Source organism: Bufo gargarizans, chromosome 10, assembly GCF_014858855.1.
Source record: "Bufo gargarizans isolate SCDJY-AF-19 chromosome 10, ASM1485885v1, whole genome shotgun sequence".
Classification (NCBI taxonomy): domain Eukaryota; kingdom Metazoa; phylum Chordata; class Amphibia; order Anura; family Bufonidae; genus Bufo; species Bufo gargarizans.
This window is the reverse complement of record NC_058089.1, coordinates 103595730-103884087: the sequence shown is the minus strand read 5'-3', so window position 1 is coordinate 103884087 and position 288358 is coordinate 103595730. Positions and strand designations below refer to the sequence as shown.

The window sequence follows — 288358 nt, the reverse complement described above, 5'->3', positions numbered from 1 at the left end:
AAAGTGTACAGCCAGCATATTACCTGATACTGATGGCATGGCAGAGCTGTGTAGTATAAAGCTGGCACTCTCTGTGGCCACCAGGCTTTTGGGCACCATTTGAGAGAGTTATAGGGGCAGATTTACTAAACCTATAAATGGTGTAGGCTTGTATAGACAGTCTAGACCTCCAGCAGATTTATCATAGGGGCTCAGGCTGGATGATACATGTGTGCTTCGCTACATACCTCTGTCTAACTCTATTTCAACTCTATTCCAACTATTGGCTTACTTTGAGATAGGTTGTTACCCAAAACAATGCTCTTAGGGCACACCCCTAGAAGGCGCAAAACGATGCCTCCTAGGGCACGCTCTTTTTCCATGAAGCTGACTCTTTTTCAGCAATACTGAAAAAGTCTGAACTAGTTTTTAGACACATTCTAGGAGCAGACACATTAGTAAATCTGGACCACAATTCATAAGAAGCAATGCTTCAAGCGCAGAATAGAACATACAGAAGAGGACATGTGAAACATATGCCATATAGTATGTGCCATATGAAATTGTCGGAATACTGCAAAGGAACAGTAAAGCACTGTGTGCATAAGGCCTAATTCTTGGTCCTGCTAATAGTGGTACCTCTTCCCATTAGAAAATTCAAGTATTTTTATAATTAAACTTGAATATTGCTACTAAAACGCCATTGGCTGGATTATAACATACATCTATTTCAGCTGGTGCATTAAGTAAGGCAAGGAGCCATGTCATTTTAATTCTTCAATGTCCTACATCCCTCATCCCACTCTGTCAGTACGCAACCATACAATTTGTGAGTCTATCTGGTATCATTTCCTCTTTTAAATGACAGTTTCTTGCTCATAATAACCCTGGAAGCATCTAGTCTTCGCGAGACAATAACATTGACATTGCCGAACATCACCCATTAAGGCAAAACAGCGTTGGATAATTTTATTCTTTCCTTAATCTAAACCATTGTTCAACTGCCTGCCAAGATCTAGCACCTAATGATGAGAGGAGTCCTGACAGATCGGGATCTGACTTACGACCGAACGTTGTGTTGTGCTTATCTGCAACAAGGACGTCCCTATGCTATGTATAGTCATGTCTACAGACTAACACATTGACGGCTGGTTAGAAGATATTAAAAAGCCCAGTCTGTACCGGTTAACCCTTCAAACATCAGCATTGCTGCAGAGTGGGAGCCCTCCTACTGCCTCATATAGGGGTTTCCATGATATGAGCAGGCAGCCTGGGTTGTAGGATAGTGCCATCGGGCCTGTGTGTTGGGGTATGCTTCAGTATGTCCTGACATTTCTCTGCATGAATACAAAGGTCATAGAAAATTATAGTAAAAATCCCTTTATCATGCATCCATTGCAACATATGGCATCATATTCTACCTCTATATGTGTGTGCTTTTACCCACAGACATATAGAGATATTTTGTAGGATTCATAAACAGACAGACTGATAGTTTTAATAATTTTTTTATTATTCTTAAAAAAAAACACTTACCGTATTTCAAAACTTGACTTCTTCCCCATGAACACGGAGGTAACTCAGCCTTCCTGTGATAGATGTTCCTTCCTGAGGTTTATGAATGCTCTGAAAGGGACCCTATGAATATTATCTACAACACTATGAATGATGGCTTTTACTATTCATCGGGTTATTGAACAAAATATAAACTAAAAATAAAACTGAAAACATATGAATTAACTAAACTAAGGTTATAAAACAATGGCGGTTTTTCCACTTGAGAAAATATGTCGTATGTCGTTTATATTAATGTCTTTTCAGGAACCTTTCCACGAGATATGAGTGATAGAAACAGGTGAGTTTATGAAGTCTGATTTAGCTGTTGGAAATTACATTTTCACTCTGGGGTTTCTCCATTGATGGAATGAGTTCATTTTCCATCAGAAGTAAGTAAACAATTCCAAAGGGAAACAACAATGACTGAAAACAAAAGGCAAAAAAAACCTGACTGAGACAGAAACATATTTGTTCTCCATACATGGCGAGGATTCATCAGGCCTCTAGGAGTCCACAGATGTGGGCAGAAGGTTTCATTTCTCACAACTGTCATCACGCCATTGTCTTTTCTGTAACTTATCACATGTACACACTTGGAAAACAAATCTCTCCGACAATTGGGCAGATGTTATGTTGTATTATAGATATCTGCTGACACTCGTTCTTTGTCTATATGCAGCTTCTCCATTTTCTGACTCATTTAACAACCATAGAGATCTTTAAAGAATTTTTAAAAATTCTAAATACTTAATGGGCATCATTTACCATATCTTTCACTCCATAAGATGCACTTTTTTCCACAAAAAAGTGGGGGGGGGGGGGGGAATTGTAGTGTGTCTTATGGAGCCAATATGGAAGCGCTCACTAGTAGACAGTAGGACCAGGGAGTGGTCAATACAGAGCTCCTTGTGCTAGCTCTACTCATCGCTTCCTGTTCTTCTCTGGACACTACGCTGCACTGTCCTGACTGCATTCAGCGGCAGGACGTAGAGCACACACTATAACTGTCAGGTTACAGTACAGCGAGGCACTTGGAGAAGATGAGGGAGAGCAGGAAGAGCATCTGGATCAGCAGAGTGGCGGTGTGGTCTGGAGCAGGAGAGAAGTTAATTTATTTTATGTCTGATGGGATCTGATCTGAAGTCTGATGGCAATCTGAGGTCTGATGTGTGTCTGAGATCTAATAATAAATAAAGGTCTAATTTGGGGGTCTGATCTGAGGTCTAATGAGGAATGGAGTCTGTTTTGGGGGTCTGGTCTAAGGTCTAAAGAGAAATGGGGGTATGATTAGGGGTCTGATTTGAGGCCTAATGGATGTCTGATCTGAGGTCTAATGAGGAATGGAGGTCTGATTTGGGGGTCTGATCTGAGGTCTGATGGGGGTCTGATGAGGTACGGGGGTCTGATGAGGTACGGGGGTCTGATAGGTGTCTGATCTGAGTTCTGATGAGGAATGGGGGTCTGATTTGGGGGTCTGCTGAACATTGGGTGTCTGATTTGGGGGTCTGATGAAGATTGGGGAACTGATCTGAGGTCTGATGAAAAATATTTTGACTCTTTATCTAAATCCTAGGTGCGTCTTTTAGTTCAGTGTGTCTTATGTAGTGAAAAATACAGTACCAAGGTTTTGTGTTTTGCACCCAAAAAATGTGCAATGTTTTGTGTTTTCTGGAGTGGAACTTAGTCTGACACACCATAATTTCCACCCCAAAACTGATGAAAATCATAACTCAATCTACAACAACCTGTAGTGGACAGCAGAAAATGTGACACATTAATTAAGAGCCGTGCACCTCTTAATAAATTGGTCAGATCTCCCTCCAGCAGGGTTGGTGTCTGAAACTCTGGTCTTTAGTAAATGATCTTTATTAACTTTTATGCTATTGTTTTATAAAAGGAGTTGACTTTGGCACCCTGCGTTATAGTCTGTGTAAATGCTGCTATTCCACAACAAAAAAAGAAAACCAATGGAGAATTGTTGTGTCTCACTCTGCCCCCGAAGGCATCAGTTCTGCTTTTTTTTTTGCTATGTTTGACCCATTTTATTTTTTTTACTTTACTACTTATATGTAATTAAAAGGAAGCAAACCGTATGAAAGTAAAATAACACTTGTGATACCTTTAAATGAACTGGAGATCAGATGAATGTCCTGAACCAATTTACATGTGACCACCTGCCCAACTAATGTGTAATGTTGTGTCTAAAACTATCCCCCACTGGCAGCTTTGGGGGAAAGACGATTGAGACAGTTGGATTTTAACACATCGAACATGATTTTTTTTAAGAGAAATATTGAGAACATATGCACACTCGGCCAAGCTAAGCATTCATGTATATTTAAGAATCAGGAGGAATAACTGAAGACAGCTATCTAATGCCAGCCTTAGCTTAATAAAGGGATCCTGTCACCGGGATTTTGTGTATAGAGCTGAGGACATGGGTTGCTAGATGGCCGCTAGCACATCCTCAATACCCAGTCCCCATAGCTCTCTGTGCTTTTATTGTGTAAAAAAAACGATTTGATCCATATGCAAATTAACATAAAAGAGTCATATCTTACTTGTGTGACCAGAGAAGAGTCATATTTTCAAGCTCTGACTCATCTCAGGTTAATTTGCATATGTATCAAATCGTTTTTTATACACAATAAAAGCACACAGAGCTATGGGGACTGGGTATTGCGGATGTGCTAGCGGCCATCTAGCAACCCATGTCCTCAGCTCTATACATAAAATCCCAGTGACAGGTTCCCTTTAAGAGTCAACATTGAGTTGAAGGCCTAAGCAATCTCAGGAAGATTGGTAGCTTTGGTTCGTTAAATCTTCATCCGAAGACCAAGCCACCAAGTTATGGACACAACATGAGCAAGGCTTGACGTTATTGAAACCAAATTTTTTGTATCACTTTGTGCCATATACACCAGATATAATATAATTATGGTCAAAAGCATAATGAATACAGATAGATAGAAGATTGCAGCGTTGAACTTGGGTTCCTTGGGCCCATCAGAAGAAATGATCCACCTATCCAGAACAGCCATTTAAACTGAATTGTTATGCCTGTGGCTTTTTAGTGGCATGTTAGTGGCTTCAAATGGGGGGCACTTGCATTAGTGGCTCAGTGTGCCAGCATGGACCACGAGAGAAGCACATGATAGCCTGGTGGTCCTGTCAACTCTGATATGACTCAACCTCATATTCAAATGTCAAAAATTGTTACCTTTTATGGCTGCAACACCTGGACCCTCTGTATCTCTCTGCAACACTACTTTAGGGATGGACTGGACATAGATCCCAGAGGGAAACTTCCTGGTGGGACAATGCCCAGGGGGTAGTCTAAGCCCTTCTCATGGCCTCCATCCATGGAAATAATGATCTGATGCTCCCAGGGTTAATTAACACTGGGAGTGTCAAGTATTTATGTACCTGCCTGGTGGCCACATGTGCCCTTCTGACTTCTGAATGCAACTGTATTACCATCCTGAGGCAACTGAAGTAGGAGGTCAGAACGTGGCAATTGAGGCTGGCCACAACAGCTTCTGGGAAGGTATTTTGTGCTGCCGGGGCATTATTTTGCAATGCACTGTGGTATTTAGTTCTGCTGAGGCTGTATTTTGTGCCGCAATATGGTATTCCTGGTCCTGCCTACTTGTGTTGGCCCTGTCTTCAGTCAGTTCGGATCTGTATACAACATAGGGCCGCTTTTAGTTTTTTTTCCAGGGCCACTTTAAGTTATTAGTCCACCCCTGAAAATTTTAACTATCAAAGGGTTCACTGGCTACATTATGGCCATCTCAAACTTGATTAATGGCACAATATGCCAAACGCCACCTTTCACCCTCACACCTTGGCTATGCCTATATCCTTGTTTCCCTGAATACCCCAGTCTATACAAGGCCAGCAATAGTACTGTACCCTATGGGACCCCACTGTTATCTGCTGGGACTCCTATCTATGATAGGACTTTCCCACCCACTGGTTAAACCATAGAGTGTGGATTCTCTGTGTCAACCAAGGGATGGCAGCCACTAACCCCTAGGGTGTTATTCAGCACTCTCACAGGAGACAGGACAGAACACTGAACCACAAGCCACAGGATTAGCTAATATAGTTGACAGCTGACTCACAGAGTCAGACAACAGGTAACGCAGTAAGAACCGCAGTTAGTGTGAACTGAGTCCAATAGCAGACACGGTGGTGTGACATGGTATTGCAGAGAAGACTAGAATAAAGGCAGCTGCTGCAGATGATGATGATTGTCAGAATCAGAAGCTCACGCATGGTCAGAGAGAAGCCAGAGGTCAGAAGTCAGTATCAGATAGTAGTGTGGTACAGAGAATAAGACAGGATCAGGGTCAGACAGGTCCAGTAGTCAATGCAGGCGGCAGGTAAACAGAATGGTAAAACAGGCTGGGTCAAACACAGAAGATCAGAACATAACACCTTTGCTATTACTGAACTCTGGCGGGCCAGTCAGACCCTGACCCTAAGTAACTGCTGAGGCCAATGATTTGTTGCAATTGTCACATACAGTAGTCGGGTACGTCACTGTCGACCCAGAAGCATAGACCGCTGGGAGCACTGACAGGAATTGTGCAATTGACTAAGGTTTCTTTTTTTATTTTATAACATTTCTAGCCTTACCCACAATTCTTTAGGGGCTCAGAAAACCCCTTTAATTTCAGAAACTGTAAAAATATCAAACAATATATCATACAGTATATTTTATTGACAGCAACAGAACATCTGGTCGAAATTCACACCTCCCAACATTTTTTTAATGATTCTACATGACTTTTTACTTCTAGTGTAGAGTTGTTGGCTGTTTGGTTCATTTTATAACCATCTCCTCGGAGGTTACTTTGTCTAAATCTTCACAATTTGACATCTGGAAGTAAATGTGAGAGGATTACCACATACATTCTTTGAACCGCACCACCCATTGAAAATTAACAACTCAGCCTCAAACATTATGTTAATGTATTTCGGACTGTCTTACGGACATTACTAAAATAGTCTTCTCCCTGTGTTCCTCAATGCCTATCAAAACAAGACATGCCGCAGCATATTTCCCTGAACTTTATGTCTTAAATCTTTCAACGCCAGCTGAAGAAGATGTTAGACACGACAATCTGTTCGTGGCAACTGGGATTTGATAGTGAATAACCCACAGCAACACTGTTTACCTGTTGATTGCCTGAGACAGATGGCAAGAATGTATTTAAAAACTGGAGGAGTCTTCGCAATCTTGTGATATTAGGAGAATGCTTAATTAAGAATTCTTTGGCATGTGTTCCTGTTGTATGTTATTGAGATTATTTCACTTTCCCTACCTTTTTGATTGTCCATGTGAATCGTCTACAGTACTTTACATCGGGGGTTAGTCAAGGTTATATAACATGTATACGTTACATAATATGTATCCAGTCAATGCAGACGGCCAAGATGTCTGTCAACATGACACAACTATACTCTTTTTATTAACCGAATAAATCGGAAAAGGTACCAAATAATAGGACAGAAACACCTTGGTAATTAGGATATGAATTAAATGGGAGATAATGACTGGAGATGGAATGTACAGTCGCGGCCAAAAGTTTTGAGAATTACATAAATATTGGAAATTGGAAAAGTTGCTGCTTAAGTTTTTATAATAGCAATTTGCATATACTCCAGAATGTTATGAAGAGTGATCAGATGAATTGCATAGTCCTTCTTTGCCATGAAAATTAACTTAATCCCCAAAAAACCTTTCCACTGCATTTCATTGCTGTCATTAAAGGACCTGCTGAGATCATTTCAGTAATCGTCTTGTTAACTCGGGTGAGAATGTTGACGAGCACAAGGCTGGAGATCATTATGTCAGGCTGATTGGGTTAAAATGGCAGACTTGACCTGTTAAAAGGAGGGTGATGCTTGAAATCATTGTTCTTCCATTGTTAACCCATGGTGACCTGCAAAGAAACGCGTGCAGCCATCATTGCGTTGCATAAAAATGGCTTCACAGGCAAGGATTTTGTGGCTACTAAGATTGCACCTCAATCAACAATTTATAGGACCATCAAGAACTTCAAGGAAAGAGTTTCAATTCTTGTTAAGAAGGCTTCAGGGCGTCCAAGAAAGTCCAGCAAGCGCCAGGATCGTCTCCTAAAGACGATTCAGCTGCGGGATCGGAGTGCCACCAGTGCAGAGCTTGCTCAGGAATAGCAGCAGGCAGGTGTGAGCGCATCTGCACGCACAGTGAGGCGAAGACTTTTGGAAGATGGCCTGGTGTCAAGAAGGGCAGCAAAGAAGCCACTTCTCTCCCCAAAAAAAATCGGGGACAGATTGATCTTCTGCAGAAGATATGGTTAATAGGACTGCTGAGGCCTGGGGCAAAGTCATATTCTCCGATGAAGCCTCTTTCCGATTGTTTGGGGCATGAGGAAAAAGGCTTGTCCGGAGAAGAAAACGCGAGCGCTACCATCAGTCCAGTGTCATGCCAACAGTAAAGCATCCTGAGACCATTCATGTGTGGGGTTGCTTCTCATCCAAGGGAGTGGGCTCACTCACAATTTTGCCCCAAAACACAGCCATGAATAAAGAATGGTACCAAAACACCCTCCAACAGCAACTTCTTTCAACAATCTAACAACAGTTTGGTGAAGAACAATGCATTTTCCAGCACGATGGAGCACCGTGCCATAAGACAAAAGTGATAACTAAGTGGCTCGGGGACCAAAACATTGACATTTTGGGTCCATGGCCTGGAAACTCCCCAGATCTTAATCCCATTGAGAACTTGTTGTCAATGCCTCAAGAGGTGGGTGGACAAACAGAAACCCACTAATTCTGACAAACTCCAAGAAGTGATTAGGAAAGAATGGGTTGCTATCAGTCATGAATTGGCCCAGAAGTTGATTGAGAGCATGCCCAGTCGAATTGCAGAGGTCCTGAAAAAGAAGGGCCAACACTGCAAATACTGACTCTTTGCATAAGTGTCATGTAATTGTCGATAAAAGCCTTTGAAACGTATGAAGTGCGTGTAATTATATTTCACTACATCACAGAAACAACTGAAACAAAGATCTAAAAGCAGTTTAGCAGCAAACTTTGTGCAAAACTAATATTTGTGTCATTCTCAAAACTTTTGGCCACGACTGTACATTAAGATGGCCATACACATTAAAGTTGGCCAAACCCACAGATTTTGGAAGGTCTAAAACCTTCTTATGTGTACCTGGTAGCAGATCTTCAGGGAAAGAAGGATTGGGCTTATTGGATTTCAACATACTTGATCCATTGTTCTCAGAAGAGATAAGCTTTCTCCTGCCTTTGAATTCAGAAGACATAAGGTAAAAGACTCAGTAAAGTCAAGAGAGCTTGCGGTGAGTGGATAGGAGGACAGCTGTGAGCAGAACACTCAGCTATCTAAACTGTATGGCCAACTTTAGATGAACATTCATGAAGTAAATGATCGGTCTTATTTACTATATAGGGTGGCTGAATGTCTTTCTAATAAATTCTTCGATTCATTATTCACCTTAAGTGCAAATTTAGTGAAGAGCCCTAGAAGTCCCAGAATATGGTGAGGCAAACAGCCCTAGAAGTATGAACTCTACCATAAAGATAACAGTTTGCAGAATTGACCATCTATACAACATCTTGTCTTATGTCCTATTAGGTCATATAGACACTAGAGATGAGAGAATCGAATCCAATGAAGTGGAATTCGATACGAATTTCAGGATAAATTCGATTTGCCTCGAAGCCGAATTTCCTCGTGCTTCGTGTTAGCAAATCGATTTAACCTCAAATAGTGTAAAAAACTAAAAAAAAAAATCATACTAACCATACCTCCTCTATTTGTTGTGATAGGCCACCAGCTGCCATCTTGATGCACGAAATCCCGTGCACGGTGACAGCACTGTTTTTACACTCAGATGCCCCAGTGTGTGGACTGAAACATTGCCTGGGAATAAACGAGTCATCACCTTTTATCATATTTGGAGTGCTGCCTATTCTTTGGATACACTATACTGGAGGAAAGGTTGTCCACCTTTTCAAAGGATTTTGCACCCTAACTACTTTTTGTACACTGTGCTGCTGTTACTATCTGTTTTTTGTACACTCAGATGCCGGGACCATGTATGAAGTGGCAACTAAGGGGTACAATGACCGGGGCGGCGCTATCACAGCTCCCTGTCATTGCACCCACTACTTACAAAAAAATGCGCTTTGTGACGAAGCAACTCGTCACAAAGCGAAGGATTTTGTAAAATTCAGCAAATCACCCGAATCTAACTTTTCAGTAATTCACTCATCTCTAATAGACACCATAAAGGAGGCCTAGAAAAAGTACCTTTTGGTCTAATGAGCTACATTTTCACTCATTCCTTTGATACTACTTTGGCTGCACAAGCATCACTTCATGGGAAAAGATCTTGTACAGTAAGAGATATCTCTAAGGGATTAAGAAGCCAGGGTCAAGCATATTACCAGGGTGGGTTCTTGCTGAGAAGTTTTTTTTATTTTTTAGCAACATCATTAATGGTAAAGGACAGGGGAATAGTAAGCAATTATTGTGCTCCACAACAAAGCTTAGGATAAACTGCAGTCCCCATGATCTTCATCAACAGAAAGTTCAGAAGATGAAGCGTTTATTTTTGGTCTTCACTTCTCTACTATAAATTTTCCATTGACCCTATTAAACAAGGGCATGTCTGTGAGGAAGCAAGCCCTAGATTCTTAGTTGCAAGAGGAGAAGATGGGAAATTAGCGCCAAAGAGTCACTCTAAACCTAGCTATGATATTGCGTTCACTCTCCCCTTCCATTATTTTTCGAACGCTTCTCATATGTCCATTTAGTTTATTTTAAACATAGGGAATATATTTTTGTTCTGGTCACAATATAAATCTCATGAAAGCATTACATTTTTAGAAAATACTATTTCCTAATGCATTAAGTGTGTATTGTGCTCAGAAGGAATGCAGAAATCTGTCACTAAGTGACCATTCCATTTTCTCAGAGTTTGAAAACAGCATAAAATGTTGAAAAGAATTTAGTGAATATAAACTTTCCTATCTTGGATTCCAATTACTTCTCTGGGTATTCTTCAAACATTTGATGAGTACCTAGACGAACCATTGTTTTAACAGATCCAGAAGCTATGATAGCTATATTCGTTAAAACACCACTTGACAGCAAAAAGATTATGTTGACAGATATGCATGTGGGGGCTTCATCAAACTTTGGGCAAATTAAAAGTTGAGCAGTTGTCTGTACCAACCAATCAGGTTGCTCCTTTTATTTTCCAAATTACAATGTGAAAAATGAACCTTGTAATGTGATTAGTTGGCACGAAACAATTCCTCTGCTTTTCTTTTGGACCAGTTTTAATTAATATCCCTCATTATGATATTCATGTGACAGATGCCAAATCTCAAAAAATATTGTATATTATTACGGCAGTGGGTGTGGAACTATTGTGTCAACTGAACAAATTTGGCTTGGGGCTATGCCTAAGGGCATGATCCTCTTAACCCCAGTAGAGGAATCTGGAGTTTGCTGCAGGTTAACCACCTGGCTGCTACCTCCTAGAGTAGTCTCTGTTTGGTTGACATCTGACCCATGGGAGTCAAGAGAAATCAGTACAGGCTACCGAGAGATCAGACAAAACCCAGAACAGGCTGAGGTCAGGGCAAATAGAGTATGTTTACTGTGATAAATACATAGGCAATACATAGAGCTATGGTGCACATTTTCAGAGAACTAGCAAACTAGACAACCTATTGCTCATCCTTCAATAGGGGAAGGTGCCTTAAAGGGTTTCTGTCACCAGAATTAACCCTATTAAACTAGCTGACATTAGCGATGTGCTAATATCAGCTGAGCCTAACTAGACGATTCCTACTTTTATCTATGCCCCCATTACTCCAGAAATATAACTTTTATAATAAGCTAATTATCCTCTAGGTGCAGGGGGGCATTGCCCCTGCTCCTAGAGGCTCCATTCTCCCACCTCTGGCCATGCCTTGCTACACTAGATTGACAGGGCCAGGCAGCGTTGGTCTCCTACAGTCAGCCCTGTCCGTCGTGTAAATATCACGCCTGCGCCATCCCGTTCAGTATTCGGCGCAGGCGCAGTGAGTGAAGGGCACTCTCCGGCTGCCGGCTTCCTCACTGTGCCTGCACCCAATACTGAACGGCGCGAGATCTCCCCAGCGCACAGGGTTGAAGGCTGCCTGGCCCTGTCAATCTAGTGTAGCAGGTCGTGGCCAGAGGTGGGAGATCGAAGCCTCTAGGAGAAGGGGCAATGCCCCCCTGCACCTAGAGGCTAATTAGCATATTATAAAAGTTATATTTCTGGAGTAATGGGGGCATAGATAAAAGTAGGAATAGGCTAGTTAGGTTTAGCTGACATTAGCACATCGCAAATGTCAGCTAATTTAATAGGGTTAATTCTGGTGACAGAAACTCTTTAAGAACCCCAAGGTGACCAACCATTGGCTGGTGTGGATATGGGTGGGCACGCTGGCCCATTAAGAGCCGGAGGGAGTCTGGGCACCTGCTCTATGGGTAGAGGAGGGGCAGCCGTAGAGGAGAAGCAGGCCGTAGCTTCAGTTGCTGGACCTGCTTGATAGAGGGGAGGTTACAGCAGGTCTGTACTGGAGTGGTTAAACGAAACAGCGGTGGCTACGAGCCGCCACAGCAACGGCTACGAGCCGCCACAGTAACATATACATCCATTTATATTTTATGCTAATGCTTAATAAACTGTTTTCATGAACAGTCCGGTAACAGCAAAGTCCTTGCCATCCCAATGCTCTGCTAAAGGTTGAATGTTTAATATGGGTTGGATTTCATAAATAATTTGTAAGAACTCTTCTCAAATTTTTTTGGTGTGCATCCGCAATAATTTATGCGTGAATAAATAATACAGCCCATAGCAAAAAATATGGCCTCAGCCCAAAATTATTCCATTTGGCAGGTTTGGGATCTGTTTTTAGTTTGCACATCAGTAGCATCAATCTGCATATAAATAAAGACCCCAGCACATGGCTCTGTGGAGCACCATGCTCCATGTTAACTCTTATTCACCGGGCACATGAATATTTTGTCCTTGTGGTGACTTGCCAAAGAAAATCATTACGATCCTTACTGTACTTGACTTTTTTTTTTTATAAGGAACAATTCTTAGAAATTCTTTCTCGATTCTGCATAAAGCTTTTGGCTCCAACATGACATTGATGTTGTCAGCTGAGATTAAGTACTCTTCCTAATGTGTCTTGACATTTTATTTCTTAAGGTGTACTCTCTATATCCTTACAAAAGATAGTGAGCATGCACTGAAACCTATTTATTTATTTATGTTATTATTAGAATTATTCTGTTCTCTAGCAATGGCAATGGCTGTTCTAGATTAAAAAAAAAAGCAATTCCAGACTCTAAAATTCTGGACTACACTACAGCATAGTTTATATGCCATAAAGAAACATCCCTTGCATCTGATAATCCAGCAATTCCGATATTTCATCATTTGTTCCTAGACAATAGCTTACTTGTAAGAGAGGTACTCAGAAGCAGAAGACAGAATGGAGATTACCTCTCAGAAGACCTCAATATAAAATGAAATATTTTACTTGGCAATTATTTTACGTTTTCATCCTAATTTCCTTACCACCATCTTCCTGGTGGTATTTTTATTATTTCTCTATGTGAATTGGATTTTTTATTATTATTATTTATTTTAAAGTGCCATTAATTCCATGGCGCTGTACATCCAGCTGGGGTTACACAGAAATAAAAAACACAGTAAACAAGAAACTATTAACAGACTGGTGCAGAGGGGTAGAGGACCCTGCCCGCAAGAGCTTACAATCTATAATGGAAGGGAAGAACACAGTAGGTAGTGGTATAGGATGCTCTGGTGGCTGGGTGGTGGAAGCATGCTCATTGCAGGTGGCAGTGGCGTACTTACCATATAGGCAGACCACGCAGCTGCTATGGGGCCCGTGAGGAAGGGGGGCCCGCAGTAAAGGAGAGTCTCCGCCCCCGTCTATCTTCCTAACTGTCTCCCGCCTGCTAGCCCCGCCTTCCACCTCCTAGCTCCGCCCCCGCCTGCTAGCTCCGCTTCCCGCCTAATTCCTCTGGCTTGCCACAACCCCACCAGTAATGAAGTAAGTGAGGACTTGTAGGTGAGGACAGTGCAGAGGTGTATGGGGAGGGGTGGTCACTCGGCTTTCCCAGGCTATTCCTCTGCACATATGCCATTCAAAACAGGAGGAAAGCTGGTTGTCACTACGTTATGCAATGTGACTCAGCTTTCCTGATGTCCTGCATGGCACAAGTGCAGAGGCATGAGAAGATATGAGGGTAGGTGGGAGTTGTGTTACTCAGCTTTCCCAGACTATTCTCATGTCTCTCCACATGTGCCATGCAGGACAGCAGAGAAGCTGGGTGCTATTACATCATGTAAATGCTACGGTTTTATCTCCGGCGAAAAAAAACTGAAGACTTGCCTGAATGCCGGATCCGGCATTTTCCCTATAGGAATGTATTAGTGCCAGATCCGGCATTCAAAATCCATCCTTCCAGTCTGCGCATGCGCAGACCGGTAAAAATGTGTAAAAAGATGCAAGACGGATCCGTCTGTCCGCATGACAAGCTGAGAGATTGATTCGTTCTCGCAATGCATTTGTTAGAAGGATCCGCATCCGGATGCGTCTCACGAATGCTTTCAGTCACATCCAGATCGGTGGATCCGGCAGGCAGTTCCGACTACGGAACTGCCTGCCGGATCACACTGCCGCAAGTGTGAAAGTAGTTAGTGTTTATTTTTTTGCTTACTATTAGCCCCCTTAGGGGCTGGAAACCTTGTCCTATTCACCGTTAGGCCCCTTTCACACGGGCGAGATTTCTGCGCGGGTGCAATGCTTCAGGTGAACGCATTGCACCCGCACTGAATCCGGACCCATTCACTTCTATGGGGCTGTGCACATGAGCGGTGATTTTCACGCATCACTTGTGTGTTGCAAGAAAATCGCAGCATGCTCTATGTTGTGCATTTTTACCACAACGCAGGCCCCATAGAAGTTAAAGGAGCTGCGTGAAAATCGCAAGCATCCGCAAGCAAGTGCGGGTGCGGTGCGATTTTCACGCATGGTTGCTAGGATGAAAGTCTATTCACTGTATTATTTTCCCTTATAACATGGTTATAAGGGAAAATAATAGCATTCTTTAATAAAGAATGCATAGTAGAAGGTCAATTGAGGGTTAAAAAATAAATAAAAAATTAACTCACCTCCTCTAATTGCTCGTGTAGCTGCCAGTCTCCTGTTCTTTCTTCAGGACCTGTCAAAGGACCTGTGGTGACATCACTGTGCTCATCACATGATACATCACATGATCCATCACCATGGTAATGGACCATGTGATGAGCTCAGTGACATCACCACAGGTCCTTTGACAGGTTCTGAAGAAAGAACAGGAGACCGGCAGCTACGCGATCAATTGGAGGAGGTTAGTTAATTTTTTATTTCTTTTTTAACCCTCATTGGCACTGTGCCACCAATGTTTATTATACTGGGGGGGGGGGCTGTTTGAAGAGGCTTCGGTGACTGTTGTGGCCTCTTCTTAGGCTAAGTGATGTCATGTTCATTAGCCACATGGCCTATGTGCATCTTAGTCCTATTTAAGTGAATGGGCATAAGCTGTAATACCAATCACAGCCACTGTACATTGTACGGAGATGTTCTTGGTAAGCTGTAAGCAATGTGGTGTCCTCACAGCGCCATGCACTGTATAGGGGCTGTGCCAATGAACATAATGTCACAGGCCTAGGAATAGAGTTCCACGGCCTCTTTAAAAAGAGATGGCGGGGTGGGAGAAGTCAGACCCCCATCAATCAGATATTGATGACCTGACCATCCCACATCAATGAGAAAGTTGATGACTCTGGAAGTGAGACAGCTTAACAGTGATTCATCAGATTTGGAAGGTCCAGATACCCTCAGTGGATTCTTCAGGCCTATTTAACATACTTTTCTTTCTAAGGAATGATGCACTACAGGAAACCAATAACTATAGTTTTAGAAAAGTATTTTCATACCACGTAGCATCGAAAGAATGGTTTATAAAGGTAAAAACTGGTGACCAGTTCCCTTTAAAGAATAAAAGAACATACAAGTAATTGCTGGTCCTAGAAACAGCGCCACTTTTTTCTACAGAGTGTGTCTGATATTGCAGTTTATTCTCTTTGTATAAAAGGGGCAAATCAGAAATACCATACACAGCCCATAGACAAATGTGGTGCTGTTATTGGAAAAGGCCCTTTTCTCATCTCACACCACCATTTAAAGGGGTTTTCCCACAAAAAATATTCTACAGTTTTTAAACCAGCACCTGGATCTGATACTTTTGTAACTGTGTGTAATTTAAAATTTTGCATAGCTACTGAGTTATTGAATAAAATGTATCTGTATAGCACCACCAGCTGTTAGTTTTTTCTTATTTCTTTGACCTGCTCACTGAGAAGGCCGCACATGCTCAGTTTCATACTTCAACTGCCTCCTGAGCTGTGATAGGGAGAGCTGAGACACGCCCCCTAAGCTGTGATAGGGAGAGCTGAGACACGCCCCCTGAGCTGTGATAGGCAGAGCTGAGACACGCCCCTTTAGCTGCAGCAGAGAAGACACTCCCCTTGAGCTGTCAGCTTAATATAGATCTAGCAGAGCAATGAATGTGGAGATCTCTGGATCCATGTGAGGTACAAGACTGGTTCTAGCCTTGTTAGAAAGAGATTGTCATGTAATATATGATACCCTCACGCACTGATATATATAAATATACCTTCTATTTCTATATTATATAATTTCATAATTTTACTTCATCTCTATATACGTCTTTTGTACCCGACTAATTGTCCACTCATTATGTTGGATTATACATCTTATTGTTTCCAGTGAAGATTTATTACACAATTTATTCAAAGAAAAGAAGAAGAGAAAAAACTTTTTTAAACAAACTTTTGACCACTCCCATATCTGAAAAAAATTTAACCACTCCCATATCCACTAATTGGACCCAATCAGATGCATATATATTCCCAAAAAGAAATAGGCTACTCATTCCCACTGATGAAGGAGCAGTAAGCTCTGAAACGCGTATGGGGCATTGAGTAAGCCTATGTCATCTAGCTAGCAACGAACAAGAAGGATCCTACAACTACAGATGAGCTCCGGAGCTATCCATCCACTCCCCTCCTAAAAAGCTACAGCGCCTCCACTTCCCGCCATCAGCCTCCACGTGGCAAGCTCCATCAGCACTGAGCGGGAGATCCGAGGAACGCAGGTGACGTCACCGGAAGTGACGACACCTAATAGCAACCAACGGCCGGAGATACCAGCGAGCGGGAACGGCACACGTGGACATCGCCGCCCGGACAGGAGCCGCTGATCAGCGCATCAACAGCCGCAAGGAGGGTAACGTACCTGCTTACTAAGCAGTCTTTATTCCACAGCCCACTAACACCGGATCTGTGAACAAATAATCAAAACCAGAATCGGATAGATCTTTTACCCCAAAATCTTGGGATATATGAATTAGACCTTTATAGAAAGGTACACTTCTTCATACTGGAATATATACTATGAAACTGGATCCCCATTTCTTTCCAAAAACAGGTTTATGAGATTGTCTCTTCTCCTCTTATACCAGGAGCACCTTTCTCTCCCTACAGGATTCCACATCATTGACACTGTACCAGGATACTATTGGCCATCATATCACTGGTCACTACAATATAAGAAAAGACTCTTTTCCAGCAGGATTCTTCTTTTTTTCCAGCAGGATCTTATTGAATTGACATTCAACCACCCTCATATTTTTCACTCATTTTTTTATATTTTTAATTATATTTTTATATTTTGTGTCTTTTTATCTTTTTATCCTTATTACCATCATGTACTTGCTTATCTAATTATGTGCATATACAGCCATTATATTTGATATATTTTTAATATCAGCTATTCCTTATTAAATACTATTTTTCCATACACCTCAGGTGTTTGAGTGCCATCCCTCTACTTTTACTTGTATTTCCTCACCACAAGCGTTGGGTACGCCTTGTTTGGATTGAGCACCTACTCCATCCTTCTGTCAATAGAGAGCCGCCTCAATTTTACTCTTCATGTAATATATGATGTCTGATTTAAATTTTTTACATTAGTCATGGTATAACCCCTTTAAAGGCTATGTACATGTCCTTTGAGAGGAATTTAGTTTTTATTATTGCATTGTACTCATTTTCAGCTAAAAATATTTTTTTAAATTGGTCTTTATTAAAAATACGGCATCCTTTTTTCTGTACAGAGCTGAGATGCTCTAGTAGCACCCTTTGGATTTTCTGTCTTTTCCGTGAGACCAGAAGCTGATGAGCTCCTTATCTCTGCTCTCTGACCTCCTAAACACTCATTAGCTCAGTTCTTATCTTACTGATAAGAATGTGGCTTAACTAAGTGTTTATTATGACCTCTTAGTAGTTTAGAGATAAGGTTTATTAGGTGACCAGCACAAGGTAAAAGTACCAGTCACAAAGCTAGAAAAACTGTTACGCCTTTTTGACAGAATGGCTCAATATTATTAATAAAGGCCAATTCAATAAATGATTTTTAGCTGAAAATGAGTAAAATGCAATCATTAAAAAAAATTGCCTCCGAAGATGTACATAGCCTTTAAGCATTTCCATTGTGCACCATGATAATTCCTTGAGTTTCTTTAACAATAACAAACTCAGCTCAATGTGGATGTCTCGAAGTGTCTTTGCTTGAGAAGCAGAGGAGCAAAAAAAAAACCAAATAAAGTGAACCTCCTTTAGATATGAGAAACAAATAAGCTTTATGATATGTTCATCTAATGCCAATATTCCGACCAGTATGGGAATGGCTGTCATTCTGTCCGTTGTAAGGTGATTTAGAATATTATAAAGAAGCTCTCCGCCAAGGCATGAAGACAACATAATGGAATAACGCATACACAATACAATATCCTTTATGCAGATTTAAGTCAAGTGCAAATAAAACCATCCACTATCATTATATTCACAGGGCTGATAAAGTGTTCATAAGTGATACCATAGGAACGGCGATGCATTCTTCATAACATCTGATCAATACAGAACCGGGCTGTTTCTCCTGATACACAAGCAGAACTAAAAAAAATAAAAGTCTCCCGCAGCTTTTAAATCAATTTAATTGTACAGAAACATGGGATAATACAAGCCTTCCATTTCTCCTCTCACAAATCATTAGCTGGGATCAGCGGCAACGAAAGGGAAGATAGGGGGAAAGAAAACGCAGAAGATTAATATTGGTTCAGCCACTAACTGTTTGTTTCAGTGGATGTACTTAGCGGATATTCTGTAGAGGAGGAAAGTAAATATATGTTCCTTGGTTTCCTAGATATAAAACCTAACCCCCTGGAGATTATAGGCTACAGTGTCAGTTTCAATTTTCCTGTTTAGAATAGAATTTAATTAGTGTTTAAACCACAAAGCTTCTCGGCACAAAATTGAGTACCAGCTGTATATCAGCGTCTCTTAAAGGGGAACTAAAGAAGGAAAATGTTAAAGGAGTTATCTGCTTTTTATAATCCCCTTATGATAAAAAGATCCTCCAGAAAAAAAAGTTGATCACAAGTTGTCTCACTACTGGATCTGGATCTACATCGATCTGCAGGGGAATTTCACAACAAATGTTCAACTGCCCTGCAGCACCACCGGAGGGGAAATTAGGTATTACACAATGCCCTTAGAAACAGGCTACTGCAAGAGTCAGTGTGATTCTTCTGGATTTACCTGGACTAAAGAGGGAAGAGGATATGCAAATTAGTTCTAAGCAAGCTCTGCCTCTTATGTCTCTAGATGTAAGGTAGCTTTCCTATAAGTCAATGTTAGACCTTTTAAACAGGCCTTATGACATGACTTAAGCCAGCACTTCATCTGCAGACAGCTGTTTGGGTGGGATTGCCCCTCATCAGTGCAGAGCAGAGAGTACTGGTTTAAAGTGGCTGTCCCATGAAAAAAAATCTGGGTACCGGGATATGAATACTATTGCAATTGAATATAATTAAAAATTTAGCATATCCACTGAGTTATTCAATAAAATGTATCTGTAACATAGTGACATAGTTTATAAGGCTGAAAAAAAGGCATCTGTCCGATCCAGTTCAGCATGTTATCCTGCAAGTTATATAGCGCCACCTGCTGTTTGATTTTTTCTTATTTATTAGTCCAGCTCACTGAGATGGCCGCACATGCTCATGTCGCTGCAATTTAAGATAAGTCCCAAACTAGGGGACTACACCTCGCTTGTCTGTTGGATTAAAATTGGTTAATGATCTTCTCTTTTGCCAAGGGAATTTGGCCGGCCTAAGAATCAAAGACTCAGGCAATGGTCCTCTGGAACCTTACTACCTTATCTGGTGGCATTACAGGCAGAGCTTGCTAAGAGCTCATTTGCATATCATCTTCCAGAATTCCAGAGGAGCCTTTACTGGCCTATAAAACTCACAGCGTTTAGGTGCTCTCCATAAAGAGATATAGGTGCACATTTATTAAGACCGGCATTTCAGACGCTGGTGGTGGATCCGCCAAAGTTATGAAGAGGCTTCCTTGCGGTCTTCATTTAGTAGAAAATGGTAAATGAGACGGGCTTGCTGACCCGTCCCTTCCCCGCCCACAGCACGCCCTCTTTTTAAACCTGGCATGAGCAGGGAGAAGAACCTTTGCGGTGACAGCTGGGCCAGAAATATGCCTAATTTAAGAGTATTTCTGTTTTTCATAAATGACTCCCATAGTATCCACCGAATCTTGGACTAAAGTCTAAAACACAAAGTGCTGAACAATTTGGCTGTCATGTAAATTTAGAAAATAAACCGTAATCCAACAGCGTTACATAATTTAAACAAGGCAAAGACTTGCTGTAAGTGGGCTACAATATCCACATAATGCATCATAATAACACATTATAGAAACATGCTTCACATTTTAGAAGCATTTTAAATGCGCAATGTACCATGCTTAATCTGTGCCTTCTATAAGAAAAACAGCCTGAGATTACATAGGCTGTTGGCGTATGAAACATGTTTGTACCATATAGTGTAGTGTAGATAAAGTATGCTAATTACCACTAAATTTACACCTTCACTGACTATGAAAGCTGTGTAGGAAAACAAAATAAATAGGAAATATTGTAGAAAGGGCCTACCTCAACATCGATTTAAAATTACACACCTGAACGAACCTTTTCAGTTTAAATAGCCCAGTTGTGGTGAACCTACTCTGCAGAGAAAGCCATTAATGAGGTGATCGAGAACATTAGGTAGAAACATAAGTAAACTATGAATAGAACAAAAATAAAATAGTGAGAAAAGATGGGAATAAAGTTCCATCAGTATAACAGGTGCTTCTTAAAATAGTCATTTCTCTCCTTACCTATCCCCCGTCACTACCATTGTGATGCTGCTCTGGTGTCTGCTGCTCTCCACTTCCTAGTCCCAGGCTTATTTAACATAACAGGAAATGGCTTGGACTGCGCACTTAGCCATTTACTCTGCATGTTGTATTTTTGTGGGGCCTGCTAATGATAGCTGATCAGGCGGTGATTAAAAGCAGAACTTGTATATGCAGGACCCAGTGGTGCAACTGCCACCGCAACATCAGACTGAAGTCTCTTGGGTTCACTAGAGGAAATGATTCTGAGGGCCCACCCAGAGTATATAGGACATTAATGGCCCTTTTTTATTACAGTCAGAACTTCTGCCCACTAAAGGATCCTCTGGTACTCTGGGGAGCCAGTCCGACCCTGTACCACCCTAGCAGCCTTAAATCACAGCTTTAAAATGATTGTTCGAGAGAAAGTTGCAGACTAGTTGCACAAATGTTTCTGGTCTTGCAACATCTCTGAGAATTGCATGACACAGGTTGCCATGTAGCCTCAGTCAGACTAGCAATACCATCATTTTTAGGATATATATCTGGAGGACTTGTTTGTGCAGTGGTCAGGTTTGGAGTGGCCACAACACTACACTGGGTCCCCCAAACACTGTCAAGGTGTCACCACATGCTGCTGCTCTCCGGAAGGGATGGTAAGGCATGGGGCAGCACAATGGGAAATAAGTCCAGAAAGTCAGGGTATGCAGTAAACCAGTGTGCTTCTTTACTGGAGGAATTCAGGTGCAAAACAATACAGGCTGGCTTCTCTAGTCTCCTCCCTGGCAGAAGAATGGTTTGCTGCTGAAGAAAGGCCTGAGCTAGCTGTCCCTCTCTCTCTCAGAAGGTTGGTACCCTGGTCAAGGGCTGGAGGTCCGAGGTCTGTGGCAGAGAATCCTAGTCTTAGCATCTTTTTCTGGTCACTCAATAGTCTGGCAGAGTCTCAACTTCTAAGCACTGTCCCCTAACTGCAGAACACTAGGGGCTCTGACTGCTCTCCTTATATACACTTTCTAGAACCTTGTAGTGGGAGAGGTGAAGTGGATAAACTTAGCACAAACAGATACAATGTTACACTTTCCGTCTCTCATAGACTTACATTAGAGCTTCAATGATATTCAATGGCAAGGACACAGCAGTTTTTCTAGATAAAAACTGGTTTTCAGACAACTTAGCTAAACCAGACATTCAAAAGGTCAGACTGTCTGGTTTTGGTGGTAAACAAGTCTGTCTTTTTCCCTCCAAAACATGCAATTCTTTAAACCTTATGGTAGCTGTGGAAAAGTACCAGCTAGAAAGTCCCAAAAGTATCTCAGTGTCCATTAACTTTTTAAAAATGCTCTGCAAATGAACAGGGTATGTATCACACCAAACATATGAAATTTAGTTACACAGTATTAGACAGTATAAGTCATTGCAAGTTAACCATTGTGGGGTTTCGCTCTGGTAGACAGGATTAGCGGATGCAGTATAGAGGCAACAACAAGTTCTTTGGATCAAACAGTTAAGTGTTTTATTCACACTTTAGACAAGTGACAAAACAAGCAGTCATATTCAAACAAAAAGTCACCTTGAGGTGTTGGTGGTAATTCACACCATGCGACAATTCTGCCTCAAAGAGTCTTTTGCTGATAGCAGCACCAACTTGTTTTCACGCCAAACAGGTAGCAAACCTTCATCTATACACAAGGCTCCCAGATCCCAACATAGAGTCCTATTTAAGGACAGCCAGGTGCTACCAAAACCCGGTCTGGTATTTGACCTCACCTGGCTGTAAATCAGCCCAGCAGAACATGCTGGGAGGAAAATACCTGTTTTCCCAGACCAAACCTCTCACTGTGTCACACCATTTAAAGTGAAATAAAATAAGAACTTAATAACTTTGCATAGGGGAAATAGGCAAAATTTCCACAAATGTCCCGACTTCAAAGCATCCCTGCTCTAGGGCACTACACTTGCCTTTCTGTGGGTAGGCATCTGCTCACCAAGCATCGGTATCTTCTAGGAGGCACTGCAACTAGCTCTTATCAATTCCTTCCTACCCGCATAGAAAAAAGTCCCTCACATATAACCCCAGAGATATATGTATAGTATTTAATGCACTCGCAATTTCCTTATCCATTGTCTATAGAGAGAAATAACGAGATATTTCTATGAAGTAATGAAAGGTGTCTGGACGTTTCATCTGCTTCGCTATGGAATTACTATGCTTCATTTAGGGGAGGATAGCGGGAAAGCTGCTGAGCATGTTAGTCCACCACTGAATGCAGAAGAAAGTGGACCAGACTGATAAACAGCAGGGGGCGCCACCAGAGTGAAAAATGTAATATACAGAATTATTTTTTTATTTTTTATTGCATAGGTAGTGCAATAATACTTCATTAGAAATTCCTTATTCTTTGCATAGTAATACTTTTCATGGAATTACCCTTTAAGAATAAATTGTCTATGGTCTCTATTACTTCATGCTGTATCACAGCCTGGCAGATCCTACTCAACAAAAGAAATACACTGCCTCGGCACAGCACAATCTATTAAAGAGGATTAGCAGACGGCTTTAGACTAGATCCTAAACTAGTGCTTTATAGTTGTAAGGAGCACATCCGTCGCCTTCTCGAGGATAAATTCTCACATCATACACTCCTGGTAGATTTTAAAGGTCATGAATGTATAGAATTGTTGCTCTTAAACTTTCCGGAGCTTAACGTGCTCCACTTTGTCATTTCTTTCCACTTGTCGTTAATTGGAATTGAAGGCATGCACATTGGCACAGCCAGCCGCCGGAGGATCTGAGGGACAGACAGAATACGCTCTATCTGCTAACACACTTGAATTTTTCATTTTTCTTTTTTTTTCAGACATCATTTAAATTTGTAATCAATCAGATTTTCAAATGTTTTCCAGATTAAACAGGACCACCTCCAATGGCTTATTATCAGCAATCAGTTTCATGCTGCGGACAGAGAACAGAAGAGTGCGCAGTCCTCTAAAAATAGTCATCTTTTATTAATATGATGAGCAGAACAAATAGATAGAATGGGTTGTGATTCTCTCGTCTCCAATCTAATCATAAAAGTAGCAGAACAGTTGGGCTCCAAACACAAAGAAAAAAAGTGACTACTTTTCAACGTGACGAGCCAAACGAGTGCCCAATATGTATTTTCCTCCTGTATTACTTATTTATTCCGTTTTACTCATAAAAGAAACCAAACTCTTCCTAATCATAGTGTTCAGATTTATTTACATCCGTGCCTATTAAAGTAAGGTTTATCTGCTCATTAAGTCAGTGGAGATATGGCAGTCTTAAAAAATTAAAGGGATATGAACGTTCAAAAAATTCTAACTGTGCGAACTACGAACAGATGCTGCTTACTCTCAAAGTGTTGGGTTACTTTGCCAGTAATGGTTCAACAGAACTGAGAATCCAAGATTATTATTGGGAAAGGATATTAAATTAAAAGGGGTTTTCCAAGACTTTTTAACTGATGACTAGGGATGAGCGATTTTCATATTTTGAAATTTGTTTTCGGTTCGTGTTGTGTTATTTACTGAATTGCGTTATGGATTCCGTTACCACCGGACCATAACGCAATTCCATGATGGAACTGCATAACGGAATGCCTTTAGAGGCATTCCATTATTCATTCCATCATAATAGAAGTCTATGGCCTGCATAACGGATCCGTCCGGTTTCCGTTATGCTGGAGTGCTCTCCTCTGGATAGGTAATCACTATCTGATCGTGGGGGTTATACCACCGGGATCCACACCGAACATCTGTTTGAGAAGGCATCATTGCTCTTGTGAGCATTGCAGCCTTCTCACGGCTTACCCAAGCACAGTATCTTACATTGTACACTGTATGTGCTTGGTATAGCAGCTCTGCTCCATTTATTTCAATGGGGCTGAACTGCACTTAGGCCATGTGACCAACGAACATGATGTCACTGGCCTAGGTTAAACTGTGAGAAGGCCACAGCGCTACTGGGAACGCCAGTGCTTTCTCAAAAAGCTGATTGTTGGGTTCCTGGGTATCGGACCCCCACAGATCAGATACTGATGACCTATCCAGACATGGGTGTTCAGTTAAAATATCTCGGAAAAACCCCTTTAATGGAAATCTACATCCAAAATGCATAGGTCCCCTGAGGATTTCTTGAAGGGGTCATCTGGCTGATAAAAAAAATATTTAGAAAACTCTTAGAATTAGAGATGTAGACAATTGCTCAAAATTAGATTTTGGTTCTATGCAACCAAATCGGTGAACCAAATCAAGTTGAGTCCTGATCGATTCTACCCGAATCAAAAGTGCTTCAATTGTCCAGAAAATTTGTGTAATGACACTCCTGAGGTCTCAAAGTCTCTCACTTTTTCATATTTTTATTCTTTCACCCAAAACAAATTGCCAAAAATTCAGATTCGGATCCATCCCAAATTTTTACAAGCTTAGAATCAATTTGCTTATTTCTACTTTAAAAAAAAAAAGAAATTCATGCCGACCTCCTTGAGCCACCACTGCTCCTTTTCTGATGGTTCCACCAGTGATCCACTTCCACCAGTGATTAGTTGAGCAGTCATTTTTTTTTATGTCAAAAGGCACCGGGAAGTACAAACTGGCGGTAGACCTCTTGGAACAGGACCATGGGTTGATCGCTTACTAAGGCAACCCCTTTTTTATTTAGCTATACACACAGTTGTGTTAATTTTTTTATTCTAATCTCAGTATATGTACTAGAGAAATCCTTTCTACCCCTTTTTTGTTTTGGTGGCCCCGTATGTTTCAGAATACCGTATGCAGCCCGATGTTCTTTCCTACACAGATTCATCCCAACATGTAAGACCTATATATCTTGCCAAATACAATTTTTTGTAATTTTTTTTATCATGGGGCCTGTGGATGAGATATGCAACTGTATGCTTATATAGTTTTTGTAGTATTTGAAGTCAGGAATACATTTTTTGCCTTTAACATGGCAACAGGTTTACATCTTATTGGGGTTGTTTGCTTTCCTCTGGCTCAACACAAAAGGTCTATAGTTTGGACTATAGTATTTTTTTTATACGTAAGCCTTCTTTAATAATTACCATGTACTGGATGCCTGCTGAAAAGTGATCTGTGCAGAACAGGAAGTCTCAACCAATTATTAGACTTAGTGACCAGTGGGAAAACCGCAGGATTTAAAAAATACAGTGGGGAAAAATAATCTAGAATTAAAAAATATATATATTTAGCATAACTTGATTTTAAGAATTGGTCATGATAACACATTTCCTTTAAGTTCCTTTAGCGGTGGAAGAAAGGGAATTAATTTTCCGATATAGCATTGTTACTTTTTGAATTTTTTTTTTTCAAATGATAACAAATAGTCTGCATTTTTCTCACACTCTCTGTCAATGTCTCCTCAGAGCGAGAGCAGCAGCTAAAGCAGGTGACACATACACCTCACAGTATTCTAAGCATATCACAGCACAATCTCGCGGCTCAGTGTGACAACAATTGTATCTGCTTTATTGCCTGTGGAGATTATAATACCACATGCTTTGGAGAAAATGGAAAGAAAGATATTTGTTTGATGGTCACATTTCACATAGAAAAAAAAGGACAATTGCTCTATAGTTTTGTATAAATCTCTGTCTGACCCAGAGAGGGAACAATTTCTATGCAATCTCCTTCAGTCTGCGTCAGGCAAAATATAACAGCGCACGACACACCTGAAAAGGAAGCAATATTTTATTACAGTACAATGTAGTCACCCTTTCAGGAGTAATTGTCGTTCCTGCTGCTTCTACACTTTTTTTTTAATGGGCAAAAATACTTTCATTTTTTTTCATTTTTATTAGTGAAATGTATTTCTGTAGGTATCCATTTTTTCTCTAAAAAGACAGGTGGGATACTAATGTAAATAAAATCATAGAACCTATGCAATTATACCATTTAATATATATCTTCTTTAAAGGTTTTTGGAGGGGGATTTTTATCCAGGGGATAAGTCATAAGTTATCTGATCGGTGGGGGTCCGACACCCAGGACCCCTGCCGATCATCTGTTTGAGAAGGCTCCGGCACTCCCGGCAGCGCCACAGCCTTCTCTCTGCTCACCAAGTACAGTGCCGTACATTGTATAGCGGCTGTGCTTGGTATCACAGATCAGCCACATTCACTTGGGCCATGTGACCGATGAACATAATGTCACATGGCCTAGGGAAAGCTGTGAGAAGGCTGCAACTTTATGCTTGGAGGGGGTCCCGGATGCTGGACCTCCGCTGATCAGACACTGATAACCTATCCGGAGGAAAATCCTGGAAAACTCCTTTAGAGGGATTATCCGAGAGTATAAAATGTCCCCCCACCCACATGGAATATACATACCCCGCTCCCCTGGTCCCCAGACTGTGCACGGGGAGAAGCAGCAGCGGTGCGGGGACCAGGAGCAGCGCAGGGAGCGGGAAGCAGGGTAAGTATATTCCATGTGGGGGGCCCAGCATATGGGGGGACATTTTATACTCTTGGATAACCCCTTTAATAGTATTTAAAGAGTTTGTATGGAATTAGTGAAAAAAGTATCAGCTTTTTGCCATAAATAGAACCACTTTTGTCTGTGGGCTGAATTTGGTATTGCAGCTCAGTCCCATTCTACTAGAATAGAGCCTAGCTACAATACCGAACACAGTCCACTAATAAAAGTGAAGGTGTTTCTGGGAGGAAAAAAATTTTTTTTTTAGACCCATATAGTCATTTTAATACTTTGACACTACAATTATTTGGCACAAGACTCCATGAACCATTGCTGAGGTTGTAGGCACATAACCTCGGGATGGGTTACTATTTGCTCAACCTAATTTGACATGTGGTATTTCCATCACAGATGTAGCATGCTGGGAATTCTGGAAATGTGCAATATATATATATAGATAGATAATTCCCCTTAAAACATTGATATGTGCATTGCAATAATGCGCATGGCCACTTGGTGTGCTGTTTACTACGAACAATTCAAAACACAAAGGGTTGAAATATATTGAAAATATTTTGAAAATATTCTCGTCTGAACAAAAGCTCAGGTATAGGATCTCGTTCCTCAGCAAATTATTTTGGAGGAACCCGTTGCAGTGGCCATAAAATGATTAGAACTTCATGCTATAAAGCTGAATGCTTCTGGTTTCATTCACCCAATGGGATTATAATATATAATGAGCAAACAATGATTTTACCAGCGATGAAGGCTTGTGGTAAAAAGGAAAGCAGCAATTAGACTTACAATGCCCAATGATTGCATTGATATTGACTGAATTACTACTGTGCAGACTCTCCGGGACCCTGCAGACGTGTGGTAGGTTATGAAACCATAATGAACCTGTGAGAGGCCTTTAGAGAGTAAAGAAAAATGCATTTTGTTTGCCTTTCTACAGCAAAATGGCCAGTTGTAAACTAAAAAGGAAGAATAGTAAATGAGCATACAGCTGTTCCGGAAAAAAGGTCTTTGAAATTGGTTCACAAAGAATTATTAACAGGGGTATTTCTTTAACAGTGGATTTTTTTAGAATCGTTGCAGGTTTAAAGCCCGGACTTTGATCAGACAAACATTAAAGGAAAAATGTTATGTGTTCAATGTTAGTGCTTTCTTTTTGCATATTTTGTCCCACGCAGCCAATACAAAATTGATGAAAAACTTACCAACAGAAAAACAAATTGGATGCAGATCAACCACATAGAGTACAATTAGAGAAGACAACAGTCACAGCACAATGACTGGACTGGGGGATTTAGACATCAAGGCAACAGCGTGTATTGGTCCTACCTGGCTCCACAACATGGGTTCATGTATATGCATTATGGATGCAGAAGGGATGGTGGATATAGAAGGTTGGTTCCAAGTATTGACCACTGAGAGTAATATGTGTCTTCTAGTCCAAGAATAAATGTGTCCACAACATGAAAAAAGGATAGATGTTTGGTGGCTCTAGATGGGATTGGATGGTTGATGTAGATGGTTGGTGCCAAAGTATGTACCATTGGGAGCTAAAATGTGTCTAGTCTAAGAATAAAAAAGGTCCACAACATGATAGGATAGACAATAGTGGTTGTAGATGGGATTGAATGGTGGATGTACATGGTGGGTGCCATTTATTTACCACTAGGAGCTAAAATGCGTATAGTCCAAGAATAAATAAGTCCCTAACATGATAGGATAGACCAGTGATGGGCAAACTGCCGCTCTCCGGAGTTGTAGTTTTACAACAGCTGGAGAGCCGCAATTTGCCCATCCCTGGGATAGATGATAGTGGTTGTAGATGGGACTAGATGGTGGATATAGAAGGATGGTGCCAAGTAGAGATAAGCGAATTTTTCAAAAATTCTATTCGCTGGTTCGGGAAAAATTTGGTTCGATCTGGATATATTCGCTGGCCAATTACATAAAAAATTGCTATTTCCTGGCTGCAGAGAGCCTTTACTGTATAGTGGTGTAGAACACTGTGCGTAGTAACACGCATAGGGAGTCTGCTTTGGTAGTGAAATAATACTGTGAGTCCGTATGACATGCAGATGACAGGTGTCGCTCTTAGAATCACTGCACACTTCACTTATATGGGCAGTCACAGGGCCAAAACTGACCAAATAACTCAAGTATGAACACCATCGCCAGCTGATTCCACATAGATGTCTACAGAACCTGTTCTATTAAACGCTTATACAAGTAGAGCCCCCCAACAGAGTGGAGAGGGTGTCAGCAGTAAGTTTGTTTTGACGTCACTGATTATTCTGCCTTTCCCCTGATCCGTCAGTACAATAACCCACAAAAAACTGATCCTGTCTGTGGAGCATACGCCTTTACTCGGTCAGCATTTTTTCAATAATCCATCAGTATTGCTAATGCCCCCCAAAAAACTGAAGTGGATGTAAGACAGAGATGACACGTGAATGGAATATTTGCATGTCTTCTGTGTTCTGTACCTACTCCTGATTTTGGCTAACTAATCATAAGCCAATTCTGATGGGACCATACAGGCCTTACAGCTGCTACACAGACAGAATCTGTTGTGCATCGCATTTTTCCTTCCTTCTGACAGATCAGAAGAAAGGTCAAATAAATCATGTAAATCATTGTCATCCAGGCCAAAAGGCAAAATAGTGGCCCAGTCATGAAGTGGGGATGGTGGGAACAGCATGAGAAGTCCACAGAGTGGATATGACATAGTGGTGAGGTGGAAGCAGCATGAAAAGACCACAGAGTGGCACAATTACAGTGTGGAGGTGGCAGCAGCATCAGGAGGCCACAGATTGGCATTCTGACAGTGTGTGGAGATGGCGGCAGCAGAAGCATCAGGAGGAGGCCACCGAGTGGCACAATGACAGAGTCTGGAGATGGCAGCAGTATGAGAAAGCCACCGAGTGGCTCAATGACAAAGTCTGGAGTTGGCAGCAGTATGAGGAGGCCACCGAATGGCACAATGACCAAGTCTTGAGGTGGCGGCATCAGGAGAAGGCCACTGAGTGGCACAACGACAGAGTCTGGAGGTGTCAGCAGTATGAGGAGGCCACCAAGTGGCACAATGACAGAGTCTGGAGGTGACAGTAGTATGAAGAGGCCACCGAGTGGCACAATGACCAAGTCTGGAGGTGGCAGCAGCATGAGTAGGCCACAGAGTGGCACAGTGACAGAGTCTGGAGGTGGCAGTAGCATGAGTAGGCCATGGAGTGGCACAATCACCTAGTCTGGAGGTGACAGCAGCATGAGTAGGCCACAGAGTGGCAAACCGACCGAGTCTGGAGTTGGCAGCAGTATGAGGAGGCCACTGAGTGCCTCAATGGCAGAGTCTGGAGTTGACAGAAGTATGAGGAGGCCACAGAGTGGCATGGTGACAGTGTGGAGATGGCAGCAGCATCCGGAGACCACAGAGTGGCAAGGTGACATAGTTTGGAGGTGGCGGCAGCATCAAGAGGCCGCAGAGTGGCAAGGTGACATAGCTCGGAGATGGCAGCGGCAGCTGCATCAGGAGACCACAAAGTGATCCGGTAACAGAGTGGGGCGGTGGGTGGCAATACCAGTACCAGCTGTCGAAGGTGGGTGAAATAAGAAGTAGTGTGATCGAGCCCCAAAGTGCTCGGGTGCTCGAGTAGAACACTTTGGGATGCTCGGGTACTCTACCGAGCACCCGAGCACAATGTAAGTCAATGGGAGAACCTGAGCATTAAACCAGGCACCCCCTGCTCTGAAGAGGGGAGGGTGTCTGGTTCACAGGAAAAGGTCAGAAATTGATGGAAACAACACTGAAATGGTTCAGGAACAGCATAGGGGGGATGTCTGGATGCATCTTGAACTCCCAGGTCGCTGCTGGGAACTGTGTTGTCCGAGTAGTACGCCACTTTTACAGACTGACAATAATACGCACAAAACCAAAGATCAAATCTATTTTAGAGGAAAAATTGTTAGTAAACATTCTTTCCTGTATATTTACTTGTATATAAAGTGCAAGTGCTGCCAAAAATTTCAAGGAAGAAGCACTCCGATACAACCTGTATATCACATAAAGGAGAGCCTCATTCACATTGTGGTACAATTGTTCAGGTAGTGGGACTCCTACACTCATAAAGCGAAGTGAAAGGGCTGCCAAAAATTACAAGGAACCGGCACTCCACTATACCCTGTATTACACATAAAGGAGGGCATTATACACACCCTTGAAAAATTATGATTGATGGCCTGCTGGTGACCCTCTAAAACATTAGAGGTGAGGGCCTGCTGCTGATCTGACTATCTAAAACATTAGGGGTGAGGGTCTGCTGCTGATATGACCCTCTAAAACATTCGGGGCGAGCGCCTGCTGCTGATCTGAACATCTCAAACATTATGGGCGAGGGCCTGCTGGTGACCCTCCTAAACATTAGGGGTGAGGGTCTGCTGCTGGGCTGACCCTCTAAAACATTAGGAGCAAGCACAGGCTATTAAGCATGTTGATATGATGGAGGAGGAAGACGAGAAAAGGAAGATTGAACCATATGTACCCTTTTTTGTGGTATAAGGGGTGCATGGGAATACAGTGTATTCAATACACCATAAAAGCCACATTTAAAGTGCCTTTATGTTCAGCCGCTTTCCTCTGGTGGAGTAGAGAAGTCAGGGGCAATCCAGGCCTTGTTCATTTTGATAAGAGTCAACCTGTCAGCATTTTCAGTTGAAAGGCGGATACGCTTGTCAGTTATTATGCCACCAGCAGCACTAAATACTCGCTCGCACAAAGCGCTGGCAGCAGCGAAGGCCAGCACCTCCAAGGCGTAGAGCGCCAGTTCATGTCACGTGTCCAGCTTGGACACCCAGTAGTTGTAAGGAACAGAGGGATCATTGAGGACACTGACACGGTCTGCTATGTACTCCTTCACCAAAACGTTTCCCTCCTTGTGACACTAGGCCGCGCATCAGGGTGAGGGTGCTGGCGGGGTGTCATGAAACTGTCCTAGGCCTTGGAGAGTGTTGCCCTGTCTCTGTTGGAACTGCTATGTATTCCCCTCGTCTTCCCTCCTCTGTTGCCCAAGGAACTACGTATTCTGCCGCCAGCGTTGTCAGCTGGAAATTTTTGGAGCAATTTTTCCACAAGGACCTTCTGGTATTGCACCATTTTGCTCGTCCTCTCCACCACAGGAATGAGAGATGAGACATTCTCTTTGTAGCGGGGGTCGAGAAGGGTGAACAACCACTAATTGGTATTGGCCAAAATGCGTACAACGAGAGGGTCACAGGAAAGAAAAAAAAAATTCCCTGCCTGTATGGATACTAAAATATAAAATAATAAATCTTTAGTAATAGACGTTAAAACCCTCAGACGGGCAGGTGGCCCCTTGTACCCCATGCACTAACCTCTAGAATAATGGGTCCCTTGATATATGTAATGGGAACCTAACCTTGAATATAGTGATCCTAATTAGGACCCTATAAATATCTAGAGGTAGAACATTCTCTTTCAAGGCTGAATACTTGTACTGGGAATGTGTTTAGACCAAACGCTAGGTACTATGAATGGTCAGAAGCCCTAAAGAGATAGGTAAAGCCCTGTTACAGATCTGTTGCGCTAAGCAGTGGGTACCTACATTCACTTTACTAGCTGCTCCCACAGATCTAATGCGGGCAATGAACTGAGTGCATCAGTGAGAGTGTTTATATTCTGAACGCTCTTAGGGTCACTTGATTGGCTGTATCTGTACTGCTTTACGCATTTCTCCAGTCGGCACTGGATCATCAGGAGCCTCAGATGCAATCAGCGATATGTTAGAACAACCAATGTGAAATATGAAAACAACTTCTCACAGTGTGATTGTTGACACACAATGTGTCCAAATGTAGCTGTCTCTGATGAGCATAACAAGCGTGGCCCCCTTAAATGATGTGAGGCCGCATATGGCACATGAAGACGCGATTTCCTTTTGGTGAGGAGGGATCGCGTGTGTAACAAATGTAGTGCCGACACGTGTGGAGTAAACGCAGCTCCTGCTGATGGTGAGGGGCCGCGCGTCCAGCTCACAGGAAAGGCGGCATAACATAAAGTCAAAGAAAAAAACACAATGCAACAGCATTCTGCAAACTAAATAAAGTACAATAATGACATAGTAATAGAAAATACTCTGGTGCTAATGCTACGCTTATTTTGTAAATTTGAGATTCTTGGCAAATACATTTTGTACAAAATTTTTGGGCCCGTCTGCCACACGTCAAGGCGATCTCTGTAAGATGGGAACCTAACACTAAATGCTACCTGGTATGTGCCAAAACGGCCACCATAAAATTCAGGGAGTGCATGTTCCACATGCATGCTGGGTCCACTCTGCTTTTTATCATTTTTGGTGCCAAAATGGCCTCCATTAAATTTAGGGGATGCAGGTACCAACATGCATGCTGAGCCCACTCCATATCTCTCCTGGTGCCAGTCAGCTTCTAATGAATGCAATGAGAGTCCACGCTATACCTCTCCTGGTGCCAAAAGGCTTCAAGTGAGTGCAGGGAGAGCTCCAGTTTTATACTTACATTAAAATCAGCCTATGGGGCAGACAGGCTAGTCAGGGGTGCAAGACTAAATGGAGTCAGCCACAACTCCAGTACAAACTGCAAAAAAAAGGGGGTTAGTCAGCACATCCCATAATTTTGTACAAAATGTGTTTGCCAAGAATCTCAAATTTACAAAATAAGCATTAGCACCAGAATATTTTCTATTACTATGGCATTATTGTACTTTATTTGGTTTGCAGAGTGCTGTTGCATTGTGTTCTTTTCTTTGTATTTCCAGCCATGGCAGCGCACACCTGCGCATTGGGATTTGCTGACTAACCCCATTTTTCATAACATTTAAGTCAGCCATGTGTGCCAGAGTCCCAACAGACAAGACATCGCTTTCCTCATCAGGAGGATGACTCTCAATCTCCTCATCCTCTTCCTCCTCTTCGCCCCATCCATGCTGAACACATGGAATAAACCTGCTATGGGTACTACCCTCTGAAGCGGAGGCAACCGTCTTCTGCTCCTCCTCCTCCTCTTCATCATCATTCAATTCGCGCTGAGATGAACTGAGGGTGGTCGGGCTATCACCCTGTATACTGTCTTCTCCCATTTCCACCTCCAGAGCATGCTCACGTCGCACAACAGCCGGTGAGCTGTCAATTGCAAGTGCTGCTGCAGCGTTGCCAGACTGGCGGCAGCTGTAGATGACTTTTGGAAATGGACACACACGCGGCTCACCTTGACCAGTAGCTCAGGCAAATTGGGGTAGGTTTTGAGAAACCGCTGAACGACTAAGTTGAACATGTGGGCTAGGCATGGTATGTATGTTAGCTTGCCGAGCTCCAAAGCCACCACCACCGTTACAGTCATTATCAGACACAACCATGCCTGGTTGTAGGTTGAGTGGCAAGAGCCACAGCTCAGTCTGGTCCATTATTCCCTGCTACAGCTCTGCGACGGTGTGCTGTTTGTCACCTAAGCAAATTTGTTTTAGCCGGCCTGTTGCCGCTTCCCCACTGCAGTGCTACACTGCTTCCAGCTACTGACTGATGGCTGACTGGTGCCTGCAAGATGAGATTCAGAGGTGGAAGTGGAGGAGGAGGTGGAGAAGGAGAAGGGGGGGGCTGCAGCCACTAATGAAGGTTGTGGCGGAAATCCTGATGGAAGTAGGGCCCGCAATCCTTTGCATCGGTAGCACCTGTGCTATCCCAGGGTACGACTCGCCACAACATTCACCCAGTGTGCCATCAGGGAAATGTAGCGTCGCTGGCCACAAGCACTTGTCCATGTGTCAGTCGTTAAGTGGACCTTCCCAATAACTGAGTTGGTCAAGGCATGGGCGATGTTACTTGACACATGCTGGTGTAAGGCAAGGGATGGCACACCGGGAAAAATAGTGGCGGCTGGGGACTGAGTAACGAGGGACGGCTGCCGCCATCAGGCTGAGGTAAGCCTCAGTGTCCACAAGCCTAAATGGCAACATTTCCAGGGTCAGCAATTTGGAAAGGTGCTCATTTGGTGCTATGTTCTGTGGGTGGGTGGATGGGTATTTGCGCTTTCTTTCAAAGGCCTGGGGTATGGACATCTGTACACTGCGCTGGGACACAGAAGTGGATGTGCTAGCTGATGGTGCTTGCGAAGCTCCAGGTGCAGGGCGGGAGGCATCCGGACCTGCGTCTTGGACAGGAGATTGGCCAGCATTTAACACAGGGGAAGAGGAGACAGTGGTGTGACCCGCAGACACTGATTGTGAACCCAGGCGTTCGGCCAACCTATTAGGGTGCTTTGATACCATGTGGTGGATCATGCTGCTGGTGGTGAGGTTGCTAGTGTTCACGCCCCTGCTCATTTTGGTACAGCACAGGTTGCAAATGACAATTCTTTTATCGTCCGCACTTTCCTCAAAAAAGTGCCAGGTTGCGGAACACCTACCCCATGGCAATCGAGATTGCCGCAAGCGGGGGGGCTCCGTGGAACAGTTGCGGGCCTGTTTGGTGTGGCCTGACTTCTCCCTTTTGCCACCCTACTGTCTCTTTCAGCCTGTTGCGGTGCTGCGGATCCCTCCCTCTCTGTACTGCTGTCCTCGCTCGGCTTGCCACCTTCCCAGGTTGGGTTAGTGATTTCATCGTTCACCACCTCCTCTTTTCACTTCCTCACTCTGGTCATCCTCATGACTTGTTGACCTAACAAGAACCTCACTTACTGACAACTGTCTCATCCTCATCATCAACCTCTTGAGACACTAATTGCCGTTGACTTTTTGGCAACTGTGTCTCATCATCATCATCCACCTCGTGAAACACTAATTGCCATTCCCCACCATCATCTTCTTCCGACTGTGGATGCTCAAGAGTTTGGGAATCAGTGCACACAATTTCTTTATGTCCCTCTTCAAGCGGGGTAATCAAGGAATGGCGATTAAAAGAGCTCCTCGGAATATCCGAGTGTGGGATCACTTGTTTGCCAAGACTCTCCATGGTGTGAGGAAGGAGGATCAGGGTGAGGATTCTGTTGACCAGATTCTTGGCTACTGAGACTAGAATTTGTGGAAGACAGGGTGGTGCTTCAGGCTGGGTTCACACCTGAGCGTTTTACAGCGCGTTCCTACGCGCTGTAAAACGCTCAACAGGCAAGAACCAATGATTCCCTATGGGAATGGTTCTCACCTGAGCGTTTTACAGCGCGTACGATCTCGCTGTAAAACGCCCGACACCCCAAGAAGTACATGAGCTTCTTTGGGGCGTCTTGTCGCGCGTTCGCGTACATAGACTTCAGCGGGAACGCGCGACAATGGGCGTTCGCTTGTCTATGTATGCGCGAATTGCAAACGCCCGTACAATCGCGCATACAGAGCGCTCCATCGCGAACGCTCAGGTCTGAACCCAGCGTAACTGACTGGAAGCATTATCTGCTGCAATCCAACCCACCACCTGGTCGCACTGGTGTGACTTTGAGAGTGGTGTCCTGCGCCGCCCTGCAAACTGGGAAATAAAGCTAGGTATTGTGGATGAGTGTGTTTCTTGTGCTCTGGCAGCAGGACCAGTTTCACTGCGCCCAGTCTCACGGGCTCTGCGTGCACCATCAGCAGCACGGTCACTTCCCCGTCCCTTACTGTTGGCCTTGAGCATATTAAATGGTATATATGCTTGCAAGTATGTCACACGTACAGTAGCGCAGGTTTTTTAAGTGTATGCGCAAATAAATTACACTGAATGTCACAGATATTTAGGATGCGCAAATGTAACACAACAGCTGTAGCAGAGGTTGTTTTACTGTCAGCAGCAGCCAAATAATTGCACACAATTTAGCGCAGGTTGCGCTAATATAGTAATAATATATATTGCAAACAGATAAAACAATAGTCCTTAAAAGGTCTTTTGGGTCTCTAACACCTTTCAACACTAAATCCTGCATAAAAATAAAATAAAAATTCCTGTCCCTACATTATCTGTCCCTTCTGCTGCAGCTCACCCTGACTAAGACTGAGCCGAACCAACTGTCATCAGGCGCTATATAGCACTTGATGACGCATTCAGGACGGCCATTTCAGCAATATTTTTGGGATGTCTGGTGTGAATCGCTTTCTTGAATCGCTTCTCTTTAAGCCATTCTGTTGTTGATTTACTTCTATGCTTTGGGTCGTTATCCTGTTGCAACACCCATCTTCTGTTGAGCTTCAGCAGGTGGACAGATGGCCTCAAGTTCTCCTGCAAAATGTCTTGATAAACTTGGGAAGTGCCCCCATAATGTGCCAGTATAAAATACCGCTATATAGTACCCCCAGTAAATGCCTCCATAGTGCTCCTCTCCACTCTTCCTCCTAGTGCCTTCTATAATGTACCAGTATAAAATGCCCCATATATAGTGCCACAGTAGATGCCCTCAGTGTCCCCCATAATTTGCAAGTATAAAATTCCCCTTCTTAGTGCCCCCCATAAATGAACCCATAGTACTCCTCTCTCCCCTTCCTCATAGTACCCACCATAATGTGCCCCAGTATAAAATGTCCCTATACAGAGCACCCTATATAAAATACCCCTTATTGTGGCCTTAGTAGAAGCCCCCATAGTGTTCCTCTCCCCCTTCCCCTATATAAAATACCCCTTCTTTGTGGCCTCAGTAGATGCCCCATAGTGCCACCCAATAATGTGCCAGTAAAAAGTGCCACCAATAATGGGCCAGTAAGAAGTGCCCCCATAGATGACCCCACAGTGCCCCCCAATAATGTGCCAGTAAGATGTGCCCCCATAGATGCCGTCCAATAATGTGCCAGTAACAAGTGCCCCATAGATGCCACCCAAAAATGTGCCAGTAACAAGTACCCCCATAGATGCCGCCAATCATGTGCCAGTAACAAGTACCCCCATAGATGCCCCCAATCATGTGCCAGTAACAAGTACCCCCATATATGCCCCCAATCATGTGCCAGTAACAAGTACCCTCACAGCTGCCCCCCAATCATGTGCCAATAACAAGTACCCCCATAGATGCCACCCAATCATGTTCCAGTAACAAGTACCCCATAGATGCCCCCAATCATGTGCCAATAACAAGTGCCCCCATAGATGTCCCCCCAATCATGTGCCAGTAACAAGTGCCCCCACAGATGCCCCCCAATTATGTGCCAGTAACAAGTGCCCCCATAGATGCCCCCCAATTCATGTGCCAGTAACAAGTGCCCCCATAGATGTCCCCCCAATCATGTGCCAGTAAGTAGTACCATATAAAAAAATAAACACTTATACTTACCTCCATCAGGCTGGCAGCGATACGATGCAGGCCTCTTCCGGCCTGTGTCCCGTGCTGTACAGCTCAGGCGGCGCGATGTCGTAATCGCGCCGCCTGCACCAGCCTCTGATAGGAACGGGTAAGTGAGACGCCTCTCTCTCCCCTGCCCCGCCGCAGCACATTTATCTGTATCGCTGTCCTGAGGGTGACTATAGAGATGAGCACTTCCACAATGGCCTGCCGCCACCCCCCACTTGTCACCAGGGCTGCGCCGCCTAGGGCCATCGCCTCACTTTGCCTAATTGGCGGTGCCTCCCTGGTAGCGCCCCCTGGAATTTTGCGCCCGGGGCAACGCCCCCCCCCCACGCTACACCACTGGCCAGCGGGGCTCAAGAGACAGCTGCCTTGGGCCCCCCAGGAGCAACTGGACCCGGGGCCGCCTCACACTTTTGCCCCACTATCAGCTTATCCTATAGAAAAATGGCAATAACAGGACTTTTGGAGCTGCCACTTCCTGGGACTTTAATGGCCAAATTCTGCTATGTTGTTGGGACTGTGCTTAAACTCTAATATCTAACTTGAAAAAGTTTGGTTTTGAGTTGAAAGAAAATGGCCGCATTGGTGCATGGAGATAGGAAAATGGATGATATTGAAGCAGAAATAAAAGTAGATTTTGGAGCGGCCACCGCTACATAAATATCAGTATTATAAATCAAAATTAAAAGGATTCACTTCAACAATTCCAAATCGGTTTCTTTAAAGCCTTCTCCAATTTAAATTATAAATTACAAGATGACCACCTCCAAACCCAAAACGTTGCCATAGACTTGATCTCCATGGCAGCCACTGGACACAACATTAATTCACCGCCACATATGAGATGGCTTTTGAGTCTGAATTTACTGAAGCCAATGGGAACTAATGAAAAGGCATTTTTCATGTCTGTTACATTTGACTTAGCACTAAGTTGCTTAATGAATTGCATTTCAGATTCACTTACAGGCTCATTAAGGATTTACATACTAACATTTTAAATGATACACCAGAAGATGAATTATGAGGACTGGCTAGGAGTTGAATTTCCTCATAATATCATAGCCAGACAACAGACAGCTTGTATTGGTCAATTTTTTATTACTGGCCAACATAGAAGGGCATAAATACAAGCCTAAAAGAGGACAAATACGCACACAAAATACTATAGCAACATATAAGTGGGTATGACTTGATTGTAGTCTTGCAAATCAAAATAGGTCAATAAATATTAAATTGCAGGCATAATAGTAGTAACAGTGCTAGAGCTCAAGGTGCTGCACTGTGATCCTCCAAATCCAAGTGAAACAATAAAACAATGTCAAGGATGCAGATCAAGATGCACTGTTTTCATCCAAATCCAAGTAGATCACTAAAACCATATCAGAGATGCAGACATAGCAATGTAAGAGAGGTAGGGGGAGGCCGGACTAGTACGAGAGGTAGGGGGAGGCCGACATGATAGGTTTTGGTAGGAAGGGCCAGGGCAGGAGGGAGTTAATAGATGTGGAGAGGGGGTTGTTAGGAGAAAAAGCGGGTGGGATTTAGGTGTTAAAAGGAGGTGGCCGAGGGGGAGCAGGCGCCATTTTGTGAGGAAAAAGAACTTACCGGTCACGATGTCCCACTCCGTGGACGAAGTTCTGCAACAGCTGAGGGCGGTAGCGGAGGCCAGGGATCCGGACTGGCTGCAGGAGCAGGTAGCCAGCCTGTTGCAGGGGGGGTGGGCGGCGGGTACAGCGAGCCCGCTGCCAAGTGCTATCCGGACACTTAAGCCCTGAAGTTACCCCCAGGGTTCGACGCCAAGTCAGCAGCCCCTCCGGGGACCCTCTGCGCCGGGGGACAGCGTGCAGACTCCCTCCAGATCCTCTCGGCGTGGGAGGAATCCAGCTGGTCGGCGGGACCCAGTGCAGCAGCATGCGGCATGGTGGCAGGAGCAGGTACTGCAGGCTCCCCCCCTTTCAGGGGGGGGCTGCTCAGCGTGGGAGAGGCAGCAGCAGCATGGGACACGAGTCTGTGCGTCGGGAGAGGGGGAGGGTGCACAGGCTTCAGCAGAGTGATGAACAGCCTTCCGCTGGTCCTGCCCACAGAGAGGAAGAAAATTAATTGGGTTCGGCGTGGAGCGCGTCCAGTGCGGAGGATGCTGGGATGCAGTGTTCAAGCGAATGACATCTGGAGTGGTCGTGCCGATGACATCTGGTTTGCAGCGTCAGGTTTCCGGAAATTCAGCTGCGGGGTACACAGCACCCCGGCAGCCAGGTGAGGCAGCATTGGGAGCGTTTCTTGCGTTAGCTCAGGGTGCTGGGCTGAGTGGTTTTGGCGGGGGGCAGAAGGAAGTCATTGGGGGGTTGGGGAGGTTATTGTGTGGGATAGCGGGTGTGGAGTCTGGGGGAGGGGTGTCCGGTGCAGCACCCCTGCAAGCCTGGGGGGTTGGGCCTGGGGTTAGTAGGGGGACGGGTGTTTCAGGCGTCACGGTGGGGGGTTCGGTGTCGGTGCAAAAGCAGGCAGGCGGCGAAGATGACAGGCCCAGGGTGAATGATGCGGCGAGGGGGGAGGTGTACGTGTGTTTTGAGGGCCCCCTGGGAGCGCATTTGAAGCAGGAGGTCAGGGACAGGATATGGCAGGGGGAATATGTAGATATTTTTTCACTTTTCCCCTTGTAGCGTTTTAATCTGGACTTAGGTAAAAGAGATGGGGGGAAAAGGAAGAGGAGGAAAAACTGCGGTACTGGCTAATACCACGCACTTTTGCGAATTGGCTCCAGGCGTTTGCCATATTAGCAAGTGTGATTGGGGAAAGAGCGCCGGACAGTTATTTGGATGCTATAGGGGAGGCTTATAGAGTTTATGGGGGTACTGGGTGGTTGAGGTATGACGAGCAGTTTCGTCAGAGGAAGGCGGTCCGCCGTAGCATGCGGTGGGACCATAAAGACATAGGGTTGTGGATGAGGGTGACGGCGCCAGTAAGTTCGGGCAGCTCTTTTGGAGGGAGCACAGGTGGACTGGTCAATCAGGGTTTGCAACGGCAGCGGCTAAGAGTCTGTGCTTTCTCTTTAACGAAGGGAGTTGCAAGTTTGGGCCAAAATGTTAATTCAAACATGAGTGTTCGTCCTGCGGGGGAGCTTCCGGGGAGCAAAACAGAGGTGGGGTGAGGCTGGTGTGAAAGGGCCAGACGCCGCTGCGGGTGGACGGGATGGCGTGGTATCTAGATAGATACCAGGACAGGGGAGCAGCGGAATTTTTATGGAAGGGTTTCACGGAGTGGTTTAGCATTCCATCTCGCCCAGGGGAGCAGGTGATGGTGGTTAGGAAGAATCTGCATTTGGCTTTGGAGCATCCGGAGGTGGTATCAGACAAATTGGCTAAGGAGGTGGCATTGGGTAGTTAATTTGTGGGTTTCCCCTTTGGGTGTGGTGCCCAAGAAGGAGCCGAACAAGTTTCAGCTCATGCATCACTTATCTTTTCCAAAGGGGACGTCGGTCAATGAGGGTATTGATTCTGAGCTCTGTTCGGTGGTCTATACCTCCTTTGATGCGGCTGTAGGTTGGGTACGTAAATTGGGTCCGGGGGTCTAATTGGCAAAAACTGACATTGAGGCAGCATTTCGGCTGTTGCCCGTTAACCCAGATAGTTTGCATTTGCTAGGTTGTTTCTGGGATGGCGGGTATTTTGTGGATAGGTGTTTGCCAATGGGGTGCTCGGTGTCGCGGGTTTGTGCGTTATTGTTGTCCACGTTACAGTCGGTTTTTGAGTTGTTTGGGGTTCCGTTGGCGGCTGGGAAGATGGTGGGGCCCACGACGGAGTTGAGTTTTTTGGGTATAGTTATTGACACGATTCGAATGGAGTGTCGGTTGGCGGAGGATAAGGTGCAGGACTTGAGGATGGTTGAAAGTTCGTTTTCATTACGATAACCTGGGGGTGGTGCAGGCGATCAACGGTTTGACTGCTTCTTCTCCTCCAGTAGTTCGGTTATTGCAGCACTTAGTGTTATGTTGTTTAGTGCTTAACGCTTGGATTTTGGCTGTGTATGTGCCAGGGGTTGATCATGGGGTGGCTGACTCTCTTTCTCGTTTGCAGTGGGAGCGTTTTCGGCAGCTGGCCATGGAAGCGGAGGCAGACGGGCTGGTGTGTCCGTAGTTTCTTTGGGAGCTCTTGGAGGTACAGTAGCGGGGCTTTTGAGAGAGTCTCTGAGCGATGGCACTTGGGTAACATATGGTAAGGCATGGCTGGATTGGGAACTATGGTGCGCTGAGTTGGGAGTGGGCATTGATGAGGTTGAGATTCCGTTATTATTATTCTTGGGGAATATGGTGGAAAAATGATGGTCTGTAGCGCAGGTGAATCGGGTTATGGCAGGTTTGGCTTTCGGTTTTAAATTGAGGGGCCTCTCGGATGTTACGAAAACCTTCTTGGTAAGACAGGTATTCAAAGGTTGTAGACGGGGTAAGCGCGTGGCTGATAGTAGGAGGCCAGTTTCGTTTGCTTTATTGTTGCAGATAGGTGTGCAGGTGGGCTCGGTTTGCAGATCAGCGAGTGTAGTGCTTTTTCTTTAGCTTTTTTGGGGGCTTTTTGCTTGGGGGAGCTAGTTTGTACCAGTGTACGTAGTATGGGGGGTTGTGTGGGGAAGATGTGGACTTGTATGGTGACAGGGTGGTGGTGCGGATACGTGTGTCTAAGACGGACAGGGAGGGTAGAGGTTGTAGCGTGACATTGTTATGTCCGGTACGCTGCTTGAGAGAATACGGGTTGGGGGTGAGTTTTGGGGGGCTAAGACCCCTGCTAGGGCACGTAGACGGGTTGTTTCTGTTGCAATTCCAGTTTGTCTTTAAAAAACGTTTGAGTGCTTTAGGGATGGACTCTATGGATTTTACGGGTCATTCCTTTTGGATTGGGGCAGCAACAGAGACAACCAGGTTGGGGTTGAGTGAGGAGGTGATTAAGAGGATAGGGAGGTGAGAATGTTCACGATTTAAATCATATGTTCGGTTGGGTGGGTGTTGATTGGGGGAGCTGTTATTAATTTTGTTTTGTTTTGTGTTACAGGTGCGGTTTTGGTGTGGATTCTTGGCCATTCTTTTGTTTTTTTGGGAGGCGCTTCGGGCAGACGTGCGACCACACGGGCGGCAGCTGGACTTCAGTAGGGATGACGCGGTGATACGGTGGCTCGGGTGTAGAGGTATGTTATGGGGAAGTGTGTTAAGGGAAGTGCAGCATTTTGCCCGGTTGGATCGAGCCCCCGAGATCTTAGTGTTGCATGTTGGGGGTAATGATTTGGGAGTCAGACCTTGCAGGGAATGGATTGAGGATATAAAGTTTGACCTTTTGAGACTGTCGTCCATGTTTCCGGGCCTGGTAACAGTATGGTCAGATATAGTGGCCCGTAAGACTTAGAGGGAAGCACGCTCGGTGGAACGCCTTAATAAGGCCAGAGTTAAGGTGAATAAGGCGATTGGGAGGTTTATGGCATGGAATGGGGCGGTGGCGGTCAGGCATCCTGGTTTGGAGTCGGGGAGTGGAGGATTCTGGAGAGCAGATGGGGTTCATTTTAATGCTGTGGGCATTGATTTGTGGTCCCTGGGTTTGCAGGAAGGGATTGAACCGGTGTTACGGTTGTGGAGGAACGCGCAGGCTTGAGGGAGGTAGTGTTCAAGCTGCGCGTCGTTGGCGGTGGGAGATCCTATAAGCTGGTGGTATATGACGGCATTGGAAAATAGGAGGGCCTCAATGGTGGGGCTAGACTCTCATAGTTTGAGGCACTTGGTTGGTTCGGAGAGGTGTCCATTAGTTGGTGTCTCCGAGCTGGTGTTTATGGCTGGAGGCAAGATGAAATTGCCATGTTGGCTTCTTATGGATGGTTAAATTTTGGGGCTTCTACGATCTCCCTCATCAGGGGTTAATGTTATTGTTATTTATTTCTGTATAATGGCATCTAGTTCCAGATTTTTTTACATTTCAGACTCCTCCGTCAGGGATCTGCAAAAAAACGCTTCCGTTACCATAATACAACCTATCCAGATCCGGTTGTATTATGTCTTCTATAGCCATGACGGATTCGTCTAGAACACCATTAAAAGTCAACGGGGGACGGATCCGTTTTCTGTTGTGTCAGACAAAACTGATCCGTCAGCATTGACTTAGGCTACTTTCACACTGGCGTTTCTTGAGCCGCTTGTGAGATCCGTTTCAGGGCTCTCACAAGCGGCCCAAAATGGATCAGTTCAGCCCCAATGCATTCTAAATGGATAAGGATCTATTCAGAACGCATCAGTTTGGCTGCGTTTGGTGTCCGTTGCGTTTTTTAGGCGGTCACTAAAATGTAGCTTGCAGCGTTTTGGTGTCCGCCTGATGATGCGGAGACAAACTGATCCGTCCTGACTTACAATGTAAGTCAATGGGGACGGATCCGTTTTTTAACTGACACAATATGGTGCAATTGAAAACGGATCCGTCCCCCATTGACTTTCAATGTAAGTCAAGACGGATCCGTTTTGACTTAGACTTTTTTTTTTATGAATAATGCAAACGGATCCGTTCTGAACGGATACAAGCATTTGCATTATCGTTGCGGATCCGTCTGTGCAGATACAAGACGGAGCCGCACCAAACGCGAGTGTGAAAGTAGCCTTACATTGTACGCCAAGACGGATCCGTCTTGCTCCGCACCACATCGCGGACATAAAAAAACGCTGATTGCGGTGTTATTCTGTCCGCGATGGGGACGCAACCAAACGGAACAGAATGCATTCTGGTGCATTCCGTTTCGTTCAGTTCAGTTTTGTCTCCATTGACAATGAATGGGGACAAAACTGAAGCGTTAGAGTTTTCTTCCGCTATTGAGATCCTATGACGGATCTCAATAGCGGAATTGAAAGCGCCAATGTGAAAGCAGCCTAATTTGACCTCTCATTTAATCTCCTCTCCTATAAGTCTCAGCGCCCTCTGCTCAAAGTGTCTTTTGCAATTTCCACGTCGACGTCTTCTTTCCTCCATTACTTAGTTTTCCTTTTGAAGTTTGCACATGGAATAAAACATCTTTTTTTCTCGCAGTAAACAGTATAAATAAAGATCAGTAGGAAAGTGGGAATTGCTGAATGGGGGTGATAAAAAATAGCTCCAGGCATCATATTTACACGTCGGAGCCCGAGCAGCAGAATTACCGTATGACAGCCCGGCTCCTGCTGACATCCTTATATACTCTATTACATTATTTACCTCTTATAACACTCCATTAATGCTCCTTCAGGTCCTGCTGCTTCTCCGAGTTCAAGGGGGAAAAAAAAAGTATTTTTTTTTATGCCGGAGCAGAATTCTCCGACTCGTTAATACTGCTCATTATTAAAAAGACTGATATGCGGCCATTATTCCATGGCTCATTTTCTGCTTCAGCTACTGGATTTCCAGGGTATTGGTCTCCAGTGAAATTAGCTGCGCCAATATTCGTTTTTATAGCAGGAGTTTGTTCCCCGCTGTCATCTTACAGTTTATGTCTTTTAGTCACCATAAAGAACGCCGTGCGGCACTCATCGAGCTTAGAGTGGGGGGGAGTAAGCCTTTGCTGGTCATGAGGATGGATCACGAAGGGTTAACGGTTGTCCGAGGCTGTATTTAAGCGAAGCCTTGCCGGTCTGCAATCAAACGACCGTCCGTCGTGGCTGCATCTGTATTCCACTTAAACTTGCACAGGGAAGGAAAGGGAAAAAAAAAATTGCTTTTAACACATGTTCTGGGCTGAGGCGTTGGGTTTTTGAGAGTGTCAGCCTCTAAATATACAAGCTTAGCTTCGTACATCAGAAATATAATGAAGCCTTGAGAGACACTCATCTGCCAAGGTTTTTTTTTATGGCGAGATCCAACGCTGCATTATCAGATGCGTTTATAGAACACAGAGCGCACTAAAAAGAATCACCGGAATCTGTAGGTAAGAAATTCCCTTAAATATCAATAATTTCAGAGCCGACATAATAGCTAAATTGGTTAGGGGCCACACAGGTGATTTCTTAAAGGGGAAGCAAACCTTTAATGATCGACGGGTTTGAAAATATAGTCATTTTTTCCGGGGCATACCTAGAGGTGAGGAGAGTCCCCTAGCAAAGATGACAGTGTGGCCCCCTTATGGTGTGGGTTAGCTTTATCACAGATGTGCCTCCTCTACTTCCCTTGATCCTTGAGTTAGTTCCCCACCGCCTCACCTGCAGACAGTATAGGACCTGTAGAAAAGGGATCATTGCACAGGTCTTTACAAGAATAGGGGAAGTATTTATTATAATAGTGGCTCTCGGGGGCCCCAGAACAACTACATAGTCTGTCTGTCATGTACAGTATGTACCTGCCTGTGCCTTGCCATGATCCCAGCCGAGCTATGGTGTAAAAAAAAACTAAAAAGGTAAATGTGGCCCCATGTTTTAAGCAGGTCCAAATAGACAGAAGGCAGGCCAACTGGGGTGGGTGAGGCCAAAAACAGTAGGAGGGAACAACACAAGTAGGTGGAGTCAGCAATAGCATGGTGCAGCACAAAATATCTCCCCAACAGTGCAACACAAAATACTGTCCCAGAAGCACAAAATACCTTCCTAGAAGCTGCCCCTCTGTATTCACCAGCAGTGGCTGCTACATTCTGTCCTCCCCCTCCTCCATTTGAGTCTAATTAAGATATGGACAGTGATGGTCAGTTTGCAGTGTTCGCCAGTGAACACATGCGGGCTGCCATCTTTAGTAAGGTAGACTCACCTGTCCGGCGATGCACAGGTAAGCCCTTACCTGTGCCGCTAGCCGGTCTGAAATCAAATGCGGTCTCCGGGAGCAGGCAGTTCCGAGAACAGCCCGATGAAGGCCCCCGGCGGCTGTTCTCGGAACTGCCTGCTTCCGGTGACCGCATTTGATTTCAGGGCTTACCTGTGCATTGCCGGACGGGTGAGTCTACCTTACTAAAGATGGCAGACCGCATGTGTTCGCTGGCGAACACTGCGAACTGACCATCACTGGATATGGAAAAGGAGGTGAGATATGGGCGACAGCATTGAGACAGCCCTACCTTCAGCATCCTGCCTGGTCCTTCAGCACTACCAAACATACAAGAGCATACAGCACAATATACCTATGACATTGAGTTATGTCTCCTCTGATGTAGATGTTCACTCTGAATAAGGCTACTTTCACACTTGCGCTTTCCCTCTCCACTATTGAAATCCGTCATTCATTGTCAATGGGGACAAAACTGAACTGAACGAAACGGAACGCTCCAAAATGCATTCCGTTCTGTTTGGTTGCGCTCCCATCGCAGACAGAATAACGCCACAAGCAGTGTTTTTCTGTCCGCGATGTGGTGCGGAGCAAGACGGAATCCGTCCTGCCACAAAATGTAAGTCAATGGAGACGGATCTTTTTTCTCTGACACAATAGAAAACGGATCCGTCCCCCATTGACTTTAAATGGAGTTCATGACGGATCCGTCTTGGCTATTTTAAAGATAATACAACCGGATCTGTTCATAACACATGCAGACGGTTGCATTATCATGACGGAGGTGTTTTTGCTGATCCATGACGGATCCAGGAAAAACGCTAGTGTGAAAGTAGCCTTGGAAGAACAGAATTCTTGCTTTAAGAGGAGAGGGGGTGCTTGAAATCATTGTCTTCTTCTAACCATGGTTATCTCCAATAAAACATGTGCAGTCATCACTGCTTTGCGTCAAAACATTGCATCTAAATCAATCATTTATCGAATCATCAAGAACTTTAAGGACAGAGGTCCAGTTTCTGAGAAGAAGGCTTCAAGGTGCCCAAGAAAGTACAGCAAGTCCCAGGACTGTCTCCTAAAGAGGATTCCGCTCATGGCCTGGATTCAGTTACTTTTACAGGGCCTGATAATCAGGGCAATGACCAAGAATGAGCCATTCTTTACCTATCATTTCCAGCATTTACAAGCAGCGATCCTTCCCTCTGTATGGTGTTGAACAATCACTTCTGTGATCATTCATCCCCATGTAGATTCTTCATTTGTTGGCAGCACATTCCTATTACACAGGGCAATGTGCTGCTGACAAAGGATTATAGGCACTTCATAAACGAGGATAATCATGTCAAACACAAGAGGCTGTGGATTAGATTACAAGTCAAGTATCGGAGTAACATTACAAAGAACCCATCACTGCATGTGTATTTTACAGTATGCTTCCTAGGCAAATATTACCATCAGTCTTGTGGTCGGGGGGCAGCGTATGAATTCCTGCAGTGCTTATTGTCCACCATTTGTCTCCATAGAATGAAGATATTGCTCTGGAAATGAATGATCATAGAGCAGAAGGCCTTGGTAGGAATGCCTCTTTCCAGGAAAGCATATCTATAAAAATGGATCATCTTACATGATACAGTGACTTTAGCTCAAAATAATGTGGCCACCTAAAGACAGATTTATACATGAATAGCATTTATCACAGGACTGGAAAGACCCTCAGCAATCCCCAGAATGTAATTGAAGCAGTTGGGTGTGTGTTGGTCCATGCTCCATTCACTTCTGTGCTATCTACATCAATCCCATCGAAGTGAATAGAGTGGTGGACCATACGGTGCCTTACCAGAAGGGACTCAAGGAACCCGGTTCTCAGGAACACTTTGACCCCCATTGGATTGACCCCCAGCAATTGTAACATCCCAGAGTGTCAATAAACTCCTATGCTACAACCTGTCAGGTGTATATTTATTACCATCTTGTGTAATCTAACCTTGCATTTCCCTTTAAATATATATTTTCTATGCCTGTTTCATATATCATGCTGTAATTTCCCTGTACACCAGCAGGTGGCGGCAATGTGTGATCAGGTATATAGCCAGTTTAGTATATCTAGGCCTGGAATAGTTCATTCCAGCCTAGTCTACCCTGTCTGAGCAAGTCCTGTCTCATGAGGAGCAGAAGGAAGTTAAGTTAGTGTACCAGCCACCCCTGCTGGGGGTAGGTTGTGTTAGTAGGAGCTCTCAGAAACAGGGATCCCAACCTAGGATCCAGCCTCGGCTGAGGCCAAGGATCACTCTTCCCAGCCTGAGTCATCTACCTCAGCTGGTGACAAGCAAGCAACTTCAGAACTACAGATCTCCAGGAAGACATCATTCCCTGCGAGCAGTCCTGTGCAGGGCCGATCCTAGGGTCACAGGCGCCTGGGTGCAGAAATATTTCTGGCGCCCCCACGTGGGCGTGGTTATCTTACTAACTCCTCCCCTTTACAATGTTTCTATGGCAACAACTTCAGCCCCCAACTTCAGCCCCACCAATTTGCTTTGACAATAACTTAGTCAACGGCTAAGGGTCCATTCACACGTCCGTTGTTTCTTTCCTGATCTGTTCCGTTTTTTGCGGAACAGATCTGGACCAGTTCTGTACCCATTCATTTTCAATGGGTCCTGAAAAAAAATCTGAAATTGAGCTGTCCGATTTTTTTCAGGACCCATTGAAAATGAATGGGTCCAGATCTGTTCCGCAAAAAACGTAACAGATCAGGAAAGAAACAACGGACGTGTGAATGGACCCTAAGAGGCATTCCGTTTTGCTCTGTCCTAATAGAAGTTTATGAGAAAGCATAACGGATCAGTCTGGGTCCCCTTATGCAAGACGGACTTTGTTTTCAGTCTTGCATAACAGGAACCAGATGGATCAGTTTTGATTCCCATAGACTTTTAAGAGGACGGAGAGCAAACGGAAAGCCTCTTGCGGAGTCTGCACTGTACGAGAGAGAGAGAGCAGTGGCTGTGAAGGGAAAAGTACCAGAGCACAATGACAGCCCCAGAGCCTCTCTGCTGCCTGACCAACCGTATGCTGCCACAGCGCCAGCCCAGCCTGCAGGACATCAGAGAGGCCTGGGGTCCACATTATAGCACCACTACATTTACTTATTATCAAAAAGCATCATACATAACCAAGCAAAAGCCAGAATATAATAAAAGACAAAAACATTAAACTACATTTATAATAAAACAATTTACTTACAAAAGAAGCGATTCAGTCGTCTGCTGTACCGTCCTCTGCTTGCTTCCACTGATTATGTGCCCTCCTTCCTGTCTCTCCTCAGTGCGCAGGCGCACTGTTATGGGGGATCTGTGGATGACAGTATGACGCACTGTTATGGGGGATCTGTGGATGACAGTATGACGCACTGTTATGGGGGATCTGTGGATGACAGTATGACGCACTGTTATGGGGGATCTGTGGATGACAGTATGACGCACTGTTATGGGGGATCTGTGGATGACAGTATGACGCACTGTTATGGGGGATCTGTGGATGACACACTGTTATGGGGGATCTGTGGATGACGCACTGTTATGGGGGATCTGTGGATGACAGTATGACGCACTGTTATGGGGGATCTGTGGATGACAGTATGACGCACTGTTATGGGGGATCTGTGGATGACACACTGTTATGGGCATCAGTGGATTACACACGGTTATGGGGGCATCTGTGGATGACACTGTTATGGAACTTATGGGGACATCTGTGGGTGACACACTGTTATGGGGCATCTGTGGATGACACTGTTATAGGTGGCCGGGGGGATCTGTGGATGACATACATAAATGTGTCATCATCCACATATCACTTCTCCCCCCCCCCCCCATAACAGTGTCCCACCCTATTGTAAGACGTCCGTTCCTTTATGTAAGTGAGCTATTGAGCTTGTAAATAAACTTGTGCAAAGTATATGAGTAGTTAGTAACTACTCATATAGTTTGCAGTTTGCACAAGTTTATTTACAAGCTCAATAGCTCACTTAGGGCTCTTTCACACCTGCGTTATAGTCTTCCGGCATAGAGTTCCGTCGTCGGGGCTCTATGCCGGAAGAATACTGATCAGGATTTTCCTAATGCATTCTGAATGGACAGTCCGTCCTTCAGGATGCATCAGGATGTCTTCCGTTCCGGAACGGAACGTTTTTTGGCCGCAGCAAATAGCGCAGCATGCTGCGCTTTTTGCTCCGGCCAAAAATCCGGAACACTTGCCGCAAGGCCGGATCCGGAATGAATGCCCATTGAAAGGCATTGATCCGGATCCGGCCTTAAGCTAAACGTCGTTTCGGCGCATTGCCGGATGCGACGTTTAGCTTTTTCTCAATGGTTACCATGGCTGCCGGGACGCTAAAGTCCTGGCAGCCATGGTAAAGTGTAGTGGGGAGCGGGGAGCAGCATACTTACCGACTTACCGTCCGTGCGGCTCCCGGGGCGCTCCAGAGTGACGTCAGGGCGCCCCAAGCGCATGGATCACGTGATCGCATGTACACGTCATCCGTGCGCCTGGGGCGCTCTGACGTCATTCTGGAGCGCCCCGGGAGCCGCACGGATGGTAAGTATGCCGCTCCCCCGCTCCCCACTACTACTATGGCAACCAGGACTTTAGTAGCGTCCTGGCTGCCATAGTAACACTGAAAGCATTCTGAAGACGGATCCGTCTTCAAATGCTTTCAGTACACTTGCGTTTTTCCGGATCCGGCGTGTAATTCCGGCAAGTGGAGTACACGCCGGATCCGGACAACGCAAGTGTGAAAGAGGCCTTACATAAGTTACTATCTTATCTAATATAATCTATCACTAATCATCACTATTCAGTATTCACTAACTTACTGCCTGGGACAGTCAGGAGTCAGGACTCAGTCAGGACTCAGGACTCCAAATGTATTCTCACAGTCACAGCGAACTTAGTACAAGCCAGTTGGCACTACTAGGGCGCAGGGGCGGGCACTGGCAGGCAGAAGCTGGTGGCGTGGCTGGCGTGGCACTGGCAGTGCTCCAGTCCCGCTCTTCAATATTCAAAATTGGCGCCCGGCGGCAGCGTAACTGTAACGTAACGTGACGTCACTCACTACGTTACGTCGCAGTGAGCGACGTTACGCTGCCGGCCGGAAGATGGGAGGCAGTCAGGAAGAGCACGGAGGCGGAGCACGGAGGCGGAGCACAGGACAGGAGGCAGACTCGCAGAGCACAGGAGGCGGACTACAGGAGGCGGACTACAGGAGGCGGTCTCAGTCTCACACGTGAGTCACGTCAGTATATGTGTGTGTCAGTCTGTGTGTCTGTTCTTTGTGTCACGGACTCGTCACTGTCACGGCACACCCCCGGCCCCACTCGAACCCTGAGGCTGAGGCGGCCCGGCCCACCGGGAGGTGGTTAAAAAAAAAAAAAAAGTCAAAAAAAAAAAAGTCCCGGGTCCCGGCGGCTCGCTCGGCGCCTTTCGGGTGACAGCGCTGGGGTGCGGGGCACCCACTGCACCCCGTGTAGGATCGGCCCTGGTCCTGTGAGTACTTCTCCAGAGTCCAGGAGAAGCCAAATTCCTCCTCAGCTAGTCAGGCCCATACCAAGCAGAAGACAGACAGAGCAGAAGATAAATACCTGTCAGATTCTCCAGGCTCATAGTATAGGAGCAGAAGAGATATTAATTCCTGCCATACATTGCCTATACCTGCTGGGACCTAAAGACTATTGCTGTAACTGTATGGATTTCTGTTGCCATTCAGTAAAGACAAGTTGCATTATATTTCAAGTCTGGATCCCATTTACTGCTACCTAAGTTCCTCAATTACTCCTATTAACAACACTCAATTTATTGCAAGTGAGCCAGGATCCAGGAGTCCAGCCGTACCAAGGTAGGAGACACCGTTGACAATACTATACCTTCTACACAGAGACATTATCCCCCTCTGGCATTCCTCACCTGGTACGTGAGTTATAACATCTTAAAGGGCCCTGCTATAGTACCTGCGCAAGCTGCAATTGGCGTCACGAACAAACTATAAACTTATACACATATCTATCCTGACCCACTGCATTGTACTAGCGTCCTGCTCATTGCACAATCATAGATGTATCATTTATCCTATGGATAGGTAGTAACTGCTGTTCGTGGGATAAGCCCTTTACAGAGGACCTGTCCCCTCTCCTGACATGTCTGTTTTCTTGCATTCATACTTACATCCTCATGTAATAACAATTCTGGAGCACCTATTCTTATGACATTGTGTTGTGTCATTCCATTATATATCTTCAGCATATCGCTTTATGGAAATCCTGGCTGTTTTTGGTATACTGTACTTTAATATTTCCTGTGCCCTTTCCAATATGGTGCTGGGGTAGGATATGGCCACAAATGCCTTGATCGGTGGGGAGTGACCCTCTGCAACATGACAGCATATAGGCGTAGGGATGCTGTGCTCCTCACAGGGGATGCCCTTCCTGCCTTGGAAACCTTAGGTATATGTTCATGTAGTAATTGCCCCCCCTGAGTGATGAGCCACAGCCTGGGAGGATACTGTTATGGTCAGCAGTGGACTGGCACTCAAAGTGGCCCTGGAAAAAAAGTTAAAATTGGCCCCATGTTGTATGCAAGTCAAAATTGACAGAAGACAGGGCAACACGAGAAGGCACAACCAAATTAGGCGGGGCCTGCGATACCGTAGTGCAGCACGAAATATCACTGTGTGGCACAAAATACTGCTATCCTTGTCACAGTATTCAACTGTATCACCATCCTCAGGGTTAAGAAGGGCACCTGAGACCATTGGCCTGATGCATAAGTAATTGATGCTCCCAGCATTAGTTAATGCTGAGCACATCAGGTCATTATGGAGCCAGCTGGCGGACGTGAAGAGGGCTCACTGCCAGGCCCGGGCGCATCACTGCCGGGCCCGGGCATGCGCACTGTTCTGCCCACTGTGGACAGAGGGACACAGATATGGAGTGCGCATGCACCAGTTACTGCCGTAAAATTGGCGCATGCGCACTGCATATCTCTGTGCCTTTGACCACACTGGGCAGAACAGTGCGCATGCCCGGGCCTGGCAGTGATGCGCGAACAGCCTATAGGGAAATATGATGTCACAGAGCCAAAGGGCTGGCCTGAGCTTACTGAGGGGTGGAGTTAGGCGCGAGTGGGGCGGGAAACTTGGGCACTTTCAGAAAACTCTCTGCCCGCCCTGGGAATATGCGACGGCTCATTAGCATATGATAAAAACGACTTTTTGGGTGATTTGAAGCATCTGAAGAACTAAACACGGATAACATCTGTGTCATGTCTTTGTGCCCCACTGAACAATGTCACCTGTTTGAAACCGGTCAGGTAGGTGACAGACTCCCATTAACACTATAAACCCCATAAAATAATACATAACTTTAAACCCCATAAGATAATATACTACTATAAACCCCATAAAATAATATACTACTATAAACCCCAAAAATAATACATCACTATAAACCCCAAAAATAATACATCACTATAAACCCCATAAGATAATATACTACTATAAACCCCATAAAATAATACAACAGCATAAACCCCATAGGATAATATATCACTATAAGCCCCATAAGATAATATACTACTATAAACCCCATAAAATAATATTACATCATAAACCCCATAAGAAAATACATCACTATGGCCCAATAAGATAATATACTACATAAACCCCATAAAATAATACAACACTATAAACCCCATAAAATATGACATCACTATAAACCCCTATAAGATAATATACTACTACAAACCCCATAAAATAATACGACAATATAAACCCCATAAAATATTACAACACTATAAACCCCGTAAAATAATTAGAAGAAACTAAGAAGACAAGACTTGCTTAATATTCCCAATTTGTCCACCTTTTTAAAACATCACTAATGAATGAGCCTGATATGAGGACCCCCTAAATAAGGGTCGAGCAAACGGAGGTATGAAAAGTTCATTATTTCCTTAATGAAGTGTCCTAATTGCACTTCTTCCAGAACAAAATCCAAAACACTCTCTTCAAAAGCCGAAAGTTTAATAGCATGGCTGACCTTTCCCTTTGCGATGCGCTGACCCAGATGCAGTGTACCGTCAGCTCTTCTGATGAGCCTTTGAAAATATGAAACCTATAAGCGAGGATAAAAAACACTAATAGAAGAGTATTTTACTTCTCCGAGATCAGAGGTGAAGCAGGAGAGGAACATTTACGCTGTTCCTGTTTATTATCACTTCAAAGGCAGAATGGTTATTTACCTGGAAAATGTTTGCCGACAGCACAATAAAAGCCGAATTACGGTATTTGTACAAAATTTACAACATGTACATACTATAGGGGTAGTAGACACAGCAAGGCACCAGCATGGCGCTAAGGCCCTTCACACCACTGCAGTCAGTTAAGGTTGCCTAGCAACCAACTGTCTTCTTCTCTGGGTGACCACTATTTCACTTCATGTGCCTACAGGACGGCTTATCTGCTGTAGAAGAGACTGCTTTTCCATTATGCATAGACTTGTTCCAGATTTCTCTCACTTAGGCAGAAAGCATGAGAAGATGGCACAAGAAGTGTTCAATGTGCTTGAACTACTGAACTTTACAGAAGAGACGGGGACATTGTCTAGCAGTGGAATGTCATCTTTGATGTAACCTTTCAGTTCATCCAGTAGAGCGCCGATCCTAAAGTAAAAAAAATAAAAAGCCACTCCCCTGCTGCTCCATTCCAGAGCAAAAGATCCAGTGAACTCCTTCCGCTCCCCGGTCTGTAAACGTCAGGACAGAGTCATGTATGTGGCAGCTAATTGTGTCCCCAAGTGGCACATGTGACCCCCCCCCTGGATGTGTACAGGTCAGGGCCGGGGTGGACTGGGAATGTAAAGTGGCCAAGGAAAAAGTGTCCCCATGTTGTAGGCAGGTCCAGATTGATAGAAGGCCAAGCAACACAAGTAGGTGAAGTCTTCAATACTGAGGTGCTGCACAAATGACCTTCCCAGCAAAACCAAATATCACAGTGCAGCACTAAATACTGCTGCCCTCCCCACAGTATTCAACTGTATTACTGTGCTGAGGACAGTGATACAGTTGAGTTGAGAGGGGCACCTATGGCCATTGGCCAAGTGCATAAGTATCTGATACTCTCAACTGAGAGCATCAGATCATTATGTACTTGGCCAGTGGACGTGAGGAGGGCTCGGGTGGCCCCCATGGCATCAACCCACTGGGAAATTTCCCTGTAGGGTCTATGGCCAGTCCGTCCCTAGCACAGGGACTGGTAGATTCAGGACTGAACCCTCGGCACTTGAACAGATCTGCGTGGAACGGGTAAGAGACTTTTGGGGTAATTTATCAAACTGGTGTAAAGAAGAACTGGCGTAGTTGCCCATAGCAACCAACCAGATTTCACCTTTCATTTTCCAGAGGAGCTGTACAAAATGAAAGGAGGAATCTGATTGGTTGCTATGGGCAACTAAGCCAGTTCTACTTTACAACAGTTTGATAAATGGCCCCATTAGTTTTTTTAACTTTAGTGCTGTATTGGCCAAATAGAAAATAATATAAAAACTGGAAAAATCCCCTAAAGAGGACCTGTCACATAGAACATGGGGTTCGAGCCGTAGCCAGCGTGTTATAGAGCAGGAGGAGCTGAGCAGATCGATATATACTTTTATGGAAAACGATTCAGTATAATTTGCATTTTATTCATTTCTTGATTTTCTCCGCTTAGGAGTCCAGTGGGTGGTCCTACTCACTGGTCGTCAGACTTCCCTCAATGAGTATGTATACAGAGATAGCTGTCACTCACTGAGTAGGACCGCCCACTGGAATCCTAAGCATAGAAGGAACAGAGATTTCAATCAGTAAAATACATTTTGTACTGATTCTATCAATTTGCTCAGCTCCTCCTGCTCTGTAACATGGTGGCCTTGGGACTGGTGCTAGTGACATCACTGCAGCAGGGGCAACTACATCATTGCACATATATTTATCTACTCCCTGGCAGCTTCTAATGATCACTAAGAACTACATGGACCGTTGAAGCCCCATCGTGGGCCAGGAGTTTCTAAACCAGCAGGTGACTATTTTGAGACTTGCCATATCATCAACATTTTTGGAACATCCTGAGAAAACCAAGACAAGGATGAGTAGAAAATTAAAAATGTTCAGACGGTGTTTAAAGTGATTTTCAGGGACTTAGATATTTATGACCTATCCTCTTGATAGGTCATCAATATAAGATCGGTGGCACCCGGCACCAGTAACAATCAGCTGTTTCGGGCAGCTGCATGAGGTTCCGTTCACTGTTAGGGTACTGCAGCTCCAATTCAAGTGAACTGCAGTATGCCATTGGCGGAAACCACATTTCGGACAAAAGCTTTCTCCCACTGTATAGTTTCCTTCACTGGTAGCTGCACGTAATGGCTGACTGGGGAGAGTGCAGGTTGGTGGACCACCACAGATCTGCTTTTAATGACTTATCTTGAGGATAGTCCGTCGATATCTAAGTACCAGAAAACCCCTTTAAACTTAAGACTGAAATTATACAAAGCAACGTTGCGAACTATGAAGCGACTGCTCCGTGACCAGTTCTTCCATCATCGCTACTGATCTATTGCGATGAATGTACAAATATGACTTTCTCTTCAAAGGGAATCTTTCACCCCGATTTTGTACCATTATCTACAGTTATACATGAGCAGTATTGCAGATATAGAGTCCAGATCACTATTTTTTTATTTTCCTTTCTGCCCAAGTTCCTCCACTGCAGCGCTCAGAGCTGCCCTGAATTACACATATTTTTTGTTCCATAAGATGCACTTTTTTCCCCCAATGTGGGAGGGAAATGTCACTGCGTCTTATGGGGCGAATAATGAGTGAGTCGGGTCAAAGCACGGCCGACGGTAAGAAGAGCTGGAGGAGCGTTGGAGGAGAGAAACGACAGCATCCGAAGCAGGAGAGGTAAGTCCATTTTGTATTTTATATGATCTGAGGGTGGGGGCTAAATAAATGAGGCTGGGGGCTGAATACATGAGGCTGGGGGCTGATTAAAAGAGGCTGGGGCTGATATGAGGCATGGGGGCTGATATGAGGTGTGGGGGTCTCATCTGAGAAATGGGAGTCTGATCTGAGGCATGGGGGTCTGATATGAGGTGTAAGGGTCTGATCTGAGGTATGGGTGTCTCATCTGAGGTCTGAGTGGGGGGTGTTTTTTATATTGGATCTCTAAGCTGAGGTCTGATTGGGGGTCATTCACATTGGGGTCTGAGCTATGGTCTGATTGTGAGTCTGATCTGAGGTCTTATTGTCATGGAACCATGAACCAGACGTACAACAAGACATAAGTGGAAATAAGAAGGCTTTATTGAAAAACAAGCCGTAAGCAAAAGTCCAAACGGATGGCTAAACCGAAGCAGGGTCTTGCGTAGACAGAGGTCAGGAACCAGAAGGGTAGTCAGACGAAGCCAGGATCAGGAACCAGCAGGGTAGTCAGACGAAGCCAGGATCAGGAACCAACGGGGTAGTCAGACGAAGCCAGGATCAGGAACCAGCAGGGTAGTCAGACGAAGCCAGGATCAGGAACCAACGGGGTAGTCAGACGAGGCCAGGATCGGGAACCAGAAGCAGCAGCAGTCTTAGAAGCATGTGAACACAGGAGGACCAAGCAAGGAACTGAAGCCACAGACCTCCTATATATATGAGCTAGGCATCCAGCTCCTCCCAGTGGGAAGGAGAAACCGCAGGGTGGGAGGCTACAAGAAACCCAGAAACCAAGATGGCCACCAGCACATGTCAAACGAAGGAGAACAGTAAGAAGGTAAGACCATGACAGTACCTCCCCCTCAAGGGCCCCTCCTCCGCGGAGTAAGGAACGGTTTCTGAGGGAAGCGTGCGTGGAAGGCTCGGAGCAAAGCAGGAGCATGGACATCTGCGGAGGGAACCCAGGAACGCTCCTCTGGACCATAACCACGCCAATGGACCAAAAACTGCAACCGACCGCGGACCAGGCGTGAGTCCAGGATATTGCTCACCTCATATTCCTCACGATTGCCCACTTGGACCGGACGGGGCCGAGGAACCGAGGAAGTGAAACGATTACACACCAATGGCTTCAACAGGGAGACATGAAACACGTTGGAGATCCGCATGCCAGGAGGAAGCGCAAGGGCATAGGCTACCGGGTTTACCCTGCGAAGCACTCGGAAGGGACCAACAAAGCGAGGCGCCAGCTTGGGAGTGGGCACTTGAAGGTTGAGGTTGCGGGTGGACAACCATACACGGTCTCCGACCTGGTAGGAAGGAGCGGGCGCTCGTCTGCGATCAGCCTGGAGTCTCTGGCGCTGCGCAGAGACCTCAAGGGACCTCTGGATCTGTACCCAAGAAGCACGTAGGACGGAAAGGTGATCCTCCACAGCCGGAATATCCTGGGGAGAGAATACCTCCGGTAACACGGCAGGTTGGAACCCATAATTGGCCATGAAGGGAGACGTCCCAGAGGAAGAGTTCACCGCCGTGTTCCTGGCAAACTCAGCCCAAGGCAGGAGGTCAACCCAATTGTCTTGGTGATCGGAGACATAGCAACGAAGGAATTGCTCCAAGGCCTGATTGGATCGTTCTGCGGCCCCATTGGACTGAGGGTGGTAGGCCGAGGAGAAAGAGAGATGAATCCCCAACTGGGAGCAAAAGGCGCGCCAGAACCTGGACACAAACTGACTCCCCCGATCCGACACAATGTCCTTGGGCAAACCGTGCAACCGGAAGACCTCCCTGGCGAAAATCGTGGCCAACTCTTGTGCAGAGGGTAACTTCTTGAGAGGAACACAGTGGCACATTTTGGAAAACCGATCCACAATCATGAGAATGACCGTATGGCCTCGGGATGCAGGGAGGTCCACAATGAAATCCATCCCCAGGTATGACCATGGGCGCTCCCCGGTGGCTATGGGTTGCAAAAGGCCCAACGGAAGGTGCCGAGGGGACTTACTCTGGGCACAAACGGAGCATGCCGCTACATATGCGGCGATGTCGGAACGTAGAGAAGGCCACCAGAACAGACGTGAAACAGCCCAGGACAGCTGATTCTTTCCAGGATGCCCCGCGGCCTTGGAGTTATGGTAGGTTCGCAACAACCGAGTGCGCAACTCCTCAGGCACAAAACACCTGCCGTTGGGTCTCCCAGAGGGAGCACCAGATTGAGCCGCCAAAATCTGCTCACCCAGGGGAGAGGTCAGGCTGGTGCGAATGGCGGCCAGGATCTGATTCGGAGGTATGACCGAAGTCGGAATCGACTCCTCCCCGGACAGCTCGGAGTACTGCCGTGATAAGGCATCCGCTCTGATGTTCTTGGAACCGGGTAGGTAGGAGACCACGTAATTAAAACGTGACAAGAACAGAGCCCATCTGGCCTGACGTGGTGTCAATCTCTTGGCCTCAGAAAGGTAGGTCAGATTCTTGTGGTCCGTCAGGATGAGAACCGGAACCACCGAACCCTCGAGCAAGTGCCTCCATTCTTTAAGGGCCTGCACGATGGCCAATAACTCCCTGTCACCAATCTGATAGTTGCACTCCGCGGAAGACAGTTTCCGGGAGTAAAACCCACAAGGAAGCAGAGGACCCTCGGGTGTTCTACGCTGAGACAGAAGGGCGCCTACTCCCGTCTCAGACGCGTCCACCTCGAGGACAAAGGGCAACCCAGGGTTGGGATGCGACAGAATCGGAGCCGACACAAAGGCGGACTTTAGAGCCTCAAAAGCTCGGATGGCCTCGAGCGGCCAGACCTGGAAATTACTGCCCTTCCTGGTAAGATCCGTGAGAGGCTTGGCTAGCATAGAAAAGTCCCTGATGAACTTCCGATAATAATTGGCGAAGCCCAAAAAGCGCTGCAGGGCACGGAGACCACTGGGCTGGGGCCACTGTAAGACAGCCGAAACCCTCTCAGGATCCAAGGAGAACCCCTCAGCGGAAATGATGTAACCTAAGAAGGTTACCTGGGATCGGTGAAATTCGCATTTCTCAAGCTTACCGAACAGCCTGTTCTCTCGTAACCGTTGCAACACTCGTCTGACATCCATAATGTGGGCCTCCATGGATTCAGAATATACCAAGATGTCATCCAAATAGACCACCACACACTGCTGCAACAGGTCACGGAAAACATCGTTGATGAATTCCTGGAAGACTGCGGGCGCATTGCACAACCCAAAGGGCATAACCAAGGATTCATAATGACCGGTCCTGGTGTTAAACGCGGTCTTCCACTCATCGCCCGCCTTGATCCTTACCAGGTTATATGCCGCCCTCAGGTCGAGTTTGGTAAAGACCGTGGCCCCTTTGAGGCGATCGAACAGCTCGGAAATCAAGGGTATCGGGTAAGCGTTCTTGATCGTGATGCGATTGAGACCCCTGTAATCGATGCAAGGCCTCAACTCACCGCCCTTCTTTTTCACAAAGAAAAATCCAGCCCCTGCCGGGGACGAGGATTTGCGAATGTGTCCGCGTGAAAGCGCCTCCCTCACGTACTCCTCCATGGCCTCATTCTCCGCTACCGACAGTGGATAGACTTTGCCACGAGGAGGAACGGCACCAGATTGTAACTCTATGGCACAATCGTATGGGCGGTGCGGAGGTAGGGCAACCGCGCGCACCTAATCGAATACATCCCGGTACTCTTCGTATTCAGGAGGCAACAGAGAGTCCGAGGAAGTACACAGCAACTTGACAGGCCCATGGATGCAACTAGCCCCACACTGCGGTGACCACGAGAGGATCTCGGCCGATCTCCAATCGAAAGTCGGATTATGCTTCTGGAGCCAGGGGTACCCCAAGACCACCGAGTAGTGTGGAGACGAAATCACCTGGAAACAGACCGACTCTCTGTGAATGGCACCAATGGCTATCCCCACTGGAAGGGTCTCATGAGTCACGTGTGGCGGCAGAAGGGGTCTGCCGTCTATCGCCTCAAGAGCAAGTGGGGAACCTCGAGGCTGCAGAGGAATGGAATTGGCGGCAGCGAACACACTATCAATGAACAAACCACCAGCACCAGAGTCCACCAACGCCTGGGTCGTCACCGAGCCCCCGACCCAGGAGAGGACAACAGTGATCAGTGGTTTGTCAACACGGGAAACCGGGGACGAGGAGACTCCACCCAAGATCTGCCCCCGACAGGATCTCAGGTGCGAGCGTTTCCCGGACGGTTCGGACATGCCAACCGAAAATGCCCACCGAGACCACAGTACATGCATCGGCCCTCGCGTCTCCGGAGTACCCTCTCCCCCTCGGACAGGCGAGCAAACCCCAGCTGCATGGGTTTACCCCCAGACAAGTCATCCCCAGGAGGCGTGGGAGGAGAGGGAGGCACGGGTGGGACAGCAAACGTAGGCGCCAATCTGTTAGAAGGCCTCCGCAGGCTCTCCTTAAAGGAAGGTCTCTCCCTGAGTCTGGTGTCAATCAAAATCAGGAAAGAAATAAGAGACTCGAGCTCCACCGGTAGGTCCTTAGCTGCAACCTCATCCTTCAAGGCATCCGAGAGACCATGAGAGAAAGCAGCGACCAGAGCCTCATTATTCCAGCCCACCTCTGCTGCCAGGGTACGAAACTCAATGGCGTATTCAGCTACGTATCGTGAACCCTGTCTGATGGACATAAGGAGCTCGCAGCAGAGGCAGCACGAGCCGGCACATCGAATACCTTCCGAAGAGAAGCAACAAAACCGGAAAACTCGGCAACCACCGGATTGTTGTTCTCCCATAAAGGGCTGGCCCAGGCCAAGGCCTTGTCCGAGAGCAGCGAGATCAAGAAGCCCACCTTTGATCTCTCAGTAGGAAAGGCATGTGGCAGCAACTCGAAATAAATGCCCACCTGGTTAAGGAAACCTCGGCACTGATTTGGCTCTCCCCCAAAGCGCTGTGGAAGGGGGGCAGAACTGGTCATACCCCGAGACACCGCAGGCGCAGCAACAGGTGTCGGGGTAGACTCTGGCGCAACAACCGGAGCGGCAGTAGGAGCGGGCCCAGGAGCGACAACCGACCCATCGGCAACGGAAGCGAAATGAGCCGTGCGTTCAAGCAGGGTTTGCAACGCCACAGCGAACCGACCCAACAGGTGATCCTGCTGATCAAGTCTGGCAACCAGCGTAGGTAGCGAGGATGGCCCTGTACCGTCAAAATTCAGGGCTTGGTCCTAATGTCATGGAACCATGAACCAGACGTACAACAAGAGATAAGTGGAAATAAGAAGGCTTTATTGAAAAACAAGCCGTAAGCAAAAGTCCAAACGGATGGCTAAACCGAAGTAGGGTCTTGCGTAGACAGAGGTCAGGAACCAGAAGGGTAGTCAGACGAAGCCTGGATCAGGAACCAGCAGGGTAGTCAGACGAAGCCAGGATCAGGAACCAACGGGGTAGTCAGACGAAGCCAGGATCAGGAACCAGCAGGGTAGTCAGACGAAGCCAGGATCAGGAACCAACGGGGTAGTCAGACGAGGCCAGGATCGGGAACCAGAAGCAGCAGCAGTCTTAGAAGCATGTGAACACAGGAGGACCAAGCAAGGAACTGAAGCCACAGACCTCCTATATATATGAGCTAGGCATCCAGCTCCTCCCAGTGGGAAGGAGAAACCGCAGGGTGGGAGGCTACAAGAAACCCAGAAACCAAGATGGCCGCCAGCACATGTCAAACGAAGGAGAACAGTAAGAAGGTAAGACCATGACACTTATTGGGGTCTTATTAACATTGGGGGTCTGATCTGAGGTCTGATTGAGGGTCCTATTAACATTGTGGGTCTGACTGGGGCTGTGAGCTGAGGTCTGATTAACATTGGGGGGTCTTATTGATTGTCTGATCTAAGGTCTAATGCAAGATATTTTTTTTCTTATTGTCCTCCTCTAAAACCTAGGTGTTATAGGGTGAAAAATGCGGTAAATAGTCAGGACTGCCGTGCATGCGCACGAGTCCTCTCCATTGTATTGGAACAGAACAACACAGCTCTGACAGTAGGGGAAGGGAGGGAGTAGTGATCCGAACTCCTTATCTGCAATACTAAGCATGCATTACTGTAGATAATAGTCCAAAATTGGGGTGACAGATTCCCTTTAAATTAACCCTTATTTACAAAACATACTTCTACCACTTTTTTTTATATACCATACCTCATTATTTTAATAAATTGTAAAGTGTAAACTTATCAAAAAGAGACTTCATCCATACAGATATCCCTGGCATCAGTCTCTGGGTGCCCCCAACAGGTCACATTAAAAAGTGATCATTAACCACTTCTGCCTTCTGTATAGCTAGATGCAGAAACCAACGATAGAGGATGTAGCAGTGCAAAATGTATATATATAAAAAAGCACAATTCAACGTTAAAGAAAAAAGTTTTTACCTTTTGTGCAGGGGTCAGCAACCTGTTGCATTCCAGCTGTTGTACAACTATGTACAACTACAACTCCCAGTATGCTTCATTTACTTCTATGGGAATTCTGAGAACAGCACGTGTGCATGCTGACAGTTGTAGTCTCACAACAACTAGAGTACCGCAGGTTGCTGATCCTTGACATGGTATCAAAAAGCAGCACCCACCCCAATCCTTTTGCAAACCTCAACTGTCCTAATTTCCCTTAAAGGGGTCTCCGGAACAGATAACTATTAGCGAACCTCCAGCTAATAGTTATGACTGCCTTTAGGATAAGGCCACACAAAGCGGACGCGGATTTGTGAGATGCAACCCTATCGGGCACTCATCCGCATGCTTTGCAAGCTCATTGTTAGTGGACACAAAGTTTTGCAAGTAAACCTGCTGCTAACCTGCAAAACGGTGGGGCCGCTAATAGAGAGACCTATAATGGTGGCACCAGCTTTATCTACTTCCAGAAGCTGTGATAGTTATAGGGAGAGACCTGCAGCAGAAAGTGCATTCCCTCTCAGAAAGGACATGTCCCCGAATAATTTTTGGCAGAGCAACTGAAGCAATGACTGGGGAGATCTCTGGATCCATGGGAGGTACAAGGCTGGTTCTAGCTTTGTTACAAAGAGAAGAGATTGTCCTGTACTACAGTATATGATCTCTGACTTTCATTTTTTGACATTAACCATGGGACAACCCCTTTAAATGAGGGTCCCATAAAGAACTTTTTTAAGTTGTAGGTCTCCAGTGTGAATCCTGTGACTCTTGCATCAAAAATCCCTAGTGATCAGCTGTTATTACCAAGGGAAGTTGCAGTTGGTTGTACTTACCTCCTGAAGAAATTTTTTAAACAGTCTTGTCTTGTTCCACATCTCATGGTTTAATGACTGTATTGCATGTGGTTTGCTTTATTTAAAGAGGTTGTCTGGGAATTTGATATTAATGATCTATCTGCAACGTGCCGTCCCCCAAGGGATGATTGTGTCCCAGGTTTTTAGGAATGCAGAGTGGTGATATTAGTTTTGTGTGTGTCACGGTGCCCCTACCTGGATACCGTCACTCCCCAGGGTTAGGCTCCACACTAATAAAGGGGAGAGTGATAGTTGGTGGAGTAAGAGTCCAGACTTTGTATAGTTCAATAGCTTTACTTGAATAAACTTGCATCCAGACAATAAGTGATCTTTCTCTTGGCTCCAGCAGGTTTTAGGCTAGACTGGCAGGCAAACTTGAATCCCTTGCTTTATCTTTCTCTGCTATTCTCTGGCTTTGGTCTGATTACTGGACTCTGTAGCTGTTCTGGTACTGTTGACCCCTCTTAATACTCTGTCTGTAAACTTTAAGGAGTGAGGGTGATTCTCATCTCCTTCTAACTCTCAATTTCACTCTCAACTCTAGACTGACCATATCTTCCTGCAACCCCTCCCTTGGTAGGAAAGAGGACTAGCCCACTTCTACCCAAAAGGAGGAGAATGGAATGGTAAGTTCCATTCTATCTAAAGATCTCTCTCTCTGTCTCTGCCAGATACACTGCCACCTGCTGGTGGACCAGGCACATTACATGAACATAACTGTTTCATAACAATATTATGAATGCACAATGTAAGAGGATCTGGAATAAACACATAAGGGGATATTAATGTTAGCCATTAGAGAGAGTAGAAGGGTGAAGGAATGGAAGTGCCCCCTCTGGGGAACTACATGTCCTCAGGATACTTCATCAATATCTGATCGGCGGTGGTCCAACTCTCAGTACCGCCACCAAATAGCTGTTTGAAAATGCCACATCTCTTCACTGAGCGCCACCATCTCTTTCTAGGCCAGTGACGTCACGTTCATCGGTCACACCACCTATGTGCTGCTCATTCTAGTGAATGAGACTGGGCTGCAATACCAAGCACAGCCATCCACAATGTGCGGCACTGTTTTTGGTAAGCTCTCAAAGAAAAGTTGCAGACTATTCAAACAGCTGATCAGTGAGGGCGCCAGCATCAATCTGATACTGATGACTTATCCTTAGGACAGACCATCAATATTTTATTTTAACCTGGTGTACCACGTCTCCTTTGATTGGTATGGGGCAAGAGCATAAGTACCATGGAGAGAGACCATGCACTGCTGCAGGAAAACTGGAAAGAGGAGGTTCAGCCAAGGCTGGTCTCAGCCCTCATTTTAATTATTGGTGAGTAACTTTGTGGTGATCCCCTCTCCAAGGGTGTGGTCACGGATGAAGTTAGCAGATAGCTGGAACATATAAATAAACAAGCGACTGGCTTGATCCCAAACTAAGGAAGCTAATAGGTGAGCCCTATAAAACCCTAAGAGCTCTCCCTGACTGCTATGCACATGCAAGGGTCTGTATGGTAGACGATTGCATGCCCGTGTACCTAATCCTGTGTGACACCTGAAAACCCTATAATAGTAAGGGGACACGACCACCGGCTCCCTGCACTTAATACGGACGGAGTCAGTGTCACCTAGAATCAAGCCAGCAAGTAAACACAATAAAGTAAAAGACTTATCTGAACAAACAGCAGAAGCAGCCTCCAGCAGTGAACACCTCATCCAGGAAGTAGTAAAAACCGCAAAGTGAGGCAGTATGGGAGGGATTATAAAGGAAGACGATTAGTCGAAATAAGTGACACCTGGCAGAAGGAAAGGAGATGAGAAAGTGAAACCAAAACAAAGAACATCATACAAGAGGTAGAGAAGAATGTCTGCCAGATCTTCTCACAGAACTGGCGGTGACAGGTGTGAGTAGTCAACCCAAGTGTCATGGAAAGAGGACGAGGGCCAAGAAAGCATAAAGTCTTCTGGTAACGCGGGGTGTGGTGGTATCTAGCAACACTGGAAGGGGCGCCATTTAGAATTTTTGCAACTTTCCAGTGCAAGCCTAGAATAATTTAATGAGGTTGATTTACTTATCTTCTTGCATATGAATGAGAAATTCAGGAATAAATCCTACATTGTGTACCTTGTTAACCCTCGAGTCAACACCATGCTCCCAGCATCAAGTGTTCCATCCCCAAAGAGGTTAAAGGGCATCTGTCAACAGATTTGTGCCTATGAAACTTACATGTGGGCTTGGCAGCTGAAGACATCTGTGTTGGTCCCATGTTCATATGTGCATGCATTGCTGAGAAAAATTATGTTTTATTATATGCAAATGAGCCTCTGGGAGCAACGGGGGTGTTACCATTACTCCTAGAGGCTGTGCAACTGCGGCACCCTTTGCACTTTGATTGACAGGACGGAGGTGTGATGATATTCTCATTGCCTGGCCCTGCCAATTGAAGTGCAGGGGGCACGGCAGTTGCAGAGAACTGAGCCTCTAGGTGTAATGGTAACGCCCCCTGTTGCTCCTAGAGGCTCATTTGCATATTTTAAAACATCATTTTTCTCAGCAATGTGGGCACATATGAGCATGGGACCAACACAGATTCCTTCAGCTGCCAAGTGCACATGTAACAGGTCAGCCAGTTTCACAGGTACAAATCTGCTGACAGATGCCCTTTAATTCCTCGGCCGTCTCCATAGGAGGCGGATTATATACCGTCTGCGGACTCCACTCCTCAGGAGATGCGGCCTAAAGCCAAGCTTCATTGTCTGGCCACAGATTATACAGACGATTAATAACAATACGTCTGAGATTTTTCTTTCCCAAAGAAAAGCTAATACATTTTGTTAGAGAGATGGAGAATAAAAAATAAAAAAAGGACGAAAAAAAACGGACATGACGGCAGCGGCTGCAATTTATGGATTTTCTGGCTTAAAAGCTTATATTTATATCTGTCGCTTTGGCACCTAACGACAAGTAAATCCCTTTCTTTGCAGCTCCGTTCGCTTCCACAAAGAGGTAAAAGCTTGGAGTCACACCAGTTCACAGTGTGAGTTTATTACTTTGTATTTCATTCCTTGAAATAGTAACTCTTAGCCCGCGTTGTGCTGTTCACGGCGGCTGAATACCCAGCTCCTCCAAACGCTTTCATCACGGCATTTGCATATTGAAATGCATTCTATGCAAATCACCTGCGGATTTAACCCCTTCGCGCCAAAGCAATGAAAATGGGGGGAGGGAGGAGGTTATCATCAGAGAACAAATGACGCGTCCGAGAGGAGGTCAACGCCGTCACCATAATCGAATCTATCGTCCTCGTGTAAGGTATGTGCAGGCTTTTGTTTGCCTTTATTATTATGTTCTTACTTGACGAGTCTATAAGTCTGCAATATTAGAACGCGCGGCTTAATATTTTAGACGACAATTTAGAAGCTTCAGGTTTTTAACATGTACAATATTGCCCCCTCCTGGACTGTTTGTGTCACTGCAGCCGTTCGGTCTTCCAGAGCAGCAGGCCAAATTAACTATAGGGCTTTCTTTATGGAGTGAAAATTCTGTCTTTTACTGAACAAAACTTGAACTAGCGAGTAGACTTGTCTCCATTTCAGGATCTGACCTCTATTAGTCCTGCACGATAATAGAGCCCACCAGTCAATCAGTGTCAGACTTGGAGGGGACCAAGGTCTACCAGTAAAATTCATTCTGGGGATCTACTGTACTGTACAAATGACATGACCCCCATTTCCACATTTCCAGCCACTGTATTCTCCATACAATTCAATGGAAAGAGGCCATGTCTCTGCAGTATCCCAGACCTGGTGGTATCTGCGATGGTTTGTAATGTTTTGTACTGTTATGTCATGTTATGCATCATCAGGCCATTCATCCCAGCTGAAGAAGTATAGAAGTATGGTTGGCAAGAACAGGGCTAATCACCCTGTTGCTCTCCTCTTGGTAATAGTGGGCTGATCCTGCATCCTGCCAGGAGGGGGAGCTTGGGTCTACACAGCAAGGAGGAGGAAACACATGCGAGGGACTGTAACGTGTTCTCCTGTGAGACCACTGCTCTAGAGAGATCTTCAGAATCAAGAACACTACCTCCAAGGAGCTTCAGTTTGCCAAAACAGCAGAGTGATCGTCGAAATTACAGCTTTAGAGACCCTGCTGCTGGTGAGGGAAAACAGGTCAGACACCCATCACCTAGAACATCAACCAGGCCAGACTAACATCAAGTGGAAACCTATATCCATAAGTGCCTGCAAGCACCATTTAATTACCACTCAAGCAGCCACCATATCTCTCATCTGGGGCCAGAAACTGTACTTAATTGTGTTGTATGTGTCACTAGTTAGATTTTACACTAAGTAAAGATAGACTTTTATACTTTTACTTCTGGCCTCATTCTTCAGCACAATATCTCCACTGCACATATCCCCAGGGAGAAATGGCCTGAGTGAGTACACCATGATACTACACCTCATCAGGGCCACAACCACTCTCATACTCTGCATCGGCTTCTTGGTAGCTCACTGCATCTCCACTGAAGTATATGGAGAAGGCAACAGGCGGGAACTGGCAGACTCCCATTTACCTGATTCCAGAGGGTGGGGGTTCTGTGTGCGGAGACCCTCTGATCACTAGAACGAGGAGAGAGAAGGACTTGCATAGTGCACTCTCTCTCCTCACTGCAGGGTATGGAATCAAGATGAATGCATAGACTTTCTATTGAGCCCATCTCGCTTTCTCTCTAGCAGTGAGAGCATGCTAGGTGAATGCTTGTAATGAATACAGGGTATTGACCCACTGTGCCAACAAACCAGTTTGACTTTGGGCTAAAACTAATGGCATTGTTTTGGCGGTCTCCTGGTGCTAACCCTTTAACCCCTGTACAGGGATCTGGACTTTGCCGCAGGAACGAAACCAGGCCACTACCTCGTGGAGTAGCCTGATGTAGATGGCTGCTGACCCATGGGGTCAGAGACACCAATGTGAAGCAGCAAGGATTTAGGCAAAAGGCGTAGTATGGACACAGTCTAAGGTCATGGCAGGCTGGGTACATGCATAGTCCAGGAAGCGGAGCAGGGCAGGCTGTTAGGGCAGGGCAGGGAAGGCTGGGTACATGCATAGTCCAGGAAGCAGTTCTCATCTTTCTAGTGATTGGTGGGAGTCTCAGTTCCCACTTTTGATATGTCTCTATGACGTATTAAAGGTCAAAATTCAATTTTGTTTAACAGTAGACATTATTTTTAAAAGAGGTTCTCCAGTTTAAATATTCCCTATCAGGAAACTTAATTAATAGGGGGGGGGGGGGTCCTCTGTTCTGAATCCTCTTCTATTGTATATAGTGAAGAATGGTATGAAACAAGATATCTCACTCTGGAGGACCTGTCCTGTCCTGCATTATGTACACTTCCCATTGATATAAGTGGCCACTCTGTAATGCTCAGTTTCCCCTGTGGTGGCGCTGCAGGAAAACTGAACTCTTATTGTCAGGTTTCCACAGAGAGAACAGTTGATCATTGAAGATCCCATCCAGGAGGCAGTTTGTAATCTGCTTGGACCCTTCAAACAAGTGGGAAGAGCCCATAGTGGAGAATCCCTTTAAGTTACAAATAAATGAATAATGTATTGGTCCATATATGATAGGACTGGTGTCTGTGCAATGCTACCCGTAGATGTTATAGGGGTTCTCTAGGAATTAAGAAAATGAAAAAACTGAAATGTTACTTTATTATAAATATATTCCCAAATACCTTTCAGGGGAAATAAAATGGCCGCCGTCCTATTAGTGCATCCAAAACCTGTCCTAACCACACAGCAGTAGAACAGGCGATGTTTCTCTATGAAAAACAAAATAGGCGCACTATAGGGTAATAAAGTCTGGTAAAATGTACATGAGTCCCTCCAAAAGGAGGCTCACCTTGTCATGTTGTGCATATAATAGGCACAACTCTACTGTGGGCTTGAAGAATGGTATTGCAAACCCCAGAGGTGGGTGGTCATGCAGCCAGGGATACGAGCACTTTCACGTAGGGATGCCTGGAGTCCCCAAAAAGGCAAATGGATCCAAAGGAAAAAAAGAGATAATCCCACGGTGCAAAGAACCATCCTTTGATGTCGACAGGAACTCGGTTTATTACTTTAGCAGATAGTACAACGCGTTTCGGGGGACAAGTTACTTCACAACACTGAGCTGAAGAGCTGCCTCATCCTCCTCCCTGCTCTGCTTGTCAGAGATTATGATTAGTGTTGAGCGAAGTTGCTTCAGTCAAAACTTTGTTTGAATGCTGTAAGAAGATCCGTCTCCGTGCAGTATTCAAATGTATGGGCTCCGCCAAGATGAAATTCATTATCCCCGAAGTCACTCGAAACTTTGTTGAATAACTTTGGACATCAATTATTCAACTTGAAAACAATTTTAAAACTGGGATCCTAGGTACCACTAGATACCGAAGCTCACTTCAGATCCCACTTTTAAAATTGCAGAGCAGAGAGGAGGATGAGGCAGCTCTTTAGCTCAGTGTTGTGAAGTAACTTGTCCTCCTGTGTGATTAGGACAGGTTACGTGTGTACTAATAGGATGGCAGCCATTTTGTTTCCCCTGATGATTTCTCCCCAGACAATACGAGCCATTATAACTAATAAAAGGTATTTGGGAATATATTTATAATAAAGTAATATGTAAGTATTTTTATTTTCTTAATTCCCGGAGAACCCCTTTAAGTGGCAATAAAAAGTGGGCATGTTCTTGTTCCTATTATCTGGAATTCGGACTTTCAGGATCATTTGCTTTAGTTTACCCAAGATTTACTTTAAGCTATGTTCTCAGATATATCAAAGGCAAGGCCAGGTAAGGGCGTCTGGACTGATGTGCAGCACCCGCGTTTCTTAGGGAGCTTCCAAGATCTGACCTAACTAAAAAAAAATGTGACGGCAGACTGGGACAGCATTTCAATCATTGTCCTACAGCAGTGGTGGCGGACCTATAGCACGGGTGCCTCTCTGTGGGCACCTATGGTGTACCAAGATGCCTTAGACTTTTCCTGCCATTCGTCAGCGCAGGGCGCACTATGAACACCACGGGCAGTGCACTGAATGTAGGCAGGTTATTATAGCTAAATGATAAAGTGCATGAAAGATATACTATATTGGACTGTAGTATTCAGGGTAAATTGCCGTATTGGCACTTTGCGATAAATATGTGGCTTTTGGGTTACACTTTGGGTACTCAGTCAGTAAAAGGTACTCCATCACTGTCCTAGAGCATCATTGACTGCTTACATGTCCAGAGAATAGTATTACTATTTAGTTATGATATGGCAGCATTATGTAGAACCCAGTAATATGTGGGATACAAAGACAGTGGTATTTGGCCACTCTATTGTAGTATTATTTAGATACTACGTATATGGAGAAATTATTTGGGCACAGGGTGTCTGTCTTGTCTGAGGGTATTGTATAAAAGTATTTTAATTTATTGAGCAGCGGTATTGTATGGGATAGAAAGACAGTGTTGTGTAACCCCTATATGGTAGTAATATTCAGATACTATATGAGTTATTTTGGGGGCACTGAATGGCTGCATTTTGTATTGTTGTATTATTTGGATGCTAAATGTTTTATTTTATTGAGTAACAGTATTGTATGGGTTAGAAAGACAGTGTTATGTAGCCACTATATGGTAGTATTATTTAGATACCATATGGGGTATTATTTTAGCACTGAATGGCTGTATTGTGCGAGGATATTGGATTGCAGTATTATTTTGACAATAAATATTTTAATTTATTGAGTAGCGGAATTGTATGGGATAGAAAGACAGTGTTATATAACCACTATAAAGTTGTATTTTCAGACACTATATGGAGGTATACTAAGGGCATTGAATAGCTACATTTTCTGAAGCTACTAAATTGCGGTTTTATTTAATTTGGTTTTATAAAAATGTTTTATTTGCAGTTTTATTTAAAAGTTTTATCTTATAGAGTAGCAGTGTTGTATGGGTTAGAAAGACAGTGTTATGTAGACACTATATGGTAGGATTATTTAGATACTATATGGAGGTATTATACTGATATTGTATGGCGGTATTTATTAAGTGCTTCCACTTTCTCATCCTAAAATGTGTTTTTTTGGAGAGAAATAATTTCTAATACCAAGTAGATATCTTCTCAGTGTTCCTTTCTTCTTCTGTAATAGTACTGCATCCTCTGTGGGGTTACCCGACACGGTCCATGGAGCACAAAGCAAACACGCTGCGGTCACTCCACATACAGCTATCCGGCTTGTGCTGACATTTGCATTGATGAAAGGTGAGCAGGATAGTTGTTGTAGAGATTGGAACGTCCTGGAAGCTGGGGAGAGTTGCATAAAATGTGATAAATCCATAGCACGGGGGCAGTTACTTCTTCACACGACTGATGTGGGAGTTGGATACGTTTCTATTGGGCAATATGGATGTCAGATATTCTGAATTACAAGGTATCTGAACGGAGCCGCATCACAGGCGTAATGAAAATGTATACTTTAATTTTTAGTTTTCTATGCAGTTAAAGGGCATCTGTCAGCAGTTTTGTACCTATGAAACTGGCTAACATGTTACATGTGCGCTTGGCAGCTAAAGGCATCTGCGTTGGTCCCATGTCCATATGTGTCCGCATTGCTGAGAAAAATTATGTTTTATTATATGCAAATGAGCCTCTAGGAGCAACGGGGGCGTTACCATTACACCTAGAGGCTCTGCTCTCTCTGCAGCTGCTGTGCCCTCTGCACTTTGATTGACAGAACCAGTGAAATTGAAAACGCAATCACATCTGGTCCTGACAAAGTGCAGAGGGCACGGCAGAGAGAGCAGAGCCTCTAGGTGTAATGGTAACGCCCCTGTTGCTCCTAGATGTTCATTTGCATATATTAAAATGCGGGCACATATGAACATGGGACCAACACAGATGCCAAGCGCAAAATACATACGATTGTGTGCATGAGGCCTAAAGGTGAAGTGACCAGAAAAGCACAAGTTACTGAAGTTTGAAACACCTAATAACTGGTTGCATTGCTGCTAAGGTTCCTGATTATTCGCCGTGGGCGCACCTAAAGGAGGCCTTACAACAGGAGCAGATGGCGCATCCATTGTACAGTATTCATTGTATTCCGCAATCTGCTGCTGTTCAGCCTTACAAGTCATCAAGCACTAATATGAATGGTTTATGTTATTAGCACCTATATTAAGTGCAGCTGTTGTTCCTTAATAAAGGATTGCCAGCTCCTTAATGTGGTCTTACTGGCACAGATGCCCAAAAGGAGGATGATGAAATGTTACCAGACATCTATGTTACATTAGCAAAGAGTTCATAGCAGAACATGGAGCAATGCTGACATCTAGTGGTCAACTGGAGAAGCTCTGGCATTTGGTATTTCTGTTAATTTTCTGAAATGGTCGAAAGGACACCCACATAATTTGTTTCATAGACAGGCTTTGCCCCACAAATGAACGGACTGTCACCCCTCCTCGTCTGAGTCTTAAGTTACATGTCTATGGGAGTGCCAAGCACAGTGCTCGGCTTTGTCAGGCAGTCCCATAGAAATAAATGGAGCACATGTCAAGCCTTCACACTTCATTGACATGGAAAACTCATAATTTCTGGGGGTCCCAGCTAGAGAAGAGCGAATTTTTCAAAAATTCGATTCGCCGGTTCGTTCCGAATATGTTCACGGCAAATTACGTTAAAAACGGCTATTTCCTGGCTGCTGAGAGCCTTTATAGTGGTGTAGAAGACTGTGCCTTGCAGTAACACGCATAGGGAGTCTGATGTGGTAGTGAAATAATACTGTGAGTCGTATGACATGTAGATGACAGGCGTCGCTCTTAGAATCACTGCACACTTCACTTATATGGGCAGTCACGGGGCCAAAACTGACCAAATAACTCAAGTATCAACTCAACCGTACAGGTTGAGGTTAGCGCCAAGAAGAAGCGTACTCCTTTTACACCGTCGCCAGCTGATTCCACATAGATGTCTACAGAACCTGTTCTATTAAACTCGTATACAAGTAGAGCCCCCCCGACAGAGAGGAGAGGGTGTCAGCAGTAGGTTTGTGTTGACATCACTGATTAATTTGCCCTTCCTCTGACCCGTCAGAACAATAACCCACAAAAAATGGATCCTGTCTGTGGAGCATCCGCCTTCACTCGGTCAGCATTTGGTTAGTAATCCATCAGTATTGCTAATGCCCCAAAAAAAAACAGGAATGGATCTAAAACAGAGATGACACGTGAATGGAATATTTACATGTCTTCTGTGTTATTACCCACTCCTGCTTTTTGGCTACCAAATCATAAGCCAATTCTGATAGGACCATACAGGCCTTACAGCTGCTACACAGACAGGATCCGTTGTATGTCTCATTTTTCCTTCCTTCTGACAGATCAGAAGAAAGGTCAAATAAATCATCATGTCAGCCAAGCCAAAAGGCAAAATAGTGGCCCAGTCATGAAGTGGGAAGGGTGGGAACAGCATGAGAAGTCCACAAAGTAGACCTATGACATAGTGGTGAGGTGGAAGCAGCATGAGGAGACCATAGAGTGGCCCAATGACAGATACTGAAGGTGGCGGCAACATCAGGTGGTCACAGAGTGGCACAACGATGAAAGATTGTGGATGTGGCAGTAGCATGAGGAGGCCACAGAGTAGCACGATGACAAGAGATTGTGGAGGTGGCAGCAGCATGAGGAAGCCACAGAGTGTCACGAAGACAAAGTGTGGAGGTGTCAGCAGCATGAGGAGGCCAGAGTAGCATGACGACAAGAGATTGTGAAGGTGTCAGCAGTATGGGGAGGCCATCGAGTGGCACAATGACAGAGTCTGGAGTTGGCAGCAATATGAGGAGGCTACTGAGTGGCACAATGACCAGTAGCAGAAGCAGCATCAGGATACCACAGAGTGGCAAGTTGACATAGTGTGTAGATGGCAGTAGCAGCAGCAGTATCAGGATACCACAAATTGGCAAGGTGACATAGTGTGTAGATGGCAGTAGCAGCAGCATCAGGATACCACATATGTTGACGCAGGGCTGTGGTGCCAACATTGGCACCCTGGCCACGCTTCTCCTTCTGCCCACAAATTTAACATATGGCCATGTTAACCTCCTCTGACGGCTTAACAAAAAACTGCCACACTACCGAGAAGGTGATTTTCCCCCCAATAGTCTGCACTGACTGACTGCTACCGCCGCTGCTTCCATGAACCCCTGCACCTCTACTTCCAAGGCAGGTAGGCTGCTGCAAAGCAGGTGGTCTACCCGGGCACATTCAGCTCCCAACCTCCCACTGCTGCCACCCTGCTGAATCCCAGCCATGCTTTCAACACATATAACCACCGAAGTAAACTGAGAATATATTTTTCTCTCTGTACTAAAATAGGCCACTAAACGCTTTCAACACATATAACTGCAGAAGTGAACTGAGAATATATTTTTATTTTTGTACTGAAATAGGCCTCTAAATGCTTTTGCCACAAATAAGTGCACTAGTGAAGTGCATATATTTTTTTCGTTCTGTACTGAAATAGGCCACTAAACGCTTTTTAACACATAACTGCAGAAGTGAACTGAGAATATATTTTTCTTTTTGTACTGACATAGGCCACTAAATGCTTTTGCCACAAATAACTGCACCAGTGAAGTGCGTATAATTTTTTATTTCTGTACGCTTTTGACACATATAACTGCAGAAGTGAACTGAGAATATATTTTTATTTTTCCACAGATATAAGCCACTAAAGGCTTTTCAACATAGCACTTGCACCCTAAGAACAAATAGCTGGAATGACAGAGCAGTTTAATGGCTATTTGGATCCCCAAATAATCTTTCCCTGCACTTGTAAATCACTTTTCTAGCACTGTCCCTAGCGCCTTCTGACGTCTCTCCCTGCACTAAGATGCTGTGAAATAATTCCTCCATATCCTTTTCCCTGCACTTATAATTAGTTTTTTCAGTTTTATGTTCACAATGAAGTTTTTCCAATTGCTGTTTCTAGTGCCTTCTCACGTCTGTCCCTGCACTCAGAAAATGGCAGAATCTAAAATGGCTGCCGTATTTATAGGGCTGTGACATCACAGGGCTGGCTGGCTGCAGATTGGCTGCATGCATACATGTCAATCTGGGTGATCCCGCATTCCCAGAGTTCCTTGTCCCATGTCCTCAGTCCTCACGCACGTAGCCGCCATTTTAGGAAAAATAGCGATTCATTATCACTAAGCGCAAGGAAATTCGCATTTGTTGCGATTCAAATTATTCCTGAAATTCTGATCAAATTCCACTTTGTCAGCTTTGATTCGCTCATCTCTAGTCCTAGCAGTCGGACCCCAGTGGTCACAAACTTATCCCTTTCCTGTGGACAGTGTGGGAAACTCATTTAATGCCTCACATTCTCATATCTTTGCTAGAACTTAGTGATGATCCTATTGATTCTAAACTAATCAGATTCAATCGAAATTTGAAAAAAAATTGAGGCCGATCCAAATTTTCGGGTGATTTGATGGCAGTGTTTCTGAAGCGAACACTAATGAACACTTCCATTAAGGAAGTGCTCATTAGTACAGTAGAACCAGAAAGCGGTGGATATATCGTTCCTGGTGCTGGCTGTACTTATCGCTCCCTGGTCTTCTGCCAGACAACCGCTTTGCTGTGTACTGACTGCATACAACATTGGAATGTAGTGCGCACTGTGACCTGACGCTGGGAGGTATTAGGTCGCGGTGCAACACAGCGCCAACAGAAAGAGGTGAGAGGTAAGTGCAAGAAGTGCATGTATTATCTCATGAGTGGTGGCGCCACCTGGAGCAGGAGAGGTAAGTTATTTTATTTATTTTTTGTCTGACCTAAGGTCTGATGAGGAATGGGGGTCTGGTTTCAGGGTCTGATGAAGATTCAGGGTCTAATCTACTTTTTTTTCTTATTTTCCTCCTCTAAATCGTAGGTGTGTCTTATGGAGCAAAAAACTGTAATTTAAAAATGTACAAAAAAGAGAGAAAAATTATCCTAGAGTCCCAGGAGACCTTGGAGCATCATACACAACTTATCAGACCAATTAGAACACCTTTAAGTAGAATTGATTCAAGTAGAATTGATTAAGACCGAAATAAAATCGTTTGATTGATTGGCTCATTTCTACTTGTACTCCTTGTTTACGCCGCCATCACATGGCTTTTTCTGCCAACAGATCTGGTTTACCTATGCAGTGAGCCCTCATTGGAGCCAGTGTAGATGATTGGAGTGGTAGTGGCCCTGATGTTGTCTAGTTGCGTCACAATGTCCTACCTCAAGCCGTCGCTCCATGGGGTTTGTTATAGTGAAAGTTATAGCACTGAAGAATAAGGGCAGCGTTGAACATAACAAAGTCCTTTTACTAAGTGCAACATAGAACTTATACATACAGTAACAACAGGCTTTAGTGCAATTCTTCTCTAGCACCAGCAAGGATATGGAGGCAGGTTGGTTGGTGGCGAGAAGGAGCAATGCAAGCTGTGTCCTTCTCCCTCTGTGTCTAGACAGGAACCTACCACCCTTGTCAGAAAGAAGCCCAAGACCACTCCAAAAATTGATAAGATCTAATGTATGCCCACTTACATCTGCCGATTTTATTCTTTTTAAGGGAGTTTTTCAGTATGTAAATATTGAGGGCGAATCCTCAGGATAGGTCATCAATGTCAGATCAGCGGGGGTCCGACACCTAGCACCTCCACCATTGTTTTGGGCAGCCCTAGGGGCTGGAAACTATACTGTGACAGAAGCCGAAGGCTCCATCCATTGTGTAGTGTGGTGTACTGCAGTTTTTATTTTTAGTTTATGTTTACCATATGCAGTCTAAAATAAATGTCCTATAGCTACACGGAAACCATCAACAGTATGCTTGAACCTCATTGTATGCCTTTATTTCATCCTCTGAGAGCATAAAAGTGACATGGTGTGTATGTGTGGACTAGCTACATAATACATGAATAATAGTGTTGATCGAGCACCTAAGTTCTCGGGTGCTCGGGTTCTCTGGCCGAACACATCGGGATGCTCGGGTGCTCGGTAGTATAATGGAAGTTGTGATGAAACTAACCTCGCCACTGGGTTTTAAAGGAGCCTGTTTGCCAGCCTCTTGCCTCAGGATTATGGCCCATATACTAACTTTAAAGGAGAAGATAGACTGGCCGCACAGACTAAATCTGTGGAGCTGTTTTGAGCAGGAAAGCCATGCTTGCGGTCAGCCAAATGTGACTTCCATGGAATTCGGGAACCCATGCTTGGATATGGTGTTCGCCCAGATCAGAGCTATCCATTGATGTATAAATTATGGCGATATGCAGGGTTTTGAGGTGTTTTCTGTGTTTTGGGAAAAATGTGTGTTTTATGCCTGTGATTAAGTTAGCCTATTATGTTTGGTAATTGTATCACAGGCAATGCCCATTGTATTTTGTTGATTGCGTCACAGACGGGGTGGTTGTGTACAATTGCTGGGAAGGTTTCAATACTGTAAATGCATGTGATTGGCTAATGTATAAACTGTTGCAGTCTTCCACAAGGTCCCCAGGGGTAGTGTCCCTTGCTGGAAGACCTGCATAAAAGGGGGGAAAGGCTGTATCTACACTGGGGATTGCTATATGCTGTATACTCCCCTGGCTATAATCACTGAGCTCTATTAAGAGCTTGTTCCTGCATCGCTCTCTAAAGGAAGAGAGGTTCACCAACTGGAGCCTGGAGCCTTGTCGTAGGTCCATGGTGGGTAGGAGACGACGAGACCCCAACCAAGCTGCGGCGGTTCGTGGGGTCTGCAGTGCTTACGGTGTCAAGTGGAGTGCTTGGGAAGCACTAGGAGCATCCATCAGCGGTCAACCGAGGTAACCAGTTGGGGTGCCAGGAGATCCGTTACAGAAGTCAAAAGGAGAACCTGAGCATTAAACCAGGCACCCCCTGCTCTGAAGAGGGGAGGGTGCTAGGTTCATAGAAAAAGGTCAGAAAATGATGGAAACACCACCTAAATGGTTCGGGAACAGCGTAGGGAGGATGTCTGGATGCATCTTGGACTCCCAGGTCGCTGCTGGGAACGATATTGTCTGAGTAGTAAGCCACTTTTACAGACTGACAATAATACGCACCAAAGCGAAGATGCAATCGATTTTAGATGGAAAATTGTTAGGAAACATTCTTTCCTGTATATTTACTTGTATATAAAGTGCAAGTGCTGCCAAAAATTACAAGGAAGAGGCACTCCGATACAACCTGTATATCACATAGGAGGGCCTCATTCACATTGTGGTACAATTGTTCAGGTAGTAGGACTCCTACACTATAAAGCCTATGCACTAAGGGAAAGGTCTGCCAAAAATTACAAGGAACCGGCACTCCAATACACCCTTTGTTACACATAAAGGAGGGCATCATACATAGCCTTGAAAAATTATTATTGATGGCCTGCTGGTGACCCTCAAAAACATTTGGAGCAAGGGCCTGCTGATCTGACCATCTAAAACATTATGGGTGAGGGCCTGCTGCCAGCTTTGGTGACTCCAGATAACCTGGGTCCGATGGCAAGTCCGCGTGACAGCGGCGATCCATTCGGATGTCTGCCCTATCAGCTTTTGATGTTTTTTTCAGCCCAAACCGCGTAGACCATGGGTAACTGGGGAATCATGGTTCGATTCCGGAGAGGGAGCCTGAGAAACAGCTACGACTACCACATCCAAGCAAGGCAGCATGTGCGCAAATTGCCTATTAGGTATAATTAGGTAAGAGCCTGCTGGTGAGCTGACCCTGTAAAAGATTGTAGGTGAAGGCCTGCTGGTGACCCTCAAAAATATTTGGAGCAAGGGCCTGCTGATCTGACCATCTAAAACATTATGGGTGAGGGCCTGCTGCCGCTTTGGTGACTCTAGATAACCTGCGGCCGATCACACGTCCCCGTAACGGCGACGATCCATTCGGATGTCTGCCCTATCAACTTTAGATGCTATTTTCAGCGCAAACCATGGTGACCACCATGGTTCGATTCCGGAGAGGGAGCCTGAGAAACAGCTACGGCTACCATATCCAAGCAAGGCAGCATGCGCGCAAATTACCTATTAGGTATAATTAGGTAAGGGCCTGCAGGTGAGCTGACCCTGTAAAAGATTTTAGGTGCGGGCCTGCAGGTGAGCTGACCCTGTAAAAGATTTTAGGTACGGGCCTGCTGGTGAGCTGACCCTGTAAAAGATTGTAGGTGAAGGCCTGCTGGTGAGCTGACCCTGTAAAAAATTATATGCGAGGGCCTGCTGGTGAGCTGATCCTGTAAAAAAATTATATGCAAGGGCCTGCTGGTGAGCTGACCCTGTAAAAGATTTTAGGTGCGGGCCTGCTGGTGAGCTGACCCTCTAAAAGGTTGTAGGTGAGGGCCTGCAGGTGAGCTGACCCTCTAAAACATTATATGCAAGGGCCTTTAGGTGAGCTGACCGTGTAAAAGATTCGAGGTGTGGGCCTGCTGGTGAGCTGACCATGTAAAAGATTTTATGTGCAGGCCTGCTGGTGAGCTGACCCTCTAAAATGTTGTAGGTGAGGGCCTGCAGGTAAGCTGACCCTCTAAAACATTATACGCGAGGGCCTTCAGGTGAGCTGACCCTGTAAAACATTGTAGGTGAAGGCCTGCTGGTGAGCTGACCCTGTAAAACATTATATGCAAGAGCCTGCTGGTGAGCTGACCCTCTAAAAAATAATATGCGAGGGCCTGCTGATAGGCTGACCCTGTAAAACATTATATGCAAGGGCCTTCTGGTGAGCTGACCCTGTAAAACATTATATGCAAGGGCCTTCAGGGGAGCTGACACTGTAAAACATTATAAGCGAGGGCCTGCTGGTGAGCTGACCCTCTAAAAAATTATATGCGGAGGCCTGCTGGTGAGCTGACCCTGTAATACATTAAATGCGAGGGCCTTCTGGTGAGCTGACAAATTCTTTCAGCCGCATCTTGTCTCTACAGAGTTTGTAACACAGACGTGTTAGATTTCTCAGTTTTTCCATCAGCCCCCCCCCCCCCATCCTGGTGTCCCCACAGTGTCATTCTGCTGCCACCCCAGTACTGTGCCAGTTGTGTCCCCCAATGCCCCACTGCTGAAAAAATAGTGACCCCAGTAGGCATAATTGGGGTCATTAATCAAACTGGTGTAAAGTAGAACTGGATTTCCAAAAGAGCTGTCAAAGATGAAAGGTTGGATCTGATTGGTTGCTATGGGCAACTAAGCCAGTTCTACTTTACACCAGTTTGATAAATTACCCCAAATGTCCTTATAGTGTCCACAGCAGTTATAATGTCCACTAGAGAGCCCCCAGCAATAATAACACCCTATATTGTACTCCAGGTGATAATCCCTGTATAGTGTCCCCAGAAATAATAGAATTGCCCCTACAGTGCCTCCCCAATAACAACACCCCCCACGCTGCCCTCATAGAGTAATTTCCCCCACACTGCACCCACATAGTACTCCGCCCATAGTAATTTGCCCCCACACAGTAATTTCCCCCACACTGCCCCATATAGTAATTTCCCCCACACAGTAATTTCCCCATACTGCCCCCATACAGTAGTTTCCCCCACACTGCCCCAATATAGTAATTTCCCCCCAGAGTAATTTCCCCCACACTGCCCCCCCCCCACAGCAATTTCCTACACACTGCCTCCCCACAGTAATTTCCTCCACACTGCCCCCCCCACAGTAATTTCCTCCACACTGCCCTATGCAATAATTTCCCCATACAGTAATTTCCCCCACACTGCCCCATACAGTAATTTCCGCATACAGTAATTTCCTCCATACAGTAATTTCCCTCCAAACTGCCCCCATATAGTAGTGTCCCCCACACTGCCCCCATACAGTAGTTTCCCCCACAGTGCCCCCCACAGTAATTTCCCCCACACTGCCCCATATAGTAATTTCCCCCACACTGCCCCCACACAGTAATTTCCCCCACACTGCCCCCACACAGTAATTTCCCCCACACTGCCCCCACACAGTAATTTCCCCCACACTGCCCCCATACAGTAGTTTCCCCCACACTGCTCCCATATAGTAATTTGCCCCACATCAGGGTGAAGGTGCTGGGGGGTGTAAGTGGCCTCCTTGCTTCAAGTCACGGTAACCACGCCCCCTTCCCTGCCCCTTCGCTGTGATTGACAGCACTTATGCACGACATTTCGGCTGGCTTTGCCGAACTGCCGGCTGTCAGTCACAGCGAAGGGGCAGGGAAGGGGGCGTGGTTACCGTGACTTGAAGCAAGGAGGCCGCTGCCTCTGTGACTTTAAGCCTGACTAGAGAAGCGCGCTGGCAGGGGAACGTTTTTACAGCTTCTGCTTCTCTGCCTGCAAGAAGAAAATAATCGTTACAAACATGCTGCTGGCTATTCTAAGGTACTGCTGCCAGCTTGGGATGTTCTTTGGAGGTGACCGGTTCCCTTTAAACTTCCATGGGTGCTACCCTCTGTAGTGGAGGCAACCATCTCCTGCTCCTCCTCCTCCTTCCTCTCCTCCTCTTCATCGCTGAGAAGACAAACTGAGGGTGGTCTGGTTATCACCCTGTGTAATGTCTTCCCCCATTTCCACCTCTTCCACATGCAAAGCGTCGTCCTTAATTGTGAGCAGCAAGCGTTTGAGTAGACACAGAATTGGGATGGTTACGATGATAATAGTGTTATCGCCGCTCACCATCTGTGTTGATTCCTCAAAGTTTCTTTAAAGGGAGTCTGTCATCAGCATTTCACATTTGTAACCCTTCCCATAGCTTTCTAGCATGCTTACAGTTAATAAAAACGTTACCTTTAGCATCAATCCTGGACTTATAAAACCGTCAAAAACCATCTTTGTAACATATGCAAATGAGGGCTCGCAAGTGCCCAGGGGCGGCGTTACCCTCGTAGGTGCCCTGCTAGCTCAGCATTTTCTTCCTTGCGCCTGCGCATGCGCCGGCTAACGGCGCAAAGTCGGCGCATGCGCATTAATTACTGTGATGCCGTACGAGGAATGGGCATCGCAGTGCGCATGTGCCGGCTGACGGACTGAGTGCGCAGGCGCGGGATCTGGGCGAAACAACAAGTTAGTAGATAGGCGGTCAGAGGGAAAGGATGGGCGGGCGGAGGGAAGGAAGGGGCGGGGGGAAGCGAAGAAAAGGCTGAGCTAGCAGGGCACCTACTAGGGTAACGCCGCCCCTGGGCACTTGCGAGCCCTCATTTGCATATATTACAAAGATGGTTTTTAACGGTTTTATAAGTCCAGAATTGATGTTAAAGGTAACGTTTTTATTAACTGTAAGCATGCTAGAAAGCTTTGGGAAGGGTTACAAACGTGAAATGCTGATGACAGACTCCCTTTAAACCTCACAGAGGTCAGACATCAATGCCCACTCCTCGCTTGGGAATAGCGGAAGCTGACTGGAAAGGCGACGACCATGTTGCAGCTGGTATTCCCCTACTGCCCTCTGCTGCTCACAAAGCCTGGCCAACATGTGGAATGTGGAGTTCCAGCGCGTGCTCACGTCGCACAACAGCCTGTGAGCTGGCAATTTCCAGCGCTGCTGCAGCATTGACAGACCGGCTGAAGCTGTTGATTACTTGCGGAAATGTGCACACACGCGGCGCACCTTCACCAGTAGCTCAGGAAAATTGGGGTAGGTTTTGATAAACCGCTGAACCACAAGGTTGAACACGTAGGCTAGGCATGGTATGTGTGTGAGCTTGCCGAGCTCCAAAGCCACCACCAAGTTAGATCCATTATCAGACACAACCATGCCTAGTTCTAGGTTGAGTGGCGAGAGCTACAGCTCAGTCTGGTCTCTTATCCCCTGCCATAGCTCTGTGGCGGTGTGCTGTTTGTCCCCTAAACATATCAGCTTCAGCCCGGCCTGTTGCTGCTTCCCCACTGCAGTGCTACACTGCTTCCAGCTACCGACTGATGACTGACTGGTGATGCACACGTATAATTCGGAGGTGGAAGGAGGAGAAGTGGGGTTTGGAGCCACTAACGTAGGTGCTGGCAGAAACCCTGATCGACGTAGGGCCCGCAATCCTTGGCTTCGGTAGCACCTGTGCCATCCCAGGGTACGACTTTCTCCCAGCCTCCACAACATTCACCCAGTGTGCAGTCAGGAAAATGTAGCGTCCCTGGCCGAATGCACTTGTCCATGTGTCCGTGGTTAAGTGGACCTTCCCAGTAACTGCGTTGGTCAGGGCACGTGTGATGTTACGGGACACATGTTGGTGTAAGGCAGGCACGGCACACCTTGAAAAATAGTGGCGGCTGGGGACTGCGTAACGCGGGACAACCACTGACATCAGGCTGCGAAAGGCCTCCGTGTCCACAAGCCTAAATGGCAACATTTCTAGGGCCAGTAATTTGGAAAGCTGCGCATTTCGTGCTATGGCCTGTGTATTTTTGTACACTGCTCTGGGACACGGAAGTGGATGTGGTCGCTGATGGTGCTTGTGCAGTACGCCGCCCTGCAGGGTGAGGCGAATAGTGAGGTCACAGGGGTAGTTACTAACCGAGGGTGGTTGTAGTACTCACAGTCTTTTGTATACCCGGGCAGACGTACATCAGTGATGAAGAGGCTGGCACAGGGGACCTCTGGGGCACTCTCTGTGTATAGGGACCAGGCCTGATGGTAGCTGAGGTGCCCTAGATGTTGCAGATGTTTTTAATGTTCCGGTGGCAATATCCCTTTAAATTTGTGACGCCAGTGCTGGTAAGGGTGGCACACCGATTTATGGTAGGAATAATTGAGGAACACGATGTTGTGGTGAACCAAAACTTCCTTTTACTGGAAACAGTTAACTATTTACAGTCTTTTGGTAAAGTTCCATAGGTCATTAGCAGGCTTATACAAATGGCAAGCACACTGTTCTTGCAAGATACTCAGAGGGTTAAAAACTTACAGATCAGGCTGCATTTTTCCTCAGAATCCTGTCTGTCTTTATCCCAAGGCCCGTATGCCCTACTGCTGGCTTTATCCTTGGTTAGGGGAAACTTCCTCAGGCATATATCTCCTTGCTTTAAGTAGATCCTTCTGCCCTTCAGCTCTCAGGTTGGCTGGAAACACTTTTGCTCTGCTCTGCTCTGGTTATAGGAACTTCAGGTTTCTCAGGAGGCAACTCTTCCCTTGGTGGCAACTAGAAGCCTGGGCTATCTAGCTGCATATCAGAAGCTGATTCCCAGCTATCCTCTGGCTAGGGTGCATACTTCCCTTCTGGAATACTCAGACTTCTGAACTACACTCTCCTTTCCCTGAACAGGACCTGACTATTTATATTAGGGGTTCCCTAGCTCCCTCTACTGTCTAGGAGGAGGAACTACCCCTAACAGGCCTGATACCCAGAATACAGGGAAAATACACATAAAAACATAGCAATATACATTAAAATGTAATGTAAAATACAATGCCACTGTCTCTCAGGAATTGGAGAACAAACGTGGCCCAATTGACCCTTGTGTAGTGCCCACATTTACCTAGTGGGACACTACACTTGCGAAGGTCCAGGTGCAGAGCGGGAGGCATCCAGACCTGCGCCTTCGACAGGGGATTGGCCAGCACGTAACATAGGGAAGAGGAGGCAGTGGTGTGACCCGCAGACACAGATTGTGGAACCAGGCATTCGTCAAACTTATTACGGTGCTTGGATGCCATGTGGCGGATCATGCTGGTGGTGGTGAGGTTGCTAGTGTTCACGCCACGGCTCATTTTCGTATGTCACAGATTGCAAACTACTATTCTTTTGTTGTCCGCACTTTCCTCAAAAAAGCGCCATACTGCAGAACATCTACCCCTTGGCAAGGGAGATTTACGCAAGGGGGTGCTCCTTGGAACAGTTGCAGGCCTGTTTGGTGTGGCCCGCCTACTCCCTTTTGCCACCTCACTGCCTCTTCAAGCCTGTTGAGGTGCTGCAGATCCCTCCCCCTCTGTACTGCTGTCCTCGCTCGGCTTTCCATCTTTCCAGGTTAGGTCAGTGACCTCATTGTCCACCACCTCCTCTTCCACTTCCTCACACTGATTATCCTCCTGATTTGTTAACCTAACCACAACCTCAGTGATTGACAATTGTGTCTCATCCTCTTCATCAATCTCTTGAGACAGTAATTGCAGTTGACTCATTGGCAACTGTGTCTCATCATCATCCACCTCATTAAACACTAATTGCCGTTCCCCACCGTCATGTTCTTTTGACTGTGGATGCTCAAGAGGTTGGGAATCAGGGCACAAGATCTCATGTCCCTCTCCAAGCGTGCTTGGCGAGAGGGCCAAATCAAGTAATGGCGATGTAAAGAGGTCCTCGGAATATCCGAGCGTGGGATCACTTGTTTGGCCAGACTGTACATGGTGGTAGGAAGGAGGATCAGGGTGTGAATTGTGTTGACCAGACTCCTGGCTACTGAGACTGGACTTGGTGGAAGACAGGGTGGTGCTTAACCGACTGGAAGCATTATCTGTTGCAATCCAACCGACCACCTGCTTGCACTGGGCTGACTTCGCAAGCGCTGTCCTGCTCCGCCCAACAAACTGGGACATGAAGCTAGGTATCGTGGATGATTGTTTTTCTTGTGCTCTGGCAGCAAGCACAGTTTCTCCGCGCCCAGGGCCACTGCCTCTGCATGCACCATTATCATCACGGCCACTTCCCCGACCCTTACTGCTCGCCTTCTTCATTTTAAATGTGATATATGCTTGAAAATCTGTCACACGTACAGCAGTGTAGGATTTGGAAGTGTATGCGCAAAAAAAGTTACAAAGGTATTTGTGATGAGGAAAGGTTATGCAGGACAGTTATCACAGGTAATGTCACTGTTCGCAGTGTCTACGGAAAAAGTACACTGGATGTGACTGATATTTTAGGGATGTGCACACTTTAAACAGGAGATGTGGAGAGGATAATTTAACTGTCCGCAGCGGCCTGTTACATGGTATTTATCGCAGGATGCGCTAAAAATATTTATTGCTGCTGTCACACACAATAGTCCTTAAAAGGTTTTTGCATAAAAATCTTCCAATTACACTCCCTACGCTGTCTTTTCATTCTTTCTGTCATACAGTCATTGGGATAATTTTTGGGAGAGCTCACCCCATTTGCACAAACATTTTGTCCCTCTTCTCGGTACAAGTCAGTTTTGAAAAATGCTCAGAAAAATGTGATCGGTTTATTGTGAGAGGTGAAGTCAACTTTCCAACTGATTGATTTTTTGCAGGATGGGCTGATGTTTTTTTCGCTGATGACTTTTTTATCGCTTTTTATTAAGAATTTTGGAGGCAAGAACAAAAACACTAATTCTGCTATTGTTTTTATTTTTATGGTGTTCTCCATGCTGGTTACATTTTTTTAGTCCAACTAGAGAATTTGAACTTCTATCAGACTGATCATTGGTATAATACAATGCATTTTTCAGTCCCACTATGGGACTTGACCTTCTAACAGACTGATCACTGGTATAATATACATTTTTTGTCCCATTAGAGAACTTGAACTTCTAACAGACTGATCACTGGTATAATACACTGCTTTTTGTTAGGCTGACTAGGGGACTTAAACTTCTAACAGACTGGCCACAGGTAAAATAAACTGTCACTTGAACTTCTAACAAACTGATCACTGGTATAATACACTGCATTTTTTAGTCCCACTAGAGGACTTTAACTTCTAACAAACTGATCACCGGTATTATACACTGCAATATTACAGATGAGAATAGCCATTTATATTAATGGGAGTGAAATGTGGAGTGCACATGGAAGGAAAGTATATATTGCGGATTTGTGGTTTGCGTTCTGAAATATGAATACAGTCATGTGCATGAAGCCTTATATTGACAGTTAGCCTTCTAGATTGTGTCGTTGGGGTAGGGTTATGATGCTGATACAAAAAGTTTTCAGCTTTCCTCTGGCAGCCATTTTAGACTGAATTTTGCGTTTAATTGCTAAGTGCGCAACAAGAAGATGGCGACTGGCCTCCTGCCAATTTGAATGACTTGCTCAAAATGTAGAAGTTAGTGGTCTTATGTTAGAATAAGATAAGCTGTGCTTGTGTTGGCAATTGGCCAATTAGCCATAATAAATTATGTAAGGCTTGGTTTCAGTGTTAACCAATTATAAGTGTTATTTGGATGTGTGTTAACCAATTATGATGATACTTTGAGGAGTTACAACCATCACACCCTGTGGGAAGGTGTATAAATAAAGGGACTTGACCAACCCATGGTGGGAATCTAGCTGAGTTCTATACCTGTCAGCTGAACTCCATTATTCCTAGTCGCAACTCATTCACCTGCAACACGTGGCTCGATCCCCTACGTGACTGACCATTGTGTTAGCCATGACAATGCAAAGGTCACTATTGGGGTTAAACAGCCAACATTAGAGTAATCTATGATCCCGCCTATTGATGCGGTGTCAGTTCCAGCTGGGATCCTCTGGTGATCATGCGACTGTACCATGCATTACGTTGGAAAGCTGCAGTTGACCGCATTCCATAGTACTTATGGTTGAGCTTTCAGTCAGGGCCAGGGTCACATTCTAGTTGTTTTGCTATGACCCCTATGATTACTGTACACACCCTGGTCTATAGGAACCCACTTTTAGCTCCCATGTCAAAGCAATCCAACTGGATTGGTTACCTCAACCAACTGCACAGTCCTAATCTGCACCCATTTCCTTAAAAGCCCCATGATGCATTGCAATACAGCTTTCTTACCTCATCCTTCCCTTGTTTATGTCTTATTCTTCTTTCGAGCCGCTCTCTATTTTTCCCTTATAATCCAAGAAGAAGCAATATGAGCCCTGTTCTTCGTAATTTGCTTTGTTACAGTCGAAAGCAAAGAAAGTTCTTATCGTACAAAGAGAAGAATTGTGCAGTCGTAGAAATAGGAGGAAACAGAGCGTGAAACTCTACAAAATAAAGTTCTGTTTACCCATGTAGTTTTGCATTATCCCTGCACAAAAAAACATTTCAATGCCCCATAAAACCGGACTCTCACGGGGCCCTCATCAGTGTATTCCCCCAGGCTAATGGACTTCAAAAAAAATCTAGGCAAGGGCCATTAATTGCATGTGAATTATTGAGCAGTGGCTATTGTGAAGCATTGCAGCATTACAGGGTTCTGATAAACCAATTATTTTAACTGTGAACTTTTCTTAATTAGAATATCACAGAATGGATTAAAGGAAAACCAGGCCTACATAATGTTCCTTAAAGGGAAGGTATCCCCTATATTCTGCTATTTTGATAATATAATAAGATACTGAAAAATATTCTTTTTGTAATTCATTTTTATTTTCTGATTCTAGATTTTGTTATTTTATTTCCTATACATGATTATTAAGGCGGTCATCTTACCGGAACCATTGTTAATATCATTGAGAGGTATGATTTACAGCGGTCAGATGGACCATAGGAACCTGTAGACTGAAGGTGTTCACTGAATTCTATGGGGGGATTTTCTAGGCATGATCTGTGGCCTGTGAAGAGGTCATTGTGCAGGGAGGGAGAGTATAGAAGTGGTGTCTATCACCTATTTTTTTGTGCAGGATCCTGTGCTATCTTTACAGAGTTGTCACATCTCATTGTAATACTGTCTGTGATGATAATGAGATGACTGCTGAGAAGTGATCTTTATAGAACAGGAAGTTCTAGTCTGTTATGAGTAGTGATGAGCGAAGCGAGTTTCGAATGCTACATCCGAAGTCGCTTCATTCAAAACTTTGGATTAATACTGTACAGAGATTCGTCCTATATGTGTGGGCTCCGATAAAATGAAGTCAGTTATTCACAAAGTCGCGTGTCACTTCGTTGAATAACTTAAATAACCACTTTAAAACTTGGAACCGAACTCGGCTTCGGTTCTGAGATACCAGTCAGAACTGAAGCTGAGTTCAGTTTCAAGTTTTAAAGTGGTTTCCCACTTAGAAAATCAACTACCGAAGTTATTCAACAAAGTCAAGCGCGATTTCGCGAATAACTTACTTCGGCTCATCAAAGCCCATACATTTTAATACTGTACGGAGACGGATTTCCATACAGTTTTAATCAGGAGTTTTGAACAAAACGAATTCTAATGTAGCATCTGAAGCTTGCTTTACTCATTAATAGTTATAAGGCTTAGCGACCAGTGTGAAAACTGCTAGATTTCATTATTTTTTTTATTTTTTGGAAAACAAAAATAATATTTCAAAATATGTTTGACATAAAACTTTTTGATTGGGTGCTCAGAAAGAGTAGGCACAATGCATTCAAAAAGTCTTCAGACCCTTTCACTTTTTCACATGTTGGAGCCTTGTTCTAAAATATAAAAAAAATCCCACATCAATCACTCAATACCCCATAGTGAGAAAGTGGAAACAGAATGTTAGAATTTTTGGTAAATGAATTAAAAAAGAAAAACTAACATTTTGCATGGACATAAGTATTCAGACTCTTTGCTATGGCAATTGAAATTTAGCTCTGGGGCCTCCCATTGGAGGCCACCTGTGGTAAATTCAGTTTGATGCACATGATTGGAAAAACACAGTTCTGTCTACATAAGGTCTCACAGTTGACAATGCATATCAGAAAAAAACAAGCCATGAGTAGGAAAGAACCATCTGTAGAGATCAGACACAGGGTTGTGTGGAGGCACCTATCTGGCTAAAGGTACAATAAAAAATTCAGCTACACTGAAAGTTTCTAAAAAAAATAGTGGCCTCCATATTTCTTAAAAGGAAGAAGTTTGAAAAACAAGGACTCTTCCAAGAGCTTGAATTAATACATTGGGGGAGAAGGGCCTTGGTAAGAGATGTCTGTGAAGGTTCTCATTTATCCAGGTCATGGTATATCTGTAAAGAATAAATCAAGGCAACTGGACGTGCTGTAGATTACAGTACGTCCAGTTGCCTTGATTTATTCTTTACAGATATACTTGGTAAAAGATGTAACAATAATGCAATGGTCACTCTGGCTAAGCTTCAAAGATCCTGTGTGCAGATGGGAGAAACTTCCAGAAGGTCAACCATCACTGTAGCATGACACCAATCTGGGTTGTATGGCCAAAGAGGCCAAAGTGGCCAAAATGAAGCCTCTCCTCAGTAAAAGACACATGAAAGCCGCCTGAAGTTTGCAAAAAAACTACCTAAAGGACTCTCTCCAGATTGTGGGAAAAAAAGTTTCACTGGTCTGATGAAACTAAGATTGAACTTTTTGTTTTCAATGCTAAGCTACATGTCTGGAGCAAACCAGTACCTGCCCAATACCGTCCCTACAATGAAACATGATGATGGCAGCCTCATGCTGTGGAAGTGGTTTTCAGCAGCTGGACCCAGGAGACTGGTCTGTGTTTAAGGCTAGGTCTACACGACGACATTTGTCGCGCGACATTTTGTTGCACCAATGTCGCGCGACAATTTTTATAATGGCAGTCTATGGTGTCGCACTGCAACATGCGACATGCTGCGACTGCGACGTGACAGTCGCAGAAAATCCATTCAAGATGGATTTTTCTGCGACTGTCGCGTCGCAGTCGCAACATGTCGCATGTTGCAGTGCGACACCATAGACTGCCATTATAAAAATTGTCGCGCGACATTAGTGCAACAAAATGTCGCGCGACAACTGTTGCGCCCTATCTGTCGCGCGACTTTTTGTCGCGCAACAAATGTCGTCGTGTAGACCTAGCCTCAGGAAAGCTGAATGAAGTAAAGTACAGAGATATTCTTATTGAAAACGTGATCCCAAGAGAGCTCAGGACCTCAGACTGAACCAAAGGGTCACCTTCCAACAAGACAATGACCTTAAGCACACAGCCAAGACAACAGAGGAGTGACTATGTGCAGAGTAACTGTGTGCAGAGAAACTGTGTGCAGAGAAGTTGTGTGCAGAGACGGTGTGTGCAGAGAAACTGTGTGCAGAGAAACTGTGTGCAGAGAAACTGTGTGCAGAGAAGCTGTGTGCAGAGAAGGTGTGTGCAGAGAAGGTGTGTGCAGAGTAACTGTGTGCAGAGTAACTGTGTGCAGAGAAGCTGTGTGCAGAGGTGTGTGCAGAGAAGCTGTGTGCAGAGAAACTGTGTGCAGAGTAACTGTGTGCAGAGAAGCTGTGTGCAGAGGTGTGTGCAGAGAAGCTGTGTGCAGAGTAACTGTGTGCAGAGAAGCTGTGTGCAGAGAAGGTGTGTGCAGAGTAACTGTGTGCAGAGAAGCTGTGTGCAGAGTAACTGTGTGCAGAGAAGCTGTGTGCAGAGAAACTGTGTGCAGAGAAACTGTGTGCAGAGAAACTGTGTGCAGAGAAACTGTGTGCAGAGAAGATGTGTGTGCAGAGAAGCTGTGTGCAGAGAAGGTGTGTGCAGAGAAGCTGTGTGCAGAGAAACTGTGTGCAGAGAAGCTGTGTGCAGAGTAACTGTGTGCAGAGTAACTGTGTGCAGAGAAGCTGTGTGCAGAGAAGCTGTGTGCAGAGTAACTGTGTGCAGAGTAACTGTGTGCAGAGAAGCTGTGTGCAGAGTAACTGTGTGCAGAGTAACTGTGTGCAGAGTAACTGTGTGCAGAGAAACTGTGTGCAGAGAAGGTGTGTGCAGAGTAACTGTGTGCAGAGTAACTGTGTGCAGAGAAGTTATGTGCAGAGTAACTGTGTGCAGAGAAGCTGTGTGCAGAGTAACTGTGTGCTGAGAAGTTATGTGCAGAGTAACTGTGTGCAGAGTAACTGTGTGCAGAGAAGCTGTGTGCAGAGAAGCTGTGTGCAGAGTAACTGTGTGCAGAGTAACTGTGTGCAGAGAAACTGTGTGCAGAGAAGGTGTGTGCAGAGTAACTGTGTGCAGAGTAACTGTGTGCAGAGAAGTTATGTGCAGAGTAACTGTGTGCAGAGAAGCTGTGTGCAGAGTAACTGTGTGCTGAGAAGTTATGTGCAGAGTAACTGTGTGCAGAGTAACTGTGTGCAGAGAAGCTGTGTGCAGAGTAACTGTGTTCAGAGTAGCTGTGTGCTGAGAAGTTATGTGCAGAGTAACTGTGTGCAGAGAAGGTGTGTGCAGAGTAACTGTGTGCAGAGAAGGTGTGTGTAGAGAAGGTGTGTGCAGAGAAGCTGTGGGCAGAGAAGCTGTGGGCAGAGAAGCTGTGGGCAGAGTAACTGTGGGCAGAGTAGCTGTGTGCTGAGAAGTTATGTGCAGAGTAACTGTGCAGAGAAGGTGTGTGCAGAGTAACTGTGTGCAGAGAAGGTGTGTGTAGAGAAGGTGTGTGCAGAGAAGCTGTGGGCAGAGAAGCTGTGGGCAGAGAAGCTGTGGGCAGAGTAACTGTGGGCAGAGTAGCTGTGTGCTGAGAAGTTATGTGCAGAGTAACTGTGCAGAGAAGGTGTGTGCAGAGTAACTGTGTGCAGAAAAGGTGTGTGCAGAGAAGTTATGTGCAGCGCTCTGTGCAGAGAAGCTATGTGCAGAGTAGCTGTGTACAGAGAAGCTTTGTGCAGAGTAGCTGTGTGCAGAGAAGCTGTGTGCAGAGTAACTGTGTGCAGAGTAGCTGTGTGCAGAGAAGCTGTGTGCAGAGAAGCTGTGTGCAGAGTAGCTGTGTGCTGAGAAGTTATGTGCAGAGTAACTGTGTGCAGAGTAACTGTGTGCAGAGTAGCTGTGTGCAGAGTAGCTGTGTGCAGAGAAGCTGTGTGCAGAGAAGCTGTCTGCAGAGTAGCTGTGTGCTGAGAAGTTATGTGCAGAGAAGGTGTGTGCAGAGAAGGTGTGTGCAGAGAAACTGTGTGCAGAGTAACTGTGTGCTGAGAAGTTATGTGCAGAGTAACTGTGTGCAGAGAAGGTGCGTGCAGAGAAGCTGTGTGCAGAGAAGCTGTGTGCAGACTAACTGTGTGCAGAGAAGCTGTGTGCAGAGTAACTGTGTGCAGAGTAACTGTGTGCAGAGTAGCTGTGTGCAGAGTAGCTGTGTGCAGAGTAGCTGTGTGCAGAGAAGCTGTGTGCAGAGAAGCTGTGTGCAGAGTAACTGTGTGCAGAGAAGCTGTGTGCTAAGAAGTTATGTGCAGAGTAACTGTGTGCAGAGAAGGTGTGTGTAGAGAAGGTGTGTGCAGAGAAGCTGTGTGCAGAGAAGCTGTGTGCAGAGAAGTTATGTGCAGAGTAACTGTGTGCAGAGTAACTGTGTGCAGAGAAGCTGTGTGCAGAGAAGTTATGTGCAGAGTAACTGTGTGCAGAGTAACTGTGTGCCGAGTAACTGTGTGCAGAGAAGCTGTGTGTAGAGAAGGTGTGTGCAGAGAAGCTGTGTGCAGAGTAACTGTGTGCAGAGAAGCTGTGTGCAGAGTAACTGTGTGCAGAGTAACTGTGTGCAGAGTAGCTGTGTGCAGAGAAGCTGTGTGCAGAGTAACTGTGTGCAGAGAAGCTGTGTGCAGAGTAGCTGTGTGCTGAGAAGTTATGTGCAGAGTAACTGTGTGCAGAGTAACTGTGTGCAGAGTAGCTGTGTGCAGAGAAGCTGTGTGCAGCGAAGCTGTGTGCAGAGTAACTGTGTGCAGAGTAACTGTGTGCAGAGAAGTTATGTGCAGAGAAGCTGTGTGCAGAGTAGCTGTGTGCTGAGAAGTTATGTGCAGAGTAACTGTCTGCAGAGTAACTGTGTGCAGAGTAGCTGTGTGCAGAGAAGCTGTGTGCAGAGAAGCTGTCTGCAGAGTAGCTGTGTGCTGAGAAGTTATGTGCAGAGAAGGTGTGTGCAGAGAAACTGTGTGCAGAGAAGCTGTGTGCAGAGTAACTATGTGCAGAGAAGCTGTGTGCAGAGTAACTGTGTGCTGAGAAGTTATGTGCAGAGTAACTGTGTGCAGAGAAGGTGTGTGCAGAGTAACTGTGTGCAGAGAAGGTGTGTGCAGAGAAGCTGTGTGCAGAGAAGTTATGTGCAGAGTAACTGTGTGCAGAGAAGCTGTGTGCAGAGTAGCTGTGTGCAGAGAAGCTGTGTGCAGAGTAACTGTGTGCAGAGAAGCTGTGTGCAGAGAAGCTGTGTGCAGACTAACTGTGTGCAGAGAAGCTGTGTGCAGAGTAACTGTGTGCAGAGTAGCTGTGTGCAGAGTAGCTGTGTGCAGAGAAGCTGTGTGCAGAGAAGCTGTGTGCAGAGTAACTGTGTGCAGAGAAGCTGTGTGCTAAGAAGTTATGTGCAGAGTAACTGTGTGCAGAGTAACTGTGTGCAGAGAAGGTGTGTGTAGAGAAGGTGTGTGCAGAGAAGCTGTGTGCAGAGAAGCTGTGTGCAGAGAAGTTATGTGCAGAGTAACTGTGTGCAGAGTAACTGTGTGCAGAGAAGCTGTGTGTAGAGAAGGTGTGTGCAGAGAAGCTGTGTGCAGAGAAGTTATGTGCAGAGTAACTGTGTGCAGAGTAACTGTGTGCCGAGTAACTGTGTGCAGAGAAGCTGTGTGTAGAGAAGGTGTGTGCAGAGAAGCTGTGTGCAGAGTAACTGTGTGCAGAGAAGCTGTGTGCAGAGTAACTGTGTGCAGAGTAACTGTGTGCAGAGTAGCTGTGTGCAGAGAAGCTGTGTGCAGAGTAACTGTGTGCAGAGAAGCTGTGTGCAGAGTAGCTGTGTGCTGAGAAGTTATGTGCAGAGTAACTGTGTGCAGAGTAACTGTGTGCAGAGTAGCTGTGTGCAGAGAAGCTGTGTGCAGCGAAGCTGTGTGCAGAGTAACTGTGTGCAGAGTAACTGTGTGCAGAGAAGTTATGTGCAGAGAAGCTGTGTGCAGAGTAGCTGTGTGCTGAGAAGTTATGTGCAGAGTAACTGTCTGCAGAGTAACTGTGTGCAGAGTAGCTGTGTGCAGAGAAGCTGTGTGCAGAGAAGCTGTCTGCAGAGTAGCTGTGTGCTGAGAAGTTATGTGCAGAGAAGGTGTGTGCAGAGAAACTGTGTGCAGAGAAGCTGTGTGCAGAGTAACTATGTGCAGAGAAGCTGTGTGCAGAGTAACTGTGTGCTGAGAAGTTATGTGCAGAGTAACTGTGTGCAGAGAAGGTGTGTGCAGAGTAACTGTGTGCAGAGAAGGTGTGTGCAGAGAAGCTGTGTGCAGAGAAGTTATGTGCAGAGTAACTGTGTGCAGAGAAGCTGTGTGCAGAGTAGCTGTGTGCAGAGAAGCTGTGTGCAGAGTAACTGTGTGCAGAGAAGCTGTGTGCAGAGAAGCTGTGTGCAGAGTAACTGTGTGCAGAGAAGCTGTGTGCTAAGAAGTTATGTGCAGAGTAACTGTGTGCAGAGTAACTGTGTGCAGAGAAGGTGTGTGTAGAGAAGCTGTGTGCAGAGAAGTTATGTGCAGAGTAACTGTGTGCAGAGAAGGTGTGTGCAGAGTAACTGTGTGCAGAGAAGGTGTGTGCAGAGAAGCTGTGTGCAGAGAAGTTATGTGCAGAGTAACTGTGTGCAGAGAAGCTGTGTGCAGAGTAGCTGTGTGCAGAGAAGCTGTGTGCAGAGTAACTGTGTGCAGAGAAGCTGTGTGCAGAGAAGCTGTGTGCAGAGAAGCTGTGTGCAGAGTAACTGTGTGCAGAGAAGCTGTGTGCTAAGAAGTTATGTGCAGAGTAACTGTGTGCAGAGTAACTGTGTGCAGAGACGGTGTGTGCAGAGAAGCTGTGTGCAGAGAAGTTATGTGCAGAGTAACTGTGTGCAGAGAAGGTGTGTGCAGAGAAACTGTGTGCAGAGTAACTGTGTGCAGAGTAACTGTGTGCAGAGTAGCTGTGTGCAGAGAAGCTGTGTGCAGAGAAGCTGTGTGCAGAGAAGGTGTGTGCAGAGAAGCTGTGTGCAGAGAAGTTATGTGTAGAGAAGGTGTGTGCAGAGTAACTGTGTGCAGCGCTCTGTGCAGAGAAGCTGTGTGCAGAGTAGCTGTGTGCAGAGTAACTGTGTGCAGAGAAGGTGTGTGCAGAGTAGCTGTGTGCAGAGAAGCTGTGTGCAGAGAAGCTGTGTGCAGAGAAGCTGTGTGCAGAGTAGCTGTGTGCAGAGTAACTGTGTGCAGAGTAGCTGTGTGCAGAGTAACTGTGTGCAGAGAAGGTGTGTGCAGAGTAGCTGTGTGCAGAGAAGCTGTGTGCAGAGAAGCTGTGTGCAGAGAAACTGTGTGCAGAGAAGCTGTGTGCAGAGTAACTGTGTGCAGAGAAGTTATGTGCAGAGTAACTGTGTGCAGAGTAACTGTGTGCAGGTAAGTTATGTGCAGCGCTCTGTGCAGAGAAGCTGTGTGCAGAGTAGCTGTGTGCAGAGAAGGTGTGTGCAGAGAAGGTGTGTGCAGAGTAACTGTGTGCAGAGAAGGTGTGTGCAGAGTAACTGTGTGCAGAGAAGCTGTGTGCAGAGAAGCTGTGTGCAGAGAAGTTATGTGCAGCGCTCTGTGCAGAGAAGGTGTGTGCAGAGTAACTGTGTGCAGAGAAGCTGTGTGCTGAGTAACTGTGTGTAGAGAAGGTGTGTGTAGAGAAGGTGTGTGCAGAGAAACTGTGTGCAGAGAAGCTGTGTGCAGAGAAGGTGTGTGCAGAGTAACTGTGTGCAGAGAAGCTGTGTGCAGAGAAGGTGTGTGCAGAGAAGCTCTCTGCAGAGAAGGTGTGTGCAGAGAAGGTGTGTGCAGAGAAGGTGTGTGCAGAGAAGGTGTGCTGATAAACAGGCAGCCGTATGAACACGGGTAATTGATGGATTGTACAAAACTGATATCCAGGGAAGTGCAGAGGCTGTTGCTAAATCGAATTGTTCCAGTGACCTGTTCAAGAGACTGTAGCTGTAAGTTACTATGGCTGCCAGCATATAGAGACCGCTGAAATACATATTGCTTACCAGTTATATGCATGCTGTGAATCCTGCACCACTGTACAGTACTTACTCTAAGAATTATTTAAATGCAACTACTGTCAAAGTCTAATTGTCCCCTTTCCACCTGTGCTTTACACTTCCTCAGGCTTCCCATAACAGTGCCAGCCACACAACGCGTCACCATAATAATGCCAGGCATAGAACAGAACACAGCCATGTCTTTCATAAATATCAGGAGATACATAGCATGTCTCAAAGGTTGGGGGTCGTCTAGAACAGCATGGCAGCTGCATGTGGCCCCCAGGCCACAGAGTGTAAGAGACCGGTCTGCGGCGTCTGGTCAGTGGTCTGTGTTTCTGTGGCTCGGATCTTCTGCCTATATTTGTTCTGCGATCTGTACTTATTTAAATGGATCTGTTTTGGATCCGTGGTTATTAAATGGGTAGGGTCTGGGGTCTGTTTAGCAGATCTAGTCTTCGGTCAGTATTTATGTAAGGGGTCTGATACAGGGTGTGTAGGTCCGTCTTTGTTTCCTAGGTCTGATCTGGGATCTGTATATGTTCAGTGTATCTGGTCTGGAGTCTTTGCTTGTTTAGGAGATCTGATCTGGAGTCTGCATTTGTTTAGGGGGTCTGGTCTGGGTTTTTATTTCTTTAGGGGGTTTGATTTGAGGTCTGTATTTTTAAAGGGTCTTGTGTCTGCATTTGCTCAGGGGGCCTGCCTGGTCTGGGGTCTGTATTTTTAGGGGGCCTGGTCTTGGGTCTACATTTTTAGGGGGTCTGGTCTAGTGTCCATATTTCTTTAGGCGGTCTGATCTGGGGGTTTTATTTCTTTAGGGGGTCTGATTTGAGGTCTGTATTTTTAAAGGGTCTTGTGTCTGCATTTGCTCAGGGGGCCTGCCTGGTCTGGGGTCTGTACTTTTAGGGGGCCTGGTCTTGGGTCTACATTTTTAGGGGGTCTGGTCTAGTGTCCATATTTCTTTAGGCGGTCTGATCTGGGGTTTTTATTTCTTTAGGGGGTCTGATTTGAGGTCTGTATTTTTAAAGGGTCATGTGTCTGCATTTGCTCAGGGGGCCTGCCTGGTCTGGGGTCTGTATTTTTAGGGGGCCTGGTCTTGGGTCTACATTTTTAGGGGGTCTGGTCTGGAGTCTGCATTTGTTTAGGAGGTCTGGTCTAGTGTCCATATTTCTTTAGGGGGTCTGATCTGGGTTTTTTATTTCTTTAGGGGGTCTGATTTGAGGTCTGTATTTTTAAAGGGTCTTGTGTCTGCATTTGCTCAGGGGGCCTGCCTGGTCTGGGGTCTGTATTTTTAGGGGGCCTGGTCTTGGGTCTACAATTTTAAGGGGTCTGGTCGATGGTCTGTATTTGTTTAGTGGGCTTGGTCTTGTCTCTGTTTCTTTGGAGGTCGGATGTCTTTGAATGATGAAAGGGCTCATATGCACTACTTTTCTTTCAAAAAGTTTGTTAGTTTATGTGCCCTATATAAATGGGCAAAGCATGCGGTAAAAAGTGTTTTGCTGCACGCCACACATTTCTTACTAAATACTTGTCATAATCACCCTGATTTCCTGAGGCGGTTTCCTGTGCAATTCGGACAACAGAAGCAAATTACGGAATTCCTATAGTTATAGTTCCCCAGCCGTTTTGATACTTGTTATTATACTCAGAATGCTAAACATAATACAAAGCATTGCACAAGTGTAATAAAATGCCGCTCCAGACTCCATGATATTCATAAGCATTTTGCATTATAAGGCGAACCCTGCCAAAACAATTAGCAATTAATGAAATGATAACGATGCGGCAGGACTGAACCCTCATCACCTCATCATGATGAGGAGGCGCCTCCTCCGCAGCACAACCAGGAACCACGGCTACTATTCATGTCACTCAAATTATACTGCAGCAGATTTCAAGGTCCATTTCAATCTAGATACGGCCTGTGCCCCCTTCTTATGGACTTCATTCTTTTTTAGGACCCATATGATTTGCCCACATGAGCTTTGCATTAACCGGTCACTGAATCATTGAATTCGATTATAGAGCAGGATAATTGTCTGATATCCTTCCTTGTCTTGACAATCCAAGAAAGAGCTGCAACTATTCTTCTGAATATACAGTACAGACCAAAAGTTTGGACACACCTTCTCATTCAAAGAGTTTTCTTTATTTTCATGACTGAAAATTGCAGATTCACACTGAAGGCATCAAAACTATGAATTAACACATGTGGAATTATATACATAACAAACAAGTGTGAAACAACTGAAAATATGTCATATTCTAGGTTCTTCAAAGTAGCCACCTTTTGCTTTGATTACTGCTTTGCACACTCTTGGCATTCTCTTGATGAGCTTCAAGAGGTAGTCACCTGAAATGGTCTTCCAACAGTCTTGAAGGAGTTCCCAAAGATACTTAGCACTTGTTGGCCCTTTTGCCTTCACTCTGCAGGTCCAGCTCACACCAAACCATCTCGATTGGGTTCAGGTCCGGTGACTGTGGTCAAATAGCCCTTACACAGCCTGGAGGTGTGTTTGGGGTCATTGTCCTGTTGAAAAATAAATGATGGTCCAACTAAACGCAAACCGGATGGAATAGCATGCCGCTGCAAGATGCTGTGGAAGCCATGCTGGTTCAGTATGCCTTCAATTTTGAATAAATCCCCAACAGTGTCACCAGCAAAGCACCCCCACACCATGACACCACCTCCTCCTCCATGCTTCACGGTGGGAACCAGGCATGTAGAGTCCATCCGTTCACCTTTTCTGCGTCGCACAAAGACACGGTGGTTGGAACCAAAGAATCTCAAATTTGGACTCATCAGACCAAAGCACAGATTTCCACTGGTCTAATGTCCATTCCTTGTGTTCTTTAGCCCAAACAAGTCTCTTCTGCTTGTTGCCTGTCCTTAGCAGTGGTTTCCTAGCAGATATTCTACCATGAAGGCCTGATTCACGCAGTCTCCTCTTAACAGTTGTTCTAGAGATGTGTCTGCTGCTAGAACTCTGTGTGGCATTGACCTGGTCTCTAATCTGAGCTGCTGTTGACCTGCGATTTCTGAGGCTGGTGACTCTGATGAACTTATCCTCCGCAGCAGAGGTGACTCTTGGTCTTCCTTTCCTGGGGCAGTCCGCATGTGAGCCAGTTTTTTTTTTTGTAGCGCTTGATGGTTTTTGTGAGTGCACTTGGGGACACTTTCAAAGTTTTCCCAATTTTTCGGACTGACTGACCTTCATTTCTTAAAGTAATGATGGCCACTCGTTTTTCTTTACTTAGCTGCTTTTTTCTTAATTCATAATTCAAATTCTAACAGTCTATTCAGTAGGACTATCAGCTGTGTATCCACCTGACTTCTCCACAACGCAACTTATGGTCCCAACCCCATTTATAAGGCAAGAAATCCCACTTATTAAACCTGACAGGGCACACCTGTGAAGTGAAAACCATTTCAGGTGACTACCTCTTGAAGCTCATCAAGAGAATGCCAAGAGTGTGCAAAGCAGTAATCAAAGCAAAAGGTGGCTACTTTGAAGAACCTAGAATATGACATATTTTCAATTGTACTTAATATACAGATGCCTAAACAGGCGTTAGACCTATCTTGCCACAGGAATAAAATAATACTTCGCTTTTATTGATATTAAAGTTAAAAACTGAATGTGAACATGATACACTTATTTAATTGCAATTAACAAACCAAAATAACAAAGGAAGTTAAAAATCCAGTCACCACTCCACTGATAGGTGAAAAAAGTTCAGTGAATGGGGGGGGGAGCATGTGCACTAGCTCTCACCCTTTTCACTATATAAGCAGTTAACTGCCCACACTGTGCTTGCAGTGCTGCTACCAATTAGGCAAGGTTATCAGACCAACCAAGTGGCTGTGGACGCCATGATGCGTGAGCCTACTATGCAAGCAGCTCTTTGACTCATCAGGTGTGCCTATGATACAGCCATTGCAAATGCTTGCTGTGCTGTTAATGATTAAATAGGGTTGTCAATCCAACCGTATTCTGTGGGAGCCGTGGTGCATGAACCCACTATATGATCCACACTTGGAGTCACCAGATAAGCTTGAAGGATTACAAATCGCCCAAAGGTAGCAGGCTCTGCAAGCCAGAGTACAGCACGGTTTTGATGCCGTGCCTATAAGCTAGGTGAACCTAACAGTGGAAAGTAGGCCAGCCGGACTACTAAGGGTTAGTTTCCAGTGGAATGGTGTACTGAGTTTTAAAAGCTAAGACTGCCCCCCGACATGTTTCGCCAGATAACTGGCTTCTTCAGGGGTCAATGGGCAGCATTGAGTGACCCTATGCAAGCAGTGGATTAAATAGGTTATGTTGAGATTGACAGGCTAGACAACCTGTCAAAAAGTAACATACAAAAACAGCCGGCCAATTGGGTCTGAGAAGGGGGTACGATACACCAATCAAAGACCTCTGCTGGACTCACCAACTACGGAGCGCGGCCGTCATCACGAGTGAGCCATCAGAGTCACCCACTAAACACGTCAGCAGGGACGTCCTATCCTCCTCGCTTCTGCGCAGACATTGAGAGTGTTGGAGCTCCGAAGATGAAACAGGCAACAGTTACGGCGCCTACTCTACGGTTGCGCAAACACTTAGTGGCAGACGTCCTCTCCACCAGGCTTACTGCGCAGTCACTTAGCAGGTAGAACTGCGCATGTGCACAGACTTTAACATATGTACAACTGCAGTATGTAGAGCATCCTTGTCCCACAAACTCTATGTATAGCATTTCTGTCCCACAGGCTCTAAGTCTGCGCGCATGCGCAGTTTCATCTTCGGAGCAACTTCACATTTTATCAGGTCTGAGTAGGTATTACTGATTGGTGCACTAAGTATTGTTGTGACATCACAGCACTTTGTCTGTAGCATGTATGTATAGACAGCAGAGAAACTGTAATACCTATCACACCACCTAACACCCTGCACTGGAATCAGCTACACTACATCAGGATATAACCTACACTGATTATCTCCCACTAACTGTATTATACTGTATATATAGGAGCTAACTAACATCTAATGTAATTGGATAAGGAACAGGATCCAGATGAAAGCACAGAGCACAGCAATGACACTGCGCTCTCTCTTCTCAGAACTGCAAAAACACAGCAGAAAATGGCTGCTGGGGAGGTCCTTATATAGTAAGGGGTAGGGCAACTTTCCTATTGGTTGCTAGGGATGTTGATAAGCTCAGACAAAGACATTGCAGCCTTCTCATTGGCCCACAAGCAAGAAGGGAGGTTCCTGATGAAAACAAATCTAGAGTATTCGCGATTACGAATATATAGCACTATATTCTACATCTTCGTGAATTCTAGAAGTCCAGATATTCCCGATAAAAATTTGCGATTAGAATATTCGCAATAAACACTAGTCCTGAAGAAAGTCATCAATATCTGGTCGGTAGTGGTTCAGCACCCAGGACCCCCACCAACCAGCTATTTGAGGAGGCCGCTGCTCTCTGGTGAGTGTCGTGGTCTCCTGGCAGTTTACCAAGCACAGCGCTGTACATTGTATAGTGGCAGTGCTTGGAATTGCAGCTCAGCCTCATTCACTTGAATGGGACTGAGTGTGCCTAGGCCATGTAACGCACACATTGATGAGGCAATCTGGATGATGACTGTGGAGTAAGTAGCACACCTCTATACAGACAACTATAGCCCTACTGTCTCAGGAAACTTGTCTAATTGTTCATGCAGAACAGGGACCTACACCTACCTCCAGAATGGTGGACTCTCGATCCTCAATCCTACCTGGTGAAGCATCATCCAGATGGAGAATGAAGAGAGTGGTGGACCTCTACACCTTCACCTCTATTGGAATCACAGGATCACCCCAGACCACTTGTTCAGCAAACTCTTATAGATGTTCAGCCACCACTCTATCCATTATAACCAGTTGCCAAATCCTCTTGTTTTTGGCAGTACAGTCGTATTTTCATTGGTGCCCTTTGGGGGGTATACAACTTTTTGATCACTTGGAATGAACAAAAAACAGGAATCTTGGCATTTTTGTACAATAATCACCTTACAGGATAAGTAATGTGATCATTTTATTGTAGGGGTCATTACAGAGGCAGAAGTGCAAATTATACATTTTTTACATAAATAAAGACGTTAGTAAGCAAAAGAGTCCATTTTTCTTTTTGTTTTTACTTTTACTGGTCCTGCATTTTGCGGGCAAGTATAGGACATGTTCTATCTTTTTGTGGAATGTACATAAGGATGCAGAAAGCAAACAGCTGCTCCGTTTTCTTTCCTCAAGAAGCTAAAACATGTCCTATACTTGCCCGCAAAATGTGGACCACGGAGAAAAATGCAAATGCAATACGGACAAAATGCCAAAGATAGGTCCTAAAGGCATCCATCCATGGCAAACCTGCAGGCCATTGTTAGGCAGGTACCCAGCATCACACGATTACATTGCAGTTCGGGTGCTTAAGTGACAATGGGAACCTCTTCCCTTTGTCTAACCAATTAGATGCCGCAGTCAGCCTTGACAAAAGGATACAAAGGGTTAAATCACTGTAATGAGACTTATCTACGATCCTGGCCATTACAGCTGGATGCCAGCCACGTGACATAGTTGGCAACCGCAAATAATGTCAATAGGCACAGATCCTGAGCCAGCACCATAAATGCACCTTCATAGTACATCAGCAAGTGTTAACTATTTCCCCCCTGTAATGTGCTATTATGGCCCAAAGCAGAAAGGGGTTAAAGTATTTACCATCAACACTTATGAGGATGTCATTGTGTATGCGTGATTGTATTGCGCCACTCTATCTGAAGGCAATGGTTCCTATGATTCATGAATGTTAAGGTGTTAGTCTCATCATGGCCACCAGATGTCAGCATACAGACACTAGAAAAGCCATTTTCTCCAATATGGTGATATACTGTTAGAAAATGTTGCTTGTCCTTTGGCAATCTAGTTAGTTAAAAAAAAAAAAAAAAAAAAACTGCATAAATATAACAAAAGAAAAGTTCTGGCTGGACCTGATGATATTTGATGCATCTTGCTAGACTTAGACACAAGATCGTAACACAGACCCAAGTGCCCTTTAAACAGAACCAGGTTTGGATTAGCTCTACCTGCAGTAATGCCCTAAAACCCAACCAAAGCTGCAATAGTGTTCCCAAAGAGATCCAGTCTTGCAGTAGAGTGCCTATAAAAAAAACAGGCCCAAAATCAGAACCAGGCTTAAAACAGTGATCCTCAAATAAAACTAACAGTGCCTCCTGGAACAAAACGAATGGTGCCTCCCAAAACAGAATCAGTCTTTTAACAGTACCCACATAACAGTGGCATCATGCAACAGTGTACTAATAAAAGCACCAGCCTGCAACTGTGACAGAAGGATCTTGCAACAGAGAAAGAGATTAAACGATGAAGTATTTGACAAAGGCATAGTCTGAGGTCATCATAGGTAGCTTGTGCTTTCTGATCCAATTGGATACACATACTATAGGTTGAGAAACTAGGTACTGGAGCAACCTTTCCTTCCTACAGATGTACAATAAGACTTGTACCTGACCTGGGACAACTGCAGAACCAATGACCTCAACTGTTTCCTCTTACTTCTACTCAAGTACCAAACTAAGCAAGGCATGATTTACAAGATCTTCTGTTCTGACATCAGAATATATAAGTAAGTTACACGTACATGAAGGGTACAGGTATGTTAAGAACACTTAAGCAGCCATAATGAAGAAATAATAACCTCAATTCTCAACATGTCCCTGGTATTCTCCTCTACTCAGTAGAAAAGTGTCTCCATTAGGAGACAAGTCAAATTCATGCCATGTTTCCATAACTTGTACCTGGAGACCAAGAGGAGGAACAATGGCTGCATTGATGAGATGTCTGGTGAGGACCAGAGAAGAAGGCACATTATAGATGTAAAGTACCCACAGGTAGCCCAGGTGTGCTCCATCAAAGAGGGCTGTCTGCTGCCAAAGAAGGAATTATTGCTACCATTGCTTTTCATAATTGTCTACCATGACAATACAAATATGCCGGGAATGACTTCAAGAGAAACAATGTCTTCCTACCACAACCTTAAAAGGATTGTCTTACATTGTTGGTGGGAGTAGACTGATTAGTATAAGTTTTTCATTGTTGATCTGTGTAACCTCTTCTGTTCCAGTGGCACACATAGAAGAGAAATGACCCCAGATAAAAAAAAGAGGACTCATTATTGTGCAGTAACCACTAATGGACCACTAAAAAGGCTTAATTTAAATTTAGTTCAGTAGTTCAGTGATAGACTGGTCCTGCCCCGTGGTTCATGAGTCTTAGCCTTAAAGGAAGCACATGTGTGTGTCAGCTCCTGAAAACTAAGCCTAGTCCATGGAACCTTCATCCTTGAGACTAAACGCCTCCAGGAAGAGAAACTGGTGAACTGACACTATCCCTGAGAGAAATGAAGCCTTAAATCCAAACAGATTGTAGAGAACCAATGCCGTGCCTAGAAAGACTCTAAGGAACCACACGGTTATGGCAAAAAGACTTTACTGCTTGTGGTTAGGGTATATTGCTTTGGCACCCACTGCACTTTGAGATGGACTGGCCATCCAATATAAGATCTGCACCCCACAGCCTGAGAACTGCAGAAACAGTTAATGAGAATGGATTTACATGCCTATGGTTATTTGGGAAGATTGCAAAGTGTATTTAGAGAGGATAATTGCTACCATCATTGTTGCTGTGTTTGCACAGCTATTGGGAAAATATTACTTTCTATACTTTCACATACTTTGGAACTGTGCTTATTGCTGCTATATGTACTGTGACTCTCATCATCAATTCAGTAAATAAATAATTTATTGTAACAAAATGGGCCTGGTCATTATCTGGCACGTAATCAGCTGTTATGTGGCCCAGGCCTACTGCCTCGCACCCTGACTATCATCAATCATCAAGGGCACCCTGACTACCACCAGTCAGGAGCCCCCAAAAGTCCAAGGAGTGCCCCAAGGGAGAGAAGGGTTTCACCACACCAACCACTGCACGTGGCCCAGGGAACACTAAAGGGAGAGGGACTAGCCATCATAAAGACTACCAATGCCCTCATTTCCACCTCCACTACTACCATGCTTTCTCCTTCCGGCCATCACCACGCATCCCTGCAGTCTGGCATGCTGCAATTGTGCCAGGCTTTGCCACCCAGGACTGACAAACCTGGTCTTTGTATCTCCCTTCACACTCTTTCTATGATCATTGGAGCAACTAAATGTGAGCTAATAATGGAAGTCTTTCTGAAGGGGACTGGCTTAGCACTGGCCAAGGGCTGTGGCAGGCGCAGCACTATGAAGTGCCTTTTGCGCTGTGGCTTTAGAAGAATTTTGATATCTCTGACTTTTAGTCTAACCAGACTGTCTATTACTCTGTAATTCCTCTAGCGTTGTTCTATGGAAACAGTAGGTTTAAAGAGCACACCAAATGCTTCAAATAACTTCTTTATTAACTTCAACTTTTCTTCATATAACACAGCCTCCTCCGCAGCAGATAGTCCATGTACAAAACACGTGTTGAAAAGATATCACAAAATGGCGGTATGCATAAGATGGTGGCTCAACTGTTCAATCTTGTCATTCAACATAAAATTATGGATATATTTCTCTCTTAAGTATCTGTACTCTCACTTTAAGTTATTTAAGCACTTTATTATCTCTCTGAGAGGTATATCTGAGGTCTAACTAATAGTTCATCTGCAGTATGCAGTTAGCAGTGACTATTTGCAAATAGGTTGAGTATGATCTGTTATGGTTGTATGCAATTTGGATTGCAATATGGAATCTGAATGTTTGAAATTTGTAGCTTGCAATTTGTATTTGCAATTTGTTTGTATGGTATCTGTAGTTCACAATTGTAGTTTGGTGGAACTGTGGGTAAACACATATATATCTTGTTCAGTATACAGTTCTAAACACAATACTAACAATATGAACATTATATAACTGTTTTAAATACCTATATTGGCCTCTTGTTCCCATAAAACTCAGCTCTCAGTGGGGTGAATGTCTCTTCAGCTCCTGTCTCTGGTGAATAATGATTCAGCAGCAGGAGCTGGGGGAATTCCCATACAGGCTATGTGTGAGGCTGGCTGTGATTGGTGAAAACTCTTGCTGTGGGAGATGCTGGCTGTGATTAGTCTAGACTTCTGCCCAGCATTAACACTATACTCTAGGCATATTATATTTTTCTGCTTCTGTGAACACAAAATATATAACAATTATATGACATCCAAAACATGATGTCACAGTAAATAACTCTGCTTTTGTCTTTAACGCATAAATATAGAAACAGTATTAAGGTAATTAGCAGGTCTAGCTGTATACACATACAAGCTACACTAGCAACCCAGAACAGGTCCCAGCTGGCCAGTTACAATGGCCCCATAGGAGCCATGTGTTCTGACTCCATATTATGTAGAGACATTGTCGATATACAGAGGAAAGGTTAGGGCATGTATAAAACAGTGGGTAGCCAATGACTGTATGATCACTAGTAGTCGACACTTAGGCATAATGTATCTGGGAAAGCTCCCAGTGTGTCATTTTTTGGCCCCTTTCAGACTCACCCATGTTGTTCAATTGGCCGCACATGCGTGGCATCCTTTGAAAAGAATGGGAGCAGTGCTGCAGTAAATAGTTCCATCCACTACACAATAAACAGTAGGGGAGCTGGGTGTCGGACCCCCTCTGATGAAATATTGATGGCCTATACTGAGGATAGACCACCAATATAAAATTACTGGACAACTTTAATAGGGTTTTTCTGAGTTTTTTCCAAGTTAGTGTCCTCCCACGAGCACCGCAGCCTCTTCAAACAGCTGATGGGAGTCAAATCCCGTTAGATCAGAAAGTAGTTTGATACTATGACCTACCCTGAGGATAGACCATCAATATAAAATTACTGGACAAAAACTTTAATGGGGTTTTCAGAGTGTTTTTCAAGTGAGAGTTCTCCCGCAAGCACCATGGCTTTTTCAAACAGCTGATGGGAGTCGGACCCCCTCAGATTGGATACTGGTTAGATATTATAACCTATCCTGAGAATAGGTCATCAATTTTAAACACTCTGACAACTCCTTTAAGGGTCTGACTCAAAGATTGACCCTAGTCTTGTCAATTAAAGAGATATACAATAATATGCTGTTGATATAAGGTAGAGCTTATAAGTGTATCAGTGTATATTATTTTTAGAATATACAGTAATCTGTAACCAAACAATGGAGACTACACAAAAGAGCCACAACAAAAAGACCATTAAGAAGATCAGATCGGAGCCAGCAATGTGGAGAATGTTCTGTAATTACTAAAAACAGCCTGGGGGAATCCAGTCTAATGAATAAACCCTTCACTGTTACTATGTAAGCCAGAAAAATAAAGCCTACATTATATCCTTTCCTGTAGAGAATTGGTGGGAACTTAAAACCTTTCGCAGAACCATATGTAACTAACAGGTTAAATGGAAGAGGGCAACTCAGGTACTGGGGTATCATCTGTGACCCTGGTGAAAGCTGATAGCCCAAGAGGAGTAAGACTAGCCATACAGATGACAGCCTGATGAATTTCCCCAGATTCCCCCAAATACATGTACAGTGGGGGAAATAATTATTTGACCCCTCACTGATTTTGTAAGTTTGTCCAATGACAAAGAAATGAAAAGTCTCAGAACAGTATCATTTCAATGGTAGGTTTATTGTAACAGTGGCAGATAGCACATCAAAAGGAAAATCGAAAAAATAACTTTAAATAAAAGATAGCAACTGATTTGCATTTCATTGAGTGAAATAAGTATTTGAACCCTCTAACAAAAAAAGACTTAATACTTGGTGGAAAAACCCTTGTTTGCAAGCACAGAGGTCAAACGTTTCTTGTAATTGATGACCAAGTTTGCGCACATTTTAGGAGGAATGTTGGTCCACTCCTCTTTGCAGATCATCTCTAAATCCCTAAGGTTTCGAGGCTGTCTCTGTGCAACTCTGAGCTTGAGCTCCCTCCATAGGTTTTCGATTGGATTAAGGTCCGTAGACTGACTAGGCCACTCCATGACCTTAATGTGCTTCTTCTTGAGCCACTCCTTTGTTGCCTTTGCTGTATGTTTTGGGTCATTGTCGTGCTGGAACACCCATCCACGACCCATTTTCAGTTTCCTGGCAGAAGGAAGGAGGTTGTCGCTCAGGATTTCACGATACATGGCTCCGTCCATTTTCCCGTTTATGCGAATAAGTTGTCCTGTGCCCTTAGCAGAAAAACACCCCCAAAGCAAAATGTTTCCACCCCCATGCTTGACGGTGGGGACGGTGTTTTGGGGGTCATAGGCAGCATTTTTCTTCCTCCAAACACAGCGAGTTGAGTTAATGCCAAAGAGCTCTATTTTGGTCTCATCAGACCACAGCACCTTCTCCCAGTCACTCTCTGAATCATTCAGGTGTTCATTGGCAAACTTCAGACGGGCCTGCACATGTGCCTTCCTGAGCAGGGGGACCTTGCGAGCCCTGCAGGATTTTAATCCATTGCGGTGTAATGTGTTTCCAATGGTTTTCTTGGTGACTGTGGTCCCTGCTAATTTGAGGTCATTAACTAACTCCTCCCGTGTAGTTCTAGGATGCTTTTTCACCTTTCTCAGAACCATTGACACCCCACGAGGTGAGATCTTGCGTGGAGCCCCAGAGCGAGGTCGATTGATGGTCATTTTGTGCTCCTTCCATTTTCGAACAATCGCACCAACAGTTGTCACCTTCTCTCCCAGCTTCTTGCTAATGGTTTTGTAGCCCATTCCAGCCTTGTGCAGGTCTACAATTTTGTCTCTGACATCCTTGGACAGCTCTTTGGTCTTTCCCATGTTGGAGAGTTTGGAGTCTGCTTGATTGATTGATTCTGTGGACAGGTGTCTTTTATACAGGTGACTAGTTAAGACAGGTGTCCTTAATGAGGGTGACTAATTGAGTAGAAGTGTCTAACCACTCTGTGGGAGCCAGAACTCTTAATGGTTGGTAGGGGTTCAAATACTTATTTCACTCAATGAAATGCAAATCAGTTGCTATCTTTTATTTAAAGTTATTTTTTCGATTTTCCTTTTGATGTGCTATCTGCCACTGTTACAATAAACCTACCATTGAAATGATACTGTTCTGAGACTTTTCATTTCTTTGTCATTGGACAAACTTACAAAATCAGTGAGGGGTCAAATAATTATTTCCCCCACTGTACGCTGGGCTCGGTTGAGCATGCTTGTGTTCTCTATAGGGAAAGGGGAGTAGAGACTATTTTACATGGGTCAAGGATTGGGGAAATTATGGGAAACATTGCTATCAACTTTCATTCCTGATAATTGGCCGATATAATTGCATCACTGATCACCCTACCAATAAGCAAACGTTTGTGAATGCAGTGAACCATTCATTCCCGATCATTGACCTGTGTTTCAACCCATGTGAAAAAGTTCTACCCCTTGGCCAAACACCCCTATTTCAGGATTGGGCATTTGAAATCCAACTGCCCGATCCTTCTTTCCCCCGATGCTTTTCTGCCATTAACCCCTTAGTGACCAAGCCTTTTTGGGCCTTTATGACCAAGCGTTTTTCTTCCTTTTTTCATGGTCTCGTTCCAAGAGCTATAACTTTTTTATTTTTTCGTCTATATAGCTTTATGAGGGCTTGTTTTTTACGGGTAAGCTTCCTAACACATCAGCACCCCGCGATCGCATTTTCGGGGTGCTGATGGGAGACAGAGGGAGTCCGCTCCCTCTGTCACCACTTTACATGCAGCGGGCGCCATTGCGCCAGGCATGTAAAGGGTTAAACAGCCCGGATCGGCACTTCTGCCGGTCCGGGCTGTAAGAGCAGGGCCCCGGCTCTCATGTGAGAGCAGGGCCCCAGCTCTCATGTGAGCAGGCCCCGGCTCTCATGTGAGAGCCGGGTCCGCGCTCCCCGCTGCACGGGGGAGCAGTGCAGCGCTTAGACCGGGCCGCCGTAAAAACGCGGCGGCCCAGCCTAAGGCCCCTTAGTGACCGCCGTAAAAACACGTATGGGTGGTCACTAAGGGGTTAAGGGAGAATCAGCAGGCTCCCATGCACATTAGATGGGGGGGGGTCTAAGGGTGTAGCGTTAAAAAATGTGCTGCAGTAAGATGTCCAGAATTTATTAAGAGGCACAGTACCTGGAATACATTTTAGCATATCGGTCAGGCCGTAGGAGGCCACACTCCAGATATTGTCAAAAAATGTCCAGAACAGCATAAAAATAAAAAATGCTAATAATATTTTAGCAAATATTGAAGCTTGGGCAAAAATTTGGGACTTTTGGTCACCAGCAAAATGGCAAATGCATGTTTTTTTTTCTTTTTTTTTAAATAATAAAAATGATATTAAATAAATAAAATAAAGTTAAAAAGGCAACCAAACCCTATATGCTTTTAAAAGGAGAGCAGCTAGAAAAATGCAGCAAAGCTCCAACATATTGATAAATACAATACCCTGAAACAGTCTGTAACGATAACAGTGATAAAAAAAAATACATTATAATAATAAACTAACAATGCATATTTTTTTGCATTTACAAATATTTTATTGCGAAATGTACAATTTGATAAAAAAAGTTTTATTATAAAACATAAAATAAATATTCCAACATTTTTTGCTATTATACATCATACCATAGATTTGATATATATATATATTTTTTTTTTTTTACTCCTCTACAAACATTTAAAGAACAGGCTTCCTTTAGTGCCAAAGGAGTTCAAACATTCATTCTTATATCAAATAAAATTAATAATTAAAAAAGAAAAACTAAATGTTTTTTTTCGCACTTACTCCAGTTTAAAAAACACAGACCAGTCTGTATAGTTTTTTCATTTTTATTATGTAACTTTTAGCAACTGTTTTATTAATGTGTGGAATGTGTTTGACCAAAGTAGCATTTGAATATGTTCTTTAAAATAAATATAATTAAACATACTGTATTTGATTTTTTTATATATATTCATCATTGTCCCTTGGCGGGGTTTTGTATTTGGTTAGTATTTTTTATGACCTGTTATTATTTTTCTTGTGGACACAGGGATGGTATTATAGGCAGTGGCCAAGGTGCCGCCACCAAATAGGAGCTCCACCTTCGAATTCATCAGACTAGATGAGGGCTTTTGAAAAATCTACCTCCAACAAATTGTTCCAATGGCTTAGTGTCTGGCCACTGTATAAGCAGGGAGATGGTACACTGAGAGCTGAGGTACAGAGACATATTAGGTTAGGATTTATTTTCTGTTTGCTTCCAAAATTTGCATCTTTAAATTCCTGAAAATAATCCTTTAAAGGGAGTCTGCACCAGGAAATTCACTGGTAAACCAGGTACAATGCCTTGTGAGGTTTTATCAGTGGAATATATTGATACATTTCACTTACTGATCCGTTAAATCATTCTGGAGAAAAAGTCCTTTATAATCCATATGCAAATTAGCAGTTAAGTGCACCAAGGGTGGGCTCAAGCCTCTCTGTGGACTCTTTCTCCTACTGCTTCCTCTGCCAGCCCCTCCCTCTCCTTCTTGATTGGTCCCTGCATAGTCCTATCACCTGGCCCTGTCAATCAAAAAGGATAGGGAGGAAGCAGGTGGAGCATTGGTGCACAGAGTGGCTTAGACCTACCCTCCTTGCACTTAACTAGACATTTGCATATGGATTAAAAGTACTTTCTATCCATAATGAAGCAACAGATCACTAAATGAAAGGTATCATTACATTCAGCTGAGGTAGCCCTACAATACATTGTACCTGGTTCACCAGTGACTTTCCTGGTGACTCCCTTTAAATTACTCCCTTTAAATTACTCCCACATTTTTTTTTTTTTACCTAGGGTTGCCACCCGTACTGGAATGACCTGGACAGCGATCAGCTGGGAGTGATGCTATGCTAGCCCAGGGCGGCGCTGACTTCAGACACGCCCCCTCCCTTCCTTCTGTTTGGGTTTGGCTATAAGAAAAGGTGGCAACCCTAGGCTCCACTAATCTTGATCTGGCCCAGTGTAATACAAGTAGAGGGAGCTGATTATTCCAAATTTCAAAAAATGGAGGGAAATTATAAAAAAAACTTGAGAAAAACCTAATTATGATTCCAGTCATGTATTTTTCTATGTAATAAATTGTAATGTTTAGCATCATATTTCATTTTACATAACAAGGCAAATTGCTCAATAAAATCTCCTTCTGAAAATATATTTTTTTAAATGTTTTTGGCATTCTTCATTTTCAAAGATGTTCATTAAAAGTGACCTCTGTCTAAAATTAATGCTAAGTTAAGTAATCATGGAATTGAAACATTACATTTACTGCTTCAGCTAAACTAAACTTCATTCATCAACGATAACTTGTGGTGTTTAGCGGAATGCCATAAATATAATCTGTATTGCCACTCCTCATAAAATTATAGTAGGACACAACCATGTCTGAGCCCTTCTGGTTTTGGCAATTGAATCAACTGTTTTATGCTTTTTATGACTTTTTTTTTTTCCCTTAAAGGAATTTAGATTTTAAAGAGACAGATTTTGTTTTTTAAAGTTGTAGGGGATTGACTAAAGTGGTCAGGAAAAGGTCTCGAACCAGAATCTTTACCTGGTAAATACTTATCTAATTGAGGTTGTCTAAGATTACAGAAATAGTGTCCCTGTTGTCCATGGATGTATTTGGTATGTAACACTGTTTCAGGGAAAAAGTAGACCATTTATTCAAATTTTTTGCAACTCTTTTAAAAACAGATTTTATGAGTCATCAACTGCCTTGAAGCTGTGGAACACACAGATGAGAGATGGCTCTATCAGAGAAATAACTTTACTGTATGCCTATCACATTCAGTATCAGTTACGGCTCCTATTCAAGATCAAATTCCCAACTACAGTAGGTGTGAAGGACTACATAACCTTATGACCACCTCCTTAGGCAGGCCATACATCTTGACTGTGGATTAACTGCTCACTTCGACCAATGTGTATGTGTTCTGAACAGGGATAGAGGAGTAAGCCTCTCTGGCAAATACCTATCTCCCCTGAGAACATAAGGATCATGCATGTTGAAGTCCAACTGGTTGATTCTTCACTTCACTGACATCTGCCATAGAGTAGACATTGGAAGCTCCCAAACACATGAGAGGTTGTGCAGTCCTAGTCCCATAGTTTTGGACATTAATCTAATGGGCATTGGAAGTTGTGTCAAAGGCAGTTTCCAAAACTGCAGGTGGAATGAGCATAAGATGAAGCTCTCATTCTTCACAAACCCTCAAAGCTCCTTTAGGGCTACCTCCATGGTATGATCACTCTTGCCTTGACAAGAACTAGATGCGTAATATAATAAACACCCATACTGAAAACCTCCTTGAGAAAGGACATTTTCCATGAGATCACGTCTTGATTTGTGGAAAAATTTGTATTGATATAACACAGTCAGTGGTCAGGAAATGCAACTCATGTAGTGTATGTAGCCATGTGGCAATATGTTCTAAAACTCATCCGTTTCCCCGAGTTGAGGGCAAGCATTCATTCTAAAGTGTTCTGTGGTATGTTCATATGTATTTCATTATCTGATTTTACATTTGATATGAAGGTAAATTCAGAACATAAGTTCACAAGATAACCACCCTGCTTCTCCAGCAGCAAGGTAAAGAGCACCATCTCTAACGCTAACCAAATAGTAGTAGCACCTACATACAAGCACCAAAGCAGGACCATCTTACGGCTCCAGATTCAGGTTAAAGGATGAGATGTACGATAAATATTTGAAATACAAAGTCCATTATTACAGATCTCCATTTCTACCAAATGTTTTATATACTGTATGTCCAACCACCACATGACCTCTCATAAGAGTCGATTTGTGTCCAAACATTTTTTACATATTGGCTCATGAAGAAAACAATCTGTAGATTCAGATACAGTCCACCAGAATATCTGCCACACATGGTTTACAAACATGGACTTTCTCTTCTACCAGTTGTGCCTGACCTCTGGTGGAACTTAGTTCTTGCATCTTCTGCAGGCCATGGCATCTAGTTCAGGGACACATTTCATCGTGGTGCTTTTGCTAGAGACCACAGCCATGGTTCCTCAGGATTGAGTTTCCTTCCAGTACTAATTCAGTGTTTTGCTTGTAGCTTGAATACACCTAGGAACTTTTAATCAGAGAAAAATCTGATTGTCTGGAATTTGTCTGTGATTTTCCAGCCTTAAGATCAAACAATATTCCAGAGATTATTAACTTTTGTTGCATGAATTTCTATTTCAGAGGAAATTTTCTGCAGTGAAGACAAGTCATGGCCAATACCAGGAGGTCATCCAGTGTCACTGTAGTGTTTCTTTCTCGTGCAAGACTTACAACATTGCTTCCCATAAAACTTGTGGTTGCAAACTCCATGTTGAGGGACAAGGGAGCACCAGCTGAAGTAGTCCACACACGATGGATCTTCTGTAAAGCGGGAAAGTGAGACATTATTACATGATCTTTTACCTTCATGATTTTAAAGAAAACATCATAGTTACATAGTTGTTAAAGGGGTTATCCCACTAAGCATTTTCATACTTACCTGCTGCCAACGCGCGTTCACTTCCTGGATTCTGGCTGGGGGCGGGCTTCATCTTGATTGAAGTCTTCTCCCGGCCGTGCCGCGCGCTGGACTGAATGCGCACGCCGCCGCGCATGCGCAATGGTGACTTATTCCTACAGAGCCGGCGTGCGCGTTCGCAGCTCTGTACTATTCTGGTTGGGAAGAAGTCACTGTCGCGCATGCGCGGCAGCGTGCGCGTTCAGAACAGCGAGCGGACCGGCCGGGAGAAAAGGAGTCGTCTTCTGGGCAAGCGCGACCTTCCGGCTTTTGGAGAAGAACAATGGTCGTAACCAGGGGAGACCGAGTCACAACAATCAGGTAAGTGGGTATGAATTTTATCCTAAACGGTGGGGATTTGTTAATAAAGTATATTTACAAAAATGATCACTGTCAAATCATTAACAGATTTAACAGTGATCATTATGATGGGATAACCCCTTTAAGGTTGGAAAAAGACAAAAGTCCACCAAGTTTGAATTGCAATCCTGCTATATTGATCCACGGAACAAATTCCTGAATCAACATCCATCTTCCTTTTAAAAAGGGGTTGGGCCAAAGGGAAAGTGCGTGCAGAACATTATTTCTTTATATTGTCATTAGAGTCAATGTTATTTTGAATTAAAAAGTAATATAAACCTTTCATGAAGCCATCTCCTGTATTTGCTGTGACCAGCTGCTGTGGCAGGCTATTACAGAGGTTTGCAGCCCTTACTGTACAGAATGCTTGTCGTCTCTTATGACTGAACCTTTTTTTCTCCAAGAGTAGGGAGTGGCCCCTTGTTTTTTTAGGGGGTTTACACAGAATAGCTTTTCTCGATATGTTTTGTATGGTCCGTTTATATATCTGTACAGGTTAATCATGTCCCCCCTTGGGATACTTTCACACTATAGTTTTTGCAGGATCCGGCAGGGTTCAGCAAAAACGTTTCCGTTACTGATAATACAACCATCTGCATCCGTTATTAACGCCAAGATGGATCTGTCATGAACTCCTTTTAAAGTCAATGGGGGACGGATCAGTTTTCTATTGTGTCAGATTGTGTCAGAGAAAACGGATCAGTCCCCATTGACTTGCTCCCCGTTTTTCTCCACATCCCAGGACGGAAACCAAACTGCAGCAAACTGCAACAAACTGCAACAAACTGCATCGCCCTATGATAAATATCATATCATAAAAACACTGCAAGAAACATTAAAAAATATCTTTTTTTGTCCAAAAACTTTAAAAAATATTTCAATTTACAGACACAGCAGCCTATGATTGATCTGCCATGTTTTCAATCTCACAGTTCAGTCTGAACCTGTAATTATATGTTTATGTCTTTATAATTAGCAATTCATTAGTTGTAATGTATTAAGCCCCCTGCTTTTGTGTCTCTTGCTACTTAGAAAATCTGTCATTCATATTTATCAGGACTTTGGCCAACAAATTGTAATTATCCAAGCCATGGTTCACTTGTCGGGCAGATTTTAAAATTATGTACACTAATTTGAGCTTAATTACACCATGATAAGATTGTAGACCTCTATGACCAAACTCAAAAGCCTCATTATATTATGAAAGATCTGCATTGGTTCCATATGTCAGCACAATAAAGGACACAGGCTTGGCCTTTTAGCTACATACAATACACCTATAATCAATTTGATCCAGGTGGTATACCTACACCACCAGGATAATGCCTGATCAATGCATGCAAATGGGATTCTGCAAAGAGTGCAGACATGTTATGAAGGCACCCTGCCAGAACTGTTTTAAGGGTAATGCTTTGAGTCAATAACGTTGTCATCAGATTGTATTATCTGAATTAAGGGTGCAAAAAAATAATAGACAGAAATATCCATGGAAGAAAATTTGGGAGCTAGAAGAAGCCTTCATAATGGTCTGGGCCAGATGGAGAAGAAAGGGAAACTGAATGGGAACAATCAGAGAAGACACCAACTGTTTTGCTCAGATCCAATAAATGGTGGTACAGTGTTTCTTTTCAGTCAATATACTAAATAACTATTTGGCTACTGTATGGTGGTATAGTGTTTCTCTTCAGTCACAGTATTAAGTAATTATTTGGTCACTATATGGTGGTATTAATTAGTAATTGTATAGCTGTATGATATTATTGCTTGGCCATTGTATGGCAGTATTATTTAGCAAGACTCTAACAGTATTATTCACTCACGGTATAGAATTATAACACTATACTAGGGTATTGGTAAATCATAAAAACACAAATGCAATCGCACTCTGCAAACCAGCACTCTGCCCTGCCTTTATGCTGGATGTTGAATAAGGTATTGGTGTACATTTTGGCCAAAGCGTAATAAGCCACTCACCACGTCAAGGTCGCCTTCATGAGTGGTCCCTAACATTAGTTCCTACCTGTTATGGGCCATGACAGCCACACAAAGTCCAGGGAGCGCAGGTACAGCATGCACGCCAAGCACACTCTGCTTTTAACCCCGTCCGGTACCATTACAGTTTTCATCGGATCCAGGGATGCAAGTACCAACATGCATGCTGAGCCCACTATATACTTCTCCTGGAGCCAAATTGCTACTGGTAGGTGCTATATAAGCAGACTCAGTTTTATACTGACTTTAAAACCAGCCTCCAGGGCAAACTAACTGGTCAGGTGTGCATGGCTGCAGAGTGCGATTGCATTTGTGTTTTTGCATTTGTATCTGTATTTCGCCATAGCAATGAGCACCTGCATACAGGGTTGTGCGGGCTGAACCCCCCACATTTTTTTCTTTGTAGTATATATTGGAGTCGTGGCGATCTCCAAGCAGTCATGCACACCTGACCAGCTAGTATGCCCTGGAGACTGGTTTTAAAGTCAGTATAAAACTGAGTCTGCTTATATAGCACCTACCAGTAGCCATTTGGCTCCAGGAGAGGTATATAGTGGGCTCAGCATGCATGTTGGTACTTGCATCCCTGGATCCGATGAAAGCTGTAATGGCACCGGACGGGGTTAAAAGCAGAGTGTGCTTGGAGTGCATGCTGTACCTGCGCTCCCTGGACTTTGTGTGGCTGTCATGGCCCATAAAAGGTAGGAACGTGTTAGGGACCACTCATGGAGGCGACCTTGACATGGTGAGTGGCTTATTACGCTTTGGCCAAAATGTACACCAATGCCTTATTCAACATCCAGCATAAAGGCAAGGCAGAGTGCGATTGCATTTGTGTTTTTGCGTTTGTATCTGTATTTCGCCATAGCAATGTGCACCTGCATACTGGGTTGTGCGGGCTGAACCCCCCACATTTGTTTATTGGTAAATCATGACCATATTATTTGGTCAGGTAGGGAAGCATTTTCATGGTTCACAGTGGGTTAAAAGAAGTCATATTCACCCTCACCCATTCCCTGCTGTTGCTGCTGCTGTTTCGACACTGTGCCTGTCTTTGTTTCTCTCTACTTTGTGGTCCTGGCTCAAGCGTTTTCAGACAGGACCAGGAAGTAGAGAGCATCAGGGACCACAGCAACATCGGAAAGTCAGAAAAAAATTCGAAAAATACCCTTGGACAACCTCTCCTAAGAAATTCCTTGATTTTTTGAATCCATACCTTTGGTTCCTGAAGAAGGACAGAAGTTCATGTTGCAAGCTTGGGAAGTTGATGGCTTCTGATGAGGCAGACATCCTACCACAGGTCTACCTTGATGAAGACACTGGACATTTCGCATCTGCACGCCTCCACCACATGTAACTGTACACTGATCAGAATAGACACATGTTCTCGTTACATGCATTGTATACATAGGTTTTCATTTTTTACTTATTTTATACTTATATATAAAATAACGTTTTCAGCAACTAATGTTTTTGTGGCATAAGGATAAAGGATTTACCGGTTGCCATGATGATGTATGCCATCCATAAAATGCAGAGTAGGGCGACTCCACAGGGCATGGTTTGCTATTGCACGACTGCTCCAGGGGTATATTCACTTTTCTGAGACTACGGCATCTTCTCTGAGGAACAGTCACAAGTTTACCATGACTGTCTTGCTCTCCACACTTCAGTTCACGCTTTTTTACACCAGGACCACATGTTGCTGAACACTATGGAGAAGCAAATGGTAATTTATTAATAACATTAAATAAAATCAACTATCCACTAAATTACCAAATATCCAACGCATTTCTATATCTAAAAATGACATACAGGAATTTATCTGCAGATATTTTGACACATTTGTGACATATTTTTAGATCCTTTCTTCTTGATTTACAAGCAAAAGCAAAAAATTCAGTTGTTGCCCTTATCATGCCCTGTCAAAACTTATTTACTCTAAGATCTACTTTAATGAGTTTTTGGTATGTATGTTGGTCTGCTCCTTCCCTTTTATGAGATCCATAGAGCTATGTTATGATCTGCTATATTTTCAGCAAAAATAAACACGCCCTCTAATAAATATTTCAGCATCTGAAGAGAGACGGATTGAAAATTTAAACATTAATATTTGAACTTTTTAAAGACATTCAGCTTTTTTAATATGTTCTTCCATATGGACAAACCTTTTACATAGAGGAAAAGATATTTTGTGCTTCTAAAAGTGCCAATGCACCTTCAACAGCTGTTGCACCGATGCTTGTACAAGTGACCGCAGTCTCTCCTGACTCCACAATTACACATGCATGCTCAATTCAGGCAGGTATGTGTTTTCTATAGAGAGAGAAAGTCACTGTCAGGCAACTCTGACGGTGATATATCTCCCTGGAGAACAAAAGGATTGAGCGTTAACCACCCAACTTCCCCAACATCATCTATCGGTGGAAGGTCTGGAGGCCACCATACACATTATACTCTTACCACCAAAAATAGAGGGCTTGGCTGATGATAGTCTAAAAGGCATGGGAGATTTTATACTCACATTAGTTGCTAGTTATTCTCCACCTTATAATTTACATTGCTACATTGGGTCTGCCACTGCTCTGCTACTTCCACTAGGAACATTACTCATTGAGCAACTACTACTCCCATGTTTTGCCTTCACTACCATTCCCCTTATCCCCTGTGTGTTTCTGCACAACTGCTTCTAATTGCTAATCATCTTCTGCTATGACTCTGTGCTGCTGACCTCATTTCCATGCTAGAGCAATTAGGGTCTTAGTTTGCCACGTTCCTTGCTATGGTGCGCTATTTCCTGTTGTCTGCTTGTGTACTGACCAATGCCTGTTTTCCTCCACTGCCAGCCTTGAAGTTGGACCACTTTCTCGGATTTGTACAGACTCAGCCTGCCCTGACCTCCGCCTGTTTCTGACTACATGTTTTGACTGATCCTTCGATGCCTTGCAACAGTGTCTTTGACCCCCCCATAGGTCAGCTGTCACCCATACTGGAGGTAGCAGTCTGGTGGTTCCCTGCAGCGAAGTACAGATCCCTGTATAGGGGCTAAAAGATTAATACCACTGAACTGCCAGGATAATGCCTTTAGGTTTAGTCCAGATTCAAACTGGTTGGTTGACACAATGCTTCCACACCCATTACTGTAACATACTTGCTATCATTGCCAAAATGAGGACAAGCATTCAAACATCAATTAAAGACTAATAAAAAGCAAAACAAAACTTTGTAATGTATTCTAATATTTACATAGATTTTTATGTAGGTTACCTCAGTCCATGCAGATATCACCCACTGCAATTTGTCATTTTTCTGGCAGCGTGCTAACATACAGCTCTCAGTGGACTCCGGCTTTGAGTTGGCTATGCACAGGTTTTCTGGAAGTATTTTATATTTCTCCAAGTTGACACTTCTGCAATAAACTTCTCGTTTCTTAATTCCCTTTCCACAAGATCGGGAGCACTGGAATGGATGAGGAATGCAAGCTGTCAGACATTAAGATGCATAGCTCATGGACAAAGATTATATTAACATGACATTAGCAAGGCTTACTTACATGGATATATATCAGAGGTGAACACCTTAGGTCTTTGGAGTCAGTATGAAGCCAAGGCGGAATTTTTCTAAGCTTACTGTTCCCCAAAATAAATCTCTACATTGAGTGTCTCAGTCATGAAACCAGACAGCTTGGCCGATGCACCTTTACTTAACTTGTGACAGCTACAAGACCTGGCTTATTACAAGGCCTAGGAGACATTGCATGGCTCTTGAGAACAATATTAATTCAGATAAATTTACTATCTAAGAATTTTTTGTCATTGATGCTTTTATTAGGCCGGGGTGTATCCCCTGTATTATTAATCAAGTATATGACAACCTTTCTTTCAGGGATGCTGTACCTAAAATGTACTTGTTCATGAGTAGACCTCTAAACTTTTAATATATACTGATTGATGGATTCCATGTCTGGATAAGTTTTATTGCATATATAATATGACTGGCCTTAATGTGAAGAAAATTAGTTTATTATTGGACTCCTTTTACTTCTTTGACCCAAAACCAGAGTCACACACCATTTCTGATCTAGAAGGCCTTAGTGGATTTCACTGGGTACCATGTAATGCTTCAGAACACTACAAAGAACCCATGAAGTCCTTTTAAAGGGGTTGTCCAGTAAGTACTTCTTTAAGGTAGAATGGCATAAAAAAAATTGACACTCACCTCACCAATCCACCTCTAGTTTTCCACTCGACACACAGAAAATGACCACGTGCAGTTATTTCCTATGTGTCAGTAGGGACCAGGAAGTAGATATCAGCAAGAACAATTAGGGTCTGTGAGGCATAACTTTTTTATTTAATTTTGACCCATTAAAAAAAAAACTGTTTGGACAACCTCTCTAACTGTAAAAAAAAAATTATACATATAATGCAGAGAAGATTGTGGCTTTCTAAAAGTCTATAATGATTACATAACCTCCAACAAAAATGCTACATAACCAACAGAAAGGCAACAAGGCTAATAAAATAAATCAAGACCTATTCTATCTTCTTCAAGAACTCTTTCTCATTATACCTGAGACCAGGGTCCAGTGCTCCATTCTGCTGGACAGTCCTGGATATTGCACTTTTGGACTTGGATGGGAGTAGTCACTGGGCAGTTGGAGTGTCCAACCAATTCCTCACCCTGCATGATCTTTTTTTGGAGACACTTAATAGTCCTGGTTTGTTGGCCGCCACCGCAAGAAGCACTACATGGACTCCACTGGCCAGTTGACCAACTATAAGCAACAATAATAAAGTCTTAGAAAACATATATCAGAAAGGCATGATAGATAGATGATAGATAGATAGATAGATAGATAGATAGATAGATACTGTAGACAGCAGGGGCGGATTGGCCATGGACCTTACAGGGAAATTTCCCAGTCGGCCAATGCCCAGGAGGCCGCCTCGGCCCTCCTCACGGCCAGCCAGTGGAAGTTTTTGGGGATGTATTTTGTGCTGCTGGCAGTATTTTGTGATGGACTGTGGTTTTTGGCTCTGTTAGGGTGGTATAATGTGCCACAATATGGTATTCCTGGCTCCCCTTCCATCAATTTGGAACTACAAAATGGGGCTACTTTTTGGGGGTATTTTTATCCAGGGCCACTTTAAGTTCCCAGTCCGCCCCTGGTAGACAGAAATTGGATTACTGAAGGCTACTCACTAGGCTGGACATGGTTGGGTATTGCACAATCTTGGTTCCAGGAGAGGTTTGCTCAACAAGCCACACATGCTGAAATTAACTTGAATTTGGAGATCTTGCAAACACACAAGTTTCACATTCATTTGACCTTAAAAATATAGAAAGTCTCATTAATACCCAATACTTATTGATATACAGAACAGTATATGATATTTAATATAGCATGCATTATTAAATATTCAGTATTATTAGATAGATTACAATTAAAAAGTTTGTACAGGATTAAAAAAAAACATGTCTGCTTTCTTCCCGAAACAGTGCCACATCTGTCCACAGGTAGTATGTGGTATTGCAGCTGAGCCCCATTCTGTTCAATTGACCTGTCCTGCAATACCAGACACAAGGAAGAAAGCCGTCTTCATTGTATAACCCTGTACAATCCCTATAAAATTATGACTTGTGTACATAATGGGTCATCGCTGGAAAAAAAAAAAAATCATAATGGGTGAAGTCGCTTTAGAGAACACTATAACACATACAGTAAAACGCATAAAATACGATATGAATAGGTGCAGACACACTAGCTATAAGGTCAGTGGTTCAACCCAAGTGTAAAATCTGTAACAGGACGTGCACCTACCATGTGCCCCTTTTAACGTCTTCTAATGTTAGGTCCAGAGGCTATCGCTACCTGTGCACCCCCTGAGCTACACCCCTGCCTTAGATTCTATAAAAGTATTTCATACCATGCATTGAGAAAAAAATTGCTTACCCCCACCACATGACACAGCACATTCGGTATACATAGGGGCCCATGCAAAACTGGTTTTCTTCACCGGTCTTTCTTCATTTGTAGATAAGGGTAATGTATACTCCCAAGCAAATCCCCCATTCTTTCCTTGATAAAGAACCTAGAATGAAGATGACATGTCTTTACTGACAAGGCTCCAGTTTAGAAATTCTGCTTTAGTTCAGTCCATACTTTCGCCAATAGAAATTAAATTTTTTTGGAAAAAGGGGCAAGGGGCGCACAGTATTGACAAACAGGCTATGCAAGGCTGGCCTATACCAGGCCAATTTTTATAGAGGTTCTGAGATTTGATATTGATCCCCAATGACACGTAGGTCATCAATGTGCAATGGGAGGAGTTCACCTCCCATCCTCCCAGTAATCCTAAAAACTGCAGAACAAATGGTCATCAGTGCTTAAATTGGTTGTCCCATGAAAAATATCCTACTGTTTTCAAATCAGCACCTTAATCTGAATATTTTTATAATTACATTAAATTTTGTATATCCACTGTTATTTAGTGAAATGTGTCTATATACGCCACCTGCTGTTTGCTGTTTTTCTAATTTCTCTATCCACCTTAGTGAAGTAGATGCACATGCTACGTTCCATCTGTCAACTGCCACCGGCTGCAGCAGAAAGGACTTGCCCCCTGAATCGAGGCACATCCCCTGAGCTGCCAGCCTGAAATTAATCGAGCTGAGCAATTGGACCCATGAATAGGGAGATATCTGGATCCATGTGAGATATAGGGCTCATCATGTACTATATGATGTTTGATTTTCATTGTTTACATTAATCATTGAATAACCCCTTTAAAGAGTAACTGCACTTTGACACATCATTGAGATTTGTCAGAAGTTTTGAATGGTTGGGGTCTGAAACCTCATCCACCATTGAAATGAAGGGGCAGAAGTGCTCATCTGTCTGACCCTTTGGTTGTTATTGTCTTTTCCTATTAGCTTGTTAGATATCTATTTGCCTATCCTCAGCTAAGGAGAAGAACTGATCACAGCTGAAGGGGCACAGGGCTCTGCCCCACCAATGAGAACTTCTGGAATGTCACTATAAAATAACAAAAATTGTGTAAAAATGCAGTTACTCTGTAAATTTACCTTTTAAGAATGCACATCTAATATTAAAAATAAAGTATTTATATAAAAAATGCAATTAAAAATAAACACCAATATAAAAGTCCTCAAGTCTTCTGCAAGTGCTCGAAAATAGGAAATGTATGTGAAAGCCTGAGACATAGAAATAGGGGTGCAGAGGTAAAATTCACACTTGTCCCCAAAGGGACCCAGATGCTCCTCTACCACTTAAAGCACTATAGTATTTTAAATGACACATGACAATACAAATCTTTCACTGGGGATCAGGAGTTTTAGGTTACACCAGTGGTAAAATCAAGTATGGCCACCATAATTACTTCTACAGTCAGGAGCGGATTGGCCAGCCAATTAAGGTTTTTGGGGATGTGTTTTGTGCTGCTGGCAGTATTTTATGATGGACTGTGGTATTTGACTCTGTTGGGGTGGTATAATGTGCCACAATATGGTATTGCCCTGCCTTCGATTATTTTGGACGCAACTACAAAACGGAGCCACTTTTAGTCAAGGTCTGATCCAAGTCTGTTGTTGCCCCTTGTTGGGTAAGGAAGGAAAGGGACAAAGTTTACAAACAATAGTCCAATAAAAACTACTACAAAAGAATATATTTCACCGCCCAAAACTATGACTGTCTGGAGCAAGGTGGTGGAGGCCATTAGATTGTGGAGGCCCCTGGGGCATTTTACCCTGTTGTCATCCAGCTCTGGCCAGAATTACAGAACGATTCTACTGTGTTTGGTACGGCCAAACGGTCTAGTTTCCTGATGCAATTTTGGAAGCCAAAAAAAAGAGCAGATTGAAAAAAGAGGATGTCGTATCTGTCCTTTATACTTTCTCTTCTTTTATGATCCACTCCTGAATTTAGCTTCCAAACCTGCATCAGGAAACCTGACCATGTGGTTGTACCCTTAGAGTCATAAGAGAAACATTTCACAGCAGAATTTGTGATTTATGGGCATTCAGGACAGTCATCCCAAATGGCCAAAAAATTGGCCATTCAAGCCAACTTTTGTCTAATGTGTATGGCCAGCTTAAAGAGGTTGTCCACAAAAACATTCTACATTTTTTCAAACAACACCTGGATCAGATTTGTCTGTAATTAAATATGTATTATAGCTGAGTTATTCAGTGAAATCCATCTGTATAGCTCCACCTGCTGTTTGTTCTTTTCACAATTTCTCGGACCACCTCACTGAGGTGGAAACGCATGCTCATTTACATCCTTCAACTGCCATCAGCATCAAAAGCAAAAAAAGACACAGACCTTGAGAAAAGATACGCCTCCTGAACTTCCATCTTGAAATAAATCTAGTAAAACAATTGTACCCATGAATTGGGAGATCTCTGGATCCATGTGAGGTACAGGGCTGGTTCTAGCTTTGTTAGAAACAGAGTGTCATGTACTGTATGATGTCTGATTTTTATTATTTTTATTAATCATGGCAAGTGGTTGAGTACGTGCCTTAATGATGCTTCATTCTCTTCTATATGTTTTTTATTATTATTATCATTATTATTTGACTATTTGAAATCAATAATTGGTCTGATTTTTGTAATTTTTTTAGTATGTTAACTAGTATTTAAAAGTTTCTTTTATGCACAATGTTTTTAGTTCAGAATTTCTTTTCTCTTGATTCACATAGTAAAATAACTCTTGGCAGACTGATAAATTGTTTTACTGTTAATCCTCAACTGAGCCCATAAATAATTCTACTTGTAACTAAAAAGTACAAAAATCTGAAAAATATAGAAATACTGAAATTATTATGGAAATATTTTTGAACAATATGCACTGTGGACCTCTCATGATAACGCAATGGTCTATACATTAACGTCTCTTTCTCTAGTGCTATGAATCATGGGGCTCCCAATGTGAATTATCTTTAGCCTCCTTATTGCCATAAATTTGACTGTGGTCCATGTCAAGCCCTTGGACAGATATTTTGTTCAGTTTCATTCCTTCGGAAGTAATATAAATCCCATTTGGTGGCTGTTGAGACAGCCTAAGGCTTCAGCGCTGGCCAAATGGAGTGCTTACTTATTTTATGATTGAGAAAATAGAATATAACTTTTTTAATTAACACAAGTGGGAATGCAAAAATGTGAACGTTGTTCCAGATGAATAATAAAATACCTTCATAAGCAACACTACAGGAAAAATCATCATTTTTAACCCAGTGTTTATGTCAAGGTCAATAACATTGGATTTAATGGATTGCACTTAAATATATTAATGACCTCAAAATAGTTTTTTTTCCCTTTTGGCCACTTTAAGACACTTATGAGTCAGGAATTTTCACATAATCATTGGACTTGGGAAATTATCCTGATGCTTTCTTAAAGGGATACTTCAATCAGAAAACAGTAGTTTTTAGAACTTTAAATTCATAGTAAACTTTTTTTTATTTTTGGCTGTTTTTCATTTCTGCAGTTCTATACCATTAAAAATCAAATACAAAATATTGTCCGTCTGCAGTAGCCAGCACAGAGAGTTAAAAAAAAATTCCTTTGTCGACGGAGAACTCATTGTCAACTTACAGCTGCTGTGAGGGGAATATGTCATCTAAAGGGTAATCCTCATGATAATAGTAGGTGTTGAATTCGCAAGACAGTATGACTGCTTGATAGGCCCAGGTAAAGATGTCCACAGATGAGTAATGCATCGATTAGTGTAATCTGAGATGCTCTCATTCTCTAATATGAGTCACTATAGGGGGATCTGTCTCATTGGAAAAGTTAAGTGAGGCTGTTTGCTGTGCTAAAGGTCCAAATAGGAAGTTAAGGAGACAGGACAGGAAGTTGAATACTTAGAATGAGAGCAAGACTTATATATAAAAAAAACTATCAATATTTTTAATAAAAAATAATAATCTCATGGAGGTTGTTAATGTGACAGAATAATTGATGGTAGTATCCCATTAATGACAAATCAAAAATAATGAGGCTTGTACAACTTGTACATAAAGGCATTGCAATAAATTTGGGACTGGAGTGATATTTTACTCTGTTTTCTGTTTATAGACATCTACTAGATATTCCATGTATTAGTCAAATTTATTATAATAGTGCAGTACCAGACTTGATCATTAGGTGGCTCAGAGAGCTCTTATCCAAACAGTATTACCATTGTGCAATATAATTTGTGTGTTATTCTTTGGTAGAGTTTTTATGCACGTGTCTGTTATCACATACTATCCGTTACTTAAGTAAAAATGTATAGCCCTTGAAATCTTCACAGTGTTGCTGTGTCTCTATGGCACAGGTATGTGACCCGGCGGTGTACAGAAGGGCAGTTACAGGTTAACACTCTACCTATTGACAATGATAACACTGACTACTAGTGGATCCCAAGCTGGATGCCTTGTAATAAGACAATGATGGGAGTGATGATATTGTAGTTTATGGCACAAGCAGTCACAAGGATTTGCCTTGTGACAAAGATATAACTTGAAGTTCCCCGGGGCACATACTGCTTTTACAACCTTTGCAGCTATACAGAGGCCATGCTGGCAAAAGGATCCAACATCATAGTAGTTCCATTTATCTGTTAGATAACATAACAGCTTATTTTCTAGCTAGGCTTATGTACCATGAAATTAGGAGTTGGGTATCAAGGACTCACATACTGTTGTTTATAGCTGCTGTAGGTAAGGCTAGTTTCACACTAGCGTTCGGCTGTCCGCTCGTGAGCTCCGTTTGAAGGGGCTCACGAGCGGACCCGAACGCTTCCGTCCAGCCCTGATGCAGTCTGAATGGATGCGGATCCGCTCAGACTGCATCAGTCTGGCGGCGTTCAGCCTCCGCTCCACTCCGCTCAGCAGGCGGACACCTGAACGCCTGGCCGTGCGGAGGCGTGCGGATCCGTCCAGACTTACAGTGTAAGTCAATGGGGACGGATCCGTTTGAAGATGCCACAATATGGCTCAATCTTCAAACGGATCCGTCCCCCATTGACTTTCAATGTAAAAGTCTGGACGGATCCGCTCAGGCTAATTTCACACTTAGCTTTTTTTTGCCAATATAATGCAGACGGATCCGTTCTGAACGGAGCCTCCGTCTGCATTAATATGATCGGATCCGTTCAGAACGGATCCAATCGAACGCTAGTGTGAAAGTAGCCTAATAGGTAGCTGTGACATCACAAATCTCTGTCAGCTGCTGTGACAAGAGGGTTTCAGGAAGGTAAAATAATGTGACATCAGAAGTGGGTCTCTGTAATATAATATCTCGGGACATCACAAATGTATTTCTGTTAAAGGGAACCTGTCATGTGGATATTTGATTATAATCTAACTAATTATATACAATCATTAACTACTAAAAAGTGCCTTAGATGTATTCACTTACCGGTGTGACAGATGGTTACCTCATAATATACACACGAAGATGCAGCATGCCGCATGCTAATGAGCTGATTCGAGTCCGGCATGATGTCATTGAGTCCAGCGTATATTTAATTCAGAGCTATAGCCACTCCCCTGCCCACCTGCTGCTGATTCATATGGAAACAAACTGTCATTCAGCAGCAGGTGGGCGGGGAGAGTCAGGAGCTCATGAATATTCATGACTCATCATTATCAGCTGGAGCTTTTTAATACAAGATGTTGGCAGATTGACTGGGTCAATTAAAGAAAGTGACCCAGCATTTTGCTAAGAGAATCAGTCACTTATTTATGTTGCCCTTAGTTTAAGTGAGTCTCAAAGAGGTAGTATGCTGTGATACTATGACATCACAAGTGTAATTCCATCAGATAAACTAATATGTCATCACAAGTGTGTTTCCATCAGATAAACTTCTATGACATCACAAGTGTGTTTCCATCAGATAAACTACTATGACATCACAAGTGTGTTTCCATCAGATAAACTATTATGACATCACAAGTGTGTTTCCATCAGATAAACTACTATGACATCACAAGTGTGTTTCCATCAGATAAACTACTATGACATCACAAGTGTTTCCATCAGATAAACTACTATGACATCACAAGTGTGTTTCCATCAGATAAACTACTATGACATCACAAGTGTGTTTCCATCAGATAAACTACTATGACATCACAAGTGTGTTTCCATCAGATAAACTACTATGACATCACAAATGTGTTTCCATCAGATAAACTACTATGACATCACAAGTGTGTTTCCATCAGATAAACTACTATGACATCACAAGTGTGCTTCCATCAGATAAACTACTATGACATCACAAGTGTGTTTCCATCAGATAAACTACTATGACATCACAAGTGTGTTTCCATCAGATAAACTACTATGACATCACAAGTGTAATTCCATCAGATAAACTACTATGACATCAAAAGTATGCTTCCATCAGATAAACTACTATGACATCACAAGTGTGTTTCCATTAGATAAACTACTATGACATCACAACTGTGTTTCCATCAGATAAACTACTATGACATCACAGCATATGCTGTGAAGATACGAGATGTGCAGCACCTGAAACTACGGATACTGGAAGCCTGTGCTAGCATTTCTCCTGCGGTGTTGCTATCAGTGTGTGAAGAGTGGGAGAAGAGGGTTGCATTGACAATCCAACACAATGGGCAGCACATTGAACACATTTTATAAGTGGTCAGAAACTTGTAAATAACTCATGAAAGAATAAAGTTACGTTAAAACCAAGCACACCATTGTTTTTCTTGTGAAATCCCCAATAAGTTTGATGTGTCACATGACCCTCTTCCTATTGGAAAAACAAAAGTTGGATTCAAAATGGCCGACATTAAAATGGCCGCCATGGTCACCACCCATCTTGAAAAGCTTACCCCCCTCACATATACTAATGTGCCACAAACAGGAAGTTAATATCACCAACCATTCCCATTTTATTAAGGTGTATCCATATAAATGGTCCACCCTGTACTATGACATCACAAGTGTGTTTCCATCAGGTAAATGTGACATCACATGTAGGTTTCAGAGAAGGAAACTGCTGTGACATCACAAATGGGGTTTGGTCAGATAAACAACTTAGGCTACTTTCACACTGGCGTTTCTCGATCCGCTTGTGAGATCCATTTCAGGGCTCTCACAAACGGGTCAAAACAGGATCAATTCAGCCCCAATGCATTCTGAATGGATAAGGATACGTTCAGAATGCATCAGTTTGGCTCCGTTCTAGCCTCCATTCCGCTCTGGATGCGGACACCAAAACGCTGCTTGCAGCATTTTGGTGTCCGCCTAGCGATGCGGAGCCAAACGGATCCGTCCTGACTTACAATGTAAGTCATTGGGGACGGATCCGTTTTCACTGACACGATATGGTGCAGTTGAAAACGGATCCGTCCCCCATTGACTTTCAATGTAAGTCAGGACGGATCCGTTTTGACATAGACTTTTTTTAAAAAGAATAATGCAAATGGATCCGTTCTGAACGGATACAAGCGTTTGCAATATAGGTACGGATCCATCTGTGCAGCTACCAGACGGATCCGCACCAAGCGCAGGTGTGAAAGTAGCCTAAGGCCTCTTGCACATGAAAGTTTTTTTTTTCCGTTTAGGTTCCGGTTTTTGCGTTCCATCATTTCAATAGATCCGCAAAAAAAACGCAAGGTACTCCATATGTCTTCCATTTCCGTCGGTTTTTTTTTGCGGATCCGTTTTTTGCAGACCGCAAAATACTGAAAAAGCCATACGGTTGTGTGCAAGAGGCCTAAGACTATTTTCCTCATGGGTCATTTTCCTCAATAAACAAATGACCAGGTGTAATATTTCTGAGTCATTTGTTTGATTTATTTTTTTTTATCTACTTTTAGTACTGGTGTGCAAATCTGATGTAGTTTTAGTTCACATTTATGGAGAAATATCGAAAATTATGAATTCACAAACTTTCAAGCACCACTATAAGTAGGTTTCAGCCAGTTAAGCTGAGGGCTGATCATGCCATACGTACCACCATTGTCGGAGCTGGAAATCAAGGAATTAATATATGCTAATGTTATTGCACAGGGTTGGGTGTTGGTATCCTCTCTTGCCTGTACCCCAATGCAAAATGTCTATGTAATACTGATGTCTGCCTTCGTGACAGAAGGGCCCCTAGGCCTCATCATGGCTGAAATGAAATTGGTGCTGCATATTTGCCTCCAGGGGTTGTCCGAGTCTGATTTCCGGTAAACCCCCCCCCCCCTCCCTCGATCATACATGATCACAGCATCTGAGAGTAAAAACTGTAAAAGTAAGAGAATTATTTATTTTTTATCATACTTACCACCTCCATTTGCTCACAACGGGCCGGCCGCTGCCATCTTGCTTGAAGATCTGGCGCAAAATCTTGCACGGACCAAGATGACATTGTCACGCCAGCTGGGCCATCGAGAGCAAATGGAGGAGATAAGTATGATTTTTTTTTGTTTTTTACACTATTTCAGGTTAAATCAATACGCTACCAGAAAGCACAAGGAAATTCAGCTTCGCGGCAAATCGAATTTATCCTGAAATTCGGATAGAATTCCACTTCGTTGGATTCGATTCACTCAACTCTAGTCATCAGTATTAAACACTCGGCCAACCCCTTTAAAACTGTGCCCCTGTTTTGTAATGTCTTGTGTGTAAGGATCCCTCCGCCTCCCACAAAAAAAACTGCATTCCTTGTGATCATTTCACATGAAATATTACTGAAACTGATAGACAACAAGTTCTTGGATAGAGACCGATAAACAATGTTTTTTGCAGCAGCGCAAAACAAAGGTCCCATTGATCATGTCATTGCTACTTCTGAAATCGCGGTCTCTACTGTAACACTTCAGTTCCTAAGATTCACGTGGAATAAGTCCAACTGTAATTTAAAATTTTCCTAAATAATAAATTAAGCTATTTCCTAACAACTCCACATTAAAAAAATCTGGATGTAGAACCCGAAATGTAAACCTTTCATGTTGGAAGGACCTCCAGGGCTACAGCCTACTTAACTGGCCTTCCTCCAGAACCGACTCAGCCAAGTGGAAATAACTTCTACATTTAAAGCTGGTGATCGAGGTCCTAATGTACGGACAGGCTCGGAACAAAGCTTTTAGGTCTACCACTGACACATAAGCCACCTGACTTCAGACACAGCACTCAGCAAGCCTGACCACAGAGCAAAGACTTATAAAATTTACAGTTTCTTCATTTTAAAACCACAGACTCCAAGTCTGGTACCTGCCAGATCTGAAAGAAAAATTGTTAAATTCACTAGATTGCCAAACTAATCCTCTCTATTATGTTATTGCTTAGTATAGTATATCTGTATTATTGCATTAAAGGCATTTTCCAGGATAAGCCATCAGTATCTAATTGGTGGGGGTCTGACTTCTGGCAGCCCTGCTGAAGAGGCTTCGGTGCTGTGGCTTCTTCCTTGGCCAGTAAATGTCATATAGCTTAGATACATAGAGCTGTCATATAGCTTAGATACATATAGCTGCCATATAGCTTAGATACATATAGCTGTCATATAGCTTAGATACATATAGCTGTCATATAGCTTAGATACATATAGTTGGGTCACATAGCTTAGATACATAGAGCTGTCATATAGCTTAGATACATATAGCTGCCATATAGCTTAGATACATATGGCTGTCATATAGCTTAGATACATATAGCTGTCATTTAGCTTAGATACATATAGCTGCCATATAGCTTAGATACATATAGCTGTCATATAGCTTAGAAACATATAGCTGTCATATAGCTTAGATACATATAGCTGTCATATAGCTAAGATACATATGGCTGTCATATAGCTTAGATACATATAGTTGTCATATAGCTTAGATACATATAGCTGTCATATAGCTTAGATACATATAGCTGTCATATAGCTAAGATACATATGGCTGTCATATAGCTTAGATACATATAGCTGTCATATAGCTTAGATACATATGGCTGTCATATAGCTTAGATACATATAGCTGTCATATAGCTTAGATACATATAGCTGTCATATAGCTTAGAAACATATAGTTGTCACATAGCTTAGATACATATAGCTGTCATATAGCTTAGATACATATAGCTGTCATATAGCTTAGATACATATAGCTGTAATATAGCTTAGATACATATAGCTGTCATATAGTTAATATACATATAGTTGTCATATAGCTTAGATACATATAGCTGTCATATAGCTTAGATACATATAGCTGTCATATAGCTAAGATACATAGAGCTGTCATATAGCTCAGATACATATAGCTGTCATATAGCTTAGATACATATAGCTGTCATATAGCTTAGATACATATAGCTGTCATATCACTTAGATAGGATCACAGGGAGGGAGCGGGCACACTGTTGAATCTTTCTGCACGGCTGCCGGAACTGGTAAGGATCGCGCATGCGCGATCCCCCATAGGAGCCGAGGAGAGAGAGAGGGGGGACGGGCACACAAGGCTCTGACGTTTCGTGTACAGAGCCGGGCCACTCTCTAAAGGCAGGGAGAATCCTGTACACGAGACGTCACCACCGGAGCCTGGTGGATGACGTCAGGGGTCACGTGACCCACATCTGCAGTTCAGAAAGCCTGCAGAATAAATAATGTGAGTAAATAACAAATGTATTTTTAATAACCTTATAAGCCACCATAACATATATAGATATAACTAGGATAACCCCTTTAATGTGTGCTCTGTTAATATCTGTTGGGAGGGGATACTTAGTTATGTTGTGACAGTCGGTCTTGTTCTTTTTTGTTGTAAGATATCATGGTTCTGGTCCTGGATTGTTGGTGAACGAGAGTGATTGGTCCTAATAAGGCATGAGAACACCTGGGCGTTCTCATGCTGCATTCCTTTTGTGTATCCCATATCAAGAAATCTATTTCTAAGGGCCAGGCTTTCCACCAGTGGGTGGTTGGTCCTATGTTGTAAGCTGAATTAGTGTCCTGTTTTTACAGTCTTGACTCATAGTATTGCTGTGTAGCAAGTTCCTAGTTGTCCACAGCCATAATATAGCACACACATCTTTTTTTCTCTTGAAATCCATACAAATCCTGCAATGTTCAATTGAATTCTGTATCATGGATGCTTCTAGAGTGCCAGTCTATAGTAGCAGGGTATTTAGCCAACCGGACTCCATACATACCTTTTATAAGGCTTTGATTATAAGGCCCTAAGTCCCAGACATCATCCAGAAACCTGTCAACACCACATCTCATTCATTATAAACATCATGGGTGGCACCCAGTCAGCCCTACTTACTATTGTGCTTTTATATTAGGTCAGATATGTCTGGTTTGTTGTAGTTAGAGCTTTGATCTCAAGCAAACCACACATTGTCTCAGCTTGACTAAAAATACTTGTAGCCAAATCCGTGATTCATATCTTCAAAATCCACGGGTCACTGGGAAAGTATCTCTGAATGTTCATCAGTGTTGACCTCAAATTAATAGTTGGGGCCACTTGGAAGGGATTAGTGCACATAGGCTGATAAAGTTGGCTCACATGGCAGGTTTTAACACAAATAATACAGTTTGGATGATTTATAGTCTGGCTCTATTTTAAGCTGCTTAGCTTAGTATAGCGCATAGTACGGCTACAGAGCATTGTCCTTAAAGAAAAACTCTGGACAAAGCTGATACTCTGTGTTGTGCTAAGCACAGAGCTTGAGGGGCAGAGCATGACCCATGGAATCCAAGACCACCAAAGAAATACTCCATGCTGTGGGCATATCGCGGTATATCAGTTTTTACTACAGTGTGACAGCAGGAACCTTTATAATATCTTAAAAATAAATAACTTCCTCTTGACACATTTGCCACTTCTAAAACCACAACCTAATTTTCCCTAATATGCAGGCACATTGCGAGTTTTCACACGTGTTTTCCAGTCTTGTTTTTCCATACCATGCCACTCATAGGAGACATGTTTAAAAATAAGACTCATGCTTCAGTAAGCATAATCTGTCAAGGACCTCATGAAGGCAAGATGTCGATTGCGATTAGTAATAATTAATCTAATAGCTGTGATTTAACTTCTTTGGGAAAGGTGTTAGAACAGCATTGTAAGTGGCAGCCTTCACCTCTGTTCAAGCTCGGTTTCTCCATTTTGACATCTTTTTTCCCACCTCTTTTGAACCAGTCCTCCTCTGAGTCTAAGATGCGAACCTTGCTGTCATCAAACCAGAGTCCTTTGTGCTCAACATGTGCTGTCATCAAATGAGTGGATGACTAGCGAAACGTCGGCAAGAGAAAATACAAGTTTAGTTGCTCTGACTTATTACGTATATAATACGTATGAACTGGACGAATGAGAACCTTTACAGACATAGTATAGCCACAGTCATTTATGACTCCTGCGGACAAAGGGCACACCAAAAGGGAATGTGAGGAGGTCTGGGGGACCTAAGACCTTCCCCCACCCAAAGCTCCTTGATGACAACTTTCAACAATGCATAGTTTTACTTATTTGCCATACAGGTCCACCATTATAAAAGTATTAAATATAAGTGGATAGCTACTTACTTCTAAAACCAGAGTTTCGTTGGTTGGTCCAGCTGCATAAAGACTTTCTGGTTGCTGTGCTGATCTTTGATAATTAAAAGTGGTCCCAGCGAATGAGAACTTTCCAGGCCAGTCAATGGTCCATTCTCCTGTTAAATAGTACTTTCTATTGAGGTTTCTCACAGCGAGGTAACTGGTGGAATACTGGAGCTCTCGGAAATGGATGCTTCTAGCACCCGCTGGAACAGTGACTACAGAATAGTAGTCTACAGGAGAGACAATGACAAAGTTATTTCAGTTTCAAGGCATAAATGTAGCTTCAAAAATGTTTCACGTCATAGTAATCAATTGTGGGGTTTGAGTACTGTGACCTACATGCCACTAAAACACTATCTTTCCTTGCTGGCTGAAAACAGGCTCATCAGAATGTCTAGAAAGTGTTTAGCTAGTAAGAGTTTGTTCAGATTTAGAAAGGTATGGCTACCTTTCTCTAAAAACAGTGCCACACCTGTCCACAGGTTATGTATGGTATTGCAGCTGGACCCTATTGATATCCATAGAACTGAGCTGTAATACAGTGCACAAACCATGGATAGGTATATGAAGGTGTTTCTGAAGAAAAGGCAGCCATGGAAACCCCAGTTAGTTAACTTTGGATGTGAATGGAGAAGAAAACATGTCAAATCAGGAAGCAAGATAAGCAAAAGTAAGGTTTCTTTTAAAGCTGATTAACATTTCAAACGCTCAGAAAGTTTTTCTAAACTTTTAGGCCTTTGCATCAGAGTGAAATAACTGTATACTGTAATATTTTGTCCCATTACGACAACGTATTCCCTAACCACAGGTATGGGACAAGTGTCTGATTAGCTGTAGCCACGCTGAACACGAGAATTGGGGTCCAAGCACCTCATTTGAGTGGAGAGGCAGACATGCATGCAGGTCAATCGTTCCATTCAACTCTATGGGAATGCTGGAAATAGTCAAGTACAAGTGTTTGGCCATCTCTTGAAGGCCCGTAGGGTTTATTGGAATGCTTGACCTGCTCCCTTCAAATTGGGGAGCACAGGCCCACATTCTGGTGACTAGTGGGGCTCCATTGGTTGAATCCCCACTGATCAGACACTTATCCCCTATCCTGTAAATGTGGTGGGACAACTCCAGAAATGTATTACATAATGTACATGGCAATCTCTACCTTGTATGAACCTGAAAAAATACCAGACAGTTAATAGACTGTGACTGTAGTGATTATGAGTCAGCTCACTTGACCCAGCAATGCAAACAACCAACTATGAACTATTTTGACCCTCTCTTATCCCGTCCTGTCTAAGCAGCGCCCTTCACAGTTTCCAACAAATATGCAATAACAATGTAATAATCAAAAAATAAGACTGTGAAAAATATCAAGTGACCATAAAAAATCCCCCTTGCACAGTCCGGTTCTGCAGTACTAAGTGTTTGTTATATGATCCTGAACCAAGCGCCATTTGATGGTTCTTAATGTGGTGCCACCTGCCAGCCCTATGTATCTAACTTTCCAGCCAAACTTTAGCAACGCTTTAACATTCTTGATGCAAATTTGTATCTTCAGGTTCTAACAACTGGAGAGCCACATGGATGGAGGTCTAGACTCACACAAGGCTCTTCAGTCAAGTCACTGGATTGGGTGCTAGACCATTACAAAAAGTTCTTACCGTTAGTTTTGTGATGGTTCAGATACTGTCCTCTGTAGAACTTGCATGTTGAATTATCACCTTTACAGACCCCGCAGGCATCGAAATTTGCTTTTGATCCAAGGACATAATCACACCCTACAAGCTGGCACCGGAATTTACAGAAATAAAATGTGCGTTAGGAGATCGGGAGTGTTGGAACGTATCATATCACAGGATGCAGAGAGATCATTTCTTCATGCTGTCTCTGAGCCAAAGTGAAATTAAAATCCATTCACGCGCCCGCACAGTGCATTTAGTAAGATGATATTTTACACCACAAAGGATAATAGAAATCAGATTAATTAAGTACTTAGTTATCGGCCATTCTGAGGTTAATATGAATTATACCGCATTGAAGCTGACATTTCACAGTAGATTTCCATTTCTGATGATATTGTGCAGTTACGGAATGCTCAGCAGTTTCTATGTTTCTAGTCATAGGGATTGGATACATTGGAGATGATATCAGTGGATATAAATTATGCTTTTTAACGGGATGTACATTAGATGATGCATGCTGATCAAGGTAAGACATTGTAAAAAATATATGGTCCAAAAGTTAAAAAATCTATTATTGCACCAAATTGATCCCAGATGTATGATCTGCTGGACCCACTTACTGAAAACTTCTATAGATTAAACAGTTGTATTGTAAAAGCAGAGATATTCACTACTATATTTAGGCATTTTGTGTACCTATAGACATGCATGGCCGCCTCTTGATTTAGTCTCTTTCTGGATGCCGGCCAATTTGGCTGGCAGAACAGAAATCAGGGGACTACTATTCTCCCTAAAGTTGCCAGTAGAGATGAACAAATTTCATAAAATTCAATTTAGCGTCTGATTTGGCCAAACTAGTAGGCCAATTCGATTTGGGTCCAAATTAATTTGGTATCGAAAGTCTCCCAATTGCCTGAAAAAGCCTTTCTCTTTCTCATCTCCCAAATCACACAAATTTGGTTAAAATCAGAACTTTTGGGAAAATTTCCAAATTTTTTTAAATTAAGTAGCTCTCTAGTCGAAGTTCAAATGGTAGGATCTCTATATACAGACATTTATCATATGGTATATCTTGTGGATACACCATAAATGTCTAAGGTGAGAGACCCAATGTAATACTTGGTCAATCTGCTGGCATCTCCTCAATGACTTACTTCAAGGAACCTTGCATGCCTTCAGAGATGAGACCTGTGCTAGGCACAGATCTCCATTTAGCTAACAGAAAGGGACACATAATGGAAATCCTCATTTGTCAACTGAACACAGTACTGGAATAGGGTTTGTTGGATCCAGATGACCTCATTGAAGGCAAATGTCCCTCATAAAGTCTATCACTAAAATTGCCAAAAAAGGCTACTTAATTTCAGTGGCTTTACCTCGCAACTGCCGTCAATACAAATGTCGAGTCCATTGGAAGAGCAAGGTGTTCCATCTCTTACTTTGTTGGATAAGGCAAAGAAGAAGTCAAAATCTTCAGCAGTACAGTACAGCTTACAGATATTCTCCTCTGGAACACATAAGAGATTCACACAAAGACCGTCAATAAGTAATTGCAGAAGATCAGTGATAGGTTTCCTGGCCCATTGGGCTTTTCATTCAAGCATGGATTTGAATGAAAGATGAAAAGAAACGCAAGAGGACAGCTCAAAGCTTTAGTTCTGGGAAAGCTCCTAAGGCTCCTAATTTTATCCACAGGCTCACATTGAACGGATTGAAATGTTACAATATTTGCCACTTGGATTATTACTAAACGTAAGAGTGTGGACCAAAAGGGAGATGCCAGAAGGCTGAATACATACGCTTGCAGCAACTTGGGACAAAAACATGTTGAAAGTGTTTCAAGAATCCAAATTATAAACTAAATTAAGGTCTTTAATCATAAAGTTACTACAATCAAGCACACTAAAAACAAACACAATCTGTCTAAACTAATAACACACAGTTGAATTGCCCTTGTCTTTCATTGAGCACATTGAGTAAAAACCCACAATGCAGGGAGAAAAAGTAGGTGAACCCTTGAATTTAATAAACCATAGAGCCACCTTTAGCATCAATCACCCCCACCAAAGTTTCCTGTATCTGCAAATTTGTACAATGTGTAGAGGAATGTTGGAATATTCCTCCCTGCAAATGTGTTTTAGTTTATCAGAATACTGCCCACTAACACAAAAACCTCATTCCAACTGTGAGCATCATGGTTTGGGATTGCTTTGCTGCCTTAGGACCTTGACCCTTCGTGATCATTGAGAGAACAATTATTTCTAATGTGTATCAGAATATTTAACAAGAGAATGTAAGGAAGCAGTCCATGACCTCAAGCTGAAGAGACGAGTGATGCAACATGACAATGACCCAAACACACAAGTAAATCAATTCAAAAGATTAGATTTTTTTTTCACATAGTCAGAATCCTTACCTTAACCCTATTGTGATGCTGGGGTATGACCTGAAGAGGGCTGTGCATGCAAGGTATCCCAGAAATATAAAATGAAACACATTTGCTGGGAGGAATGGTCCAAACTTCCTCCTGAACAGTAGGCAAATCTTATTTGCAGCTGCATGAAATGATTGGTGGAGGTGATTGCTGCTAAGGGTGATCTACAGGTTACTACATGTAAGCACTGTAGATGTTTTCTCAAGACATGAACGATACAACTGTTTGTGTGTTAGTTTAGTTAAATTGTGTTTGTCTATAGCTGAAACTTTATTGCAACTGTAAGTAGACTCAATTCAAAGTCTAACTAGATTCAATTCGACAGATCAATGATCAAAATTTTTTTTGTCAATTTCGTAAGACTATCGATTGAACTTCTATTATGCACCTCACCTTCCACCTTTGTGTAGGGCTTCCATTTGTAGTACCACCCTCTGAATGGCTTGCTGTTGAATTCAGCACACTGCTGTGCTCGGAAGTCAGGAGTGTTAGGAGGACAAGCTTGGGTGTTACATATCTGATAAATACGGCTTGAGCCCTGGCAGTATTTCCCTCCATGCTGAGGCCTATATAACATAAAGAACATGGCATTAGCCTATCACTCAAATCATTAGTCAACAAATTCAACTGGGACAAAAGAGAACTAGTGTCTTACACTGGGTTATTGCAGAACCTCTCCTGATACTTCACTCCAGCACCACAGTCTCTGGAACACTGGGACCAATCCGACCAGTCTGACCATCCTCCATTGACTGGTCTTGGCCCATTGTCTCCAAATCTCACACATTGTCCTCTTCGGCACCACTATGTTCAGTCAAGTACAGAAAAAATATTGTTTTATTTCCCAGGAGGTGTAATAACATTTAATAATAACCGAAGCGTTGTGGGCAATGTTGAAGAACAGTTTTACAGATATTCATCAAGTTATAGTCTAGGACAGAAGCTTTTCTTCTTTTGGAGCCAGGTACTAACATTACTGGAGGTGTTGAGTCATGCAGTGTATTAATAGGGAAAAATCTTACCATATTTAGACCACAGACGGTTCCCTCTGCAGCTGGCATGAACTTCGTCTCACACCTGTGCCCATATTTGTGGCACCACAGGGACTTGCATATATCCTACAGAGAAAAGAAGTATGTGATATACAGTTTTTCACCTTCCATCCATTCTTCAACTTACCCTGAGAGTATGGGAATACCTACAAAACCACTGATCCTTTCATGTTAACACCATCCTACATTCATATACCTATTACCATGTTAAGTCAACTGTAGCCTTATATGTATTTCTTTTAAAGGGGATTTCTGGGTGGATAAGTTTTTAATGGGTCAGAAAGGAAGGAATAATAAAAGAAGGAATGAAAAAGAATCTATACTTACTTACCTCACTGATCTTCTGCTGCAGCTATTCCTATGCTGCTCCCGCCTGCTGCTCTCCACTTACTGATCCCGACTCTACACATAGAAAACGGCTTGGAATGCTCACTCAACCAATCACTGACTGAGGAGTGTCACTGCTGCAACCGTGATTGGCTGAGAGGGCATTCCAAGGCATTTCCTGTGTGTCAAGCTGGAAATATGAAGTGGAGAGCAATGGGGACTGGAGTCGCAGTGGAACAGCAGTGGCAAGGAATCATTGAGGTTAGTAATGCTACTCTTTTTTACCTTTTCTATCCCCTTTTTATATACTACTAGCAGAAGGACCCGACTTTGCACAGGTATATTTCATCTAATTCATTTAATGTTTGTGTGTGTCTTTAAAAGATATCAACAGTATCCACCATAACAGTGACCTCTACAGGACCCCGCCCCTTTAACAGTGAACTCCATAGTTCCCTACCCCTTAACACTGACCCCTCCACAGTGCCCCGCCACTTTAAAATGGGAGCTCCACAGCAGCCTATCCCCTTAACGTTGACCTTCACAGTAGCCCGCCACTTTAATAGTGAGTTTCACAGCACCCGACTCCCTTGACAGTGACCTCCTCAGGGGCAGCCCCCTTAACAGTTACCTCCAAAATAACCTGCTACCTTAACAATGACCTCCACAGCAGTTAGCCCTTTAACAGTGGCCCCTGCCCCTTAACAGTGACCTCCACAGTGTCCGCCCCTTTAACAGTGACCTCCACAGCCTCTGCCCCTTTAACAGTAACATCCACAGTGCCCGCCTATTTAACAGTGACCTCCAAAGCGCCCGCCCCTTTAACAGTGACCTCCACAGTGCCCTCCCCTTTAGCATTGACCACCCCTTTAACAGTGACCCCCACAGTGCGCGCCCCTTTAACAGTGACCTCCACAGTGCCCGCCCCTTTAACAGTGACTTCCACAGTGCCCGCCCCTTTAACAGTGACCTCCGCAGTGCCTGCCGCTTTAACAGTGACTTCCACAGTACCTGCCCCTTTAACAGTGACTTCCACAGTGCCCGCCCCTTTAACAGTGACCTCCACAGTGCCTGCCCCTTTAACAGTGACCTGCACAGTGCCCGCCCCTTTAACAGTGACCTCCACAGTGTCTACCCCTTTAACAGTGACCTCCACAGTGCCCAACTGTTTAATAGTGGCCCCTTCCTTCCATGCATATAGCAGTGAAGTTGTCCCGTCATACGTCTTATGACTGAATATTTAAGGACCTGCAAACTGCTAAAACCTGTGATCAGTTGTTATGGCAACCTGGAGTAGGACTTGCGAGCTTATAATGGCTAATAAGGGACATGTGACCGTGTAAATGGCAGTTTGGATTTAAGTGAAAGGCTTGCTGGCGTCTATTGGCTCATGCAGGTCATTTCTTGGGAATACCTCAGGAACAATATGTCCTAGAGAGCTGAGACCTGATCTAAAACCTTCCCAGACACCTGATGTACATGTGTGCCAAATTTGGTGATGATCGGTCCAGTTGTTTGGTCGTGCATAAAGAACGTCCAGACAGACAGAGGTCTAGACAGACAGAAACAAATTTTTATATATATAAGAGATATAAATATGTATATGCATCCCGAGAAAACCCCTTTGATATGATTTTATTTTCAAGAAATGTTCCAGTTTTGATTTTTTTTACCTAAAAATGTCATTGTTGAGCCCAATTTAGAGGGAAAGGACATCTCTTGAAGGAAGCTTCTGCCATGATGTATTAACTGACAAGTCAAAATGTCTTTTAATCAGTGACATGTCCCATCTGCTTTAAATTGAATGTATTGTCAGATAATGACCTATTGTTTAACTCAAAGCATAATTAGTTTTACTTTTTGTGATGTGTATTCAAATTTTCTGTGTCATTATATACATTTCAATGAGCCTCATAATAGGCTTGCACTTCTTTTTCTGTAGAAATCACTTCTTAGCAGTCATCTAATTATCATCACACAGGATTACAATAAAGCAGAGAAGACAGGGTCCACTAATGACAACAGGTGATAGAGCTCACAGCCTCCTTATTGCTGCACAGTGACCTCTATATTGGTCACAGAACATGAATTCTTTCTCACAGAAGTCAATGAATTTCTCCAAACTACAGTTTTTTAAGATTCCATCTGTCAGTCATAAGGCATATCTCTTAAAGGGATTATTCCATTACAAATGTTACAAATTTAATCAGACATCATACAGTACATGACAACCTATTTCTAACAAAGCTAAGACCAGCCCTGTACCTCCCATGGATCCAGAGATCCCCCCATTCATTGCTCTGCTAGATTTATATCAAGCTGACAGCTCAAGGGGAGTGTCTCTTCTGCTGCAGCTAAGGGGGCGTGTCTCAGCTCTCCCTATCACAGCTCAGGGGGCAGTGTCCCTGCTCTCTCTATCACAGCTCAGGGGGCATGTCTCAGCTCTCCCTATCACAGCTCAGGAGGCAGTTAAAGGATGAAACTGAGCATGTGCAGGCCATCAAAGTGAGCAGGACAAAGAATTAAGAAACAAAACAAACAGTAGGTGGCGCTATAAGACACATTTTATTGAATAACTCACTGGCTATGCTAAATCTTTAATTAATCATACATGCAATTACAAAAATATCAGATCCAGGTGCTGATTTGAAAACTAGTAGAATATTTTTCATGGGACAACCTCTTTAACAGAGCAGACTAGCAGTTTAGACAAGATGGACTCCATCATAATTATGTACAGAAAGTACCATAAATAAAAACAGATTAGAAAAGTAATTTTCAGTTTCCGATTCTAATTATTAAAAAAATACATCTAGGTGACCAATTCCCTCTAAATGCTCTTGCACCCCTGACTGGTCACTATAGCCGCGATAGACGCGATAGAAGTGCATTTGAGGAACACTTATTACTTGCATTAGGTCCTGTACTTAAAAAGTAAGAGGTAACACACTATTGGGCCATGTATGCTTCCGTTATGTCTGAATGGTCAGTCTGTCCAAGAGGTCAATCATTAGAATCATGTTGTAGAGCTCCATCAGTGGAAATCTCTGAGTAGCACCAAAAGCCATTGACACTTTGCACCTACATTTTACCCCATGTTTTATCCCATTACTAGTGTTGAGCAAACTTGTTTTTTAAGTTGTGCATCCAAAGTTTGTGTTCGGGTTATCGAAGAATCGCGATATGGATTCTGCTACCATGGACCATAACGGAATTTGGAATCCATAACGGGATTCTTTGATAACCCAAACCCGAACTTTGGATGAAGAACTTAAAAAACAGGTTCACTCGACACTACCCATTACCTCAAATTATTATACTGTGTTCTCTGACAAAATAGCCCACATCAAGGAGCCTTGGGCCCACCAGAGGAAATTATTTCCAGGGCCCAAAACTCTATATCATGAATAATGTCTAGTATTTTTTGAATCAAAGAAATAGACCCAAATAGTAAGTGATTATCTCCAAAGGCAGTACCAAATGTTTTTTTTTTCTCCTGGACCTACTGTATAAGACTCACTATAAAATCAGTACCTGGGCCCGTCTGAGGATTCTCTGTCACTCTGGTGGGCCAGTCCGACCCTTGACATACTTGTCAGTCTTTTCCCAAAACCACTTTTATTGGTTGGGAGTCGGGACTACTATATGATGAATATTTGGAAATCCCCAAAAATCCCGAGGATTACCCTAGGGATCACTGAATTATGCATTAGTAATTCAGAACAGTCTTCACGAAAAACATGATAACAGCTCACGTACCTTTACAAAGCTCAGGCTACACTGCTTTGCTTTTGGTCCAAATTGCCATTTACATTGAGTGTCAGCATCATAGATCTGCCCGGGCAGCTTCTCAGGGTACTGGAAATGTCCTAATTGCTTTGGCTCGTCAACAAGGCAGGAGGATTGAGCTGTGCTGTGATGGAATTCAGAGTGATTCATTCCCTCATAGACCACTGTTAACCGGTTTACATTCAGTTGAGTCATGCTTTATCAAATGACAATTTAGTGAAATTGATCCAATTTTAACCAAAGCATATGGGTTTTGCAATACAAATTCTGTAGATCACTTAGACTGTATTATAATGTGAGTCTAACATCCAGCTGAATATGAAATTAAATACTGTTACAGCAGAAAATGTCAGAAAAACGCAGAAAACAAATTTTTATACCCAAATTTTCAATACAAAAAAAATAAGGATGGCCAGGTATATGGTTAATGGGATTGGCTCATCTGGGACAATGAGGCATCCACGTCTGGGACCCTCTTCTATCTCCAGAGCGAGGCCTTCAAAGTGAAGAGAGAGCAGGCGACCATGCGTGGAGGAATGGCCACATATGGGCAGCTGTCACTCCCATAAAAGAATTTAAAAAAATTCTCCTTCTGTGAAAAATAAACAAAGGGACCCACACAATTATTAGAATAGAGGGGCTAAGTTGTTTGTTTTTGTACCCAAACTCCTTTTACACAAGTCAAAGAAATTTCTGATAATTAACCCTTTTTTATCCAAAAGTGGACAACCCCTTTAAGGAAAATAGCAGCAAGCAATAACAAAAAGGATCGGAAGATTTACCACTATTAAACTATTAAGTCCATCTGGAGCTCAACTTTATGATAATGCAGGATGCATTATGTTACTACTCTGGCCTGAAACTTCCCAACAGAAGGAAACATATGGCTTTATGGGTCATGGGAAGTTTTTTTAGATTCATGCCAACATGTACAGAGTCCAGTATTCCAAGATGTTCCTACATGCACAGAAATTCTGTTAAGTCGTTAACAGGAAACAGGAGTAAAATGGAAGGTGTTGGTTAACAGCAACACCTGGAGATCGAAACAAAAGGTCATTTTTTTTCTGAATCGCTCAATTTTCAGATAACAAGAAGAACATCTGGTTTGCTCTTCTTCAGCAGTAACATGATGCAGGCTTGGAACTGGCTTTGACAGAAGTGACAGATATAAGAACTAATAGTTGCCAGTTACGATCATACTGGAATTCGTAGAAGCTCCATTTTTCACATGTAAAATTAAAAAACCCAATGCACTAATTAAAAAAAAAAATACAGGCTGTGTATGTTTGTTAGACAGTCATCCTCACCTGAGGAACTCCTTCAGATACTGTCTACTGCAGGCGGACCAGGAAAACACACCATTGTTTCCAGATAAAGTGGGGGACATGATGTTGCCCTCGGTCTTTCTGCAAGGGTTCCCTTCTCCATCATGAACCATTCCAAAGCTAATAAAAAAATAAATAATAATCTTATTTCAATTAACTTTTTCATTCTCAAACAATCACCAACCATGCACAGCTGCAGTAAAACTGAGTAAAGGTGAAACAATAGTGAAGAAGGACCATCCAACTATCTTTTTAGGTTGTATTCAAGATGGGTACTTTCAATATCACAAAGAGGTAAAGTAAACAATCAAATGGGTACTCTCTTTGGTCTACAATATAGGAATGCTCAAGGTGACAGTGAAGAGGTATTCCATCCAGTGGATAAATACTAAAATAGTATCACCAGACCATTGTCCCCTCAACTGTAAAACCATGGCTAAGAGGGGTTTGAATGAAGCACCATTTCTTTTAGTGTATTGCTGCGCTCTTCAAAGTCTATGGCACTGATGGAAAAAACTGACTGGAGCAGCCATATGCATGCCTGACCACTGCTCCATTCAAACTCCCCCTAGATGTGGACTGGGCATCCTCATTTTGATGATTGGTGGGGATCACAGCTGTCAGATACCAACCGATCCAGCATTTTTCACCCATCTGCTATATAACTGATAAATTCTTTAGGCTGCAATACCCATTTAAAGGTGTTGTCCAACTGTTTTATACTCATCATTAGTGTTGAGCAAAGCAAAGCATTCAAAGCGGAATTTGGTCTGAAGTTTAGCAAAACTTCGATTCGCAACGAAGCCGAATTTCCTCGCGCTTTATCGTAACGAATCAGGTTTTCCTAAAATGTACGTGTTACAAAGTGAAAGTAAGAAGCCTGGAAATGTGATATCACCCATAATGCCGTGCAGGCAGCGAATCCGCAGGGAGCCATCACCTGTGATGTCACGGCCCTATAAAGCCCTCACCCCGTGCCGTCTCCGCCATTGTCATGTCAGCTGAGCATAGGGAGAGACATAGCAAATGTTCATGCTCTAGGGACAGTGTTGCTGCAATAGTCCAGCGGCCATGTTTGATCCATATGGTTTTAACCCTAATAATTTTAAAGCAAAATACCACTAATTTCATAGTAGGGAGGGATCCCGGACCTTATGGAGGGATCCACATGGGATTATGGTCATCTCTGTTGTGGATCAATCATTGCTTTGAGGAAGATTTACCCACCTCAATGCTGTGTACCATCTCTGGTACCATCACACAGGAGGACAGGGGCTGCTGCATATATTCTTGGAAAATTATGACCCTACACTGAGGATGTAATAGCCACCCCGTCCCTTTAATGATATTGCATTTCCTAATACATATCCACCCTAAAACTGGCATAAATACATTGATTATTCTACCCTCCTATAGATCTAACGCTGCACCTCTGCAATGTATTACAAAGATGTCTACCTGGGGCCACCACTAGGGGGAGTTTAGTGCATAGATATATAAATACAGATACCACTGACTGCAATGGAAACTGTAAAAAAAAATATCTTTGCACTGTGCTTATCCAAGTGACAGCTGAAAATGCAGTGTTTTCATACCAGGAACAAAAGAATGGGTTCAGGGTTTCTATTCCCCCCCCCCCCCCATTCCTCCCAGTCTTATGGTCTGCCTCCATGGAAGGTACACAACTGATGTTATTACAGAAGATGTATTAATGCACATGAATCTGATTATTACCAGTTATTTACTTGTACAGTAATTAATGTATAGGTAATGGACTTACTTGTGACCAGACTCATGAGCAATAGTAAATGCCAGACCTAAACCAGTGTCTTCATTAATGGTACAGCTGCGATATTTGCTGCACATGCCGTTAATCGGTGCAAAACCTGTCAAAATAGATTCAAATAAAGAAACCTGATCAACATTATGATTTGCTTGTGTAGTACCCCGGACCAAATTGCCATAGTGTATTGCATAATGTCTTTCTTTGTTTTATTTCTGCCCATAGCTACCACCAAGGGCTGGATGGCAAAGGTTGGCTAGGAACAGGACTAACCACCCTGTTCCTTCCCTCTTGGTAGGAGTGGACTAGTCCTGCTCCTTGCCAAGAGGAGGAGTTCCTGAGTAACCTCAGAGAGGAGAGGAAATAACCTGCAGAGCTCCTGCTCCTGTTACCAAATTCTCCAAAGAGAACTACTCTAATTGTCCTCAAGTGAAGCCTTGAGATTCCAGACAGGAGCATGAACTGCTACAACAGCCTCTCAGACACTGCTGTAAGGTGAGGGACCATAGCTAAAGCACCCATTACTAAGCCAGTACACCTTCTGGGCTTTACTGCAGCCATCCAACCTGCCTCCAGATTCTTTGCTGGTGCCAGAGAGAATTATACTTGGAGATTGCTGCTACTGTGTGTATTTACAGTTCTACGTTGTACTTAGTAAAAAAGACTTTGTTATTTTTAACTCTGGCCTCCTTTTTTAGTACTATATTTTCACTGTACTATATCCCTGAGGGAGTACACCCTGATAAAATACTTAATCACGGCTAGTGCCAATCCTATCCTCTATACCCGCTCCTCAGGTGGTCGTTGCACTTCTTCTGCAAAAGTATCACTTCAAAAATGTGTATTTTAATATACAAAAATATATGAAATATTGCTTGAATAAAAAATATATCACATTAACAACCTCTTTTAAAAAAAAAAAATTGTCCCTGTGCAACTAAAATGAAAAATTAAGGAAAGTAAAAAAACTTCCTAGCATTTTTTTCTAAATCTGTGCAGACCAGTGTGTATCCATAGTTACAGACTACACAGAAACTCCCTTGTAGTCTGCTACCAGGATCTTTTGCAAAGTTGCTTCACTTTCATTTCATTGGAATACAAAATTTTTTTTTCCAAAGGTAGACATAGCCAGTAGGCCAACATGTTATAGTTGCTCTGGAATATTTACCTAAAGTATCACAAGGTTCGTTTTTCCAAGAACAGATATCCAGTCCTGTCAACAAAATGGCGTGATCATGTCTTTTCCCATTCTTTCCCATAAGAGCAGATTGCCACTGACAAAAATTATTTAAGGTCTGATCGGCGTGGTGAGTGATCTTAAGCCCAGCCTGTAAAAAATTGGGAAAATAATTTATACATTGCTTTAGGAAAGACAAAAATAGTAGAGTTGAGCTTGAATTTTAGGGTTCATAATTAGAAAAGAGCGAATTTCGTAAATTCATTTTAGGTCCAATACACACAATATTGTCAGATTCTATTCAGGTCTGAATAAATTTGACCTGGCTCAAAAGTGACCTAATTTCTCTGAGAAGTTGTGTAGGAAACTTTGAGGTCTACTAGGACTGTATCCAAACCGCTTCAAGCTTTTTGAAGCCAATACAGTGATCCCCCAAGGTACAATGGTCTCAGGATACAATATTTTCAACTTAAAATGATCTTTTTTGACCCATCGTAAGTTGAAACTACTCAACATACAATGACTCAGATCTATCCAATGAAGGCCACTTCTCTGGTAACCTCGCTATATTAGTTGCCAGTTAGCAGCTATTCCTGACTGTTATATGTAATAACTAGTTTTATTTGTCTTAGTTATCTGCGTATTCTTCTTAAATCATCACTTGCTCTTATCTTGGATGACATTTTGGAGATTTGGAACCGATTTCTCAAGTTACAATGGTTTCAACATGCAATGGTGGTCCTGGAACCAATTAATTTTGTAACTTGAGGGACCACTGGTACATCATAAGTAATGTCAAAGTGACATACTGTATATGGCTATGGGTGAATGGATGGAAGCCATTTTATAAAGTACTGCATTGTCTGATTTTTTAAAGTAAAAAATGGTCCAAAAGTGATAACTTTTTGGATGGCAGATGCCCTCTTCTCGTCTTTTGATCTGAAAAATGGTGACCACCATTTTGAAGGACTTGTTTAAAACGAATCGCAAAATTTTAAGATTCAATAGAATCAGAAGTTTTATGGAAATCATAATGAATTTGATTTTAATTTAGAATCTATTTGCAAAACCATTATTATTATAAATTCATATTGCGAAAAAGGTCATTTAGTGAACTTGGCTAAAAAGATCAAGATCATGAGATATCTTCCTGTACAGTGATCATAAACAAAAGAAACTTACTGGTTCCTCTTCCAAAAGTAGAAGACTCACAACAACAATATTAATATCACTTCCAATGGTCCCATCCTTAAATAGACTAGATACCTAAACAGATATGAAAAAAACAAAAAGATAGTCATATATTGATACATACTTTCCTTGCGTGCCTATCCTTTGGACACTTTTATAACGGTCATCACACGTCCGTTTTAAGACCAATGGTAGTCTATGGGGTTATTCACATGGCAGTTTTTTTGACAGCCAGTGAATAACGTACGTCAAAAAATAGAACATGTTTTACCTTATCCTTTTTTCACTGACCGACTGCCCGTATACAATTGAATGGGTCCATTTCTAACACCTGTTTCTCCAAAAGGCATCAATGGAAAAAACATCTCTTAAAAATGGACAGTTTATCTATTTTTAACTGACTTATTTTTTTCACTTTCGTGTACATATAGCCTTGCTAGGATAATTTGTAGTTGGTTTGGATGATCAAATCTGTTAAAGTGACAGTCTAGTCAGCTCTTAAATGATAAATAAGTCAGTACCTATAGGTGATGCTTATTTGGTGTTGATTTTCCTCACTGCTTGCTCCTTGCCTGCTTTTTGGCTCAGCGCCATTAAGGCCAAAATGTGATCTGTGACTACAGTTTAGCTACAGTGGCTAAACGGAGTCTGAGGTAGACTGAGACACGCCCCCTCTCTTTTCATTGGTTCATACCGCTGTTTTCTCCCTCCCCCTCCAGCTCCGCATCCTCAGATTGGCTGCATTGTGTATATACAGTACACATCTATCACAGGCTGCATGAAGAGCTGATTTCTATGAGGCAGAGTCCAACTGCTAAATGCTCCTTCATAAAGGGAAGGTCTGGACATTAACTTTAATTTATCCTTTGAAAAGGCTTTATATGTAATACGTAGAGGGAACCCTGCACTGAGGGTGCATTAGATCCAAAATCATGTGGTATAGTAGTAAGTACAGAAAGCTGTTGGCTTACCATGTTCATCACTGTCAGTATGTAGGTGGTCACTCCTTCCTTGCCATGCTTCTCCACCATTTTTTTATCCGCAACTACAAGGGTTTCAACAACCAAACTCCCACTGTGCTGAGATTTTGCTGCCGAGCGCTTAGATCGTGACAGATGGACGTACTCATCTGCCTTTAATTTGGTGTTGTTTCTATTCATATCTAGAAAGAAAGGAATAGAAGGATAGCCATGTTATAGAAAAAGAGAGATAGATAATAGATAGATAGATAGATAGATAATTTTTTACTTACACTTTTTACGTCTTCCACAGAAATGTTGCTTTTGCACGTTTCCATGTGATTGGTTGGTAGAGCTGTCATATGGTTTTCCTGAGTGTAGTTTTACTTTACTTTCTGCTGATCGTTTATACAGTACATGGGGGTGGTGTCCTTCAGGAGAGGTAAAGTTGTGCGTTTCAGCAAGATGCTTCGGTATCGGTGATATAAAATACTCACTTGAACGTGTCCTTAAGAAACCTGACTGAAAACAAGAGATTTTATTAGTGTAGTTCATTAAATGACAAAGTGTCACGGTGTTGGTTTCGTTGTCAATCACAGGTGAGGGCTTTGGTTTTTGCCTCACCTGTGGTTGCCGCTGGCAAAAGTTTTTATGTGGCAGCATTGCAGCCTGAGTTGTTTCGTGGCTGCTTGCTGTGTGGTGCGTGCGGTTGCATCTGGCAACTTGTGTGTTTGGTGTGCACTTCCCATGTCTGGTGTGCACGGGGTTTATTTGCCTGTATTCCCCTTTAAGTTGCTGTCCTCCTTTCCCTGGTGGTGGAAGGGTTAACTCCCTTCCCAGTGTGTGTGTCACTGGGTGTGTCCGACTGTGGGGTGTGGCTTCTTGGCCTATAAAGTCTCACTGTTTTCTCAGGTCTGGAGGTTGCTTCAGCCATGCTTTGCTGGAGCAGCCTCCTGTATTTTCTACCTGCCAGTGAGAGCCACCCTGTGGTCAATAACCATTATGTCACATTTAAGTTTATGTCCAGTTATGTGTGATGTCTACTTGATGTTTCCTTGTGATTTTGTGCAGCTATGGATCTGGGTCCCTGTGTGCGGACGCGTTCTGAACTTCTCCTTGCCAGCACAGGGATCCAGTCAGCAAGGCTGTGGCAGGTAGGTGGAACTCCTTGTTCATCTGCCATATCCATAGAGCTGTTTATGTTCCCCCTTTTCCAGCAGCTTGGCCATTGAGACTCCTGCTCCTCCGTGCCTAGGAGGAGTAGGTTGTCTTACCCTGACTCCTAGCTAGGGACCGGACGGAGGGTAAGTCAGGGCTCCTAGGTTCCTGCGCTTGGGTCCTCCTACCTTTAAGGTCGGCCCATGCAGGTAGGAGTTAGGGTCAGGTTAGGGACGCTGTAGGAGGTGACCTGCTCCCTAATCCTGTTGTCCTGGCCGAGCAGCCATAACATCATCTGGCATCGCACGGCTTAGGATTTTCCCCCATCCTCAGCCGTGACACAAAGCTGCTCCAGTCCCCGATGCTCATCACACCGAAAAAGGCTAAGAAAGGCCCGCTCAGCCAATCACCTGGTGAGGCAGGTCACTCCATCTCTTCTATGTGTTATCTATATTCTATATCTACAATCATTGACAAAAAATACCGCACCCAGATAGCAATGCAGATCGCTGCAAAACTCAGTATGCAGTTAGGTCTCAGGCAGATATATATATGAATTACAGATGTGATCTGAGTAGACATTGGGTTTTGCCCCAAGAAGGAAAAAAAAGCTCTTCCCCCACTGCCCTATAAATTGTTCTCAGGAGGTCACTTTTGGGTAGAGTACCTCTTGGAGAGAGCTTGTTGACTGCTAGATATGTCTCTAGATATGTTGCCCTGTTGACAGACTTTAAAGGGGGCACGTCATTGGACTGATAGAAGCAGGATGGTTGCTATAACAAACTGCCCTCCATCTAGGTCATTCTGACCTAGCTGTTAGGAGATGTTGGGAGCAATGCTTACATAGGGCATGCACACAAGGCAAACAAGCTCCGGACAGCCCAGTCAGACCACTAGTAGAGAGGATCGCTTGATCCGTTCACCGATCCAGGTAGATGTGGCACTTTTGTCTCTCACTGGACCCTTTATAAGCACCTAGTAGAAGAAAACTTGGTGTCACAGCTCCCATTATGTGTCTTGCCATTGACAGCCAGCCACCGTCACCTTCGTTGGGCAGTTGTGGACTGCCATGGACTGGAGCCATAAAATCTTTAGCCATGAATCCAGGTTCTGTTTGGGATCCTAGGATGGTGGGGTTTAAGTATGGAGGCCTTGTGGTGAGCACTTTAATCCTACCTTTGCTGTGGAGCCACACACTGCCCCAACTGCTGGTGTGATGACCTGTGGAGCCATTGCATATAAGTCGGTCATCCCTAGTAGTGATACGAGGAACACCAACAGCCCAGTGATATGTGCAGGACATCCTGCAGCCACATGTGCTACCTCTCATGGAAAGGCTTTCAATTGGTATTTTTCAGCAGGATAATGCTCCCTCACACACAGCAAGGGTTTTCCAGGAATGTCTCCTCCAGATTACAACACTTCCTTGGCTGCCCGGTCACCAGATTTATCACAAATCGAGCAGTAATGGGACCAGCTGGGAAGCCAGCTTAGGCATCCTATGAATGTGTAGGATCTGAGGGCCCAGCTACAACGTCTATGGGCAAATGTGCTGCAGGATACCACACAAAACCTGTATGCCTCCATGCCCAACCGTATGTCAACTTGTATCCAGGCTAGAGGTGACAAAAAAGGTCCGAGAGCCTCCTTTCTATTCAGTTTTCCCCAATAAAATTCACCTTTCGCTCTAGTATTGTAATCACTTCCATCTATCATATTACATTCACACATAGAAAGGTTCATTCTTTTTCAACAACTACTTCTTGGTGTCTTATTTTATTTGTCAATGAACGTATCTATCTATATCTATCTGTCTATTTAAAACACAATCCACTAAAATCAGTACCAGAGTCACTTGGCCACTGTGCCCGCAATCGCCAAATGAACGTCCGGAATGTACAAGCAAACAAAAGACCACAGGATTGCAGGCTCCAAACTGTTTATTCAGTCATGTCCACCATACAAAAATGTGATGTATTAGCAGTACAAATGCTTTAAAAAGGCAGTCGTACTGCCGAAATGTTGCATTTTTGGATGGTGGACATGACTGTCTGAATACACGGTTTGGAATCTACAATCCTGTGGTTTTCTGTTTGCTTATCTATCTACCTATCTAAAATAAATAAAAAATCTACGACACTCCCACAGATGTTATTTAAAAGTAGTGTTATTTTATTTTTGTGGATTTTGGATCACCTCTACAGCCGCTGGCACACCGCAACTTTTCTGATCACTGTGCCGCTTTCATTACTATTTTCTTTCTATCTATCTATTGTAAGAAGGTACAAGGAATCATCGCGGATGATAGGTATGTGTCACGGAGGTTCCTGGCCTCGGTGGAGTAAGATCCAGTTTTTATGTGTCAGCAGCAGTTGCTGTGTGACACCTTGCTATCTAGTACGGCTGTAAATAGCTGATCCGGGACGGCTCTTACTGGGAGTAGTCAAAGTGCTGGGTGAGTGACTACTCCCCACGATCCAGGACGGGTTTTGACAGGCCTATAAAAAAACAGCCAGCAGTGTCAGGTGGATGGATTACTCCTCTCTGACATTGGAGCTGTGTAAAACTCTGCTGAGATCTGAAGCCTGTGTGTGGGCTGAAAGCTGAAGACACTGTGTCGGGCGAGCAGGCCGCCTAAAGCCTGCAGGTGGACTTTCTGAGGCTGAGCATTCAGCCGGGTGTAGATTAAACACCCAGGATCAAAGGTTAATATATTTTTTTTGTATGGACTGTTTTGGGTGTGAACTAACACCAATACTGAAAATGGACTGTCATACTGTGAACCTGCAACTAGTGTGAATAAACACTGCACTGTACAAACGTGTCTTTGCCTCTATACTGCACCCACTTGTCCTGTCTGCCAGAGCAAATCCCCACACTATCTGTCTGTCTACACTGAACAAAAATATAAACGCAACACTTTCGGTTTTGCTCCTATTTAGGCTACTTTCACATTTGCGTTCGGGGCTCCGCTTGTGAGTTCCGTTTGAAGGCTCTCACAAGCGGCCCCGAACGGATCCGTCCAGCCCTAATGCATTCTGAGTGGATGCGGATCCGCTCAGAATGCATCAGTATGGCTCCGTCTGTCCTCCGCTCCTCTCAGCAGGCGGACACCCGTTTGCATTGTAATGCAAACGGATCCGTTCTGAACGGATCTAAGCGTTTGCATTATAGGTGCGGATCCGTCTGTACAGATACCAGACGGATCCGCACCTAAACGCAGGTGTGAAAGTAGCCTTAGCATTAGCTGAACTCAAAAATCTAACATTTTCTACATACACAAAAGACCCATTGCTCTCAAATATTGTTCACAAATCTGTCTAAATCTGTGTTAGTGAGCACTTCTCCTTTGCCGAGATAATCCATCCCACCTCACAGGTGTAGCAAATCAAGGTGCTGATTAGACAGCATGAATATTGCACAGGTGTGCCTTAGACTGCCCACAATAAAAGACCACTCTGAAATGTGCAGTTTGATCACACAACACATTGCCACAGATGTTGCAACATTTGAGAGAGCAATTGGCATGCTGACTGCAGGAATGTCTACCTAGAGCTGTTGCCCGGCAATGAATGTTCATTTCTCTACCATAAGCAATCTCCAAAGGCGTTTCAGAGAATTTGACAGTACATCAAACCGGCCTCACAACCGCAGACCACGTGTAACCACACCAGCCCAGGACCTCCACATCCAGCATGTTCACCTCCATGATCGTCTGAGACCAGCCACCCGGACAGCTGCAGCAACAATCGGTTTGCATAACCAAAGAATTTCTGCACAAACTGTCAGAAACCTTCTCAGGGAAGCTCATCTGCATGCTCGTTGTCCTCATTGGAGTCTGGACCTGACTGCAGTTCTTCGTAACCGACTTGAGTGGGCAAATGCTCACATTCGATGGAGTCTGGCACGTTGGAGAGGCGTTCTGTTCATGATGAGTACTGGTTTTCACTGTTCAGAACAGAGGGCAGACAGCGTGTATGGCGTCGTGTGGGTGAGCGGTTTGCTGACGTCAACTGTTGTGGATCCGAGTGGCCCATGTTGGCGGGGGGTTATGGTATGGGCAGGTGTATGTTATGGACAACAAACACAGGTGCCTTTTATTGATGGCATTTTGAATGCACAGAGATACCATGACAAGATCCTGAGGTCCATTGTTGTGCCATTCATCCACGACCATCACCTCATGTTGCAGCATGATAATGCACGGCCCCATATTGCAAGGATCTGTACACAATTCCTGGAAGCTGAAAACATCACAGTTCTTGCATGGCCAGCATACTCACCGGACATGTCACCCATTTAGCATGCTTGGGATGCTCTGGATCGGCGTATATGACAGCGTGTTCCAGTTCCTGAAAATATTCTGCAACTTCGCACAGCCTATTGACTCCCCCCAGTAAGGCAAAACTGTGCACATTTCAGAGTGGTCTTTTATTGTGGGCAATCTAAGGCACACCTGTGCAATATTCATGCTGTCTAATCAGCACCTTGATATGCCACACCTGTGAGGTGGGATGGATTATCTCGGCAAAGGAGAAGTGCTCACTAACACAGATTTAGACAGATTTGTGAACAATATTTGAGAGTAATGGGTCTTTTGTGTCATGTAGAAAATGTTTCAGATCTTTGAGTTCAGCTCATGCAAAATGGGAGCAAAACCGAAAGTGTTGCGTTTATATATTTTTGTTCAGTGTATCTATCTATCTCTATTGATGTAATTATCTATCTACATTTGTTCTTGAAATAAAGATGGTCAATTTAGATGTCATTCTTTTCCCTTTGAAATTGAATTCCTTTTTCTATGGATTTAGTCAGTTTACAGCACTGAATTATTTGGCATGAAATCAAAATGCAACACTACACCACGTCATCTCTTAGATCTCTGGAACTGCTGTATTTGCTTAAGGCCTCTTGCACACGACTGTGTGCTGGCCGGGCCCATGCTGCGAACCGCAAATTGCGGTCCGCAATGCACGGGCACTGACCGTGGGGCAGCGACATGCGGATCGCGGACCCATTCACTTGAATGGGGTCCACGATCCGTCCGTTCCGCAAAAAGATCTATTTATTTGCGGAACAGAAGCATGGAATGGAACCCTACGGAAGCACTCCGTAGTGCTTCCGTGGGGTTCCGTTCCGTGCTTACGTTCCGCACCGCATCTCCGGATTTGCTGACCCATTCAAGTAGTGGTATGTCGCTAACTGGCATATCACTGCTGGGTCATGTGCCACTTGGGCACACGTCACCACTTAGGCCAGTTACCCTGGAAGTCTAGTGAAGGCAGCAGGGGGGCGAGAGCCCAGGGGCAGGGACCACATGACTATGGATTTCTCCACAGGTCCTATGACTAGGGGGCAGATAAAAAAAAAAAATCTGGATAATGCCTATAAGTAATGATGACCTATTCTTAGGATAGATCATCAATATTGTATCTCTGATCTCCGAGGGTGTACCCCATGGATGTGATATTGTTGACCTATCCCAATGATAGGCTATCAGTACTTAAAGGGGTTGTCTCACCTCATTAAAGGGGGTGTCCAGGTTCAGAGCTGAACCTGGAAAAATCCTTATTTTCACCCAGGCAGCCCCCCTGAGGCTAGAATCGGAGCATCTCTAAATTGCGCAGGGCAAGGCCTCTTTTGTTTATCATAACACACTGCCGGGCGAAAACCTTCCTCCCAGCAGTGTGTTCGGTGATGTCACTGGCTCTGATGGGTGGGCTTTAGTGCTGCCCTAGCTGTTTTACTGGCTAGGGCAGCACTAAATGCCACCCATCAGTGCCAGTGATGTCACCAGGCTTCCTGGCAGTCCCATGGAGAGCCCCGATACGCCACCGGATCTCCAAAAAAAATGCCTTTGCCCTGCGCTAAATCGCGCAGGACAAAGGAGAGCTTCGGAGCATGAACTGCTCCGATGCTCAAGTCAGTGGGGCTGCCGGGATGAAAATGGAGGTATATCCGGGTTCAGCTCTGACAACCCCTTTAAGTGATATTTATGTTGTTGTTTTTTTGTTTTTTTTTATATGCTGCTCATCTCTAGGGTCTGGGTTTGGGTCTACTCTAGAAGGAAAAAAAGCCAGCCTTTCTGGTGGTTGGGATATCGGGAGCGAGCACACATAGTCTCCTGCGCATGCACAGTAGCTCCACTTCCAGACCACCTCATATTGCCTGAAGCTTTACTCACCAACCACCTCCTATGTCCTATGGATTTTAATATAAAACAGCTCCAGTACAGGCACCTTGAAGCTGTTCTATACAGTCATGAGTATACCTGGGGATGTCGGGAGCACACATTATTCCTTGGCCGTGCCACCAAAGGAGGAGGGACCGCCCAAAAATAAAACTGCTCTGAATAGACGTCTTGACACCATTGGGGAAAGGCTGAACGCCTTAGTTGAGACAACCAACAGAATGGTGGTATAAACAGCCATTTTAAAAAATGCAACAAAAAGTATTTTCTTTTTCTTGTTTCTTGCAAACTGTGGTTTCTCTACAAACAATCCCATGTCCCCTGCCTACTCCTAGATAATACAACCCTTGATTAATGAAGGGTCTTGGTTACAACAGGCAACATTCTAGTAACTGGAAAATTCTATTTTTCAGTGAAAGTCATATGAAGCAGAGCAAGCCTTGTGAATGAACCTGACGCCACCTGGACTTTAAATTACCCTAGACAAGTTGAAACAAAGTACATCCTCGAAATGACTCTGTTTCACTAGCAACCTCCAGTCCTCCCTCATCCTGCTTTTCCAGCTTTAGGCACAGATACAGATTTGCTCGGCATAACTGGGACATTTTGTGCTCGAGTAACAGAACAAAGTGCCAAAATGGCCAATGCCCTCCGTGAAGGTTGAGGCAAGGTGACAACACTGACCTTACACAAAAGAAAGAGTGTTTGATATAAGACCATGAAAGAGCTGTTTTGACAAGTTAACGACGCTGTATTTACCATTTATCTGTACAATTACCGCTCGCGCTGAGATGGTGTTTTTACAAGACTAATTTTCTGCCCCATTGTGCACGTTTAAAAGAGACGAGTAATCTTTAAAGTACCGAATGACAATATACCTTATAGGGGTGGCGTTTACAAAATGCTTAAAAACTACAAAAGCACGTCGAGGAAATAACCTCTACTATACATTCATCGCTGCTTGACTGGAAGATCAACTATTTAAAGGTAATTCACCGAGTACAACCGCAACAGTGCTGATGTTCTCCTGTAAGTTTAACAAAAGAGGCAATATTGGTGTAAGGGCAATGCAAATAGTAGGATCTTGCAATGCAATGAAAAGAAATGATTGATTATATAACAGCTGAGATTTATGAAAAACGGATTCAGGTTACATTGGGATTTTCTCAGCGCAAGTTACATATTTTGCTTGCATCACTCAGATTCCTATATAAAACATTGGCATGTCCACTTTTAATTGCATCATACATATTGTAGTTATCCATGGATGTTAGGGGAGGAGGGGGATGCTCCTGGGACATTTGTCTGGTGCTGGAAGCCAAGGAGATGTCTACAACTCCTTTGCCCTTGGCTAGCATAATTTAATACAGGTTTAGGATGCGAAATCATATCTTTACCCCAGGTGAATTAAAGACTAGCTACCATTGTGCACACACATGATTAATAAGTTCTAATAGGTTATTGTGATCCAAAAAATTGGGCACAGGTAATGTGTGCAGCAAACTGCACATCCGCTGCCAGACTTGGAGCCAAATACCCAGTTCAGCAAGAGCTGCCCAACTTGCCCTAAAAAAAAACTATAACTACAAGTTCCCTGCCTGCCCTAATAAGGGAGATATCCCTCTGTAAGGCTGCATGCGCACGACTGTATGTGTTGTGCGGTCCACAAATTGCGGATCCGCAAAAAAAACTGATGACTGGCATCATTTTTTGGCATCATTTTATGGCATCATTTTTTCTTGTGGATCCGTTTTTTTTGCGGATCCATTGTAATAATGCCTATCCTTGTCCGCAAACTAGAAAGAAATAGGACATGCACTATTTTTTTGGGTGGAGCAACGGAACGGACATACTGATGCGGACAGCACTGATGCTGACCTATTGAAATGAATGGGGCCGCATCCTATCCGCAAAAAAAAATACGGAACAGACACAGAAACAAACAACGTTCGTGTGTATGTAGCCTCACTTAATCGCTAGGATATGCCCCCATTGTCTGATAGGTGCGGGTCCCACAGCTGGGACCCACGCCTACAAGGAGAACGGAGCAGAGAAAGCTGAGGAGGGCGCACTGCGCATGCGCAGCCGCTCTCCATTCATTTCTATGGAGCCGTCGTTGGCCCCATAGAAATGAATGGAAGCGGTGGCCGCGCATCAGAAGGTGTCTACCCTGTAGGCGCTTGGAAGTCCTTCCCGCTTCTGAATCCTGTTCATCTCAACCTTTTGAGGGTTGGCCCCCAATTCAGTGAGGAATCTGAAGACATAGGCTGCAGCAGCCCCCCAGTGATCACACTAATTCCCACAGTAGTGTTTGCCCTATTCATGCACAACAGGAGAAGGTGAGTAGTATTCTCTCACCCATTGATCATTTACTGAGACGTATTAACCCTATGAGAACCTATCTCTGCTTTTTCATTTGCCACTGCAATACACATTAGGCCTCTTTCACACTTGCGTTGTCCGGATCCGTCGTGTACTCCACTTGCCGGAATTACACGCCGGATCCGGAAAAACGCAAGTGAACTGAAAGCATTTGAAGATGGATCCGTCTTCAAAATGCTTTCAGTGTTACTATGGCAGCCAGGACGCTATTAAAGTCCTGGTTGCCATAGTAGTAGTGGGGAGCGTGGGAACAGTATACTTACAGTCCGTGCGGCTCCCGGGGCGCTACAGAATGACATCAGAGCGCCCCATGCGCATGGATGACGTGTCCATGCGATCACGTCATCCATGCGCGTGGGGCGCCCTGACGTCACTCTGAAGCGCCCCGGGAGCCGCATGGACGGTAAGTATACCGCTCCCCCGCTCCCCACTACACTTTACCATGGCTGCCAGGACTTTAGCGTCCCGGCAGCCATGGTAACCATTCAGAAAAAGCTAAACGTCGGATCCGGCAATGCGCCGAAACAACGTTTAGCTTAAGGCCGGATCCGGATTAATGCCTTTCAATGGGCATTAATTCCGGATCCGGCCTTGCGGCAAGTTTTCAGGATTTTTGGCCGGAGCAAAAAGCGCAGCATGCTGCAGTATTTTCTCCTGCCAAAAAACGTTCCGGTCCGGAACTGAAGACATCCTGATGCATCCTGAACGGATTTCTCTCCATTCAGACTGCATTAGGATAAAACTGATCAGGATTCTTCCGGCATAGAGCCCCTGACGACGGAACTCTATGCCGGATCCGAAAGAACGCAAGTGTGAAAGAGCCCTTAGATAGAAGCAGGATGATGGTGGAATAACCTTTGAATGAACCATTTTTTGGTGAATGATCATTCAGATCATGGTGGAGCCCACTACTGGGAACCCCTTTGATTCTGAGACCAAGAGGTCCCTGAGTCCCCTAACTGAATGAAGCTATAGTGCACATGTTGGTCCACTGTTCCATTTGGTTCTATGGGACCTACAGAGTGCTATCTAGGTTAGTCCCATAGAAGTGAAGGGGGAAATGGACCAACAATTGACCTTGTAGGTCATATTGACATCAACAATCATGCCAATGAGTGATTGATGAACAATCTTGGAAACATTCTTTCATGGTAGGTTGATTAGTGGACTAGTGACCATAGCTGGCCGCACACATTAGATTAAATTAGTTTTTTTCACTGGAATGGCCAACCACTTAATGTGTATTGCTCCATAACTCTCTATCTTTGTCAGATATAGCAGGAGAAAAGGGTCATTTGTTTAAATTTCACCCAACGAATATTTCATTTGGTTGAAATTTTTGAAGGGCTCCTTAAGGACTGGAGGAAAATCCCCAGTGACTAATTTGCTCTTTTTATGAAACAGCAACTGGTTCAGTGGCAAAAAGCTTCACAGATCACATTTTCAAGCATTGCTAGTGGGACTGGAAGATTGCGCTCATTTCCAGGTCAAAATCTTACCTGAATTTTTGGGGGGGTGATCACTTAACACAAAAACTTTCCATAAACATAATATTTAGAAAAATGTCAAGTGCTGATCCTGAACAGGGTTTTCATTCCTGATGCAGAAAATAAATAATCTTAATTTTTGCTCTCAACATCTGGCCGACCACACTCTGATCTCTTAAATACATTTTAATGGAGTTATTTATGAAGACTAGCAGCACAATGCACCTGGGGAAGGAAGTCAGCATGTTCAAAGGCTTGTCAATCAGGAGAGAGAAGATTGAAAAAAAATTATGTCATAAATCTGCAGCAAAAAATATATAATATTGAAGAGATGACTTATCTATTAAATATCAAAAAGACTGTGTGACAAACATTCTGGAAATGCTAGAACATCTGTCAAAAAGCCCATGCACAAATCAGTTTTTGAAATTAAATGCTTTTCGAGGCAAAGACAATCTGTGTACCATTTTACAGTGCCTTTACATCCTCCCAGGCGTCTTTTAATATTGCATATTTGTCACACTCAAGTATTTCTAATCTAAAAAATGTAGTATAATATTACAAAAAATAAACTGCAAAATTCAGTATTCTGCTTTACAAAAATAATTTCCAAACACATAATTACGGCATTTTGAGTTAAAAGAGTTGTCCCATAAAAAATATTCTACAGTTTTCAAACCAGCACCTGGATTTGAACACTTTTGTAATTGCGTGTAATTAAAAATTTAGCATAGCCACTGAGCTATTCAATAAAATGTGTATGTATAGCGCAGGGTCAAGATAGGTCCAGAGGGAAGTGTAGTGGATAGCAGGGGCCATTCAAGACTAGGAGCAGGATGATGGTTTTAAACTGAAAGAAAACTCCAGCCTGGCATAAAGATGGCTAAGGAGCACCGGATGAAAGAGCCTATATGACTGTAGTAGAGCATTATGACATCAAAGCATTAAGGACCCAGTGCAGGTGGACATAACTATCCCTTGCAAAAGTGACCCTAAGTGAGGCCAAATTTAGGCCTAGGAGCAGCTCAGTCCCATTCAAGTGAATGTGCTGAACTGCCATACCAAGCACAGCCGCTATTGAACGGACGGCACTGATATTTGTAAGCTGTGAGAAGGCCACTGTGCACGTAGGAGCGCTGTGGTCTTCTCAAATAGCCGATCAGTGGGGTGCTGCCAGTCGAACTCCCACCAATTAAATATTCATGACCTATCCTGAAGATAGGCCATCAATATAAAAATAAATTCCGGCAAGTCTCCTTAATCTTGGGTGGGTAGGGGTTGGGATTTTGTTACTCCAGAGGCTATCAAAACTTCATCTGATGTTGTTGTGGTTTAAGCAACTGTGCCTCCACCTAAGTGTAACCAACAAGTTTTGTGCCTCTGCCTGACTGTAACCAACAAGTTTTGTGTCTCCACCTAATTGTAACCAACAAGCTTTTTTCACTTCCTGAGTGGTAACTGCTAAGGCTAGATTCACCGTAGTGTTAAAGAGATCCAGCAGACTGTTCCAGCAAGAAACAGCCTGCTGGAGCTCTCTGGTTCCAGCTCAGCCGGATGCTACTTGAATGCTCACCAGCACCATTAACTATATTGGGGAATGGCAGAGATTCAGCCGCAAGCCGGCAAATATGCAGAGAGTCAGCCAGACAAGGTTTTTGTCCAGCCATTTCTCAGCATATTTGCCAAGTTGCAGTAGTTAATGGTCTCCATTATAGTTAATGAGGCTGGTGGGAGTCAGGTAACGTCCGGCAATGCCTGATCCAGACAGCTCCGGCAGGCTGTTTCCTGCCGGAATAGCTTGCCGAATCTTTTTATTGCTAGTGTGAAACTAGCCTGAGAGTTATGACAAATAAAAATGTCATATGTCGTCCTGTCTGGGAAGCTGCCACTCCTCTGCACCACACACCAGCCATCACACGTTCATCTCCATTAAAAATAACCATATTGAATTGTCCTGTTTTAGGTCTGCACTGATCTATGTCTGATATTGCAGTTCAGCCCCTAATCACTACAAATGGTGTTTCCGTCTAGGATGGTTTGGCCTATCGCTAGGATAGCCAGAGCACTAGCATTGTGATCAATCTGAATCCATCCCTTAGCAGCCCTGCTGTTTTAGAAAACGAAGGGACCATAGTTCCATCACCTTTTTCACTGTATAGCAATGCTCCCAATCACCCAGTGTACAAGGAGCTGCAAAAAAGCTCCATTGAAATGATTGTGGTCGGGTTGCAGATCACTAGATGTAATTCCACTGATGAACTGCAATAGTGCTGTGGAATCGGATTCACCAGTCTAAGGGTGAAAGCGAGTCCTAGTCAGAAGCCCACTGATCAGACAGTGATACTATATACCAGGACTATACCATCATTTCTTGTGGTTAATAAATTATCTTTAATTATTTATATGTACACGCATCTTCAAACATTAATATATCATGTTTGATAGTGATCCCTTTAATGCTCAAAACCATGACTATAAAACACATACAACACCCATCTCAATACCGATTGAATGGAATGATGTCATTTGTCATTTTGTCAGATGATTAAATCATAAATGATCTTTCTTTTGCTTGGCAACTTCTAAAAAATGTGACTCACATCAAAACATGAAAGAGACTTGCATCAAGGCATATTAGAGCTCACCTTAACCACAAGCAATTAGCTTAATCTTAATAAAGTCATTTGAACACCTAGAATCTCACCAAGATCAGATAAGACCTTCTTCAGGCATTTATCGGAAACAATCCATAGGTTCCTGATAATTGTCTGATCATCAGTGGAGGTGAAGCTGCATTTGCATGCAGCAATCATCTCCTTCGTATGGAGACAAATATTCACCACTGTGGTCGCTTGACCCCATACAGATTCATTGTTTTTGGGCAAAAGATCTGCTGCCCCAAAAACAATGATTATGGGTGTTAGACAAAAGATACGATCACCTGATGAACAAACATATTCTCATTCATTGGGTGATCAGTGACACCATTACACAGGGCAGCCCTAGGAACACTCATCCCCGATAATTGCCTTTTCGTCAATCCACGTAGAAGGACCTTAAGGAGATTTTGTAATGTAGACTACACTAAGAACTTCCTACTCTTGCCCTTGCCTATAAGCGTTCATGCTATTTACAAAAAGTTCAACTTTGGAAGTATTAGGCTTTATATACCACAATTTAAAAGAACTTTCTTTATTTTTCTAGAACGATTAGCGCTGACCACTGGCACTAGATGAGAAAATCTTATTCATGAAGCCAATGTTTACACAGAACAATCGGCTGCCGGCAAACAACGATTTTTGTGACCACTTCAATGATACGATTACCCAATGAACGAGCATTTTGCTTGTTCATATGGTAATTGGCAGCACTTTTACACTGCCAGATGATCGCTAACAAGCGTTCCTATGAATGCTTGTTAGCGATTGTCTGACCGAGAATCGGCCAGTTAGGTCCCCATACCAGCTGCAGATTTTGGTGCAGAACTTTCTGCGACTGAAAATTCTGCAACCAAATCCGCAGTGTGTGAGGGCACCCCTACTGTATACATGACATGTATACTACGTGAAAGGCCATGTAGAATAGACTGGAGTTTTCTAAATAAATGGTATTACTAATACTCTGCCAACTCATAAAAGCCATAATAACAAAAATCTGCCACCAAAATATTTAAACTGGCCCCTTCACTTATAATTATTTCCTATTGCGTTACACTGCTGGGATGAACTGTTTACTTTAATGCCCTAAATCTTTCTATAATTGTGCCATATGGTATTAAGCAGTATTCACGTCGTCCTTATAATGGCTAAAAGCAACAATGTCATGGAAAGTTTATTGGTCTGATATTCTAACATAGCATTAGTCATTCCCCGCTGTGAGGAGTTTATTTAATGCACATGTTGTAATCCTGTGTAACGAACCGTGCAATCTTTTGTATTACCCTTTGAGTTTTTGTTGTTTTTTTTTTGCTTTAGATATGTGCTACCTAGATTATTAGCTAAGCTCATATTGAATATGTGGTTTATGTTCTTACACTGTGGCATGACCTTCAACAACTTTCCTCCTAAAAGCATTGATCCAAAACACTGGGGGAAAGTGTTGTCTATCCTATCCATCTATCTATCATCTATCTCTCTTATATCATTCAAGTGAGTTGGCCTGGACTGCAATACCAAGCACAGTCACTATACAATGTATGGTGCCATGCTTGGAATGCTGTGAGGAGGTCTCAGGACTCATGGGATCACTGTGGCCCCTTCAAACAACTGATCAGGGTGGTGCCGAGAGTCGTGAACCCACTGTTCATAATCATAGTTCATAATCCTACTGTTTATGACCTATCCTTAGGATGCCGTAGGTCATCAAAATTGTAATCCTGGAAAATCCCTTTAATGCCTTAGGACGAAAAGGCATTGGGAAGAGGACGCTGCAGAGTTGGCCTGTAATCCATATGTAGGTGTTATTGCTATGTAATGACATGATCCCCATATCACTACGTCTAAGCTATTAACTGGTTCTTTTGGGCTTTTTCTATATGTCGATTGTAAGTGTTGAGTACATAATAATTTATTTGACTTTTGGCATAGGTGGATTTGAGTAGACTGACTCTGCAGCGACCTTGATGTCCTCTTTTGGAGTATGGACTGCTGCTATATTTATGTCTATGTATTTGTTTGTATTCAATAAAAAGGAGTTTTGATTAATTTATGTGGAGGTATTTTTGTATTGGAGGACCTTCCCACAAGGGTAAGGTGCCTTAAGTACCCAAGGGTAGCCCGACATTGGGTAGAGAAGATTATGATGCACTTGAGCTGGCCCTCTGAGAACAGGAGGGGGCATGCATCGGCCCTATCAGCTAGGGATTGACCGATTATCGGAAGTACTGATATTATCGGCCAATATTAAGGATTTTGCACATTATCGGTATCGGCATCTAACCTTGGCGATATGCTGATAATGCGTATGAAGTGAATACTAGTGAGCGCTTATGGAAGCGCTCACTGGTATGCATGGGGTGCCACGAGCAGGGAAGAAGCGCAGCAAGCACTTCCGATACTCACCCTCCCTGGTCTTCTTTGATGGGGCCTGCGCTGCACTGTCCTGACCCCGTACAGTGATGTCTGGTGACAGTGCAGCGTGGGTCGGAAAACAGAGGTGAGCAAGACGCCGGACCCGGAGATGAAGAGGATCCGCGACGCAGGAGAGGTGAGGAATTTTTTTATTTTATTCATCTGAGGTCTGATAGGGGTTAAATAAAGTCTGATCTGAGGTCTGAAAGGTGTTAAAGTCTGATCTGAGGACTGATAGATGTTATATAAAGTCTGATCTGAGGTCTGATAGGGGAAAAATAGAGTCTGATCTGAGGTCTGATAGGAGTTAAATAAAGTCTGATCTGACGTCTGATAGGGGTTAAAGTCTGATCTGAGGACTGATAGATGTTAAATAAAGTCTGATCTGAGGTCTGATAGGGGAAAAATAGAGTCTGATCTGAGGTCTGATAGGGGTTAATTAAAGTCGGTTCTGAGGTCTGATAGGGGTTAATTAAAGTCTGATCTGTGGTTTGATAGGGGTTAATAAAGTCAGTGAGAAGGGGGGATGGTGTGGAAATTTGCGTTTAGCACTAGTATATTGTAAATGTAAATGATAAATTGACTACCAACTAAGGGCTTTATTAATTTATAATTTACATTTATAATATACTAGTGCCAAATGCAAATTTCCACCACCTCAGTGACTAGCAACTAATATAATATATATTATAATATATAACATATCGGTATAAATTATCGCCTATCAGACTGAAAGGTAAAGCAGAAGTACTCCAGGGGGGCAGACCCACTGGGAAGGAGGAGATGGAGGCCGGTGGGTCTGAGCCACTGGAACCCGGAGTGGGGTGAGCAAGTAAACTGAGAGGCGGACGTTGCTGCTTGGAAAAGCGGGCAACATTGTCTAATAGCTTTAGGGTTTTGTGATTCCTGCCTCAAAAGATATATCCATAGTTAAAAGAATAAATATAGTTCTCTGAAAAATGAATGGAGTGATGATATGGTACATGGACGTCAAAGGAACATGTTGTAACAGCCGCTTCTTGCCTTTACAAAAGCTTATGTCTCTTTAAGCCATAACTCGATCTGATTAGTAACACTAAAACACAAGTTTCTATCAGCAAAAGCGATCTTTAAGTGGTGCATTACAGTGGAAGATTTGCTTTTTCCAAGACAATTACCATGAAAATGGCCATTAAACGGAATGATGTAACCTGTGACATCATTGTCTTGTCAGTCCTGTAAACTTCAATAAGTGGGCAAACTATAAGACAAGAAGAGACAAGCACTGGAGACAGGCAGAAGTACCTGTTCAATAAAAGGAGCCATATAGTAAAAACATTTCCACGTGAAGCCATCTTCCACTTCATCTGTCATAAACCCACTGAAGATATCATATCCTATCCTATTATATTACTGCCTTGAAATAGACAGGACTTGTTAGCATTAGTCTTCATAGCTACATCTACCAGATGATGCTAAACCTATGATCTATGAGCCAATAGGACCAAGACATTAGTTTCTTTCTTCTAAATTTCCTATTTTTTCAAGTATAGGAAAGCTTAGGTTAGGAGCTTATCAGGTCATGCCAATCATTGGTATCAATGTCATTGCCAAAGAGGGAAATGTTCACGCTTGGACAGTGGTTCTTTGTAGCGTAAAGGTGGGCATAGAAATTAGATTGCTGGCAGGAAACTCTCCTGTCTGGACCAAAAACAAGCATGCATGGTTATTTCAATGAGAAGAAGGGAGTAAGTGACGGCCAGACACTTTGGCAATAGATTATTTTCTGAGCATGCTGAGATCCACAATGACTGACTCTTCTTTAATCCAACATTTGCCATTAGGGGGACATTCGGGGTGTCCTAATACGCAATAGCTTCTTGGCAAACTTTGATGTAATTTGAATGGTAAGCTGAAGGTTAAAGGTGCCCCTTGTAATGACGCTGGTTGGTCACAAGACTGAAGAACAGGGCTTCAGCCAGGAGCCAAATGGTTGGCCAATACCCAAGATGCTGCCCGAGCCCTCCTCACAGCCACCGTCCGAGTACCTAGCAATCTATTGCGCCCAGTATTAATTAATGCATTAGGTGCCTGGCAGGCGACCACAGGAACCCTCCTGAAATCAACTGTATCCCCATCCTCAGGACAGTGATACAGTTAAATACTGCAACGGAAGTTGCAGTATTTTCTGCTGCACTAAAGTATTACTGGCTCCAACTTCTATCAATGCAAACCCTCAGACAACATAGGGGGCAGTTTTATTTTTATTTTTATTCCAGGACCTACTTTATTAAGTTCCCAGTCCACCCCTGGCTTCAGCAATAGACGTTACATTTCCTGGGTACTTCCTGGGTGTTGTCTCCCGGTATTTAGATATGCCCAAATCTTGCAGTAGGGCCAAACTGTTCAACAGGTTGGACGGTTTCAAAAATAATAATATGAAACACGTATCAAATTGGCATGACAAGAAATATACAGGGGTATATTGCGCAATGTACTCACCTTCACCTTGGAAAGCCCGTTCTGAAGATAGGAACAGGTCTCAGGGGTGAGAGCCACACCTATCTGACATTGGTGGCAATTCCTAGCAATATGCCACCAATGTCTGAGATGGGAATGCCCCTTTAAGGGTGCCTGTGCAATATTTTCTTTCTTGCAACTGTGCCAACCATTGCATCTTTTGTATCCAGGTCAGGAATTGCCCCCTATTGCTTTTCTATGATCATATTAACAACAGATTTGACAAAAAAACGTCCTTTTTAGAGATGTTTGTTCTTAAAAACCTGAGACAACATCGAAAGAAACGGATGACAATTTAGTGCAACCAGCAGAATATTAATTACAAGTACGGTGAAGGCCACAACTAAGGAGCTGTAGAAGATAAGTGATACAATACTGTCCCAAACTTACTGAACTTTTTTTTTGGGAGATCAGATGTAAAATGAAACTATAAAATTTGGATTAGAAGGGAACGTTTTTTTTAATAAGAACTTCATCAAGTTATTTCTTGCATGTACAATAGGTTCTGGGGTTGAGCACAAAGATTTTAACTTCTTTGTTATGCCCAATTTAAGACAAAAAAGTGGTAGATTCTTTCCAAGATTCTTTCCATATCCAGTATTTTATCTAAGCTCAAAACAAAGCAAAAACACAAAACCCTTGCTGCACAAATGCAGAAGAAAATACTGTTTTAATCCCCTCTTACAAAACAGAGTAGGTCTTAATTGCTTGTAATCTGAGTAAAGTGACTGCTAATTTATGACCCCGGGGTATGTTCTCCAGCTTGTCAATCAAATGACTTGTCATTATCAGTGACTGAGCCCATTTGTCACAGTCCAAGATTTTCATCCAATTGCATTTTACACTTAGAGTGGCCGGCCACCATAGACATTAGATATTTCTGGGCATTTTGGTGGCATCTGTTGACCATCCGTTATCTTTTATGGGCTACAGACATTGAATTATCATCAGATAAGGCAAACACTGGCTACAGTATATGAATATCTATGTAGCTCTCTAACATATAGTCTTTTTTAAGCCACAGCAGATTGCTATATGGCTGATGGCTATCTCCACCGACATGCACATTCTTCCCAACTTGGGCTCTGACCACCAAATCCAACAGCAATCAATGAGAGTCCATACTTTGTATCGGGGCACTTTTATTCCTTGTGGAGATGCCAGCTTGCGTAGGCAGTCGTACAGGCAATGCTCCTTAGAAAAAGGTATGCACATTAGCTCTCATCCAAAGGAATCTAATGCCTCCTATAGAGAGCTGCTCTGTAAGTCAACGTCTGACCTATTAAAGAGATTTGACCACGACTAGGGCTTTTAGCCAAGCCTGAGTCTTCTCTAAAAAGGAGGGTCACTCATCTGTAGACAGTTTTGGGGTTCTTTCCCCTTTCTCAGTACAGAGCAGGGTACTGGTTGGTTGATTGAGAGGCTAACAATGCCAGCTAGCATGTCTACAAGAAGAAAAGAGTATCCCCCAAAGGCTACATCATAGGCCTCTCAGCCAGGCAACCAATACTCTGCTCTGTACTAGTGTTGGGCGCGAATATTCGAATAGCGAATACTAATTGCGAATATCGGCACTTCGAAAATTCCCAAATATTTAGAATATACTAATATATATTCGTAATTTCGAATATTCTAGATTTTTTTTTCATCAGTAACCTACCTTCTTGCTTGTGGGCCAATGAGAAGGCTGCAATGTCTTTGTCTGAGCTTAGCAACATCCCTAGCAACCAATAGGAAAGTTGCCTACCCCTTACGCTAATATTATATTGTCGCTTTTTTCGCAATCAAGAAAATAATCTCGAATTCGCGAATATATGACGAATATTCTACCAAATATTCATGAAATATCGCAAATTCAAATATTGCCCCTGCCGCTCATCACTACCCTGTACTGACAGGGAACAAGAACCCAGAAAAAGCATTTTGCAAAAAGGTTTTTCTTTCTTTTGGAGGAAACTGATTTGGCAAAAAATCCCCCGACATGTTTCAGGGCTCTTTAATAAGTCGCTGCGTATAGGTGGCATTAGAGAGACATGTTTCTTACTTCTGGAGGAGAGCTACTTTCTGTATTTCCTATTTTTGATCCTATAGGGTACATATTACGCACATATACTATTTATCCTATAACTTAAAAGTGCAGAGGTAGTTAGTATGCAAACAGTGCATGTTATGGGAGGTGTAGAAGGTGCATCAAACAGAGAGGGGGTTGCAATACTTTCCTATTGAAAGGATTCAATTACAATAGGCTGATGGCAGGGGGTTCTGCTGCACCCAGGGATCAAATGTAAGCTGTGGGGAAACTGGACAACAAGGGGGAGATTTATTATCTCTCATGCGCCACAAAACCGGTGTTAAAAAGTCACAAGCTGTGTCTTTGCGACTTTTTAAATGCAACTTTTGGGAAGGAAAAAAGTCACAAGTGCCTCTTTTTAAGCCCTCTCACCATTTTTCCAAAAGGAGGCATGGCAAGGGTGGGGAAAGGGGCATGGCCAACATCCAAAATGAGTTTATCTTCATTTACACCGGCAGAGCAAGGGATATCAAGACCAGCTTGAAAAATCTCCTCCCAAGTGCTCAATATCTCTCCAGCCCAGCGGGGAAGGTGACTGCTCCTCTAAGTATTACACATGGCCTACTGACATCAATGGACTGTTGATGTGACATAAAAACTGGGAACAGCAGTCCAAACAGCCAAAGAAAAGTAATGTGGGTGCTCACCACTGCGGCATACCTCCCAACTTTTTGGACGTTCAAAGAGGAACACTTATGGTTTATTGAGTGAAAGATCAATTTTCCCTGCATATCTATACACTTCAATCGTTTTCTCTTATGAAAAGAGCAAAAATTATCTAAAAATGGAAATTTCAAAATTCTAATTGCATCAAGCAATTAAATAATATCCAAGGTGGGCTCTAATATACAGAGGAGAACCAGCCAAGCATTTTCTGCATCAATAATGTAAATGCAATAATGAAAGTCTATACCTCAAATCAAAAAGAGGGACATTTACAGAGCAAAGAGGGACAGAGGGACTTGGGTCACAAAGAGGGACTGTCCCTCCAAAAGAGGGACACTTGGGAGGTCTGCTGCGGGATTTAGTCCAACTCACCCCAATATTCAAATTCAAAAGTAAAAAAAAGTAAAGGCAGCACTCCATAAAAATACAATTCAGATGGTTTATTTCAGATGCAAAGTTTCGCTATAAAGTCTGTGGTTGCATCTGAAATAAACTATCTGAACTGTATTTGTTCCTCAACTTTCTTACTTTTGGATGTGACTTAAAGACATTACAAGTCTTCCGGAAGGGAGATATGCTCTTTCATCTGTAGCTGCTCTCTGCCCTAGCTATTAGTTGAGGGTCCTGAATGAGAAACCCCGTTCTATTAGCTCAGAGCTCCCTGATATTTAAAAATCTGCTGAGATATGCACTTTGGATATGAGAACTTTCCGAATTCCCAGCTCACCTCTAAAGTAATGCAGACCAGTCAATGTAATTTCATGACAAGGACTTGCCAATATTTTTATAGCTTTGTAAATGTACCATAAAATTAAAACAAGTCCTCTTGTCCTCAATTTACATGTGGTAGTCATGATTTAGGAGTTTACCCACTTGACTTTATCTCTGAGGGACAGAGCATTAAAGGTTTATGTGTGGGACATGCAGTCACTTGATGGTCCATTATCTCTGTGCACTAGAGCATTATATAGGTCTAGATAAACATGACATGAAAACCTTTCCAGTTTCACATCTCAAAAAATTCAAGGGACAACTGATCGCAGTGTGACACCTGCGTCCTGGGCTTTCATGTACAATGGGAATGAGGAGAACGTTCCTAAGATTCTCTCCATCTGCTGCTTTTTTGCGCTTTTGATGTGGGATTGAAACTTCTTGAAGCCTCTCTATTTTTAAAGTTTTCTTTATTGTATCAGGCTTTTGTGGACATTTTATAGCATGTCGACCAAGTTTTAAACTGTCAGATGGCTTGTTGTTCCTGGTTGGTCTTGGATGAGCATGCCTTAAGATAAAACGGCAAATTGCCAAGCGATCTCTACCCTGATTTGTCACCTAGTCTAGCCTTTATTGATGGGATGGAGATCAGTCATTTGGCAGTAATGATTTTTTAACCCTCCTCTTATGTTAGCTTTCTGTTACTATCCATGATGTTAACGGGTCGGTTTTGACCCGTGTCTTAAATCAGCCATAAAATACTCTCTGAACAATTATTTATCATCCAATTTGTTTCTTACCTCTTGGTTACCTTATTAGGCTTCTTTATCCTTGAAAAGATTGGTTTTAATATTTTTGGTGTGACCGCTTAGACCTTTCTTTTGATAGCATACCTCTCATTTTCAAATTTAAAAAATGGTAAAATAAACCTCAATAGAATATTATAAGTAAATAAAAGGTTGTTATGTCACCAGCATGTTGCTGAGGAGTATTTGAACACATCTCTTAACTTTTTTTTAAAATATTTTTTATTTTATTTTAAGAACATTAACTATAATAACATTGATGGTGTTAGGGTCAATTTTGACCCATATATATTTACTTCAATAAAATAGCCAAAAGTCTTTTTTTTTTTTTTTTTTTTTTTTTTTTAACATAAAACGTTCATAAACAATGAAAAGCAAGTAATAATACAAAATGTAGACTTGCAAGGTCAAACAAACAGCACACAATCAAGCAAGGCAAACCAATAGAAATCAAGTACTAGTTTCAAAGCATCTTTGTGCAAGAACTTGCATGTGTTTGTGTGGGTGTTTTTAGATGCATGTGGGGCAAAAGCTGACACTTTTAGCATGTTCTTTGCAGATATATTTTTTACAGTGGAAGCATAATGTGTCTTTCTGTCCTTATTGCTGGGGCAGACCTGACACCTTTCTTTTAGAATCAGATGGCATCACTGGAGTTGTGGCTGTGCTGGTTGATGTTGAGGCAAGGCTAGATGATGATGAGGATGCTGGCACTGATTCTCTTTGTGTTGTTGATGGTGTGGATGGAGTGCTTGATGAACTCTGCATCTGTCTGATCATGGCTGCAGCGATTGGATCTCGAGACACCCGTTTCCTTTGCTCAATGTGTGCCTTGACAAGGGAACTTCCTAGCTCCTCGAGAAATATTCTCCGCTTGTTATTTTTTTTGTGTTCCAACCTGGGTGGATGTGGGTCCATAACACAAATGCATTGTATGCAGACACAACTAGGATGTTATAAAACACAGCCATCGGCCATCTGGTCATTCAATGACAAGTATAGGTAGCAGTCAGCTTGTCTAGGTTGTCCACTCCTCCTTTGTTTTTATTGTAATCCAGGATAATTGTGGGCTTTTTGTCACTTCTTGATGACACAGCTGCATCTTTGTGAAAAGTGGACATAAGTATCACATTTTTTTTGGGGGGGGGGGGGGGGAACAATATGAAACAACAGTGGTGGTGTCTGTAAAATCTAATTTTGAAGAAAGCGGAGCTCTGTCCTTCACCTGCAAAATTTCAGTGTGCAGCTCAGGGTTTATTTTTTTTATTGTGCCTACCATGGTGAGTTTCCTCCTGAGAAGTTCTTGTCCAAGGTCATAGCTGGTAAAAAAAATTGTCACACGTGATATTGTGACCCCTGCAGTCCAGTAGTCAAATCAAGGACTACACGTTGTCCTTGTTTTTTCTCAGGGCTGCCACTTTCGGGTTTGCCGGTGTAAATCTGTAGGTTCCATGCATAGCTTGTTTTTGCATCACAGGCTGCCCAGATTTTTATGCCATATTTGCCTGGCTTACTGGGCATATACTGCCGGAAGGGGCAATTTCCACGGAAAGGGATCAAACGTTCATCTACTGTTACCTAAGGCCCAGGGTTAAACATTAGTGGAAGGAGCTGAACCCATTTCTCCCAGACATCCCTTATGGGAGCAAGCTTGTCAGATTTTGCTCTAGTATCTCTGTTGTCAAATCTGAAAACTCTTGATATCATTCGAAAGGTGTGAAGTGACATTGTTGCTGGGAAGATATATCTGCCTCTTGACTTGTCCCAAAGACTATCAGTGGCCTCATTATAGGATCTGTACACTCCAGCGAGAAGAAGAACACCAATATAAGCATCTAGGCATTCCTCATTTATGTCATTCCACATGTTGCCATGGACTTTTTTTTCCTTCAAGGTTTGTCATTGCAATGATCACTTTTTTTTAGTGACAATGGCATGAACAGTTCAAAACATGTTTTGATGTCACTTACTCTCGTCACAGCAAACCTTGTGATCCCAGGGGTCATTTTGATTACATCTGCAGCAGCTGCCCTGCCATGTAAGTCAGGAGGTTCTGAACTCCAACAGATCTTACCACTTTTGGATTTGAATGTTTCAGCAGGAACAGCAGCAGGTTCAGCACTGGTGGCCTCCTCATTAGACTCATCAGATGTGTCTGTGTATTCTGGTTGATACTCTACTTCATCTTCTGCCTCAGAAACCTGCTCATCCATATCGCTATGCTGCTCTGTGTCCTCTGCCTCATTTTCATCCAAGATATAATCCAGTATTTGGCTTCCTGTAAATCTTCTCACTCTTGCATGCTGCATATTGGAGATGATTACTCTGCAAGTCAGCAACTCTGAAATGTATTGGTCCTATGTTTCTTTACTTTATTTAGAGAAGCAGACAAGCAGGCAAAGAGATAGGCCCCTCCCTAACTACAGCCACAGGGCTGAGAGGTGATTGGCTGTCAGTGTTACTAAGCAGAGAGAGTGTTTATGATTTCAGTTTTGGCACTTATTAGTGTCCTATAATCCTATATTATAACTGGGTCAGAATTGACCCTAACACCATGAAGGTCTTAATTTTCACCACAGTATTTTATAATTTAGTGAAAAGGATTCTTTTTCTATTACATTGTTTAAATAGAGGTTCCTGACAAAGTAAAAAAATCTTGATGCAATAAATAAATTTATGCGATACTTATAGACATTCAAAACCTGAAAACGGGTCGGTTCTGACCCTAACATAAGAGGAGGGTTAAGCATATGACCTGACAATGACTGAAAAAATCCAAAATGGTAGATCAGCTTTTTGACAGATATCTGCCATTGGTTGGCATCTGTCACATTTGTTCACGTCATGAAAAGGTGATGACCCCAAATAGTCTAAATCTGCCTTTTGGCAATCTAGAATCTCAAAGGGATGTTCCATGATTTGCTTGCCTTTCAAATTTACCCTCTGCCCCACCGTACCTGTGAGGGGAAGATGTGAAGGGACCTGTAAAGAGTTCATGGGTCATGGGCTGTCTTGACTGCTCTTCGGTCCCCGCATGTAAACTTATAACATGGACGGGGTAATGTCCATGACTGACCTTAGCACATGACCCAACAGTGACATGCCCCTTGGGGACACATCACCGCTGAGACCAGTCATTGGCTTCAGCAGTGCATGTGACCCTATCAATGCCAGAAGTTTAGGGCTGGGAGCAGTTAAGTATGCTTCCCATCACAGGTCCCGCCGGGGGGGGGGGGGATTAGGCTACTTTCACACTTGCGGCAGAGTTGATGCAAACAGACAGCATTTGTAGACAGATCCGGATGCGGATCCGTCTTACAAATGCATTGCAAGAATGGATCCGCCTCTCCGTATGACATCCGGAGAAACGGATCCATTATATATTTTTTCACATTTTTACCGGTCTGCGCAGAAGGACAGATCCGGCATTGCGGTATTTTTAATGCCGGATCTGGCACTAATACATTTCAATGTAAATTTGTGCCCGGGCATGCTGCGTTATTTCCTCCGTCCAAAACGCCGTTCAGTGATTGAGCTGAAGACATCCTGATGCATCGTGAACGGATTTCTCTCCATTCAGAATGCATGGGGATAAAACTGATCATTTATTTTCCGGTATTGAGCCCCTGTAACAGAACTCAGTGCCGGAAAAGAAAGTACTCTTAAAAAGCAATTAAACCCACTTTAAGTTGGCTATACACTTTTCAACAGCTGTTCTTAATGAACACCCCATACACATTCAGTCTCTGTTCAGCAGTTCATCCTGTTTTTTCAGTGAAGAAAGGGAAATAATCTGCTGTCAAACACCTCTGGTCAGGGTCATAACTACCATAGCGGCAGACCATGTGAATGCTATGGGGCCCAGGGCAAGAGGGGGCCCAGTTGGGATTATCTCCTCTTCTACTGGGGGTGAAAACTTGGTCAGGACTCTACGCTCTAAAGGAACAACTTTTAGCAAATGAGACAGTGGAAAAAGGGCCCAAGGGTCATTGAAAAGGGTTTAGGCGGAAACCCTTCTGTCCTGTGTGGGGGGGCTGGTTTGATCCTTGCTATGGGGCCCTTACTTCTCTATGTACGCCACTGCCTCTGGTAATGGGATAATCTCCCCTGAAAACAAAGGGACGGGTATGTTGCCATTAAACATGCCCGATCCGTTCTTCCCCCAACATAGGCTGCATGAACCCTGGTGAAGCATTTCATACACATTAGATGCTCAGCTAGTCCTGCCAAAATCAGCCTTAAGACTACATTCACACAACCATGGGGAAAAAAACGGCCTGACAGATACACTGTCAGCATTTAGGGCCATTTTACATTCATGTTTGCATCCATTTTCTGTCCATCCCCATTAAAAAGGTCCGTCTCAACGTGAAAATGGCAAAAATAGAACATGCTCTGTTGCTACTGTAGTGCTAACTAGGGATGAGCGAATGAACTATTAATGAGTTATCAGCAGTCTGCAATAACGGTCTGGCTGGGTGTTACCAGTTGGGGGTATGTCCCTGCAAAATCTGACGCTGACAGCACTGATTGGATAGTGTCAAACTGTGCAGAGACTCACCCCAACTTGGTAAAATCCAGATGGACCTTTATTGCAGACTGCTGGCAACTAATTTAGAAGAGATGCTACAAAATTATTATTACTTGGGGAATGCAAGTACAGTAGTTATTAAAACAGAGAGGAGATGTCAGGAGAGGTGACAGGATCCTTTGGTGGACCTAGGGTCTGATATCATATAGGGCCCCAAAGATCCAGGAGAAAAAAAAACATTTGGCTGTCTTTTGTGCCATTCATTTGCCACTGGGGTCGATTTCTGTGTTTCAAAACCCATTAAACGTTATTAATGATATAGGGATTGGACCTCGAGAATAATTTCCTCTGTTGGGCCCCAAAAACCCTAGTCCGACAATGGTCCTACGCATTAGATGCACGTCGGCTTAACCCGCTGATTTCAGCAGGACTGTCTAGCTTTTGTTTAATGTGTATGGAGGCCTCCTAACTCTCCCCCAACTATAACATATCATTCAGAAAACTTCAATTTCAAGTAGACATTAATATATGTTAGAACATATAATTTTATAATATGAGTTGACAATATGGTGTAATGCAAAATCTTTTTAACCCTCCAATCTATCCCACCCTTACCCCAATGGTTGCATTTGACAATCCCGATTATTGGGATGGGGAAAAAAAAGTCTAATTTTTGCTCATCCTCTTCACAATCCCAAAAATTCACAGGTAGCAAAATCCATGTTCTCCGTCATTATGGGGGTCATTCGAAAGCCAGGAAACCAATATTCAGCGGACCTTTAATTTTACAATTGGCTATAAACTGCCCTGAATTTGATGGTTTTATGTCTTAATAGGACATTGTCCCCCTCATGTTGTATGCATGTGTGAATTGCTTGGGTTTTTGAACCTAAACAACTTTACAAGAAAAAAAAACTGCAAAGAGATGTGAATGTCCCTTTGATGTTCCACTCTCTGATATGGCAGAACAAATGTTATTCATCCCTTGTGCCGTCTGGAAGGGAAGCTGAAATTAGCAGAGGGGAAAAAATTTAATTATTTATGGCTTGTGAATTGAGCCATCGAGGAATCGAGAAAAAGTGACATCTCAAGGGGACTAAAGACACAATGAGTTTCCTTGATGCCATATATCGTAAATCTGCACAATTCCCAAGCTCTTTTTACGGGTCGGAGCTTGTAAAATAGCCATAGGGAATCTGTAGACCTAAAGAACTTTCTCGTCATCATAACAGTTGTGACATCGGCTTGTCACTTGTCGTTAGACTCATAAACTGCTTTCAACAAGTGCAAGGTGTCACCACTGCAATAATACAAACAGAAAACATTTCTAAATGGCAAAGCAAAAAATATAAAAAGTCTTGCCAGACCTAGTTCGTAGTCAAGTAAATATGAGAATTTTATTTGATCACTTGATTTGATTACAAGACATGGAGAAGACCTTTCTACTGAAAAATCTTCCAAAAGATAAATAGGGTCTAAACGTCCAACTATACGTTCTGCTTTGGATTTGACCTCCTCAAATCTGTTTGTGATTCAGTGGGAAATCTGCATTTGGGGAGGGGGGGCACTGGGAATCGTGGGAGGATTAAATCACAATGTGTAACAAATCCAGCCAAAGGAGAGGACCACCTGAGATGGAGCAGAACGGCTGGCACAGAAGTCTATGGAGGAGTTCATCCACATCAGTGCATAAAAAACTTGTTTAAGGAACTAAGAAAATACCTGAAAAGCTAAATTACAATTATGCAAGTATTTCATAAGATTTAAGTAAATCTTTGGACACAAATGTCTGTCACATGCATCGAATGCCACCAGGGATATTTTAAAATGAGTCAGTATTAGGTTACTTGCCTTAAAGGTGTTGTTTGGTTTAGGAGCCGACTAGTCCACTGGTTAGGATGTTATGCCCCATTGAAAAAAAAATAAAAAACACTCACCAGCCCACAGCCCAACCGTTTTAGCACCGCTGCCCTGTTCTTAACCAATTCCAGCTCATGTTTGACTAAAAGTGGATTGGCTCCCATGACCATTGCAGCTAACAATGGTCTAGCATGGATGTGCTGTTCAAACACATGTAACCACTGAGGACATGACTGGTCACCACATACACAAGACCAAGCCACATCCGGTCTGGCCAGGACGTCAGCACTGGAACAGCGGGTCTGTAGACAGGTGTTTTTTTATTAAGGGACACATCTCCTAACCGTCTGGACTGTTGACTCCTAGGCCAGAGAACCCCTTTAAAGGTGTGCTCTACTGCCAAGTAAAAGTCCAATATAGGAAGAGTAACTATAGATGGGCAAGGACAAGAACACGAGATAAAGATGAGATAACAAAGGGACTATTATTTTTCCAATTAGGTTTTTCTCATATTCCTAGGGTTGTCTTCTAAAACCTCTCATCTGCATAGATTCTGGCCCCTCTATATAACCCTAGTTACACCTTCAACCTTTAAAAGAATTTCCTGGGCTTAACTACTGGTCAACTATCATTAGTATAAATCATCAATTTCAGATTGGTGGGGGTTTGACTCCCGTTACTCCCACCGATCAGCTGTTAGAAGCAGCCCAGCGCACCAGAACTAGCACAGCTCCGTACACTGTGTAGTGGCAGAGAAAGGTACTGCAAGCTCAGTCTCATTTAATGCATTAAAAAAAATCTACAAAGATTGTATGTAAATTAGAATGTCAGCTAAGCTAGAGACTCCCCCAAAAGGAAGGGCAACCCATTCGTACGTATATTCAAAGGAATGTAAAACTTAGATGTTCCCATAGATCATTATACTACATGTTCTCCCAGTCTTTGCCACTTCTGGTAATGGATCAAGTTTCTGTATGTACAATGAAAAAAAAACACTTGCCTTAGCAAGCCATCGATCAGTGTGCAGATACATACGTGTATGATTCTGTGTGGTTCCTCTGTCAGCCTAGCAACCCCCTTCTAAATGAGTTCTTTCACCACAGAGCATTCAAGACGAGTATTCGAAGACAGCAGTGAACTGAATGACTGAATCATTTGGGTCATCCAAAAATTAGATCAAAGAGACCCTTGCAGTCTATTGAAATGCAATTTTCTTCCAAGTCCCATTGTGGAGACTGGGGGCTTGAAAGAACAAGGTCGTTGCAGTTTTTATTGTTGTGAAGCTACTGCTAATGAAAGACACAAAGAAAAGATAAGAGCTGCCAACTATATAAAAGAACCACCACTTCCACTTTAATTGCATTGAACAAAGCCTGCTGGAAAGAGGGGCATCCAAGTGACAAAAGTAATTGGTGTAAAAAGGATATTGAAGCCATTCAATCTAGGAGATATTGTTCAGACTGACACTGTGATGGCTAAACTTGGCCTCCGAGAGGACAGTCTACTGCACTTTCCAAATGCTAAACAGACACTTATTTTTAACTACTTGACTCCCTAGCTCCGTCGGAAGGAAAGCCACAGGCAGGATTCTGATAGAGGAAGAGTAACTTGCTACAAGGTGAGAACACAGGATGCTTTTAATTACACTCGTTCATCAGCATCCAAATTACTAGGAAAGCTTAAACATATCACATCATTAGGTAATTAGCAGGTCTGCTTTGCTGCACCCTGTGGGGAGGATTCCAGGAATGACATGATTAAAAGGGCTAACAGCTTCTCACCTGCTCACTATGAGCGCTGGAAAAAAGGACAGAAATGAAGAACCGAACAGAGATCATTTGACAGTCCATCACCCAATTCAAAGTACTATCGTATGAAGGACTTGGTTAGAAGAGCAAAATGAGCCTCAAAAGAACCATGCAACTCATTTTCTTGAGTCATGGTCCATCAGACCAATATTTACATTTACAAGGCTCTCCAGAATTTTCATACTGATGGCCTATCCTTAGGATAGTTCATCAATATTTAATTGGTGCCAATCAGCTGTTCGAAAAAGGCTGCGGCGCTCCGTGATCGTTTAGACCTCTTCCTAGGCCATGCAACATCCCATTTATCATTCACGTGGCCTAGGCATAGTTCAGTCCCTTTCAAGTGAATGGGGCTGAGCTGCGAGGAGGCAGTGACGCTTACTGCACATCCAGTGAGTGTTATGGTTTCGTCAAACAGATGATGCCAGGAATCAGACCCCTGACGAATAAATATTGATGACCTATCCTGAGGGTATGAAAATCTCAGAGAACCCCTATTATTTTGATTGGACTTGATTGGACTCTTTGTTATTCGTATATTTGGGTAGCAACCCCTATCTCCACAACTACTGCATGACTTTGCAACATCATCTTCTAAAGAGTTGGCCCTAAACACACATCTTGTAGTAGGACTTTTCCAAAAATGAAGAGTAGACCTTAAATATGGAAAGTATGGCAGGCCATCCACAATGGATTAATGATGGTCAACCTGATTATTTTGTTAGGAGTAGCCAACTATCTAATGTGTATGGGCAGGTGTCAGAGGATGAAAGAATCAGGTTTTTGAGGAGATAACTCACCATCAGCTTACTGCCCTATTGGCATAAATAACCCATGAACACTCAACTAAAGCAAGTGTACATGTGTATGGTAGGGGGGGGGGGATATAGTATTCAGGAGTAACAACAGATACCCCCCTATCCTAACTCTAAAGAATTCACATGGGATGGAAATGGGAAAAAAATGAGATTCCTCCATAGTTTTATGAGTTTCATTTTATACTGTTCCCTATGTGGTAAAACTGACCTGTTATAAGTATGTCAGATGGTAAAATTACAGTAACACCACTTTTATGTAGTTTTTCCTGTGTTTTAATACTTAAAAAACTTTGAAACAAATAAATTATTTCTTTGCATCACAATATTCTGACCCACATAACTTTTTATATGTATGTCTACAGACCTCCTAGGGGCTTATTTTTTGTGGGATGATCTGTAGTTTTTTATTAATCCCATTTTGGGGTGTGTATGACTTTTTGATCACTTATTATTTATTTATTTTTTGAGAGATGAAACGACTAAAAAAACTGCTGCAAAGAAAATTGCCTATTTTGGTACAATATTGATGACCTCTTCTCAGAATACGGCATCGGTATCCCAAAGGTGGGGGAACAAAGCCACGATCAGCTGTTTGAAGAGGCCACGGTGCTCCTGTGTGCGATGTGGCCTCCTCACAGCCTACCAAGCACAGTGCTGTACATTGTATAGAAGCTGTGCTTGGTATTGCAGCCCAGGCCCATTCACTTGAATAGGATTGAACTGCACCTAGGCTATGTGACCAATGAACATGATGCAACTGGCTGTAGCATTCACCAGAGCACCATAGACTCTTCAAACCGTTGATCAGCGAGGGTCCAGGAGTCAGACCTCCACCAATCAGATATTGATGACCTATCCTGAGGATATTCTACTCAAGGAAACCCCCTTTAAAGGTAAGCAAGCAAGCAATCTCTTTACAATTAACTACTACTGTATTTTTAGTTCCATACCATGGCATGTCTGAGAGCCATGCTGATACTAGTCAGGAAGACTTGAAGACCATGGGATGTGGAAATACTAATTCAGTTTTTTTACATCCTATTCAGGTACCTTATCTCTTAGCCAGAATGCCTACAAAGAGCATCTCTTGCTTTGGAGGAACCAGCACGTCAGTGCATTACATATATATCCCAATTATGGCAAAGTCCACTGTGTGATGCTCCATTTCGCCTGCGGGAGCACTGCAGGGAAATTGAACACTTGTTTTTCCCATGTATTACAGCTGATTGCTGGCGACACAAGGCACATCCTATGATCAGCTTGTTGTTTGAAGATGCAAGCATTAAAAAAGGAATTGTTGAACTCCTTTTCATGTAAGGTAAGAATGTATGCATCTACACAAGCTATAAGGAGACAGGGTCAGATGGATGGGTAAAATCAAAGGACTTTATGTAATACTTGTCATGGGGAAAAATCAGCTTTGGATTTAGGGATACAAAAGAATCAATCAAGCTTTGTAAATGTGCCGCGGGTGGTGTCTAGATCATAGGTTAGTCTCTCATTCTGCAATCCATTTTCATGTGTTCATTTACCTGTAACTGGATACGTCTGTCAGCCCTGTGCCTTCCTTCCAAATGAAAAGGGTCATAGGAATTTTATTTGGTGATAATAGATTGGCAATTAAGGATTTGTCCATTAAAGAAAAAATATTTATGTATTGGTCATGATTAGGAATGAGCGATTCGCATAAAACTTTGTTTCAATATTGTATGTAGCGAGTGCTCTGTACAGTATTAGAATGTATTGGCTCCGATGAGCCACAAGTGGTACCTTAGAACCGAACCTGAGTTCGGGAAATAGTTTTTTACAGTATAAATACATTTCTGAAGTTATTATGCGAAGTCTTACGAGACTTCGCTAAGTAATACCTTCGGCTCATCGGAGCCAATACATTCTAATACTGTACAGAGCGCTTGCTCTGTACAGTATTAAAAACAAAGTTTTATGCAAATCAACTTCGGATGTTTCATCCGAAGTCCATTTGCTCATCCCTAGTCATGATAAATGACATAAGACTTCACCAGGGCTTGATTGGTCTACCAATGGGTCAGGACCTTCCAGTGAATCCAGGCCCTGATATGATGGATATAGAATTTATATTGCAATAAAGACCAGATAAAGGTGGGATGATGGACATCTCCTCCAGTAGGATGATGGATATCTCCTCCGGTGGGCTCAAGGAAGTTAGACCCCTAGCCCCTTTACTCTATATTCTATATATGACTCCATCAAGATGGTCTTATAATAACTGTTGGGTTGATTGGTTGTGATAAATATTAATAGGCTTCACCAAGGTTTGACTGGTCGACCAGTGGACCAGGATCCTCCAGTGAAACTAGGCCCTGATACAATGGATATAGAGTTTGTAATGCAATACTTACAACAGATAACCAGATCTTAAAGAGGACCTGTCACCTCTCCTGACATGCCTGTTTTAATAGCTTCATGCATTCCCCATGTAATGACCATTCTGAAGCATCTAGTCTTATGACTCTATGTTGCTCCATTCCTTTATTATTTCTACTAGAAGTTATGACTTAATTGCTATTAGCCTTCAGTAAGGGTACAGAGGGGAGGTAACCAGTTGGAGGGTGTACCTGCACAGGCTGAAAATGTCAGCACTGATTGGATAGAGTGAGTCTGTGCAGGTACACACCCCCAACTGGTTACCTCCCCTCTGTACCCTTACTGAAGGCTAATAGCAATTAAGTAATAACTTCTAGTAGAAATAATAAAGGAATGGAGCCAGGGGCATAGCTAGAAATGACTGGGCCCCATAGCAAAAAAATTTATGGGCCCCCCTCCCAGATCTCCCACCCCCACATACCTCTCAGACCTCCAACCCCTTCCAGAGTTCCCACCCAAACACCCCTCCAGTACCTCCCACCCCAGCAGCCCCACACTCCTCCAAAACCTCCCACCCCCACACCCATCCTAAATCTCCCACCGCCAGTCCCAGATATAATGGTCCAGACATCAAGTGTCCTGCTCCCCCCACAATTTAATGGTTTAGACCTTGGAGATCCTGCGGCTCCCACCTCAATAAATTGGTCTAGACCTCCAGGGTCCTGCTTCCCCCTAAATATAATGGTCCAGACCTCCAGGGTCCTTCTCCCCCTCCTCCCAAGATATAATGGTCCAGTGTCGTGTTCCCCCCCCTATATAATGGTCCAGACCATACCTCCAGGTCCTGCTCCCCCCTTCTCCTTAAATGTACTGGTCCAGACCTCCAGGGTCCTGCTCCCCCCTCCTCCCTAGATATAATGGTCCAGGACTCCAGAGTAAATTTTACCAGTCCCAGAGTCAGCCAGCCCTCACCTCACAGCCACTTGAACGTCTGCGCGCCAACACTCCAGCAGTGCTGCAAGGCCCAGCAGCACGCAGCTTCGCTGTACGCTCCGCCTCTTCCACTTCCGGCCAGTAGGACTGCCGCCCAGACTGGGAGCGGGACCACTCCCTCTCCTCACTGCAGGTACGCCTCTCTGCCTCCAGCCGCCCCCTATCGCACTGCCCACAGCCTACAGGCCCTGCAGATAGCGCTTTCTCTGTCTGTCCTGGAGGGGCCTGCGACCCCTGTAGCTATACCACATGAATTAAAAAAATTATAATAATCCTCTGCAGGCCGGGCCCCCAGTGGCATAGGGCCCCATAGCCATTGCTATGGCTGCTATGGTGATCCCTACGCCCATGAATGGAGCAACATAGAGTCATAAGACTAGATGCTTCAAAATTGTTATTACATGGGGAATGCAAGAAGCAATTAAAATAAGCATGTCAGGAGTTGTGACAGGTCCTCTCAGTGCCTTGACTCATACTCTATATGCAACTCCACTGAGATGGTCTTGTAATCCGTCTCAGTACATTTTTTTGTGGATATGAAATAGAAGTGCGTATAAATATCTGCTGTTTTAAAAAGCCATATTGTGTTTTGTAGTGCTGGAGATAAACTGAGAAACTGAACTTATTTTTAAAGCAACATCAAATTTTCATTTGTCAATTACTCTTTTATAGGAGATGTAAGGTGTTTAAAAATTACTTACCATGCCCACACATGTAGATAAGGCCACTGAGGAGTTCTCATAGTTCCTGATAAATCCCTGATAGAAACATGGCTCCGCAGTCTGTTCCACATCTGTTAAGGATCCATCTTGACCTAAAATATTCACAGTGAACTGACTTGACAGCAGCGGAGAGGGCTGGAGCTCCAAGTGTAGTTCCTGTCCAAATGCTGAAAATCTGTAGTGCAAGGAAGTCTTTGAACTTTGCATAGATCTCTTCTTCCTACTACTGTGCAAGATATCATGTGAGATGTAGGCTCCATTGGAGTCCACTTCCACTGGTGTAATGAAGACATAATCTGCAGGTAAAGAAAGTAAGAGATCAGAAATGTTCAGGAGGGATATCTGTCGACTGAAGATGCCAACAGCTCTTTAAGTGTATGGCCTGCCTTAATCTTTGTAGATAAGATATAGTTCTGTTGGGGGAATACACCTTGAATAGAAAAGTAGCATCAGATATGGAAACTGGAGAAGGTTAAAGGGTTACAACTTCCTGAGCCAATATTGTTCATGGTCCTTGCAATTGAGATTTGAGATAAGACAAGAGAAAGAGGTTGACCAAGAAACACAATGGGTGGAAGCTACCACAGTCCAAGCAGACAGGACATTGTGGAGGAACACTATGGATCTGGCTGCCAAGATGAAGACTACAGTCTAAGCAACAGACAGGACATTGAGGAGGAACGCTACGGATATGGCTTGCAAGATGAAGAAAACAGTCTAAGCAAAAGACAGGACATCATGGGCGAACACTATGGATATGACTGTCAAGATGACGATTTATAAGCATATTTCATGTGATATGTGATAATGATCCAATAACTCTACTGCCATTTTTTATTTGCTGACAGTAAACAATGAAGGATCCTGCTGATTGACTCCAAGTGGAGATCTTAAAAATTCTAAGGAACTGAAACAGGATGTATAGTATATAGGTGATTATTACGTCCATTCACACGTCCACTAAATGGGTCTGCATCCGCAGTTTTGTGGAATAGGTGCGGACCTATTCATTTTCAATGGGGCCGCAAAAGATGCGGACAGCACACTGTACCACGGCCTCGCAAAAAAATAAAACATGTCCTATTCTTGTCCGCATCCAATTTGCGGACCACAAAAATGTTGCGGATGTGTGAATGGACCCTAAGAAGAAACATTGTAGAATACAACCCAGTTGATAATGTCATTTGAGTAATGCTATGTACTACTGAAAGGACTACAGCTAATACTACACCACAAAGGCAACTTGGGCTGTTCTGATGCAAGCGTTCTTGAAATGCACATTTGACAACTCATTCAAAACAATAGAGGTCAACAAGGGATTCCACCATTATGTTTTTGTACTTGCATAAAAAGAGGATTAGTCAAACTACGACTTTCGAAAGAAAGATCACAATGAGCCCTTTAGAAAAAAAACATTTGTCATCACCAGGGGGTTCTACTGATTACCCATCCAGCACAATACGAGTCAACAAATAAATGATTTAAAGGGCCTGCTCTGTTCATGCTCTGCCTATCAAATAAATTAGCCCCTCTCATAATGATCCTCCGACACGGACAACAACTATGGCAAGCCAGAGTATACTAATTGACTGGTGACCATGCCAAATGTGTTATCCTTTTATCCAACCACAACCCAAAAAATCTACAGATTCCACATCATATTTCCATCAATTGGTTGAATTTTTTGGCTGTGTATTTTTAAGAAAAGGTTGCTCTGAGATTTCCATGCTATCAAAAATTACAGATCATTCCATCACAGATCATTCCATCATTGCCTATGTTATGAAATTGTGTTAATGGGTCAGGTGGGATGGGGTGTAACATTTTCTGATCCAAAGGGTTGTCCATACTGCATATAGGACAATTCTGCTGCCTAGTCTTAAGGTGCCCATACACATTAGACAAAACACAGATCCTGCCAATGTCAGCAGGATCATACAACGATGTAATGTGTATGAAGGCCTCTTCACTTTTTGCCAATGGCAGATGTTTGGAGAACAAATGGTGCAGCTTGTTGGATTTTAACATACCCAATTCTTTATTCCAATGGTGATGACTTTTGTGGCTTGCAGCTATTTATTCCCCTTTCTCCATTGAAATAAATATACATGCTCAGCCAATCAGCCATGTATGTATATTGGGAAACTGGGAGGAAGAAATGTCAACTGAATGAGCTTGATTGGCCTAAAGTTTTTAAAAGAGTTTTCTGGGAGTTCAGAATTGATGGCTTATCCTCAGGATAGGTCATCAATATCTGATTGTTGGCGGTCTGACTCCCAGAACCCCTGCCGATGAGCGTTACAGTCTCCTTACAGCATACTAAGCACAGCACCACACATTGTATAGTGGCTGTGCTTGGTATTGCAGCCCAGGCCTGTTTACTTTAATGGGACTGAGCTGCACATAGGACATGTGAACAATTAATGTGATATCACTGACCTAGTAAGTGTCCACAGCCTCTTCAAACTGTTGACTGGAAGGGGCACCAGGAGTGGGACCCCCAACAATCAGATATTGATCACCTAACCCCAATCTTCAGGGCCTGCATAACCCCCACAAGGCCTAATATTCAATTACAAGGATCAATGAGCAACTTGACCACAAATAACAGTAAATGCACAGGACTCCCCCATTAAGGGCAAGCTTCCATCTGTGCTCTAGATTTTAAGCCGTGTCATAAAAGCAGAAAAATGCCGGTACAAGACAACCTCATTTCCATCATATTTATCAATGTGTCCAGTATCAATGTGATCGTTAGGAATGGAATCATTAGTAAAAGATTTCAAAGTTGGCCATATGTGTTAAATACTGGTCTTCTCAATCCTCCTCATACACAAGCATGCTCGACCCGACTGGAGGCATTTCATCTCAACAGAGAACAAAGGATCAGGCATGTTAAAATCTAACGGACCTGACCGTTCATTCCCTGCCAATATCTGCTGTTGAGTCACAACACCACCATACACATTAGACGGCTGAACAGTCCCACAGAAATTGGCAGGTTCATCTGACATTTGTTTAATGTGCATGGCCACCCTTAGTTTTAAGAGCATGTGATGACACATCTGCGGTAAATAGAATGAGTACCATGTCCATGGCCACCACAAGCAAATTAGTCAGATTCTGCTCATCTGAAGAGCTTAATAACTTTGCAATTAAAAGTCATAACACCCATTGATCTTATGTTTGCTTAGGTCAGATAGTCCAGGCCATACTTCATTGTAGACCATAACCTACAAAATAAAATGTCAGGTACAGACCATGTTGGAGAAAGGAGGAGGGAAGCTATTGTTGACACAACCATACAACTCAAACAACTCAATGATAGGTAATCCACTATTTTAGCAGTAATACAATAAAAACCCCTGAGGTTTATTGAGTAGAGGGTAAAAGTCATCTATACGAAGTTCTGGCAGAAGAAGTCACGGAGGTCACACTGATTGCTGGCCTATAAGGCAAACAAAGCCACGTGCCAGTACCCACTGTGCCTACTCCTGCAAAGGTCATTTTCCTGTATTATTGGTGAAGTGGGGGGCAATATTAAGCTCATATCTGCAGAAGACTCTAGCACATATGTATCCCAGGCACACGTGATATTTAGCTGCGTACTCATATATACTGGTATATAAATCGTAATCTTTGTGAAAGAGCAGAAGTCGACTGTAGCTAATGTAGCTGAAATAAATGAATAACAGAGGTTCCCAGACCAGGTCTTCAGGAAGCAACATCTGCAGAAGAAGGGAATTCCTTAGCAACCTTGAAAGGCAATGCTCATAGTATGCACTAGACCTGTCATTAATTCATTATATCACAGAGAGAGCAGCTTTACAGCCCCACCGTGAGGCCTAGTCATTAAACTTGACAGTAAATTAATCGTGTCAGGACGGGGCAGGCATGAAATGCCCTGAAAGGGTTACAGGAGAAAATATGTTCCTCCAAACCAAAACTCCTTTGGCTTTTTAACTCTTTCCTATTATGCAGTTGTCACTCTACAGACTATAGATATCAGGCGTGCAATAAATGGATTTGTTGAAGTGGCAGCTTCAATGTAGAAACGGAGAGAAAAAAAATGCTTTGATCTGGAGTAGGATAATCCCGACATGGTAATCTGTTCCGAATTATGACATTGAGAAGACTAATAATTTTAGTTGGTTTTCTTCGTTCATAAATAATTTTTATATCATTAGTGTCCGACGATTCAGAATATTTGTTAATTCGGTTTTGGATCCTGTTAACGCTAAATGGATAGTTTTTTTTAATATATACAGTATTACGGGTATACCATGTAGCTATAACATGAAATAACAGTGTAAGATTAAGGCTGGGTCTACACGGCCGCATCACCTATCACGCGTCGAACGATCGCTATGAAGCAGTGCAGCCATTGAACTGAATGGGGTCACAACGCGCAAGTTACCGTATCCCCAGAAGAGCTTAAAAAAATCCAATTTTTATGATTCTGAGGTCGTGGTCGTAGCAACTTTTGCTTTGTGCTGCATGTCCAATCATCGCTACACAGAGAACTTTGGTTGCACGACAGGTGTCTTGGCCAAGATCGCGTGTAGGTGCTGCCTAATGCAAGCTAAATGGAAAGAATGTTTTTTTAATTTTTTTTATTTTATAAACAAATAGATTTGCTAAATAGATGTTTTATAAATAAATAGTATGATAAAAAGATTTTATAAATAAATATTCCGTAATGTTAATTTAATTCATTTGTCATGAAACTCTCTCGTGCTTTGTGAAGACCTGAGATAATTCAATAGATTTACCTGTACCTTTATGTAAACCAGCATACATTGTCAAAATATGATGAGACGTGACTGGGTATTATGTATGTCCATAATGTTTAAATATTAGCATACTAAAAAATAAAAAGTAAGATATGCAATGGTAAAAACTCTATAAATAAAGTGGGCTGATACAAACCGTGATTAATTCCTGGAAATCCACTGTCAGTAGCTAAGGAGGCAGCAAAGGATACACATAGGCAGTAGAGCTGAAGTGTCTGAAAAACAAGAACAGATGATAGAAGTGATTTAACGTGCGTGGAAGGATTGCGCCCTGTTCAAACAATTTAGTTCATCAAAATAAAGTGAACCTGCCTTGTCCAAGCTTCCAATCCACAGGATTGTCAAAAAAGGCATAGAGGTACATTTCAGGATGGTGACAGGTAATGTCCACAGGAGGAGTACAAAATAATCCATCTTCTGCACAGCGTGCAAGCCTGTATCTGCTCCAAGAAGCATGCAGAGCAACAGACAGGATGTTCTCATCATCTTGAAGTAGGTGGCATGTTTGCATCAAGGGCATGTAAGGTGCCTCTGCTCGCTGATGTTCTCAGGTAGTGGAAGGAAGAGCCAGTGATTGCACTGATCATCTTAACCCTAGACTCGGCTTCATGCAGCAGCATTCCCAATAATACAATGCACTCTACAAGCAGCATAGGATTTCTTCTCCTGCCCCCTTCCCTTGTTCACGCCTCCTTCTGTCACTCAAGTCAAGTACATTCCTTGAAATTTTGATCATACTGCAGGTTTAGCTTCTGTTGTGAAAACTTTTTTTTTAATTATTGCTAGCAATGCTCGGTAAATTGCAAAGGCAACAACAATAGTGAGTTGTATAAACACAGGAGATGAAAGTTTTAAAAACTTGAGCAGATGGGAATTGAATCACAAGTACACTACAACATGTGACATGCTGCAGCTGTAAAGCTTTCTAGACACATTCAAAATAAATCCCCAAATTCACAGTGCAAGTGAAAAATGCAAGGTGGTCAAGACTCCATCTATGAGTGTCTTTTCACACTAGCATCATTCACTTTTAAGGGTTCAAGTAAGAGTTATGAAGTCTTCATCAGTGATGGTCAGTTCGCAGTGTAAGCCAGCGAACACATGCGGGCTGCCATCTTTAGTAAGGTAGACTCACCCGTCCGGAGATGCACAGGTAAGCGCTTACCTGTGCCGGGAGCCGGTCTGAAATCAAACGCAGTCAAAGGGAGCAGGCAGTTCCGAGAACAGACGCCGGGGGCCTTCATCGGGCTGTTCTCGGAACTGCCTGCTCCCAGTTTGATTTCAGACCGGCTCCCGGCACAGGTAAGGGCCAGACGGGTGAGTCTACCTTACTAAAGATGGCAGCCCACATGTGTTCGCTGGCGAACACTGCGAACTGACCATCACTGGTCTTCATAGCTATTTATGATGATAAAAATAACAGAACATGACAGAGACCATAATATGTCATTGGAACCCATCACAATTGACTTGAGACCCATTCAAAAAAGCATATGTCATGATTCTGTTATGAAGGGAAGTCATGATGCTAGTGTGAACAAAGGCTAGAAAGGCTATTTCTTCTGGAAACCTTGTGGAAGAAGAGGAGATTGATCATTGAGTGATAATTTCTGTCTACGTGCCATAATCTTGCCCACATTGGGGGGTAACACTTTGTTGGAACCTGCAGTGCACAATTGATAACCAGAAACTGTATACATCTATGCTCTCCTAGTTATTATCAGGGGCGTAACAATTGCGGTCCCTGGGGGTGCGACTACAACTGGGCTCATGGAGGGAGGGGGACCCATTGCACAAGCATCTTCAGCAGTCAGTCTCCTCTCTCCTGGTCTCCACTTCCTTTGCGGGTACAAGCATGGTGCTTCAGTCCAGTGCAGCCCTCTCAATGTATAATGGACAGTGGGCGTGGACCCACTGTGCCAACTAACCATTTTATCTTTGGGCATGAAACCTAAGGGCTTTTTCATGGCAGTCCTCTTGTATTCACCCTTTAACCCCTGTACATGGATCTGGACTTTGCTGTAAGGAACCAACCAAAAAGCTGCCTTCTGGTAGTGTAGTTGACAGCTGACCCACAGCTGTGAAGCACTAAAGGATCAGGCAACATTTATAATCAGGAAAAAAAAGCCAAGATCTGGGCTGGCAGAGTTTGTGCATATCTGAGAAACTAATCGGAGGTTAGGACAGGCAGACTTCATACGTATCTTAGAAACGAATTTGAGGTCAGGGCAGGGAGAGGGTATCAGAGTTCTTAAACGGGCAAGATTATGGTACACAAGCAGATAGTCAGAACAGTACACCTTCACTAGAACACTAGGAACCTAAAGTACAAGACCCTTCCACCTGGAGAAGGTGTCTGAAATACACATTGATGGCCAGCCATTGGGTGGCGCACTTTCTGGACCTTTAACTGCCAGACTGAAAGACCTTTAAGAAGCACAAGTCACAGCCTGCAGAAGCCGCATGGGATTCTGGTAGCAGATTGTGAGTGGATCCCGGCTGCTGAACAAGAAAGAAGGGTGAGTAACATGGCTCCCATGCCTGCCCAGTGGAGCAAAGCAGTGGTGAGCACAGGCAGCCATCATAACAGAAGGCCAGTGAAGTGGCAAATCCGCAGAATATATTAAGACGACTAGCGCCAGCGTGCAGGTGCTGTATTCCTCTCCTCATCTCTGGAGTGTGTCCCAGGAGCAAGGCAGCCAGTAGGAGCAGCAAAGCAAGCCCTCAGAACTCTGAAAAGATTGTCATGATAATGGGTTATGGGATAGGTAATGCTGGAAATGCAGTGTTCTGGTGCCCAGGACATTGGAGGCTGCATAAACCAATAATGTTTGGGAAAAGTGGTACTGGGTGCCCTTTAATTACTGCATACAGTATAGTGGCAGCATGTTAAAGAGCTTAAAGAAGCAGTCTTATTTCTGTGCTAAATGCACAGTAATGTAGCTGTGCTCCACTGTTAGGGCACATGTGAATGATCATATCTAAGGAACATTGTATCAAAATTGTTCTCATGTGTGAAGGGAGGAGCACACGTGACATCGCAGCAGATTTCAATGCACGTCACCCGGATTTGCACCCTATTTAAAATTTAACTGCAATCAAAATCATCACAAAGTTTTGTGAGCCTGGATCTAGTGTTGAGTGAATCCGAACTTCCTTGTGCTTCATGGTAACCAATCCATTTTTCTAAAATGGTGGCTGAAAATCAAAAAGTTATACTCACCTCATCCACTTGATGGTGGAGAGGCCGTCCGCTCCTGTCTTGATTGAAGAAAACCCACCAAAGGACCTGCGGAAAGCATGAAGATGTCACCACATTATTGACCAGGCTTTGTGGCCACCTGCCTCCTTAGATGCTGTGGATAGGGTCCCCACCCGTAATAATAGTATGCAAAAATCACAGCAAAATAGTTGTTTTTCTTTGTTCCATGAAGTATTTTATTTCTTAGGAAAAAGCGGCTACATATATGCGCAAACGTTTTCGGCCTTATTAGGCCTTCGTCAGGCACTAAAAAAGTAATATTGGCATAAATCAATATATGTTAAACATAGTTGTCAGCTTATATGTTTTACATTTCAGATAAGGTACATCCATTGCAAAAGATAGCCGTCTCTTTAATAAAGATAATGTCCGCTAGTAGTTGTGCTATGACAGTCATATCTGTTAGACAAGTTATAAGGAAAAAATCCACCTTAAATCTTCTTTTCTCTTCTTACCGATAAACAGCTTAATACACGGAGTAAATACATCATATGATCACTTAGTATTCTATTTTCATCTTAGACGTTCCTACTATGCATTACATTTCAATCTTAAGTGAGCCAAAAGGAATAATTAGTATCGATAATAGCTGTTATATTTTCTGTTATATTTTCTTACCTATGCCGCTAGAGGTGAAAGTGTGAAGAATGGCGAGAAGATGGAGCGCTCCGGCCGCCAAACAGTACATCTGTCACAGTGAATGTACTGCTCCAGTCCCGCTTTTTATCATGCTCGTGGGACCAGTGGGACGGCTGTATCAGAAGAAGGAAGTGCGGCCGGCGTGCGTTCCATACTAGCGGAAGAGGGCGGTGGAATGCGTTCCAACTGACAGGAAGTAAAGAGTATGTGTGCTCCATAGACCGGAATCTGAAATGTAAAACATATAAGCTGACGACTATGTTTACATATATTGATTTATGCCAATATTACTTTTTTAGTGCCTGACGAGGCCGAAAACGTTTGCGCATATATGTTGCCGCCTTTTCCTAAGAAATAAAATACTTCATTGAACAAAGAAAAACAACTATTTTACTGTGATTTTTGCATACTACTGATGTCACCACATTATCACGTTGGCCGCACGGTGACGTCATCACTAGCTTTATTTTCTCTGCATTTATTATGTAGGGTATTCTACTAAACCCGAACACAATGGAACCAGATCTATCTAGAAAGTTCACTACAAACTAACATAAACATGGAGAAAAGTTGGCCAAACCCACTAATTTTGGAACTGGCTGACTGTGCATGGGAGCTTTCCAACAGATAATGATGGGGCAAGGAACGATTGGATATGTTGAATTGGTCTGACTAATTCTTTTGTTCTCAGTGAAGATAAGCCCCAACTATGGTATCTGTCAGTGTCTGAAGATGAATGTCAGCCAAAATGGACAATTTTGACTATTTTGGCCAACGATCATGGACGTTGATTGTTCACCATTTGGATACGATGATTACCACTTTGTGCAAGCCCACTCTATTGTTTTACTTTTTTTTTTAAGGACTTTGGCACAAGCTAAATTTAACAACTACCCACAGGGCAGATCATACACGGTTCCAGCGGTTTAGAATCCCACAATCACAGGAACATGGATCCTTGAGTCCTCTTTGTCAATGGAGCAGTGCCCAGTCCCTGTATAAGCACTACTCTTTTCAAGTCGAGTAGAGAGCTTGGCTATCTCCAGCAGACCTATAATAGTAAGTAGAACAGTGTTCACGCATGTGTACTACCACTCCATTCACATGGAGGACTCAAGGATAGTGATGGACGAACATTGGCCAGGACGATTTGCGAATGCGCAAACGCGATCAAATGTTTGCGAACCGCAAGTTTGCGGCAGGCCCCATTCACTTTAATGGCAGGCGAACCTGAAAAACCTTCAGGTCATATTTGCAGCCACCAAATACTTACTAGAAGTGCACAAATAGTCCCACAACATGGACAGTGACATACTAGAAGGGGATCAGTAACAAAAATTCCCACAAAAAATATGTATTTTAATCATGGGCCATTTTTATGCGTCTTAAAGGGAAATTCTCAAAAATGGGCCCTGCTGGAGCCTAGAAAATTATTATTTTAGCCCACTGGAGTACAGGCCCCAAACATTAGGCATTCACCATACAGAAAAGATCAAGTGATTATGTGGCTGGAGGTATATTAGAAGGTCATTGGATATCAATTTTACTGCAGGCCAGTGGAGTACAGGCCCCAAACATTAGGCATTCACCGGACAGAAAACATCAAGTGATTATGTGGCTGGAGGTACATTAGGCGGTAAACGTATAACAATTTTACTGCAGGCCAGCGGAGTACAGGGTCCAAACATTAGGCATTCACCGTACAGAAAAGAACAAGTGATTATGTGGCTGGAGGTACATTAGGCGGTCACCGTATACCAATTTTACTGTTGGCCAGTTAGATTACAGGCCCCAAAAATTATGCACTCATCGTGCAGAAAATATCAAGTGATTATGTGGCTGGAGGTATATTAGACGGTCATTGGATACCAATTTTACTGCAGGCCAGTGGAGTACAGGCCCCAAACATTAGGCAATCACTGGACAAAAAAAATCAAGTGATTATATGGCTGGAGGTATATTAGATGGTCATTGGATATCAATTTTACTGCAGGCCAGTGGAGTACAGGCCCAAAACATTAAGGCATTCACCGGGCAGAAAAGATCAAGTGATTATGTGGTTGGAGGTACATTAGGTGGTCAACGTATAACAATTTTACTGCAGGCCAGCGGAGTACAGGCCCCAAACATTAGTCATTCACCAGACAGAAAAGGCCTTTTATGCCGCTGTATTTACATAAGACAGGGACCATTCTTTGTTCTCTGTGGTGGCGAATATGTGTGGGCTGGCATGAGGAAATTCAATTAAACGTGGTCGTCACAGGTGTTGAATTCCTCCAAGATCCATGCCTCATTCATTTTTAAAATTGTGAGGTAGTCCACACTGTCGTGAGCTAGGCAAGTGCACTTATCGGTCACAATCCCCCCTGCTGCGCTCTACGTCCTTTCGGACAGGACACTCGACGAGGGGAAAGCCAAGAGTTCCATGGTAAATTGTGCCAGCGCTGGCCACAGGTCAAGCCTGCACACCCAGTAGTCAAAGCGTCCACATCGGCCGTTAACCCAATGTAGTCGGACACCTGTCAGTCTAGGCATTCCGTGAGGCTGGATCCGGAGGGTGGCTGTCGATGGGATGGATGCAAGAATGATCTTATATCTGAAGTGACCAACACATTTTCAAACCTCCCTCTTCTTGCAGGTAGGATTGGTACCCGCAACTGTTCCTCTGTGGGTGGAAATTCCTCTGCCAGCGCCCACAACAGCAGAATGCAGCGTCTCTCGCAGCAAGGCCTGGAAATGCTGCATTCTGCCAGCCCTCTGTGATGCTGGTAACATGTCCGCCATTTTGTGCTAAGTACGTTGCCACCCAGTAGTAGTCCTTGCCCTTTATGCTTTTTATACGGGGGTCCCTCTTCAAACACTGGAGCATGAAGGCCCCCATTTGCACTAAATTGGAAGCAGTAGAGCGCCCCTGGCTCCTGCTCATCGCCCAGGAGAATGTTGTCCTCAGTCTTCTCCCCCATCCACAGACAACACCAGGGATCCTCAAAAAGTTTAAGCCTGCTCTTCTTGCTCCCCCCCCCCCAGGCACCATCCTCCTCTTATTCTTCTTCAGACTCCTGCTGACTTGTCTCAGATGGAGTAGCCCCCCCCCCCCCCATGGCAATTCATTCAGCATAGAGACTTCCTCATCTTCCAGCTCCTGTTTCTCGATGGCTTGATAAATGACACGACACAATGCACGCTCCAAAAAGAAGGCGTAAGGTACGATGTCACTGATGGTGCCATGGCTGCGACTGACCAGTTTGGTGATCTCATCAAATGGCCGCAGAAGTCTGCATGCGTCGCGCATGAGCAGCCACTGGCGCGGTGAAAAGAAACCAAGCTCTCCAGAACCTGTCCTGCCGCAGAGTTTGTACAGGTAGTCGTTAATGGCACGTTTCTGATGGAGCAGTCTATCAAGTATATACAAAGTTGAGTTCCAGCACGTTAGGCAGTCACAAATCAGACGTCTAATGGGCAAGTGGGGTTGCCGCTGAACTTCAGCAAGGCAAGCCATGGCTGTGTAAGATCTTCTAAAATGGCCAGAGATTTTCCTGGCTTGCCGCAAGACGTCCTGGACCCCGGGGTTTTGGCAACGAATCATTTTGCCCTGTTTCAGCGCGCTCAGCAGATTGGCACTGTTGTCACACACCACTTTACCAACTGTCAATTTGAGAGGGGTTAGCCACTGATCGACCTGTGACCGCAAAGTTGAAAGGAGTGCAGGACTGGTGTGGCTCTTGTCTTCCAGGCACAAGTAGTAGGAGTAGGAGAAGAAGAGGCAGTCCTGCATGCAATTCGTGGTGGTAATACCAAATCCACACGGGTGCCACGGATTATATGCTTGATGGCTGTCAGAAGGTTCACCCAGTGGGCAGTAAAAGTTATGCACCTTCTCTGCCCATGTTTGCTAGACCACGTGTTTGTGGTCAGATGTATCTTGGCACCGACACTGTGAGATATATTCACTTTCCACTGAACGTGGCCATATAGCTCTGGGATGCTCTTCTGGGAGAAATATTTCCTTCCGGGGGGCCTTCCATTGCGGTGTGCCAATGGTCACACATTTTCTAAAGGCCTCCGATGGCAACACTATTATCAGCAGCTGACACATAAAAAAATGCCCACACTGCGGAGACATGTGCTGGCATCCTGGGAGCGCAAGATGGGACCGTGTATGGTGGATGGCTCGCTCCAGATACATTTGCAGTCTGCTTTTTGCATCCTGTGCACTGCGAGTTCTGCCTGCTTCTCCTCCCTCTCCTCCCTATCTGCTGCTCCATCTCTCACTCTGAACTTCCCTCTTCTTCCTCTCTTGTGGGCACCCACGTGACGTCCATCATCATGTCATTATCGTCACCTTCAGCACCACTGACATTGGAGATCTCGGAGTAGGCAGCAACAGTGGGGACCACCCTCCTTGGGCTGATCTGGGTACTGTCATCAGACCGCTGGGTGGCAGCCGTTGCTACCTCCTCTTTCTCATCCGATGCCAAGAATGGCTGCGCATCGGTAAGGTCTGGGAATGGATAGGAAAATAATTCCTCTGACTTGAGTGGAGGGGCTATGGTGGTGGTGGTGTTGCCTTTGGGGGTGCACGCAGCAGAGAGTGAGGAGGGTGCAAATACAGAGGATGAGGAGGGTGCAGAAGCGGAAGGCTGAGTGAGCCACTCAACCAACTCTGGTGCGCCCTTAGAAGTTATAGCACGCGCCTTCTCCAACTGCCCACTTAGGCCATGGCCTGGTGCACCTGCCCGACCCCTACCATCCCTGCGGAACAGTCTGCCTCTTCCTCTGCCTGTCATTTTCTAAATGACCCTCTGCCTAGGTCCGTAGTGAAGAGCAGCATTTGTGGAAGAAGGTATATCGCAGCCCTCAATCAGTATTTGGCGGAAACAGGTATATGGCACCCCTCAACAAGTATTTGGCAGAAACAGGTATATAGCACCGCTCAATCAATATATGGCAGAAATAGGTATATGGCACCCCTCAATCAGTATTTTGTGGAAGACGGTATATAGCAATAGCACTCCTCAATCAGTATTTAGTGTAAGAAGGTATATGGCACCCCTCAATCAGTATTTGCCGGAAAAAGGTGTATTGCACCCCTCAATCGGTATTTGGTGGAAGAAGGTATATAGCAATAGCACCCCTCAATCGGTATTTAGTGGAAGAAGGTATATGGCACCCCTCAATTAGTATTTGGCGGAAAAAGGTGTATTGCAACCCCTCAATCGGTATTTGGTGTAAGAAGGTATATAGCAATAGCACCCCTCAATTAGTATTTAGTGGAAGAAGGTATATGGCACCCCTCAATCAGTATTTGGCGGAAACAGGTATATAGCACCCCTTAATCAGTATTTGGAGGAAACAGTTTCGAGCATTTACTCGAAACTTGTATTTTGCAGGTAGACATGAATGACATATTTAAATCAATCAGTGAGCATATTGCTTGTTTAAAGAATATATTATACACTCACCTAAAGAATTATTAAGAACACCATACTAATACGGTGTTGGACCCCCTTTTGCCTTCAGAACTGCCTTAATTCTACGTGGCATTGATTCAACAAGGTGCTGATAGCATTCTTTAGAAATGCTGGCCCATATTGATAGGATAGCATCTTGCAGTTGATGGAGATTTGAGGGATGCACATCCAGGGCACGAAGCTCCCGTTCCACCACATCCCAAAGATACTCTATTGGGTTACGATCTGGTGACTGTGGGGGCCATTTTAGTACAGTGAACTCATTGGCATGTTCAAGAAACCAATTTGAAATGATTCGAGCTTTGTGACATGGTGCATTATCCTGCTGGAAGTAGCCATCAGAGGATGGGTACATGGTGGTCATGAAGGGATGGACATGGTCAGAAACAATGCTCAGGTAGCCCGTGGCATTTAAACGATGGCCAATTGGCACTAAGGGGCCTAAAGTGTGCCCAGAAAACATCCCCCACACCATTACACCACCACCACCAGCCTGCACAGTGGTAACAAGGCATGATGGATACATGTTCTCATTCTGTTTACGCCAAATTCGGACTCTACCATTTGAATGTCTCAACAGAAATCGAGACTCGTTAGACCAGGCAACATTTTTCCAGTCTTCAACAGTCCAATTTTGGTGAGCTCGTGCAAATTGTAGCCTCTTTTTTCTATTTGTAGTGGAGATGAGTGTTACCCGGTGGGGTCTTCCGCTGTTGTAGCCCACCTTTCTTTCCCATTGGTTGACTAGATAATCGCATTAATGAGAAATAGAACAGGTGTTCCTAATAATTCTTTAGGTCAGTATAGATCAGGACATGTGTTCCCTAGAGGCAGCTCTTGTGATTACTATGGGGTCCTTAGAAAGAGGGACACAGCCATAGTTAGTCCAATATTATACCTGTCCAAGATTCCGCCCCCTAAAGGAAACTGCAATGATAGGAGACAAGGGTAGAGAAACTGTCCCAAGGGACATGACAAAATACATAGACCAGAAAAAAAAACACACCAAGCCCTACTGCCCTAGGGTGAAAAACCTAGCTTGATGAGTGAGGGCCACAGTCTGACACCTGCTTTTATCCACTTTCTCATAAATGCATGTCACTAACTGTAGGTACATCTCAGGTGCAAGTGTATTCTAAGAGCTAAAGAGCATCAGGATAGTAATGGCCACGAGGCAACTCCACATTTCATAGTTCATAATCTATTTGCAGGATTGCCTGTACTGTACACATTAATCACTATGGAATTCTTAGATATCATATTATCCATACTCTACACAGTCACATTATCTTGACCACTTCTGACTTTCCAAGTCGGCAGCACATAGCTGATGAAGGAAGTCATGTGTCGTGAACAAGCTTGGTGGGTGCTTAAGGTGTGCAATAGGCTGTCTGCACACATATCCTTCGTTGCTGTCATGGGTAAAAGGGGCGATTTATCAGAGTTGCAAAAAGGGATGGATTATTGACCTTCAGGCCAAGGATGGTGGTATTTCGGAAACTGTGCAGTGTGAACTGTTCTTGTGCTGCTGTGGTAAAAGTAGACAAATGGCAACTTTTCGAATAAGTGAAGTGTAAACTGTGGAGCACCACATGCAATAATTTGAAAGGTGACTGTCGGCTACAAAGGTGAGCAAGGGTGGACCACCATGCTACAAAGGAGCAGCTCACCACTAAAATGAACCAGGGGCCTACTAGACTTACGTTTAAAACAACAGTTCAGAGAACCCTACTGCATATGGGGTTCAAAAGCGGACGGATGGTCACTGCAACTCTACTAATGAAGTTGCATTGGCAAAAAATAGGCTTCACTTTTCATGGTAATATCAGAACTGGACCTCTGCTGGTTGGCAAAGGGTTGCTTTCTCCAATAAGTCATGTTTTCTGCTTCATCAAATGGATGGATGTTGTCGTGTCAGGTGAGAAACATCAGAGAACAAACACCCTGCAACCATTGCTGGAAGAACACAAGCTGGTGGTGGAAGTGTTTTCGTCTGGGGGAGGTTTTCCTGGCATTCTCTGGTCCTCTCTCATTTGGGTATAAATCCATCCTTGCACATCACGTACACTTATTCATGCTGATTGTCTTCCCTGGGGCGGATGGGATCTTCCAACAAGACTATTAGCTGGCGGTCATAGTAATGAGACTTGACTGTGTATTATAAGGCTTTTAAACGTTACAACATGATGGTGGGTATCCATTCATTTAAGACTTTGTTTCAGGTCAAGTGGAGATTCTGACTCACTGTGGAGGTTGATGATTCATGTTCCCCAAAAAGCAACTGGCACAGATAACTGACACATCGACAGGTCAGGTTGGTGAGGAAGTCTTTCATCTTCTTAAATCCGTTCTGCCCACGTCTAGCCTGTGGCAAGCAGATGATCCATAACCGTTTATGTTCTTCTAAATACTAAGTACAAATGCCCGCAGTAGGGAAGCGTACAATTTGTGTGAACGTGCCAAGGGATAATAACATCTTTATTCTTCTACTCAAGAACATCAGTTTTCTTTAATATGTAGTTAAGCACCTTATGCAGACCATAACTTATCCTAGAAATATAATTTGTCTTAAAAGTCAAGTGTACACAATTCATGCCCACTGTGTCCTTCTCCAGAATTTACTTGAAGTCTTGCTAGATTTTAACTTTAAAGGCTACACTGCAAATATAAACATTCACTTCAATATGATGATTTTGTGGGTTACAACATGGTGTTTCCTAATGCAACTTTTCCATTTAAAGGGGATGTCCACTTTGGATAATCTCTCTCTTGGTTTTTCTTTCTTTTAAAAAGGATCCCCCAGTCATCTCCCAGTGATCAACTGTAATTGTAGTGCCCTAAAACAAGAGTACTTTGGACTATGGACAGTTGTGGACATTTTCCGCTATTGCTATGAAACAAAGCCATCAACTACTTTAATGCAATTGAAAGATTTAACTTGCACAATTATTTATACCATTGTTTACACTTAGGCTGTTTTATATTTTTGAACTGCATTTTTATGTTTATTGTAATATATCCTGTTCATTTGTTTATGCACAGCCAACTAATAATAAGAGACTTTGGGACTTTTGATCTATGCACTAAGTTAGAAATTTTTCACAGTTATTATAAAGGACTATGCAGAGTTTTAGAGGGAAAAAACAGATATTGACCTTTTGACTGTCTGGTTTAGCTCTGTTGTTTACGTCTGAAGACTTTTTTATGTCTGGAAAAACTGCTTAGTCATTCCTATAGACTTGTACAGAAACTATATACAAGTCTATGACAGACTGAAATTGCGACATTTTTTCTGTTTAGGCTGTTATTTCCCACTCCACCCCTCCTACAAGAAGGGTCTAGTTCAGTTAGAAACTGATATAAGGAGAGCAGTTATGGCCCCTAGTTGGCTGCAGATAGAAACCAGTGTTTAGTAGAAGAGACTCTGCCAGACTGCAGTAGTGACTAGAAGAGATGGGGATACTCTGCCACAGACCCTGAGCCACCAGATCTTTGGTCAAGGTACCAGCCTTCTGAGAGAGAGGGACAGCTAGCTCAGGCCTTTTCTCAGCATAGAAGCTTCTTGTGCCAGGGAGGAGAAGCCAGATCATTGCCTTGCCTGTATTGTTTTGCACTTGAGTTTAAACTAAGAAGCACACTGGTTTACTGCAAATCCTGATTCCCTGAACTTATTTCCCATTAGGGTGAACCATGCCCCACCATCCTATCTAAAAAGCAGCAACATGTAGTGACACCTCTACAGTGTCCAGGGACCACACATAGCATTGGCACTATCCCAAACCTAGCCACTGCATAATAAATGGGGCCACAATTTTGTTGCATCATCACCAGTAGGAAAATTAGGCAGAACACATCTCCCATGTACACAAATTGGTTGTATGCTTAATGTATAGACTTCATGAGTCCTCCAGAGTGAGAGTCAACACTCTTTGTAGCTGCTCCCTGTTCTGCTCCTGGATGATAGACCTCACATTTTCAAATACACCTCTGAGACCTGCACCTACCTACAGAAAGGGCCTCTGAAATTGAAGGAGAGCACATGTGCAGCACGCTCTCAATTCATTACAATAGGAGTTCCCAAAATAGCCAAGCAAGCTCGGAGAACGCAGCATGCAAGCGCGGCCACCACACAATTAGGTTCTATGCCTGGGACAGCTGAGTCCGCTCTATACTACTTTCAGAAGTGTCATAGAAATGAATGGAGAGCAGCCACACATTCTGGAGATAGGTTTTGGTCCCAGAGGTGGGGCTCGCACCTATCTGACATTATTGGCATATCCTAGCGATATGCCACCAATGTCTATAACAACCCCTTTAAGTTTACAATCCACTAATATTCCCAAATCTTTTTTTAGTGGCAGTTTCATCCAGTGTTTTACTATATAGGATTTAATTGTAGAACATGAAACAACTAAAGATGGATTTCTTGGGTTCTTTCTGAAGACAGACAAATTTGAATGTAAAGGATAATTATTGCCTTCAGCAAAATGCAGCCGGAAAAAAAGAGGAATTCTTCACTGTAAAGATTTGTCCACACAGCTTTATCAGCCTCATCATGACTAGATAATAGCAACCTCTAATACATCAGTGACAATGAATACGTTTCAGGAAGGATTATCTATTCTGCCTTTATCAGCTTTCTACTACAGTGTGATCTCCAGTGATCAAAGTGCAAAGTGACTTTTAACAGTTTGGTCCACATTTGGCCCCAGGGCAATCTCCCTATGAAGCCCCAATTACAACCCAACAGTCTTTGTTTTCTTAGCCAGGATTGCTCTCAATTTTCACAATTCCTGACCAACACTAACTACAGACAATTGTCATATGTTAAAGTATGTCCCATCCATAATGGAGAGAATTCATGAAAAGGCAATTCTACACTAAATCCATTAGGAATGAAAGCCTCTATTTAATTTCTTACAATATTATGGGCATATTGCAAATTTGAAGGCAAATTCATCAAATATAAAAGACGTTGAATTTGCCTTCAAATTTGTAATATGTCCGTAATATTGTAAGAAATTAAATAGAGGCTTTCATTCCTAATGGATATTAGTGTAGCGGTTGGCCTATCTCATACATTGGGGCATATTGCTAGGATATGACCCCAATTTCTGATAGGTGCAGGTCCCAGAGGCCCTCATTTGTCTGTAGAATGGAACCTGCAAAATGAAGGAGAGTAGACCATGCATGCACGGCCGACCTGCATTAATTTCTATGGGACTACCAAAAAATAGCCAAGCAGAGTGCACTGCTATTTTCGGAATTCCTATAGAAGTGAATGGAAAGCAGACCGCAAAAGCGCAATTACTGCTCCATTCATTTTTATAGGGCTGACAGAAATAGCCAAGCCATTGCTCAGCTATTTTCAGCAGTGCCATAGAAATTAATAGAGGGTGGCCGAAGATGCACTTGTGGGCTTCTTTCTAGAAGTAGGTGTGGGTCTCAGAAATGGGACCTGCACCTATCAGACATTGGGGATATATCCTAGCAATATCTCCCCAGTGTATGAGATTGGCCAACGTATTTAAGGCCTTATGCACATGACTGTGTTATAATAGATACTTAGAAGAATGACCAAAAGAAAAGAAAAAAACACTTGGCCCATAAACTCGAATTTGAGAAGTTAAAACAGCGCTGGTAGATGTATGGATATGGAGTCTTACTCTACTTAAACCTGATGGAAAATATATTATGCAATTTTCTATTAGATGCCTTATCACAGAAGTATTCTCCTCTAGAAGTATTGCTAGAAGAATAGAATATCTCTCATACACAGCTTTATATGGATCACAATATGGAGACATCTGTGGTGCCAACTGCTGCTTAAAGGGGGATTGTAGGATTTTAATATTGATTGCCTCAGGATAGGCCACAGATCGGTGGGGTCCGACAACCTGCACTGCCCCTGATCAGCCGTTACTGAGTAGCTCATCCATTGTTTAGTGGACGGAACTGGTTACTGTAGTGCTGCTCTCATTAACCTCAAATGGGAATAGTGGTGCAATAACCAGCTCCAACCACTACACAATGGATGGAGCTATGTAGTTCTGACATTTACTTCTGGAGCTAGAGCTACACAGGAACAGCTGATCGGCAAGTGAGTGGTGAGTTGGACCTCAATGATCAGATATTGGTGACGGCCCCTCCTGATGATAATAGATTAATATTAAAATCGTTGAAAACCCCTTTAAGGTTTCTGGGCCCTTGTCTTCTGGGTCAACCAACTATAATTATAATTACGCAAAAACACAAAAACACAAATGCAATGGCACTCTGCAACCAGCACTCTGCCCTGCCTCTTTGCTGGATGTTGAATGAGGCATTAGTGTACATTTTGGCCAAAGCGTAATAAGCCACTCACTGCGTCAAGGTCGCCTCTATGAGTGGTCCCTAACACTAGTTCCTACCTGTTATGGGCCATGACAGCCACACAAAGTCCAGGGAGCGCAGGTACAGCATGCACGCCAGGCACACTCTGCTTTTAACCCCGTCCGGTGCCATAACAGCTTCAATCGGATCCAGGGATGCAAGTACTAACATGCATGCTGAGCCCACTATATACTTCCCCTGGAGCCAAATGGCTACTGGTAGACGCTATAAAAGCAGATGTGCGCCTGCATACAGAGTTGTGCTGACTGAACCCCCCACATTTTTTTCTTTGTAGTATATATTGGAGGCGTGGCGATCTCCATGCAGTCATGCACACCTGACCAGTTAGTCTGCCCTGGAGGCTGGTTTTAAAGTCAGTATAAAACTGAGTCTGCTTTTATAGCGCCTACCATTAGCCATTTGGCTCCAGGAGAAGTATATAGTGTGTGCCTGGCGTGCATGCTGTACCTGTGCTCCCTGGACTTTGTGTGGCTGTCATGGCCCATAACAGGTAGGAACTAGTGTTAGGGACCACACAGGAGACAGCTTTTGAAACATTTAATCAATGTCAACCAATCTGGACAATTTTGGTGGGACCGGACGAACATCTAATGTGCATGGAGGCAACTCAACTTTCTCAAATGTTGAGAGAAAAAAGGATTGGGCAGTTGGGTTGGGTCCCAGGGCATTAAGAGCTGTCTCACAGAAGCTTATTCATTCCTCCTTAAAAAGAAAACATGCATGCTCAACCACATCCAACATTTATATGTAGATTTGGGTCTAAAGGGATATCTATCAACCGAACAAGTGCTCTACAGTGTATGGCCTGCTTTTGTGCTTGCTGTCTACTTTCCATAATTATTAGATTCATTGTCTACACCGTTTTTACCTAATGTTTTGGGGATTATGGTAGTGGGATGGGGATGTCTATACAGGTTTTCATTCCCCATTAAGAACAAGGTAACTTGGGTTTGGCGCTTCTCACCAGTGAGCTCATATAAGCGGTCTCTATGGCACTTATCCCATTGACTTGAAGAGAGTCAAAGAAATCCCAAATAAATTGGGACATATTCATTTTATGGTTTCAAAATTTTTGGGGTCAAAATTCATAATAATTAACCACTTACCCGATGTGGAATGAGGAATCGGAATTAAAAAGCTTGATACAAGACCCAACAAGTCATAAGAATGAATAGAGATGATGAGAGAATCATTCCATAGCAGCTCAGTCCACTATCAAAGAACTTTGACTAGTTGGTCACACGTGCCTCCTACGCCAAACCAAATATCTGGATTTAGAACTAATACGCAGGAATGGGAATGTCCAATGCTACTTTTCATCTCGTATCTTTCAAGCCAATCCCACTTCAGAAGGATGAAATGATGCGATGTAATAATAATATTTGACAAGGTGCCAGCCATCTGGAAAAACTTCACAAGTACCTGAAACTCATCTACATTACAGCACTGTGAGGTGAACGCAATCCAGATTCTACCTGAAATCTCTGTAGGTGGCCTAAGGCTACTTGAACATAATCCAGCAGAGGCACCTGGTTCCTTTGGAACGCTGCCAAGATTGCAACGCTGAAATATTCTGACTATCGCAAAAATTGCAGTGTGTGTAGTTCCTAAGAGTGATGAGGAGGGGTTGTGAAAACCAGAAGGTCTCGGTACAACTCTTTCCCTTGCCATGTTTAATTACCGCACACTTCGATATTCTGCGTTTTACATCTTGTCAGCACGACACAGTGAACAGAAAGTTACAGCACCTTGGAGAAATGTCAAAGCAACGAGAGTAGATTTCAACAAAAGCTCTATTTCAATGGAATTTTTTGCAGTAGAAATAGACTTTTTTTTACTCGAGAAGCATTGTAGGTATTCAGTCTTATGGTGAATGAAAGTTTATAGTTGACATCAGTCAAGGACTTAAATGAGTTTTCCTATATAGAGTGTTTATCCCCTTACAGAAGAGGGCAATGAGAGTGGAGTGGTGGATTCCGGAAGATTCGGCTAGGACTGGAACGACAGAACATTGTGGTTGACGAAGTGTGTACTCACTGGAGGAGCCAGAGAGCGGTACTGGTGTCACTAGAAAAGATGAGACATCCTCAAAGTGTGGGTGTGGAGAGTCTACAGAAGCAAATGAGTAAGCATTGAGTTATATCAGCGTTCCCAGATACCCCAAGGGCCTATAGATGCTTATGACAGTTTCAAAATTACATATCTGATTGGCTCAAAAGACCTTCTCAGTCTAAAAAGGGCCCCAGGTGTACAGTGATGTGAGTTCTAAAGTGAAAGTCCTCTGTGCTGCCTCCTGCATTCCTGTACCGTGTTTACATCCGCTAGAACGTGGGCATGGTCACATGCTCCACTGCAGCCAATGACTGGCTTTAGCGAGGATGTTCTACTTGTGGCCACATCACTGCTAAAGCCAATCAATGGCTGCAGTGGAGCATGTAATTATGCCCATGCTTCAGCAGATGTAAACACAGTGCAGGGACCCGAACATGGGCATGTGAGCGGCGGGGAGCAGGCAAGTATGGATCTTCTCTTTATAGAAGAAATATGGGGGGCTTTCAAAAAATTATATTATTCCCAGAGAATCCCTTTAATAGTACTCTCCTAGAAAAACCTATGCATTATGTTATGCTTAGTGCATGGACTAAGGCGTTGGTGCGTACATTTTAACGGGATTTTCCAGGACTTTGATGTTTATGACCAATCCTTAGAACTTCTGGCACCCCCTGGCTGAAGAGGAGATGTTCCCTTTATTGTCTGCCAGGCATTTGGTAGTGGCTGTGCCTGGTCTAAGTGAATGGACTGTGCAGCTCACTTGAGAGCTGCTGAGAGTTACAAAACCAAGAGGCCACAAAATGTGCAAAGCTGTGCCTTTTACACAATGAGGGGACACGGCCCCTCTAGCCAGCTGATCGGTTCAGGTGCTAGAAGTTGGCCACCCATTATTCTGATATTGATGGTGTATTCTAAGGATAAGAAAACTCATTTAAAGAGCACAAAGTCATTCATAGCCTCTTCAGGCCCTATACTCCATTTTCTCTAGTTCTGATTCTTTCCAATCTTCTCTAGCAGTTGCCTGGTTAAGACTACTGTTCTTGGCATTGAAAAAGTTTCTTGTTGAAATGCATTTGTTATTAAGTGAGACCAGATGCAAAGGCTTCTGGGCTTTTTTTTTCCCAAAAAGCTTCCTCTCCAGTTTGGCATCTTCTAGTTTGTGATTTATTAAAAAGAACCTGCTTTCAACACCTCCAGTCACCATCAAGACAGCACAAAGGCCTCCAGTTATCAGCTTTATCCGACCACAGGCTACATTCAACAGGATGCCTTTTTGTCATGGGTCAATTGAAGAGACGGATTTAATTATCTTCCTTTCGTAACAAACTATTAGTTTCTTTGCTTAGGAGCTTAAAAGAAAAAAACAAAAATGCAATCTACAGTCTGACTAAAAGCAGTGGAAGAGCAGGAGATACAGAGATAGGGACTAATGTAATTCTGCCTAGACCTTACTGCAAAATGTAGCTAAATATGAAACATTTCTGACATGATGGGGCAAACTTAGCATTTAATACTTCATCATATATTAGGCACATACTTCAGATGTCCGCTCCTGCCACTGGCCCTTTTCAGAAAATATTGAGGGTGCCGTAAGAATGACACTCACGCCTAAAGCTAGATGCAATGGTGTTTAAAAAGTGACACAAAACTGGCATGGGGGAGGATAAATTCCCCCCATAATGTAGGATCAAGTTTCAGACCTAAGCAATATCCACCTGTTTTAGTTTTCCATCTCAAAAATGGGCATAGTTTAGCAGAAAAGGTGTACCCCAAAAATAAACCGGCTAATAATTGCCGTCTAGCCATGCACCAAATTTATCAGATAGCGTGAGTCACTATATATTCAGTGCAACTTGTTCTCGTGATCGGCAGAGGTCCCAGCAGTCGGACCACTGCTGATTCAGACACATATTCTATCTATCTATCTACTGTATCTATCGATCTATCTACATACACAAGTCATTTGCACAGTTTCATTGGTTCTCTAGCTCTGCTACCCCTGTTCTTCTGCTCTGCTGCACCAACACTGCCTATCTGTGCTGCTCAAGATCTTCTCTACCGGACAAGCTGACTAGTGGATCCACCCCCCCCCACTCACCCCCCAGATGAGAACACGTTGTTGCATATAACTGTTGGTCTCCAACCATCTGACCATCTATGTGTAGTGATTTCCCAACTCTCTCCTGAAAGCAGATGTTAGGACAAAGAAGGGTCAGGCATGTTGGATTTCAACATGCATGACCCTTCTGTTCTCAAGGGGAGATAAGCTGCCAGTAGAGGTGTCTGGTGACAGCTTAGTCCCATCTCTTCATCTAGAGGACATGCACCGAGCATGCATGTGTATGGGTGGTCGGGAGAAACAGGTGTGAGCTGACAGAAGTCTAGGCTTTATGACTATCTTTAGAATCGGTGTGGTACTTACCTACATATCTAGACACAATATCTGAAAATAAAGTCTCCTACTGTGATTCTAAATATGAAAATACCATTCATTGACCGCACACTGTCCAAAACCAATATGCCTAGTATAAAACAAGTGATTTTTTAAGCTCGGAAGTCTGGCTCTCAAACGATCCTGTTGGGGGATATTTATGGCATTTCATATTCTTAAAATCTGTATTTTTATAGTAAAAGCATATGTATAAAAACAGAAGCCAACGTGCAAGGTAAAGAAAAACCATCTCAACGTAGTAAAACTGTAAATGCAGGACTAAAAAATTCACAAGCAATGAAAATGATACACTTTTGGAGACAAATATCAGCAATGTGACCAGAAAATGGAATCCAAACAAAGATGGGGATTACTGAGCAAAGTAACAATATAAATCAGCACCATAATTATCAAGGACCCAAGTTTCTGTCTATCCATAAAGCTATTTTACTGGTTATAGATTGCATGGAAACACCATAACTAGCTTTCATTTCTCTATATTTGGGGTAGTCAGGTGAAAATCTGTAGCCTGCTCTCCCTGCATTATACAGTGTGGGCTCAGCATGCATGTGGAGCCTGCATTCCCTGAATTAAATGGAGGCCTTAACGGCACCAGTGAAGGTAGTATTTAGTGTAGATTCTTGTCCTTAAGAGATCGCCTTGTCGTTGGCGGACAGGCACAAATGATTTTGTACAAAATGCATTTGCCAAAAATCTCACATTTATAACATAGCATTAGCACTAGTACATTTTCTATAGCGAGTATGGCACTATTGTATTTTATTATTTATTATTTGTGTTTGCAGAGTTCTGTTGTGTTGTGTTGTGTTGTGTTGGTTTTTGCATTTGTGCTTTCAGTCATGGCGACGTGCACCTGAGCATTGGGATGTGCTGACTAACCCCCATTTTTCTCCAGTCACTGCTTGCTAACATTGAATAGAAATATCATTGAGTACAACTACAGATTGAAAAAGCATATAGACTAGAGATGACTGAAAAATTTGATTTGGTGCTCGGATTTCCTGGAAAACTCTCTCCTTCCTCCCTATCTCTTCCCCTATCTTTTTCTTTCCCTTCTTCTCTCTTTAACTCCCTTCTACTGTCTCCCCCCATTCCCACTTTCTCTCTCTCCCTTCCTCTCTACCTCCCTCTGTCTCACTCTCACACACACACTCATTCTCTTTTCTCTCCCTTCCTCTCTCTCTCTCTCTCTCTCTCTCTTTCTGTCTCCCTCCCTAATTCCCCCTCCTAACCCTCTCTCGCTTTCTCCTTCACTCTTTATTTCCCTCCTCCCCTCCCCTCTCTCTCTCTCTCCGACCCTCCCTCTGTCTCTTTTTCTCTGCCTTCTCTCTTTCTTTCTCTTCCTCTGTCTCCCCCTCCCGCTCCTCACCTACCCTCTCTATCTTTCTCCTTCCCTCATTTATCTCTCTCTCCCACTCTCTCTCTCTCTTTGTCTCTTTTTCTCTCCCTTCCTCTCTCTTTCTCTCCCTTGCTCTGTCTTTCTCCCCCTACCGCTCCTCTCAGACCCTCTCTGGCTCACTCCCTCTCTCTTTGTCCACCTCTCTCCCCATCCCTTCCTCTCTTTCTCTCTTGATTCTCCTGAAACAAATCACACAAATATTCAGAAATCCTTCTGGTGGTCAATTATGCATAAAACATTTTGCACCATTCACTGTGTGGCATAACTAACAGATCCAAGTTATTGCCGCATGCATTATTTTGATAATGTGCTGTTGCTGATATGTATGCAATCATTGGTGGCAGTGAAGCCTCTGCAGAGGTGAGTGAGCTTACTTACATTTCCATCCTGTGTGTTCAGTCGCCGGTTCATCCACTTCCGGATGGACTGACAGAGTGTTGACAGAGGCTCTTTAAGCCTTATAAGGCACAGGACAAAGCCATGAATGGAACCTTTAAAGTGGCACATGAAGTCCATGGGTTTTTTCGTGCTGTAGGCATTCTTTGTGCCATCATTGGCTACCTTAATAATAAAGATTTTGAAATAAAGAAATTGGTGCACAAGGTAACATAGTACATAAGGCCGAAAAAAGACATTTGTCCATCCAGTTCGGCCTGTTATCCTGCAAGTTGATCCAGAGGAAGGCAAAAAAAAACTGTGAGGTAGAAGCCAATTTTCCTCACTTTAGGGGAATAAAATTTCTTTCCCGACTCCAATCAGGCAATCAGAATAACTTCTGGATCAACGACCCCTCTCTAGTAGCTATAGCCTGTAATATTATTACACTCCAGAAATACATCCAGGCCCCTCTTGAATTCCTTTATTGTACTCACCATCACCACCTCCTCAGGCAGAGAGCTCCATAGTCTCACTGCTCTTACCGTAAAGAATCCTCTTCTATGTTTGTGTACAAACCTTCTTTCCTACAGACGCAGAGGATGTCCCCTCGTCACAGTCCTGGGGATAAATAGATGATGGGAGAGATCTCTGTACTGACCCCTGATATATTTATACATAGTAATTAGATCTCCCCTCAGTCGTCTTTTTTCTAAAGTGAATAACCCTAATTTTGATAATCTTTCAGAGTACTGTAGTTGCCCCATTCCAGTTATTACTTTAGTTGCCCTCCTCTGGACAGTCTCCAGCTCTGCTATGTCTGCTTTGTTCACTGGAGCCCAGAACTGTACACAGTACTCCATGTGTGGTCTGACTAGTGATATGTAAAGTGGTAGTACTATGTTCTCATCAAGGGCATCTATGCCCCTTTTGCCATCTTATTGGCCTTGGCAGCAGCTGCCTGACACTGTTTTTTGCAGCTTAGTTTGCTGTTTATTAAAATTCCTAGATCCTTTTCCATGTCAGTGTTACAGAGTGTTTTACCATTTAGTATGTACGGGTGACTTGCATTATTCCTTCCCATGTGCATAACTTTACATTTGTCAGTGTTAAACCTCATCTGCCACTTATCTGCCCAAGCCTCCAATCTATCCAGATCGCTCTGTAGTAGTATACTGTCCTCTTCAGTGTTAATTACTTTACACAGTTTAGTGTGATTCAGTAAGACCCACAGATTTTCTGCTTGGGCCCTTAAAGGGGGTTTTGAAGGATTGGATAATTTTTTCATAAGCCCCCATAGCATGTTTGACCAAATGAAAAAATCATAGACACCTGCTCCAATGCCACTCCAGTCCTGCATCCTGGCTCCGTTTGGTGATTTCTGGTCCCTGCCTTTTTTACTCACAGACATGGTACTGACATGGTTGCTTTGGCCACTGCAGCCAGTGATAAATGTGTAGTGTCCCCAAGTGCCCCAGCAGTGAAGTGCCACTTGGAGACATTACTGCTGAGGCCAGTTATTGGCTGCCACGGTGCAGTGCCCCTGTCTGTACCCCAGCCACAAATAAACAAGCTGGGGACTGAGAGATTGTCGATCAGAGCCAAGGAGCAAAACCAGAGAGATGGGGAACAGATATGCACCTGGGGCGTAAAAACCCAAGAGCAGAATATAAAATCAGTGATACAGTCCTAACCTCAGTATCTGAGGAAAGGGATTTAGGGGTCATTATTTCAGAAGACTTAAAGGTAGGCAGACAATGTCATAGAGCAGCAGGAAATGCTAGCAGAATGCTTGGGTGTATAGGGAAAGGCATTAGTAGAAAGAGGGAGGTGCTCATGCCGCTCTACAGAACACTAGTGAGACCTCATTTGGAGTATTGTGCGCAGTACTGGAGACCATATCTCCACAAGGATATTGATACTTTGGAGAGAGTTCAGAGAAGAGCTACTAAACTGGTACATGGATTGCAGGATAAAACTTACCAGGAAAGATTAAAGGACCTTAACATGTTTAGCTTGGAAGAAAGACGAGACAGAGGGGATATGATAGAAACTTTTAAATACATAAAGGGAATCAACAAGGTAAAAGAGGAGAGAATATTTAAAAGAAGAAAAACTGCTACAAGAGAACATAGTTTTAAATTAGAGGGGCAAAGGTTTAAAAGTAATATCAGGAAGTATTACTTTACTGAGAGAGTAGTGGATGCATGGAATAGCCTTCCTGCAGAAGTGGTAGCTGCAAATACAGTGAAGGAGTTTAAGCATGCATGGGATAGGCATACGGCCATCCTTCATATAAGATAGGGCCAGGGGCTATCCATAGTATTCAGTATATTGGGCAGACTAGATGGGCCAAATGGTTCTTATCTGCCGACACATTCTATGTTTCTATATGTACAATTCTTTCATTAAGTCAAACAACCTACAAGGGCTTATAAAAAAATTACCCAAACCTGGAAAACCCCTTTAAAGTGAGAGATAAGGGATATGAATGGTGTTCTGTTGGTTGAACCTCATCTGTTTTTGGCTTACTCATGATGTTGTGAATGTGTCTTTCTTGTTTTTCTCCCTGATCCTGCCCACTGCCACCGCTTCCTGATTAATAGTCCATAAGCACGTCTATAAAATATTTTTCAGAATAATTCATCCCTATACAAGGTGTAAACAAGTAGCTCCGATCAGGATGTGAACTACCTGCCAACAGCAGCCATATTTTAGCCCTTAGTGGTACTTTTATTAAAGAAGTGTCTTATCGCAATGTTGGCTGCAATTCAAATTTTTAGCTGTTTTGTAACCACTTTAAAACAAAAAACAAAGCAATGTCAAATAAGTTTGTTCATATTGCAAATGTATTCACAATACTGTATATCCATGTGCTTTCTAGTTGTGCTTTTGGATATAAAATTTCTTTATGGGATACGTTAAGTGCAGATGATTAGGAAATATCCCAGTGTAAGTGCTGATCAGCCGCAACGTGTTCCACTATACAACCTACACAAATACGGGAGATACACCAACACCCCATTAAAATCAAAATTTTATTGAAAAACCAGTCTTGAAACAAACACTAATAATGGTGGATAAACATACTCTTAATGGAGTTATTCACCCCCAGGGGTTTTTCAGGTAGGCCTCCCTTAGGGTGTCTGGATTCCCGCCACTGGGCTCCAGCTCCTTCGCTCTCTGGCCATACATCTTGGGTCTTCCCAGGTCAACATCCAGTTTGACATGGGTCATGTGGCTGCTGCAGCCAATTACCGACCACAGGGGTGACGTCTACCTCATGCGTCATGTCACTGGGTCACGTGATGCATGGGATGCATGTCACAGTTGGAGCCAGTCATTGGCTGTGGTGGTCCTGTGATCCATGTGAAACCGTATGCTGATGCTGGGAGACTAGAAATCTTTGACTGCGTTGGGGAGGGGATCAGTGTAGTATGATTCTCTCCACAGGTCGGGCCACATCCAGGGTCTGCCCAAAAAGCCCCTGGGGTTAAACAACTCCTTTAAAGGGAACCTGTCACCTGGATTTTGGGTATAGAGCTGAGGACATGGGTTGCTAGATGGCCGCTAGCACATCCGCAATATCCAGACCCCATAGCTCTCTGTGCTTTTATTGTGTCTAAAAAACAATTTATATATATGCAAATGAACCTTAAATGAGTCCGGTCTCCTCCCTGCTATCAGAGATGAGTCCAGCGTTCTCTGACTCTCGGAGCCCAGCCACGCCCACTGTGAAGGAGCCAAGCACCGCCCCGCATGACGTCAGGGAGCAAGAAGGAGATTCAGAGGATGCGGGGCGGTGTTGGGTTCCTTCACAGTGGCCGTGGCTGGGCTCCGAGAGTCAGAGAACGCTGGACTCATCTCTGAAGCAGGGAGGAGACCGGACTCATTTAAGGTTCATTTGCATATATATAAAATCGTTTAAACACAATAAAAGCACAGAGAGCTATGGGGAATGGATATTGCGGATGTGCTAGCGGCCATCTAGAAACACGTGTCCTCAGCTCTATACCCAAAATCCAGGTGATAGGTTCCCTTTAAATTGTTCTTGTAGTTTGGGGAAACATATCCCATAGTGACATATCAAAATGTTTAGTGCTGAGACACTCGTCAATTGCTAGAATCAGTCGCATAGCGCACTCTCTCTCCTCGCTGCAGGAGAAGGAATCGTATGAACGTTCGTTAGCGATCATCTTGAAGTGTAATACTGCTGCTGATTGCCCGATAAATGAGGAAACGCTCGATCATCGGGTAATCAAAATCTTTTGATATGTTAAAAAATTGTCGTTTGCAGGCGGCAGATCATGGTGTCTAATCACTGTACAGCATGGGGACGAGCAATGGCATAGCATGCTGTGGAGGAGATTGCTGCATGTAATAGCTGCGGTCTCCTCCTCTAGCGAGCAGGCGATTGCCGGAAGGGAACACTTCACTACGAACAATCGTCTGCCACATCAGGCTGTGTAATAGAGCCTTATGGCACAAACTTCTGGGATCAGAAGATAAAGAGCCAAGACAACTGAAGGAACTGCTTACCAGCGTGTTTTTGTGTCCCCACAATCACACCAATCCCTGATGGTCACCTGTTAGCATCCGGAATATTTTGCGCATGCGCAGCCAGTAGATAAGAGGAACTTCCGCCCCCGGGCCATGGTAACACCTGTGCCACACATCACCATCGCTTATGGGCCTGGCGACTGTTATAGTACAGTGTATAGGCTTGAATCCTATTTTCCGAACTACAGAAATGAATGTTTAGCACAATGTGGTAACAAAGCATTATTAAAGGAATTGTCCAGGTTTTTGATACTGATGACTTATCCTCAGGATAGATAACCGATTTACCCGCCAATCAGCTGTTTGAAGAGGCCGTGGTGCTCCAGTGAACGTTGTGGCCTCCTCATAGCATACCAAGCACAGCGCCGTACATTGTATAGTGGCTGTGATTGGTATTGCAGCTGAGGCCCATTCTCTTGAAAGGGAGTGAGTTGCACCTAGACCATGTGACTGATGAACATGATGTCACTGGCCTAGAAGGGGACCAAAGACTTGTGGTCTCTTGAAAACAGCTGATGAGCAGGGGGTGCCTGGAGTCAGATATGGATGACCTATCCTGAGTATAGTTTATCAATATTAAAATCCTGGATAACCTCTTTAAGATACTTAAACATATCAGAATACGTTAAATAAGCACCTAGCCATTGTAGAAATACTGACATAATATCTGCCGTTACCACCTTTTGGGGCAGGGCATTCCATAGTTTGATTATTCTAACTGTAAAGAATCCTTTCCCGTTTTGATGTCTAGATCGCCTTTCCTCTACACAATGAATATCCCCTGGTCCTTTATACAATCCCGAAAAAAAAAAATTTGGGTCAAATCTTTGTATTGACTCCATATGTATTTATACCTATAAATTAGATCAACTCTAAGGTATATTTTCTCCAAAGAAAGCCTGATTATTCTTGAGAGACCTCCCATCCCATTTAATTACCTAGTCTTCTGTCTTCGAACCCTCTCCAGGTCCTATGTCCAAAACAGAATCCCATATTCATGACCATCTGTGCAACAGAGAATCAGATCATTATGAACCCAACTGATGGCCATAAGGAGGGCTTTGTTGGCCCACTTAGGCATCTGCCCACCAGGAAAATTCCCTGTAGGGTCTATGGCTAATCCACCCTTGACCTTGACAACGGAGAATCGGCAACTTTAAATGTGGGGAAAGAATGAGTGTATACAACATTATTTTAGTGGGTTTATTTAACTAATTGCGAAAGTTTCATTTATTTTAATGCCTAGATTTTCCATAATATGTCCACATCAAATTACAATGCTAAGCAGCTACTGGTGCTTTTACATCTTTACTTCAGGGTTCAGGTTTGGCTAATAAGGAATTTCTCTTTTTCACATGGGGCGTTCCTAAGAAAAGTGAGTGAGTGGATGAGTTTGCACCCTCTAAACCAGGGATCAGCAACCTTCGGCACTAAAGCTGCTGTGAAACTACAATTCTCATCATGCACTATTACTCGTCTGTTCTTTTAACTCCCATGGAAGTAAAAGGAGAATTCTGGGCGTTGTAGTTTCAGAACATCTGAAATGCCAAAGGTTGCTGATCTCTGCTCTAAACCATAGGTTTTCAACCTGGAGTAGATATACACCAGGAGGTACACAACATGTACATAACAGAAAGGGGTACTCACATAGTCCTAATGCTGTTTTTAATAGTACTGTGTAGTACTGTGGGGGAAGATGTGATTTAGCTGACTGAGCAGCACTTGGCTTTAAACATTGCTAAACAGGTCTCTTATTCTGGAAGGGTTGTCCATTTTTTTTCCATTTTTTTTAAATAAAAAAATTTAGAGTAGTTTAAAAAAGGAAAATTAACCACCGTCACAGATCTCCCACCGCTGCCATTCCTTCATTTACCGATCCCCAATGGTCTTCACTTCCTGGTCCCGGATCAACTCAGGAAATGGGAGGATACATTTCTCAGCCAATCACTGGCATTATCCGGGGAATCAGTGAGTGTAGTATTTTTTTAACCCACTGAGCCATGTATAAAAAAAAAAGTAATTCTCCTTTTGAGGGTCTTGCGCAATCCCAGTAAATATACTGTATTCTGAAAACTTCTTGCTCTAAAATATGCTAGACATATGTCCTCAGTGGGCTAGAAGGATGACTTCAGAGGGAGAAGACAGAAGTGGCTACGCAGTTTTTTGTGAAGCCTGTGTAACAGCAACACCTCTACTTCACATACTGTTTCTGGGTTTCTGTATCCCAGCAGTGCAGACCCATCTCCTCCCTCCATTGAAGGACCAGTGCACACACAAACTAATCTTCACCAGCCAATAGCTGGCAACCCTTGGGTACTTAAGGCATCTTCTCCTGTGGGAAGGTGATTGAGCAATAGGTTATATAGCTTCATACATTCTTGCAAAGTTGTGCTGTTTCTGTTGTCTGCCATTGTACTAACTTCCACCCGTTTACTGGATTCTGATCCACACTGCCTGACCTGACCATTGCCTGGCCTCTGTATTCAGGGGTGGATTGGCCATAGACCTTATAGGGAAATCTCCCGGTGGGCCGATGCCCAGGGGGCCGTCTTAGCCCTCCTCATGGCCGACCAGAGGAAGTTTTTTAGGTATGTATTATGTACTGCTGGGGCATCATTTTGCGATGGACTGTGGTATTTGGCTCTGTTGGGGTGGTATAATGTGCCACAATATGGTATTGCTTTCCTTAAATTTAGACCCGACTACAAAACAGGGCCACTTTTAGTATTTTTTCCAGGGCCACTTTTAGTTCCAAGTCCGCCTCTGTCTGTATTGACCCCCCCGTTTATCATATAGCAGGTTCTCCACCTGAAATGACCTCTGCCTGTTCCTGGCTACGATTTTGCCCGACCCCTTGATGCTCTGCACTAGTGTCTCTACTACTTCAGGAGGTAGAGGACTGGTGGTTCCCCTGCAGAGAATTCTATATCCCTGTACAGAGATTTAAGGGTGAATACCAGGGGACTTCCAGGATTACGCCCTTAGGAGTAGCCCAAAGTCAAATCTGTTAGTTGACATAGTGCTTTCAAACCCACTGCCATAACAGCCTGTGTGAATCTGTGAAGAAATATACCTACAAAAAGCTTCAAAAAATGGCTACAGTGATTTAGCTAGATCCTGAAGCCCACTGTGATAGAGCAAGAAGGCTTCTCAACATAGGTTTTCAGCTTTACTGTTGTAAAATTTCCATTAATTTGCATGAACTTCATCCCAATTACCTCTGCCATGCCACCAGTATAGATGACAAAACAGTTCTTGCATCATCTCAGTTGGATCTCTTTGTGGTTATAGTTTTGCACTATTAGACTTGCTGTTTTCATGTTTGACAGCCAAGATGAGATAATGTTCATAAGAGATATAATTATTTCAGGCTGAAGAGATCTTTTTTTTTTTTTTTTTGAAGATTTTTTTTTCCAAGGAACATGGCTGGAAAGAAAAATTAATCAGAGGAAAATTCATTTATTCCTTCCACATCACAGAGTTGACTAAATATATGGAGGATGACTATTATATCGTGAATGCAAATTATACATTTCCCTGTGTGGTACCCCACTCAGGGGGTGCACCCCACTGTCCTCTGAATAGCCAGAACTTTTAAGTTATTACATTACTCCACCGCATAAACTGTTTTACTTCAAGGGGTTATCCCATAACTAATGTAAAAAAATCCTCATACAGTACATGACAACATCTTTCTAACAAAGCTAGAACCAGCCCTGTACCTCACATGGATCCAGAGATCTCCCCATTCATTGCTCTGCTAGATTTATATAAAGGCTCAAGGGGAGTGTCCCTTCTGCTCCAGCTCAGGGGGCGTGTCTCAGCTCTCCCTATCACAGCTCAGGGGGCGTGTCCATGCTCTCCCTATCACAGCTCAGGAGGCAGATGAAGGATGAAACTGAGCATGTGCGGCATTCTCAGTGAGCAGGTCAAAGAAATAAGAAAGAACCAACTGCAGGTGGCGCTATACAGATACATTTTATTGAATAACTCAGGGGCTATGCTAAATTTTTAATTACATTTAATTACAAAAGAATTCATATCCAGGTGCTGGTTTAAAAACTGTAGAATATTTTTCGTGCTCTCTCTACACAGATCACAGAAAACTTTACCATAGAAGTCAATGAGGTCCGCTCCTGACCATTGTGTCTATGGTCCATGGTGCCTGCTGTAAAGCATATTTCTAAATGCTGTTAACAATAGCTCAGGCAAGATGGCCGCCCTCATAATTATGTTCAGGAAAGAGAATTAAAGAAAAAACGCTACAATCAGAAAATAAAAACAGATTAGAGAAAGGGAAAATTAGTTACTATCTGGTTTTAACTGGCAGCCAATATTCTAGGTGACACCTTCCCTTTAAATCATTTTCAGATAGACCTGACAATTCAAGAAGAGTTTAAAGGGGTTGTGGCAATTCTAAAAATGATTCCTTATCTACAAGTTGGGGAATAACTAACTGATCAGTGGGGGTCTGACCACTAATACACCCACCGATCCCGAGAATGGGAATCTCCTGTTTCCATCATGATGGAAGAGCAGGTCGAGAATGTACCCTGATCCACCCATTCATGATCCATCAGGACGGGACCCCCACTGATCAGACACATGCCCTATCCTGAGCATTTGTAATAGGCGTGGGCCAATACTATGGTGGACTGCAGTTATTATGTCGATTCATTGGTTGCCAATCTAAACATGCATGCATTACCTTCTCTTCCATTAATTTGATCTCTGCAGATAAATATCACTGTGATATCATCTGATAGGTGTGAAAGGTAGGAGCTCATTTCAGTTGCGCCGTAAGTAAACGGGTAAATGTAAGCCGACCTGCCAATCGACAGGTTACAGCACGACCCAAGGAAGTGTAAAATGAGCGCTATCAGATTTAGCCGTAATTCGTCTGTAAATAAAACTTCAAAAGAGATAAGGAAATCGCGTCTAGTGCACTCAAGAAGAATAATGCGGTCTACATCCAAATGTTTATCTTACATAAAAGACAAGAGCCTTGTCATCTTTCTTCCTTCTCTTAATTGCATCAAAAGGCATAAAACAGTACAATACCTCTCTAATCTACAAGCACAAAGCTAAAGTGTTTGATGCCAAAATGAAACGTTCACAGAGGTAAATAGGTGTATACACAAAATGTAAGGGCTACTAGTCATCCGTTAAATGCTAGGAGATCCCGATAAAGCACATAATTGCTCTGAACTTTGACTTTATATTACATCAGAGCAATAGTTTTTTTACATAGGTTTTTGTGATTATATATGTTTTAATCTGTCTCATTAAAGGGGTTCTCTCACGTATGCAAATAGCATTTATTGTGTAGAGAACGTTAATACAAGGCACTTCCTAATGTATTGTGATTGTCCATATTGCCTCCTTTGCTGGCTGGATTCATTTTTCCATCACATTATACACTGCTCACCTTGCAATCCATCAGCAGTGTCCGTGCTTGCACAGTATAGGTAAAAGCACCAGCCTATGTGATCTCCCATGGTCCCGGCTACTAGAGAGGCCAGCGCTTTTACCTATACTGTGCAAGCACGACCACCGCTACTGTGCAAGCACGACCACCGCTGCTGGATTGAAGGGTGGTCGTAACCATTGAAACGAGCAGTGTATAATGTGATGGAAAAATGAATCCAGCCAGCAAAGGAAGCAATACGAACAATCACAATACATTAGTAAGTGGGTTGTATTAACTTTCTCTACATAATAAATTCCGCTTGTGAAAGTGAGACAACCCCTTTAACAATAGTAGTTTTGTTTCTGTATTTTGCTATATTGGTCAACCAGACGCAGCAGAAGCTCAACTCATGGCAAGGTTTTTAGAGTACACTCAACCCTTCGAATCATATCGAAGTTCAGCATATGACTAATCATTCACTTCAGGTACAACCTCCATCCACCGCACAATAAGCTACTCTGAAACAGCCCTACTTGCGCATTGAGGACATCAACCAACATCAATGCATGGTGTGGAAGCTGTAATCTTTGGAGGACACCGACCTGGCATCTTTCTAATGGTAACCAAGACTTCATTGATCCACATCACAGTACTTGAGGCTCCCAGAGTCCTCAGTCACAATGTGGCAACAACCTTTACTTTGACAGTGGTGCTCTAATTACAACTTGGTGCTGCTGACCCTATGTGATATATTTTCTATTAGCCTGTGGTACCATTATCTTGGTACTTGTATACTGGAATAGCTCCTTGGCTTCATGTAACCTTAATGGCTGGCGTACCCTAATAAAGTGGGTATCAGCAAATGTGTTTCCAGTGTCCACCAGCAGGTGAGGTGTAGTTGGCATCAGCAATAGGGTTAATCAACCTGTTCCTCACTCCTTTGTAGGAGTGAACTGGTCCTATTTCCTGCCAGGGAAGGGAAGGTTTTAGCTAGGACTGTGATGAGAAGCATGTCTGATTGTTCCTGCGTCTAGGGCCTTAGGGAGCAGAGGACCAACTCACCAACTCATCTGTGAGAGCACTACTCCAGAGACCCTTCAAAGACAACACTACAGCTATTCTGCAAAGTTATAGCGTTACAGTCAGCAGAGTGACCAGCAACCATAGCTATTCAGACTTTGCTGCAGGTGAAGGACTACGGCTCAGACACTCATTACCTTAGATCACATCTAGGCCTGGCCACCTTAAACATTGAATAACACAGTGGACACCTACAGTCACAAGTGCCAGCTTACAGCTTTAAGCCAGAAGTTTAGGAGACAGACATCATCAAGATTTACATAATGCAGCTCCCTTTGCTTTTGATGTTGTTTGATAAGTATGTCCTTTTAGCTACACTTGTATGTACTTTTACTGGTCTCTTAATGATTATCTGTCCCCTGATGAACCAGTAATACTGGGTAAGTATCTGGGATGCCACAACCATCTTTTTGCTACATATCTGATTAATTGTGTACCTCATACTTTGATTCATTGCTATGTAGCCTACCAATTGTATACCAGCCTATCCCCTCTCCTGACTTTGTAGGATATAGTAAGGTACAGGATCCTGATAATTTTGGGGGTGCTTACACCCATCAGAATCAGTGTATGAGGATAGAGAACCCTTCCCTATCATTCGTTTAAACCTTGAGGCCACCTGTCTCACCTCACTAGTCACCAGTAGTCACATGGATTTTGACTAAACCCATAGTAACCAATTACGCTTATATGTAGTTTATGTCCATGATTGGAATATTGAATATTTTATGTATCAATTAAAAGTTATGTTGTAGGTTGTCTCTCTATAATAGTAATTTTGTGATACGTCTACGCATGTTTGATTCAGTGATAGGACAATAACATAGTTTTCACAAAGTCAGTTCTGACCTTCTCTCTTTAGAACATCTTCATGGATCCTCATCGTAGTCTTGGCTGAGGAACTGTAACCTGATATAATCTCAGTCATTGAAGACTCCTTAAAACTTTGAAACCTTCTTAAGAATAATGGAGGACAGCTGATAACACAATCTGAAAGGCACATAACTTTGCCCTTGAAATAGGCATTTCTCTCTCACCAGCTCCACTTCGAGTATCTAAGTTGTCAAACATTTGAAGACATCTCTCAGCAAGATGACTGTATTTGTTCTATCTAATAAAATGCATATTGAGCAAGTCACCATGATGAATGGCGGACTATCTTCATGCAATGGTGTAGAGAGAAAAAAATGATACGTCTACTAAAGCTGCTCGTTATTATTATTTTTTAAGTGGACCCTCCATATTCATTAACAATTTAATGTCTATGGAGGCTGACAGTCCCCCAACAGAAGTTGGTTCCACAAGTGTGATTTTTTTCCTTTCCAACCTGTCTATTTTCTTTGGAGATGACCAGCACCAGAGCTGTCTGTCATCTGTTCATCCCTCATGTTCTACTTAAATAACAGTCATCGTTAGGATTTACATACACATTAGATGTGCATCTGCCAAACCTGCCAAGTTAAGGAGGACTGGACAACCATGTAATGTGTATGTGGGCCTCCCAGATGATAGATCACAGGAGAGAAGAAATGGGCAGTTGGACTTCAATATGCCAAATCTTATTTTTCTCCCTTGCTCTTGAGAATACCGTATTTTTCACCCCATAAGACGCAAAAAGAGGGGGAAAATGCCCCTGCATCTTATGGGGTGAATACTAATGAGCGCTCATTAGTACCGGAGGACCAGGAAGCGGTAAAGGCTCTGTACTCACCACTTCCTGGTCCTCGGCTGTCGGCTGTGAAGGCTGCACACAGCGTGAGGGCGATCTGTGACTTCACGCTGTGCGCGCCAGTTCACAGCACAGTCGACAGCAGGAGGAAGAGGATCGCGATGTAGGTGAAGAGCGGTGGCATCCAGGTGCAGGAGAGGTAAGTGTTTTTCTATTTTATAAAACATGAGGCTGCTGGGGGCATAATGGGGGCTGAGAGGCATAATGGGGGCTGAGAGACATAATGGCTCATAATGGTGGCTGAGAGGCATAATGGGGGCTGAGGCATAATGGCTGATATGAGGGCTGATGAGAAGCATGGGGCTCTTATCAGAGGTCTGATTGGGGGTCATTTACATTGGGTCTGAGCTGAGGTCTGATTGGTGGTCTGATTTGAGGTCTTATTAACATTGAGGGTCTGATTGGGGCTGTCAGCTGAGGTCTGATTAACATTGGTGGTCTGACCTGAGGTGTAATGAAAATATTTCTTGCAGCGTTCGGGTGTCCGCCTTGCCGTGCGGAGGCAAACGGATCCGTCCAGACTTACAATGGAAGTCAATGGGGACGGATCTGTTTGAAGTTGACACAATATGGCTCAATTTCAAACGGATCCGCCCCCAATTGACTTTCAATGTAAAGTCTGGACGGATCCGTCTGACTAATTTTCACACTTAGAATTTTTTCTGAAATATAATGCAGACGGATCCGTTCTGAATGGATCCCATCGTCTGCATTATAGGAGCGGATCCGTCTCTGCAGACACCAGACGGATCCGCTCCGAACGCAAGTGTGAAAGTAGCCTAAGTTAGTTAGTAGTTAGTAGTTTGTTTACTTTGGAGCAAATCATGAAGGCTTATGTCTTATGCATTTATTAATCTATAACCTAAGGAACAAAACTTTAGATAAACTCAATCCAAAACATTGGAATTGTTTCATGTGCACCTACCTGTTATGATTTCTATGGGATAGCCCCACTTTGCAGACCCAAAAAAGGTGGAGGCTCCAGGTAAAAGTCAGGAAATAGCCATATGGGGTGCAATATGTAATAATTGTATACTTTCGGTCATTATGGACATGACTATATCGATTATGTCTACTATTTATGTTTATTTTACATCATAAACCCATTATTAAACCATTTTTATGGCAGAAACTGTTTTTGTGTTTTCCTATTCATTTTCTTTTTATAAATTGTAAACATTTTATTTGACTTTTCCTACAGTTCTTTTCAGTTTCACTATGGGACTTGAACACTGTTAGACTTGGTTACTTCTCTATTGCAATATTACAATGACAAGCATCCTAATAAACCCTACTTCTGGCAGGACTGAAAAGGCATTTATATATGACAGAACTGAGGGCCATTGTTGGAGTGACAGTTTGAGCCACTTAGATGCCACAGTTGCTATTGACTGCAGCATCTAAAGAATTAAACTACCCAGATCACATGTCTGATCCCATCAGTTGCAGGAGGATCATGCTACTGATCTCTGCAGCTGCAAGATCACCAAGATGAAAACATATGTCATGGTGTGGAAACTAGCATGGTGGTAAGTTAACTTTAGCTACTAGCCTTTCATAAACCGGGTAATATACATTACAATACCTTGTGTTGGTTCTGATGTATCTCTCCGGTTTGATTCTGACCTCCTTTTGTCTAACTACTCTGTTACCCCACTAGCTTTAGGCTCTTGCACTTAGTCAAGTTAGGGACCATCGCCAAGTTGGGGGCCACCATTTAGGGTGGATCGTCCAAGTGTGTATTGGCAGTATAGGGTGCAGTGCAGGGCTGCACTGTTCCCTACTGTACATGACAATATCATGTTGGAACATAGTATAGGGCAGGTATGGCCAACCTGAGGCTCTCCAGCTGTTGCAAAACTACAACTCCCATCATGCCGAGACTGCCAGCAGCTATCAGCTTACAGAAGGGCATTGTGGGAGTTGTAGTTTTACAACAGCTGGAGAGCCGCAGGTTGGCCATGCCTGGTATAGGGCATGTCTAATAAGCCCGCTTGTTACTTCCCTGGCAGGGACCGGTAGGTCACCATACCAGGTAGTAAGTCATTGGCTAATCCCGCTGAAGTCAACAGATCTATTGTGTATGTCTAGCTTTCTGTATGCCCTAGCTGTCATTATATTAGGCACACATACAGGTCTTGGCTATAGGGGTGCACAGATAGAAGTCACAACTGGACTCTAGTACCAGAGGAAGGTCAAAAGGGTCCTCTGTGACTTTAGAAGACACCTGTGTCATAAATGACACAGGTCAGGTGGTGGTCCCATCACAGATTTTGCATTGCAGCCCAACTTAACGTCTCTGTGTATGGTATGAATTTTACCCTATTCTATATAAAACTCAGCTTATATTTCCACTAGCGGTGCATACATTTTTTCTCATACATCTAGCAGTATATCCCATTCCACCTTGTAAAAATACAGACTTTACAAGTGTTTCATTGAGCTTTCATAATATTCCTTTAAATTCTTTATAAGGAAGAAATAGGATATCAATAAACGTGTATTAATCCTGGCAATAACTGCACCAGATATATTCTTTAAGCGCAGACATGGACTTTTCTGCTATTACTTTGATTTGAAACTAATTGCCAGGGTGGTCGATCCAACAATTTTTTTTTTCTATAAAAGATAAAAATGCATATATATGCGGTTTCCTGTACAACAGACCTACACCTTAATCTAATATAGAGCCGTTGTTAAAGTCGCTGGGAGGTGCAGTGGAAAAGCAATTTAGAATTTGTTAAGACGAGAAGAATGTAGAAATAAAATCTCCCCTCCGTGGAGGGGAAATATCACCTTGATTATTCTTGTCATCTCATAGGATTGGGTTTATGGGCTTTAAGTGCAAAATATTTCAATGAGTCGGAAGCAAAAAAAAACAAAAAAACTACAGAGAGACTTGCCAAAGGACTGACGACCACAACACAGGATGCTGTACATTAAAGCAGGTGACATCTCCTTCTAGGAAAACTTCCTATCCAGAGGTTTTGTTATTTTAGCTTCTGGATTCTGAGAAAACTTTGTGGGGCATCAACTGTGGGTAAAGCTGGAGTTGTTGGTTTAAGGCTCAAACATAAAGGAAGGTTAGATGAAAACAAAAGATCTGTGGATGTCACGTAATCCAGACAAGTCCATTCAAACAGTAGGAAGTGAAGAGACATCTGACGCGGTTGGGACAAGTGTAATTTTTTTATGTTGCAGTGAGGCATTAATGTTACCAGTGGTTTATGCCTCTGAGGATAATCATTGATCAGTGGATTTCTTTTTTTTTTCCCAAATTTTTATTAGGAATCAGGCAATTATTGTACATATATATTCATATCACCATCATTATTACTTTTCTTCATTTTTAAACCCACCCATAATCCTCTCCCTCCCACCCTCCCCTTAGCGATGTGTCTCTCTAAATGAGGAGTTAAGGCGGGAAGACTAATATTTCCAAGGACCCCATATCTTACACCATTTTTCCTCTATATTTCTTTGTTTATACAGAACCTTCTCGTATCTCTTGATCTTATTGACCAAGTTTAGCCATGTAGTTACATTTGGTGTATTCCGTGAGAACCAGGCCCGTGTAATCAAAAGTCTTGCCAAAAACATTACTTTTTATCAAAACTTTATGGCAGTTTACCTTAGAGAGATCACCCAATATCCAGCATTCAACCATAAAAGGGATCACTACTTTAAATTTTTCAGTAATAACCGTGTCATTTGCTCCCCAATACTCTTTCAGGTCTGTACAAAACCAGAACTCAAACCACATTTATTGAGCCATAATGGCGTAACATAAACTCTATGTAAAATATTAAATTGAACCAAAACGTGATAAAAATTATGAGACACTAATCTTAAATTAGACAATATATTTTCTCAATCATCTAGTTGTATCATTGGACAATCAGCTTCCCAAGCTTTTTGACCTGGTGAGGTTATATTATTACATAGTGCTTTCACTAATAATTTATAAAGTTGGCCTATCTTAACATTGTGACCTAAATCCCCCATTAATCCATTTAAAGGTGTAGAAATATCTATAGCTAGCAAAGATTTTTCTTCAAGACTAGAAAGTGCCGAACAAAGCTGAAAGTACCTAAACCATGATAAATTAATTATATTCTCGTAGGTGGTTATTATGCCAAAGGGGTGTACAACATAAGAATCTCTTTATTTGCAACCATCCTCTGATGCAACAAGACTTACTAAAAATAATTCTCTCAATTAATTAAAAAAAAATTATCCTCAACCCATATTGGGGAATTCCTAAAAATTAGTGTTAAGCATTGCTATGCTCGGCACATCGCGGAGTTCGAGCATCACGTGTGCTCGGGTCAGTGTATTTAATTCTAATTTAGCCTCTATTTCTATGCAGAAGATCGCTGTTCAGTGAGGTAATTCCTCAGTGTGAGTCTACGGCTTAGGAGTCCCTGCTCTGACTCCATATATAGCTATGTCCATATATGGAGTCAGTACTTGGGGACACCCCAGTGTATTTAAATATAATTTAGCCTGTAATTCAGAAAAGTTTCTGCCGGGACTCAAACTCACAATCTTTTGCATTAGAGGCAAGGCACTTAACCACTCTGCTATAATAGCTGCATAGCTAATTACTCTTAAAAAATAAAAATAAAATTAAAAAATTTGACTTCTACTGTACTGTACTTCTACTGAGACCTATACAGTAGAAGTCTCATTTTTATTTTTTATTTTTTTGTGTGATTGGCTATGCAGCTATATAGTGTAGTGGTTAACGTTCTGGGCTATGATGCAAAATCTGTGAGTTTATTCCCGTCACAAATTAGATTTATATATGTGCAGCATGCGGTCGGCGGTGTATCAGTGTAAACGGCAGCATTCGCCCCATAAGACACAGGTGCGTCTTATGGGGTGAAAAATACGTATATTATCTTATATATTCTAAATATATAATAATATGTGTAAATATATTATGGCTAAAAACTTATATATATATATATATATATATATATATATAGATATATAAAGTTTAGCCTCTATTTCTAAAAAAGTTTGTGACAGGACTTGAACTCACAGCTGCTGCATCACAGCCCAGAACTTGAACCACTAGACTATATAGCTGCATAGCCAATTGCTTAAAAAAAAACTAAGTTTGAATCCCGGCAGAAACTTTTCTGAAATAGAGGCAAAATTAGATTTAAATACACTGGGGTGTCAAGCACTGACTCCATATATGGACATAGCTATATATGGAGTTAGAGCAGGGACTCCTAAGCCAAACTAGAGTCTCGACACCCTCCCCTCTTCAGAGCAGGGGGTGCCTGGGGTTCTTCCATTGACTTCCATTGTGCTCGGTAGAACACCCAAGCATCGCGAAGTGTTCTACTCGAGCACACAAGCACTTTGGTGCTCAATCAACACTACTAAGAATATAGAGGAGTTGGGGTAAGATCACCATATTGATTAGGGATGCTCTATCGGCTCTAGGTAGTGGAAGTCTAAGCCATATCACAGTTTTGGACCTCAATTTAGTTATCAATGTGTTTAGATTAAGGTGCGAGAAGTCTTCAATCTTAGGGGAGATCGATACACCCAGATAATCAAAAGAATCAGAAATCTTCAACATACTCAGGGGTCCCTCACTGGGAAGTTTGAATCTTTCTAATGGCATAAGAGTGGTTTTTGACCAATTAATATCAAGACCTGAAGCTTCACCAAAGGAATTAATTATTTGAATAACTCTTGGGAGTGTGATATTAGTATTATGTATGAAAAATAGCACATCATCTACATATAGCGAAATGTGATCCTTTATTCCTAAGGTCCCAAACCCTTAAATCCCAGAATCTTGCCTTACCCGAGCTGCAAGAGGCTCGATATGATAATGGGGAGAGAGGACACCCTTGTCGGGTACCTCTGCTCAGTGAAAAACTATTTGTCAAACTCCCATTGATGTTCAAGCTGGACTTAGGGGACTTATACAAAAGCTTAATCATATTTATAAACCTAGCACCAAATCCCATCTTTTTTAAAACCTTCCAGAGGAATCTCTACTCCATCCTGTCAAAGGCCTTAGAGGCATCAAGAGACAGGATGGAGCAAGTGTCCCCCCCCCCCACCTTTCCTTTTTTAATATTAATACTATCACAACCTTGACATATGCCAAAAGACAGAAGTACATGGATAAGTAGGACATAAACTTTAAAAGATGTACACCAAATGTGGTGTAAACATTTAACGATGTTCTTCATGACTAATGTGTTACATTCTATCTTTCCTATGGTGTATAAATTCCAACATTCTCCTTTTTGAAGGTGTTGTCTCTGTCCATTTATTTGAATGGCCAACAGGAAACATTACATTTCCCCTCCAGCATCCAACTTTCCCCGACTAGTCACAGTTTTCTGAAGCCTGACCCATGGTTGATTGCAAGTAGTGTTGAGAGAAGCGAAGCATCCAAAGTGAAATTCCGTCCAAATTTTAGGAAAAATTAGATTCTAAACATCGCGCTTTGTGGTAGCAAATCATTTTTCCTAAGGGTACTTTCACATTTGCGGCTGAGGATTCCAGCAGGCAGTTCTGTTGCCTTCAAAACGTATGCAAACTGATGGCATTTGTCAGACGGATCAGGATCCTGATTCATCTGACAAATGCATTTAAAAAATGCCGGATCCGTCTCTCCGGTGTCATCCGGAAAAACGTATCCGCCATTTTTTTTCAAAACTTTTTTTGCTGTATGAGCATGCGCAGACCGCAAAAACAGATCCGTTTTGCCGCATGCTGCGGTATTATCTCCGTCCTGAAAAGGCAAAAAGACTGAATGGAAGACATCCTGATGCATCCTGAACGGATTGCTCTCCATTCAGAATGCATTAGGATAAAACTGATCAGTTTTTTTCCGGTATTGAGCCCCTAGGACGGAACTCAATGCCGGAAAAGAATAACGCTAGTGTGAAAGTTCCCTAATGGTGGCTGGAGTTGTCTTAGAAAGAACGGGGGGGAAATCCCTCACCTCATCCACTTGCTCGTACAGAGGCAGTCAGCTCCTCTCTTGATTGAAAAAGACTTGCCGAAGGATCTGCGCTGAGCGTGGTGACGTCCTGCATGCTCTCAGTGTGATAATGTGGTGACATCTCCATGTGATCTCGTTGGGAGCGCCTGGTGACATCATCACGCTCAGCGCAGGTCCTTCGGCAGGTCTTTTCCAATCAAGAGGGAGCGGACTGCCTCTCTACGAGCAAGTGGATGAGGTGAGTGATTTCTTTTGTTTTAAACCCAAAAGGCCACATTGCACTAGCGTATTACTATTTTTAGCGGCCGTTAGACGGGTGCACTTCTGTCTAAGCAGCCGTTAAAAATGGTCCGATTGATAGGCTGAATGGGGTCTTAACATAGCGATTCATGACAAATTCATTTGTAGCAAATCACATTCCTTGTCAAACTTCAGCGAAGCTGCCGAATCGAATTTTTCAAAACTTCATTCATCTCTAATTACAAGGTATATTCAACCTGACAAGGTGTTTGCTTCATAACGCAGCCCCTTCTACTTTTCAAAGACACATTCACAGAAAGGTAAATGAAATAAAACAAATTCATTTCCAGAACAAAACATAAATTATACGGTCATAGTGTATGAAAGAACACAAGAACTTGGACAGATAAATCTCCATGCTGTAATAGGATGAGCTAAGCTCCTTGGTCTCCAAGGTACCAGTCAAAATACAACACATTCTGCAGATACAGAGAAGAGCCACTTAGATGAACCAAGTGTTAATCCTGACCTAAAGTGGACTTTCCCATCCTGACTACTAAAGGGAGATTCCGACTTATTCCGAACAAGAATTATGTATATACAAGACCGTATGTATTTTGCAGTCCGCAAAACACGGATACGCAAAAAAAACTGATGACATCTGTGTGACGTCCATGTTACATCCGATTTTTTGTGGATCCATTGTAACAATGCCTGTCCTTTCCGCAAAACGGACAAGAATAGGACATGTTCTATTTTTTTGCGGAACGGACTTGCGAACATACGGAAACGGAATGCACACGGAGTCATTTCTGTTTTATTTTTTTGTAGTCCCTTTGAGATGAATGGTTTTGCATACAGGCCGCAAAAAAGAAATGGAACAGACACGTGCAAAAAATATGTTTGTGTGCATGAGCCCTAAATGTGATAAAAGAGTATTTACGAGCATCTATTCTTATGGCTCTATGTTGTGCCGTTCCTTTTATTATTCCTGCTAGAAGGTAGTAATGGATTGGCAGCAGTCTACAATGAAGGTCCATCTGGGTTTTACCCGTTGGGGGTGTGTCCCTGCACAATCTATCACTGGCAGCTCTGATTGGATAGTGACAGTATTGCAGCTTTCGTATTGGCCCACAAGCAAGAAGGGAGGTTACTGATGAAAAAAAAATCTAGAATATTCACGAATACGAATATATAGCACTATATTCTACATGTTCATGAATTCTCAAAGTGCCGATATTTGTGATAAAAATTTGCGATTCAAATATTCGCGATCAACACTAATAAGGGCTATAGAGTGAGTTGTTAGAGCAGCTCCCTGATGGATTCAGTATAAGAAAGAAAACCTGCTAGTCTGCATAAATGCTTCAAATAAAAGCTGTAGAAGGAAAACTGTTGAACATTTTTAATAAAGGCTAATTGGAGAAAAAAAAAATTGCCAACAAAAAGTGAAATGCAATAATCATTTTAAAAAAATGCCCCCAAAAGTGTCCATAGCTTTAAAGCAAACGTGTCAACATAAAAATGCAGTGCAATCTGCAGGTATCATGTTACAGAGCAGGAAAATGGCTGAATTTGTGAGTTATCCCCTCCCTTGGGATCCTCAGCTGTGTCATGTGACCAGCACTTTGACTTTCCAAATAACACAGCATCTTATGTGTGGACAGGAAGTCAGTTTCTCTATTCATTCGAAAGGAGTAATGTCCACACATATGAGTCAGAGTGACAGCTGAGAACCAGAAGAGAGTGGATAACTCACAACTACAACCACCGGCAAGAGGATCACCTTCACTACAATTTACATCATCTATCTTTTTAATGGGCCAGAGAATAAATTTTTTGCAGAAGTGCTTCTTTAAAAATATTTCAAAACATATTCTTAAAAAGAGGGCTAAAAATACGCTCTCAGTGTAATATACATTGGTATGCAGTGTGCACACCCTATAATATTCTAGGGAAGAAGAGAATTTGAAGAATGTATAAGGGTCTGTTCACAGAAACCAGGACACAGTGCTAGTTTCGTCCCATGACAACCCCCAATGACTCCTGAAGATCACCTCTGACATATAATGGGTCCCTCTGGTTCCATTTGGGACAGAAAAAGCAGTGCTATTCTCTCTCAAATCTGACAGAATCTGTAATGGAGGCTCCAATACAGATGTGAACACAGTCTCAAGCTGGCCATACAGACAAATTTTGTCCAAGCTGGCCAATTTCAGCAAGTCTGGCCAACCATGTGTATAGGGGTTCCTGTTGAGATAGGTGGATTTTAACATGCCCAATTATTTTGTTTCTACCCTCTCACTGTTCATGACATATGCATGCCCAGCTGAACGTTCAGGTGTTATGGACGAATTGGAAGAGATATCTGTTATCTGAAGTATCTTTTGACCATGAGCTAACCAAAGCCAGCTGTACACATGAGATACAATGCTGGCCAACAGCCATCCCTCCCGATGGTCCCTATACACATGTATTCTCATCTCAGCCGAATATGCATGTTTTATGCATGGAGAGAGGGGAAAAAAGATGTAGCCAGACACAGCTTATTTCCCCCATGGCAAGAGGACTTCAGAAAGCCCGACCCTTCTGTCCTCATCTGCTGTTGGTTGGTCATACAAATTAGATGGTTGGCCAATCCCAACATTTAAAGAGGTTGCCTCACCTCAGACATTGGTGGCATATCACTGGCACATGCCACCAATGTCAGATAGGTGCAGGTCCTGCCTCTAATTCTAGAATAGAGCCCCCAAAGAGAACGAGAACCCACCTCACCAGCATCATTCATTTCTATGGGAGTTGCTAAAATAGCCAAGCACTGGCTTGGCTTTTTCCAGCAGTCCTATAGACATGAACAGAGCAGTGGCCGCACTTGCTCAGCGTGTTCTCCATTCAATTTTATGAGACTCTGCTTACTCGGCTATTTTTGGAGCTCCCGTAGAAGTGAATGGAGAGCTTGGTGTACTTTTGCTTACTTTGAGGGCCCCATTCTAGAGATAGGTACAGGTCCTAGAGGTGGGCCCTTCACTTATTTGACATTGGTAGCATACCCTAGCAATATGTGTGAGGTGACACAACACCTTTAAGTCAACCATAGATAGAACCAGTGAGCAGGGGAGCTCTGTCCACAGTATAAGGATTTTGCCTCCATTGCAGTTTACATACAATAGGCCCTACAGTAAATTAAAAATAGTGCAAATCTTCTGTCTTTTTGAACAAAAAAGCGCTTTCTAAGAAAAGCCTGAAAGCTGAGTGCTCGTTAGCATTTTAGGTCTTTGAAGCCAAGTAATTAAACTTCACAAGGGTGACACATCTTCTTGAAATAATGCATGACAATGGGAATTGTGATTTTTGAAATTGTGTGTGAACGCTTTGAAAATTAGCCAAGAAACTCAAAGTGCATTGCCTTCTAATGAAGAGGAGCTAAAAAGAGCTCAGTGTAAGCCCTTGTGTTCAATTTTCTGCCCTGATAACTTACAAAGACTGCTAACCATGTGTGGATGGGGTAGCGGAAACTTAAGTCATTTTGTCTCATTATTTTGGCTGAATTAAAGGCATATCTATGAGGGCAGCAAGTCCAAGTTATGTCTCATAATGTACATTTTATATACTTCATGAAGTCTTTTTAAGGGAATATGTAATTTTTTTTAGAACTTTTGGTGATTTTTGTTTTATCTTGCAGTTTTTATACTAGGCCTAAATATATGTTGAGACTTCTTGGTTAGTACATATCACTTTTCAGCAGTCATCTCATTATCATCATAGGCAGAATTACTATGACACATATCAGCTTTGCATAGGTAACACAGGATCCCTCATTCACAATAGGTGATATCACAGCTTATCAGCTCCCTCCTGTACTTTGCGCAGGTCACAGAGAATACTAAGAAACCTCTCCCATAGAAGTCAATGGGCTCAGCTCTTGTCCATTGTGTCTGTGGCCCATGTGGCTGCTTTAAAAAAATAGTAAGTCTTGACATATTCTAGACCTAGTGGTCACTGTGAAAATTGCATGATTTTTGGATTTTGTAAATACAGATAGGGGCATGAAAAATAAAAAATAACTAAATTTCTAAATAAAAGCATGTTTAACATAAAAATTTCATGAGTTTGAGGAAACCTTCATTATTATCTACCATTTACAGCATAACTGAATACTAGGCGGGAACTTTTACTCTAAATAGGTCAGCAACTTCTGACTCGTGGACATGGTCCATGGAAGAAAGCCATACAAGTGATAGTTTAAGCCTTGAATCCAGAGGCTGAGGGGTTTAAAAACAAAAGTACACTTAGTTTCAGAAACAACTCCACTCTTGTCCATAGGCTGTCTCTGGTATTGCAACTTGGACACATTCAAACATGATTTCATGAAGTGTAATACCAGACACAGCCATGGACATGTGTGATGTCAATGTCCGACTGAAGCTCCTTGTGCTCATTAGAGAAATTTATTTTGGAAGGTCCGCCCTCCATCTGTACTGAACATGTCCATGTCCACTTGTAAGGGCATTGTAATCTTTGTTGCTATGGTTGTACACGAAGTCTAACAGTTTATTTGTGAGGCAAGAGATTGGCAAAAGTCACCTCCAAATTGGATTCCCTTCTTCTGGACCCTTGGGACTTACTATTGTGTCTGGACCAGGGCCCACCAAAGGATATAGAAGGTCACTTTGACCCTAAGTGGTGGTGTTTATGTCTTCGCCTAAAACAAAGTTTCTTGTAACCCTAAGTGAAGGTCACATATGCTGCGGTATCTTTGGAAAATAGACCCGTCAATCAAAAAAGCTCCTTCCTGAATGTGGCCTCCTGGGTGTATATGGTTCTGACAGCTGTGGTGAGTGAGTGGTTAAAGTATTTCATTCAACCAATTTACCTACAGAAAACTTATATCCCAACCTAGCTTATTCATCTCTGTACACACAAAAAAATGGTTGTGATACTTAAAAAATGGGCTAAGGGATTGTGCTAAGATTTAAGCGTATCTCTTATGCACAGCATAGGGGATAAGTGTCTGATGTTTGACTGCTGAGATCCCCACTAAACAAGGTACTGTTATCCCATCCTGTATGAATGGGGTGGCCAAGTATGAGTGCTGCAGCTCCTTTCAACTGTATGGGATTGCGTTGATATTTAAACGCTAAATGCAAATACAATATTCATCATAAGTAAAAATTAAAGTCATATTGTTTCCTCAGGGGATGACTTATGAAACCATGTGATGGTCAAATGAGCACTAAAGGTGTTGCAGTGAGCACCTGACGAGCTGGAGCAGAGGAGTGGTAGTAGCCTTGATGAGATGATGTTGGATCTGTCAGAATGTACTCCCTCAGGCCATCTTGCTCCCTGAGGTTCGCAGTAGTGAATAAGTGATGTGAAGGAACCAGAGAGCGATTATAGAACAAAGAACATCTTTCTTAACTGAGTGCAAGAACGTCCAGCAGCAGTTCATACAAAATGCAATTTCCCCTCCCAGGTAATGTGGTATGGTGGTTGGCAATATGGCAGAAGATGACACTCAGAAGTTTGCTAGCTGTACTCTGGCACTTGTTGCTGTAGGTGTCTACCGTGCAATGCAGACTTCTAGCTATGCCTATGCTGAACTGCAGTGGGGGTGTCTTAACGCGTTTCCCCTAACCTTGCAGAGCAGTCTGTATAGCTTGATTGCTTGATTACTCTGCTGTCTATAATATGTCATGATTTACAACATTTCTGTAGCTTTGGGCCCTGCAGGCTCCCTGGAGTAGTGGTGCTCATAGATTAGCTGACTCTGGGGTTCTCATGGCCCAAAGGAGTAGCAGCTGGATTACATGCTTCCTTCACTCCTCAGCCTCATCTCTACTTTCCTCTAACTAGCTCTGCTCCTCCCTTGACAGAAAGTAAGACCAGCCCACTCCTGCCAAGAGGGGAGAAATGGGATGGTAAGTCACCTTCCTGTTGCCAACTACTGCCAACTGCACACCATCTGCTGGTGTAAAAAGTGTATAGCATGAAGTGTAACATTACAAGAATTTTGCTAAAGTATTACATAACAAACCATTGCAGTTTCCCCCAGGCCTGGTCTGGGGTACTGCTGAATTGTTATGTTGAAATGATCAAAGAGTGTTCCACTGTAGTTATATTTTCTGTGGGGGCATCTAGCAGCAAGTTTTCAAAATTCCTGCAGCATGACCACAGGAGATATGAGGTATTACACTATACTTATTTAAATCAATGGGATGCACAATGTCAATCAGCTGCTTCTAAGGCTACCAGGATATTGTCATGCATTAATTGAGGCATGGACTTGCAGGACAGGGATGTAATATCACCACTTTACAAAATGTTGGTGCGGCCTCATCAGTTCAGCACTAGTCCATAGAAAGGATGCCTGGGAGCTGGAAAAGTAGAAAGGAGAGCGACTAAACTGATAAGGGGTCTTAGCTATGAAGAAAGATTGAAAGAATTACATTTATTTGGTCTTGAGAAGAGACATCTAAGGGAGGACATGATTAACCTATACAAATATACAAATGGGCCATACAAAATTATGGTGAAAAACTGTTCCATGCAAAATGACCTCAAGAGACAAGGGGGCACTGCCTCCAACTGGAGAAAAAAAATTCAGTCTCCAGAAGCGTCAAAGTTTCTTTACTGTAAGAACTGTGAATCTGTGGAATAGACTTCCTCAGGACATGGTCACAGCAGGAACAGTGGACAGTTTTACAAAGGGTTTAGACAAATTCTTAAAAGTAAACAACATTAATGCTTATGAAAGTTTAACTTCCTTCTGGGATTCACGTTCCCACCTATCACTTGGTTAAACATGATGGACTATGTAACTATGTCAACGCATTGTAGAGAAGAATACAATTTCCCCAGTGATAGATGAAGAAATTATACTATCAGAACCCAACCACATATACAGGTATTGTTCAAAAGGTGAAACACACCCCTTTAACTTTATAATATCCTAAATGGAGGTCTCCTATCTATTTACCTATAATTCCCTAATAGGGTAGCTGATTATTTTATTTTTTTAGCAGACAATGTTTTCCCTACTTCCTTCTCTACTTGTGACGTGTGCGTGGATGCACCACATGACAATCCACATACCATAGGGGCTAGTAGTAGTCTCCATTCATAAAAAAAAAAGTGGGAGACAGCTGTACAGAAAACATCTTAGAATAAAATATAGTATGAATATAATTGCTAAAAAAGCATATTACATAAAAACCCTTAGGCTATAAATACAGCATACTTTCATTTACCACTGCGTGTGCTCAGAATTTATCAGCTAACCATGATTCACAAAAAACTCTGTCCCTCCTTTCAAGTGTGAGAGTCAACTGCATCCTCATAAGACCAGGGCAATAAAGAAGTGACTGGTATAATAAGTGGGATAATGCCCCCCTACTGTAAACATTTCTGAACAGAAGACATAGACAGGTCATGCGTGACGTGTAATATTCTTTAAAAAATTTTGGGGGGTTAAGTTATTCCCTATAATACATACCTCAGATGCTGCAGAGCCTCCTATAGAAGAGTAAGGGCCGGTTTGCTTGGGGTAGTACACAGGGAAGTGATCGGGAATGAACCATGATTGGCGGTACATTTACACTGGCCAATTGTTGGGAATGAGGTGTTTGTACGAACATTTGTTCCGATAATTGGCCGATCCTTGGCCCATTGTAAAAGAGGCCCCAAGATGGAGATTTCTGTCTAAGATTAATTGATATGTAAAGTCCTCTTCCTTTTCATAAAGAAGGTCTGTAGCCCCTTGAGATGTGTGCTATGATGTTGTGCAGCAGCTGTGAAATACACACTGGAACTGTAGAAAAATGTCATCTTAAAGGGAGAAGGAACACTAGACGTCAGTCAATCAATGGTTGCACGGGAGAAGTAACTTCTTGGAAATTCCTCGTATCAACAGGTTCTGACATCAGAATTTAGAATATAATGTTTATACTAAGATTTCCATAGACGTGTATTATAAATATGTCATTATAAGATTATAAAATATTACAGCACTGAAGTAATAGAAAATATGATTTTAATAGATTGAAACAAGACAATTCGATCAATCATCTGAAACCAAACAGAACTTTGTAAGAGAAGTAACAGAGAATAAGACAAGTAGTTGCAGATAGATTTAGGTTCTTAAATTCGGCCGCTCTTGAAATTTGATATCTTAGTGAAATAAGTCTTAAGTTTTAAGATCATTTGTTATTAGCTAGACAGGTCTGTGCTGTAATGTCAGCGACTTGGTCCCTGCTCTGCTTGTCTGTACAGGAGTTTTTTTTTTTTTAGGTTTCTCCACAACATTTCTTTGGTCACAATCCATTGTCCATTAGTTACAATATTTTTATGCATGGACTGGTTTGGGTTCTTCTTTTTTCCCTTGCCACAGTGGATCAATCATTCCTAAGCCTGGACAGTTATGATCACTTAGAAGATAACAGAAGATTACCTTTCGCTTGGGCTACAAAGCAAGATTGCAATGCTACAGTACATCTCATGATAACGAAAGTGAATGTGATAGCATCGTAACCTGAAAGTGGTCACAACGATGACATGCAAAGCACCAACCACAGCTTCTATATTGATCAGTTGGTTGGTGGTTTGTCCTTCAGCTATTCTTCCTGATTATTCTTTGTAAAATCTAACATGCGGTTAGAGGAGAAACCACCATGCTCATAACCCTTTGAATACAGCTGCATTTGTGTAAGGACACCTTAAGACATGGGAGACTAAATCAGATAAGATGTAGTCTTTGACTACATCAAACCAACATGCTAAATGCCTTCTTCTCCCACTGGGCTAAGCTTTCACAGTAATATAGTCATTGCAGCCCCAACTTTTGCTCCTTTTTACAGCATAGTCAACGTCAATGGCTTCCCACTATTCAGTGGCCAAATTGCATTACATCTGCCAACAGATGCAATAGAATACTAATGCTCTCCATACATAGTATTTGGTGGATCCTGGTACAATCTATGTGATCTCTGGATAATCCAATGTGTACGGGCACTGCTTGTCTGTACCCCAACAGCAGACATTGAGGGAACGAGAATCCAATATGCCCAATTCTTTTACTCTGCCATGAAATAAGTCTCTGCCAGGAGGTGTCTGCTTCTGACTTCTAATCTTCTTCTCATTAAAATACTATGCATGCGATAGCATCAATTTTATAGGGAGCTATCCTAGATGATTGGCCATGTTAGGACCATGGTGCCATGTGTCACTAGCATCATGTTAGTATAGTCATGAAAATACACACAAAGTCAACCACATTGAGCAGGGGTGGACTGGGAACTTAAAATGGCACTGGAATTTTTTTTTTAAGTGGCCTCATGTTCTAAGGCTACTTTCACACTCGCTTTAAAGGGAACCTGACCTCACTCTGGGCAGCATAAAATAGTAACAGAAATGCTGATTTCAGCAGTGTGTCATTTATGAGCTAAAAGTAAGTGGTTGCCGAGAACCAGCATCATAATCACTGCAGCCCAGGCCTAGAAAAGAGTCAAATCTACATGAGAAGAGTCCTGGTTATTCATAATCTCCTGCTCTCTCACCCATCTGCTGATGATTGGCAGTTCTCTCCTAGATAGAAAGGAAGAAATCTAGGTAGAAGACTGTCAGTCATCAGCAGGTGGGGACGGAGAGAAGCAATTCATGAATAACCACGACTCTTCTCAGATGGCCGTGACTCTTTTCCAGGCCCAGTCTTCAATGATTGTGATGTTGGTTCTTGGAAACCACTTACTTTTAACTTATAAATGACAGACCTCTGAAATCAACTCACCTGTCTCTACTTTATTCTGCCGTTAGTATGGGCAGCATAAAGATGATGACAGGTTCCCTTTAAGCTTTTCCGGCAGGCTGTTCTGGCAGGGGAACATACTGCCGGATCCGTACTACCGTTTGCACATGTGTGCTGCCGGAAGTCTGCCTGGCCCCGTTCACTATAATGTCCAGAGATCCGGCCGTAGCACTGCGAACATGCTGAGAGGTGGCTGGAAAAATAACACTGCATGACGTCGGCAACACAAGTAGGTGGGGTAGCAATACTATAGTGCAAAATACTTTCCCATACTGCCCCAAAAGCTGTCCCTCTGTGATGGCCATCAATAGTTGCCATTTTCTGTCCTCCTCCTCCAGTTGTTTTTCATTAAGATATGGAGAAGGTGATTAGGAGGTGAGATGTGGGCCACAGCAGGGTACACGAGTACCTGATCCTCACAATGTTAATTACTGCTAAGAACTAATTATATATCCGGATAGTGGCAGAGAGGAGGGCTTGGGCTGTCCCCTGGGCATTGGGCCACTGGGAAATTTCCCAGTTAGGTCTATGGCCATGGTAACTGTGCAATGTACAGATTTTTAGTATGGAACCATCTAAAGGTGACCACACACCTTTAATAGCTGTCAGGATAAATGCTTGTTTAGCCAACTGCCACCTCTATCAGTTCCCCAAACCATGCTCTGATCGGCCAAGAATGTATGTGTTTACAATGAAGAGATAGGAGAAAGCAGCTGCCAGACATCCCTGGTAGTAACGTATCTGCCAGGAGAAAAAACAGATATAGGTGGTCATTTATTAAGACTGGCGATTTATATGCCGGTCTTAATACCCCATTGCTGGCAGCAGATGCGCCTGCGCCTCTACATAACTTTGGCGCTTTCTGCCGTCAGCTCTGCAACATGGTTTAAACTACGCCAGCTCCCTTGCTGCTGTAGCGTAAGACCATTTTCCACGCCATAAAGTGGTGTACAAAATAGTAAATGAGACAGGACAGCCAGACCACCTTTTTCCCCGCCCATGCCACACACCCTTTTTCCACCACCTCGGAAAAGTGAAGTTAGTGGGGAAACGGCACAGCTTTTGCAGCAAAATCCCTTTGCAACATCTGCACCTAAGATATGCCAAAAAGTGGCACATTTTCCATCATAAATGACCCCTTGGAGTTAAAATTCAATGCTCCTTCTCTTTCCCTACATCATTTGTCAGCTAAGAGTTGGGAGCTTCCTATACACATTAGACTGTTGGCCAGTGCCAATGAAAACAGCCGATATGGTTGACAATAATCTAATGTGTATGGGGGACTTAAGTCTTTTTTAATAGAACTTTAGCACTACATTGTATTTCTCATTGCACTGTGGGTTTACTAGTGTATGCATATCAATTACTCTCAAAACATGTCCTTCTGATTCTATAATATCAGGCCTTTAAATAAAAAAAATCAATGGACGATATAAAACGTCAGCTAAACAGGGTACTGTAAAGTCATATCATACATCTACAAATAGTAATAGAAAATGACAGAGGTGTAGACCAACCGGTGGACGCCACTAATACTGAATCATGTCCACAAGAAGGTCTGCTGCTTGTCCTTCACGTTTGGTTGAGGGTCAAACCACTGCTACTCACGTAGTCAGATGGATTGTTCACAACCACCACCAGATTGGAGTGGTGGTTAGAGCAGTTTTGAAGCCTACTTATGAAATATGACTTCTTCCTTGAAGGCATCTGTGTAGGTCATAGCTCTTATGCTTCCACCAATGAACGATCTGCCTTGTAACTTAAGGACTTTTAACTACTTCTCAATTGTCAATTCAGTTACATAATTAAAGGGTTGCTCCAGGATCTGCATATTGATGGCCTGTCCTTAGAATAATGGCTGAAAAAACAGTCATGACCTGCCTCAACCAGCCATTATTGACTAAGCGGACATTTTTAGCCATTTCAGCTTGTGTATCAAAGAAGGACTGGGAAGTAAAGGGTTACTGGAACTGGACCAGTGTCAGAATAGCAGCACCAATGGATTGGTGATGTGAGTAATGCTTATTTTTATTTTTAACTCTATCTGGACCAAAAATTTTCTCCCTGGAAAACTCACTGGTGGAACAATGGTGCTCCAAATTGAGCCGTCCTGCCCATGGTGTACCAATAACCTTATTTCCATTCAAATCTGCTACAGCTATATGTGTTCAATGATTATCATCCAGCCTCCAGCTCAGGGGCGGATTGGCAATAGACCTTACAGGGAAATTTCCTGGTGGACTGCTGCCCTGGGGAACCGCCCAAGCCCTCCTCTCTTTCGTTGGCTAGTTTCATAATGAGCTTTCAGGGATAATTAAAACTTGAGAATCAGGTACTCATCTACATGGCCAGCTATCGCACATGCCCTCCTGAATTCAATCGGTGTGACAACATCTCACCTCCTAAGCCCCCTGCTCCATATCCTAATCAGACACAACTGAAATGGCATCTATTGATGGCAACCACAGAGGAATCACTTTTGGGTCAATATATTGTGCTACAATAGTATTTTACGCTATGTTATTGCTGATGCCGCCTTACTTGTGTTGCCCCACCTTCTGTCAATTTGGACCCGACTATAACATGGGGGCACTTTTTTTAATTTTTTTCCAGGGCCATTTTAAGTTCCCAGTCTGCCCCTGCTCCAGCTCTCCTTGGGATTGTGTCTCCTCCAAAACCATTTCAAAGTAATCATACAGCCATGTAGGTTAGGTTAAGCCCATGGTGCACTGAAAGCTCTTTTTGCAAAAAAATAAAAATAATCTTTTTTCAGGATTAGAAAACCGGATCTTGTCAACAAAGGTATGGTTAGGCATTGGGACATCTATCTTACATGGTGGTAGACTTACTTTGAAACGAATTTTGGAGGTAAAAGACTCCCTTTAATGTTTAAGATCACTCTATAACCTTGACATAATCTTTTGAAGAAGCCGATAGTTTCATCAGACACCTGTGAAGGCTATTCATTTTTTCAAGTAAGTATGGTTGGGCACAATGCACACTTTGACAGGTTGAGAATGCAAACACCTGAGAAAACAGATTATTATGGGAAAAAGTAATTATCCAGATATTACAGCAACCTTAGAGAGAAATGAGTTACACAACAATATCTTGTGTGACAATCAGACCTCTGACACATGTGTCTACAAATGCAAACCTGTCACAGGAGGGCTGGTCCATGTTTTGGAATATGTACCTTCTGGCAATCTTTAAAGGATCGCAGAATGTCTTCTTTTCAAAAAGCTGATCACAGGATATCCAGCAATCAGCTGTAATCTTCAAAGCAACCTGGCTTCAAGCGTTTGATTTCCCTACAGCGCCGCCACAGTACAAAGGAAGCATGACATGTCATCCATTGGAATTAAAGGTGCTATGCATGGACATTCCAAAAGAGAGATGGTGTTTGTAGCTCTTTAGATTAGATTAGATTTTCTAAATCAGACAACCCCTTTAGTGCAGAGGCTATAGCTTTGTGCTAATCATGCAGCTGCAAGAACGGGGAGCTGCTCTTCTTCATAGAGAAGGCAGAGAGTGTTTTCACTGTCCCTGCCTTCTCATACCTTTATACACGGTGCTGGATGAGCACTGTGTATAGAGATCAGGATGGAGCAATGCCACTTCTTGCTCCAGTTCCAGCTGTCATGTTATCTCTGGGGACTGGGAGTCTGCACAAGCTGCTGGGTCTTAGCAGACCCAGATCAACTCTGTAGCGAGGTTGTACAACCTCTCTAGGGACTATATCGCACAAATTTTATCCCTGGCCCCCAGCCAACGTAACCTGATATATCCCAAATATCAAAACGATCGTTATGGCATGGGAGAGTAACTAAAGATAGATAGTTAGATATATTAGTTGCACATTGTGCTATTAACAAAAATAAGTACAAAATATGTAAAAGACAATTTTTCAAAATGTTTCCTTTCTCTAAAAGCTAAAAACAAAAAAGCTAAAAAAAATTGCATAAAATCAAAGCTCCATGGATTACTGAAAAAATGTGAAAAAATTATTTAAATCACAGAACGGGAAAAAAGTAATGACTTTCAAAGAAGCATGCAAAAAAATAAATAGAAAATGAGCCTGGACAGGTGGATAAGTGGCCCAGTCTTGAACTGGTTAATGATACAAACATTATATATGTACAGATAATGATACCATAAGTAAAAATTCAGAGTAATTTCCCTTTTTAAAGATATCTTAATTCTCATAGACTCCCTTATCTCACGTCACACAACCTTAGAGAGCGTCTCCACAATATTCTTAACCTCAGAATACCTCTTTTGTTCTAGTACGGACAAGAAGACGAAAAAAAAAAAAGAATTTCATTACATACATCAGTTATCCAACTGGAAGGGATCCAGCCACCCGATTCTGTTTGTGAACCGTCTTGTTTCCAAAGGAAATATGAAGATTATAAAAAGTAAATGAGATGGGTTTTACGAGACAATTAGGAGTAATTAAAGAAAAACTCCCTTCATTGTAGTATTTAACATGATGACGTTCCCTAGAGGATTCGAGGACTCTCTCTCACTCTACTTTGCTTTAATCTCCCGAATCAAGTTACACAAAACCTCTAATTTGTAAGTATCAGAATTTTTGGAAATATTCTAGCCGAATTTCCAAATTTTAGAATCGAATAGTTCATCTGTAATGGAGAGATTTAGGCTTCTTTCACATCTGCTGCACAGCTCCCCAGCACGGTTTTCCAGCAAAGAATGCTGGGAATCTTCCGAAATAAAAATGTTGTGTGTATCGGGGAGCAGCTGGATCTCCGCCGGATCTGATTATATTCAATGGGGTACGATAAGCAAGCAATGCCAGATCCCGAGAACTCTGTCAGGCTTTTCTTTGCCGGGACAGCCTGCCGGAGAACTGTGCCGTAGATGTGAAACTAGCCGTACTAAAAAAGATGTGCCAAAACTGTGCCAAATTTCTTACCAAGGTGCACAAATGGTGGTTTAAAGGTTTGTCAGTTATGAAGTAATGCCCACTGGGTGGCACCAAATTATTATCATTTTCCAGCCTTGGAGAAAAGCTTGGTTTCAGCATGATAGTGTGATCCTGCCGACACCTGCATTGAGAGAGAATGACGTATTCTGTTGCAGTGAAAAATGGTGTCATGGAAATCATAGCCATTTGCTACAATGTAGAAACCATACTGTAACACCAAATACCGGGAGCACAACAAACTTACATTGTGTTTTATACCAAAACCAAGAGACAGCAGATTTCCCATTTTTTTTCTATAGCTATTAAAGGAAGAAAGAAGTCTCATGTGAACTGCACATGCTAGTATTTTCCCTTTAGAAGACATCCACAGCAGATCTTCCTTAAAGAGGTTGTCCCATGAAAAATATTCTACCGTTTTCAAACCAGCGCCTGGATCTGAATACTTTTGTAATTACAAACCGGATTCCCAAAAAGTTGGGACACTATACAAATCGTGAATAAAAACTGAATGCAATGATGTGGAGGTGCCAACTTCTAATATTTTATTCAGAATAGAACATAAATCACGGACCAAAAGTTTAAACTGAGAAAATGTACCATTTTAAGGGAAAAATATGTTGAATCAGAATTTCATGGTGTCAACAAATCCCCCAAAAGTTGGGACAAGACCATTTTCACCACTGTGTGGCATCTTCCCTTCTTCTTACAACACTCAACAGACGTCTGGGGACCGAGTAGACCTGTTTCTGAAGTTTAGAAATAAGAATGCTCTCCCATTCTTGTCTAATACAGGCCTCTAACTGTTCAATCGTCTTGGGCCTTCTTTGTTGCACCTTCCTCTTTATGATGCGCCAAATGTTCTCTATAGGTGAAAGATCTGGACTGCAGACTGGCCATTTCAGTACCCGGATCCTTCTCCTACGCAGCCATGATGTTGTGATTGATGCAGAATGTGGTCTGGCATTATCTTGTTGAAAAATGCAGGGTCTTCCCTGAAAGAGATGACGTCTGGATGGGAGCAGATGTTGTTCTAGAACCTGAATATATTTTTCTGCATTGATGGTGCCTTTCCAGACATGCAAGCTGCCCATGCCACACGCACTCATGCAACCCCATACCATCAGAGATGCAGGCTTCTGAACTGAGCCTTGATAACTTGGGTTGTCCTTGTCCTCTTTGGTCCGGATGACATGGCGTCCCAGATTTCCAAAAAGAACTTCGAATCGTGACTCATCTGACCACAGAACAGTCTTCCATTTTGCCACACTCCATTTTAAATGATCCCTGGCCCAGTGAAAACGCCTGAGCTTGTGGATCTTGCTTAAAAATGGCTTCTTCTTTGCACTGTAGAGTTTCAGCTGGCAACGGCGGATGGCACGGTGGATTGTGTTCACTGACAATGGTTTCTGGAAGTATTCCTGAGCCCATTCTGTGATTTCCTTTACAGTAGCATTCCTGTTTGTGGTGCAGTGTCGTTTAAGGGCCCGGAGATCTCCGGGCATCCAGTATGGTTTTACAACCTTGACCCTTACGCACAGAGATTGTTCCAGATTCTCTGAATCTTCGGATGATGTTATGCACAGTTGATGATGATAGATGCAAAGTCTTTGCAATTTTTCGCTGGGTAACACCTTTCTGATATTGCTCCACTATCTTTCTGCGCAACATTGTGGGAATTGGTGATCCTCTACCCATCTTGGCTTCTGAGAGACACTGCCACTCTGAGAAGCTCTTTTTATACCCAATCATTTTGCCAATTGACCTAATTAGTGTTAATTGGTCTTCCAGCTCTTCGTTATGCTCAAATTTATTTTTTCCAGCCTCTTATTGCTACTTGTCCCAACTTTTTGGGGATTTGTTGACACCGTGAAAATTTGAATCAACGTATTTTTCCTTTAAAATGATACATTTACTCGGATTAAACGTTTGATCTGTCATCTACGTTCTATTACAAATAAAATATTGACATTTGCCATCTCCACATCATTGCATTCAGTTTTTATTCACAATTTGTTTAGTGTCCCAACTTTTTGGGAATCCGGTTTGTACATGTAATTAAAAATTTAGCATAGCCACTGAGTTATTCAATGAAATGTATCTGTATAGCGCCACCTGCTGTTTGGCCTTTTTCTCATTTCTTTGTCCTGCTCACTGAGAAGGCCGCACATGCTCAGTTTCATTCTTCAACTGCTTCCTGAGCTGTGATAAGGAGAGCTGAGACACGCCCCCTGAGCTGTGATAGGATGAGCTGAGACACGCCCCTGAGCTGCAGCAGAAAAGACACTCCCTTGAGCTGTCAGCTTGATATAAATCTAGCAGAGCAATGAATGTGGAGATGTCTGGACCCATGTGAGGTACAGGGCTGGTTCTAGCTTGTCATGTACTATATGATGTCTGAATTCTATTTTTACATTAATCATGGGATAACCTTTAAAGAGGTTCTCCGCTTCAAACAATTTAAATTTAAAGTTAAAAGGGTCCCTTGACAGTAAATAGATCACATAGTGTCTCCCTGCGATCAACTGTATGAATGGGAGCTGAGCTGCAGTATCCCTGCATGGCCACTACACAGTGATCAGAACCTTGTGCTTCCAAATCCATTCACTATATAGTTTTCTACACTGGTAGCTGCTCAAAACAGCTGATTGCTGGGGGTGCAGGGCGTCAGACCCCTACCAATCTATATGGAGACCTATCCTGAGGACAGGCGATAAATAGATAAGTGCAGGAAAACCCCTTTAATACTTGCATGAACCATTTACACATTTTTTACAAACTTGTTCCCCTGTAGAAAACTATTCTCAAGTAGTGTAAGGGGTTGATACTGAGAATGGAGTACTCTATCAACTATTTATAATGTATTCTTTTGATAGAGAATTTAGGCTACATGAGCGACAAGCAGGGACAGATTGTAGAGAAGACACAAGTACCTATACAACACTGACATCCTAGTGGGTCTCTAACACCCACCCTGTAAAGGTCTGTTCTATTTATCACCCATCAGAAGAAGATCTTCATCTGGGTTGAAGAGGGCATATGCTAGAGCTAACCTCCGGCACTCCAGCTGTAGTAAAACTACGACTTCCAGCATGCTCTATTCATTTCTATGGAGTTCTAAGAACAGCCAAGCAAGTGTACATCTTAGGAGTCGTAGTTTCACCACAGCTGGAGTGCCGGAGGTTAGCCATCACAGGCCGAGAGGGTGCACAGCCTGGTGCTGGACAGCACACTATGAGAAAATCCAAAAACAGATGCATGGCCTGTTTATCACCACACGTTAAAACTTCACCCTTGTTCACTTTATTAAAAACTGCATTGGGATCAAGTACCACTTACACACTTGAACCGGGTCTGTAGGTGAGTAAACTATGAGTAAGAGTCAAGCTGTCTAAAAAACCCATAAGCGTACCATGACGCCAATCTATGTTGATGTGAAACTAGCCTAACAGTGTGGTGCTGGACTGTCTGTACATCAGATCTATTTAATTATCTATCATCTATCTTATACCTGTCTATGTAATTATTATATCATTTTTTAAATAAGTAGTTAGACACTTCCCAAGAGTTAAAGGTGCCTAGTTGTGGGTCTCTTTTTTGAAGAGTAAGTCTTCCTACGGCCTTCAGTGGAGAGGACGATGTACTTGCATAGCAATTTCTCCTACTTGTGGCTTCTATACGGGAACAGGCAGTACAAGTTATAAAGGTGCCCAAGGGCTTCAACCAATCTTCATCCAACCCTGGTCATAAATGAAATAAAAAGCTTAAAAAAATATATATATAATTATCACCTATGATAATTACATGCATGCCATAGTGTCTCAAAGAAACCCAAAGGTTAAATCAGTTAAGCCCTTTTCTTTTCCATTCATTTAGTGTCCAGGCTTCAGCAGTGAATACATTGTTAAAATTCCCTTAATAGCAAGAAAATTTATAAATTGTTTATTATTCAGACTTATCCTCAGCAAAAGCCTGACTAATGAAGGCAAAGTAGTCAATAAAAATGTGACTAGTTTATAACTGCTGCAGACAAACTGACCAAGGAACCAATTTTATGGTCTACCAAAGTCAACAGATCTGTAGTGGTACGAAGCCATTAGAACAGACAAACGAGTGAAGGGTCAAGTAGCTTTTATCATTCTTTGCATTCATTTTGATATCCCATAATAGTAGGGCGGTAAAGAGAGATGTGGTTAGAATAGGGAAGGCATGTTTAATTAGTGCTTACCTTGCATTTCTGGTCTGGTACACCAACTCAACATTATATTAAAATAGTCCGCGTATGTAATTTAGAGCTGGTTGGGCTCCATTCTCTAAGAAGCAGAAAATAATATGAAATTATCAGTCTAAGAAAAAGGAATATGTGGATGATGTCCATATTTTCTGCACACTGTCTTTTGCATTCTTTATTTTACTTACTCTTGCAAATTCTTTGGTGTATTGTATAAGGAAGAGGAACGGATACAACAAAAGTGTATATATTAAACTAGAGGTACAACTTGAGGCACATGGACCCCCGATGCAAGACTTAGTGTGTGCCATTTATAAATGTGGTTCCTTCTCTTGCAGCAGAAGAACCAATGCTTCCACCTTAGGCACCACCAGTGTGAAAGGTGGAGGAAGACTGGTGACAAATGTACTTAGACACAAAGTGAAACAATCTCCCTCTATTGATGGGTCACTAAACCCAGAATTGTAACAAAAAGAAAGAACAACCAACAAAACATAACATAATCTCCTTTTTTGTCTTTGTTATTTGTTCTTGTCTCTTCACATATCACAAATGAAGACCATGAAAAATACATAGTGTGTTGTTTTAGGCTGCAGCCATGTCTTTTCCCCCACCCTCTCACCCACTGATGCTAGTGAACGTGAGCCAGGAAGTTTAGGAGGAGGGGGCTGAGTTTAGCCTGGATGATTTTGTCAAGGCAATTTATTTGGAAGTAATCTCCAAATTTGCCTAGTTACACAGTGATAAATCCCTTCATATAGCTAGACCAACTTGCCGTTCAGGTTCCTGGAAAAGCTGGATAAGGCTACTTTCACACCTCCGGTGTGAACCCTGGCATGGCTGTTCCAGCAGATAAGTAGAGAAACGGCTAGGGACACAGCTTCTAACAGCAAATATGGTTGGTGGTAGTTGAGGGATAGAGCTGAGTGTGTGCGACCACCTCAGTAGGAGGACGTGCAGATTACTATATAGATTAAACACCAGGGGGCTCCTTTATAATGAAGTAAAAGAGAATGTCTCACAACTTCAGCATTTTTGTAACAGAAAGTAAATCACAAAAGCAACTAGGTTTTTATGCTGAATTATATTAAAATAACATTTAATTACAGAACAACCACTTTATGGCTATAATATAACAAAACTTCAACATGAAAGTCTCAAATTTTTTTTATCTGTGCAACACAGATAGGTAATGCACATGATGTTGAAGGATGTGCTTTCACCCCTTCCTCCACTGGGAGTGAGCATGAGTTTGGCCCCGCTGTAGAACAAGAAGAGAAGTCGGTGAGCAGCCAGGACAGAGGTGCAGAAGGAGGCTACACAGAGGCTGCAGCGCCCATCTACAATAGGGGGTCTCCCTCCTGCTGGTGCATTTCTGAAATAGTGCTGCACGTGGTATGCGTTCCCAGCTGGGGAAGAGTGAAGAAAAGGCTAGAGACTGTAAAAGGGCAATGCAAGTAAAAAATGGAGTCTCACTCCTCCAGGTGCTATTACGGAAGGGCTCTACTTCGACTGTATCAACAATCAGGATGTTGATACAGTTGAGAGTGGAGCTTGCCTGGACCACTCAGCTCCCTAGTGGACCCAAAGCTGCTGCAAAAATTACCCATAATTTATATTTCCAGTGCATATTAAATACCAGTATCAGCATTCCAGTAGTAACACTGGCTGGGACGGTTGTTTGCCAGCCAGGTGGCAACCCTGTGGTATACAGTGTATTCGAAAAGTCTTCAGACCCTTTAAATTTTTTAACATTTTGTTGTGTTCTGGTCTTGTGCTAAATAAAAAAAAAGTCAAGGTTTCCCCATCAATCTGCACTTAATACCCCATACTGAGAGAGTGAAAACTGAATTTTGAAATGTTTGCAAATTTATTAAAACTTTAAATTGGAGTCCAATCAATCAAATTCCAATCAAATTTTGTTGATTTAACATGATTTGGAAAGACACAGCTCTGTCTATATAAGGTCTCACAGCCGACAATGCATATCATAGCAAAAACCAGAGTGTCCAGAAAGCAGCCTGTCATCAGTAAAAGACACCTACAAATTTGCAATAAAGCACCTAAAGGACTCTCAGACTGTGAGAAGTAAGAATCTCCGGTCTAATGAAACTAAGATTGAGCTTTTTGGCCTCAATTCTAAACGTCATGACTCAAGGAAACCAGGCACTGCTCATCAACTTTCCAATACCATTCCTACAAGGAAGCATGGTGGTGGCAGCATCATGCTTTTTCAGCACAGCAACAGGGATAGATATTCTTAATGAAAACCTGATCCAGAGTTCTTTGGACCTCAGACTGGGCTGAAAATTCACTTTCCAACAAGACAATGACCCTAAGCACACAGCCAAGACAACACAGGAGTGGGTTAAGGACAACTCTGGGAAAATCCTTGGGTGGCCCAGCCAGAACCCTGGCTTGAACCCAATCGATCATCTCTGGGGAGATCTGAAAATGGCTGTCCACCGATGGTCCCCATCCAACCTGACAGAGCTTGAGAGCATCGGCAGAAAATCCCTAAATCCAGGTGTGCAAACCCTGTGGCATCATACCCAAGAAGACTGGAGGCTAAAATCACTGCCCAAAGGTGCTTCAACTAAGTCCTGAGTAAAGGGTGTGAATAATTATGTCAATGCAAGATTTGTTTTTCCAATAAATTAGCAAAGAATTCCAACATTCTGTTTACTCCGTCATTATGGGGCATTGAGCGCAGCATGAAAGGGAAAAACTTGAACTTTTTATTTTAGCACAAGAATAATCAAAGGGAGTCCATCCCTCTGATCGGTAAAGCAGTTGGGGAGCCATGCCATAGACAGCAGAGGGACCCTTGAAAGGGCCTCAGGGCTGTCTTTCCAGATTAGGGTTGCCATCCAGCCAGTGTTTCTGTTGCAAGATTGGTGCCGGACTGCCGGTATTTTTTTTTATGGGCAGTTATAAATGCTGGTATATTCCTCTAAGACAGTGTACACATGCACAGTAATGATTTGTTTTTTTACCTTTCCATTGGTAGGACTTTGACAGAGGTGGTGGAGACAAAAGGATCATGGGAGAAGTTCAGGCCAGTGGGAAACCAGTATGATTGGCTGTCAGCAATGGAAGTGGGTAGATAAATGGGAGGAGTTCAAAGCTAAAGTAATATTGATCCAGATATGCGACAACCAACTAGAACCTGCAAAGACAAGAGGAGAGGCCACTGCTGCTAAACTAGAGCTCAGTCAGCGAGGGGGAAGGAAGGGCGAGCTGCACCTGCAGAGAAGAATTGCCAAGCCTGATACGTAGCCATAATTAAAGTGCTGCTCGCCTCCCCAGGTTCTTCTCCTGTTTTGTGTTCTCCAGGCTCAGCAGTTTTACATCACATTATGTGCTCAGCTGTTCTCTGCTTGTCCCTCAGCATCTATATTTCACTGGCCCATCAGCGCTGTTTTGTCTTCATACACGTTCACACAGTGTGCAGTCTGACATTCAGCATAAACCATTCCTGTCTTCCAAATAAGAGGACTGTCATCTGTAGTCTAACTTGTTTATTGGTCAACAGGATTGTGAACTGGTAAAACTACAAGAATACAAATGGCTTGTGTAAGTAAAAGGCATAACATGCATCAGCAGAAAGCATAGAACAGCATGTATTATAACATTTGCATAACACTGAGCATATGTCCAAAAATGGCTGCCTATACATAGATTGCATGGCTAGCTAACAGAAATAACCCCCTGAGTAACACAGTTATAACTAGCTAAACAGCTCTGCATAGCATACTGTCCCTGAAACAAAGGTATATGTCACTCACCAGATATACTTGCACAAAGATGGTGGAGATTAAGAAGGAGAACTGCATGGAACAGCTCTGCTGATGTCCTGTAGTCTGTATGTAGACTGTAGACTGGGCTTCTCCTCCCTAGAATGCCTAGCACCTCCCACAAAGCAATAATCTTTATTAACAAGAAAACAAGGTGCAATACATTTTTACCACCGCTAAATTGTGCTGTTACCTAACTTATAACTACAGGAATACAAAAATTGCAGCAGAATGAATTAGAAATGAAATAGACGTGAGCTGAAATGAATCTCCCTCTGCTGGAGGCAGAACAAGCGCAATGGAGCATCTACAGAGCAGCGGAGTTTGTCATAGAGCTGAAGTCTGATAGGCCAGTGTAATATACAGTAGATGCAGAGCACTGATAACTTGGAGGCCTGTGTAGCCCAGCCCTGATAGTGGACTGTCCCAGGCAAACATAACATCCTGACTGCACCAGCATGCCCTTTCTGAGCAGCAATAACATCCGGACTGCACAAGGATGTGCTGGCTGTGCAGCTGAGCCTCTGGACAATCTATAGCTATAAGTATATAAACATATAAAAACAAACTAAATATATAAACAAACCATCCCCAAATATATAAACCACACAACTCCCCAAATATATAAAATGGACAACCCCCCCAAATATATAAACCAAACAATCCTTAAATATATAAACCAGACAACCCACCAAATATACAAACCAGACAACCCCCGAATGTACAAACCGGACAACCCCCGAATATACATACCGGACAACCCCCGAATGTACAAACCGGAAAACCCCCGAATATACAAACCGGACAACCCCCGAATGTACAAACTGGACAACCCCCAAATATATAAACCAGAAAACCTCCCAAAATATAAAAACCAGACAACTCCCCAAAAATATAAACCAAACAATCCTCAAATTTATAAACCAGACAATCTGCCAATATAAAAACCAGCCAATCCTCAAATATATAAACTGGACAACCCCCAAATATATAAATTGGACAACCCAAAAAAATACACACCGGGGAACCCTTATAACATTGCTGAGAATGTGTGGATGCCACTCACAAACATTGAAGGCCTTATTTGTTAGAAACCTACCAAAAGAACAGACCTTGTTGTCCATAGCAACCAATCACAGAGCAGCTTTCATTTTTTCAAAGCAGTTTAGGAAATGAAAGCCAGTCTCTGATTGGTTGCTATGGGCAACAAGGTCCTATTTAAAAAAGGGGGCACTCAGAATTATATAGCACATTTATTACAAGTAAGACTGAACTGCGCGCTCCTACCGATCCCAGAATGAGATGGAGCAGAATAGAGGAGACCATAGTCCTGCTGATATCATCTACAGTATACCTCATAGTGATAATAGACAGGACAGACTGGAGGACTTGCGTGAATTGTTTATACACTATATTGTGTATTATATAACTTTTGGGACACTTACACATTGCACCTCCAGGAGGTTTTATGACATCCTATTCTAAATCTAAAGGTCCTCTCTTTGCTCTTCTGAGAATACTTTCCACAAGATTGTGGAGAGGGTCTGTAGGAATTTTCGCCCATTCATCCAGAAGAGCATTTATGAGGTCAGACGCTGATGTTGGAGGAGAGGGCCTGACTTACAATCTCCATACAAGTTCATCCCAAAAGTGTTGGATGGGGTTGAGGTCAAGGCTGTCTGCGCCCAGTCATGTTCTTCCACACCAAACTCTCCCAACCATGCCTGTATGGACCTTATTTTGTGCACTGAGGCGCAGTCATGCTGGAACAGAAAAGAGCCAAACTATTTCCACAAAGTTGGAAGCACATAACTATCCAAAATGTCTGTATGGTGAAGCATTAAAGGGATTCTTCTATTTGATAATTCTGTCATATCAACAAAATATGCCATAGGTACATGTCCGATAAGGGGGGAGATTTATCAAATTGGTCTAAAAGAGAAACTGGCTTAGTTGCCCATAGCAACCGATCAGATTCCATCTTTCATTTTCCAAAGGAGCTGCAAATAATGAAAGGTGAACTCTGATTGGTTGCTATGGGCAATTAAGCCAGTTCTACTGTAGACCAGTTTGATAAATCTCCCCCTAAACCACCACATCATCCACTATCTTATAAGTGACAACAAGCTGCACCAACTTATTGATTAAATTAGCCACCAGTTGTCATGTTGTATCTTCTCTTTAACCCCTTAAGGACCGAGGACGTACCGGTACGCCCTATTTCCCGAGTCCTTAAGGACCGAGGACGTACCGGTACGCCCTATTTCCCGAGTCCTTAAGGACCGAGGACGTACCGGTACGTCCTGACTTAAAATCTGCATTCCGGCGCCGCGGGGGTTAATCGAAACGGGACGCCGGCTGAAATCATTCAGCCGGCATCCCGTAACAACGCAGGGGGGGGTCATTTGACCCCCCCGTGTCGGCGATCGCAGCAAACCGCAGGTCAATTCAGACCTGCGGTTTGCTGCGCTTTTTGCAGTTTCTGATCCCCGCGGTCCCTGACCGCGGGGATCAGAAACTTCAGAGTGCCTAAAATCAATATAGTACACCCCCCCCCCTGCACCCCTGCATGATTTGATGGCGGCGGGTGGTGCAGGGGGGTGTCGCAGGCAGTGGGGGCGTTGCGGGAGGCGGGCGGTGCGGCAGGCGGGATCGCGATCCCCCGCCCGCCTCCCATTGCATAATCGTTGGCGTCTAGTGGGTTATACCAGGGTGCCAGCACATTGCTGGCACCCTGGTATAAACGGCTGACATCGGTGATGCGATGTCAGCCGTTTAACCCTTTCCATGCAGCGGTCCGTACGGACCGCTGTATGGAAAGAGTTAACAGTAAGAAGGAGCTCCCTCCCTCTCCGATCGGGAGGCTGCTGTGCCTTTGCAGCCCCCCGATGGGAGAGGGAGAGAGCCCCCCGAAGCCCCGTCCTCACCCTTCCCCGTCTGCGAAGTTGTGACAGACGGGGAAGGTTCCCATGGCAACAGGACGCTCAGGCGTCCTGCTGTCCATGGTGCTGAACAGATCTATGCTGAAAGCATAGATGTGTTCAGTGTAAGTAAAATACAGTGCAGAAACCTATATAGGTTCTGTACTGTATTTTACTGACATCAGACCCACTGGATCTTCAAGAACCAAGTGGGTCTGGGTCCAATTTTTTTTAAAAAAAGTGAAAAAAGTTAAGATAAAATAAAAAAACATTTATCACTGAATAAAAATAAAAATAAAAAAATACACTACACATATTAGGTATCGCCGCGTCCGTAACGACCTGATCTATAAAACGGTCATGTTACTTTCCCCGCACGGTGAACGCCATAAAAATAAAAAAATAAAAACTATGAGAAAATTGAAATTTTGCCCACCTTACTTCCCAAAAAAGGTAATAAAAGTGATCAAAAAAGTCGCATGTACGCCAAAATAGTACCAATAAAACCGTCATCTCATCCCGCAAAAAATGAGACCCTACTCAAGATAATCGCCCAAAAACTGAAAAAACTATGGCTCTTAGACTATGGAAACACTAAAACATGATTTTTTTTGTTTCAAAAATAAAATAATTGTGTAAAACTTTTATAAATAAAAATAAAGTATACATATTAGGTATCGCCGCGTCCGTATCGACCGGCTCTATAAAATTATCACATGACCTAACCGCTCAGGTGACCACCGTAAAAAAAAAAGAAAAAAAAAGTGTAAAAAAAGCAATTTTTTGCCATCTTACGTCACAAAAAGTGTAATAGCAAGCGATCAAAAAGTCATATGCACCCCAAAATAGTGCCAATCAAACCGTCATCTCATCCCGCAAAAAATTAGACCCTACTCAAGATAATTGCCCAAAAACTGTAAAAACTATGGCTCTTAGACTATGGAGACACTAAACAATTTTTTGGTTTTAAAAATTAAGTTATTGTATAAAACTTACATAAATAAAAAAAATTGTATACATATTAGGTATCGCCGCGTCCGTGACAACCTGCTCTATAAAATTACCACATGATCTAACCTGTCAGTTGAATGTTGTAAATAACAAAAAAAAAAACGTGCCAAAAAAGCTATTTCTTGTTACCTTGCCGCACAAAAAGTGTAATATAGAGCAACCAAAAATCATATGTACCCTAAACTAGTACCAACAATACTGCCACCCTATTCCGTACTTTCTAAAATGGGGTCACTTTTTTGGAGTTTCTACTCTAGGGGTGCATCAGGGGGGCTTCAAATGGGACATGGTGTCAAAAAAACTGTCCAGCAAAATCTGCCTTCCAAAAACCGTATGGCATTCCTTTCCTTCTGCGCCCTGCCGTGTGCCCGTACAGCAGTTTACGACCACATATGGGGTGTTTCTGTAAACTACAGAATCAGGGCCATAAATAATGAGTTTTGTTTGGCTGTTAACCCTTGCTTTGTAACTGGAAAAAAAATATTAAAATGGAAAATCTGCCAAAAAAGTGAAATTTTGAAATTGTATCTCTATTTTCCATTAAATCTTGTGCAACACCTAAAGGGTTGACAAAGTTTGTAAAATCAGTTTTGAATACCTTGAGGGGTGTAGTTTCTTAGATGGGGTCACTTTTTTGGAGTTTCTACTCTAGGGGTGCATCAGGGGGGCTTCAAATGGGACATGGTGTCAAAAAAACTGTCCAGCAAAATCTGGCTTCCAAAAACCATACGGCGCACCTTTCACTCTACGCCCCGCTGTGTGGCCGTACAGTAGTTTACGGCCACATTTGGGGTGTTTCTGTAAACAGCAGAGTCAGGGCAATAAAGATACAGTCTTGTTTGGCTGTTAACCCTTGCTTTGTTAGTGGAAAAAATGGGTTAAAATGGAAAATTAGGCAAAAAAATGAAATTCTCAAATTTCATCCCAATTTGCCAATAACTCTTGTGCAACACCTAAAGGGTTAACGAAGTTTGTAAAATCAGTTTTGAATACCTTGAGGGGTGTAGTTTCTTAGATGGGGTCACTTTATGGAGTTTCTACTCTAGGGGTGCATCAGGGGGCTTCAAATGGGACATGGTGTCAAAAAAACTGTCCAGCAAAATCTGGCTTCCAAAAACCATACGGCGCACCTTTCACTCTACGCCCCGCTGTCTGGCCGTACAGTAGTTTACGGACACATATTGGGTGTTTCTGTAAACAGCAGAGTCAGGGCAATAAAGATACAGTCTTGTTTGGCTGTTAACCCTTGCTTTGTTAGTGGAAAAAATGGGTTAAAATGGAAAATTAGGCAAAAAAATGAAATTCTCAAATTTCATCCCCATTTGCCAATAACTCTTGTGCAACACCTAAAGGGTTAACGGAGTTTGTAAAATCAGTTTTGAATACCTTGAGGGGTGTAGTTTATAGAATGGGGTCATTTTTGGGCGGTTTCTATTATGTAAGCCTCGCAAAGAGACTTCAGAGCTGTAGTGGTCCCTAAAAATTGGGTTTTTGTAAATTTCTGAAAAATTTCAAGATTTGCTTCTAAACTTCTAAGCTTTGTAACATCCCCAAAAAATAAAATATCATTCCCAAAATAATTCAAACATGAAGTAGACATATGGGGAATGTTAAGTCATCACAATTTTTGGGGGTATTACTATGTATTACAGAAGTAGAGAAACTGAAACTTTGAAATTTGCTAATTTTTCCAAATTTTTGGTAAATTAGGTATTTTATTATGCAAAAAAATTAATTTTTTTGACTTTATTTTACCAGTGTCATGAAGTACAATATGTGACGAAAAAACAATCTCAGAATGGCCTGGATAAGTCAAAGTGTTTTAAAGTTATCAGCACTTAAAGTGACACTGGTCAGATTTGCAAAAAATGGCCTGGTCCTTAAGGTGAAAATGAGCCCGGTCCTTAAGGGGTTAAAGGGAGTCTTTCACCTAATCTGAGCGTTTTAGACCGCTCAGATCAGGTTATAGACTCTTTAACCCTCATTACGATCATACCTTTCTCTTATGTGTCCCTCGCCCAGATAATGAAAATAACACTTTTTAAACTTATGCAAATTACCTTCTGAAAGTGGCGGCGTTACTGGGCGATGTGCCCAGAAAAACACACCTCCAGCCGGCGGACGTCACGAGCGGCACCAGAGGACGGCGGGCTGGGAACTGGCCCGCACCTGCGCACTGCTCTGCCCATTATGGGCAAATGAACAGCTTTTCATATTGCGCATGCGCCGGCCAACTAAAGACAGCCGGCCGGCGCATGCGCAATATGAAAGGATGTTCCTCTGCCCATAATGGGCAGAGCAGTGCGCAGGTGCGGGCCAGTTCCCAGCCCGCCATCCTCTGGTGCCGCTCGTGACGTCCGCCGGCTGGAGGTGTGTTTTTCTGGGCACATCGCCCAGTAACGCCGCCCCTGGGCACCTTCAGAAGGTAATTTGCATAAGTTTAAAAAGTGTTATTTTCATTATCTGGGCGAGGGACACATAAGAGAAAGGTATGATCGTAATGAGGGTTAAAGAGTCTATAACCTGATCTGAGCGGTCTAAAACGCTCAGATTAGGTGAAAGACTCCTTTTAAGGATGGTGAATATATAAAGTAATATTCCCAAAGCAACCAATAATACATTTTTGTATATTTCATAAGAAATTAAAGGCATACATTGGAGGCAGATTTCTCATTTGCATGTAAACGAATGTTGGCTGCCATTAATCCATCGCTGGCACATCATGAATTAAATCTCTGCTTCCTTTCTGAGTGCAATTTATCATATGCATCTACAACCACACATTGCCCAGAGCTGTATTCACCACATTAAAAGAGCTAAACACCAGACAATGATTTATTCCCGGAGCGTCTATCCCATCAGTTTTCCTACAAAGAAAACGAACAACATAAACATTAGTGTTTTATGACTTTACTGGATGAACCACACAATGAAAAATGAAGAAAATTCCAATACATTCATTATCCAACTGATCCCAATAGGCTGTTCAGATGTAGAGGCTTCATATATTATAACTAAAGGGGCAATGGCAGGGTTTTTAAAGGGGTTTTCCAAGTGCGTTGGTGGTGCCCATTATAGAGACGGCAAACTTTTCATCCAACTTGATTTTACTCAAACTTTCTGTATGTACCACATGGCACATGGGACTACTTAAAAGTGGCAGTATTGAAGGCAACAGAAAATTGAATTAGGCTTGTCAGTAAAAGCAAAAAAAGGAAGAGACCACTGTGGTACTCAGCAGAAGTGGCCAAAATCATTAAAAACAAAAAGATAGCATTTAGTAATTATAAAAAATAAAAAAAAACGAGGATGACAGGCAAATTTATAAGATTAGGCAGAGAGAGGCCAAACAAGTTATAAAAGCTTCTAAAACACAGGCAGAAGATAAATTAGCTCAGTCAGTGAAAAAAGGCGATAAGGCATTCTTCAGATACATAAATGAAAAAAGGGAACTAAAACAAGGAATTACCAAATTAAAAACTAAAGAAGGAAGGTATATGGAAGAAGATAAAGAACTAGCTGACTGCCTCAATGAATACTTCTGTTCAGTTTTTACAAAGGAAAATGAAGGAAAAGGACCTCAGTTAGGAAAGAAGACTAATGAATCTTTTGATGCATGTGTCTTTACAGAGGAAGAGGTTCTAAGTCAGCTGTCTAAAATTAACAGGGGGCCTGATGGGATACACCCAAAGCTATTAAAAGAGCTCAGCGGCAAACTAGTAAAACCATTAACAGATTTATTTAACCAATCACTGGCAACAGGAGTCGCCCCAGAAGATTGGAAATTGGCAAATGTTGTGTCCATTCACAAGAAAGGTAGTAGGGAGGAATCGGGCAACTATAGGCCAGTAAGCCTGACATCAATAGTGGGGAAATTAATGGAAACCATACTTAAGGAGAAGATTGTGGAACATCTAAAATCCCATGGATTGAAAGATGAAAAACAGCATGGGTTTACTTCAGGGAGATCATGTCAAACTAATCTTATAGATTTTTTTGATTGGGTGACTAAAATAATAGATGGCGGAGGTGCAGTAGACATCGCTTATCTGGACTTTAGTAAGGCTTTTGATACTGTCCCACATAGAAGGCTTATCAATAAATTGCAGTCTTTGTCCGTGGACTCCCATATTGTTGAATGGATTAGGCAGTGGCTGAGGGACAGACAACAGAAATTGCAGAAGGCCTCGATGGTAAGGTGTGTCTTTTTCTTATGACACAAACATTTGTAACAAGGTTGATGTTCCTGGAGGGATACACCAAATGGAAAAGGATTTAGGAAAACTAGAGTAATGGTCAAAAATCTGGCAACTAAAATTTAATGTTGATAAGTGCAAGATAATGCACCTGGGGCGTAAAAACCCAAGAGCAGAATATAAAATCAGTGATACGGTCCTAACCTCAGTATCTGAGGAAAGGGATTTAGGGGTCATTATTTCAGAAGACTTAAATGTAGGCAGACAATGTCACAGAGCAGCAGGAAATGCTAGCAGAATGCTTGGGTGTAAAGGGAGAGGCATTACCAGTAGCAAGAGGGAGGTGCTCATGCCGCTCTACAGAGCACTAGTGAGACCTCATTTGGAGTATTGTGCGCAGTACTGGAGACCATATCTCCAGAAGGATATTGATACTTTGGAGAGAGTTCAGAGAAGAGCTATTAAACTGGTACATGGATTGCAGGATAAAACTTACCAGGAAAGATTAAAGGACCTTAACATGTATAGCTTGGAAGAAAGACGAGACCGAGGGGATATGATAGAAACTTTTAAATACATAAAGGGAATCAACAAGGTAAAAGAGGAGAGAATATTTAAAAGAAGAAAAACTGCTACAAGAGGACATAGTTTTAAATTAGAGGGGCAAAGGTTTAAAAGTGATATCAGGAAGTATTACTTTACTGAGAGAGTAGTAAGTGCATGGAATAGCCTTCCTGCAGAAGTGGTAGCTGCAAATACAGTGGAGGAGTTTAAGCATGCATGGGATAGGCATAAGGCCATCCTTCATATAAGATAGGGCCAGGGGCTATTCATAGTATTCAGTATATTGGGTAGACTAGATCGGCCAAATGGTTCTTATCTGCCGACACATTCTATGTTTCTATGTTTAATATATATATACTGTTTATTTTGTGGTCTAGGCTGGTGAAGGGGTTGATAATGTGGTCTGGAAAGTGGACCTATAATAATATTTTTTTTTATGTATTATTATTTTTTTTTATTTTACTCACGTATATAGTGCCAAATATTCTGAAGTGCTCTACATACATTATCATAACTCATTGTCCCCAGTGGAGCTCACTATCTAAATTCCCTTAGTTGAGAATTCTTATAGGGTTCAGAGATTCCTTTTGCTATTAGTTAGCAGTCTTTAAAGAGGTTTTGCAATACTTATTGAAGATGTATCCTTAGTAGGGTTGAGCGAACCTGAACTGTAAAGTTCGGGTTTGTACCGAACTTTACGGTGTTCGGCACCCGAACCCGAACATTTCAGTAAAAGTTCGGGTTCGGGTAATATTAATATATCATCGGTTCAGAGTTTTGTCCAATCCGATGGTATATTTTAACTTGAAGCGTCCCCATCACAATGGGAACACCTCTATGTTAGAATATACCATCGGATTTGAGTTAGATCGTGAAAACTCATATCCGACAGTATATTCTAACACAGAGGCGTTCCCATAGTGATGGGGACGCTTCAAGTTAGAATATACTGAGAACTGTGGACATAACGGCCCCCTGCTGCCTGGCAGCACCTGATCTCTTACAGGGGCTGTGATCCGCGCAATTAACCGCTCAGGTGCCACACCATGGGAACGCCTCTGTGTTAGAATATACTGTCGGATCTGACTTTTCACGATAGTGAAAACTCAGATCTGAAAAAGCTAACACTATTATTTTCCGTTATAACCATGTTATAACGGAAAATAATAAAGTGAAGTTCGGGTCCCCATTGACTTCAATGGGGTTTGGGTTCGGGTCCAAGTTCGGATCAAGTTCGGGTCGCGAACCCGAACTTCTTTTTAAAGTTCGGCCCAACTCCCTGAACCCGAACATCTAGGTGTTCGCTGAACTCTAATCCTTCGGATAAGTCATTAATTTCAGATCTGTGGGAGTCCAACACCCTGCACTCCCATCAATTAATTGCTAAGAGGAGCCGCAGATACCGGAACCAACACAGTGAGCGGAGCTTGAAGCACATTTATAGACTATATATTGGCCTTCCCGGGTACTGCTGCCCAGCCCCTATTCTAGTGACATCTCATTATGCCTGACAAAGAGGTCTTAAAATGAATCCTTTTTCATTTTCACACCCGAATTTGCTTTATTTCTTATCTACTGGAGCATCTGGCCCGTTTTACTTGTGTGCCCGATTCCTGTGCTGTCTACACCATGGGAATCATGTATCAGCACAGGAGACCTCTATCTCAGGGCAGCTGCACCAAGACCATTCCACTCAAGTGAATGGGAACTGAGTAGAGATGAGAGAATTTCTCAGAAATTTGATCCAAATTTATTTGTGGCGAATCGCGTAAAAAAAGGCTATTTCCTTTATATTGCTGTAGAACACCGTGCCTTGCAGTAACACGCATAGGGAGTCTGCTGTGGTAGTGAAAAAATACTGTGAGTTAGTATGACATGTAGATGACAGGCGTCGCTCTTAGAATCACTGCACACTTCACTTATTTGGGCAGTTACGGGGCCAAATAACTAAAGTGTGAACTCAGCCTTACAGGTCGATGTTAGCGCCAGGTACAAAGAACACTACTATAGTGTGAAAAAGCGCACTCCATTTACAACAATTCAGTGATTCTACATAGATTTTAACAGAACCTGTTCTATTAAATGCTTATACAAGTAGAGCCCCCCCCCCCCCCGACAGAGTGGAGTGGGGGTCAGCATTTGATCAGTAATCCATCAGTATTGTTAAAGCCCAAAAAAACTGTAGTGGATTCAAAACAGAGATGACACGTGAATAGAATTTTTGCATGTCTTCTGTGTTTTGTACCCACTCCTGCTTTTGGCTACCAAATCATAAGCCAATTCTGATGCAAAAGAGGGATGTCATGCAGGCCTTACAGCTGTTACATAGACAGGATCCATTGTGCGTATCATTTTTCCTTCCTTCTGACAGATCAGAAGAAGGGTCAAATAAATGATTATGTCAGCCAGGCCGAAAGGCAAAATAGTGGCCCAGTCATGAAGTGGGGAGGGTAGGAACAGCATGAGAAGTCCACAGAGTGGCCCTATGACATAGTGGTGAGGTAGAAGCAGCATGAGGAGACCACAGGGTGTCCCAATGACAGAGTCTGGAGGTGGCAGCAGCTTCAGGAGGAGGCCACAGGGTGGTGCAATGACAGTGTGGAGGTGGCAGCAGCATCAGGAGACCACAGAGTGACCCGGTGACAGAGTGGAGAGGTGGGTAGCAATACCAGTACCAGCTAAAGATGGTGGGTGAAAGAAGGAGCATTTGGCATCAGATGTGTGGCATCAGGCGGGTGGCAGCATCAGAATACTAGCTGAAGCAGGTGGCCAGAAGAAACTGGTCTCTTTTCTCAAACATGTTGGCGTGGCACCATGGATGATCTAGTCTGATGCATCAGGCATTGGTGGGTGGAAATCCTGGCTGATCCATGCCTGATTCATCTTGACAAAGGTCAGTCTCTCCACATCCAAGTATGCCACCACCTCCTGGTTCAGGTCCTGCTCCAGGTCTAGAAGCTGCTGCTGCTGGCTCATCAGCAACTTTTGACTCAAGTTGCTGCTGGTGCAGCTGGAGCTGCTCCTACACCACCACCCTGCCAAAGCAGCCATGGCAGAGGAACGTGAGCGCAGAGGGCCCCCCCGGTCAGACCTGCGAGAGGATGGATGATGGCGCAGATAGGCAGCAGCCAACTGACTACATTGGAGGTCTCTATAGTAGTTCAGTTTGTCTACCCTCTCAGCGGATGTAAAAAAGGCCCTCATTTTGGACCAGTAGTGAGGGTCTAACAAGGTGGAGAGCCAGAAGTCATCCCTCTGCCGAATGGTGACAATTTGGCTGTCACTACGCAAGCCAGTGAGCATGCATCGGGCCATTTGTGCAAGTGTCTTGAAGGGACTTCCTGCCTTTATCTCCACTGCATACTGCCACGGTGTGTCTGGGTCCTCTGCCTTGTCTTCCTCATCGCCCTGTAACTCCTCTGGCTGCTCCTGCTCCTCCTCTACTGTCACCTGTGTAGAAAAACCGCCCATTTTGCTACACATTGCTTGTGCTCCAATGTCCTCCTCCTCCTCCTCCAGTTTAGCCCCCACAGGGCTCATGTGGCCGTGATATCTAGGAGCCATGTCTCCAGTCAGATTTAACAGCATCTGTTCCAGAACATGAAGCAGTGGAATGACGTTGTTCATTCCGTAGTCCTGGTGACTGACAAATAACGTGGCCTCGTCAAAGGGCCTGAGCAAATGGCAGGTGTCACTCATGAGCTGCCACTGGCTGACATCGAAGTTACACAGGGGAGTACTCCTAACCGCTTGGATCATAAAGAAATCAGTGATAGCCTTTCTCTGTTCTTCCAACATATGGAGGGTGGAATTTCAACATATCAGCCTATGTTGGGGGATGCCGTTCTGCCGCTGCAGCTCAAGGAGGGTGTGCTTTGCGGTGTATGATTGGCTGAAGTGCATGCAAAGTTTCCTACCCATTGTTAGGATGTTTTTCAGATGGGTGAAAGACTTCAGGAACCGCTTAACAACCAGATTAAACACGTGGGCAGGGAGCATGGCTCAGCCCTCCTTGACGCAGCGCAGACACCATGTTCTTCCCATTGTCGGTCACCATGGTTCTGATTTTGAGTTGTCGCACAGAAAGCCAGTATTCGATTTCTTAATGAAGTACACGGAGCAGTTCCTCCCCTGTGTGACTCCAATTACCCAGGCAAACGAGGTGCAGAACAGCGTGACACCGTCGTGCCCTGCACATGTGGTATGCTGGAGGAGAACTGTGAATGGGGCTCTGTGAATTTCCACTGCAGTGGAGGCTGAGGGCAAGGTGGAGTATGAGGAGGCAGAGGTAGACATTGTCGTAGGACCAACGGTTTGAGAACGTGGAGGCGGAAGCAGCGTCACCTGGCCAAGTTGTTGGTGTGGCTGTGCAGGAACCACATTCACCCAGTGGGCCGTAAAGGACATGTATTGTCCCTGACCGTAGTTACAGCTCCACACATCTGCACTGCCGTGTGCACTTTGGCAGACACCGACAGCCTCAAGGACTGGCCCACCTTCTGTTCTACATACGAGCTCGGCACAAGCCATTAGTTCTCTAAAAGGTGCAGAGTCCACCACTTGGAAATGGAGGGGCTGCAACACCAATAACTTGGCCAGGAGCACATTCAGCTTCTGCGCCGTTGGACGACTGCACGCATACTGTTTTCTCTTGGCAATCGCTTCAGTGATTGGTTGCTGACGGAATGACTGAGGAGGAGCAGCAGAAGCCTCAGGACCAGCAGATAATGGGAAGGACAGACAGCTCCCTTCGGCTGAGGTGGTGGAGCCTTGACTGCTTGAAATTGAGTGCGTGCGACTGGGTGATGCAGCGGTTGCTGCGGCAGGCTGGACCACCACATCGGAGCCACGTTCTCCTAGGCCACTTTATGGTGACGCTGCATATGTTGACGCAGAGCAGTGGTGCCAACATTGGCACCCTGGTCACACTTTACCTTCTGCCCACAGATTCTACAAATGGCCATGTTCTCCTCCTCCGGCGACTTAACATAAAACTGCCACACCGCCAAGTAGGTGATTTACCCCCAACACTCCGCATTGACTGACTGCTACCGCCGCTGCTTCTGTTAACCCCTGCAGTCCTGCACCACTACTTTCCAGGCAGGTAGGCTCGTGCGAAGCGGGTGGTATACCCCGGGCACGTTTGGCTCCCGACCTCCTACTGCTGCCACCCTGCTGACTTCCAGGCACGCTAGCGAATTGCTGGCTCCGCCGCTCACTCACGGGCAAGCTGCCACCCTCTTCTCCCGATGATGATGAAGCCCCTAATTCACACGGATCCCAAGTGCGATCAACCACATCATCATCGTCGAGTACTGTCTGTACATCACTGATGTCCTCCTCAACGGTCTCTGGGTCAGGAGCCTGACCACTTACAACACCAGCTCCCACGCCACTGTCCTCATCATGCGATAGAGAAGGCTTGATTAAACTGTAAAAAAACAGATGTGCGCACCATAGGGTAATTCTGTGAGTACAAAGTTGTAAGCGATGATAAATTACAAGGCTCACCTTATGTGGTTGTGCAAATGTTTATCAGGAAAGCCTGGACGCCTGGATATGGCGGTCTACAGCCACGGGATCACAGAGGATCTTCTTGTTGGAGATGCCTGGAGTCCCCAAGAAGATGATTGGCACAAAGAAAACAAATACGTCCCACGGCGCAAAAGACCGTCAGCCAGTCACCAGGATCAGGAAAGGAATCTTTTATTGCAGCGATACAACGCGTTTCGGGGAATCACTCCCCTTCATCAGGTACAAAAAAGCTGCACAAACTCTCCTCATCATAACTTGCCCACCTTCCAGAGGAATCGGCGGATGTCTCCTCCACATCTCGGCTGGCCAGTAGCTGCTGACTGTCCTCTAGTAGCTTGTCCTCACTGTATAGTGGAGCTGAGCCCACAGCATATAATACTTATCTGGCTGAAGGAACAGAAAAGGACAGAGGCAGGTTGAGGACAGGTGAGGGCACAGGGCCTGCTCCCAGGCCATGCCAACTAAGGGTTGTGTCTGACAAACCCACCGACTCTTGGCTGGGGGGTGTCTGATGTCCCTTGGGGCGAAGTCAACCATTGAAGAACCACTGGGTTGCTGGTCAAGACACGACCGCTAGATGACACTGGGAGCTCAGACCTCTCGCTGAGACTCCTGCTGCCACACCCCCCTTACTCTGCTGCGACCTGTGCCTGCGCCAGAAACATTTAGGCCTCTGGCATTCCTCTGTGCAGGGCCTGGCACTTCTCTGTCTGACATACTGTTAGATCAGATAAATAAATAAATAAAAAGGAATTTAAAACACCCAAAAAAAGTCTGTAATTTTCTCACTTCACCACACAACAGCAAATACTTTTTTGTGCCACTAATACAAACCAAAAAGGGCTTTAGAAGATATAACTGCACCGCTGAACGGCAAATAATATATTTTTTTTGCCACTAATACACACCAAAAAGGGCTGTAATTTTCTCACTTCACCACACAACGGCTAATAAGCCCTCTTTTCCCCCAATAATACAAGCCAAGGGCAAATAAAACATAGAAATATTTCCTTGTAATAAACCCTTTTAATGGCTGTATCAAACAGGGCTGGCTGGCTGCTGATTGGCTGCATTCATGGCATTGTGGGTGACCCCTCGTTCTCAGAGTTCCTTGCTCCATGTCCTAATATGTGCAGCTGCCATTTTAGGAAAAAATTTGATTCGTTACCAGGAATCATGAGGATTCGGATTCGGTGGGAATTTAATTTCTCCTAAAATTTGGATCAAATTCCACTTCGTCAACTTGGAGTCGCTCATCTCGACAGCTGAGTTGCAGTACCCCAGCTAGTGGACAGAGCTGTCTGCTTCCAGCTCCATGCACTTGGGGGTACCTGGAGGTACCAGGTGTTGGATCCACACCAATCTAATATTGATGAGCCATCATAAGGATAAATCATCAGTATCTAGAGCTCAGACAACCCCTTTAAGTATATACACCTTCCCTTATGTACTGTGCATTGAAGCACTTTACTTCTGTTCGGTACAACTTTTATAGCTGTCTTCAGACATCCGAAACTTGGCATTTTTTTATAGACTTCATTTAGTTGCCAGGGAAGAGATTTGCCCACGTCAGTGCAATGACTTGAGAGCTTCTTCCACATAAAAAGGGAGTCATGTGCTTGTTGGTAGATAAGAAAGTGAATGACAACTTGGGACAGTGATGCCCAACCCTGCTAATATGAGGGTATCCTTGGACAATTTTTCTACTTACCTGCTCCAATTCCTACTCCTCCAAAAAAAAGATGTTGCCATTTGCCATCTCTACTGTAAAAGTGACATGTTGCTGCTGCTATGTTTTGAGAAACCCTGATTTGGTTCTGAAGAACCCTTGAGTTTCATTTAAACACTTTCTCACAAGAGGAATGTAATGGAGCTCACACAACCTCCCTGCCAGCATGCCTCTCCTCCTGCAACCCTAGGGCGCGCGCACTCCCTCTGGCTCTTAAAGGGCAGCATACATCCTAAACCTTACCAGCCAATGCCTGAGATACTTCAGACACCTTCCCTAGCTGGTGAGTAATAATGTCTGCCCATGTGCTGACTTATGCCTGGTTACCAGTATTGACCCTCTGCTACCTGACCTGACCTGTGTCTGATACCCATATTGATCCTACACAGCCTGCCCTGACCTTGAACCTGTTACCATATTGCAAGTACTATGCCAGCCCTGACCTCAGCCTGTCTCTGAATAAAATTCTGCCTGACCCCTCAGTGCCTCGTACTAGTATCTCTGACATGTGCGGGGCAACTGTCAACCACACAGGGACTACTCCAGGAGGTACTGGTCTGATGGTTACCCAGCAAAGAAGTTTAGATCCCTGTATAGGGGTTAACAAGTGAAAACCAGGGGACTGCCAGGATAACGCCTCTAGGTTTAGCCCAAAGTAAAACCTGTTTGACATAGTGGTTCCACACCTACTGTCTTAACAGCTGAAAAGGTAATACCCCCTAGTCTATACAATAGTGAGACACTGAAGGCTGCCATATTGAACTCATCAGATACCACCTTGAAATCTGGCAACAGTGGAAGAATCTAGAACAACCACAAAAACTACGACCCAAATTTCATGCAAGCAAACAAATAATTAGAACATTGTGAAAGGACTATCTCCCTGCCTGAGTCTTGAAATTAGTCCGTGTCCCTCCCCCACCCTCGCTGCTAACGTCGTCTTCATGTGGTTTGGTTTTGTAGACCAGGAGGCTTCAGCCGCATCTTTCTGTCAGATTTCTCCCCATGGAACATACTTTGTTAATAGAATGTGATCAAAAGCATACTGCTGTCAATTAGAAAAGTGAGATTTGCCTTAACAGATGTTACACATTCTTCTCTTCTGCTTATGTATCCTTTATAAACACAGCCATATGTCTGTCATGATGCGGGGACGGCACTAAGGTCAGGCATTGCATTGCATTGCAATTATACATCCCGGCTGCTGCTCCCGGTAGGGAAATGTGTACTTGAACACCTGCCTGATCGTGTTCCATACATTTACAATGGAACTAATTTGTAACAAATTGTTTGATCACTGGAAACATGATAGCATATACTGTGCTTGTGATAGTTATCGCTGCTTGTATTAAAACAGTCATGTACAGATCATGCCCCCTTAAAGGGAGTCTGTCACCAGCATTTCACTTTTTTAACCCTTCCCACAGCTCCCTAGCATGCTTACAGCTAATCAAAACGTTACCTCTGGCTTCAATCCTGCTGTTATGAATCCATCAAAAACGATCTTTATAAGATATGCAAATGAGGGCTCGCAAGTGCCCAGGGGCGGCGTTACCCTCTTAGGTGCCCTGCTTGCCCAGCCTTTTCATTGCGTCCCCCCGCCCCTTCCTACCCTCCGCCCGCCCATCCTTTCCCTCTGACCGCCTTTCTCATAGCTTGTTATTCTGCCGATATCCCGCGCCTGCGCACTCATTCCTTTGGCCGGCGTATGCGCGCTGCGATGCCCATTCCTTGTACGGCATCAGAGTTATTAATGCGCATGCGCCGATGGACCGCCTCCTTTGTTGAGTTTTCGCGTCGTTAGCGGGCGCATGCGCAATAGTTACTGTGTTGCCGTACAAGGAATGGGCACCGCAGTGCGCTTGCGCCGGCCGACGGACGGAGTGCGCAGGCGCGGGATATCGGCGGAATAACAAGCTATGAGAAAGGCGGTCAGAGGGAAAGGATGGGCGGGCGGAGGGTAGGAAGGGGCGGGGGGGACGCAATGAAAAGGCTGGGCAAGCAGGGCACCTAAGAGAGTAACGCCGCCCCTGGGCACTTGCGAGCCCTCATTTGCATATATTATAAAGATCGTTTTGGATGGATTTATAACAGCAGGATTGAAGCCAGAGGTAACGTTTTGATTAACTGTAAGCATGCTAGGGAGCTGTGGGAAGGGTTAAAAAAGTGAAATGCTGGTGACAGACTCCCTTTAAAGGGAATCCATCTTCAGAAACACCAGCCAAACTACAGTAATAGTATAAAGGGCGCATTCTGTGCAATGAATAGAGAGGGCGAGTCGCTTGGAGAAGATCCCCAGCTGGCCTATGTGTAGTACTCCAGACCTGGGGGGTACTACTATTGTAACTAAAATGGTTTGTATTGCAAATGAAATGTAACGTAATGTCATGCAATACACTTTACAATACACCAGCAGATGGGGTACGGTTGGCAGTGTTTGGCAACAGGAAAGGGACTTACCATTCCATTCCTCCACTCTTAGTAAGGGTGGGTGATCCGACTTCCTGCCAAGGATGGGGAAGAGCTAGTTAGATGAGTTTGGAGGTGGAGAGTGAGGAGTTAGGGAGCATTCAATACATCTCCCGCTCAGGCCATGTGGACCGCAGAAGCAGCTCATAAGGAGGACAACATTGCCTCAGGAAAACTGCGGGGTCCTAGGCCATGGAAGATTTGTAAACTACTGCATATTTGTGTCAGCAGAGTGATCAAGCTATCAAGATGATGCTGCAACATGGTAAGTAGAGATGGCCTTGCGGGTTCGTGGTTTTGCGGCGAACTTTGCACGTTCGAGATTCGCTGAACATGCGAACATATGGCGATGTCTGCCAGCGCCATTTTTTTTTGCATTGCACCGAATTTTGACCCATGACACATCCATCAGGTAGGACAGGACAGCCAATTGAGACGTTTCAGCACATGGACATACCCCCACCCTGTCACAGAACCCGATCTGGCCGCCATTTTACATTTTGTGTTTTGCCAGTGTAGGGAGAGGTTGTTTTGTGTAGCAGGGACAGGCTGATAGGGACACCAAACGCTAGTTAATAGGGCCACAAAAGTCCTTTTAAGAACTGGTATAGGTGTGCTAACGATAGGTGTGATATTCTGAGGGGTGTGATATACCTATAATATACTTTCTTTGGAACAACTAATTGCAACAGGTGTGATATGCCTGTTGCCCCCACATTTTTAAGAGTTTTTCCTTAGACACATAAAAATGGCCCCTGATTAAAATACATATTTTTTGTGGGAATTTTTGCCAATGATCCCCCTCTGGTATGTCACTGTCCATGTTGTGGGACTATTTGTGCACTTCTAGTAAGTATTTGGTGGCTGCAAATATGACCCAAAGGTTTTTCAGGTTCGCCTGCCGTTAAAGTTAAAGGGGCCTGCTGCGAATGCGCGGTTCCCGAATATTTGATTGCAAACGCGCGTTTGCATTCGCGAAACGTCCTGGCCGATGTTCGTCCATCACTAGTGGTAAGTATCATCAACACAGTTCAGGAAAGGTATAGCTAGAAGTCTGCATCATACAGTGGACACCTACAGCCACAAGTGACAGAGCAAAGGCGTAGGGAAAGGAATCCAGAGAGAGACAGCATCAGTTAGCAAATGTCTGAGTGTCATCTTCTGCCACATTGCTATCCATCACACACCATTATCTGGGAGGAGAGAATTGTACTTTGTTCGAACTACTGCCGGGTGTGATGCTATTTGTTTTTGCCTGGTTCCTTTATCATCAACATCACAACAACATCTCACCAGGGCCACTATCACTCCCATCCTCTGCATCGGTTCCTTGGGGGCTCGCTGCATATGTAGACTGATTTACAAGCAATGGTCCAGTTTTTTTTTCCCTCTGGAGGAGAGGTAATTTGTATGCTCTATTGCAGGAATGGATTTCCTTGAAATGCTTTTGTTTGATCCTACTGAGATTGAGATGCAAGTCTTGAAGGAACTAGCAAACATCGATGAATTAGAATTTAGAGGTACTAAAAATAAGGATAGGTATGCAATAATTTCAAAAACATTACATTTGCTTTGGACCATCATCAATGAATAGAGACAGCCTGGGCATATAGGAACATTACAATGTTTCTGATGTTCCTCACGTTGGTTAAGAAGAACATAAAGGAATTAAGTAATGTCATAGCCAGACCCTTTTTTCTGATATTTGCAGACTCTATACTGACAGGGAATGTCCCACAGGATTGGCGCATGGCATATGTGGTGCCAATATTCAAAAAGGGGCCAAAAACAGACCCTGGAAACTATAGGCCGGTAAGTTTAACATCTGTTGTGGGTAAACTGTTTGAAGGTTTTCTGAGAGATGCTATATTAGAGCATCTCAACAGAAATAAGCAAATAACGCCATATCAGCATGGCTTCGTGAGGGATCGGTCATGTCAGACTAATTTAATCAGTTTCTATGAGGAGGTAAGTTCTAGACTTGACAGCGGCGAATCAATGGATGTCGTATATCTGGACTTCTCCAAAACATTTGACACTGTACCACATAAAAGGTTAGTATATAAAATGAGAATGCTCGGACTGGGAGAAAACATCTGTATGCGGGTAAGTAACTGGCTGAGTGATAGAAAACAGAGGGTGGTTATTAATGGTACACACTCAGATTGGGTCACTGTCACTAGTGGGGTACCTCAGGGGTCAGTATTGGGCCATATTCTCTTCAATATATTTATTAATGATCTTGTAGAAGGCTTGCATAGTAAAGTATCAATTTTCGCAGATGACACTAAACTGTGTAAAGTAATTTACACTGATGAGGACAGTATACTACTACAGAGGGATCTGGATAGACTGGAGGCTTGGGCAGATAAGTGGCAGATGGGGTTTAACACTGATAAATGTAAAGTTATGCACATGGGAAGGAATAATGCAAGTCAACCGTACATACTAAATGGTAAAACACTCGGTAACACTGACATGGAAAAGGATCTAGGAATTTTAATAAACAGCAAACTAAGCTGCAAAAACCAGTGTCAGGCAGCTGCTGCCAAGGCCAACAAGATAATGGGTTGCATCAGAAGGGGCATAGATTCCCGTGAAAAGAACATAGTCCTACCACTTTACAAGTCACTAGTCAGACCACACATGGAGTACTGTGTACAGTTCTGGGCTCCTGTAAACAAGGCAGACATAGCAGAGCTGGAGAAGGTCCAGAGGAGGCAACTAAAGTAATAACTGGAATGGGGCAACTACAGTACCCTGAAAGATTATCAAAATTAGAGTTATTCACTTTAGAAAAAAGACGACTGAGGGGAGATCTAATTAATATGTATAAATATATCAAGGGTCAGTACAGAGATCTATCCCATCATCTATTTATCCCCAGGACTGTGACTGTGACGAGGGGACATCCTCTGCGTCTGGAGGAAAGAAGGTTTGTACACAAACATAGAAAAGGATTCTTTACGGTAAGAGCAGTGAGAATATGGAACTCTCTGCCTGAGGAGGTGGTGATGGTGAGTACAATAAAGGAATTCAAGAGGGCCATGGATGTATTTCTGGAGCTTAATAATATTACAGGCTATAGCTACTAGAGAGGGGTCTTCCTCTGGATCAACTTGCTGGATAACAGGCCGAACTGGATGGACAAATGTCTTTTTTCGGCCTTATGTACTATGTTACTATGTTACTATATCTGGTACTTTTATAAAGAAATTGATTGTACTCTATCACAATAAAGAATCCTTAAAATATTCTTGGTTGACCAAATTGTGAAAAATATTTTACAAACAAAAACAAAAGGTACACTTGCAAAGCTATCTACAGACTTCAGGGTCAAAGATAAAGTATAGGTAAATTTAAGTTATTTTATGAAGCAACTGAGAAGCTGAAAAAAAAGCTCTGACCAAGCTGAGAAAAAGAGCTCTGTGAAGAACATCAATACGTGAAGTAAACCTGGCAATACAGGGACTTTGGTGTCCCTCAAGTTGGGCAAAAACAGCATCAAGGAAACAAAATGCAAGGATTTTGAGGAAGGAGGCTATATTGTATTTGGACCAAAAATATGTGTGTAGGCCATTGCAACAAAGGTTTAGATGGAGTAGATTCTTATTCTTCTTGAAGAAAATATGGTGTTTTCCAAAGCTCCTCAATGACTGACCCTACTTTAAATCTGGTAGCATTTCAGATCCTTGGCACTCAAGTTTTAGTGTACAACGATAACAGTTGTTTTTTATTTAGAAACTGATTGTACCCTATTGCATTACAGTTTGTCAGCAAACACAACTGTGGGATAAGCCACACGTGGTAAATAAAAGACCAGCGATTCGAGCTTGGCTCTGTAGCTACGCCAACAATCCCAGTTCCATTATCATAACTTCAGCAACTCTTCAGAAAGTTGTGTCTGCTCCAAGCTAAATTAAAATGTGCTTCAAATGAGAGAACTGGGCTTTGATGCAAATTATAATGAATTGTTCATGCAGTAGCTAAAAAATAAACTATTTTATAGCAATTCCAATTTCTTTTGTCATATACCATAATTTAAAAATCCACAAAACATCTACAAAATCAGTGATTTCTACCCAATGGAAAAGCCTGTGGTGGAGGATTCAGCCACAAAAATTAATGTTAGACTTACTGTACTCACGCTCAATAATACGCATGGTAAACACATAGATACAAGACGGGATTAAAAGGGTTGATGCAGGTAACTATTTTAAGCGGACCTCTACGAGCCCTAATGGTTCTCATTTCCTCAGTATTTATACATATATAGCAATTATAATAATCTTCTTTTTCTTAAATTATCGAAGTTGCATCTCCATACACTGACATGCAGCTGAGAGGCGGTTCTGTAGTAATCTGAATAAGCAGTGGGTTGAGCCTCTCAAGAAACGGCAGATGGATTTCAGACTACCTGGTTGGCCCCACTTGCAGGTCAGCCTTGAGTGATGAGGGGATGGGGCCTCACTACACACTACGCTCCTGCACTTGCATATAAACACACATTGGTAAGTGTTCCTGTCAGGCTGCGCAGCTATGATGTCATATAGTAGGCAGGATCACATCATTACCACCTATTGTAGAGCAGTGTAGTGAGGCCTCACCCCCTCACCACTCTAGTCAGCTCTGCAAACGGAGGCAACCAGTCCTACTCACAATCAAAGACAGGTTGTTTGCAGGCATTTTATATCATTCCTGGAAAACCCCTTTAAAGAGCACTCAACAGCAAGATCAAACCTATTAAACCAGGAAAAATGATACCTGTCTTGTGAGAACTGGCTGTGGAATTCCTGAGAAAAAAATAGTTGTAGCCAGCACTGGGACACTGAGGTGCACCGATGATCTAGGCTCCACCACTCAGTGCACTAATGGCCTCATTCTTGGGAACGTTGCAACCAATTTTCACAAGGTGTAATTTTAAAGGGGTTATCCGACACTAACAAATGCTCTTCCATATGCCGGACCCCTCACACTGATTCCACTTACCTGGCTCACTGCGCCGCTCCTTGTCCCCGCGCTACGGCTGATGCTTCTCCCCGAGCGCAGATAAAAACATCTGTTGTCGGGGGAGGGAGGGTGCAGCCAATGTGTCACGGAAGGTGTACAGGAAACAAGACAACACAAAATGAATATACGACTCACTGGATCCAAAACTAAGGAACAAAAAGGGAGACCCCTGCATCAGACCTGGCACTCTCCCTGACTGCTCAGCCTATGCGAAAATCCCAATGGTAGATGATCGCATATCCTCGTACCTCGACTGTATAACACCTGAACACCCTATAATAGTGAGGGGACACGACCACCGGCTCCCTACACTAGATACGGAGGGAGTCAGGGTCACCTGGGATCCAGCAAACAGAAAACCACAAATGAATGCACAACACTTATCTTGTAGAAGACTGGGAAGTAGAATCAGCATGCACACACACTCCAGGAAGAAATATAAACCGCACACTGATGCACTATGGGGAGGAATTTAAAGGGATGCAATCAGTACAACTACATGACAGCTGAGAGAGGCTAACGAGATGAGGAACTGAAAGCAAAACAAAGGAAGCTCAAGAAGGAGGTTCTGAAAGGCATCTGTCAGAGCTTCTCAGATGTCTGGTGGTGACACAATGGCAGGCGGTGACGGGGACGAGGCCTACCTAGCATCGTGGGTGACGCTAGAGAGGCTTGTTCCGTCACCATCTCCCATTCGTTTCCCCCCCTTCCCCCCCGACACCGGATGTTTTTATCTGCCGGAGCGGCGGTGGTACGGGGACCAGGAGCGGTGCGGGGAGCCAGATAAGTAGAATCCGTGTGAGGGGCTCGGCATATGGGGGAGCATTTGTTACTGTCGGATAACACCTTTTACCAGCGGGGTCAACCCCACCAGGCAGAGATTGACACTGCTGGTGGGTGCTTTTTAAGTACAATTCTTTAAAGCTGGACATCCACTTAAATAAGATGATGAAGGGCTTCTTCCACATTTCATGACACCGGTGACCACCATGCATGCAGATGTTACTTGCTCACCAATTATAGTTTCACCCCTGCCACAGTTGCCAATAAGCTCGAGAAAAGGGTGGAAGGAAGGGGTGTCATTTTGGGCAGATTTACCCTAGCAGAAGATTTATGGGTGCTTCATGGGCATATATACCTGTTTAGTTTCCTCTAGGCCTAGACCAGGGGTAGGCAACCTTCGGCACTCCAGCTGTTGTGAAACTACAACTCCCAGTATGCATACTTGCTCTGACCTTCTCAGAACTCTCAAAGAAACGAATGGAGCATGCTGGGAATTGAAGTTTCACAACAGCTAGAGTGCCGAAGATTGCTGATCCCTGGCCTAGACTGTAGAATCTGAGCATAGACTGTGAAGCACCAGCATCTATCCACAAATCCCAGTCTTAAGATTGACCACAAGTTAGACCATTTACAGTATATCTAAATGCATAGCAGTATAAGGTAAAGGTCTATTCACACTTTGGTAATTACCAGAGTATACCTCCAACAGATGCTTTTGATGTATGCCACTGTATCCATAGCCTCATATACCATTGAAAAAATGCATACCAATGTATTACATCCTGACGGAGACTAAAAGGACACTTTTTTGGTCTCCTTCGGGGTGAATGTGGGCCTAAATAACTGACATATGCGGTAAGAGTTTGCCCGCCATGTACGAGAAACAGACACTGCAGGTGCCACATGGTTTCAGCCATCGATGGTGGATGCATCCATGTCTATAGCAACATCCTCTGATCTATTATATGGCCTGGGCCATGAATCTATGAAGAATGTAAATGAAGCTCTGCAAACGACAGCGACACAGGGTCCAGGAATCAAAAAGGTGAGCAACTTCATATTCAAGTCTCCAGATTACGCAAAGGTTAAAGGCCATCTGTCAGCAGATTTGCACCTATGACACTGGCTGACCTGTTACATGTGTGCTTGGCAACTGAAGGCATCTGTGTTGGTCCCATGTTCCTATGTGCCCGCATTACTGAGAAAATTATGTTTTATTATATGCAAATGAGCCTCTGGGAGCAACGGGGGCGTCACCATTACACCTAGAGGCTCTGCTCTCTCTACATCTGCCGCGCTCTCTGCAGTTTGATTGACAGGGCCAGGCAGTGAAAACATCATAACGCCTGGCCCTGACAATCAAAGTGGGGAGGGCACGGCAACTGCAGAGAGAGCTGAGCCTCTAGGTGTAATGGTAACGCCCCTATTGCTTCTAGAGGCTCATTTGTATATATTAAAACATTACTTTTCTCAGCAATGCGGGCACATATGAACATGGGGTCAACACAGATGCCTTCAGCTGCCAAGCACACATGTAACAGGCCAGCTAGTGTCATAGGTACAAAACTGCTGACAGATGCCCTTTAAGTGACAGGGCACAAAGATTAATTCTCAAACTTTTTCAACTGGCGCCTCAACAAAAAGACCATAGAGATCCGGGCTGAGCTTCACCAGTGACTGATGTATATGCCAAAATTGTCACTTGCCAAACTAGACTGGTGCTTCTTTTCCGCAGAACTGGAGGTGGGGAAAGTACAGGGATGGACTGTCTGCCAAAATGCTACCCCCTTGCAGTCATTTAAGTGCTCCGTTACATCATGGATGGTACACCCCGAGTTCAAAAAATTTTAGGGCTGCTATACAGACAATGAAACTGGTGGTCAAGAGACCCTGTCCATCTTCAGACCATCTTTGTGCCACCAGCACGTTGTCTTGATGTGGGATGTTAGTTCTTTCATCTGATGCACACAATATAATGGCTGCTAATATAAGAAACGTCACCTGTAATAAGAGGTGGAGGAGGCATCCGAAATGGAGCTTCAGATTCTCAAAGCTTCAATATTTAGGTTTACTTAGAAATCAGATCACTGAACAACTATTTCTTCTACGGTTAAATTGTAGTAAGTTCATAGCAGTTCTAAGGTATTGCTGACTAGTGGATTTAATACTAGGCTTGTACTTTGCAAGTCCCCCCTCTGTTTGCAAGCTGGAAGAATGCAAAGCTACATATCGCCACCTACTGGCAAGGTTGCAACTGCAAGTTTTTGTTTTGTTTTTGTTTTATCAACTACTAATCCATAAACCTTGCCATGTACAATCCAGGGATTAAAAACATACTCACTTATATCATACACATAATGATACACACTATTTTGTTCTTGTGCACTGAACAAATATGTTCTATTTTCCCAATATAAGACAAATTAGAACATGTTTTCAGTCTTTAATAATAGTTTCTATTCGCTGACAGCAAGCAGGGACGAAACGTATAATCTAAAGCCTATTAGAAAGTTGCATAACTATGGTGATTAAAAAGGTCTTCTGCTTAGAACACGTTATTCCCAACGACATATAGATTGGTGGGGGTCCCCCAGGATCACAAGAATGGGGGTCTCATGTTTCCCATTTGAAGAGGCAGATGGTCGAGCATGCACATCACTGCTTCATTCACTACCAGGAATAGCTGAGCGCTGTGCCCCACTATCTCCTCTGGTCCAGTAGTAGGGAATAGAGCAGTAGTGCACATGCTTGACCTGCAAATCTATTTGTATGGGGGCATGGGACCCCTGTTTTCATGACTGGTTGGAGTAATACCCCCACCGAGCTAACAGTTATCCCCCATCCAGTGGAAGGTGAGATGAAGCTGGTGAGTCAATAACCTTCATTGCGATTCGCTACAGCATGGCGTTACACTGTGAAGATAAGAGATGAGCGAAGTACTGGAAAATTAGATTTGGCTGCTTCGCCGAATTCTACAAAAAATTAGCTTCTTGATGAATTACTTCGTCACAAAGCGCATTTCTTTGTAAGTAGTGGGTGCAATGACAGGGAGCGGCGATTGCGCCTGTCACTGTATCTCGGATGCCGCAATCATACATGATCGCGGCATCTGATCGTAAAAACACAGTGTAAAATTAACAGAACAATAAAAAAAAAATCATACTTACCTCCTCCATTCGCTTGTGACGGGCCGTCCACCGCCATCTTGATTGAAGATCTGGCATGAAGCCCGAGATGACATCATCACTCTGGCCGGCATGGTGACATCATATGTCACCGTGCACGGGATTTTGTGCGAGATCTTCAATCAAGATGGTGGCGGCCAGCACGTCGCAAGCGAATGGAGGAGGCAAGTATGATTTTCTTAGTCTTTTACACTATTTCAGGTAAAATCGATTCGCTACTATGAAGCACGAGGAAATTCAGCTTTGCGACGAATCGAATTTATCCTGAAATTTGTATCGAATTCCGCTTTGCCGGGTTCGATTCGCCCATGACTAGTGAAGATACAATGCGCAATGTTTAGTGTGATTGCTGATGCTGCAAATACACGTGAGCTACTTACAGTGCCTTGCAAAAGTATTCACCCCCTTGACTTTTTTCGTATTTCGTTACATTACAGCCTTAAGTTCAATGTTTTGTTAATCTGAATTTTATGCGATGGATCAGAACACAATAGTCTAAGTTGGTGAAG

At 43.3% G+C, this 288358-nt stretch overlaps 1 protein-coding gene across 1 annotated transcript; it reads right to left on the bottom strand.

Moving 5' to 3' along the window:
* Nucleotides 1–115239: 115239 nt before the first annotated feature.
* Nucleotides 115240–287868, bottom strand: ADAMTS18 (ADAM metallopeptidase with thrombospondin type 1 motif 18). The gene is made up of 25 exons (XM_044269301.1): nucleotides 287832–287868; nucleotides 280333–280394; nucleotides 217674–217856; nucleotides 195764–195842; nucleotides 190814–191130; nucleotides 155011–155239; nucleotides 154730–154920; nucleotides 153750–153833; nucleotides 152559–152718; nucleotides 151388–151493; nucleotides 149590–149727; nucleotides 148253–148406; nucleotides 144137–144232; nucleotides 143770–143918; nucleotides 143508–143680; nucleotides 142057–142187; nucleotides 140660–140783; nucleotides 138987–139231; nucleotides 126384–126522; nucleotides 125633–125759; nucleotides 125000–125204; nucleotides 123695–123886; nucleotides 121927–122139; nucleotides 121644–121791; nucleotides 115240–117939 (listed from the first exon to the last, which is right to left on the bottom strand). Exons 1-25 carry the CDS (start codon nucleotides 287866–287868, stop codon nucleotides 117806–117808), a joined length of 3816 nt encoding a protein of 1271 aa, XP_044125236.1. The 3' UTR covers nucleotides 115240–117805.
* Between the last annotated feature and the right edge of the window lie 490 nt (nucleotides 287869–288358).

Bases quoted from the DNA above. Each gene is read 5' to 3' on its own strand.
- ADAMTS18 (XM_044269301.1), bottom strand. From the start codon at position 287,868: ATGGCGGTGGACGGCCCGTCACAAGCGAATGGAGGAG. The intron at 155,240-190,813 runs GTAAGTAATTTT...TCTTGTTTTCAG, and splicing joins TATCTACATGTGTGGGCATG to TCAGGTTTCTTAAGGACACG. The intron at 154,921-155,010 runs GTAAGTAAAAAA...CTTTCTTTCTAG, and splicing joins CTGTGGAAGACGTAAAAAGT to ATATGAATAGAAACAACACC.